Source organism: Phyllostomus hastatus, unplaced genomic scaffold (genome assembly GCF_019186645.2).
Source record: "Phyllostomus hastatus isolate PE091 unplaced genomic scaffold, TTU_PhHast_1.1 phas_contig_195, whole genome shotgun sequence".
In the NCBI taxonomy this organism is placed as follows: domain Eukaryota; kingdom Metazoa; phylum Chordata; class Mammalia; order Chiroptera; family Phyllostomidae; genus Phyllostomus; species Phyllostomus hastatus.
Window position 1 is genome coordinate 2,425,761 of NW_025333706.1, and position 288,358 is coordinate 2,714,118.

General features: G+C 41.4%; 2 protein-coding genes and 2 pseudogenes across 8 annotated transcripts; 2 read left to right on the top strand and 2 right to left on the bottom strand.

Moving 5' to 3' along the window:
• Window positions 1-17,996: 17,996 nt before the first annotated feature.
• Window positions 17,997-57,637, bottom strand: DIRAS2 (DIRAS family GTPase 2). 3 transcript variants are annotated; one of them, XM_045833891.1, is made up of 4 exons: window positions 57,476-57,591; window positions 57,174-57,307; window positions 36,558-36,702; window positions 17,997-21,865 (listed from the first exon to the last, which is right to left on the bottom strand). In XM_045833891.1, exon 4 carries the CDS (start codon window positions 21,827-21,829, stop codon window positions 21,230-21,232), a length of 600 nt encoding a protein of 199 aa, XP_045689847.1. In that variant the 5' UTR covers window positions 21,830-21,865; window positions 36,558-36,702; window positions 57,174-57,307; window positions 57,476-57,591; the 3' UTR covers window positions 17,997-21,229. The 3 variants fall into 3 exon arrangements, with proteins under 3 accessions (XP_045689847.1, XP_045689846.1, XP_045689848.1); XM_045833890.1 differs by having other exon boundaries at window positions 57,507-57,580; XM_045833892.1 differs by lacking the exon at window positions 57,174-57,307 and having other exon boundaries at window positions 57,507-57,637.
• On the bottom strand, window positions 27,697-29,184 carry LOC123815571 (annotated as a pseudogene).
• Window positions 57,638-66,459: 8,822 nt separating the features above from the next.
• Window positions 66,460-117,011, top strand: LOC123815550 (annotated as a pseudogene).
• Window positions 117,012-142,221: 25,210 nt separating this feature from the next.
• On the top strand, window positions 142,222-232,908 carry SYK (spleen associated tyrosine kinase). Of its 5 annotated transcripts, none has more exons than XM_045833858.1 (15): window positions 142,836-142,996; window positions 177,268-177,463; window positions 178,023-178,466; window positions 180,683-180,843; window positions 191,047-191,185; window positions 194,256-194,334; window positions 194,705-194,754; window positions 196,387-196,455; window positions 204,461-204,539; window positions 205,762-205,939; window positions 216,804-217,013; window positions 217,945-218,134; window positions 223,750-223,890; window positions 224,641-224,753; window positions 230,046-232,908. In XM_045833858.1, exons 3-15 carry the CDS (start codon window positions 178,062-178,064, stop codon window positions 230,116-230,118), a joined length of 1,887 nt encoding a protein of 628 aa, XP_045689814.1. In that variant the 5' UTR covers window positions 142,836-142,996; window positions 177,268-177,463; window positions 178,023-178,061; the 3' UTR covers window positions 230,119-232,908. The 5 variants fall into 5 exon arrangements, with proteins under 5 accessions (XP_045689812.1, XP_045689816.1, XP_045689814.1 ...); XM_045833859.1 differs by having other exon boundaries at window positions 177,268-177,451; XM_045833856.1 differs by lacking the exons at window positions 142,836-142,996; window positions 177,268-177,463 and adding an exon at window positions 142,222-142,809.
• Window positions 232,909-288,358: the final 55,450 nt, after the last annotated feature.

Below are 288,358 nucleotides of genomic sequence, written 5' to 3' on the forward strand. Positions count from 1 at the left end.
TATTGTATTTTGCTTCCTTGTTTGTTTTGTTGATTAGATTCCACTTATAGGTGAGATTATATGGTATTTTTTCCTTACCTCCTGGCTTATTTCATTTAGCATAATGCTCTCCAGTCCCCTCCATGCTGCTGCAAAGGGTAGGAGCTCCTTCTTACTTTCTACTGCGTAGTATTCCATTGTGTAAAGGTACCACAGATTTTTGATCCGCTTGTTTACTGATGGGCATTTTGGCTGACTGTTTCTTAAACATATCAACAGAATTTGAAGATTCAAAGCTCACAAACTACCCACTCCCATTTTATTGAGTTTCCTATTTTGTCTATATGTTGCCTCTCCTTTATTATTATTTTTATTTACTACTAACATTTTAGAAGTAGAAAGCACAGATATTCTTTATGACTGATGTAAAAGAACTGTCACAAACGTATTTTTTATCCATCAGTAAACTTTTTTTTATCCATCAGTATTTTTTATCTATCAGTAAACTGTTTTAACATCCATAGCCTAAGCTCACTTTTCACCTTGGCAGCCACATGGTATGGGTTATATGAATTTATGACTATTTAGTTTTATTGCATATGTCATATTTAGTCAATTCTTATCACATAGAAAGTCGACTATATTCCATAGGAATTATAATGAATACAGAATTTTTAGTCGGAAGTTCATGGTGATATCATCTCATCCTGTTACCTTCCCACATGGGCAGATTACTTTGATGTGTCTCTATGTATTTGTTCTTTCACTGTAGGTGGCTCATACATAAAGAGCATGGGCTCTGTTTCCATGACTTATTGTGCTTTGGGGATTTGTGGAGAAAGAGTATATACAAACACAATGTATCACCAATATAATTCATTTTTAAATCAAAATTTCTGTTTCTATTTAGTTTATATCTGATTGGTTTCCAGCTTCCTTTTTTTTTTCTTTTGTTTTGTTGTAGAGGAAGGAAGAGGCAGAAATGCAATTACTGTCAGATTCTGCTAGGGTTACCATGGCTGCCAATGACATTCCATGTTTTTCTCCTGATAGTGCATAATAAAGCAAATATCATGTAAACAATTTCAAATAGTATCTAAAATTATGTTTCCCTGCAAAATTAGACAACTGGGAGTCTGAGTATATCTATTCAGATGATGCAGAATCCCTCTTAAAATGATACCACCTACCTCCAATAAATTGCCATGGCAACAACTTACAATATGTAGAATTCACTATCAAGTAGTAGTAAGAGTCCTTGGGTGTGGCTCCAGAATTGGCTGTTCCTGTGAACCTCAAGAAAACTACCTGCTTCACCTTTCCCACCTTAGCTGATGCTTTTATGAACAGGGGTTAAAATACCTTTCCTCTGTTACTCCACAGAGGTGTTCCTGCCTCCAAAATCCTGCTCATCAAGACCACCTCCAGCAAGTTTCTCTGATGAGACTATAACCTTATGCCTTTGTCTAGATCCATAGCCAGGTAGATTTCACAAAATTAAAAACAACTTGAACAAAATAAGTGATCAATGTTTACCAAAATAGTAGATGAGTCAGCAGAGAGGTTCTGCATCTTCTTTTTTTAATCCTCACTCGAAGACATGCTTATTGATTTTTTTGGAGGGGGGGAAGGGAGGGAGAGAGAGAGAGAAAGAGAAACATTGATGTGAGAAACATCTATAGGTTACTTCTCATATGTGCCTTGACTAGGGAATGAACCCGCAACCTAGGCATGTGCCCTGACTAGAAATCAAACCCTGAATCTTCTGGTAAACGCTCTGACCAAGCCACACCAGCCAGGGCTTGAATTCTCTTTTTTAAATGCATATTCTCAGAAAAAAACTGTGAATCTACTAACAGAGGGAGCTATTCCACTTTCCCAGTGTCATTTCACTGCTTCTGGGTTGGGAACCTCAACACAACTAAAATGCAGTATTGGTGGGTAGTCACCAGTGCTGTTCACCAGCTCTTTCCTTTGTTACTGGCTTCTTCCATGTAGGGACATGGAAGAACTATATTTCCTCGGTGCAAAATATGACTAATTCTGGCCCATGAGTTGTTTCACTTTTACCCCAGACAACACAACTTTTTCTTACATTCTGGAGCTCCTTTTGCTTCAGTCACAGAATTCACACATTTCAGTTACTGGCTGCATTCATGTCCTAGATCCTATCAAGAGCATACCCAAGCTTGGGGACAAATGACATGCAGTAGAACAAGAAACAATTCTTGCTGTTAGAAGGCACTAAACTTCTGGGTTGTTCTTTGCCACCATATAACATGGGCCTACCCTGACTAGCGTAGCTGGGAAGTACAATTCTTTAGAATTAAATCAAGTTTATTTTCATAATTATTGCCAACATCAGGCAGAGCTGGTTTAGTTTAGTGGGCAGAGAAGGGGACAGAAGAGGAAATTTATTCAAGACATACTCAGTGGTGACAGCAACTCGAAATAGTTGGTAAGTGAGATGGGCTGTCAGGGACTAAAGCAACAAAGCCTTGTGGCCTAGGGGCACTCCTGCATCCAGTGACCTTTAGCTAGCGGCCCATTTCTTCTGGAGGGGAAATGAAAGGAAATGTCCAATCAGTATAAGCATGGAAATAATGAAATTTGGCAAAAACAAAAATAAAAAGGAAACAAACAAACAAGTGATTCTGAAATGCCACCTACAGCATTTTCCCCACTGCTTTTTTATGCAGACCCTTAACCCAGATAGAATGAGAAATGGTGTGTGGTCATTAGTTTTTCAAGGAATCTAGTCAAGAAATTCTGATGTTAAGTTATACAGAAAAATCATAAGCTCTATAGCAGAATCACTTACCACCAAGGGACTGCTAAACTGCTTTACATAGGGCTGGGGTTTCCAAAATACCAAACTTGCCTTACACTTTTTTAGATGAGAGAACATATTTTTTCTCTTCCCTATTCCATCTACTGCAGCACTATGCATGTACTTTATATTCAATATGGTAACACACTAAAGCCCAAGTCCAGAAGCACTTGGACACCTGAGTAACGTACTTTATTCTTTTTAAAGTACATGTAGGACATTACTAGGCCACTGAAAGAACCTACTGTTAACGGGAGAGACCTGGTTCTTCTTGCTGTCACGTGTAAAGAATTACACATCAGCAAATCTATCGGTGTGCAATCAGGGTTTATCGGCAATTCATTCCCATGGAAAAGAACAGGCCTGGCTAAAGTGTGGGGTGAAAGGCTTAGGTTCAGGGCAAAGCAGGGCTGTGAAAGTAAGGGGTATCAAGTCTCTCAGGTCCTTTATTCTGAGGATTTACATAGGGCAGGGTAGGGGTAAAAATGTTAGATATTGATTGATGGGTAAAGGTGGTGCCAGCTTTCTCAGGGGGATGTGACTACCCAAATGAAAGTATGTATGGGGGCTGTTAGCCCAAATCCTTGTCGTGCTCCAGATTCCATTTATTCATCTGGTTGTAAAACAGATATGTGACAGGAGGCAGTTAATTCAAGTTGGAACAGTTACCTAAATTTACTTATGGGCTCTTTCTGTAAGCATTAGGGACTCCCTTATAAAACAGTAAACAGAGGTAGGAAATTAACCAAAGTTGTTTGATGAGCTTCTTTTTGGGGCACCATGGACCCTCTCCCATCCTTCAGACCTTGCGATAAAAGCACAATTTCAAGGCTTTCTTTCCCAGATAGTGGAGACCACACATAGAAGTTCAAGGACTGCCTTCTTCCCGTGTTAGCACAGTGTTTCTTGTGATGTTAGAACACCTGGCAATATTATCAGACCAGGCTCAAGGCTGCTGAGTTAGTGAGTGAGACAGATCTTCCTCCTCCTCCCTGCTGTGGTTTGCTATTCATTCTACCTAAGTGCTAAAAGGCATTCCTGGCAACTAGGATGCTAGACACCGGCTGGCAACAGCAGCACAGTCTCAGAGTTCTTCCTGTGCTACCTCCTGCCTCACTACTATCTTTCTTTACCCACTACACCCCCATTCTTGGTGGATAACAGAACTTGCCTGAGATCATAATCAAACTCTTACCAACAAAATGTTTGCTTTTCCAAATTCTCATACTCTTAGAGAGTTTTTTATTTTAGGTAGTGCCCAAGGGGCACACTTTGATGGGAGGGTAGAAGAAATAGGAGTTAATTATTGCCATAGCTTGCAACCATAACCTAATATGATATCCTGCTTGAAACCTCACTCACATCTTTGATACCCTCAGTACCAGGGAAATTAACTTTATTGATCATTAGTGGGAAAGGAATGGAGGCCAAATGGCTCCTGGTGCACTATGAAACAATGATTTTTGCAATGACTTGAGAAAGAAATGTGGTGAGAGACCTGAGCTAGCACGGAGCACAATCTGCTGTAGGCACTCCACCATCACAGGACCAGCCATCTGCTATAGCACACCGAGAGCAGCCATTGAGGGGAAAAGCTATCTCCCATGAAATTGATTATGCTAATTTGATTTTGACAATTGCATAGTTTTGCTTGAAATTGCTATAAAATGTTGTTATTGTTTTAAAGATGCATAAAAGCCATAAGCTTAAGAAGTTCAACCTAGTTCTGTATTTTTACATATTAAGTAGCATCAAAATACAAATAGTGTAGATGACCACCCAGAGGTTCACAAATCTTTCTTTTCAGTTACCCATTCATTACTCAAATTAGATGACTGCTCCTCTGGAGGGAATAAATGAGATCTCAGGTAACTGCTGAGGGTAAGAACATAATGGGGTGACGTGCAGGGGAAAGCTCCCTTCCAGGGTGGGGAGGGATCCTGAACTGTTCATGGGGACCTTCTGACAAGTGTAACAGAACTGGGCTAGTAATGAGGACAATTTGTATAATGCAGTCCTCTTCCACACCTCAGCTCTTTGGGCTGTCTGACAAACAGATGCAGCTGTGGAGGGTGACCATGTGGACAATAAAGGAAAAAGGCCGGTAAGTCCTTTCTTCTTTCCTTTGGGACAACAATGTCAATGTAGGTGGCAAGTGCCCCGTTCTCCCAGGCGCACTCTGACTTCCCTTGTGGAGGGCTGGTTATATAGGACAGTGCAGGCCATGAGGTGGGGCTTTCAGAAATCTCTTTAAGGGGGGTTGCCTCAGCCTGCTGGCTTTCCCCTCACCTTGCATGGAACATAGTGAGTCATTGGTGCTACGGCAGCTACTTTGGAGCAACCTCGGGAGTGACCACACTGGAGACACCACTGAGAGACATCCAAGGGCCCCTGGGGTACTTCCCTTCAGGATTCCTGATGCCTTAAGAGGAAGATCCCGTTTAAACCATTGTCACTGAGGGCTGCTGCTATGTTCAACTGAGTACAATCCTTTAAGATAAGGGCAGCCTGGCCCCTCACAGCCCTCTGCTGATGCTGTGTGGAGAGGGCAGGAAGGCAGTACGTAGATCCTAATCCACAGCAAGGTGGCCACGTGTTCTCTGCCAGCCTGGCAGCTTTGGGAGGAGACCAGGGCACATTGGGACAGGCCACTGAAGCCCACATCAAGAAAAGAGGGCAGAAGTACCACCACCAGTAAAACCTCCTCTCCAAGAACTCAAAGGGAAAGAGCTCTTTTAATGGAAGGATAAAACTGGCTCTTTTGGATCACCTATATTTAGCATTCCTGAAAGCGGCTATTTTGAGTTGTGTGTGAATGAAAGCAACAGTGGATTTTAAAAGAGGAGAGACTATGAAGGAAGCAGTGAGAATTTAACCTACAGGAAAAGAATGGTAGCAAAGTAATTCTTGTCACTTCATCTTTTGGTTCAATTCTAGTTTGATTAGTAGAAAGTATGACTGTTACAGGGTGCAGCCTAGAGGGGGGACCCCAAATGGGTATTTAAAATGGGGCCCAGAACTCAAGGTGTCCAGGAGATTTTAAGATGTCTCCACCCCCCCACCCACCACGGTGTGGGTTGGGGGAAGGGACAAATGGAGCAGGGCCATTGAGAGCTGTTTTGAATAGCAACAGCCTTGCAGCTACCCTCTGGTGTGGTCATTTAACATATCTATAGCCTTTGGCTGGTCGCTTAGATATGTTAAATAGCTGTGGCCATGCCCTGAGCCAGGGGAATGGAAGTAACTTCCCCACCAAGACGTGACTGGGGGCAGATCCCCCAAGCTACAGCGCCTGCGTGGGAGCTCGGAGAAGACTGGCTCCAGGACATGAGGCCACACCTGCCCAGACTCATGATGGCAGCCCAGTAAACCTGGAAGGATACGAGTTCTGGCAGGTAAAGCCAAGTGTGGGAGGAGTCGGAAATGAGGCTGCAGAGGAATATTGGCCGCGGGGATTTAAAACCCAGATGTAGCGGCCATTGAGAGAGAACCATGTGGCTTTAGCAGAATGGGGAGGACCTCGTCCATTGAGAGGAGGAGAACCATGCTGCTTTAGGAAGGAGAGCCATGCACAGCCCTGAGAAGGAGAGCCATGCACAGCTTTAGAAGGGGGAACCACCACCTGGTTTTAGCAGAGATCCCGGCGACTCAGCGGAGGGTGCCGGGAACCCAGGGAGGTCTCCCAGTCGAGAGGGAGGACTAACTGGGAAGAACCAGAGGACTGTCTGAGCCGTGGACTTCTATTTCCTTTCCTCAGATATGGTACTCTGGACTGGGCAAAGGGGGAAGGAAGGAAGGACTGCGTGTTTGTGGGTGTTTTTAGGGACTTTAGGATTTTTGATAAAGACATTAGGTCACTACTTTAAGTTAGTATAGCATTAAATAAACATTTCCTTTCCTTTTCACGAATCTCTGGCATTGAGAGACGTCTTTCCTCTGGCGGTGGACATAACGGACCCGGGGCCTTCTTTCAATAATAGTATATTGTCTCAGGCCCCCCTTGTCTGTTCTGTAACATGACCTTACCATTAGAAAAAGAAAAAAGAGAAGTGCTACTCAAGATTGAAATCAGAAAAGTCAGATATCATCTCACATACCCTGCATGGGTACAGCTCTCACTGATTGAGACAATCATCACTGTGACATTCTGAGTGTTTTCTGTGCGACAACACTGTGCCATGTCTTTCACCTCTGTGTTTTTGTTAAATTATAAAAGCTATCTTAAAATATATCAGATACTGTTCCCAGGTACTGGTAGGGACATTGGGGATCCATCTGCCCTCTGTCATATTGCAGGACATGACAGGAACTGCCCCTCCGTCTATACCAACTACAGCAAAAACAACCCAACTCTAAAGAATCTACAAAGCTTCTTGTTAAAAATGTGATTGTAAAAATCTCAATTAAGCAGCTGATCCAGGTAACTTAATTTCCTGGCTTAATTGAGCACAAACCAAAAATTCTTTTACTTTAAAGCATATTTTTCCAAAGTATGTAAGACACTTTCCTGATTTAGTGAACCCAATTTAAATTTTCTTTGCTAATTAACTCACTGACAGTGCCTCAGCTGACTATTTTGAAAATCACTTCTGACTGTCTAATGGAGTACACTACAGAGTTTCAGTTTTTCCCAATCTTCTACTAATTAAGACTGAAAAGAACACCTCTGGGCATAGCTTTTTTCTTTTATATTTCAAATTAGTTTCAGAAATGCCTAAAGTGAAATGTTAGGTCAACTGGGTTATAACATGTTTTATAGTTCTTTTAATGTTTCTCAAAGTGTTTATAAAATGTCACATCAATACTCACCACACCACTGACAGTACTCGACATTATAATTTTTTAAAACAGTTTGTAGAGTATAATTGCACATGATGAATTTAACAATAAACTGGTGACTGATGAGCTGAGAGATCAGTGAAGAGGGTTCTCAGTAATGATGGATAACAATTAACCAAAAGAGGAAAAAAGCACTCAGAAAAGAGTCTCAGAAGGGAGAAGAAATAAAACACCTTGTCCATTGAAAGCAGTGGTTTGCTGGAAAATGCTTAAGAGCCACATCTCCAGAAAAGAAAAAGGAAAAGTCCTGATTTGCAGTGTCTGTCAAGGTGTATAATGTTCTTTCTGTGGCTGACTTCAACTCATTTAACTCAGGGTTGCAAAAATGGGCCCACTTGGCTCTTGAGACCCAGTAAAAGCTGGACTCAGCACATCACTGACAGGGAGGGACCAAGGAGACCACTGGAACAGGTAGTAAGAATAAGGCCCTTGGGTGTGGTTGTGCCACCACCATCCTCCACATTGTGCTATATAAGACTTACCATCTAACATTTCTGGACATTTACAGGGACCCCCAAACAGAAGAGAGGGTACTTGAATGGTCTGTGTGGTCAAAAGACACACATGCCCTTCAACCATGACTCCAGTGAATAGACCCCATAGTGTTACAGAACAGACAAGGGGGGGGGGGGGCTGGGACAATATACTATTATTTAAAAGGCCCCCAGGTCCGTCATGTCTGCCGCCAGAGGAAAGACGTCTCTCAATGCCAGAGATTCGTGAAAAGGAAAGGAAATGTTTATTTAATGCTATACTAACTTAAAGTAGTGACCTAATGTCTTTATCAAAAATCCCAAAGTCCCCCAAAACACCCACAAACAGACACAGTCCTTCCTTCCTTCCCCCTTTGCCCAGTCCAGAGTACCGTATCTCAGGGAAGGAAAACGAAGTCCATGGCTCAGACAGTCCTCTGGTTCTTCCCAGTTAGTCCTCCCTCTCGACTGGGAGACCTCCGTGGGTTCCCGGCACCCTCAGCTGAGTCACCAGGATCTCTGCTAAAACCAGGTGGTGGTTCCCCCTTCTAAAGCTGCGGGGGTCCCCGCTCTGTCCAAAGCCGCGTGGTTCCCCTCCTCAGCGCTGCACATGGTTCTCCACTCTGTTAAAGATGCATAGTTCTCTCCCTCAGGGCTGCGCATGGTTCCCCCTCCAATGGCCGCCAAGTCTCGGTTTTTAAATCCCCGCGGCCAATCTTCCTCTGCAGCCTCATTTCCGACTCCTCCCACACTCGGCTTCACTTGCCAGAATTCATATCCTTCCAGTTTTACTGGGCTGCCATCATGAGTCTGGGCAGGTGTGGCCCCATGTCCTGGAGCCAATCTTCTCCGAGCTCCCACGCAGGCGCTGTAACTTGGGGGAATCTGCCCCTCAGTCACGTCTTGGTGGGGAAGTTACTTCCATTCCCCTGGCTCAGGGCATGGCCACAGCTATTTAACATATCCATGCAACCAGCCAAAGGCTATAGATATGTTAAATGACCACGCCAGAGGGTAGCTGCAAGGCTGTTGCTATTCAAAACAGCTTTCAATGGCCCTGCTCCATTTGTCCCTTCCCCCAACCCACACCCTGGGTGGGGGGGATGGAGACATCTTAAAATCTCCTGGACACCTTAAGTTCCGGACCCCATTTCAAATGCCCATTTGGGGTCCCCCCTCTTGGCTGCACCCTGTAACAATAGGAATATCCCCTAAGCATTGGGAAAACAGTGTCCTGTATGAACAACCACATCCCCTAATCTTTTCATGAGGTCTTATTCAATCTGAACAGACAACAAATGCCTTGAACCGTGCATCATATTTCATTGCATAGTCAGTGTCTCTTACTGGTCATTTATATCTACAAAATAGGAAAATCCTAATTTAAAATAATAATAACTCACTGTGAGTAACAGAAAGTAGTTGATTATTCTGGCATAGAGTGCTAAGTACTAAGGTTGAAACGAACCCAGAAGTGAGAAGATACTCCTCAGCGGATGCTGTTTTCAGTGCTTTGTCTGATTTTGGCTAAGGAGCAAGGTAATACTCAAAAGCCAAAAGTTAAAAGCTTCAATGGAGAGATCACAGCAAATAGATTCTTAATATAGGTGCTTGCTTGGGCTTTACAAAGCATTTCTTCATGTTCTTCTTTAGCATTTGGATATAGTTTTATTTTTATTTTTTATTTTAAGTTTATTTTTGTAATTTCATAATTAATACATGCTCAATGCTGAAAATTTGGAAAGAAACAAAAGCCATTTGAAAACAAAACAAATACTATCACTCAGCTACCACCAATGTTTAACATTTTGGGATTTATACCCCTTAAGTTTTTCTGTTCATGGCATAGTTTTGCTTTTATTTTTTTTATTTTTTATTGAATTTATTGGGGTGATATTGGTTAATAAAATTATATAGGTTTCAGGTGTACAGTTCTGTCATATATCACCTGTATATTGTATCATGTGTTCACCACCCCAAGTGAAGTCTCCTTCCATCACCATTTATCCTCTTCTACCCCCCCACCTCCCTTGCCCTCAAGTAATCACCATACTGTTGGGTGCATCTGTGAGGGTTTTGTTGTTGTTGTTGTTGTTTATTTTTGCTTAACCCCTTGACCTTTTTCACCCAGCCTCCAGTCCCCCAAACTCTTTCCCTCTGACAGCTGTCATCTGTTCTCCATCTATGAGTCTGCTTCCATTTTGTTAGTTAGTTTATTTTATTCATTACATCCAACATAGTGAAATCATATTGTTCTTGTCTTTCATGAAGCAAACATACTCTTAAATTATTTATACTATGACATTGCTTTATTTCTCCACCAAATTTAGAAAACATGAAATATTAGGAAGTGTTGATAATTGAGCCATGTTACCTTCTGAAATATTGATATCCTATGCATGATGGATAATGTATTAACCATGTCATCTATTTTCCATATTTCTGATTATTTGACATGTGGGATATCCTCCTCTTATAAATCCAGGAATTAGAATCCACAAGTATAACAAGCTATCTTCTCAATGGCAGTCATCTGTGGGTCTCACCACACCTGAATAATAAAACACTACATTTTAAAACAGTGAGGTGCCTCTCATTACACACCTCTCCCTATTAATAAGAGAAGCCCAACTTCTAGATAAGCACAATGCGTCCTAGATAAAAAGAGAGTCTTTTCTGTGCCTCCCTGGCCACTAGCAGCAGCTATGTAAATAAGTTTGGCTTGGTGAGTGCAGAAGTGCTTTAGAGTATAAATGCTTTTCTTTGTGTCCATCTTCTTGCTCCCTTTCTGCAGAGGATTTGATGGGGTGATTCTCCAGCAGCCATGGTGGGTCTTTAGGATATGTCCCACACCCTAGGGAAGGTGGAGCTAAATCATTTAATGAATATGGATCCCTCATGATTGCATGAAAGCAATGAACCTGTTTCACATGACAAAGAATAAAGACACTGTTTTTTAAATCACTTTTACTTGAGATTTTGCTGTTAGATTCAGTGAAATAAGCTCACATAAAGCACTACCCTTCAAGTAAAAAAATAATTATAATATCTTGGTACTCAATGTGTCCCAAAAATATGTCATTTGATCATGCTACTGACATCAATTTCAAAAATAAAAAAGTTCAACTTATCTTTAATGGCAAAAACTTGATTAAAGCATTTCTCTTCAATGGTCAACTACTCAGTGTTAAAACCAGCACTCTCAATACCCTCCACTTTTTCTAAGCATAGAAGACTGACAAAATGCTGCTGGCCATGATGTGATTACATTTACAGTTTTTGTTATTTCCTTGAATAATAAACCAAGATCAAGAGGCATTAACCAGCTACCATTCTGGAGAATAAAGCAGTGTTTGATTTCCCATTCAAATATAACCTTTCCCTTTCTGTGACAGTTATAGCTAGTTCCCACTACGCTCCAGTAGTGTACCCTGTGCAGAGCACATCACCTCTTACAAAATTGGAACAAAGTAAAAAAATGATGACAAAAACATCTCCTATGATATGGATTCTCTGTTGACTCCTGATATATCCCATCTGCATGTGTTGAACTGATTCAGATGTGAAACAGAATCAGCAAACACACTAATGCACTGATGACTGCTTCTCCACATGGTAGGTCATTAATATTATGTGATATCCAACAATAAATAAAGGAATTTTAACTACAACCAATTGTGCTTCCTCTCGGAGAACATCTATAACAAGCTTTGAGTTTAGTCTTATTGGATGCTCTGTGATAGTATGACTTTTAGCTCTTTCTGCTACAAAAAAAAAGAATTTGTGTTTTTTCATTTTTTAACAATGTTGCATTACTTTCACACTTAAATTATTATTTGCATTTGTTTTTCTAAAAAAGATCTCAATTGGTGAAAATTGGCTGAATTGATAACTTTCTGAAAGAACAATTAATGGCAAAATACTGAATCATAAGATATTTTCATCTGATTTCCCAAACACCTTTTTTTTTTTTGGTTAGGGAGAGATTCTTGTGTTCTAAAATAATCATACTCACAGATTGACAGATTCACCACATGCAAAGAGAGTCACAGTGCTTTAGAACATTATAAATTTAGTATTTTGCTACTTATTTATCTCTACTTTTAGGCTTCTTTAAATCATGAGTTAGGCATACAAAGAAAAAAATATACAATTTAACAAACGCCAGAAAGTATATACAACAAGCAGGAAAAAGTGCTAGTCAAGACAACAGGCACCATGTTGATGGATACCAGCCTGGGTGACACAACAGCAGTGCCAGTGTTACAGGGTGCAGCCAAGAGGGGGGCCCCAAATAGGGATTTGGAATGGGGTCTAGAACTCAAGGTGTCCAGGAAATATTAGGATGTCCTCACCCCGTACCACAGGTGTGAGTTGGGGGAAGGGACACATGGAGCAGGAACTTGCAAGGCTGTTTTGTACAGCAATGGCTTTGCAGCTAATCTCTGGCATGGTCATTTAGCATATCTATAACCTTTAACTGGTTGCATAATATATTAAATAGCTGTGGCCATGCTTTGAGCCAGGTGGATGGAAGTCATTTCCACCCAAGATGTAACTGGAGGGCAGGTCCCTGGAGTTACAGCATCTGAGTGAGAGCTTGGACAAGATTGGCTCCATGACATGGGGCCACCCCTGCCCAGACTCATGATGGCAGCCCAGTAAACTTGGAATAACACAGGAATGCTGGCAAGTGTAGCCGATTGTGGGAGGGTTAGGAAATGGGCTACAGAGGAGGATTGGCATGAGGATTTAAACCCAGACACGACAGCCATTGGGGAGAATGCAGACCCCCGCAGCTTAGATGAAAAGGTAACCACACAGCTTTGCCAGAGTGGGGAATCACCATGCAGCTTTAGCAGAGAACTGCCACTCGGCTTTGGCAGAGTGGTGACCCCTGCTCCCTGCCATGTGGATTTGGCCAGAGTGGGGACCCCCACAGCTTTGGTAGAAGAGGATCACACGGCTTTGAGGTGCTCCCTTTGGCCATGTGGTCTGGGAAGTGGGAGAGACTTTGCCTGGAAAATGGGTACAAAGTACTCTTTCCAGTAGGCCATGAGAAGGTACCACATGGCTTTGGATTAATTAGAGATCCTGCCTGGACAGCAACAGAGCTGATGGTGCCCACAGCCAGAATCATGGATGTCTATTTCTTTTCCTGAGATACTGTACACCAAATTAGGGCAGAGGGAGAAGGAAGCATTGTAGGCACTTGTGAGTATCCTGAAGGATTTTGATATTTTAATGAAAACATTAGGTCACTACTTTAAGTCTGTATAGCTTTAAATAAACATTTTCTTTCCTTTTCACAAATCTCTGACATTGAGAGACATCTTTCCTAAGGCAGTGACAATCAAACCTAGTGGGGGTTCCTTTTGATAATATTATATAGTAATCCCCCTTGGCCCTGTGTGTGGATGTGTTCTGTAATGGTTTTTGGCGTCCCTGGGTCAGCCAATAATTGCTCCCCGCCCTGCCCCCAGCTTGTTCTGTAACACCAGTGACTCTTCAGTGGCTGCTAAGAAGTTGAAGACACAACAACACAACTTAGGAGGTTCTCAATGGGACTTCTGTGAGAGACAATTAGCTTTGCAAGTCACATTTGTAAACGTTAAATGATTTAAAAACAACTACTTCACTGTCTTTTTCTTCAAAATTGAAACTGCCTACAGGTTTCTAAATCAGCCACATCTTGAGCCATACTGACTTTCTGGGCAAAGGCAAGATGTTTCAGAATGCTGGAAGTGTTGTCATCCTATTAGCCAAATTTATTGTATATTTTCTGTAATATAATTCATTTCTAGTTGATAGTACCCAGCCTAAATTTAAGGATGCTTAAAAAACATAACCTGTCAAAGAAGATGAAAAAAACTTTGCAAGTCTGACTCTGGCATGTTCTTAAAAATTTTATCCATTATAATAGCACTGTACTTATTTCTAGTGTATATATTTTGTTCATTTGTTATTTTAAGAGGAAAAGGTTGACAAGAATGAAATGCTGATCTTTAACATTATAAGCCAAAGACAATGTATTCATCAAGATAAGGTGGGTTATGTTACCATAACAAATAACCCCCCAATTTCAATGGCTTTAAACAACAAAGGTTTATTTCTCCCTGGGGCTATATGTCTATTGGAGAGGAAGCTCTGCTCCCATCTCACCCTTTTCCTCACTCTGGGATGCAAGTTGATGGAGAAACCACTGCCTGGGGCATTGCTGCTCCTGCAGGACAAGGAAAGGAAGACACTGAAAGGCCTCTTATTGAAAATGAAATGTTTTATCCCACTCACAACTCCTCAGCCAAAAAGGTCAGAGCCTCCTCAACAACAAGGGTGCCAGGAAGTACAATCCCACGCTGTGCCCAGTATGGGCAGAATAGGCCTGTTTGGAGAACTGCACAGTGTGGATGATACCGGCCAGCAGTATCCATCTTGGCTGCAGATGCTTGTCAAAACATACTAAAAACATACACAGGGACAACCAGGTCCTATGGGGGAATAGGAAGAGCAGGGCCACTCCTCATGTGGGGTGCCGCTTGGCCACCCTCTCTCCTGGAGGGTGCCATGGCCACTCTGTCTCTGGTGGGGAGAGTGTGCAGTTCCCCCTCCAGAGAGGCTTTTTATTGGTTTCATTTGCATAAGAATTCAGGTAAAGCTCATTACTCATTGCTAGGAAGTAAGGATCAAACAATAAATAGCAAGGAAGTCTGAGGGCCTATTTTGAGTCAGAGTCAAAGGGCTGTAAAAAACTTTAAGGAACAAACTTACTTCTTCCTTGGACCCTTATCATTCAACTGAGAGCATTCTAAACAAAGCAGGTTTCACAGGAGTTTACATATTCTTTCTTAGGCTGATCACCCAGGGAACCCGCCTTTTTTAGCACAGAGCTTCACCAGCCTGTCATTGTTTCAGGCTTAGGTGGAGCAAGGGAACTAAGGCAGTCAAGAGATAAGGAGATTTTCTCCCAGATGATGAGGACTCAGGCTCTGTCAAAGCCAAGGAGCGAGGGTCCATCACCCCCTTTGCTGTAGCCCCCAAAGTCCTTTCTTGGGGGCCTCCCATGTGATCATGCCTTAGGTCATTTGCCCCTTGGGGAATCTTACCCATCATTGGCTAACTGACCAAGCATTGAGGTTCAGTTATGAATGAAGCAGCAGAAGCAGCATTCTTGCCAAGGAGATAAGCTTTTGTCTCCTTGCTGGCTTACAGTCCAAGGCCACTCCCTCAGCCTTAGCCTTGGCGGAGGGGTTACAGCTTCTGATACCAGGCAGGGCAGTTCCCAACAGCACAGAATCCCACCATTATCATTTAGATGGGGTTTGCTCCACATTCTAACAAGTCTGGTTTACGTTACCAATGACTTTAGGTTAAATAGTATGGAATAAATCAGGACATAAGCAAAAACCATATCAGCAAAACAAAATATGTTGGAAGAGCCATAAAAAACAGAACAACAAGAATCAAGAGGAATTCTAAAAAGGGCGAAAATTCTTTTGATTCAAATGACTGGGGAAGGTTTTATAGACAAGTTTATTGGATGAGAGCCTTAATATAGGAAAACAGTTTAATAAGTGGGACGGGACAGGGAGACAAAGAGAAGGGATTTCTGAGCAGAGTAAACAGCATGGCCAAACTTGTGGATTTTGAAATATGGACTTGATAACTGCATGGTGCAAGTTTCACAGTGACAATGATGTCTTAAACCAGCTCATTTCCTAATCTTCCTGAGCTCCTGGTACATACCTACACTTGTCACATGGGGTGTTAGGGATACTTTATAATATCTCATTCTGATGGTTCAGTGCAAGTATGCAAACATGCATACTGAGTGCTAACAAGTTGGTACTTTCAAGAGGTACTTCTTGAAAGTTAATGTGTTCTTATTATCAGACAGACAGCAAAGAATATAATCCTAACCTTGACCAGAGGGCAATAAACCTTTCACATCTACTTTGCATCCCTATGTTGCCCCTTGTAAAAAACTAGCAGAACTTTTACCTGACATTTTTCATGACTGGACCTATCTCCATAGCTTTTTACAGCCCCCTAGGCTGTCCTCCTTATACAAGTTCGTGGGAGGCAGGGGATTTACTTGTGTTTCTAACCCTAGGCTAACCCCCTCCATTTGCTTAAGGCAAAGGTGTGAGGAATTCTAAGAACAAAACAATTTTAAAAAATGATCAGCTATTATCCTTATGACTATGAAGTTATATGAAAATATCTGAGGCAGATGCCTGCTTCTCTGGGTCACCAATGACTTGTATACATGGGGTGGGCAAAGGCCTAGAATTAAAGTAATGGAATAGGAAAGTGACTGAAAGAAATGGAGAACTGTGAAACAAGGAAGGCAGATGAGACCCTGCCCCAGTGTGGAGCAGGACACTGGCAGAACAGAGCAGCTGCCTCAGGTCACAGCCAGCATGCAGGTGAGAAGCTCTGACTCCTGACCTGCATTCATGTATGGTGTCAAAGGCAAGAGCAAGTCTGCAGAGCCCTTAACAGCACATGTGTTGTGCTGAGATTGGGCCAGATCAGAACAGAGCACTCCAGACAATTTAAGGCCCAGGCTAAAGACCAGTGAAGTCACCCCTTTAGGTGCGGTGGTGGAAGGAGCTATATTACACTTTTATCTGCACGCCAATGTTGGAAGATGCTGTACATAGAGGGGCCCAGGACCCTCACATCAATTTCACCAATTTGCTGCTTGGAAAACATTCATTGAAGGAGAACTCCATTTAGGGAGTTGGCAGGCATCCCCAATGAAATTTGGTTAGCAGCAATTGTTCTCAAATTTTATTCCACAATTTCAGTTGCCTGTGAAGTTTTAAACACCCTGAAGCCAAGGCCACACTGTAGACCTGCTTAAGTCATGATTTCTGGACTGGGGCCTGGATATCAGGTTTCAAAATTCCATGAGGTGGCTCCAATGGGCCACAAAAGTGGAATGCAAGTAGATCACAGCCTTGCTACTCAAAGTGTGGTCCTTGGACCATAGTATCAGCATCACTTGGGAGCCCACTAGAAATGCAGATTTCCAGGCATCACCAGCCCTGTGGATTGTGCTGAATCACATCCTCAAGTGCTTTATTTGCACATGAAAGCTTGGTAAGTACTGGACAGGATGCCCTTTAATGGAGCCTAATGGAGAACCCTGAATAATGTAACAACCTGGGGTGGGGATATGCTAAGAACAGATCTGGAAAGCTGTTCAAGAAACTGAAAGAACCCATGTACCTAAGTTTCTGCTTTACTGTTGTGCCTGCACAGATTAACTTTCACACTGTCTGACTATCCAGAGTCCCACTTAGTCAAAGGTTTCTTGTTTTCTTTGAAAGCTTAATATGCAACAAGCAACTGCAAGTGCTTTCTGTTTATCATTGATTAATCCTCAGGGCTGACCAAGCTGCATATGTACAGTTCTTGTTTTGCAGAAGCACAGCGAGGTTAGGAACCCGCCCACTGTCACCTAGCTCTTCAGTGGCCCAGGAAGGATTTTGCTTTGCTTCTAGTTTTCTATCTATTTTCCAGTGTTACCAAAAGTCAGTTTTATGTTATGTTAGCATTGAGGAGAAGGGATGAGGATGTCAAGCAGATATTGCCCAAAACAGTGCCAGGGCCTCTGCAGCCATTCCTCTGAATAGCCTGGCCCTTGTGAAGAGTTGGGGAGAGGGAGAGACAGGGACCGGCTGGGAAAACTTCTTGGGAACACTGAAGGGCAGCTGCTGAGGGCAATCCCAGGCTTGCACAGAGCCTGAAAGTCTCCTCTCTGGTCCAAAATCATAGAAGAGCAGCTGCAGAACAAGGTCATGACCATCACAGCCAGGCTGCACCCTGAAGAATAAGAAACATCACCATCTTCCAGCCAGAGTGTCAGAACTAAAGCTTTATTTTAATATTTCATTATTCTCAGAACATCACTGGCCACTAGAAACTTGAATGCAAGGGCAATTTTTATCACTGTAGAATAAGGAAAACATAACAGATAATGGAAGTGTAACAATAAATACACCTTAAATATAAATATACACATTGACATCCCATACATATAAAAGTCATGCTCTATAAATACTCTGTCCACAGTTGTCTTTGTGGGATTCTGAATTCCAGGATGGAGCTTTGAGGGCTGACATGTCTCCCATGAATTATGGATACTTCCAGAAAGCTGATGTAGGAGCAACACATTACACATTTTGAAAAAAAACTTTCACAGAGCAACTTTTTAAATATGTAATATATTTTTATTCCACAAAGAATGAGCATTTCTGAAATATTACAAACAGTAAAATAAACATACTAACATGGATACATACAATGTACTACTTTATACTTCAAAAATGCAGGAAGATAAACTATATATATGTTGTTATAGATAAAATTTTGATCTGATGAACAATTTGATATTGCTCTTATATTAATCTTGCTGTATTGCAGGCATGCCCAGGGCATGCCCATGGCTTGTCACTGGACGAAGGAAGGAGTGGCAGGGACAGAAGGGAATGCCTTGGAGCCCCATGCTTATTTCCAGAGCATCATCTTCAAAGCAATATTTTGAGTTTTTTACTTACTCTGCTAGGTCAAAACTTCTGTGCCCATATGCAATGTAGGGTGCATCCTCAAGAACTACAACTACATATTTGGGATGGGGCCACATAAATGCTAACAACATCTAATTCAATGGCACTAACTCCTGAACCAGTTGGGGAACTCCTGAAAGACTATTTGCCATAATCACAATACTATCAGTTCCATTCATAGAAAATGATCTCAGAGCAAAGACTTGTGATTGGAGCATCAATAGCCTTCCTGTAAACTCATAAGCAAAATGCAGAGGAACAAAATGTGTCCTGAATGAGATCAAATTTTCACTAATGACAAGTTTCTTGTATTGATGAAGCTCTAAGCACTTAAAAATGTAGACACCAGCTTGAGAGGGCGAAAAGCAATTCTGACCTGTATCGGTGGGAACCGGATGGTTGGCAGGGAGATCACACACTGGAAGCCTCATGGACATGGCAGCCTGTGGGAGGCCGCCCATTTTACTGTTAGTAAAGTGCCCCTGCAAGATTTCTAAATTCCACTCTGGCCATTAAGCCTTGTTTCTTTTTCCACTTAACCCATAACCAAAATAAAAATTGATGACATTTTCTCTGATTATAGAAATAGAAAAAATGTAGAGACAAGTTCAAACACAAATGTCCTAGAAAACCCACCAACTCAATCTCACTGTGAGGGCTGTGAGTCAGCCACTTGGAAAAGGACAAACCCGTGGGAAGCATACCCATTAGGACTTGGATGGGGCCTGGAGAGGGGTTCTGGGTATCCCTGCTGATGCCCAGGCTCCTTCCACATCCTCCCTGCTCAGGATTTGTTCTCAGAGGCCACAGTGATGGCAAGACCACAGAGCAAATGGTTCTCAAAGCAAATCCCACACACTAAACCTATCCCAAGGGGGAGTTATTAGAGGAGTAGGGAGGATGAGACAGAGGAAAGGACAATTTAACCAGAGGGGGTAAATTTAGGATTTGTTGAGAACAGGAGCTGCCAAGTTGTGCTGCCTCAGCCCTGCTCAGGAAGGTCAGGTGCCATGTGAGGAAACCCACAGGATGTGCATGCAATCATTCCACATTTGAGAACTCTCCCCAGGCTGGTGCTGCTATCCACAGCCAGAGAACTCCCTGCAGGCCACAGGAATGACTGCTGCAAGAAAGGTTCTGTAGTTGTGGACAGCATGGGTTATGCTCACTGGAACAGACAGGAGAACTCAACAGGCTCTGCCAGTGGGAGTTTTCAGGAAGCAGAGCCAAACCAGACTCAAGGATAGCAGGACAATTGAAAGCGGTGGGCTCTGTCCTCCCTGTCTCCAACCATCCTGTCTGCACACCAGCAGGCAGGAACCAGCAGTGGCTGTAATTCAGTTTGAAGGATTAGAATGCACACAAGATCATTAGGAGAAAAAGATAATTGTTTCCCAAGTGAACACTGCATTGAACAGCTCTTAGGAGACATTTATATGGAAAATGCAAGATAACCTCCTACTACTTGAAGACATTTTCCAGAAATATGCTGTTATAGTTAAGTCACTGAAACACAGTGAAGAACTTGTTTGAAACTATTTCATTAAGGTGCAAAGTATGGCATACTCATGTCTGTGTCACTTAGAAGACAAATGTGCTTCTGGCCTTCAGATGGTCTTTTAGTGTCAGCTGTTGCCCAGCTAGATACACACTGAGTTATTTAAAAGAAGAAATCCATCTTTCAGAAAAAGAGAAATATCTACCTTAATTGCTTTTATTTAAAATCTGAAGGCTGGAAGAAGTTATATCCTTCACGGATTAAAGGAAGGAAACTTCACACGTAAAACCCTTAAGTCTAACATAGGAGTAATGCAGGGTGTTCATAAAGTCACAATATCCTTACTCACACACCGAAGAATCCTTGACAGAGCAGCACACTTGTAGTGAACTCATCATTCATTGTGTATGAAAAGAAACTCTCTAAAAGGTTAAACCAATAGCTGCTAACTAGGTCTAGTGAGGTGAGTATACTCCCTCTGGGAAGCAAGGCGCACAGGTCAGCTGGGAATTGCAGTGAGCATCCTCTGTGGGAGGCTGTTATTCTATTTTAATCCAGCTAAAAAAAAAAACAGGAAATACAGCCACTTTGGCCTGGTCTTTTCACTTCCTCCAGCCTCTCCCCTCCCTCAAGGAGGCACTGGCTTTTGAGCAGTGGGAAAGGCCTGGTCTGTGGTAGCACCTGAGGCTCCAGGTGAACATGCTCAGGCACACATGCAGGTGACAGTGGCTCCCTTCAGCTCATGGTACCTCCTAATGGCACATGATGCCTTCAGAGAATGCTGGTACCTCTCAGCTCCCTGCGAGGCAGAGCATGTTCATTTCCATTTTGACTATCTGGCAGATTCCCTGGTTCTGAACAGGGGTGGGGAGTGGGGCTTATTGTTGGTGGTGTGAAATGCCTTCTTAAGGACAATAGGGCATGTCTCAGTCAAAATGCAATATATAACATATGGGCATCTTACATGCTACCCTGACGATGGTGGGTTTCATGGGGAAGGGGGAAGGCAAGGTGACAGGGGACATGAGAAGGACATTCACATGAGCACACATTTGCCTTTAAGCTTTTCTTTCCTTTTCTGCTGCTTGCTCTTTTTCCCATCAATCTGTAGGCTCACGGTCCTGCGCTTCTCCAGGTTGAGCAGCTCCTGAAAGAGCTCCTTCACATTGTGGTTGAGCTTGGCTGAGGTCTCCATGAAAGCACACTTCCACTTGCGGGCCAGGGCCTCTGCCTCACTGCACTCCACCTCGCGGTTTGGGCTCTCATCACACTTGTTCCCCACTAGCATAATGGGGATACTCTCCACATCCCCTTTGATCTCACAGATTTGTTCATAAATGGGTTTGAGCTCTTCCAAGGACTGCCGGCTGGTGATGGAGTACACCAGGATGAAGGCATGCCCTTTGGAAATGGACAGCCTTTGCATGGCGGGAAACTGGTGGCTGCCTGTAGTGTCTGTGATCTGCAGTGTGCAGATGCTCTTGTCACAGCTGATGACCTGCCGGTAGGTGTCTTCCACAGTGGGGATGTAGCTCTCCCGGAATGTGCCTTTCACAAACCTCAAGACTAGGGAGCTCTTGCCAACACCACCTGCTCCGAACACAGCCACCCGGTAATCATTGCTCTGCTCTGGCATATTGCTTGAGGGCTCCAACTATCAACCAAAAAGCACCTAGCAAAGGAATAAGATGTTTGAGAGAATTAATAAAAAAATATATTGAAAGAGATCACTTTACCCTCTAATGATATCTTAAAAAAAAAATCAAAGTTACATAGTTTGCTTTCACTCTCCCAACATTCAAATGTCACTTAAAAATTTCTTAAATTTGGCCCTGGCTGGTGTGACTCAGTGGATTGAGTGCAGGCCTGCAAACCAAAACATCGCTGGTTTGATTCCCAGTCCAGGCACATGCCTGGGTTGCAGGCCATGTCCCCAGTATGGGGTGTGCTAGAGTCAGCCATACATTGATGTTGATGTTTCTCTCCCTCTCTTTCTCCCTCCCTTCCACTCTCTAAAAATAAATATAAATAAAACCTTTTAAAAAATTCTTAAGTTCTAAATCCAGTCATCAATTTCTAAAGGGGCAATCTACTCATCTTTGCTCACATATGTACCACCTACCTAGAGGAAAAATGCCAAGTATTCCCAAGGGAGGCAGAATCAAGGAATGCTGAGGGAGACATGGCAATTAACTCCCCCCACACACACACTCAGGCACACATACACAATCACAGCATGTCTCCATTGTTTTTCCTGAAGTTTTTTAAACACCCAATGCACTACTCATAATATGTAATTTACTTTTTTATGAGCAGGGGGCAGGGAAGCAATTGGGTGGAGAAGACTATTAATATTTATTCACAGTCTAAGTTAACTCATGAAATCCTCACCACCTTGCAGAATTGGTGTCATTGTCCCTTTTGCACAATGAAGAAACTGGAAACACACAAGGAATCAGGGAGTGCAATGTCCCCATCTCGGCAGAGACAGTGAGAGGTGAGGCTGTGATGCAAACTGAAGTATCACAGCCACCTCGCTCACCCTGCAGACTGCCTAGGCAGAGAGCAAGTAGCAGTGTTGAGGGGCACCACTCAGGTCACAGGGTGAGCTATCTCAACTCAAACAAGAATTGACAGCCAACAAAAAAGCTTGGAGAGTCCTTTTATTCATCCAGTTTAAAACAGTTACAAGTGTTTCATATTTATGAAACATAAGGAGTCACGCAGTATAAAGAAAATAGAATTACTATCAGCAGTAATTAAAATGGAGTACAATGGGGTTTGTATTTAACACAAACATCGCCCCAAATCCATAAATAAATGTACTTTCCTCACATACAGATTATCTTTCATCCTGCCCCTTCTTTGGTAAGAGAGGTAATATAACACACAACAGAGCAAAATTAAGCAACATCCAAATTTTGTTTTAGCTGAAGTGTATGGATTATATGATAACAGAAAGTATGAAACCCATTTTCTCCAGACAACCACTGTGCTGGCTTTCACTTTTCAAATGTTAGAGTAACTGAGGACTAATAATGAAAGTCATTTTCTGAGGCCAGAAAAATATTAAACGTAATTATCCATGGAGGGGAATGACTGTGGACAGTGAGGGATCACAGACCAGGGACTGTGCATCCATCTCCTGATTTCACCACATACACATGGCTACAAATCCACTCAAACACTTAGCTGTTCTCATATGCACTTTGGAATCCCAAACCAACCAAGAAACTGAAGAAACATCAATGCTAAAAGAGAAAATAGACAGATGTCAGGAAGTTCATTAACAGTGAAAGACTGTGAGAAAGCCTGCTGGGGAGTTTAATTAGTCCATTAAATGCTCATGAGATCCTTATGATAAATTCAAGAGCATAGAATTGTGATAAATTGTTCTATGTTTTAACAAATGCAATGGTCTATAAAATCTGGCATAAAACTTCTCTTTGCATCATCAGAATGAGGTTTTCTTTATGCTTTGAAGGCAGGGTCCTCACTCAGCCTTGCTTGTATTATGGTGCTTTAGCTCCAGACTGGAGGTAAAGCATTTAGCTGGAAGGGAGCATGTTTTAGCAAGCTCTGTATCTGAAAATCTCTTGGTCTGAAGCTCACGTTCATTCTGCATCTTGATGAGTATTTCTCAGTCAACCTAACGTGTCTCCATTATTAGACTGGTAACCAGATATAGAAAACAAAGATAAAACATAAAAAAGAACCTAATTTGTGGCTGCTATAATTCATTTCTCCAAGAAATCTCTATTGAACTTCCTCTAAAAATGGGGCTCTAGGCTCTGGGCCAGCAAAGAGCTGTGCAGAGGACAGATCTAAGGCAGGGCCTCTGTTCTTGTAGAATTTAGGATCAAGTGGAGCTGACAGACATCAAAAAGATAACTTCACAAAGATTTAATAAATTACATCACAGGAATGTGGCAAAAGAGAGGTTTAAAGGAGTCTATCCAACCTGGGGTATCAGGAACAACTTCCCTCAGGAATTGGCATGGGAACAGGAGACAGGCAGGTGAAAGGTTTGTAAAAGTTCACTGAATTTATGAGTGAGGTCTAGGGTAATAGCTCCATACTGATCTTCATATTCTTCCACCTCAGATTCATTCATTCATTTTATAAGCATTTGTCAAAACAAAACATGACAAAAACCTCCACATAATATGCAAACTTGGTGCTTACCCAACAGAAGCTACAGAATGGTGATAATAACACTAATTTCCTCACAGAGCTGCTGTGAGGAAGGACCAGTAAGGACCAGGCAGAAAAGGGGATCACAAAGAAGCATTCAGGAGAGTGGGGAGAAACTGAAGAAAAGATGACAAAAATGCCAAGAGAGCATAACAATGCCAAAAAGACATTGAGGGTGTGCAACCAAAGCAGTACTTAAAGGAAAAATATAGCTATAAACAACTACATTAAATGAGAAGAAAGGTCTCAAATCAGTAATGTAATTTCCCCACCTTAATAGAGAAAAAGAGCAAACTAAATCCAAAGAAAGAACAATTATGGAAAAATTAATAAAATTATGAATATAAATGTAATAAGGATGAATCAATAAACCCAAAAAGTGTTTCTTTGAAAATATTAACAAAAAGAAACTTTTTGTTCAACTAACCAAAAAGAAAAAAAAAGGTTAAAAGACTCAAATTACTAAAATCAGGAATGAAAGCAAAGACATTACTACTGACCTTACAGAAATATAAAAGATTATAAGAGACTCCTAAAATAAACTGTATGCCAACAAGTTACATAATTAAGATGAAACAGATATAAACTACCAAAGCTGACTCAAGAAGAAATTAAAAATATGACTAGACCTATAACAGGTAAAGATATCAAATTAGTAATCAAAAAACTATCCACAAAGAAAATCCCAGGGCCAGATGGCTTCACTGGTAAATTCCAGCAAACATTTAAAGAGGAATTAATACCATTTTTTCATCCCTGGCCAGTGTGGCTCAGCTGGTTGAAACAGCATCCCGTAACCAAAAGGTTGTAGGTTCAATTCCTAGTCAGGGCACATACCTAGGTTGCAGGTTCAATGCCCAATCAGTGTGCAGGTGCATGTGACCCCTGGTCCAGACACATATGGGACACAACCAATTGATGCTTCTCTCACTCATTGATATTTCTCTTTCCCTTCCTCTTCCCCTTCCTCTCTCTTTAAAAGGAATGAAAAAAATGTGCTGAAATGAAGATTAAAAAAAATTCTTCACAAAGTCTTCCAAAAAAAATGAATAGGAGAGAACATTTCTCACTCTTTCTGAATGTAGTATTATCCTGATACCAACACCAGGAAAAGATATCACAAGAAAACTACAGGCCAGTATTTGTTATAAATACAGATATGAAAATTCTCAGCAAAATAATAGCTAATTGAATTCATCAAAGTATAAAAACAATTTTACATCATAAGCAAGTGGGCTATATACCAGGAATGCAAAATGGGTTTAACAAAATTATATTTTTGGATTGTATTCATTTTTGGATAACATCCAAATGTGAGTACAACATAACTTATCAATAAACTAAAAGACAAAAACTATGATAATTTTGATGTAAAAAATAACAAAACTTAGCACCCGATCATGAAAAAAATAAGCCTTAAACCAGGAATAAAAGGGAACTTCCTCAACTAAATAAAGGGCATATAATTTAAAACCCAGAGCTAAAATAATACTTAATGATAAAAGACTGAATATTCTTTCCCTAAGATTAGAAAAAAAGGTGTCAACACTTACAGTTTCTTTTTTTCTTTTTGAGTTGAAATTATGATTTAATACTTGTGTAAACATGAATGGTCATTCTCCCAGAGCCAAATGAAGTACCACTAAGAATTATATAAAAGGAATTATAAGCAATAATTTGTTTTCATATTCTTTAGAGATAAAAGGGTTTAAAAAACAAAAATTTGACTATCATGTCATTGTACAGATATAATAGTGACATAATAAGTAAATTTGGCCCATTTAAAAGTATATGTTCTTAATTCTGTCATCCATTTTTAGTTAATATTTTATTTTTTTTTACTGAGGCATAATTTAAATATAACAATCTATGAATTTTGAAAAGATAAAAAATAAAATAAAATAAAAACAAAGAGTTGCAAAAATGAAAAATATAATTTTGCTATAGCCTATTTCCTTAGGCGTGTTCTGTAAATTCCAAATGAGTAAAATAATAGAGTAATATATTTTTAAATCTTTATAGAATGAAAAGGAAACCACATTAATCATTAAACATTCTTGCATTTTCTTTATTCTCCCACAGATTAATTCACAAGTGTAAAAACTGATATATATTTATATTCTGAAGTACAAATTTCAAACAGCCAAGTAGTCATACATAAATGTGTGAAATAGATGTTGCATATTTGCTTGCTATGGAAAGCAGAGTATAGGCTCAATGGAGAATAACCATTAAACACTGATGTTTTTTAAGAAAAATGTTGTAAAAATATACAATAGTACATATTTCTGGTAATTATGTACTTATCAAGGTAGATAACAGTTTTTAAATATAAATCTTTTAAAGGCTGTCTTTGAAGAACTGTGAACTGACTTGTTTCAAATTTGTTGTCATCTGTAACTTTTATCACTCAATTTATTCTCCTATATTCTATCAATAACACTTTAATCATTCTTTTTGGAGCCACTTGTTTTTATTCTAGTTCATAAGTTCACTAGTGCCTACCCCAGGTCATAGTAATTAGGTCGAGAAGGAAAATGGTAATCCAAATTGGGCTAATATCTCCATCAGCAATATTCGTTGGAACATGGAGAGGTTGTGAGAAGTTGAAGCAGTTTTTTTCCACACTAAGATTGTTTAACTAGTAAGGGTGACAGCCTGCAGCTGCAGGTGGTCATCTTGCCACCAAGAACAGAGAACCTCCCTGGGAATTGGACCGATATGATGGCAGAACAAAACACAGAAAAAAAAAACCCCATACATTCTTCATACATCATCTGAGCACCAGGATCCATCTGTGCATAAAGCCTTAGACTCTTCCTTTATTTCATCAGTAAATGTCCCTTTTTAAAGCCAAAAAAATCTAAAGAACATTTTTAATTGTATTTTATTGTTTATGTTATTACAGCTACCCCCCACTTTTTCTCCCATTGCCCACCTCCATCCAGTCCCCCACCCCTCAGGCAATCCCTACACCACTATCTGTGTCCATGGGTCATGCATATGTGTGTTTTGGTTACTCCCTTCTGCTTCTTTCATGCAGTCCCCACCTCAACTCCCCTCCAACAGTTGTCAGTCTGTTCCATGTATCTGTGCTGTTTCTATTATGTTCAATTAGTTTATTTTGTTGAAGAACAATATTTTGTTAGTAACCTTCTCAAAAACCAAGCCAGGAGAGGATTTTTTTCTTTTCCCTTTTTTTCTCCATGTGTCAGTTTCATTCTTAGAGAAGGCCTGATTTCACAAGGAAGATATAGGCCTGATGTAGCAAGACACAGTTCACAAACCTTTAACACAATTTTTGATCTGTCAACTAAAGACACCACCTCCAATGTGGATGGCTTCATTCAACCATATTCTACCAACTTTTATATCTTCTAGATCATCTTTTATGATGCTAATCAAGTGGCTAAGGCCTTCCTGTTCTTGTTTCAAAAGCTGTCCAACTTTTTGTAGCAGATCTTTCTTTAGGTTTGACTACTTCAAAACAATTCTGCATCCTGATTTCAAACATCAGTTCATTTAGCCAGCCCTAAAACTGAGTAGGTGCTTTAGTTCACAATGAATTGTGTCTAGCTGAACTTGAAATTGCTCTTCATCAGCTTGGCTGGCATACCCACTCTTCCTCTGAATCTCCTGTTTAATTAGGACCTGTAAGGTTCTGTGGAAAAGGCCCATGAGTTTCCTCTTGTACTGTGCAATTTTGGCCATTGCTGTAGTTTGATTCTTCTGTAATATCTTCAGATATATCTAGTCTGGTCTTATGCTGCCTAGTCATCTGATCTTGAACCGTCAGTCTTCTAGGAAGGTCTTTGAAACCCACCAAAGGTACAGGAGTAACTTTTCAGAACAAGGGTGATCCAATTTAGTTTGTTCCCAGATAACAAGATCAATACCAGCAGGAGGATTCTGTAAAAGCTGTTTAATCTATGCAGGAGAAAATTCTGTTCTAGTCATAGAAAGTGTTACACCAAGTTGCTGTAATTGTGTTTTTATACTGGTTTGTTCAAAGAAGAATTTAGTGTTGTAGCTGGAGCTCTTCTTGAAGTAGCACTTGGAGAACACTCAACAACATAACTGACAACTTCTGTCTGACCATCTGGCAATGTTTCCTACCCTCTACATTACTGTAAGGGTCTGCTTTCCTCTCAACACTTTAGGCAATGAATCTACCAATTACCATTGGTGGCTTCAAATATCTGTTTCTTTTCTGTTGAAAACTAAAACCATTAGCACATCTTCATCTTTATTAATAGGCATACAACTATAACCTACTGCTTTAAATCAGCAAAAGGGACTTTCTTATGTGAATTCCACCAGTGAAATGTTATTATTGAAATAGCCTTTTTCAGTTCCCCAAATGGCCTGCACTTGATTCCACTGTGCCAAAAAACCATCTCTCTCATTTCCTAATAGCATTGGAGCAGAAAGAGCACTTCAGTATGTATCAGTGAGTTAGACTGGGCAGAAGCAGTGTAGGCTGACCAAAGAGACCACCTAATACAGTTTGTTCCTCCTGCTATGTATTAAATCCTCCAAATCCCCATACAGTTCCCAAACCAGTACCTAAACCAGTACTAGTTCCAGCTGTTGTGCCAAAACCAGTACCGAATCCAAAACTTTTGTTCTGAGTAGTTCAGTAGTGCCTACGTTAGCTGCAGCAAAAAAGATGAATGCAGAATCTGCTGTTATAGATGTTGTCTCAAATCCTCTGAACCCACCACAGAGAGTTGTAGTGGCTGCAGCAGTGCCCAAGGTGCCTGAGGTGCCCAAGGGAGCACCAAAGTTGAAGGCCATGTTGTGAGAGCAAGGGACCAAGAAGCTACTTTCACAACATTCAGTGCATTCCCTTACAGTTTCTATTCAACATTTTACTGGTGATTTAGCCTGGGGCAAAGCAAGGTGATGAAATAAAAAAGTATCTATTTTTATAAAGGGCAAGGAAGAAATAAAACTATCTCTTTTTTTTTTTTTTGCATATGATATGACCTTGTATATAGAAAATCCTAAGGAATGCAAAAAAAAAAATTAAAACTAATAACCTAGTTCAGGAAGGTTTTAGAATATAATAGCCATATAAAAATCAAGTGTATCTCTATACAAGTCTATTAAGCAATTTGAAAATGAAAGTAGAAACCAAATCCATTTATAATATAAAATAATTAGTAACAAATTTAACAAAGAAATAAAATTTACACTCTGAAAATTATGAAATACTGTTGAAAAAATAAGACCTAAGAAAATGTAAACATACTCATGTTTATGTGTCAGAGGAGCTAATAGTGTTAAAATAGCAATACAGGCAGTCCTCAAATAATGTCATTTCATTAATTGTCCTTTCATTATAACATTAAGAAAATACAGGAACTTAACTCTTTTTACGTCAATTAACTTATGGTCAGATTGTTTTGTTATATGTCATTTTGTTGCAGTTCCAAGAACCTATTGACAACATTAAATGAAGGCTTCTTGTATTCCTCAAATCACCTACAGATTCAATTCAATCCTTAAAAAAATCCCAACAGATTACTTTACAAAATTTGACAAGATGAAATTAAAATATATAAAAATTCAAGAAGCCCAGAATAGTTAAAACAATGTTAAATAACAATAACGAGAAAGTTAGAGGACACATACTTCTTGATTTCAAAATTACTACAAAGCTGAAATAATCAAGACAATGTTGTACTGGCACAAGATAGAATATAAATGAATGGAAAGATTCAGAATCAGAAAATGAACCATCACATTTATAGCCAACTAATTTTTGACAAAGCTGCCCAAAAAACCCAATGGAAAAAGAATAGCATTTTCAAAAAATGATGCTGGGGCAACTGGATATCCACATGAAAACAATAAAGTTGGACCCCTCCCTCACACCATATAGAGAAACTAATTCAAAATGGATTAAAGATCTGAAGGTAAAACCAAAAACTACAAAACTCTTAGAAGAAACCATAGGCATGCATTTTTAAAAGATTATATTTATTTATTTATTTATTGTTTTAGACAGAGGGGAAGAGAGGGAGAAAGAGAAAGAGAAACATCAATGTTTGGTTGCCTCTTGCATGCCCCCTACTGGGGACCTAGTCTGCAACCCAGGCATGTGCCCTGACCAGGAATCAAACCAGTGACTGTTGGGAACCGCCCTGACTGGTATCAGAAGCTGTAACCCCTACCAAGGCTAAGGCTGAGGACTGTAAGCCAGCAAGGAGACAAAAGCTTACCTCCCTGGAAGGAGCGCTGCTTCTGCTGCTTCATTCATAACTGAACCTCAATGCTTGGTCGGTTAGCCAATGATGGGTAAGAGTCCCCAAGGGGCAAATGACCTAAGGCACGATCACATGGGAGGCCCCCAAGAAAGGACTTTGGGGGCTACAGCAAAAGGGGGTGATGGACCCTCGCCCCTTGGCTTTGATAAATCTGGGAGAAAATCTCCTTATCTCTTGGTTGCCTTAGTTCCCTTGCTCCACCTAAGCCTGAAACAATGATAGGCTGGTCAAGCTCTGTGCTGGAAAGAGCGGGTTCCCTGGGTGATCAGGCCTAAGAAAGAATATGTAAACTCCTGTGAAACTTGCTTTGTTTAGAATGCTCTCAGTTGAATGATGAGGGTCCAAGGAAGAAGTAAGTTTGTTCCTTAAAGTTTTTTACAGCCCTTTGACCCTGACTCAAAATAGGCCCTCAGACTTCCTTGCTATTTATTGTTTGATCCTTACTTCCTAGCAATGAGTAATGAGCTTTACCTGAATTCTTATGCAAATGAAACCAATAAAAAGCCTCTCTGGTGGGGGAACTGGGTGCACTCTCCCCACTAGAGAGTGTGGCCATTCCGTTCCTACTTCCCCACAGGACCTGGTTGTCTCTGTGTATATTTTTTTCATGTGTTGACAAGCCATCCGCAGCGTTCCGCAGTCACTGCTGGACGGTGGTCGCTTCAAGTGACCCCTTGGTTCACAGGCTGGTGCTCAATCCACTAAGCCACACCAGCCAGGGCTATAGGCATACATTTTTATCATCTTCGATCTGGCAGTTGTTCCTTAAATGTGATACCAAAAACATAAGCAACAAGATCAAGGATAGGTAAATTTGACTTTTTCAAAATTAAAAATGTCTGTGTATCAAAGGGAACTATTAAGAAAATGAAAAGACAACTCATAGAATGGGAGAACATTTTTGCTAATCATATATCTGATAAGGGATTAATTCTAGAATATATAAAGAATTCCTATATTCAACAACAACAAAAAACAACTTCAAAAATGGACAAAGAATTTGAATACATATTTCTCCAAAGAAGCTACACAAATGACCAATAAGCACATAAAAAGATGCTCAACATTACTAGTTATTAGGGAAATATAAATCAAAACCACAAAAAAATACCTTACACCCATTAGATGACTATAAAAAACAGAAAATAAAAAATGTTGGTAAGGATGTAGAAAAACTGAAACCCTTGTGCTTTGCTGGTCTGACTGTAGAATGGCACAGCTGCTTCACAAAACATCCTATAACTTCTTCAAAAAGTTAAACAGAATTACTACATTATCCAGCAATTTCCCTTCTAAGCAAATTCCCATGAGAAATAAAAACACAGCCACATAAAAATATTGTACAGAAATACTCATAGCAACATTATTCATAATAGCCAAAAGTGGAAAAGTGTCTACCAACTAACAAGGATAAGTAAAATGTGGTATATCCATACAATGAAATATTATTCAACAATAAAAAAGATAGGAAGTACTGATGTATGCTATAGCATGGGTGAACCTTGAAAACATTATGTTAAGTAAAAGACACCAGTAACAAAAGATCATACATATTGTCTGTTATATTTATGTGAAACATGCAGAATTATAATGTAGGGATGAGACTGTGTGCACATTTGGTGGGAAATGAGAAGTGACTGACAATGGGTACAAGGTTTCCTTTGGAGTAATGAAAATATTCTAAAACTGATTGGGGTTATGACTGGACAACCCTGTGAGGATATAAGAAACTACTTTAATTGGGTATTATATTTCCATAAAGATGTTATTTTTTTTTAAAACAGAAGACATTGGAAAGGGCAGTAATCTGTACACAAAGCCATTATCTGCTGGTTCTGAAATTGGTTGTAGCTATAAAGGAATAGGTTCACAGACCCCAGTGTGAGAAACGTGTTAAAGGTAACAGCCTCAGCATAGTTCCTAATAACCAGATAATGAAAAAAAAAACACATATTCACAGCTAGAAATAATGAACACACAATGGAATAATCATTCCATAAAATCAACATACTGAATGAATGAATACATATTCATACAAGAAGAAAATGCAATGCAGAGCATGAACATATGAGTTATCCAGATTATTTTGAATAATTTTATTCTTTTAAAATTATTGATATGAAACACCGAATTTTAAAGAAATCATCAAAAATAAAGAAATCTGGTAGAAAGCAAAGATGGCTGCATAGGTAAACACAGGTTGCCTCCTCACACAACCATATCAAAATTGCAGCTAAACTACAAAACAACCATTATTTGGAACCACTAGAAATTGAGCTGAATGGAAGTCCTACAACTATGGAATTAAAGAAGAAACCACATCTAGACTGGTAGGAGGGGCAAAGACATGGATGGGCTGGTCCCACATCCACATGTAGTAGATAAAAATTGGGAGGGATATCTTGGGAGTGAGGGATCCCAGCCCCACAACAGGCACCCCCAGCCCAGGGTTCTAGTGTCAGGAAGGTAAATTAATTAATAAATTATTAATAAATTATTAATAAATAATAAATTATTGTTACAGGGTGCAGCCAAGAGGGGGGACCCCAAATGGGAATTTGAAATGGGGTCCAGAACTCAAGGTGTCCAGGGGATTTTTGAATGTCCTCACTCCCACTCCCCAGGTGTGGGTTGGGGGAAGGGACAAATAGAGCAGGGCCATTGAGAGCTGTTTTGCATAGCAACAGCCTTGCAGCTAACCTCTGGTGTGGTCACTTAACATATCTATAGCCTTTGGCTGGTCGCTTAGATATGTTAAATAGCTGTGGCCAAGCTCTGAGCCAGGGGAATGGAAGTAACTTCCCCACCAAGATATGACTGGGGGCAGGTGCCCCCCCGCCCCTCCCCCCCCCGCCCCCCCAGCTACAGCGCCTACGTGGGAGCTTGGAGAAGATTGGCTCCAGGACATGGGGCCACACCTGCCCAGACTCATGATGGCAGTCTAGTAAAGCTGGAAGGGTATGAGTTCTGGCATGTGAAGCCGAGTGTGGGAGGAATTGGAAATGGGGCTTCAGAGGAACACTGGCGCAGGGATTTAAACCCAGAGGCAGCAGCCACTGAGGAGGAGAACCATGTAGCTGTGGAAGTGCAGAGAAGATCACAGCTATTGAAGAGGGAGAGAACCACACAGCTTTAGCAGAATGAAGACTCCCATGGCCCTGAGGGTGAGAACCATGTGGCTCTGGCAGAGTGGGGACTCCCGTGGCCTGGGGAGAGAGGACCACGTGCCTTTGCCAGAGTGGGGACCCCTGCAGTTTTAGGAGATACGGTACTCTGGACTGGGCAAAGGGGGAAGGAAGGAAGGACTGTGTCAGTTTGTGGGTGTTTTAAGGGACTTTGGGATTTTTGATAAAGACATTAGGTCACTGCTTTAAGTTTGTATAGCATTAAGTAAACATTTCCTTTCCTTTTCACGAATCTCTGGCATTGAGAGACGTCTTTCCTCTGGCGGTGGACATAACGGACCTGGGGGCTTTTTTTTTTTCAATAATAGTATATCGTTCCAGGCCCCCCTTTTTTGTTCTGTAACATTATGTCTATAAAAACAAGAGGGAATTGAGGCTACAGAACACAGAAACTGCTGGATTCCCAGGCAGTTCCTCCTAAAGTGCCCATACACAGACTTACTAAGGCTCACTCCCACTGAGCACCAGCACCAGGGAAGCAGCATGAAAGGCACCAGAGGTATATGGGAAGGAACTGAATTGTCTCCTCAGGCCACATCAGAGCACCACTACTCAACTACCTCCATAAGTGACTCACTCAAGGGGTGGACTCGGTGGGCACCAGAGCCCTGCCGAAGTAAGTCCTGCTCGGTAGAGTGGGTCCCTGCACAGCTGATCTAATAGAGTGGTTGGAGGTTGGTGATCAGAGGTCACAGCCAGTCCTAGCAGCTGACTGGCCTGGGTAAATCCCTCCCAATGTTGTCCCAACAGCAATCAAGGCTCAATTACAAGAGGAGGGCATACTCAGCCCACATGAAGGTTATACCTTGAGTATCCATCTTGGGTGATAGGGGAGGCTGTGCCACTGGACCCTACAGGGCACCTACTACATTAGGCCACACTACCAAGCCAGGGAATCATAGCAGCTCTATTTCAGACATAGAAACAAACACAGAGAGGCTGCCAAAATGAGGAGACAAAGAAACGCCCAAATGAAAGAACAGAAGTCCAGAAAAAATATCTAAACAAATGGAGACAGGCAATCTATTGGGTGCAGAGCTCAAAACACTGGTTATAAGGATATTCAATGAATGGAGGGGAAGAGCAAGAGAGCTTCAACAGCATAAAAAGGACACAGAAACCATAAAAAAAGAACCAGTCAGAAATGAAGGATACATTAATTGAAATGAAGGGAATTTCACAGTTTACAGGGAATCAATAGTAGAGGGGAATTTCAGGGGAAAGGGGGAAGGGTTTACAGGAACAAGTATAAAGGACACATGGATAAAAACTAGGGGCGGGTGGAAATGGGAGGGAGGAGGGGAGAGCTGGGTGGGTGGGTTGGGATGGGAGTAAAAGATAGAAAATTGCACTGCGACAACAATTAAAATAAAAAAAATAGTAGAGTGGATGAAGCACAGAATCAAATCATAAATTTGGAATATAAAAAAGCAAAAAACACCCAATCAGAAAAATTAGAAGAAAAAAGAATCCAAAAAATGAGGACAGTGTAAGAAGCCTCTGGGACAACTTCAAGTATACCAACATTCACATTGTGGGGGTGCCAGACAGAAGAGAGAGAGAACAAGAAATTGAAAACCTATTTGAAAAAATAACAACAGAAAACTTCTCTAACTTGATGAAGGAAATAGACACCCAAGTCCAGAAAGCAAAGAGAGTCCCAAACAAAGTGAACACAAAGAGGCCCACACCAAGATAATATCATAATTAAAATGGCAAAGGTTAAAGACAAAGAGAATCTTAAAAGCAGAAAGAGAAAAGCAGTTACCTACAAGGAAGTTCTGATAAGACTATCAGGTGATTTCTCAAAAGAAACTTTGCAGGCTAGAAGGGATTGACAAGAAATACTCAAAGCGATGAAAAACAAGCACCTACAACCAAGATTACTATATCCAGCCAAGCTATCATTTATAATCAAAGGGCAGATAAAGAGCTACTCACATAAGAAAAGACTAAAGGAGTTCATCATCAAACCAATATTATATGAAATGTTAAAGGGGCTTATTGAAGAAGATCAAAATTTGAACAATAAAATGGCAATAAATACATATCTATTAACAATTGAATCTAAAAAACAAAATAAGCAAACAAGAACAGAAACAGAATTATAGATGGAGAACTTTGTAATGATTGCCAGATGGGAGATGGGCAAAAAACATGAAGGGATTAAGAAGCAGAAATTGATAGCTACAGAATAGTCATGTGGATGTAAATTACAGCATAGGAAATAGAGTAGTCAAATAACATATATGCATGACCCATGGATGTGAACAATGGTGTGGGGATTGCCTGAGGGAGTGGCGGATGCTGAGTGGAGGGGAGCAAAGGGGGAAAATTGGGACCACTGTAATAGCATAATCAATAAAATATAATTTTAAAAACAGAAAATTGGGAAATCCAACAGGATTTATTCTTAGATTCAGGCATAAATCCTATGATTAGATATCATATGATAGAAATGGAATGTAAGGCTTTGATTTTGGAGAATAGGTAAATGAAGCCTGGCAAAGCTGCAGTTAAGTGATATGTTTGTTGGGGGATGTGAAGAGAACTGAAGTCACTTTGCTTTGGGCTTGAGGGTGATGGGAATTGATGGGATGACTAGAAAGACAAGAAGTGTGAGTTTCTCTGTAAAGATAGTCGAGGATTAAGGAAAAAGGAAAGGACAATAGGTACATTGTAATGTAGGGGTTAAAGAAATCAAAAAGATTACCTGTGGAGGTATGGTGATGGATATGCAATGAAGCAAATCTGGAAGAAAGCAGGAGCCACGGAGAGCCAGGATGCACAGGGCAGGGTGGTACTTGAGAAGGGCAGGTGATGGCCCCCAAACCACACCCACTGTCTCAGCTTAAAAACTGTAAAACAAATGAAAAATTTCATAATGCATGTATTTGTTTAAAAAGTAAAGGAAGATTATAATAAAATCTTCTTTTATTCACAACCAGGCCACTTCCTTACACAGTTCCAGTCTCTCTTTCCAAAAATAACCAGTTAGAAAGAATGGAAACTCAGTTGTCATTTCCTAGTGTTCACCAGTGTAATTTCAATTAACACATTCATTGCTTAAATAATAGATCTTAATGTCTTTTTATTTTTTAATACAATTGACAAAAATGTTATATTTAACATTAGTTTTAGGTGTACAGCACAGTGATTAGACATTTATATAACTTTTGAAGTTATTGCCCTGATACTTAATGTCTTGACTTACTGACTTTGGGTCATACTATTTACAAAATTAGCACAATTATCTTCCTCTGCTGCCTAATTTCTGTTACTTGTACTATCTACTTCTGGGTATAGACTTCTGGGTATAGTAGGACTGGACCTACTGAGAAGAAAAGACCATCTTTCATCAGAGTTCACTGTGTAAACAAAACAAACAAAACATAATTTTCTGTGTCAGCAACATTTGGTCTTACATTTCTTTGTTAGCTTTGTTTTTTGCCTAGGTAATTCTCAGTTGCCAATCTTTATATTTCAATATATTACCTTTCCAAAACTGTCATTGCTTGCAGATGAGAAGGCAGTGTACATAGAAAATCCTATAGATTGCACCAAAAAATTACTCGAATTAATAACTGAATTTGGCAAAATAGTGGGATACAAATATTCAGAAATCAAAGGCATTTTTCTACACCAACAATGAAATATCAGAAACGGAAATCAGGAAAAAAATCCCATGTGATATAGCAACAAGAAAAATAAAGTACCTTGGAATAAACCTAACCAAGGAGGTAAAAGACCTATACTCAGAAAACTACACAACACTGAAGAAAGAAATTAAGGAAGACACAAACAAATGGAAGTATGTACCATGCTCATGAACTGGAAAAATTAACATCATCAAAATGGCCTAACTACCCAAAGCGATTTACAGATTCAATGCAATCCCTATTAAAGTGCCTATGGCATATTTCACAGATATAGAACAAATAGTTCAAAAATTTATATGGAACCATAAATGACCCCCAATAGCTTCAGCAATTTTGAGAAAGAAGAACAAAGTAGGAGGGATCACAATACCTGACATCAAATTGTATTACAAGGCCACTATAATCAAAACAGTCTAGTACTGGCATAAAAACAAGCACATAGATCAATGGAACAGAATAGAGAGCCCAGAAATAAACCCAAGTCTCTATGGTCAATTAATATTTGACAAAAGGGACTGGAGCATAAGATGGAGTAAAAATAGCCTCTTCGACAAATAGTGTTGGGAGATCTGGACAGCTACATACATAAAAATGAAACTTGATGACCAACTTACACCATACACAAAAATAAATTCAAGGTGGATAAAAGACTTAAATATAAGTCGTGACACCATAAAAGTCCTAGAGGAGAACATAGGCAGGAAAATCTCAGACATTCCATGCAGTGACATCTTCATTGATATGTACCCTAGAGGAAGGTACATAAAGGAAAGAATAAACAAATGAGACCTCATCAAATTAAAAAGCTTCTGCATTGCCAAAGACAACAGCATTAAAATGAAAAAAGAACCAACTGTATGGGAAAATATATTTGCCAATGATACCTCAGAAAGGGCTTGATTTCTAAAATATATAAACAACTCACATGACTCCACTATAAAAAGACAAGCAACCCAATTAAAAAATGGGCAAAAGACTTGAACAGACAGTTCTCCAAGGAAGACATATAGAGGGCCCAGATACATATGAAAAGATGCTCAGCATCACTAGCCATCAGAGAGATGCAAATTAAAACCACAATGAGACACCACTTCACACCAGTCAGATAGACATAAACAGATCAACAAACAAGTGTTGGAGAGGATGTGGAGAAAAAGAAACCCTATTGCACTGTTGGTGGGAATGCAGACTGGTACAGCCACTGTGAAAAACAGTATGGAATTTCCTCAGAAAACTAAAAATAGAACTGTCTTTTGACCCAGCAATTCCATTGCTGGGATTATATCCCAAGAACCAATTCAAAAGAACCTATGTACCCCAATGTTCATAGCAGCACAATTTACAATAGCCAAGTGCTGGAAGCAACTGAAGTGCCCATCGGCACATAAGTGGGTCACAAAACTATGGTACATTTACACAATGGGATAGTATGCAACAGAAAGAAAGAAGGAACTCCTACCCTTTGTGACAGCATGGATGGAATTGGAGAGCATTATGCTAAGTGAAATAAGCCAGGAGGGAGGAACAAATACCATATGATCTCATCTTTAACTGGAACATAATCAACAACAACAAAAAAAGCAAGCAAAATATAACCAGAGACATAGAAATTAAGAACATTTTGACAGTAACCAGAGGGGATGTGGGAAGTGATAATGAGGGGAAGGGTTTTCAAGAACTACTATGAGGGACACAAGGACAAAACCAGGGAGAAAGATGGAAGAAAGTGTGGGAGGTGGGTTTGGCTGGGGTGTGGGGGGAGTAGTTGGGGGAAAATGCAGACAACTGTAATTGAACAACAATCAAATAATTATTAAAAAAGAATTTCATAGTGACTATTGTTTTAAAAAAAGAAAAATATAAAATATAACAGCTTCCTTGGATCCATTTTATAATTTTATGTAAACATTACTGATTTTAGATGGCAATAAAATCTGAGTTCACACCCTCTCACTTGATTGAAAGAATGCTGGATCACATTAAATTTGAATTTTTCCCTTCCTATTTTAAGTATTTTTTTTTTAATTTTAACTTTACCATCCAGGGTTGTTAATGTGAAATCCAAAGACAGTGTGATTCTCCTTCCTTTGTAGGACAGTTAGGTTTTTCCTTTCTCTTTGGCAGAGATAGAATATTCTCTTTATTCTGGAAATGATGACATTTCAGCAGGATATATTTAGAACTGCTATTTAACTGTGGGGTTTTTTTTAGGGGCAGGGGTTTAGGGAGAAAGGGTTAAAAACCTCATCCTTTCTGCAGCTTAGAGAAATTTTCTCCTACCTTTAAAAAGTATATCATCCCAACCCCTGTATCTTTTCTCTCTTCCTGGAACTTGCATTAGATAATGAACCCACTATACCTGTTTTTGACTTCTCTAGAATTTTTTTTCCTTATATTCTCAATAGTCTTTTTTGGACTCTGATTTTTCCATTTTGTCCAAAAACTTTTTTTGTCTTACGAAAGGTGATATAACACTGAATTGCAACAAGAATGCTAATTGAGATTTGTTGTTTCTGTTCTTATTTGTCTTAGAAATTTCTGGTTCTGTTTGTTTATTGTGGTTTTTCTCTTCCATGTTAATTGGTTTCACCAAATAAATGTCTACTTGTCTCTGTTTTTCCACTAATTTATAAAAGAACCATTACATTGTCTAGGAGGGGTAGCTGGACTGGTTTCTCTGAAAATGCACAGATCTGTTCCCCTAAATAGGAAGGCTGTCTAGAATGACTTCAGGAATCCTTTTCCTGAATTTGTTTGGGTTAAACTGTCTCTGTAGTTGCTTGTACTTCTAAACAGCATATACACAGAAAGATGCATGAGGGAGAGGACTGAGGAAAGGGCGTGGGCATACCAAAATGTTCTGAAATATAAAAATGTGTGTTGCCCTGGCTGGCATTGCTCAGTGGATTGAGCGCGGGCTGTGAACCAGGCATTGCAGGTTCGATTCCCAGTGAGGGCACATGCCTAGGTTGCAGGCCATGACCCCCAGCAACCGCACATTGATGTTCTCTCTCTCTCTCTTTCTCCCCCCATTCCCTCTCTAAAAATAAATACATTCTTTTTTAAAAATGTGTGTCTTATATAATAAAGAGTTCAAAATGAGACTTTTCAAATACTAAAAATCAGCTTAGAGGCTATCCTAGATCTATATGGCCTGAGTTCTAGGGAAAATGAGTTTCATTTCCTGAGTCATAGAACTTGTCATTTGGAAGAAATATTAGATTCTGATGAAGGAGATGAAAGAAGCTTCTCAGTTAACAGAAGCGTTCTCTGTATTATACCTGAATTAAGCTTGCTTCCAAAAACAAATATTTAAAACCAGAGATATAGTATAGATTGGAAGACTTCAACTCATTGAAAGATTTGGGAAAGCTTAACAGTTTGGTGTACTGCCCTGCCCAACGTGCCCCCAGCCAGTCTGAGTCACAGGCACGTGGCTGCCTGAAGTTCGCATGGCTGGTCTCTGCTCAGTGTTTGTCTTGGTTTCCCATGATGCCTTTACTACAACATTTAAACTTTACTAACTTGAAACAAATTCCATATTTAAGGTTGGTACGTGAGACCCTATATTTAAAATTACTACTAATAAAAGGTTAATGGGTTATTTAAGTAGAAATAAGGACTATTACTGATATTACAACATAAATAAGAATATCCTACAAGGAAATTAAGAAACAGTTTTCAACATAGTTTAAATTCCCTAGGTAGGAAACTCTACTTTTATATAATTTTAGAATCTTAAATTAATTAAAAATTCATTTTATGCGTCTTCTCAGCTCAACCTAAAAAATGAGATACGTTCCTCAGTGGGAAACATCTGCCTGATCATAAGGAAGAAGTAAACCTTCATGACTTGTGTTTCTCTAAAGAAGTAGAATCCTTTTTTAGGAATCCTGCTTCACAGCATTATGGAGACACCCACATAGGCACTGTTGGTGCAAGTGCTGAAGCAAGTGCCACATCTACACCCAGGTAAAGGAATCACCATTCCACATTGGGGCAGGAGAAGGTCTCAGGGACTCACTGCAAGACTCAATATCTGCACAAATGAAATACATGGAGACGGACAAGGCATTTCTTGAGGTAAAAGGGGTAGAATAAATTATTCTTTAATAGTTTCATTACAAAAAAAAACAACAAATAAATCCACAGCTTAGAAATAAGATTCACTAATATTTGTCTGAAACCACTCCATTTGGAGAAAGCATGACAGACAGGTTTTCAAAGAGCCAAATAAAATGCACTTAGTGACACTTTTCAGACTTCTGAGAATGTGACTGCATTTGGCCATTTCTGCTTATGCTTGTTATTTCCACATGGGTAAGGGAAATGAAAAGGAAAATCATGTGAGTGATAAACAATGCCACAGTCTCAGTCAAAGAGCAATTACCACGTTTGACCCTACATGCCCAATGCAGCATGCTAACCCTGCAGGGAAGTAAACACGCAAGGATGAAGGCAACTGTCACAGAAGCTCGATGCACAAGAGAAAAAAAGTGTGCAGTGCCAGGTGTGACAGCTTCATGTGCTGCCTTGTGCAGACAGGGTCCTTCCTTCATTGCCCATGTATTGGAACATGGCAATATTCTAATCGCCAGAACAGATCAATTGGAGGCTAACAAGAAGAGTTGCACAAACAATGAGAAGACAAAGAAACAATCTCCAAATGAAAGGAAAGGAGAAAAACCTCAGAAAGAAGGTTAAATGAAACAGAGGCAACTCAACTATCAGATACTGAGTTCAAAGAAATGGTTATTAGGAAGCTCAATGAGCTCACAATGAATTACCAGAAACTACAGGGAAACTACAGTGAACTCACTGCAAATTATATCAACATAAAAAAGGAAATAGAAACTACCAACAAGAGGCAAAAGGAAATGAAGAATACAAATTCTGAACTGAAGAACACAGAGGAAGGATCAAAAGCAGGATCAATGAAACAGATGGGAGCAATGACCTGGAGGACAAAGTAGAAAAAAAAACAACAAAAAAACAGAAAGAGCAAGAAAAGGAAAAGAGGCTCAGAAACAATGAACAGAGATTAAAATAAATGCAGGACAATATGAAACATAGTAATATCCATTTAATAGGGATACCAAAAGGAGAACAAGAAGAGCAAGGGATAGAAAACCTGTTTGAAAAAGTAATGATGGAAAACTTCCCTAATTTGATGAGAGAAAGTCACAAAAATACAGGAAACACAGAGAGTCCCAATCACGAGGAACCCAAACAGGCCCACTTCAAGACACATTATAATTAAAATGGCAAAATTCCAAGACAAAGAGAGAATCTTAAAAGCAGCAAGTGAGAAACAGGAAGTAACATACAAAGGAGCCCCGATAAGGTTAACAGCTGACTACTCAATGGAAACAATCCAAGTCAGAAGAGAATGGCAAGAAATATTCCAAGTAATGAGAACCAGAGGTCTGCAACCAAGGCTACTTTACCCAGAAAGGCTCTCAATCAAGATAGAAGGCCAAATGAGGAGCTTCCCAGACAAAAGAAGCCTAAAAGAATACACCTCCATGAAATGAGCTCTGCAAGAGATGCTAAAGGAACTGTTTTAAGGAAAGAAAGGAAAAGAGAAAGAGAGAGGAACACAGGTACAAAAATGGCAATGAATAACTACCTATCAATAATAACCTTAAATGTAAGTAGATTAAATGCTCCAATCAAAAGACACAGAATAGCTGAATGGATAAGAAAGTACGAACGACACATATGCTGCCTACAAGAGACCCACCTCAGAACAAAAGACCTACACAGACTGAAAATGAAGGGCTGGAAACGAATATTCCAAGCAAAAGGACAGGAAAAAAAGCTGGGGTAGTAATACTCTTAACAAACAAAAACAGACTTCCAAAAAAGGGCCATAAAGAGAGACCCAGAAAGTCACTACATAATACTCAAGGGAAGAATCCACCAAGAAGACATAAATATTGTAAATATATATACAGCCAACATAGGAGCACCCAAATACATAAAGAAAATCTTAGAGGGCTTCAACAAAGATATTGACAGCAACACAACTATAGTAGGGGATTTTAACATCTCACTGTCAAAAATGGACAGATGTTCCAAACAAAAAAATATCAACAAAGATATTGTGGCATTGAACAATGCCCTAAATAAAATGGATTTAACTGATATGTAGAGATACACATTCTTTTCAAATGCACATGGAACATTTTCAAAGACAGAACACATGACAGGACACAAATCAAGCCTCAACAAATTCAAGAAAACTGAAATCATAACAAGCATTTTCTCAGATCACAAGGGACTGAAAGTAGAAACCAACACCAAGGAAAAAAACCCAAAACACTCAAAATCATGGAGATTAAATAGCATGCTATTAAACAATGAATTGGGTCAAGAATGATATTAGGGAAGAAATCAAAAACTTTCTGGAAACAAATGAAAATGAACTCACAGCAACCCAAAACTTATGGGACACAGTGAAGGCAGTTCAGAGAGAAAAGTTCATAGTGATACAGGCCTACCTAGAAAAGATAGAAACATTTCAAACAAACAACCTAACCCTATGTCTACAAGAACTCGAGGAACAACAACAAAGACAGCCCAGAGCAAGTAGAAGGGTGGAAATAACCAAGATCAGAGCAGAATTAAATGACATAGAGACTAAAAGCACAATTCTAAGGATCAGTGAATCCAGGAGCTAGTTCTTTGAAAAGATAAACAAAATTGACAAGCCTTTAAGCAGGCTCATCAAGAAAAAAAGAGAGAAGACCCAAATACACACAATCAGAAATGAGAGATTACAACTGATACCACAGAAATATAAAGGATTGTGAGAAATTACTACAAAAGACTGTATGCCAAGAAATTTGAAAACCTAAGTGAAATGGACAAATTTCTAGAAAAATATAATCCCCCAAAACTCAAAGAAGAAGAAGCAGAAAGCCTGAGCAGACCAATAATATCAAAAGAAATTGAAGCAGCAATCAAAAAACTCCCAACACACAAAAGCCCTGGACCAGGTGGTTTCATAGGAGAATTCTACAAAGCATTTAAGGAAGAGCTAACCCCTATCCTTCACAGACTATTCCAAAAAATCCAAAATGATGGAAGACTCCCAAACTCTTTTTATGAAGCCAGCATCATCCTAATCCCAAAACCAGATAAAGACACAACAAAGAGCCCTGGCTGGCGTAGCTCAGTGGATTGAGCTCGGGCTGTGAACCAAAGTGTTGCAGGTTTGATTCCCAGTTAGGGTACATGCCTGGGTTGCAGGCCATGACCCCCAGCAACCGCACATTGATGTTTCTCTCTCTTTCTCCCTCCCTTCCCTCACTCTAAAAAATAAATAAATAAAACCTTTAAAAAAAAGAAAAAAAAAGACAACAAAGAAAGAGAACTTAAGGCCAATATCGCTGATGAACATAGATGCTAAAATCTTCAACAAAATATTGGCAAAACGCATCCAACAATACATTAAAAAGATCATACACCATGACTAATTGGGATTCATCCCAGGGATGCAAGAATGGTACAATATTCTCAAATCAGTAAATGTAATACATCACATAAACAAAAGTAAAGACAAAAACCACATGATCATATCAATAGATGCAGAAAAATCATTTGATAAGGTACAGTACCCATTTATAATAAAAACACTCTACAAAGTGGGAATAGAGGGAGCATTCCTCAACATAATAAAGGCCATATATGAGAAACCTACAGCCAACATCATACTCAATGGGCAAAAACTAAAATCTTTTCCACTAAGATCAGGAACAAGATGAGGTTGCCCAATTTCACCACTTCTATTCAACACAGTACTAGAAGTTTTAGCCACAGGGATCAGACAAAAAAACAAAATAGAAGGCATCCAAATCGGAAAGGAGAAAACAAATCTGTCATTGTTTGCAGAAGACATGAAACTGTACATAGAAAATCCTATAGACTCCACAAACAACTGCTCAATCTAATAACTGAATTTGACAAAACAATGGGATACAAGGTCAATATTCAGAAATCAAAGGCAATTTTGTACACCAACAATGAAACAGCAGAAGCAGAAGTCAAGAAAAAAAATCCCATTTGATATAGCAAAAGGAAAAATAAAATACCTAGGAGTGAACCTAACCAAGGAGGTAAAAGACCTGTACTCAGAAAACTACACAACACTGAGGAAAGCAATCAAGACACAAACAAATGGAAACATATACCATGTTCATGGATTGGAAGAATTAATATCATCAAAATGTCCATACCACCCAAACCAATTTACAGATTCAGTGCAACACCTATTAAAGTACCAGTGGTATATTTCAGACATATGCCATAGTTTGTTCATAGAACAAACAATTCAAAAATTTATATGGAACGAGAAACAACCCCAAAAGCTGTTATAATTTTGAGAAAGAACAACAAAGTAGGAGGGATCACAATACCTGATATCAAACTGTATTACGAGGCCACTGTAATCAAAACAGCCGGATACTGGCATAAAAACAGGCACATGGACCAATGGAACAGAACAGAGAGCCCAGAAATAAAACCAAGTTTCTACAGTCAATTAATATTTGATCAAGGGGGCAGCAACATTTTTACTCCATAAAATGGAGTAAAAATAACCTGTTCAAGAAATGGTGTTGGGAGAACTGGACATCTACGTGCAAACAAATGAAACGAGCACCAACTTACACCATACACAAAAATAAATTCAAGGTGGATAAAAGATTTAAATATAAGCTGTGACACCATTAAAGTCCTAGAAGAGAACATAGGCAGGAAAATCTCAGATATTTCATGCAGCAACATTTTTACTGACATGTCCCCTAGAGCCTGGGACATAAGGGAAAGAATAAACAAATGGGATCTTATCAAAATAAAAAGTTTCTGCACAGCTAAAGAAAACAGTATTAAAATAAAAAGAGAACCAACTGTATGAGAAAACATATTTGCCAATGATACCTCAGACAAGGGTTTAATCTCCAAAATATATAAAGAACTTACACGACTCCACTCTAAGAAGACAAGCAACCCAATTAAAAAATTGGCAAAGGACTTGAACAGACACTTCTCCAAGGAAGACATACAGAGGATCCAGAGACACATGAAAAGATGCTCAGTATTGCTAGCTATCAAAGAGATGGAAATTCAAACCACAATGAGATACCACTTCGCACCAGTCAGAAGGACATCATAAACAAAGCAACAAACAACAAGTGTTGGAGAGGTTGTGGAGAAAAAGGGACCCTAGTGCATTCTTGGTGGGATTGCAGACTGGTACAACCACTATGGAAAACAGTGTAGAATTTTCTCAGGAAACTCAAAATGGATCTGCCTTTTGACCCAGCAATCCCACTGCTAGGATTATATCCTAAGATCCCTGAAACGCCAATCCAAAAGAACCTATGCACCCCAATGTTCATAGCAGCACAATTTACAATAGCCAAGTGCTGGAAGCAACCTAGCTGCCCATCAGTAAATGAATGGATCAAAAAACTATGGTACACTTACATGATGGAATTCTATGCAGCAGAAAGAAAGAAGGAGCTCCTACCCTTTTGGACAACCTAGATGGAGCTGGAAAGCATCATGCTAAGCGAAATAAGCCAGGGGGTGAAAGACAAATACCATATGATCTCACCTTTAACAGGAATCTAATCAACAAAACAAGCAAAGAAGCAAAATATAACCAAAGACACTGAAACAGAGAACAGGCTTACAGTGACCAGAGAGGAGAGGGGAGGGAACTTCAGGTGAAAATGGGAAGGGTTTCCAGGAACAAGTATAAAGGACACATGGACAAAAACAAGGGAAGTGGTGGAAATGGGAGGGAGGTGGGGAGGGTTAGGGGGGTGGCCTGGGATGACAGTAAAAGGCAAAAAACTGTACTTGAATAACAATAACAATAACAATAAAAAAATAATAGAGGCAGAAAGCAAAGGTTGACAGGGGCTGGGGGAAGGGGAATGTGGAGACAGTGTTTTCGGAAAGGGAAGAGAGTTTCAGTTTTGCAAGATGAAGAGTCCTGGAGATGGATTGTGCAACCACCATGAAGGTTGCACAATGTGCTTAAAAACCACATACCTGTACACTTAAAAATGATTAAGATGGCACTCTTTAAGCTATATATATTTCACCCCAATAAAAATATAATTGTGAGTGAAAACATTTTCAGCAGTAACAAAGCCATGAATCAGAGACCACACTCATGATGTGCACAGAATTAGCCTCCACATTACACAGTAAAAGCAGTAAGGGTGTGATGTGGTCTCACAAGGCCAAAAGTTATCTAATTTTCTGAGAAGATCAATTATAATTGCACCTACTTTCTGGACCTAATTGTATGTGGTACTCATGGCAACATGAAGCTTAACTATTAGCCACAGCATTTAAACTAAACCAGTAGCCTGTGCTGTGTAGACACTCGACACCAGAAAATGCAGCCAGACTGCACGGAGGTCTCCTGCACCAAATGCTGAATGCTCAGTATGAAAAAGAATGTTAAATATCTCACTTACAATGTTGATACTGATTATAAGTTGAAATAATAATATACATACACACTGGGTAAAAGAAAATATTTAAATTAACTTCATCTGTTTTTTTAAATGCAGTTACTGGAAAATGGAAAATCACACATATGGCTAACACTGTGTATTTATTGGTCTTCACTGCTCTAAAACATAAAAACAAACCTCCATTTTTTAACAAAGTTTAACAACACAGCACACTTAATCTATAACAAAATTTAACTAAACTTCATTTTCAGTGCTTAGAATCCTCTTTTTATAAATGGTGGAAGGCAAAAAAAACCAACCCCAGAAGAGTTTTGAAAACCTGTGGTAAAATATATAAAACAATACACTAAATGTATGGTGACAAGCTAAAATGCATACCTTTCTTACAATCCCATACAAAAATAAATAGAAAACAATGCTGAAGTCCTGGCTGGCTTAGCTCAGTGGATTGAGCGCGGGCTGCGAACCAAAGTGTCGCAGGTTCGATTCCCAATCAGGGAACATGCCTGGGTTGCAGGCCACAGCCCCCAACAACCGCACATTGATGTTTTTCTCTCTCTCTCTTTCTCCCTCCCTTCCCTCTCTAAAAATAAATAAATAAATAAAATCTTTTTAAAAAAGATCATTTCAGACATTTGGCAAATATTTAAAAAAAAAAGAGAAAGAAAAAGAAAACAATGCTGAAGGTTTGAATAAACCAGTATTAGAAGTTTCACAGGGGAGAGATCGGCTGAACAGTCAAGCACAACCACAAATGTGTCAAACACACTTCAGGACCTCTGTTCTGTTATTTGCTGGAAAAATTCTCTTTGAATAATAAGATGTTTTGGCACATTGACTCTCAGTATTTATTTACTTGTGTTTTCTCCCTCCACTCCACTCAAATATCAGCTCTCAAAAAGAAGAAATTCATTCACCAGCCCATCAAAGCCTCCAACCCAACACCGGACACATCAGAAACACCAAACACACACTGACCAATTATCTTTGCTGCTGAAACACATTTTTGTACCAAGGAAGATAAATGAACTCTTTAAAAAAACAAAATAAAATTTTGAAAAATCTACATATGAGTAACCCCTCATAGGAAATAAAAATTACAAAAGGATATGTAGTAACATTACAGAGACAGAACCAGAGGAGAACCAGTTTATTGTGTCATTTTATCAGTCTGTTGTTACAGCAAAGAAGTTGTAGCCAGAAGTAGGTAGGAACTACTAGAATCATGCTTTGGGGTATTTTATTTATTTTAATATACATACAAGACCTTTATAATATAGTAGATTTTTAATAATATTTTATATGGAGATAAGGAGCAACCACAAAAGTATTTTCTACTGAACGCTGGTTCACTAGTTACCTTTCAACAATAAAACTGTAAGTGTTGCAGAAGTAAAGGGCTCAAGTTGTATGTTTTTCCTGTAATAATAAAAGCAACCAGTCTAAATTCATTGCCATTTTCTGTGTGACAGGTGGCTTTTAGTAGTGTGCCACATAACAGGTATTTTTTCCAAAAATAAGCACCTTCCTCCATTTCTATAATATAAAGGTGACATTTAAATATGTTTTTGGGGGCCCAGGACCTGCTTTGGGAAAACAACTGTCCTATGGAGAGAGCATTTTGAGAAAAGATGTACAAAAAGGCTCCCACCAATACATAATTTTGCCAAAAATCAATGCAAATGAGTCCCCAAATAGTTTTCATATCTGCACAATTAAAAACTTGAAAATCAATTTTTAAAATCATTTAAAAGGTCTGCCAAATGAAGGATTTCCACGGGTGTTAGTGCATTGGATAAAAACACATCAATGCATTATCTTTCAGTTACATTTGTAAAATGTATAGTAGGTATCACAGGTAATAAGAGGCCAGAGAAGTACTTCCTGGAAAGTTGCCATTTGAACAAAGATTTGAGAGAGGTGATGGTGACACCTGGGTAGGGAAAACCCAGCCAGGAGAATGGCAGGTGCAAACACAGACTGCTAATGTGACATGTCCTAGGAATATGGAAGATGCTGAATGCAGGGGGGAAGAAAAGTAGATGAAGCCAGAAAAGTAATGGGTAGGTGTAGATGCAGCTTTTATTGTGAGAAGGATGAGAGACCACTGAGGGTTTTGAAAAGAGAAGTGACAGATTTGGCTCCTGCTGTACTGGGACCTCCTAAGGACTCTGGTGAAAAGAATGGAAGCAAGAGACCACTCTGGAGGGCCCAGCTTGGGCAAGGGTGGTGGTGGGTGAGGGTGGTGGCAGGAGAGGTAGGTGGATGGCATTGTTCCTATTAGCTCACCAGTAACACAGCCTCCTACCTCCATCCTTGTTATGCTTCCCCTCTCTGCTAAACTCACACTCCCAGTGATGTCATCTGGTTCCATGACTTTGGATATCAACTGTATGTCAATATCTCCCAATGCATGACCACAGCCAAGCCTTTCTCTTAAACTACAGACTCTCATAAACTGCCCTCTCCTGGACACTGCCACTTGCATGTTCTGGAGGCAACATGTGCAAAACTGAATTCCCCATATGAACCAAAACTGCTCCCCCTTTAATCTCAGTCCATGTCAAACTTTTCTTTCCAGTAATCCAGGCCTAAACTGTTGGAGTCCTCCTGAATCCCCCTTGTTTTCTTGTACCTCACATCCAACCCATCAGCCAAGTGTGATATCTTCAAAATGCATCCAAACCTAACCAGGAATCACCTTCCCCACTGTCCCCATACTCTCCAAATGACTGTTACCTTTTACCTGGGTCACTGCAGTAGACTCCTAAGTGGTCAGTTGGCTTCAGGACTTGAGCCACTCCAATGAACTCCCCACCCAGGCACTGGATCATATCATTCCTATGCCCAAAACCCTCAATCTGCCACCCCATCTCCCTAAGAATAACAGCACAAGGGCTCTTCCCCCAACCACACCTGCACTTTCACTTCCTATTATTTCTTCCCCTTTCCTACTACATTCCAATCATATTTGTCTCCTCATTACCACTTGTACACACCTAGCATGCTCTCCTTGCCTCAAAGCCTCTGCACTGGATGTTTCCTCTGACTGTGCCATTCTTCCTCCCACCTTTCAAAGGCCTATGTTCCAACATGGCCTCAGTGAGAACTTCCCTGACCACCTCATCTCAGTTTACAGTCCCATCCTCAACCCTGGCAGTTTGTCACCTCTTCTTGTTTTATTTTTTTTCCATAGTACAAATTCCTTTCTGACATACTATGCATTTTACATTTTAAAAATTTGTGTTCAATTCCACTATATTATAAACTCTATGAACAGCTTTTTATCTGTTTTGTTCACCAGGGTCTCCCTAATGCCTGAACACTGCCTAGCCCCTAGGAAGTGTGCAGTAAGAATCTGCTCAGTGTTCGACTGAGTCTGCATGTTACTTCTGATGAATAGACTGGCAAGTCCAGGCTAAGGGACTTGCATGAACAGATGATCCAGAGGCACTGGACATCATCTCCACCTGGCCATGCAGCAGTGGTCCTTACCTATACATCAGTGGGTTGAGTGGGATCTCAGATGGGAATTCTATGCTGCAGAAACAGGACCAGTGTGGACCATGCCACTATTTCAATAATGGGGCAGCGCTGCTGCTGGTGAAGCCTCATCCACATCCTCTGCTCTGTTAGAGTAGTGACAAAGCCAGACCAAGACCACATGCAGGCCCTGTGGAGGGAGAGCCTCCAAGTATCAGAAGGAGGAGGCATGGCCACCACAGTCAGTGAGAGAGAAAGCAGTGAGGTGAGGCTGGAAAGGGAGTCATGGCCAAGACCACACAAGCCTCCAGGGAGCAACACACAATCACTGAAAGGGTCTGGCTTCAACACAGAAAGTGTCCTGATAGCTCAAGACAAGAAGCCTATTACATCAAATCAAGCCCAAAATGGGAAGTTTGGACTAGAATAATAACAGAGACAGTGGAACATCAATTGAGGATGGTCAGTGAGAATAGGTGTTAAGATGTGCAGTGAGAGAGAGTAAAGTGTTAAGAAAAACTTAAGGTTTCCAATTGGTAGAACTGAAGAGTTGGGATGAGATCATTACTGACAGAGTACTGGACAAAAGCCAGGTTTTTGGGGAAGAGCACGGGTTTAAAATTTTCAGCAGTTTGGAGTTCCAAGTGTCTTGGATAGTAGAGGGCTCATATCATGTGGGCAGGGGGATAACACATCCTGGGCCACCTGTAGTGTCTGAGATCAGGATGCACAGGTGGGAGTCATCAGTGTTGTGGTAGGCCTTGAAGCGCAGGCTCAGAAGCCCAGGCTTCTGAAAACGAAAGAGAGAGGACTTGGACATAGCCTCAAGAGACTCCAACTGTCATGTTTGGATAGGAAGTTGAGTACAAAGAATTAAAATGGTACAAGTAACTGTACTAAAGGGCCATGTTATCAAAGCCAATGAGAGTGATTACTTCTCAAAGAAGAGAGGGCTCGCCAGGGTGAACGGATGCCAAGAAGTGAAGTATAGAGAGAACTGGAAAGCACCCTCAGTAAGAAGGCAGTGAAAGTCACTAACAAGAACCTAGCAAGAGACATTTTGATGGCAGCACAAGGAGAAGCTACATTGCAATATGTTGAGGAGTGAGCATGAGATGCATAATTTGATACAGGCGGTGAAGACATAGTTTCCGAGACTTTGTGAATTGGAGGAAGGTTATGAATTAGTGGCTGAGTGGTACCCAGTTTTGAATTTTTAAAGGGTGCTTTTTAATTAATGTTAAAATATAGGGACATGAACATGTATAAATGTTAATGGGAAGATAACAAATGAATATATTAGCAAGACAAAATGCAAGTTCTGGGAGAGATCCAAAGAGATGTTGAGTAAGCATGTTGCAAAGACCAGGTGCTATGGTCAGACAGGGCATGTTCTATGGCTCCTCTGGAAGTGGGCCAGTTTCCAGCACTGAAAAGATGCCCTGTGACTGGGGGTGTGGAGCTTAAGAGGAGTAGAGAAAAATATTCAAAAGAATGACATTTGAAATTAGCATGAGAAGAAAGATTGAAGCAGGGCCCAAGGCCCTTGATGAGAGAAAAAAAGAATATTTAGGAGGTCAGAAGCTGATGGAGTGAGAAACGGCGGGGCATACTATCAGAAGCTGTGAACAATTAGTCAATGAATATTTATTTGTGTCTGCTCTACAGTCACTAGGCAGATCAGCAAAACAAGCTATAGAAGGCTGTATCTACTGGTGTGTCTGGAATCGAGTCACACATAACATCAGACAGTCCTAGCACCACCTGTCCTCAGCAGGCTTCCAATCAAGGCCAGGACCCACAGCACCATCACAAGATGAATAGCTCAAGACTAGAATGACATAAACATGAAGCAGGGGACAGTCTTACATCCTCAGAACAGCATGAACTCAATTATAGAGTTAGGACTGCCTGTGGGGAGATGAGCTCAGTGAAGGAATGGAGGAAAGAATGTTGATGAAAGAAGGAAGAGGGATTTAACCAGATAAAAAAAATAGGGAGTCCTGCAAGTAAGCCTGGCTCAGAGATGTGAGAGAAAGAATTAGTATTTTAAAATTAATTGGAGAGTTGTATACCAGGTAAATTAGGAAAGGCTGATGCTATCCTTCCATCCAGAAGCAAAGTGCAACTATGAGACAGTGGGCTGTGTGCTAGGTTGTAAAGAGGAAGGATAAATCTGAGACAGTGAGATAGAGGAACTGTTGATGCTGATCAGATAGCAATTGCAAAAACAGCCCAGGAATCCTACCATCTAGCAAGTGTTGACCTTCACAAGCTTGACCTTCAAAACACCTTCGATTTCGCTATTAGTAGCCCCATTTAACAGATAAGGGTACTGAGATGTCAGGGTGCCAAACTCATTTTTACCAGGGGCCACATCAGCCTTGGGGTTGCCTTCAAAGGGTCAAATGTAAATTTAGGACTGTATAAATATAACTACTCCTTAACTAGGAGTAAGGAACTCGGCACTGCTGCCAGGGAGAAACAAGGTGCCAGGCCAGATTAAACAACGTGAAGGGCCAGATTCGGCCCATGGGCCTTGTGTGTGCCACCTATGTGCATGTTAAAGTAACACATGGCACAGCTAATAAGAGGCAGAACCTGCATTTCAACTCAGGTTTAGCAAATCCAGTAAGGAATTCAAGCCAATCCAAATTAACAACAATTCAACAAAGAGCTCTAGACTCCAAAATTTGAGGGATTTTTTCACTAATATGTAATATTGCCAAGAAACTTTTAGAGCAGTCTCGTATCTATTTTAAAATATAATGATATTAGGCAGCTAAAAATACATGACTGTGTATATTTCCTGACCCATCAAAAAGTGATAGATGCCTTAAAAAAGGTCCACATCAAAAGCTGAACTCTAAATAATCACAAGTGGTTAATATAATACATGCTTGTGAGAAAATATGGGTTATACTTATGCTATGGGATAGTTAAATCAGCATTTTAACTTAGCCCTAAAGCCAGAGGTAAAAGTGACCTGATAAGCCTGAACAATAGAGGCTTAGGCCAGAGATCAGAGTCAGTGTAGGAACTCGGATTTTGATGGTCTTTGCCAAGTGTTAGAAGGCAATGAGAGGATATGAAAATGTTTAGGATTCACATATCTTTCAATACTCAGGTAAAATAAAGACTCACAGTTCCTAATGAGTACAAATTTCTAATTAGTACAATTCCCTAATTAGTACAAATCCTACAACTAAAGTGTAGGAGGCATTGGCTGTCTCAAGGTTGTAGGGCAAGATCCCAGGCCCCAAACATGGCTTGTGTTTCCATAATGGAAGTGGAAAGACTTCAGTGGAATCTGGAATTGACTAAAGGATAGAGATGGATAATCTTTTAAGAGAAAAATCTCAGAATGTCCATGTAAGAATGAAAATAATACAAAACAGTTACCAATGCAAAAATCAATAATATTCCCTATACTTTTCCAATGCATTAACTTGATTGAGCTCATTTTTTCACATTAATTCACGGCAGCAACAAAGGTGATTTCTGTTTCATTTGCCAGAAATAGTCAAGAACACAGATCAGATGGGAAAGGAAAGTGGGAAACGAAACATTTAGCATGTGAGTTACAGGTGAGTGGAATCAGTTGTTAATGCTTAGTCAATGAGGGAGAGCTCTCAATAGATAGCTAATCTGTGGAGAGAAAGACACAAGGGAGTATAGTCTCCCAGTGTTTCATGCAAATCTGCCCCCTTACTATATACAGAGCCATCTTGTTCTTTGTAACAGCTGCACAGGACTCCCTAAGAGATGGTCTATCACTTATCAACGAGTTTTTCACTGCTTTTTTTTTTTTTTGTCAGTGAACAGCCTTAAACATAAGTATCTCACCATGTGTTTTGAGACTATATTAATATTAGTATGTTAGAAGAATAAACAGTATGTTTTTATCATAGATGCATCTCTTTTTAATAAAAGAATCCCCATTATTTTTCAATTTAATTTTTTAGTAATATGTAGGTATCAGAGTAGAGGTAGTATCCACCCTGCGAAAGCCATTTCTAGTAGGCTGAAGTCATGTGTAACTTATAGGGTATGTATAGCATGAAGTTAATCACTCTCTTGTCATGGTGAAGGCATTACTGATTGCTAAGAAAGGTAGGCTGCTGGACACAAGCTGGAAAGGAATGCCACCAATTAGCACTCAATTTAGGTGCTTTATGCATCTTTTCTTAGGAATAATTCTATACCAAAGCTCTAAGAAGAAAAGATTCTGGAAGCTTGGAAGCTTCCACAATAACCATGTACATACAATTTCCATCTGGAGAGAAAACCTAGGAATGAGCAGCGATGTCCTGCCCCGTACAAACCGCAAGTCCCTCCTTTCTCCCCCTCCTTCTCTGTCCACCCAGGTCCACCATCCTTACTACCAAATTAAATGGTGTGCATTAGATGAGATGAAAATGCCTCCTTGCTTTCTATCTTCTATTTCTATAAAATGAACTGTGGATCTTCCTGTGCCATAGCCCATAGGACCTCCTGCATTTCCAGAGAGAGAACTGTTGACAGTTTGCAATTTCAAGCAGAAAAAAAGAATAGTATTATTTTCCCACAAATTTGTTGAATTTGTTCTAATTTTATTCTCCCCTTTTCTCTTCCTCCCACTCTACCTCTTTGAATCCAAATGCCACAGGAAAAGAAGTGCATTTGGACTGATCTGGAATGTAAAATGTTCCAGTCCTTTATTGTTATCTAGAAAATCTTCCTGAAAAGAATATTTTTAAAGTTTTTAGTTCAAAGTGGAAAGGACTTCATGTGCTAATGCCTGCTTCTCACATGGAAGACAGTTGTTGAAAAGATAACAGGGACAAACATAAAACATGAATTCCTAAGGAAGGCAAGCTGTGTGACTGCATAGTCGGGAGAAACGGAATCCCAACACTATGCTTTATTTCACCATTCAAAGGAAGGAACCCATGAATCATGGAGCTTCCCATTTAAAAGTCTCCCAAATCCACAGAACGTGAGTTGGAGTTTTAAAGGGGAAAACTAGCATTTCTCTACAGAGGATTCCGGCCAGTTCCCACACGGTGAGAAGCCAGCAATGCTTTGCAAGCCAGCCTGGGAGCTGTGAACAGTCATTGTCATCTTATGGGAACCACAGTCTAACTGATAACTACAGATGGGATGCAGCACCTTTCCTGCATTCTGCTCTTACAACACAGGGCATGAAGGAATACATGTAGATATCAAATGCATTCTTCAAAAGAACATTAAAATATTTAGCCAAGTCCATGAAGGGCTGTGTCTAGTAGGAAAAGATGCTGAACAAAACAGCAGCCTCTAAGGTGCTTTGCATTTTTCTCACTTTGGACTACATCTTTTTAAAACTTTCATAAATCCATTAAATCATCCTCTACATTAGTAGAAACCCCTGAACCATAGAATTTTCTAAAACACTAACTTCTATTTTGGAAGAAATTCCAAATAATGAGTGTGTGTGAGTATTTTTAATAACTTGTTTTAGACAAGGATAGCAAAATGCTCACCCCTCCCAGCCAAGGGTACAGAAATGCAACATTTCCCCCCTCGTGGATTCCAGTATTCGTATTGCTGGCTCGCTCTCCCAGAAAGGGTGATCCCTTTTAAGAGACTCACAAATAAGAATGCCAAAGTGCTCAAAGCCCTAATGCGGACGCAGCGGAGCCCTAGCAAAGGAGGGGAAATCGTTACCTGAGAAGGAACACAACTGCTCGTCGCCTCTTCCCAGCTGTCCTCGCAAAGGACCAGGCAGCACAGAGGGTGCGGATGCAGGCTCCTCCCGGAGACAGGCGGGGCGCACACTCCCTCCCGCCGCCGTGGTGATGCTGTCAGCCAGTCGACCACCGAGCCAGCTAGCTAGCCGGTGCCCCAAACGCCCCCACCCCATCCGCACACCTGCGCCCATGCGCCCCGCGCCCCTGGAGCCCCCATGCTCCCCGCGCCGCCCGCGCACCTGCGCCCTCTTGCGCCTCACATCCCCCAACCCAGCGCACCTGAGGCCCCCCGTGCACCTGAGCACCCTACCAGTGCGGCCTGGCGCTGTCAAAGCCGCCCCGCTGTCCTCGGCCTTTCTCTTCCCTCTTCTATCCCTGACTTCCACGCTTGCCAAATGCCTGCTGCAGCAGCGGCTGCTCCCGCTTAAATGGCGACTGCTCTCCACCAAAGAGCTTTGAGGTGCCACCTACTGCGTGCTTCTGGAATAGATGGCCAGGACTGTAATTTTCTGAGATTTCAATGAATTAAAGTAATTTCATTGAAAATGTACCAGATTCTTTCGCTTTAGATCGTTCACATTACCAACTATAATTACTACTAACCACACAAGCCTTTCTTTCAGTGTCCAGACACTAAATCAAAAACCTACCAATTTAGAAGACAGACAAAATGGGGCCGTGCCAGTAGCCAACCACACAGTGCAGGTTAATACATTTTAATTTGAGGAACTCCTAATGACAAAAACATCATTGGCAACCTGAGGCTAGAACTACCTTTTCACTGACTAGTTTCACAGTACTGTCTCAAGGAAATAACCACGTTTATTTTCTGACATTGATAAACAATTTTGTCAAAGAAGTATTGGTCAAAAACTAGTGAATCGGCAAGAAATATCTTATTATGACTAACAATTCTGTGCTGACATTTTAAAAATGCTTGCCTGTAACACTGATCTATAAATTTAAACTATGGGTTTGAGGATAATTTGTTCTCCCTATTTTAACTCTTTATAAACAGTACTAAATTTTCTAAGATTTGAGCAATATTAATATTTTTCTGATTTTCAATTTGATTTAGCTGACAGAAGCTCGTTAACCTGTCTTAAAACTGTTTCTGAATTTCTGCATAATTTCAAACAGCATTATCCTTTGATGTTCATTTCCAAACTAAATTTCTACCCTGTTATTCACAGGAAATGTGTCTTTAAAATCTTACTCAAGAAATATATAATGATGATGAAGAAAATTTATTTTGCTCATTAGTTCATGCTAATTCTGACCTTAAAGATATGGCCATTGGAATATGAAAAGAATACACCATTTTTGTCCGTTAGTTAAGGCTTACCATTGGCAAATCCATCTCTATTTCACCAATGCCAGAAAACAGGGTAGTCACTGCATTCCCAGTTTCCTCTCCATTTCCAGGGAATGGGTGGCCATGGGGAAAGATGTCCTAGGAGAGTCTGGATACATTGTGTAAGGTTCTGGGCACCACCTGCCGCCATTGCTGGAATCTGAAAGGACCATCCAGACTAACAAGTCAGATAGTTGTTTTCTGCGGCAATTCAAAATGTAGGCTATTGGGTTAAGTTAAATGATAAGACAGAGGTTGCAGACTAAACAGAGAAAGGTAAAAAGATTCATAAAACTAAAAAATATTGAAGACAAAAAGTCAGTTTTAGCCCAGAGCTACTAGGAAGCAAGATTCTACAGCTGGAAGAGCACCAGTTCTATTCTACAAATTATGCATTGTGGAAGAATCCTGCATTTTGCCACATATAATTACTATTTGTTCTAAAAAAGTAAGCATGGGTCCCAGAGGCCCCATTTAAATAGGAGCAACACACTTAAAATGATCTCCCTGTCACTTCCCCACAAGCCCTGACTTTTCATGGGCCAGAAGAAACAGATTGCTCCCAGAAACTGAGTGTCAGGATCAGATTTAATAATATCCCCAAGAGGCATCTAGGCCTGTTGGAGGTGAGAAGGTCTAGGTCAGTGTCTTTCAAATTTCATCGTGCACCAGAATCACCCCAGGGGCTTGCTATACACAGCCAGGTGGGAAACAGCCCACATTTTCTGATTTAGCAGGGCTGGGGCTAGGTCCCAAAATGTGTAATACTACCAAGTTTCCTGGTCATGTTGAGGCTGCTTAGAGCAAGCATGTCCTGAGCATAGCCAACTACTTGGAGCACAGACTGGTAGCTAGTAGTAATATGCTCAGAGGGAAAAACAACGTAACATTCTTCTACTTTCTAAAGCAAGTTGAAACTGGCTCAGCTGATCCAGTGTTCCCCATTTTGAGGAAGTCGTGTTTTTCTCACTGACTCACACATGTACCCCATGGTCTTTTTGAGAGGCCATAAAGTATCCTCTTCAGCTGCATTCAACTTTTCTCTAGGGACCTAGGATTCTGCAAGCTTACACTTTGCCTCTGTGCAAATTGCGGGGGAGACCCTCTCAGGTGGACACAATCACTCTCTTCTTGCCTCCTCAAGGCAGTGCATGACCTGAGGGTCAGAGGACCCTTTGTGCAAAGAACTTTCTTGGGAAAAGTGCAGCTCACTTCAGGCTCCCAACTGGGTGAGTGGGCACCTGCTGAACTCCAGCCCTATTCTTGCCCTCTGCTGGTCACTTTTGCATATTATCAAACTGTACAACCCATCATTTCAACCCTCTTCTCTCACAGTCCCACATGGTCCATTTGAGAGCTAGAAGTTCCATTCGGGACCTGGGTACACAGGTCCAGAGAGTAACAGACACCATCAAGGGAGAGGCAGAGCCAACTTCCAACCTCAAGGGTATGAGCTGAGAGATGAGGCAGAGATTCCCTAGTTGGCTGCTGAGCAAGCAGACATGTAATAAAAGACACATCTCTGGACACTGTTCCTTAAGTTTCACTGTCTCCCTTTTATCCTGTCACCTACAAAGTTGTTAGAAATGGTGATTTCAGCTCCACCCTGGACTTAGTGACCTAGAAACTCAAGGTGGGACCCATCAATTTGTGTTTCAGCAAACAATCTAGGCAATGCTGATGATGCACAGTACAGCTTAAAACTCGCTGCAGTCAAGTTTGTTTTTTTAAATATATATTTTAACAAATGTCATGTTAACATATCTCCTTAGAAATTAGTGCAAGGCTGTACCATCTTGATAGAATGTGTTTGAGGGAGTGGTAAACCCCAACCCCAGATGCTTCTGGTCCCGCACCACAGTACTTGCCTATTCAGTCATCCCTTCTAATATTTTATCACATGGGGGGGGGTACAGGACTCCAGTGCCTACAGGACACCCCCTTTCCCAGCAATCTTATCAGCAGTCAGGATGTCCACCTCTGGAAATAGCCATGACTCTCTTCTTCCTGCCTCTATCTTCTCCCCTGTGGAGTCACCCTAATCTAATCCCTGGGTGGGCCACAACTTCCAAACTAAGATGTCGACTCTGAAATGGAAGAAGCTTTTTACATCTACTTGGAGAAAAGAAAGCCCAGACCCAAGAATATAATGGCTTCCCACAAATGGGAAGAAGAAAATTCAATTTTTCTTTGTTTTTTGTCCATGAGTTCACTGGCCCCAAAAGTAAGAGCTCTGAAGTTTGGTGAGCTCTTCAGAGATGCCCCACATGGGGAGCCAGCACTGGGTCAGCCAATGCATGTATGCTGCTCTGAGGAAAATTCCCAGGACACAAGTTCTCTGAAAGCCTTTAGCAGTCACACTCCAGCCACTGAAAACAGCATGTAGTATCTCATAATACTGGGGCTCTGAGGCTTTAGACCTGTGTGAGTACTTTGTGTGGTGCTGTGCTAGGGCCACTTCAATAGCCAAAACAATTTGGAAAGTATGGCATCCATTTGATATGAATAAGAATCTCAGAGGCAAGTCTTTTTGCAGAGAATAAAGGTATGTGTCATTCCATTAGTGTTGATCCTGATTCTGCATCTTTAATCATCCCTTCAGGTCTACGCAAATGTACTACGTGCCTTTAAGTCTAAGGAGGTTTTGCCTTTCTTCCTCTTCTCCCTTGATGCCATATGCACCACAATAAGGACAGGACATCACGCTTTCTATTTGTTTTTAGTCTTTTCAGCTTACCAGGGCTACACAGATGTTAAAACTGACATCTGCTTTCTGTAATCTGAGAGTTTTTTAATCCCTATTTTTATCTAAGGTTGACCTAGTTCTCTTGTTCTAATAAAATATTAACAAACACAGATAGATGTTTATATCCATAAAATGCAACTTTGTAAGCTCTAACTGCTCTGTACATTCCTGGATCCAGCCCTGCCTTTCCTCCTTCCCAAAACTTCCACTGAATGCTATGGAACACTGTGCCTTATTCATCAAGTTCCTCTAAATCCTACTCTGCTTTGGGAAGACTCTGCCACTTTTATGCCCTAATGAAGAGCTGACTTTTCTGCTGTCCTCACTTCTCCTATAGCACATCATGCAGAGACTTGCTTTTCAAGCCCTATCAACTCCTTGATCTCCATGCATTGTCCCTTCGGAGACATAACTTCTGCTCTGGTGGCAAAATCCTTGCCTCCTTCTGGATTGTACCCCCCTCTTCCTTTCATCTTGCCATCTTTTGAGTCATCTGACATTTCCATCCTTCGGTGGCCTTCCTTTCCACCCCCATAGAGTGCCACCTGAAATACTCACCCTACTTTCTGCTCTTTCATTCCCATGGTCTCCCTTCCTTGCCCCAGTGACTCTTTCCCTCTACCATATCCCATCCATCCCCACTGAAGACCACATCCTTCCCCCTTCCATCATGACAAATCACAGAGCAGCAGGACATCTCTAGCCATTGGCACAGCCACATCTCCCCACTAGCAAGCCATTTTCTCCCGTGTAGTCAGAATTACCTTCCTTCTAAGCATCTGTATCTTCCACAACATCACTTCTCCCTTTTCTATCTGCATAATAGGTAGCAAACACAAGTTTTTGTCCCTCTCTCTCTTGTCCTTTCTGAAGAATAAAAAAAAATGAAGGTATCATTGGTTGATACTGAGCTTCTAAACAGCAGTCTCCCCTCATCTGTACTGGTGACCTCCAGTCTGTGCCCAATGCAGCCAGGAGGAGCAGAGCTGGGATGCCCTGGAGGGGCATCCCTGATCTTTAGAATCCAGCCCAACCCTTATGTTGGCTCACAAGGCTCACATGATGTGGCAGCCTGCTACCTCTCCAATTTCATCTCTTGCCTGCTTCACTAGGCTTATAGGTGCCAACCAAACTAGCCTTTTTCAGTTGCCTAAATGCACCCAGGTCTTCCTACCAACATAGCTGCTGCACATGCTTGTCTTCAGCTCTGTGAGCTCATCCAGCCACGGTCATCCTATTACATTCTCTACTTCAAATCTACTCCCAAATGCACTGTCCACAGAGAGGCCTTCCTGATCAGTCTGCTTAAAGTTTTATCACACCCTACTAAATTTGTTGAATTGTGCTTCTACAAAAAGATATATGAAAACTATCTCCCAGTAACTCAGACATGTGATCTTATTTGAACATAGGATTATTGCAAAAATAATTGGAGAAATTCAGGTCATATTGAAGTAGAGTGGACCCTTGTTTCAAAATGACTGGTATTGTTTTAAGAAGAGGAGAAGAGATGTATGGAAGAAGACCACTAGCTATATGACCACAGGGGCAGTGAATGGAGTGACAGACACAAGGAATGCCAAGTATTACCAGCAAACACCAAAAGTTAGAAGGAAAAAAGGATTCTCCCCAAGCTTTCAGAGATAGCCTAGCCCTGACAACAGATTGAAGCCTCCAGAACTCTAAATTCTAGCTTCCACAAGTCCAGATCCAGACAGTGAGACAACAAATTTCTCTTACTTTAAGCTCCCTAGTTCGTAGGACTTCATCACAGCAGTCCCAGGAAACTAATGTACCTTCTATCACCCAGCCCCTGATTCTGCTCTCTTCATAGTCTGTACCACAATTAGTTTCCAGTTTGTATTTGTTAAGTAGTCATACAGTTTGTATGGGTTTTATTGTAAAATTTTCTCCTTTTATTGATTTCTGATTATTTGTGGGACCTCAATCTCTTATAGGACCATGGATCCAAATTTAGAAATTCCTGCTGTGTGTCATAAGAAACACTCACAGAAAGAGGATCCCACTTTTCAGGTACAGACTCCAAGGAATCAACAGAACCTATGGGACCTTGATGTGTGTTTTGGTCCCTGCATTTAAGGGACACATCCATTTGCCTTGAATTATAATTTTCTAAGCTTAGACAATTTCACTTTCAAGCCTCCTCTTATAAACTTATGCAAATCATTTGAAAGAACACTTGGCAGTCCACAGAGATCTCCATGATTGCAGGCCCAACAAAAGCCTTCCAGAAAATATTAGAGATTAGCTGTTAAATTTTCTATATATTTATATTTGCATACCTTGGCAATTGCCACCTATTTTACTCAAGTGAGCCTGTCAGAAAATTCCTTTCTTCTTTTTTTCAAAATAGACCTCTGAGTAAACTTATTTTACTTTCTTTTTTCCCAGAAGCATTTTTTTTTGCTTTTTAAGGTTAATTCTGTAGTTTTTCTACCTCATCATCTATACTTTAAGAGAGATATGCTTCCAATTCCAATACTCCACATAACTTTAAGAATAGGTATTGATGATAATTAACATTGTATGATATTTAATGCCCTATAATATAAGACTTACAATAAGCAGCTGTATTAAAAATTATGAGCATTGAGAAAACATCAGGAGAGACACAAGCAGAATAAATGCTCTGTCTTTGTTCATTATAGCTTTACTCTTTCACCTAACCATAAAAAATTCTAACTTAACTTGTTACAGCAAAAAAAATAGGAAAAGAAATCTCAGTTCTCCAATCATTCTTGCTGCAATAACTAAGTTCGGGCTGCTACTAACACAGGAATAAGTGAAATAAGCCAGGCAATGAGGGACAAATACCATATGATCTCACCTTTAAGTGGAAACTAATCAACAAAACAAACAAGCAAGCAAAATATAACCAGAGACATTGAAATAAAGAGCAATCTGACAGTAACCAGAGGGGAGCTGGGAGGGGATAATGAGGGGAAGGGTTTTCAGGAACAACTATCAAGGACACATGGACAAAACCAAGGCGGGGTGGAAGCAAGGGAGGGAGGTGGAGATGGTTGCGGTGGGGGGTAAATGAAGACAACTGTACTTGAACAACAATAAAATAATTTTTTCCTTCTTTTTATTTTTTTGTTGCTCAAGTACAGTTTTCTGCCTATTCCCTCCACCACTCCCCACCACCCCAGTTTACCCCACCTCCCTCCCCATCCCCCCTTTTTTATTGTCCATGTGTCCTTTATAATTGTTCCTGTGAACCCTTCACCCTTTTCGCCTATAATCCCCTCCTTTTGAAAGAGCACAATTCCGTGGTAACAGTTGTTTTTCAAAGGAATGAAAAACAACTGTTACTGATGAGTTGTGCTCCTTCAAAAGGATAGTTTCCACCAGTCTCTCAATCTTGCATGCAGGAGAGGTTCCTAAAGAGCAAAGAATCGACCTAGGATGCCAGAAGCCATTTATCTAAATGTCACTTGTACACTGTGTAATGAAAATTGAAGGAGTTCCATTTGAGATAATAAACCAATTTTTGCAAGAGAAGATGAAGTAATTAATTATTCAAGGACAATGACTTCTTCAGCTTCATTTTCACAAGCCACATTTATCCTTAGCTGTTTAAATAGGAAACAGGCTGCATACTACATTCACAAGTACCTTCTTAAATAAGAAACAAACTGTAGTTTAAATCAGGAACTCTGAATTTGAGTGTCAGTGCTTGTCAACAGATTCCTCTAAGCACAGGGACTATATGTGGGCAAAGTAGGGCTCCTGCTCTCCCACCATTAGGATGGTGGGAGATACACAGCCAGCGGTCCCAGCAAGGTCTGGCTGGGTGAAAAACAGCAAAAGAGGTGGACCCCTTAGATTCAGCAAAGAGAAGCTTCCCACCAGCAGGATCACAGGCTTGCTTTCAAATATTCCCCTTAGGAAAATATTGCTGGAGAGAGAATTCTTGGGATTAAAATTGGCAATAATTTTCCTTCAGATTTGCAGCATCGTCCCAGATTTGTTGGAAGCCAGGGGAAGGAGTCACAGGTATTTGGAGAAACCCTGTGGTACAGAGGATATGCCAACTTTCAAAAGCAAATGACATCAGACATATTTTCCTTTGCCAGTTGGACCTGTCATTGGTGTTCTCTAGAGCTTAGTTTCCTGAATGGTTATACTACATGATTTCTATGTTCTCTTTTAGTTACAAATTTAAGGGGTTTTTTCCCAGAACAATGGATTTCTTTAAGTGAAAGGAGAACAAATTATGTGAGCATAAAATATCAAGGTAGATTGTGTAGTGTTGGTAAAATAGCCTTTCCTTGAGCATTTACTTCTTTCTCTGGCTTAGCCTCATCTATAAGATGTGACATTCTACCCTGAGGTCACCATGAACTCATCCGAATTCTTTCTAAAAAAGAATTTTAACTAAATTTATTGGGATGACAATAGAACTATACACTTGAAACCTACACAAATATAGAGTTTTTGAAAGATAAAAAATATAAGGCTCCTTTCAATTCAACATGACAGAATAGGCTGCATGTGCCTATACATTTTTTTAAAAAATCTTACTGTATCAGTCATGTTTCTTTAGAGATAGAACCAATGAGGTGTGTGTGTGTGTGTGTGTGTGTGTGTGTTTATTACAGTCAGGTGCTGTATCAGAACATTTCCATTTCTATTAATGACATAATGCATACAATGGTGGTCCCATAACATTACCATGGAGCTAAAACATTCCTATCACCTAGTTATATTACAGCCATCATAACACAATACATTACTCATGTGTTTGTGGTCATGCTGGCATAAACAAACCTACTGTGCTGCCAGCTGTATAAAATAGCACATACAATTATATACAGTACAGAACACTTAATAATGATAATAAATGACTGTGGTAACAGCTTATGTATTTGCTATATTATCCCTTTTATTCTTTTTTAAAGTGTATTTTTCTATTTATATAAGAAAATAAGTTTGCTATACATAAAATAGTATGCCTTGTTATGCCTCATACATCTCATGTTTACTAAGTCTCTTGGTCGAATCACTTTCTCTCATGCTTGATTTAATCTTGTGTTGTTTTGTTCATCATGGCCACTAAGCACACACAATCCACTGTTAGTGTTGCCAGTAAGAGGCCACATTCAGTGATTGACCTGAAAACAAAATCAGAAGTGGAACATGGAACATGGCAAGGAACATGGCAAGTCAGCAATGGTTACTGTTCACCAGTCAGGCATGTCCCATTCCACCACAGCCATAATCTTTACCAATAAGAAAAAAGTGACAGAAGCTGTTACAGGATCTGCTTCACTGAAGGAAATGAGACTAACAGAAGTTCAAGAAGAGCCCATGTCAGATGTGGAGAAACTTCTAATGACCTTGATTGAAGACCAGACACAGAAGCCTGTCCCTGTCCATACCCATGATGACCACAGCCAAAGGTAATAGTTGTGATGTTGAAAGATAAGGCTGGACCAGCTATGATTTTGAATTTACTGTTAGCTCTGGGTGGTTTAAATAATTCAAGAAGAGTTATTCATTACATAATGTGAAAATGAGTGGTATCTGTGGGTGCTGATGTGAAGGCAGCTAAAGAATTTTTGGAAACTCTAGAAGCTAATTGTGGAGGAAAATTACTTACCAGAGAAAATATTCAATATGGATGAAACTCTGTACTTTGGAAATGAATGCCTGGAAGAACTTGAATCTATAAGGAGGCCAAGTCAATACCACAATTTAAGGCTTTTAAGGACAGAATAACTGTCTTGCCTGGGGGCAGTGTCACAGGCTACAAACTGAAGCCCCTTGTGATCTGGCTCTGAGAACTCCAGAGCCTTCAAGCACTTCAATAAGCACACACCACCAGTGTGTTACTACAGGAGCAATAAGAAGTCATGATGACCCAGCTTGTCTTCTAAGATGTCCTCCTGAATTGCTATCCCAGTGAAATGGAGAAGTACTGTTTGGAGACTAACAGTTTGCAAGATTTTGCTTGTTATTGACAGTGTTCCTGGACATCCTCCTTTTGTGGGTGATCTTCAGACCAATATCGAAGTGTCAGGTACAGGATAGAGAGATGGGCCTGGATGGCCAAGGGCAGATGGAACTTTGAAAGAGAAACTGGGAGCAGAAGGAAAAGTTTCTGTCTGTGGGGACTCCTAGGGTCAAGGGGTATGAAGAATGAGTGTGGAGTGAAGAAGACTACACTAAAACAATTCATGAAAAAAAAAAACTCTTCTGAAGGGTTGAAAGGATCAGCTTTCTCTGCATCATGGTGGACCAGTGAGCCAAACTCTGGGATAAAAGCAAAAAAAAGTAATTACTAGAGAAATGGAATGATCTTCCTAGAAGAAGATTGAAATTAAAGAGTCGGTGCCTAGAGTGACACAGACACTGGCCCGCAGTGTCCACAGCATTATGGATGAGATATGAGATAAATTCACATGGACTACTGAGTCCTGTGGAGGAAAAGGGATGGCACGGCTACTCTCTCAAGGGGAGAGAGCCTCAGAGTGGCCTGGCCACTCTCTCCAGAGGAGAGTGTGTGCACCCTTGCCTAAACAGGTTTAATTTGCACAGGAATACAGGTACAGCTTATTAATCATTTTCAGGCAGAAAGGATCAAACGATAGATAGCATACAAAGAACCATTAGGGCTCATTCTGAGTCAGGGTCTGTTAGCTAAAGAGCTACAAAACTTTGGGAAACAAACTCATTTCCTGCTTGGGCCTTTATCATTTAATTAAGAGCATTCTTAGCAAAGCAGGTTTCATAGACATTTATGTATTCTTTCTCAGGCCTAATTACCCAGGGAACCTGCCCTTTCCAGCACAGGGCTGCACCGCCCTCTGTCATTGTTTCAGGCTTAAGTCAGGCAGAGGAAGCAATAGCCAAGAAATTGGGAGACTTCTCGCAGGCGGAAGAGGACTCAGGCTTTGTCAAAGCCGAGGAGTGAGGGTCCATCACCCCCTTTCTCCATAGTCCCCCAAGTCCTTCCCTGGGGCCTCCATGTGATCATGTCTGTCTTAGGTCATTCCCCCCTTGGGGACTTTTAACCATCACTGACTAACTGATCAAGCATTGGGGGCCAGTTATGGATGAAGTAAAAGGAGCAGAGGCAGTGTTCCTGCCAGGGAGATAAGCTTTGTCTCCTTAGTGGTTTATGGTCCTAAGGTTGCTCACTCAGCTGTAGCCATGGGCGGGTTACAGCTCCTGAAACCAGGCAAGGCAGCTCCCAATATAAAGTAGCCTCCTCCTGGATTGGACTCGGCACATTGGGAAGAGCCCATGTGCTTCTGTGGTACGCACTGATGCCCCATAAAATGAAACCTGGAGGTTAACTCAAGCTTCTCACAGCCACAGAGCCACAGCCAGCTACTTTGTCATGAAGAAGCTGAGAAAGGCAGAGGGGATACCATATTGATCAGCTAAGGTTTCCATTAATAATAAAAATAGTGTAATCATAAAAAAAAGCCTAGTGGTCAACCTCAGAGAACTAGACACCAGAGGATATGCTATAGTGTTGTTCATTCTCCAAAACGTAAAACATAATCATCTGCCAACCTGTATCCAAGGTGACATTAACTCTGGGCAATTCTGTTACCTGAAAAGATAAGATCTCTAATAGCATGTTAGATTTGGGGGTTTCAGGCATTTATATAAAAGAAGGAGGAAAACTCAATGTTTTATCACATTTTAATAAGATTCTGCTTATTTTTCTGTGTACTGTAGCATGAGAGCAGACAATACTGGCACAAGTATAGCCATTTCCTTTTGCGTTTACTTCAGTTCAATCTCCTTTCCATTCTCCCCTTTGTCACAGAGCTCATTTCCATTTCTGCTCCTCAGGCTTTTGGCTCCATTTTATCCATTCCTTCAAAACACACGATTCTTATTCTTTAGAGCACCCATGACAGTCTGTGTATGCTCACCAATCCTTGCCATCTCTGCCACCATTCATAGCATTTAACTAAGATGTCATTCCTTAGGACACTAAAGCCTCCCTTTGTCTCCTAGACAACCCAATTCTGAATGCAAGGGAAAGGACTCAGATTATCTTGTGTCCTCTATACCCTATCTACCTCATCAGTCAAGACTGCATTGCAGCCCAGGGTACAGGGGCACTTCATGTTAGCAGAACTGAACTGCTCCATGTCATGGCCAGTTCGTGGGAAGCCCTGACCCTATATTTGAAGTGGAAATGACCCATGTGTGCTTCAGTTCCCGCACAACTCCTGGCTCAGATATAACGACTCTCCTGAAAATTTCATGTCTAGAATTCTCACATCTGTATTTTTCTTGAACTAGGATAGGATTGATTCACCATTTTCAACATTATAGAAAAGATATCATGCTGTGTATATTCTTCTGCAACTGTCTTTGCTCACCATTGTATTCATGAGCTTCATCTGCAATGATCTGTTGATAATTCATTTTTACTTCTCAATAATATTCCTCTCTTAATATTTAGATTGTTTCTATTTATTATGAACTTTTGTTATTTCAAACAATGACTATGCAAACATTTTTACACATGTGACCTTGTAACTGAGCATGGGTATCTGGGTACCTTGCTGGAGTGAAACTGCTAGCAGCATATCTTCAGCATCACTTGAGAGGGCCAGGTTGTTTCAAAATGACAACACCAATTCCCGGGTGCTCCAGGCAAGTGGCACACAGGCTGCCCACACCCCTGCTGACACCTGGATTCTCCAATTTTTTATTTGTTTTGGTCTGAAGAGTTAGAAATGATATATAGTTATTTAAATGCTCACTTCATTGATTACCAATGAGTTTGGGCATTTAAAAATAAATTTATTGTTTATCTGCTTTTCTTGTGAATTGACTCTATATTATTGGTACATGCTGCTTCTCTTTCTTGATTTTAAAGATTCCACATTTATTTATATATTTTTGTAGGACCTAGCAACTACATAAGCTTTTATTTTTATTTTATTATTCAATTAATTACATTCAATATTATTTTATATTAGTTCCAGGCATACAGCATAGTCATTATACAAACATAACATTTACAAAGTGATCCCCCTGATATTTCAAGTACCCACTTGGCACTAGATATAGTTGTTATAATATTATTTCATTAAGATTTTATTTGTTTTTAGAGAGAAGGAAGGGAGAGAGAGAAAGTAATGTGCAAGAGAATCATTGACTGGTTGCCTCTCACATGCCCCCAAACCAGGGACCAGGCCCACAACCCAGGCATGTTCCATAACAGAGAATTGAACTGGCAACCTTTCACTCTATGGGATAATGCTCAACTGACTGAGGCACACTGATTAAGGCTATTACAGTATTATTGACTATATTCCCTATGCTGTACTTTACACCCCCATAACTACTTTATAACTACCAATTTGTGCTTTTTAATACCTTTACCTGGTAAAAATACCCAGCTTGCAAAACCCCATCTTCTCTGGCAACCATCAGTCTGTCTATGTGTCAATGAGTTTGCTTATTTCTATTCTTTAGATTCCTTATATAAGTGAAATCATATGGCATTTCTTTTTCTGACTGGCTCATTTCACTTAGCATAATACCTTCCAGGTACATTCATGCTGTTGCAAATGGTAAGAGTTCATTCTTTTTTATGGTCTAGTAATATTTCATTGTATAAATGTATAATTTTTTATCTACTCTTTGATTGATGGTCACTTGGGGTGCTTCCATATTTTGAATATCATCAGTAATGTTGCAGTAAAAATAAGGGTGCATACATCCTTTCGAATTAGTGTTTTGGGTTTCTCTGTCTATATAACCAGAAGTGGGTTTGCTGGGCCATAAGGAATTTTTAAGTTTTTGAGGAATCCTTCATACTGTTTTCCATGGTGGCTATACCAATCTTCATTCCCACCAACAATGCAAAAGGGTTTCCTTTCCTCCACATCCTTGTCAACACTTGTTTGTTGATTTAACAATGATACTCATTCTGACAGGTGTGAGTTGATAATTCACTATGGCTTTAATTTGCATTTCTCTGATGATTATTAACATTGAGCACATTTTCATATGATTATTATTCATGTGTATATTGTCTTTGGAGCAATGTCTATTTAAGTCTGCGGTCCATTTTTTTAAATTGTATTGTTTAGGGGGTTTTTTGGTATTGACTTGTATGAGTTTTTATAAATTTTGGATTTATGATAAGGGGTTACCCTTATCATATGTACCACTGGGGAATATCTCCCCCATTCAGTAGCTTGTATTTTTGTTTTGTTGATGCTTTCCTTTGCTGTGCAAAATCTTTTTAGTTTAATTAAGCCTTATTTGTTTATTTTTTTTCATTTATTGCCCTTGCCTGAAAAAATATAACCAAAAAAAATACTGCTAGGAAAAATGTCACTGCATTTACTGCTTATGTTTTCTTCTAGGACCTTTACAGTTTTGAGTTTTACATTTAAGTCTTTAATCCATTTTGAGTTTATTTTTGTGTATGGGGTAAGAAAGTGGTCTAGTTAATTTTTTGCATATATCTGTCCCATTTTCCCAACACAATTCATTGAATACACTGTCTTTACCTTATTGTATACTCTTGCCTTTTTAATATATTAATTGACTATATAGGCATGGTCTCTATATACTGTTTCATATGACCTATGTATCTGTTTCCATGCCATTAACATGCTGGTTTGGTTACTGTAGCTTTGTAGTATACTTTGATATCTGGTACCATGATTCCTCCAACTTTGTTCTTTCTCTAGATTACAGTGGCTAAATTTGGATCTATTTTGGTTCCATATAAATTTTGTATTATTTGTTCTAATCCTGTGAAAAATGGCATTAATATTTTGACAGAGATTGTGTTGAATCTATAGGTTGCTTTGGGTAGTATGGACATTATACCAATGCTAATTCTTCCTATCCATAAACACAATATATACTTCCATTTATTTGTATTTTCTTCAGTTTTTTTCTTCAATGTCTTATAGTTTTCTGAGTACAGGTCTTTTATCTCCTCGGTTAAATTTACTTCTAAGTATTTTTTAAATGGGATTGTTTTGTTAATTTTACTTTCTAATAGTTCATTACTGGACTATAAAAATTCAATTGATTATGAATATTAATTTTGTACCCTTCTACTGTTCTGAATTTAATGATCAGTTCTGGCAGTTTTGGGTAGAATCTGTAGGCTTTTCTATATTTAGTATCATGACATTTGAAAATAATGACAGATTTACTGTTTTCTTTCCAATTTAGATGCTTTTTATTTCTTCTTGTCTGATTGTTCTGATTAGGACTTGAGTACTATGTTGAACAGGAGTGGTGAAAGTGTACATCCCTGTCTTTTTCCTTATCTTAAAAAGAAATAGTTTTAGTTTTTCTCCACTGAGTATGATTTCAGCTGTGAGTTTCTCAGAGATAGCCTTTAATATGTCATATTCCCTCTATTCCTACTTTGCTGAGAGTTTTCATTGTACATAGGTGCTGGGTTTCATGGAATGCTTTTTAACAACTATTGATATGATCATATGATTTTTATCCTTCATTTTGTTTATGTGGTACGTCGTGTTAATTTGTGGATATTGAACCAACTTTTGTTTAAGATTTTATTTATTTATTTTTAGAGAGAGAAGGGAGGGAGGAAGAGAAAGAGAGAGAAACATCAATGTTGCTGGGGGGCGTGGCCTGCAACCCCGGTATGTGGCCTGACTGGGAATCGAACCTCCGACACTTTGGTTCACAGCCCGTGCTCAATCCACTGAGCTACGCCAGCCAGGGTTTTGAACCAACTTTTTATACCAGACATAAATCCCACTTGGTCATGGTGTATCTTTTTAATGTATTACTGAAACCAGTTGCTAACATTGTGTTGGGGATTTTTGCATCTATGTTCATCAGGGATATTGGCATATAATTTTTTTCTTTGTAACGTGTTTATCTGGTTTTGGAGTCAGGGTAATCCTGGACTTGTAAGATGAGCTTAGGAGTTTTCAATTCTCTTAAATTCCTTGGAATAGTTTTAGAAAAATAGGTACTAGTTTTTCTTTGAATGTTTTGTAAAATTTACCTGAGTGAAGTAACCCAGTCCAGGACTTTTGTTTGTTGGGTATTTTTTTAAATTAGTGCTTCAATTTTATTTTTTGTTATTAATCTGTTCAGATTTTCTGCTTCTTCTTCATTTAGTCTTGGAAGATTGTATGTTTCTAGGAATTTATCCATTTCTTTCAGACTGACCAATCTGTCAGCATATAATTTTCTATACTATTTTCTTATAACCCTGTGTATTTCTGTGCTGTTATCACTTCTCTTTTAGTTTTTGATGTATTTAATTGACTTCTCACTATTATTTTTTCTTGAAGAGTTTGGTTAAAGGCCTATCAATTGTGTTATCTTTTCAGAGAACCAGCTCTTAGTTTCATTGATCTTTTGTATTGTTATTTCACTTATTTCCACTCTGATCTTTATTTTTTCCTTCCTTCCACTCACTTTGGGTTTTATTTGTTCTTATTTTATTTCCTTCAGATATAAGGTTATACTGTTTGGTAGAGATTTATTTTGTTTGTTTCTTGTGGTAGGCCTGTATTACTATGAGTTTTCCTCTTAGGACTTCTTTTGCTATGTTCTGTATTTGAAAATGTGTTCTCACTTTCACTCATTTCGTGGTGTCTTTTGATTGCTCCTTGATCTATTTGTTAACCCATTCATTGTTTAGTAGCTTGTTATTTAGCTCCCATGTGTTTCTGTGTTTTCCAGTTTTTTTCTTGAAATTGATTTCTATGTTCATACCATTGTAGTCAGAGAAGATTCCTGATATGATTTCAATCTTCTTAAATTTATTGAGACTTGTTTTATGGTCTAACATGTGGTCTATCCAGAAAACATTTCATGTGCACTTAAAAAGAACATATATCTTGCTGCTTTGGGGTGAAATGCTCTAAAAATATTAATTAAATCCATCTGATGTGTCATTAAACGTCACTGATCCCTTGTTCATTTTCTGTCTGAAAGATCAATCCATTGATGGCAATGGTGTATTAAAATCCCCTACTATAACTGTATTACTGTTGATATCTCCCTTTATGTCCATCAATATTTGTTCTATGTATTTAAGTGCTCCTATCTTGGGTGTATAAATGTTTAAAAGGGTTATATCCTGTTGTTGGGTTGATCCTTTTTGCATTATGTAGTATCTTCCTTTGTCTCTTGCCTTTGTTTTAAAGTCTCCTTTGTTATATATAAATATTGCTACCCCAGCTTTTTTTTTCATTTCCATTTACATAAAATATCTTTTCCTATTCCTTTACTTTCAGTTTGTATGTATCTTTTGTTCTGAGGTGGGTATTTTGTAAATAGCGTGTAAATGTGTTTTGTTTTCTTATCCATTCAGCTACCCTAGTCTTCTGAATGAAGCATTTAAACAATTTACATTTAAAAGAATTCTTTTTTCTTTTGCCCAATTCCTCCATTCCCTAGCCCTGCACCCACCCCTGAGCTGTCAGCCTGCTCTCCTGCTCTCTATCAGTCTGTCCCTGTTTTCCTTGTTAGTTCAGTTTGTTCATTAGATTCTACATATGAGTGAAATCATATGGTATTTGTCTTTAGCTGACTGCCTTATTTCACTTAGCATAACATTCTCCAGGTCCATCTATGCTGTTGCAACGGGTAAAATTTTCATTTTTATGGCAGAGTACTATTCCATTGTGTAAATATCCCATAGCTGTTTTATCCACTTAATCCACTCATCCACTGATGGACACATTGGCATTGACTAATGACCCTCTGCCCTGGTGACTAGCAATCAGTAGAGATCACAACCCTTAAAGGACACATCTGAAAAACTGATTAATATCCTATTGAGATCCTCCCCTGGGACCTCCCCTAAAAATCCCACCCTTAAAAGCCCTTAGAACAGATGACCCAGCAGCTCTCCCTTCAGGGAGCATGCCTATGCCTTTCCCCTCCCCCTCTTCATTGTCCTAGGCAAGCTGCCTTTACCTTTCTCCTAAGCTCCAAGGGCCCTACTTTTGTCTCTGTAATGTTTTCTGAGCCCATTTCTTCTACAGCTCACTTCATCTACCTTTGTGATTTTCTAAGTAAACTTTCTCCTATAAATAATAATAAAATTAAGTGATTATTTTAGATACATAGTTATTGCCATTTTATTCTTTATATGTTTTCTTTTCATTCTTTTTCTTAAAGAAGTCTTGTTAGCATTTTTGTAATACTGATTTGGTGGTGAAGAACTGCTATTGGGTTTGTTTGTTTGTTTGTTTGTTTTGTTTTGTCTGGAAAGCTATTTGACCTTTAATTTTAAATAACCTTGTTGGATAAAGTAGTCTAGGTTGTAGGTTTTTGCTCTTTATCACTTTGAATATTTTATGAGAGTCTTATGGAAGCTGCTTTGTAGATACCTATGTTTTTCTTGGTGCATTTAAGATTCTCTGATCATTAACTTTTGCCATTTTAATTACAATGTGGCTTGGTATGAGCCTCCTTATGTTTATCTTGTTTTGGACTCTGTCCCTTTCTGGACTTGTATTTATTTTGTTTCACCAGGTTAGAGAAGTTTTCAGTCACTATTTCTTCAAAAAGGTTCTCAATTCCTTGCTCCCTCTCTTCTTCTTCTGGTACTTCTATGATGTAACTGTTGTTACACTAGATATTGACCTAGAGGTCCCTTGAGCTCTCCTCAATTTTTCATTCTTTTTTTTCTTTTTGCTGCTTTGAATGGATGTTCTCTGCTACCTTGTCTTCCAAATCACTAATTCAATCCTCTTCTTCATCTGATTTTATATTGTATTTTTTCTTAGTGTATTCTTCATTTATCGCATTTTCATTTCTGGGTTTTTGGCATATATATATATATATATAATACACACACACACACTGTATATATGCTTACTATCTCCTCATTGAAATTCTCACTAAGCATATCTATTTTTCCTTTAAGTTCTTTTACCTTATAACTATTCTTTTGAACTCTTTATCTGGTAGATTTCTTGCCTCCATTTTTTAAAAATATTTATTTATTTATTTATTTATTTATTTATTTATTTTAGAGAGGGGAAGGAATGGAGAAAGAGAGGGAGAGAAGCATCAATGTGTGGTTGCCTCTCATGTGTCCTTTGTTGGGGACCTGGCCTGCAACCCAAGCATGTGCCCTGACTGAGAATCAAACCAGTGACTCTTTCGTTCACAGGCCAGCACTCAATCCACTGAGCCACACCAGCCAGGGCTTGCCTCCATTTTATTTAATTATTTTTTCTGGAGTTTTCTCCTGTTATTTTATTTGGGGCATATTTCTTAACCCCACCCCCATGTTGGCAGCCTCTCTGTATTTATTTCAATGTATTAGGTAGATGTTCTATGTCTCTCAATCTTGGTAGGGTGGCTTATATACCTTATGCAGTAGGTGTCCTGAGGGGTCCAGTGGCATAGTTTCTTTGATCACCTGAGCTAGGTGCTCCAGAGAGCCCCCTGTGTGAGTTATGTATGCCCTGCTGTTTCAATTGAAACTTGATTGCTATTGGTACATCTGTGGGGCAGGGGGGGGCTGACACTCAGGCTGGCTGGCAGAGGGGAGTTTGGCTATAACCACAGTATTTGAGCTGCTGTGTGGGGATTGCTCCTATGTAGCAGAACTTGCCCCACTGGGTTCTGGGGCCTCCTGAGGCTTCTCCTTGTGTGTTCCCCTTGTGTAACCAATTGGATCATATTCTCTTGTGGTCAGAAGCCATTCACTCGGTGTTTGGATCTGGGGCCTCTTTGGAGGGACTTCAGTACAAGTCAATGGCAGATGCTGCTTGTGACCAGCCCTGGGCTACCTGTGAGGAGCTACAAAACAATCCACAGTTGGTAGCTGCCTGTTCTTCCTGAGCTAGGTGAATGTGTGAGAGGCCAAGCTGCATACCCAGGTTGGCTGCCACAGTATTGGGCCTGAAATAGGTTAGCAAAAGACCCAAGGCATACTACTGAGACATGCTGCCACCAACTGGCTGTTCATTAGGCTCAGCCACTGAAAGAACTTTGAGAAATATGTGAGTTGAGACAGGGAGGTTCACAGGGGGTTATCAAGTAAGGGCAAAGTGGTTAAACCAGCTTAATACAGATTCAAATACAGCTACCACCTGACTGGAGCCCACAGACCTTTGTGGTTGGGTGAAGTCTCAGGGAATCATTAGGATGAAGCCAGTAGAGATCATAAGGTTAAAGCAGGTTAAGAATTGGCCTTGTGGAGAGAGGGCTAAGCATAGGACTTGTGGCACCCATTGGACATGTGAAAAGATGGCCCCTGTTCTAAAGCTGAAACAAGAGAGGTCAGTGTTTGTGCTATTTGTAACTAACAGAACCAATAAGTAGAGACAATGGTAGAATCTTTATGGGCACTTTATTCAGATGCCAGTGATCTGAGAAGATGGTGGGTTATGTACTGCAAAAACTATCTTAACATTCTATCTCAAGTAAATTTTTTATAGGAAGAAGGAAAGTGTAGACAAGGGGTTTGGAAAAAGGTAATCACTTAAGAGTTGCAGTCAAGAGACAAAGAAATATGACCCAAATAAAAGAACAGATCAAAACTCCAAAAAGAACTAAGCGATGAGAACATAGACAACCTATCTGATACAGAGTTAAAACACTAATAATCAGGATGCTCACAAAATCCTGATTGAGTGAGGTCACAAAATAAAGGAAAAAGTGAAAGTTATACACAGTGAAAAAGACATATACAGGGAACAACCAGTGAAGAGAAGGAACTTGGGACTCAAATCAACAATTAGGAATGAAAGGAAGAAATAAACATCCAACTGGAACAGAATGAAGAAACAAGAACTCAAAAAAAAAAAATAGGACAGACTTAGGAACCTCTGGGACAACTTTAAATATTCCAACATCCAAATCATAGGGATGCCAGAAGGAGAAGAGAAAGAGTAAGAAATTGAAAACTTATTTGAAAAAAATAATGAAGGAAAATTTCCCAATCTGGCAAAGGAAATAGACATGCAAGTCCAGGAAGCTCAGAGAGTCCCAAAGAAGTTGGATCCAAGGACAAACACACCAAGACACATCATAATTCAATTACCCAAGATTAAAGAAAAGAAGAGAATCTTAAAAGGAGTAAGAGAAAAGGTGACAGTTACCTACAAAGAGTTCCCATAAGACTATCAGCTGATTTCTCAAAAAAAAAAAACCCTTACAGTCAAGAAGGCGCTGAAAAGCAAGGACCTACATCCAAGATTACTCTGTCCAGCAAAGGTGTCATTTAAAATTGAAGGGCAGATAAAGTGCTTCCCAGATAAGGTCAAGTTAATGGAGTTCATCATCATCAAGCCCTTATTATATGAAATGTTAAAGGGACTTATCTAAGAAAAAGATCAAAACTGTGAACAGTAAAATGACAAGTAACTCACAACTATGAACAACTGAACCTAAAAACAAAATACAAAAACAAATTAAGCAAACGACTAGAGCAGGAATAGAATCACAGAAATGGAGATTATATGGAGGGTTATCAGCAGGGAGGAGGGGGCCAAGAATGGGGAAAAAAGGTACAGGGAATAAGAGGCATAAATGGTAGGTACAAAATAGACAGGGGAAGGTTAAGAATAGTATAGGAAAAGGAGAAGCCAAAGAACTTACATTTATGACCCATAGACATGAACTAAGCTGGGGGAGATGCTTGTGGGAGGGGGAATTGGTATTGTGGCCAAGTCCAATTGGAAATGGAAGCCAGAGAGATGCACCATGGGAGGCCAACAGCCATACTAAGGGGGACTTGACTGCAGACCCAGCACACTGATTGGTTAGCCACTGAGGCATAAGTATGTACCCAATCAATTAGGGTGTTAGTTTTTACCCTAGGGGCAAAAAGACAAAGCAGTTACTGAAACTAACAATGGTAAATCATGACCTTCAGGCAAAATACAAGCAAGTTTCTGGTCAATCAATAAGACATTGGCTGGCAGAGGGGGCCTTCCTAAGAGCGAATACCATACCTTTCGTGCTTTGACTGAGGGTTCAGCATCTACTTGCAAAAAGAGTGGGGAACTCATAGTGGGCCATAGGTATATCACAAAGGAGCCACAGAGCAGTGTTTCATGGTCTGCTGGCCCTGGGTATGTCACCTTCAAAATTAGGGGCCATGTCCCAATCACCCAGGGCTCTATTTGTACTCCTTGTCCCCCAGGGCAACAAAAGCCACCTAGTGTATATGGGAGGCCTTATCTCCCAAGGCCATGTCCAAATGGCTGTTTGTCTGCACTCCAGGCCCTCAGGTGTAGGCAACAGAATGTTTCCTTGTTTCCTCATGCCCAGTTTTAGTAAAGCCTCCTTAGTGTCTACCTGTAGCTGAATTGGAGCTGCAGTCTGGTGGAGTAATGCTTCCACTGGAGCTGGGCCCCTACTCTGACTCCTCTCGTTTGGAGTTCGGAGGATAATCAGTAAGTGTTTCATCCAGTCCCCCAATGTAGGGATAGCAGCTGTGGCTTGCAGGCCCTGCTTTAAGAGACCACCGTATTGTTTGATCATTCCAGGAGCTTGGGGGTGATAGGCCACATGGAACTTCCAGTCAATCTGCATGTCTTGGACCCATTGTTGCACCAAGACTCCAGGAAAATGCACCCCCTGATCACTTTCAATGATCAAAGATTTCCCATAGGTGGTGCATAAGAGCACTCCAGTGCAGTGATCACTGCTTTTTGATCCTGGTGCTATACAAGGTATGCATCCAAGGATCCAGTGGCGATGTCCACAAATGTGATTGCATACTTATACCCCTCTGACCTAGGCAGGGGTCTGATCACATCAACCTGCCACTGGGTCACTGGTACTCGTCCTGTACCACCTGCCCGGTAGTTCCCACTGGCCTCTGGGCATGCTCTCCCAAGCAGACAACACAGATCTCACAAGCTTCCTGTAGCTCTGCTAAGGTGAAGGGTAACCCCCAAATATAGTGGACCACATGGCCTTCTGTCCAGCACATGAGGTGACCATGTTGCCACTGGGTTGCTTATTTTTCTTACCAGCCAGCAGGCACTGTTTTCAGCCATCACACCTAGGCTGGAGTATCAGCCTCATCATTCCCAGGGGAGGCTATGGTCACATGATACGCAGTAATTTGTTTCTGGCAGCCTAATACCCATAGGTCTTGCCACAAGGCCTGCCCTCATAATGGTCTATGCCTAACCATCCATTTATTTGCATGCCATGTAGAGATCCATAATGTTAGTCCCTGGTACTACCCAACTATCCATGCAAATAGTCAGGGGTGGTGCTTCATTTGCAACCACGAACCCACTGGCTACTCTGACCAACTCTAGTGTCAAACCAGATTGTATTTGTTTATGGATGAACTGCTACAGCAGTCTACACAGCAGGCTGGCCCCTGCTGGACCCATGCTCCCTGAGCAGACGGTACTGTTTAACCATTGTCACCCATCGTGGGGATGGCAACTGAACGAGAGGACACTCAGCATGTCCCTACAGAATGGTTTTTACCACTCATGCTCTCAGGTGGAACTCTCCCACAGTGGTTTGCAGCCATAATCCTTGGAGCACATCAATGCCCAGGATATAATCAGGAGTGGGGGATACATAAACAGTACATTCATGATGGGGGAGCAATTGCCTAATACTCAGGGGAAGCAGCATGGTCTTTACCTTTACACTGTGCCCCCATAACCATCAATACAGGCCTCAGTCCCTGAAAACTTGCAGGGTTTCCATGCAGGAGTGTACATTCTGCTTCTGTGTCTACTACAGCCAGGACATGCTGGACATTTGTAGGGGACCAGTGGGTAGCCAATTCCACGTGCAGCCTCCAGTCCCTGTCTGTCCCCTGTAGACAGGTTCCTCACCCCTCCCCTCATTCAAATTTCCAAAGGATATCTCCTCTCTCTTCTCAGGAGGTTGGCACAGCCAGGTGGTCTCCCAGCTGGACAGGACAGGCCTCTCGGGTCAGGCCCCTGGGTTTTCCATTCACCTCCTTCTTCTTCTGAGGCCACAAGAAACACTGGCCAGCTTGCCACCATTTCCACAGTTTTAATAATTAAGCATTTGGCTTCCCATCAATTTTATTTCAATCCACTCCAGCCCCCAAAAGATCCACCCACATCTGGGTCCTGGTCACCCGCACAGGGTTGCTTGACTGAGGAGCAGTGGGGGCTCGAGACACCATCCAAATTCCTTTCTGCTGCCGCTGACGCTCCGCCTCCCCCATTGGACGTCATTAATATGACGTCCAATCCATAAAGGGCCAGAAGAGCCATAAGGGATCCAAAAGAAGCAGAAGGGGTGTGCTGCAACACTAGCTATCATCCCTGCCATAAAGCGTTCATCATTAGGGCCATGAGTATTAAGATTAAACATGACCTGGCAAATGCCCAACTCCTGTAGAATCTGCACTAAGTCCACATAGGACTGCCATTTACTCACAGTGTCTAGCACGTCTCCTGCATCTGCCCAGACTACCAATCACAGCCATGACCCATTCTAACAAAGAATGAGATCCCTGTCCCCTCCCATTGTGTGGGCTATTTTACAGCCACTGGTGCAGGGAGGAGTAAGTCTCATTATCAGTGCACATGGTACTATCCACCACTAAATCTCAAAAACAGAGGAGCCACACCACCAGGCTCCCTGGGCCGCTGCCGAAACTGCTTCTCCAGATCAACTAGTTCAGCCCGTATATATGGATGGTATACAGTGTGCTCAACCATCTGGGAAGGGCCAGCCAGATACCCCCCAGGCACCATAGGCTGTTGGGATTTCATCTTCTGTACCACTACTAGGCAGCCTTCAGGGAACTCAGTTCCTCTTCCCCCTCCTCCAAATTGTTCACTGCAACTGGCAAGGGGGACTGTTGCAGCTCCACTGTTCAGAGGTCTTACTGCAGGGCATGGACCCGAGCTTCCAAGGCTTCTGCTCCCTCTCAGAGCTCTCATAACTTCACCACATCACAAAGCACAGTCTCCGTCACAGCTCGCAAAGCTGTAAGAAACACCTAGCCCACAGTCCCCATGGCCACACGGGCACTCAGCTTCTCCAGGGTCTCCCCTACCATCCACAGGACCTACTCTATTGTGTCCAGTGCACCACTAACATTGGGCCAGTCCTTGGGGGGAACCCAAGCTGCAAGGAGCCTTGCCATCAAATACCACATACCAGTGGTAGGCCACCCATCTGATCCCCACTCCGGGGGTCCCAATGGCTCTATACTATACTGGGATGAGTCCTACTGCCTACACCAAAAGTCCTCCAGCTATTCAAGGCCAGGCAGGTCCACATGGGATTTGGGCAGATGGAAGAAAATTTGCAGAGCTGTCGGTGTATCTGACATGCCTTTATTCCAGGGTGGGGCAATTCACATATACTGCAAGCCACAATTGCGCCTTTGGAAGTCCCAACTCCCTTATATACTAAGTGCACACAAAGCAGGCAAGGTGCCAATACTGACCTTCTAACTAGAAGCTTCATATAACAGAGCTCCATTCCAAATGTGCAGGCCCTTACTCAAGGCCACATGAACACTGCCAAGCCACAGTTACCCCAATATCCAGATGAGAGAGCCTGTCTGACTCCATTTTCCCTACACAGTATATTTGGAGAGGCCCCACCCTCCTTAATTCCTGCAAAGTTTCCCCTGTATTGAGCACCTAATGTTTGAATAAGAAATAGTCCCTATAAGCTGGGAGAGAGTGGGCAGTTATTCTTTAATGGGTGTAGAGTTTCAGTTTGGGAAGTTGAAGAAAGTTCTAGAGATGGATATTGGTGCTAGATGAACAGCAATGCAAATTTACCTAATGCTACTGAGCTGTACACTTAAAAATGGTTCAAATGGTAAAATTTTACCACAATAGAAAAAAAATACATCCCTTCTTACCCCCACAAAAATAGTCCCTATTCTCAAGGAGTTAACACTTTAGAGAGGTAGGCAGACATGGTACTTACTTGTGAGGCAGGACAAAACATGCAACGATCTTTAACCAAGGTGTGGATGAAGTGGCCTTAAAAACAACCTTCCTAGCCGGGCATCTGGAAAAGCCATCCATGGTGGGGAAACAGGCAGAGGAAAAAGGACAAGCCATCTCACTCATGGGCCTAATTCTGCCAGTACATGACTCAGAAAGGCTGAGTTAGGACCTTCTCCCTTTACTTTCAGGTAACAGGTCAGAGACATACACTCCTTAAGGTTGATTTCAAATGGCAGTTCTTATGTTCAGATACCAGTGGAGGTTGCCTGCTCTATATGGTTTTATTGCTGGCTTTTTTTCATACTCCTATGAAAAAAAGCCAGCAATAAAATTTGTAGGTAACTCCAAGGCTAGATGATTGTATTTATACAAGAGGAAACTGTGCACTCAAAAGTATTGATCTGGTTATATGCTTTTACTTAAAGTGCGCATTTCACATACTAAAACATGTAGAACAGGAATAGTTCATGTTGATCATTTGATTTTTTTCAATAATTTTATAACATTTGTATAGGCATTCAACATCTTTGAAGTTATTTGTAATGGACACAATTAACTTTAGACTTGGAGGTTCTCCACTTCTGTTTGACCATCTATTGGTTTAATTCTTATCCATCTCTTATTCTTCACCTTGGCATGCTCTGCCCCAGATACGTACAGCTAAGCCTTTATCTTCTTTAAGTCTTGATTCAAATGTTACTTCATTAAGACCCACCTGGATCCGGTTTATAATCACAGCCTCTCACCCCATGCGTTGTCCTACAGACTCCTATTGAACTTTTCCCCATGGCAATAATCACTCTCCAGTGTGCTACATGATGTACTTATTCATCAATTCATTGCTTATGTCTTCTCCCACAAGAACATAAGCTCTATTCTGTATTATTTTTAAGGTAAGCCAAGGGTCTAATCTATGCCTAATGCATAGCAGGTGCTAATTAAAATCACAAATTAAACTTTCAGGCTTTATTTTTGGTGGGGGGTTTTGTGCGCATGGCTTATTTTATGTTAAGGATTTAGTCATGGCCTTAATAGACAGCTGGCTATGTTGGTTGATTTTGCACTGAAAGTAAATGTATTGCAAACATTCTGAAATGAAAATGACCACTTTGTGTAAACATCTCATCAACATACAAATATGCTATATTATCTCTCAACTTAAAAAAATGTCCTTCATCAACCCTCTCCTTCCAGCTACTATCTTACTTCTCTAAGATCTTTTATAAACCAGAATTAATTTTTAAAATCCTTGTCTATTCCCACTATCTCCACTCCCTCTCCTCTATTCATCAGTCAGAAGTCTCCACTGAGTCCCCTTCCCTACCCCAGAGAAAGTGTGCTCTTTGCACCGTGTCCCTGGAAGGTCCTGTCCTCTGGGTTTCCATGCCACTGCACTCTGCTGGTTTCCTCCACTAGCTGTCTCCTTTTTCTGAGTTGTCCATCTCCCTCCACCTGACCTCCTCTCCACATTGAAGCTCCTCAGAACTTGATTCTGGGTCTTCTAGTCTCTTCTCTGCACTTTATTCCTTGGTGATCTCTAAGGTTTAAGTCCCATCTTTATGTTCATGACTCTAAAATAGTTATCAGAAAGTTTGAGCCCTCTGGGGCTCCATACTGGCATTTCCATCAATGTCCACTGACTCCCCATGTGGGTCCTTACAGATTCCTCAGTTCTAAATATCTAACGCAAACCCTTGAGTACTATTCCCCCATGAGATATCTCCTTCCTTCTCATGTCAGTAAAGAGTGCCACCATCTTCTCAGGTGTCAAGCCAAACCCTTGGCTGCATTTTCAATAGACCTTTGAACTTGCTCAGTTTCCTCGAGCTCTCCCTAATCCTTCTCATTAGTGCCCCTTCCACTCTTGCCTTTCTCTAATCCATGCTCCACCCAGCAGCAAGAGGGCTCCTTAAAAACAGAGTTCAGATGACTTCATTCTTGTGTTTAAAACACTTGAGAGTACTTCCCAGGAAACTTGGAGTAAAATTCACCTTCACCATGATCTCCAAGGTCTCTCTCTCCAGAGCCTTTGTGCTCCTTTCCCCTTGCTTTTTTGCTCTCCAGATACAGTGATTTCCTCTTCATTTCCTGACCATGCCAGCTCTGGCAGCTTGGGAACCTTGCACTTGTACTTCTGTCGAGACTTCCCCCTGTTCTCCATGCAGGTCTGGCTCCTAGTTTGAATGCTTCTCTTCAGAGAAGCCTTCCAGACCAGCACACTGCCCATGCAGGGGTTTTCTACAGAAGCCCATGTTTCCCTCTTTCATCGTTCACATTATAATTGTTTTGTCTGTGTACTGGTTTTGTATTGCCAGTCTTCACCTCTGGAACATCAGAACCAAATAGCTAGGACAGAGTCTCTGTCCTCTGTCTATAGACCCCAGAAATGTCTGACATAGACAAGACATTTGCTCACTATTAGTCAAATAAATGACAATTCCCAAGTACTTCATTGTTGGAAACTGTAATCAAAGCTCTGTACTGAGTTTTGCGTTTTAGAAATGGTCAGAAATACTTTAATATTTTAAGATACAGCTGCTGCAATTATAATAGTTCTTTCTACCATGAAGGGGCACCAAACTTCTAGACTGTGAAGAATAATAAGCATAAATTAAGGTTGGAAAGGAAAAGGGAAAAAAATCCAGCCAAGCAATCAACGAATTGAGTTCCGTTATATGTGAGGGCTTTGGGATAATTCCATTTGGAACTATCACCTGCTACACTAACCATGATTTATAACTTTTCACAAGTATATAATATGTTTCATCATTATTAAAATTATATTAATGTAAAAACATTAAAACAGTCTCTGGCTAGTATATTTATACAATGGAATATAACTCAGCCTTATGAAAGAAGGAAATTCTGACACATGCCACAACATGGATGACCCTTGAGGATATTATGCTAATGAAAGGAGCCAGTCACAAAAGGACAAACACTGCATGATTTCACTTTTGCAAGGTACATGTTCTAGGCAAAATCACAGAGACACAAAGCACAATGTAGACTGACAGGGGCTGGGGAAGGGACAATGGGGAGTTAGTGTCTGATGCAGACAGAGTTTCAGTTTTGCAAGATGGAATGAGTTCTGGTGATGGTTGTACAACAATGTGAATGTATTTAAGGCAACTGAAAAATAGTTAAGATGGTAAATTTTATGTTATGTAAGTTTTATTGCATTTTAAAAGAGTCTCTAGCTTTATTATTTTACTGTACCCTTATTTTTACTTTACTCATTTTCCTCATTCCCTTAATTTTATTGTGTTTTATTAGATTGTGTGTATTTATGTGACCCAGCATAAATATTCCCTTGAACTAAACATGGAGTACATTTTTTTAATTGCACTGATCTGATCCCAGAATTGGTGGATTTGAAAGCATAAATGCCACCTTTAGGGATGAAAATGAGCCACTGATTCCACAGCTGGAGTGAGGACTGATGGCAGGTAGTAGAGCACCACAAGACAAGAATGTGGCCCAGGACACAGACTCTAGGCTTTGGATGAGAAGCAGATGACACCCATCAAGACCATGTGAGGCCTGCACCTGTCTGTCCACCTACCTTTCTCTGACTCAGTAAACTCTCCAAGGGCAGGCAGTGCCTACCAGCACCTTCCCACACTGCACAACCCCCTTCTATGTGCCCAGGGATTGACATGGAGCTCTAGTGGATTAATCTACTAAACCTCACAGTGAGTACCAGTATTATTGCCACCTTACAGTGGGGAAATTGAGGCATCGAGAGTCAAATAACTTTCCCAAGGTCATATGCTGCTCACCACCAAGGAGTTGGTTCTGCTCTTGCACATGCCTGGTCTTGTGCTTCCCCTCTTGGACATGGGCTGGGCTCTGGCAGGAGCAGGGCACTGCCTTCAGAGACACCCCCGGTCTCCCCATGCAGGAAGTTCCCAGAGTACAGAAGTTCTCCCCCTGGCCTGCTGTAAAGCTGTGATTCATGTGCACTTTTGCTTCTCAGGAGAGGTGGCAAAGAATGAAATGCAACCACAGCTATGATTTGGTGTTTCAGGTTCTGGTCTCAGGACTGCCAACTGGGAGAACATTCATGGAATCCAGACTCTCTTGGCCTCAAGGCTCTTCTCTTTTTGTGGGAGAACTTTTACAAAGAGACATATCAGCTCTTAGCCAGGCACCCTGGAAATCTTCTGGATTAGCTTAGTTGGTGGGGTTCCAACTACCCAGGACCCAGTGTCTCACTGCCCCCTTCCATAGGCTGTCCCCTCACCCCTGCAAGAAGAGTCCTCTGGCAGAATCAAAGGGCCAGGCTCTGCTGCTGGAGGTTATCAGTACACACAGAGCAGGTGTGCTCCTTACAGCCTTCTATCTGCAGGGAGCTTCCACAGGCACCTCCCCAGTGGGAACCCCTGGTGTCAGATAGGGTCTGCACCCACAGCAGTATGAACCTCACCTGGGAACTTGGTAGTAATGCAACTTGTAACGCCTACCCACAATGACCAAACCAGAAACTTAGGGGTGGGGTCCGACCCTCAGGGTTTCAGCCAGTCCCCCAAAGGATTCTCATGTGTACTCAAGGTTGAGGGCCACTATGGGGACATGACAGGAAGAGGAGGGGACCCCAAGGAAAGTAGAGTGAGAAAAAGGTCAAGAGACCAGGTAATGGTCAACCCTAAATGCCCTGATGAGTCTCAGTCTTATGTACTGAAACACCCAAAGGGGAATACCAAAGTGTGTTTTTCTGTTATCCTTGGGCTACTTGGCTGATATGCAGTTTGTCATAATTGTCTGTACAGCAGGCATTCCCAATGTTGCCAAGGAAAGTCCAGGGGCTCAGATTTGATTAGAAAGCCGGACTAAAAATGATTTCCCTTAGTCACTAACCATCATCTTCCTGTTTTATGCAGTCCTGGTCTTCAAGAGGCAGCATTGTGTGGGGGGCACAGAGGCCAGTCTATATCTGCCTGTTCACTTTCTCTCCTAGAACTGAGGCAGAACAGTAAGGAGCTAGGAAAATTCCTTGCAAGTGGAATGGGGAAGCTGAGAGTGAGCTGAACAAACTGGTGGAGCAATTTACAGCCAGATACAGGTCACCTCCCTAGAGATAATATCTAGGCCTCAGTTGTATTCCAGGTCCAGGCCCAGAAAAGCAGCAAAACCTGGTGGGGGATTCCAGGACCGACTGCAATGACTAAGGACCCCCTGCCTGGCACTGACCAATCAGTGGAGACCATGACACTGAAAGAGCACACCTGGAAAACTGATGAATATTCTGCTGAAATACTCCCCTGAGACCTCCCCTAAGATTCCAGCCTGCAAGAAAGAAATAAAAGCCTCAGGACAAAGGACCCTCTGGGGAGCAGTCTGCACCATTTACTTCCCCTTCTTATTTCTCCACTTCTTCCCTACACTCTGAGGGTCCCCAGGGGATTTGCAACCAGACGAACAGTGGGCAGCAGCAGCTTGTTTCAGGCTAACCCCTTGAACCTGTCCCCAAAGGTCTCTTTTCTCTAATTTCTAAGTGAACTAGAGGAGCCCAGCCTAGTCTCTCTCCTGTTGCTTCTTCTGTACTAAGTCCTACCTTGCTTCACTGTCTCCAGCTTCAACAAATGTACTCTCAAACACTTGATCTTGTGTTGTGAAATCTGCACATTTCTGCACATTCTGTGAAATTTCCTGCATAAATAAAGTCAAGACCCCACACACTACAGCTGGCCATAGCCAGACCTGTTCCCAGCTGGGTCCTGGGAACCAGGAAACAGAAAAGGTACTTTTATGTGTCAAGCATGGCTCTAAGTATTTTGCAGATATTAACTCACTTTTATACATTCAATTGTATTCCAACCCTGTTTGTTTGGTAATATTATTATTCCCATTTTATAGGTGAAGAAATCAAGGTAATGAGTAGTCATTCATGTGGTTAAGGTCACACAGACTTCCAAACAGATAGATTGCTCCTGACTGAGACTCCAACTATGCTTGTATCCACTGTGGGCTCAGGGGCCACTCAGTCACCCATCCTCACAATGTTTCCATCTGTAAAAATCAGAGAATACAAAGGATACCCCCACAGGCTTTCTGTGAGAGTTAGGTACCTCAGGACAACACCTCCTACTCAGTGCATGTTAACCGTCCTTTGGAAACCCTACAGCTTGCTCCATTGCAGGGATTCTGTTTTCCTGTTTCTTCTCTCTTGAGGGAAAATCTTTACAGAGTGTTTGCCCACCTCCATCTGCATTTGTCTGTGTCTACAGAAGGAACAAATGCAAAGGCACTACACACAGACACACCATTTACATGCAGACATACCATACAGACACACCCTACAGACATAGATACACACAGATACATATACGTATTCTTTGTATACCTAGTTTATGCTTACTTTATTATGTAAGTTAATTTTTATGTTTATACTTACAGATATAATGAACCTCAACTAATTATATTCATAGTTATTATATTAAATAATTATATAAATTAATTGTTTTGATTTAATTTTTACTTTCACCCAATAAGGTTGTTTCAGTATGAGAATGGCTAATTTTACTGGTAGGTTCAAGGCTGGTGAAAATCGCAGCTTAGTTTTGATTTTGTGAAAGAAACCAAATATATTTATTTTTAACTCAGAAAGAAATACCTTTGTTAGCTAAACTTGAACTTGATACATAGCTAAACAGAATTAGCTAATATTTTTTCATTCCAACAAGTTTTACACCTGAGATTGGTCTTCCTACCTTCTTAGTCCAAAGTTTTTATGATATCTTTTAAAAAACATTGCACTTTGCATTTTCATAGTTATTAGGAGAATAGGGAAACCAGGAGATGCTCTGGACTCTGAAGGACCATCTCTGTTCCAGGTTCCAGTGCAGCTCTGAAAAGGAGCTGCTGCCTCCATCTTGCATTTAAAGCACTCTGTGGCTTTTAACATTAAGTAACATTTTTATTCTCAAAAATAAAAAGTGCCCTGTTTCCTAGCAGGTTGATTTACTCTGCCAAGCTAAGAAAATAGAAATAGGAAATTGTGGCATGGGCTTTTCAACACCGAGACATTTAACTTTATTTATGGTTTGTCTGAAAGCCTGTTTCTCCAAAAGAGTAAAGAGTGAAACCAATCAATTAAAATAGCTTAAGCTTCACACAGGTGAATGTTCTATAATATGATGAGTTTATTTCCCTCTAAACCCTGCTGGGGAAAGTGGTTCTTATAAGTCATGAAAATGGACATATATGCTCTATGTCTGCATATTTCTAGAGTCTCCTAGATGCTTCTACATTTTCTTATTAATCTCCTCAAGCCTCTATAAGATTCTTTTTTATCGTTGTTCAAATACAGTTGTCTCCAGTTTCCCACCACACGTTCCCCCGCCCCAACCACCACCACCTCTCACCCTTAATCCTACCCCAGTTTGGCTTTTTCCATGGGTCCTTTTTACATGTGCTTTGATGACACCTCCCCTTCTTTCCCCCGTGGCCCCCTCACCTCTGGTTACTGTCAGCTTGTTCTTTATTTCAATGTCTCTGGTTCTGTTTTGCTTGCTTGTTTGTTTTGTTGATTAGGTTCCACTTATAGGTGAGATCATACGGTATTTGTCCATAAGATTCTTGCTTCTGCCACTGGATCCTTCCAGCTACACACATTTCCCAGCTTTGCTCAACTGCCTTGATGCTCATGGGTGATAGAGGAGATTAGAAAAATTGATGTTTTTGAAAGCCAGTTGTGCCAAAGTAAGATCAAATGTGTTTCAAGGGCTTTTGAGTGCAGTGGTTATGCTCTACATCTTGCAAGCCGGGTGGCTTTGGGCAAGTTACTTAACTTCTTTGTACCTGGTTTCCTCGAAAGTAAAAGGATAATAGCCTAGTTTCCTCTCAGTGCCCTGGTGTCATTTAATGGGGTAACACAAATACTTAGAACAATAAATGCCTGAGCAGAGGAGGAGCTGGTAAGCATAGCAATTTCTCTTTTCAGTCCACCCAGCTGCTGCCAAGGACTGTTGTGAAGCAGGAACAACTGGTGTGAGCCCTCGCTCTACATTTCTCATTTGCCGACCAGGGAACAATATCAGTAAACTGCTCAAAAGATGAGGTAGCCAGATGCCACCAAGGTGCAGGGAAGTGGGTAGCTGTGGGGGTACCAACGTCTGCCTCCTGATTTCTTGTCTTCTCTCACACTGAAGTCTCACTCTATGAAGGCATCAATAATACCAGGTCATGACTTTTACACTTACTCATGTCAACAAAGGCACTTAAAGCTGCCTATAAAAAGGAGACATGTGGGGGTATAAAAAGCTTCAGAACATAAAATGTTAACTGCAGAGAAATGCTAAATGCTCATGTAAAATGTAAATATGAAAGAAACCCAGTTTTGGCCATTTTTCCAGCTCTTAGGACTGCACACTTGTATTATTAACCAACCACATTCTTTCTGCTAAAGCAACTGACCAACATGTCGGTTGTGTCACTGAAGGCATGCAGACAGCTGTTGGGTTCTGATTCAAGTCATTTCTATTAATGTGGATTTTGAATGTTAATCAGTTTTAAAATATCCTGTTTTTCAAAGCAGAGCTGAAAAAGGTGTTAAATCTGGGCTATTATTAGGATGGTGATGAAGCACTCCCTTTTGCAAAACCATTGACAAAATTTCAAAAGAAAACTAAGACAGAGTGAAGGGCTTGCAGAGCAGGGGATGAAGGGTGGTGATGTTGATGGTGGGGGCAGATTGCTGTGGCTGGGACTGGAGGCAGGCAAAGGGACCTGGCTCAAGTACAAACTCTGGGAGCCACAGAGCCCTGCCACCTGGGCCAGGGGCTGTATCTCAGCTTGTTCGACCAGGTGAGATTCCTTGGTTTCAGATCTTTGATCTTCAGCAGTGGCAAAGATTACCACAGGCCTGTTCATCCATGGGCAGGGGTGGAGGGGTATTCTTCTGACAAGGAGAGATACTACATTTATTTTAGCTATTCAGTAGATGTTGCCATGTGACTCTAAGGTGGCATTACATGTGTGCTGTGTTTGTTCTCAGTAAAGAAAATCATGAAGGTAATGGGTATGTGTTACTTTTCATTAATAGAGATGAGGCACAGGCAATTGACTGTACACAACCATTTATATGACCTTCAGTCACTTGTGTGCATGTGTGTGTGACCTTTTGTAATTGCTTCTCTACCACAGCTTTCTGATGGATCCTTACATGCATGTGGATCGTTACAAACCCAGATTTGCACCTGCTGTAGCATAATGGTGCAAGACCTCAGACACAACATTTCTCTTCCTCTGTGCTCAGTTTTCTCATTTGTAAAGTGAAAACCAGAGGGATCTTATGGCCTGTCTGAGCCCCAGACCCCTGCCTTGCTGGCTGTCCTGCTAGCTCATGCAGCCACATGGAAGCTGAGAATCACTGCCCACAGTGGCTGCGGCATAGCAGCCCAGTTGTAAGCTTGTCTGCAGTCTAAGGGTTTCTCTATCAAAATTGTGGCTTTTACACATTTTCTTTCAGCCAGAGCATCCCAACCCAAATAAAAATCAGTATAAATACAATTTAACAAATGATTCCATCCCTGAGGTCTCAGTAAGAAGAGAATGTGAGAAGAAAAGGAGACAAAGGCTAGAGCCTAGGTAACAGGGCATCCAATGATTCAGATCCATAAATAGCAGTCTTTAAGGCAGCACTGCACAGCCTGTGCCAGGCCTTAGTTTTCTCCCCTAGAAAAGGTAAATGTAGATGCAGTCTCCTGACATCACTTAGACACCTCTTCTCTGAACCAGGATGCAGCTTGAGAACCACACATGCTTAGTGCCAAGCAAGCTATCTGTAAACATCTTGAGTCCTTGACAAAAGACCACCTACCTGATAAATAGCTCCTCCCCCACCAGGAGAACCTAGTGGAGTGTGGGCAGGAGCTCTCCAAGATACAAAGCAAGTTTCCTCAGCTCTCCACACTGCCACAAGGTCTGTGCTGCCACATTCTTGCTTTCCTCCATCCTCACATGGCAGCTCAAGCCCAGCCTCCCACCCCCACCTCCATGGCCCACACATGGGAGTTACCTTGCCCTATGTGCTATCTCAAGTTTGATACTTTGTATTTGTGTACAAAACTTGGCTGAATGATGCACCTTCCTGTTCTTCTTCTTTAAGGTCTTGCCTCGCTGACCATTTTAGGTATAAATATGCTAAAATATGTACAAAATCTATATGAGCAAAACCATAGAACTTTGAAGAATTAATCCAAGTAGTACTAAATAAATGGAGAGAGAGTTCATGTTCATGGATAAGAAGACTCAATATTGTGAATATGTCTGTTTTTCCCAACTTGATGTATAGAATAAATGCAATCCTAAACAAAATTTCAATGAAATTATTTTGTGGAGATTAACAACTGATTCTAAAGTTTATATGAAGAAATAAGGATCCAGCAGAGCCAACACAATATTAAAGGAGAACAAAGTTGGAGGATGAACACTATCTGACATCAAGTCTTACTAGAAAGCTAGCAAAACAGTGTATTGTTGACCAAAGAATAGACAAATAGAAAAATGGAACAATAGAGAGACCAAAAACTAAACCCACATAAATACAGGCAACTTATCTTTGACAAAGCAACAAAAGAACTATGTTGAAGCAAAGATAGTCCTTCAACAAATGGTGAGGGAACAATCAGATACCCATATAGAAAAAATAAATAAATCTAGGCACAGACCTTTACAAAAATTAATTCAAGATGTATTATAAATCTAAATGTAAAATACAAAACTATAAAACTCCTAGAAGACAACATAGGAGAAAATCTAGATGACTTTAGGTATGATTTGAGATAAAACACCAATGGTATGCTGGAATCATTTAAATTAACATGTTATTCTCTTCAATAGATACTGTGAGGAGAATGAGAAAACATATCACAGATTGGGAGAAAGTATTTGCAAAAGACATAGCTGACAAAGAATGTTACCCAAAATAGACAAAGAACACTTAAAATGTAATAAGAAAACAAACAACAAAATGAAAAAAAATGGCAAATGACCTTAACAGACACCTCACTGAATAGAAATATATTGAAAACAAACATATAAAAATGCTCTATATCATATATCATCAGGGAAATGCAAATTAAAATGACAATGAGACACCACTAAATACCTATTAGAATGGAAAAAATCTAAAAAACTGATAATAACAAATGCTGATGAGAATGTGGAGCAGGAAGAACTGTCATTCATTGTTGGTTGGAAAGCAAAACAGTTCAGCTACTTTGAAAATAGTTTGAGAGACTTTTACAAAACTTTTGCAATACAGTCTTACCAAATGATCCAGCAATCAGGTGCTCCCAAAGAAGCTGAACACTTATGCTCAAGACAAACCTGCACAAGTTGGCTTATAGCAGCTGTATTCATAATTGCTAAAACTTGGAAGCAACCAAGATGTCCTTCAGTAGGTGAATGGATAAATTTAGGCAATGGAATATTATTCAGTGCTAAAAAAAATGAAATACCAAGCCATGAAATACATGAAGGAATCTTCAATGTGTATTGCTAAGTGAAAGAAGCCAGTCTGAAAAAGTTATACACTGTATGACCTTTTGGAAAAGGTAAAACTCTGGAGACAGTAAAAAGTTCAGTGGCTGCCACTGGTTTGGGGGAAAAGGTGTAGTGAATAGGCAGAGCACAAAAGAGTATTAGGACAGTAAAAATAGTCTGTATGGTACTATGATAATGAATACATGTCATTATACATTAGTCCAAACTCATAGACTGTACAACACCAACACTGAACACTAATGTAAACTATACTTTGGGTGATTATGATGTGTCAATGCATGTTCATCACTTGTCACAAACCACTCTAGAGGGAGATGTTTACAATGGGGGAGGTCATACATGTGTTGGGGTATGGAATGCTTGAAAAAAAATCTTTGTACCTTCTTCTCAACTTTGCTGAGAACCTAAAACAACTCTAAAAAATAGCCAGCCCCAAAAGTTATAAAGGTTACATATTATTCCATTAAATTTCCTTCTTGAAATGACAAAATTAAAGGAATAGAACACAGATTAGCAGTGGTCAGGTGGTGAATGGGGACTGGGAATAGAAGGGAGTGGATTGGCTATAAAAGGACAACATAAAGGATCTTTGTGGTGGTGCAAATATTCCATATTGGACTATAACTATCTTAAAATAAAGAGTTTAATTTAAAAATTCTCTCCTGAATTTGTACACTATTATTTGTATCTAGAATATTGGCTTTTCTCCTCTCTTTAACATAAATTTTTTTTCATGCAATTACATCTTTTCTCTTGATTATGTTGAGAAATGGTTTTGCCCCTCCCCCATAGGATCAAGTCTTAGAATTAGCTACCTCTCCATTTTTCTAGTTTCTATTTTATTAACTTTTTATTTGTAATTTAAAAAATATTTCCTTTTTTCCTTTCCTAGCTTCTAATATTAAGAGTTTAATTTATTTATTATTTTCTTTAGTTTAACTCAGAACATTTAATCTGTAGGTTTTTAAATCATAGTTGTTTTCTAAATATTCTATATGTGTATACTCATATATAAATGTATGTTTTGTTTCTTTTGACTCAAAAATTATTGACAGTTTTTTAATATCAATGTAGTTACTCTGATTATGTTATTTATTAATTTTACTTACTGGATTATGTTCAGAGATTATGGTCTCTGGTTTTTACACATATATTTATAACTGACTAAGGTATTTCCTGTCTGATCATAGGATAACTTTCATAAAATGAACACTTGAAAATAAAATGTATTCTTTTTTATCAAGAATGGAAATCAATATACATTTATTGTTAGATCCTCCTTGTTAATTATATTATTTGTATTGCTGTTGCTTTTACTTACTTGAGTAAATCAACTATCAACTAACAATAAAGATTTGATTCTACTAGGTTTACACAGGTTTCCCCCTATATTCCCTGCTATTTTTTGGTTTATTGATTTTTGATGCAATATTATTTGGTGCATAATAATTTATATCACCAAGCATATAAAAATTAGTTATTCTTAAATCTTATTTTCTACCTTTGTAAACAATTTCTGACCTTATTCAAACTTGTCAAATAGGATATTCAAGAATTCAGGCCACTGTCTTATCACCTTCTCCTGCTTGTCCTACTTCTTTCTCCTCATCATGATTATGATCATGATCATCATTGTTTTTCATTTTTCTGTCTTTTTCTTCATTTATTATTTATTTATTCTGTCATAAAATTGAACCATGTGGAAATTTTAGAAAAACAGAGTAATCTAAATTAAAAAAAAACCTCAGTAGATGGCCTGAATAACAGATTAGAGAAGACAAAAGAAAGAACAGGTGAACTGAAAGACAGAACAATGAAATTAAACAGTCTGAACAATATAAGAAAATAAACTGACAAAATGAAAGGGACAGAACCCTAGAGATGTGCGAAACTTTAACAAAGATTTAACATTAATCACATTGAAGTACTAGAAGGAGTGGAGAAAGAGGGTGGGGCTGAAAAAATACTCAAATAATGGCTCAAAATTTTCCAAATTTGACAAAAAATATAAACTTGCAGATTGAAGAAGCTTATTATCCCAAGCATGATAAATCCCAAAAAATCCACACCATGCCACATCACATCACAATTAAACATCTAAATACTGAAGAAAAAAAAATCATCTTACCTGTATGGTAAAACAATTCCAACAAAGGTATTTTTAATTAAAAAATAAGTTTAAAAGTGTCACAACATTTCTCAAGTGTTGAAAGAAAACACATTCACCCACAATTTTATATCCAGCAGAACTATCTTGCAAAACAAGATAAATCAAGACATTCTCAAATGATGAAACAAAATAAGAAAATTTTGCCTCCAGCAGACCTACATTTTAAAAATGGATAAAGAAGTTTTCTAACTAGAAAGGAAATTAGAGAATTAAAAACTTAAAATATCAGGAAGAAAGGAAAACAAAAGAAATAGTACAAATTGGTTACATGACTTCCTTCTTTTCTTGAATTTTATAAAATATGTTTAATAGTTGATGCAAAGATTAAAATACTGATGAGATTCTCAATATATGTAGAGAAAATATTTGACATAATTATATTACAAATGGAGGAAGTTAAAGAGATCTCATGCAAAAAGAGAGATCAATGCAGAAATTAGGGAAAGGCCACCTGTATTTATAAGGTAGACCCTGATGGTGTTTAAGTTTTATTCAGTTGGTTGGGTCTGAGACCATGTGGTCATGAATGATGTCAAGATTTCAGTTTAACATCATCCTTCTAGTTAAGAGTCCTATTAACAGTAGCCTTGACTAAATGCTGTATGAGAAAAAAAATAGTAAATTGGGTTCCAGTTTCTACCAGTTGAATAAATCAGATTGGCTAAAGAAGTAGAGTACTAATGGGAAAATTTTCCAGAAGCCAATATTTTTGAGGGACAGTTCTCCATGTGTCTCCTGGCTTTATGCAGATCCTGCAAGTGAGATAATAATTGTACTTTGTTCCAGACTATCTATGCAAGGATATTTGCAGAGCAAACACTCTTGGAAGATAAAGATCATGTCTCATTCCAGAACAATGAGTATGCATACATATTGACTATTATAAAAGATATGAGCTCCCTAAGGTCAGAATCCCTCACCTATAACACAACCCACACTATGTGCAAGTGTCATCTGACAGTCTTCAAGTCATTCTGTGGGATTTAGAGCTCAGTAAATGAGTACAAATTCTGATCTTCCAGCTACTGCTATTGATGAAGTAATAAATTGTCTTTTGTCTTTGATCCAGGAGTCTCGTATCTTCTGCTAGCATCCATAAAATTATGGCAATCTAATTTCTTAGCTTGCAATAGAGTAAAATCTCAGAGCTTTCAGAGTTTTTAACAATGCCTCTGCCTTTATAATCAACTTATCTTTTTGTGCTTAAAGTAATTACAGTTGGTCTCTATTATTTATAAGCAAAAGGTCTTAAGAAACCAAATCTAATTCCAAACTCATTGTCTAAACATTATAAATTATCTGTCAAGAAAATCAATATACCACTTTGTATGGCTTATTCTTAAGTAGTAGAATGTACCTCCTCTCTGGCTAAAGAAACACTGAAATCACTGAAATGGATGCAAAATAATGTAATAACTCAAGAGTGATATTTTACAGCTGCATGTGAAAGGAAAATCATTACTCTTTTATTGAAAACATGCAAGTAAACTTAAGCTAGATATCTTTGTCATAGAGCAAGGAGAGTGTGACCAATAGAAATGGGGTCCTTGCAGTGTCACAAGAAAAGCATCTGGGGGACCTGCATGGGAGGATGAGGTATGGTGGTAAGGTTTATTGAAGCTGGAGCAAACGCAAAGGACTGTCCCAGTTTAAGCTCCATCCCACTGTGGAAGAAGCCCAACCTTGTCTTCATCAAGCCCAGAAAAAAGGCCAAGGTCCAGAAATTCTGCGCCACTGAACTAGTTTATATCAAAGCTTAGTCCAGTTCAGCCTTTGCCCCTGTCTGGCTAGCACAGTTTCCATTCCCAGCTGTGCTTCTGCTGGTGCTGCATTATTGTAACGAGGCTGGAGCACTTGAAGACTGTGCTTGGAGCTTGAGTGGCAACTGCTAGGCCAGCATGGCTGCTACAGATAGAGAATGTATGAGCATGTGGGGTGAGCTCATGTTACTCAGCAAAAGAGGGAACTTGCCTTTGTTGGGTTCCGATTATATTATCTTGAGCTTAGGAAGGACTAGGTACTCTTTCAAACTAACAAATCAACTTCCATATTCCTTCACAGGCTGGTGTTGGGCCCTCCCCCTAACCAATCTATTTCCTAGATCTCCCAAGGTTCTGTGTCCCTCATCCAAACCAACCCTTTTCCTAGGATAGACAGATAGGCCTTTATGGTCACCATCTTGGCTCCTACTGAGCATGCCTCATAGTGGAAAAACTTCCTTCTGTGCCATTCTGTGCCTTCTGGCCACTGGGTATGTGTCCAGCAGAGGAATTTCCCCTTTATTGTTTTATCACTCCCTTGGTAATCCTGGATAATAACCAGTAACTATCCTTCCTGCCTGCTTTGGAAATTAGGTCCCAAGGGTGGAGGATGCAGCAGTCCCCTGGGGAGGCTATGAATGCTACCACAACTTCCTAGTGAAGCAGGATTATTGTCTGATTTAGCTCTCTTTTGCTCCCTTTGCTCTCTTTCTTTATTAATATCTAGCTACCTACACTAATAATAGTTGTCAAGGGAATGAGAACTCGATGAAAGCCAAGATGTAAAAGAGTAGAGAAAACCAGTGGGGTTGATCCAGTTGTAATTACAAATAAAACATAAGCATTCAGTACAAAAGAAATAGGTTCAAGAGTTCAACAAAGGCTGAAGTGTAGAAACATTTTAATACCTGGTGAAAAAATTTGAACTATATTTAGCAGATATAGGTAGGGAAAATCACTGATGAGTTTTTGCCAAATGTAGTAACATCACGAATATGAGGATTAGGAGAATAAACATGATTCAATTATACAGAATTATTAAGAAAGAGTGAGGGAAGACCAAAGAATCACAAGTAGTCATTTTACAGTTCTTACATGATATGTCTTAAGCTACAAGTTAAAACAAAACAGGTACATTTGAATACACAGGAGTATTTCAAAACTCAACATGTTAAGATACTTGCATATTAGTGTCACTTGAAGATCTAATACTTGTGCTTTTATTCCAAGAAGGAACATTTCAAATGCAAATGCAGTTTTAAGAATCAGGTTTTGCAAAACAAATTGCATTTTGCATTGCTGAGACAGATGCATTTCAAGATAGGTGTAACACAAGAAATATGGATGTAAAGTGTCCATTTTTACCAATGAGCATACATGCTTATGTTGCAGTGGCTGCAGCCTCCTTCTTCACTAAGCTTTGTATAAAAGAAAAGAAAAACTTGAAAGTTGAAGTCTATAGTTCACAGTTCTCATTTTCCTGCCAAAAACCAAAATTAAACTTTGCTTCAAGGGAGCCCATAATTTTTTAGACCTATTTCCACTCTCATACCTGTTAAATCTCCTGTGGTGGGGTTATCATTTTATTCTAGAAACATCTTTGTAAGAAGTCTTCAGCTGAATTAACTAAGGCAGCTTGTCCTTACCAGTCTGCATCTTTTGCTATTCAAATCATTCTAGTAGGCAAGAGAGTATTCACTCAGCTAAAATAGAAAAAAAATTACACAGTAAAAAGATGGTAGCCTTGTTATCTATATTGTTTCTATATTTGCAACAATATAGAATTGTTTTGCAAATATAAGTGAAGTTGTGAATATAGAAGTATTCTCAGTCTGAAAACATCATTTCATACACCCAATTAATATAGGAACTCATTAACATTCTGGGGGGAAAATGAGAAGCTCCTTCTTACAGGAAATGTAGTCTACCAGAAAAATTAAGGGACTTTTTTCTTCAAAAGTTTTGAATACAAAAACCTAATTGACAGTGATAAGCCCTTACCTGTGTTGCACTGAAAAATATAAGAAATGTTAGGAAAAAACTGGTGGCTATGGGCATCACTAGAAATTCTCAGTTTTGTCTTGTTTTTCACTTACTAGAATAATGATGAGCTCCTGGTAAATGAACATTAGCCAAGTAAAGCGATCAGTTATAAGGGCTGGAGATTCTCAGTGCTTCTTTGTAAGTGCAGGTTCTATCCAGTCATTTCAGAGGATGACCTCGAGGGAGGGAAAATTAGAGAATTAGAGAGAGTCAGAGGGGTATTTCACAGAGAAATCTCCAGAGAGATTTAATTTCAGAGAGAGGTGGTAAGGAGATGAAAAGGCAAATGTTGAGTCAGAGCAAAAAGAAAGAAAGAAATGGAAAAAGGAAAGAAGATGAGTTTAAAAAACCAGGAAGATACCAAGAACTATTTCAGCTCCAACTTGCCCTCCTCACTCAGGGTGTGAGCCCCTCTCTCAGCCCAGTCTCCTGCCTAGCAAGGCTATAGAGGACCAACTATCACAGCTTGTGGTCATACTGTCTTGTTGCCCTAATTATGGGGGTCTGAAAGATGCCAGAGAAGCTCTGATGTGGTGGGTAGGATGTAAGGCCCTTTTTTAGAAAGATGTCCAGGGCTGCTCATCTCCCCAAACTAGTCCACTTTCCAGAGAGAGGAGACTGTGCAGCCACACTTCTCTGGCTTCTGAGAGTGTCCTGCATACCCCATTCCTGGTTTGCTTCTGTATGTGTGGAGGAGCTGAGGTGCACCAGGCTACTCTTTATTTTAGCAGATGTAGGTGCTTTCAAAGGAAAGGACAAAGAAGTTCAGGATCTGGAGTCAATAAAAAACAGTCAAATCACAGAGGTCTGACCCACTGACAGACCAACTGCACTCTTCTCTCAGAGAGGCTGGTAATTTTTTCTTTCTCTTCTTTTCTGCAACACCCAAATCTCACTTTCTGTGAATTGTGAGCCCTTAAGGTAGTTTTTGCCTATTCTATTGGGGAACCAGAGGATGTAAAGCATCAAAACTTGGCCTCCAAAAGGTATGGGTAAGCCCCAGACCAACTATTTGCTTGTGTGACATTTACTGAGGTAGTAAAACCTTGAATTCCAGGTTCTTCCTCTATAAAATAGGAGTCCTGGTGGTTTAGAGGACTAAATGGGAGAACATATGTCAAATGTCCCAGGCATAATAGCACACACCATATAGACAAAACACCAGAAGGCTTGGCGATGGTGCTGTATGAGTTTCCTTTTGCTGCCATAACAATCTACCACAAACTTAGTGGCTTAAAACAATACAGAATTTATCATCTTATAGTTCCGGAGATCAAAAGTCTGATGCATGTCTCACTGGGCTAAAATTAAGGTGTTGGCAGGGCTGAGCTCCTCCTAGAGTCTCTAGGGGAGAATCTGTTTCCTTGCCTCCTGGCCCCAATCAGACTCACTCCAACCTCTGCTTCCATTATCACCTGTTCTCTGACTCCTACCCTCTGCCTTCCACCTTCCTGTATAAAGACCTCTGGGCTGACATCAAGCTCACTGAGATAATGCAGAATAGTCTCCCCAACTCAAAATCCCATTAATTCCATCCACAAAGTCCTTTTGCCACATAAGGTGATATAGTCACAGGTTCCGGGAACTGCTGTGGACATCACTGGGGACCAATATTTAGTCTACCATATGATAAAGGACTGGAAATGTGAAAGCAAAGGCATAGTTGAATAGAATTGAGAGGAAGTTATAGGAGTACAGGCCCCTCACCCTAAATGGGAGGATGGCAAAGGGTGTCTGGAGATATGACTACATGGGACCAGACAGGAGAATCTGAGTGCTATTTCAAGTTTTTAGATAACCACCAGAAAAACTGAAAAAGTTCATGTCAAAATTTGGAAGTACATGAAGACAAGTTAAATAGAAGATAAAAAATAAAAGTGAGCCCATATGGCATCATTAAGAATGTGTAGTCAATATGTGAACCTAAAGGAACAAAATGAAGAACTCAAAAAATAGCGCAAAAACATATTTACAGCTATGGAAATAACTGCTAACAGAATTAAAATTAAAAACAATCTCTCTCTCTCCTCTCTCTCTCCCCCACTCCCCAACTTTCTGTTTGCTTGTTTGCACTTTTGTTTTGCTGGAGTAAAACATCCAGAGAAGTAAGGATATTTTCAAGACCCGCCTTATGCAAAATTCCCTTGCTTATCTCTCACAAACCAAGAGCATACCTTCTGGAAATAAAGACACTCTCATCTGCTGCCCATGCTTGTCCAGTGGGCTCTGGTTTGAAGCTTTGTTCCCTCTCTTCAAATTCTGGTTAGAGCATGGGCATAGGTAAGCACATGTGCACACTCAATTAACTGCATGGAACAAAAAATTCTGGAGACACATCAGTGCAGGCCTAGAATGCTTTCCCAAACCCACAAACCCAAACCTTGTAGACAGCAGGGGTGTGAGTCGCTGCTTCAGATTCTGTCATGAAATGTACACTGAGGTACACTACAGTACCAACTAAAGGAAGCAGTCCCTGAGGCTGTACTTTTTAGATTTTTTTTTACTATCTGCATGCACTTGATTTGATTTCTAAAAACTATGATACACAGATGTTTTTACTGGAGAAAAAAATATGTAAAACACATTGCCACTGTGTTACTGTTAATGGTGAATTGAACCTCACTTCTTGAGTTTGGCTAAGAAAGAATTCAGAGCCAAGAACTCTATGCAAGATAAAGTTTATTTAGAAATTCACAGAGGTGCCCTGACTGGTGTGGCTCAGTGGATTCCAAAAGGTTGTTGGTTTGATTTCCAGTCAGGGCATGTACCTGGGCTGTGGGCCAGGTCCCCAGCTCAGGGTGTACAAGAGGCAACCTATCAATGTTTTTCTCCCTCTCCTTCTCCCTCCCTTCCCCTAGCTCTAAAAAGAAAGCAATAAAATCTTTAAAAAATAAAGTCACAGAGGTAGAACAAGTGAGCCAGCTGGGCTGCATGGACTCAGGAAATAAGTTACAGAGGCAAAAGAAGGGCCTTTGGAACTCAGCAGAAAGAAAGCAAAGATAACATGTCTGAGAGAAGAAGGAGGGGAGAAGCAAGGCACGGACATGCTTGAGAGAGAGAGAGAGAATGCACTGGGTCCCTTGTCTTAAGGGTTTTTTTCTGTTTTCTAAAGTCTGGGATTTAGGGGAGGTCTGGGGGTGGATATCAACATTCATCAGCTTTTCAGGTGTGTCCTTTAAGGATCATGGTCTCTACCGATTGGTCAGTGACATTGCTTTGCCTGGTTTTACTGCTTTTCTGGTGTTGGAGCTAACACACAACTGAGGCCTAGATGTTATTTTTAGTTTGACCGAAGTTCTGTCTCTATGCTCAATAGACTTGAGGCCCTGTTCCTAAAATTATCTGATGCTGGCCAGAGTTCATGGTCATGAGAGTTTAATGTTTAAGGGAATAGTTATGCAAGGGCTTGTATGGGAATCATATGAGACTCTTTTCTGGCCCCATTGTTCCTCCTCTAGGAGGTTCTAAATGGCATGACTAATGACATGCTAATGGAGGAAAGGTCACCCTGGGGGTGAGGTCCTAGCCTGTAACAGTTGTTTTCTCTAGTTTTGATCATTGCTGGGCACTAGGACTTCCCACCCTGGTGACATTCTGTAACTGGCCTACCATTCCTGCTCTGCTCATGCCTAACTGCACACTCTTTCATTACTGGAATGGGATCAAGTGTGAATAACAAAAAGAGGAACTCTGGAACCTCTTCTGCCTTTTGTTATGTTCTTGTCATTTGAAGATGACACAGAAAGTAGTAGAGAAATAGTTACAAATCCAAGATCTGCCTCAGGCAGCCTGGGTTTGAAGCCCAGCAGGCACCCATAATAATGCCTAGCACATAGTAAACAATCAGCCAATGTTATTAGATGAACTATGGTTCAGAGGCTCCATGAATTAACTAGTACTATTTATGATATGCCCTCCCCAGGCAGAAAACTGGTCACCCAGAGAAAATACTGGTCAGTTCTGAATCCAAGCAGAAGAGATTCTTCCCTCCAGAGCTGTTTGTCTGTCTGTAAACTATATCCCAGTCCAGGAAGATGAAGAACCTGCTCTTTGCAGAGATAATCTGAAGACCCTGTTTCTTCTTTGGGTTGTTAGAATGGGAAGTAAGCCATTCCCCCAAAATATTTTGGTATCTTCAGCAAATCTTCTTACTGTTAGATATGGACACTACAGCTGTCTTCCTTTCCCCAGAAGCTGACCCAGAAATGAGACATCAGCAGAAGGGGTTTATCTAATAGTACAGAGTACCTCAGTGGGAAGCAGGAATGTGAGACAGGGAAGGGAAGGAAAGAGAAGGCAGCAGTCAAGGAGGCATGATCGGGCCAGCAGCATTAAAGATCACTGGAGCTCCACTGTACCAAGAAACAGTGGAACCCACACCTCAGAGTTATGCCGGAGGGAATAGGGAGCTGGGTCTTCATACACCAACCTGTCAGTCATGGTGGAAGCACAGCCAGGCCTGTTCACTCCACAGCACTCAGGAAGAAGATTCTGGAACCTACCACAGATAGATCCAGGTGAAGACCGTTCTTTCACAAAGGCATTTCAAGGCACCCTGAATATACTAACCTCACCAGGCTTGCTGTGCTGACATTGAGGGAAGGAAGTATAGGGAGGAAAGACAAAGGCTCTGCAGGCAGACTGGGACCGAATCCCTGCTCTGCCACCTACTAGCTCTGTGATCTTATACAGTTGGCTTAGTGTCTCTGTGTTTCACTTTTCCCTTTCATAAAATGGGGATGACAATAACAGCTCCCCAGTAAGGTTCTTGTGAGGATTGAACATGTTCATATAAATAAAGCACTTAAAAAGGACCCAGCCATGACAAGTGCCAAAATGTTTTTTATTCCAAATCTTTCGTCAATTGCTTTTGCTCATAAATGCTCTCATATAGTGAGCGCTCAAAGAGTTGAACAATAGCTCATTCACTATAATGAGCCAAGAATTGATGGAGGCATTGCTGTGAAAATGAGCTGGTCTCTAGAGAACTAGGGAAGGCGTGTGGCCAGTGAGCTGGTGGTAGAGGTTGCTTGCAGGGTAGCTTTGTCACACAAACAGCCACTACCAGTTTACTGTGATAACCTGGCATTCATTTCTAAATCTTAGTAGCTTGTATATATAAAAGAAAATAATCTAGAAAAAATACATAAGGTCTTAAAAGCAAGTGTGACATGCACAACTTCTTGAAATTGGTCATTTTCAAGGCATTTGATCATAGCCAATGCTGGGTAACAGGGCTCCCCTCTGCTTCTTTAGCCTCACCATCAATCCCAGCCAGGGTGAAATGGCTTCTGTTATAGGCCTGCTAATAACTCCTATAAATAGAGGTGAGAGAAAGCACAAAATCTTTTATCATTTTTTATGCATAAAATAAGAACTCTCTAATAGAAAAATGTCTTTCTGACACCTTCTAAGGAAAAATATTCTGTTTATGCATTTTAATGAGATAGTATCTCATAGGAATCTATTGCTATATACTCTTCAGTGTCCTCTCCAGGTAGATTTAACCCTTTCAGGCTGAGACTGGTTTTTGCTAGAAGCTGATTGCCAGTTCCCCACCCAGAGGATGGAAGGACACTGGCCTGAGACTACACTGCCCTCTGCTGGGGATCCAAAGCCAATAAGGCAGGGAAATTCTCAGGGAAGTTTTCCTTCATTTTTAATAAACTTTATAAAATGTATAGAGAGGTTCTGCATGGGAAGTGAAGTTAGACTGTAACAGTTGCAAAGCCTCTCACTCTACAGAGGCAAAACTAGGATGTTAATTTGAGGCTGGGAAAATGGTAGGATTTGTACAGACAGCTGGGGTTTGGAGTCCCAGCTCTGTCTGTCCCAGAGATATCATCTTTGGCAAGTTGGTCAATACTTCTCAGTTTCAGTTTCCTCATCAATGAAATGGGATAATTGAAAGGATGCCTAAAGATTAAAGAAGAAAATGTATGCAAAGTCACCAGCAGAGTGTGTAACAGTATTTCAGTTATGATTATTACTTCAATCTTTCTTCAGAAACGCAGATGACTTGGTCAACAGTCCCAAAGTCATGTGTCTGTACAGGGACAAAGGAGGGGTAATCCCAGGTCAGAGCGTTCCATCCTCCTGCAACTGTCCTGGGCTCCAATGAGCTTTATTCACTCCCTAGCTGCTGCCTCAGCAGACACCTGGCCTTGACCCTTTGCCTAAGCAACTCCACCACTCCACACACACATACAAAAAAATATGTTGCCTTCTCCCCCAGCAGAGCACTTCCCCAGAGGTACTACAGGTGCTATTGTACAGAGGGCAATGTGAAATTCTCAAAGTAGGAGAAAAATTCTCTGTGCCATGAACAATTGGAATGGGGCAGTGAGGTCTGAGGGAAAGGGCTGTCAACTGACTAAATTTCCTGAACTAAAGGAGAGTTCATTCACTTACTTTTATATTCATTCACTCACAAGTATTTTTTTAATATCACCACTTGCCAAGCAAGTCTTCTCAGCATTCATGTTGAAAGATTGTGCTGGTGAGGCTGCAGATGGGCTATGCCACACCCTTGGGCACCTGCTGGGTGGACTGGTTCCCCTTTTGTGTGGTTTGTCACACCCCCAGTGAGACCAAAACCCATACTAGGGCATCCCATAACATCTTGTGGAGTGAGCAGTCTCTCTTGTAAACAAGTTTGAGCAGGTGAGAGTTCATATTGACGTAAAACCTTACACCACAAAAATGACATAGGTGCTAGCAGGGGCTGTCCATGCAGTGTCTCAGTACCCACAGTAGTCCTTTTGGAGTCCTCCCAGTAGATCCCATAGTCAGAGCCACTGCTGAGCAACGGGCCCTCATAGCACTCCAGAGTCAACACACAAGGACAGGTCTAAGTCATCACCTCTAATGAGTTTGGGTTGGAGTTACAGAAATAATCCCAGTGTAGCATTCACAATCCATGTTCCTTCAGCAGTGTCTAATCTTTCCTGTCTCCAACTTCTCATCAGACCCTGAGAATGATACTCATTTTGCACAATTGTTGTGAGAATTAGAAAGTAAATGTCAAGCCCCCAGCTATCTACAGAGTGTGTGCACTAAGTCAATGGTAGCCATTGTTATTACTTCACATCTATAGAATATGCATATGTGTTGTGTACATGGAACTTTACACACACACATTGATGAATGTGAAAACATACATACCAACTTCTATTTCTGTGTATAAAATATTTAGTCTAATAAGAAGAAGAAAAATGAATACTCTTGAGATTACAAGGGATAAATATATCTATTGGCAAAGTTCAAAAACAGGGAAAACTAATCTAAGGTGATAGAAATCAGAATTATAATCGACCCTGGGATGATGGAATCTTGTTCTAAAGGGGCAGTTTCTTGGTGATGGAAATCCTATCTATGTTCGCTGTGGTGGTGGTTGCCAAAGTATGTATATTTATACATATTTGTCAAAGCTAATCAAACCATGAAGCTTTTGTACTTGTGGTATGCAAATGAGGCCTTAATTTTTTAAATAGATCAAGGTCAACCCAGTGAAATTGAGATTTTACACTGCCATACTTTCCTCTGTTTAATATTTTTTTTAAAAAGCCAAATGAAATCCCTCCCCTTATTAAAATCTTCCTATGGCTTCTTCTTGGCCATACTACAAAATCAAAGTATTTACTGTAACTTATGAAGCTGCCCTGATCTAGCCTATCTCCTCTACACATTCACTTCCCATCACTCACCCAAACACCCTGGCTTGAACACACCAGGTCCTTTGCACTTCTTACCCCCTCTCTTTAGATTACTCTTGCCCACATCTTCCTGCAGACCGTTAATGCAGGAATCTCCTCATCCACTCACACCCCAGATGTCTACTTCAGAGACACCACCCTGCCACACTATCTCTTTCTTCCCACTGCCTATACTTCCTCATAGTACTAATTCTACCTGAAATTAAATTGTATATTTATAAGCTTATGTGTTGATTGTCTACCTGCCCACTGTAGTGTCAGTTTCTGAAGAGATCTTGCTAGTCCTGTATCCCCAGGGGTTAGAACTGCCTGATGCACAGTAGACATGGCCCACATATGTGTCCACACATGTCCACACATGTAAACACATGTTTATACACACATGCTTGTGCAATCACGTGAATAAATGTGTGCACACACATACATGTATACACATATACAGAGGCACACGTGCTGACCAAGGAGAGTGGGCAGAGAATGGTAATGATGACTTTTCATTGGTTTGATTACATAGCATATTTAACTTTTCTACTAAAAAACTGAGATCTTGTAAAGTTGTTTGTTTAAACCTCTGCAGGAGCGCTATTTCTCCACATGAGGTTCCCACTTCTCATGTCCACAAGATGTGCTATAGAGAAGAATACAGAGTGTTTTGAAGATAAAGAAGTATGCCAACTTCATATTCAAGTTCAGCTGCTCTTGACCTCAACTGTAAATAAAAATATTGGCTAAGAAGTATCTGACTTGGGTCACTTTCCTTTAAAAATAAAAAGATTGTTTCAATTACACCTCAATTATAAATAAATAGAAAAAAATCACTTACCCCTCAGTTAAGAAAGACAGATAAATAAACAAATACATACATACATATATACATACATACGGATGGGAGAGAGAGAGAGAGACAGAGAAAGGGAGGGAGGGAGAGAGGGAGGGAAGAAGGGAGAGAAGAAGAAAAGGAAAAAAAGAAAGAAGATCTTGAATTTATCAAAACCAACCTAAGAAAGCTTGATGGTAAGTTGTGTAGATGCCAGATGTCATATTAATTAACCTTGCTGGCTAGATTACCATAGTTCAATCAGTCAACTACCTACTAATAATGACATCCCTTGTGAGCAACACCCAGAACCTTTTCCAAGGCTGAAGTTACTCATTTCACAAAGAAATAACATGCTTTCAAATAACACTCCCAAACTTGACAAATATACAAGAAAATCGAGTTCCCAGGCACATTTTTGAACAGCTAAGTGAAAAGAGCTGTGGAATGTGAAATATAAATGTGAGCATCATTCTCACTTTGATGTTTCTTCTTTGATCCCATAAGAAGAATGATAATAACCTCTCCTCCACCCATCTCCTCTGATACTACCCCAACATGCACCCTGGACTTCAAGGACAATTTCTGGTTACTTTGTCCAGATGAAGGAAGTCACCAAGCCCTGGTGCCTGGTATGCTCTGGACCCTGTGTCTTTCCCAAGATGAGAGTGGCAGCCTGTGTGAGTGCTTAGCTCACAGAGGACTCAAGCTGTCACCACTGGTGACACCTCCCTGTTCTCATTTTGCCTATAGTACAATAACATTGTTATTTGTTGAACTAATACCAAGTGGTTAGTTTGTGTTTTAAACTTCAAAAAGACATTATTGGTGTCATGAAGTAATTGAACACATAATCCCCAAAACTGTTCACTGGTTGTTATACACACATGCTCAGGTGTCATGAACATTAAAGAACAAAACTGGGAGTGAGGGTTTTAAGAGCAGAGATCTGAGTTCAATCCTGATTCTACAACTTCCAGCCTATGTTACTTCACCTCCTTTTCTTCAGGGTCTTCATCTGCAAAATGGAGATAATAATAGGTCCCACTTCACAGGCTATCTTGATAAAAAAAAAATTAGATACTGGCCGACAGTGTTCAGAGGGGAAAGGGGAGGGAATTTCAGGGGAATTTCAGGGGAAGGGTTTATAGGAACAAGTATAAATGACACATGAACAAAAACTAGGGGTGGGTGGAAATGGGAGGAAGTTGGGGAGAGCTGGGTGGGTGGGCTGGTATGGGAGTAAAAGATATAAAATTGTACTTGAAGAATAATTAAAATAAAATTATTTTAAGAATTAGATACTGTGTGTAAAGGATATATCAAAGTGCTTTCATATATATATATTTAGTATCTTTATAAACAAAGGGCTGTGGTGGTAGATGGTCTAAGTGAAATGAAAAGAGGGGAAAGTTCCCTGTCTTGAGTAAAACAAAATGTAGAAGTTGTTATGTATGCTTGAAAAAAAGGAACTAGAATCTAGAGAGGTATAAATAAAATAAACATATTCATTGATCTCAGGGATCTTACACAAGCTATCTCTTTTAGTTTTCAAAATAACAAAATACCATTGCACATTGTTCAGTATACTTTTAATTACTAGAGATCTAAGCCTAACTCAAAATGGCTAAAGACAAAAAGAAGTGAGCAAGGGAGGGAGAGGGGAGGAAGGGAGGAAGGAAGGGATGGAAGGATGGAGAGGGGGAGAGAGAGAGAGAGAGAGAATCCAGAGGTTAAATGATGTATGAATGGTTTTCTCTTTCTTGCTCCATTCCCCCAGCTACAGGTACATGCTTCTCTCTTTCTTCTTATTTGTTGGCCTCATTCCCTCCTACTTCAGACAGGCTTTCTCTGTGAGCCAAGAAACATGGCTCTGGAAGCGCTAGGGCTATATTCTTGGAGAACACAATCCAACCGGAAGAGAGGCCCTCCCTTTTTCATGATTCCTATGTCAGATCTCAAGGGAGCATCTAGTTGAGCCCTGAGTTACATGCTCACCATTTGCCCAGTCACCAGGCTTAAGCACATAGGGTGCTCTGATTGGCACTAAAAAAAAGAACAAACTAAGCCCAAAGTTAGAATAAGAAAGGAAATAATAAGAACAGAAACAAATGAAATAGAATAAATGAACAACTTAACAAAACTAAGGCTGTTTTTGTTGGGAAAAAATCAACAAAACTAACAGACCTTTAGCTAGACTGAGAAAAAAGAGATGAGACTAAAATAAATGAAATGAGAAATAAAAGAGGATACATTACAACTCATGTGGCAGAAATGAAAGAAATTATAAGAAACTACTCTAGACAATTATAGGCCAACACATTGGATAATCCAGAAGAAATGAATAAATTCCTAGAACTATATATATGATTCTATAGAGATTGAATTATGAAGAAATGGAAAATCTGAACAGACCAATAATGAGTAAAGGCACTGAACAGGTAGTTAAAAACGTCCCCCCAAAGAAGCCTAAGACCAGATGGCTTCACTGGTGAATTCTACCAAGTATTTAAAGAAGAATTAATACCTATTCTTCTCAAATTTTTCCAAAAATCCAAAAAATTGAAGAGAAGGGAATATTTTCTAACTCATTTTATAAGACCAGCATTACCTTTAAACCAAAACCAGGAAATAACACAATGAGAAAAGAAAACTACAGACCAATATACCTAATGATTATTGATACTAAAATTCTCAACAAAATACTAGAAAACTGAATTCAAGAGTACATTAAAAAGATTAGACACCACGATTGCCTGGGATTTATCCATAAATGCAAGGATGGTTCAATATATGCAAATCAAGAAAAGTGATATACCATATTAACAAAATGAAGAAAAAAATCAAATGATCATCTTTTAAAAATGCAGAAAAATAATTTGACAAAATTTAACATCCTTTCATGATAAACACACACATACATACAAGCTAGAAATAAATAGAAGGAAGTGACCTCAACTTAACACAGGCCATATATGAAAAGCCCACAGCTTCGCCCTGGCTGGTGTAGCTCAGTGGACTGAGTGTGGGCCTATGAACCAACCCATCACTGGTTCAATTCCTAGTTAAGGCACATGCCTGGGTTGGGGGCAAGGGCCCCAGTAGGGTATGTGCAAGAGGCAACCACACATTGATGTTTATCTCTTTCTCCTTCCCTTCCCCTCTCTCTAAAAATGAATAAAGGGATGTCATCTTTTTTAAAAATGAAAAGCTGATGGCTAACATCATAATCAACAGTGAAAAACTAAAAGCTTCTTCCTAACATCAGGAACGAGACAAGGATGCCCACTCTATTCAATACAGTGCTGGAAGTCTAGCCAGAGCAATTCAGAGCCTATGCTCTTGACTTAGCTCTACGCTGGTGACTGTGGTCTCCAAACTAGACTGCTATGACAAAGGAGGGTTAAATCCTACCTCCAGAAAGCAGCCTTCACACCAAAGGAGAGAAGTCTTAGGAAGTGCAAGTGTTGATCAACATAGGAAAGAACTTTGTAAGAACTGGAGATTTTCAAAAATGGAACAGAAGTTCTAGGATTGCTCTGATCTCAGATGGAGCTCCCTAGGAAAAGAATGGGTAGATGTCCCTCTGCCTTTGTGGATAAAGCAAACAGGTCCCCTCACCCCAGCAGAGCTGTTTCCCAGCTGTTTCCCATGGGGCCCCATATGCTCCCTGTGGGCACAGGCTCACACACCAGGATGCAGAGTGCCCAACACTGTATCGAGCTCAGAGGTGCTCCTGCCATACTCTCGCAAGTGCAAGCACAAATCCCTCAACACAAGCCAGCTCGTGGTGGGTTGGGCTGTCCCCATCCCCACAGGAAAGGGATATCCATTAAGCCAGGGCTGGGCTCCTGAGAGCAAGAGTGGCTGGAGGCAGAGGTGGGCTGTGTATCTGGAAGCAGCTTTGACTTCCTGATGGAGGATGAGTGAATTCAACTCTCTTCCAAAGGTCATTGACAGGAGGATATTGTCTGGAAACATTAGAACAGTTTCTTTAAATCCAGTTTCCCCCACTGTTTTAAAAAGGGAAATGATTTGAAATACAAAATCTCATGCTCATGAGAAAGCTCAGTTGGCAGGAGGAAACTAATGCATTCCTGTGGTATAACTGACACTTTTTCTGAGAGGTTTTTTTGAGGGGATAGAGAGGGGTTGGTAAGTTTTAGATTTCTGTGCTCCCAACTTTGACTTCCAGGCATCTGCAACAAAAAAAGCCAATGCTTTCTTCCCCTGCAAAGCTGTTCTCAGTGGAATTGCTGTCCCATGAACCCCCAGCCTCCAGGTCTCCCCATAATCACAGGTGAGGAGAAGCGGCACCCTGGTAAAGCCTGCTCTGAGGTGACCACCTTTCTCCTCTGCCACATCCCCAAAGTGCCTGCCTGCTGTTCTCGACTTCGTCTGTCCTCTCTGATGGCCACCAAGCTGCCAGGGCCCTGGTTCTCAGGGCAAGTTAAATCAAACAACCAGTGACCATATTTTCAATAATTACAATAATAAATTCTTTGTCATTACTGCTGAAGTAGACTTTCACAGAAGGGATTTATTTGTAACTTAAGAAGAATTTTCTAATTATGAGAGTTTTGAGTCTCTAAAAAAAATTAGTAAGGGTTTCCTTCTGTCAGTATGGGCATCTATCCAAAGATCCTTAAAAGCACTTGAACATAAGCTGAAGAATTTTTTATCTCTTTCTGTTATGTGGTTTTCATGTTACAGAATAAAAAATAGATCTCAAAGGAATCTTTGAAAGCAGAAGGTCCAGTCTTCTTTCTCTAAAAGCCTGTGTGAATGTGATGTGGTCGGTAGTGAATTTTAAACATGGAAGGACCCTGAGCTGAGCACAGCATGGGATTCTGGACTGGATGCTGACACAGAAACCAGACGTTGGTGAAAAAGCTGGTGAAGTCTGAATAAAGACCGCAGTTTAGTTCACAGCATTGTACTAGCAAAAGTTGTTCAGTTTGTGACTGCTCCACACTCACAGACACTCACATCAGGGGAAGCTGTGGGAAGCATACATAGCCCCTATCTGTGCCATCTATGCAACTGTCTGTAAATCTAAAACCACCCGCAAATAAAATTATTAAAAATAAAGAACAGATTTCCACTCATTAATATATTTATCTGAGTCAAATTTGTTATCTATGAGCAATGAGACATTTTTAATCCTTTAATGCATATTTAAATCAGCATCTTCATTCAAGATTTCCAAAAGATTAAACTAACCAACAAGTTTCTTTCTCATATTTAAAATAAGATTTAATATAACCCAAGATATAATGCCTGGCTTCTGAGGACTGCCAGGCAGGGTGGGTGGACCCTGTCCCAGAAAGGGCCACAGAGAAGTAGGCAAGGGATGGCAGGCTGTGGACAGAGGAGTCACATTAGGCTCAAAGGCAGATGAGACTGTGACTTGAATATGCTTTTCAAAGTAGAACCTTATTTCCATCTATTAAATTAATGCATCACCTCCAATGCTGCACTGACTCAGAGTGTAAGGAATCCACGTACTCATTAAGGGACCATAACACTCATACTTGAGAAGCTTCTTGAATAATTCAAACCAGCTATATCAGAGGTCAGCACACTTGTTCTATAGAGTTAGATAGCAAAAATTCAGATTCTGTGGGCCACATAGACTATCTGCAGCAAAGTGTTTCAGTTTTGTGTGTTTTTAAGAACCCTTTAAAAATGTGAAAACTACTCTGGACAAAGAACATGGAAGGGCACATACAAGACAGACATGGCCCACGGCTGCTAATCCCTGATCTCTGTGGACAATGTCTCCAATTATTATGTTTTATTAAAATGTGTCAAATGAAAAAACATATTAAAAGTCCTGTTAAAAACCTTGTCCTGAGAAGACAAAACACTCTCAGATTTACAGGGTCATTTCATGAGTCAGTTTTGTTCAGACCATGGCCTCTGTGGGTTCCAGGTGGTTGGTGGGGTTTGTGCAGAGAGCAAGAGGCTTACACAGCCTGGGGCTCAAGGATGTTCTTTGTGGCTCAGAGGATCCCCATAACTCAGTGAGCATGGAGGCTCCAGTCCCTGGAGAATGGAGGGCTGGCTGGCCTCTTTCCCAGGTACATCTGTGAATCTGAAGGTGCATACCTGTCATGCACCTGAGCTCAATGGCTGGCTGCCTCCCTTCTCCCCTCCCCTTCCTGACCTTCTCAGACAGCACACCCAGTCAGGGTCTCCTGAGTCTCCTGTGAGACCCACTGTGACTATGAGGATGCTGAGATCAGGTGGACAGAAGAGGACTGTCCAGTCTTAATGGGACCATCATTGGCTTACTGATGATGAGTTATTCAATGCCCCAGTTGCTTAGGGTGTTTGCAGCCTCTGACAAAGAGGAAGGACACAGAATGAAGGATGGGCTTGAGATGCCCTAAGCCACATCTCCCAGGTAGTGAGGTTGGATGCTGATGCTTTCCCTTGCTGAGAGCTCCCAGCAGGAGCTGCCTTCCCACCATGTGGCAAGAACTGGACACTGATGCTCCTGTTTCCTGCTACTTCAAGCTGCCTATCCTCTGGCTGTGACCACAGTCACTGTCTCTTCCAGATCTTGAAGGGTCCCAGCCACATTCTAAAATTTACGTTTTCTAATATGGAAATGTTTAATATGTTGCCTTGTGAGCTGTATTCCTCTTAACTGCAGGAGAAATAAAGAGTAGAAGCCTGTAAGTACTGAGGTCCTATATAGTCTGAGCATCTGTTTTATTTAAGTGAAAGGTTGCTCATGCCAAACAAATACTGAAAGGGGGAAACATTAGTTAAATCAGTCACTCAAAAAAAAATCAACAACAACCATCGCCTCTGAATTATAAAGGAAATTCATGTGAATATATTCTATATTATTAATTATAATCTAATCAATTTATTTAAAAATTATGTGTTCAACTACATTTGTAAAAAAACAATAAAGTGACCTGTGAGCAGTAAGATCGAGGGACAGAGTCTCAGCCTTGCCACCCAGAGACTACTGAGCCTTGATTGTTCTGCTGCCACCCACTTGGGACACAGAGCATCCAGTCACAGATAGAGAGGAGCTGGTACAGAAGGTCAACCTGGCCAAGCAAGCTGAGCAATATGATGACATGGCAGCCTGCATGAAGTCTGCAACTGAGCAAGGAGCCAAATTATCCAATAATGAGGGGGATCTTCTCTCAGTTGCTTATAAAAATGTTGTAGGAGCCCATAGGTCTCCTTGGAGGCCATCTCTGCTGTCTTTCATCTCAAGTATTGAGCAAAAGACAGAAGGTGCTGAGAAAAAACAGCAGATGGCTCCAGAATATAGAGAGAAGATTGAGACCGAGCTGAGAGGTGATCTGCAATGATGTCCTGTCTCTCTTGGAGAAGTGCTTGATCCCCAGCACTTCACAACCAGAGAGCACGGTCTTCCATTTGAAAATGAAAGGGGACCAACTACTGTTACTTGGCCGAGGTTGCTGCTGGGGATGACAGGAAAGGGGTTGTGGATCATTCACAACAAGCACACCAAGAAGCTTTTGAAATTAGCAAAAAGGAAATACAGCCAACACATCCTATCAGATTGGGTTTGGCCCTTAACTTCTCTGTGTTCTATTATGAGATTCTGAACTCCCCAGAGAAAGCCTGCTCTCTTGCAAAGACAGCTTTTGATGAAGCCATTGCTGAACTTAATACATTAAGTAAAGAGTCATACAAAGCACACTAATAATGCAATTACTGAGAGACAAGTTGACATTGTGGATATCGGATACCCAAGGAGATGAAGCTGAAGCAGGAGGAGGAGAAAATTAATTGGCCTTCAAACTTTTGTCTGCCTCATTTTAAAATTTACACAGTAGACCATTTGTCACCCATGCTGTCCCACAAATAGTTTTTTGTTTACGATTTATGACAGGTTTATGTTATTTCTATTTGAATTTCTATATTTCCCATGTGATTTTTATGTTTAATATTAGGGGAGTAGAGCCAGTCTATATTTAGGGAGTTATGTTTTCATCTTGGGGTGGCCAATATGGGGATGTGGAATTTTTATACAAGTTATGTTTGGTGTAGTACTTTTGATACATTGTGGCTTCACAAGAGCCAGTGCTAAAATTGCTTCCACGTCTAAGCAAAGGAAACTGCCTACATTGGTTTGTCTTAGTGGGGAATAAAAGGGATCACTGGTTCCAGTCACAGGTGTAGTTGTTGTGAGTACTTAAAGTTTTGGAGCACTTAGAGGGCCCTTGTAGAAATGGCTGCCCCATGGATGGATAATACATGTTGAACCATGTGTGTATCTGTGGAATATTCAGTCTCAGTGTGCACACCTTTAACTACAGTTGCAGAAGTGTTCCTTTAGTTGTGACCCAACTTGCTCTGGACAAGGGCAGAAATGGTTCACATTCCATTATTTGTAAAGTTATCTGCTGTTTGCTTTCATTATTTTTGCTACACTCATTTTATTTGTATTTAAATGTTTTGGGCAACTGAAGAACAAATGTACAAGATGCATTAAAATTAATTGCTTGATATTCATTACTGTATGTATATCAAGTATAGCAGTAAAACAAACAAAACCCCGTGAATTTAACTTTCTTAGGGTTTTTTTTTTTTTTGCTTTTTGGGTTTTTTTGTTTGTTTGTTTGTTTGTTTGGGGGTTTGTTTTTTTATACTTGCCTAATATGCATGTGCTGTAAAAACAGTTAACAGGGAAATAACTTGAGATGATGGCTAGCTTTGTTAATGTCTTACGAAATTTTCATGAACAATCTAAGCATAATTGTTAAGAACACGTGTATTAAGGTCATGTAAGTGGAATAAAAGTTTTATGAATGGACTCTTGAACTACTTCTCTACAGCTTTGCATGTAAACTAGTCTTTTTGTTCTAAAACTTCTCTCAAGGAAATTGTACATTTTTGGAAATTTATTCCTTATTCTCTCTTGGCAGCTACTGGGCTTTTACCAAGTGCAAATACAAAGTTTATCCTAACAACAAAATACTACTACCAGAACTACTGTTCCCAACCACATCCCATGCTCCTCCCCCACCCAGCCCCCTGGAATAAAAGATAGTTTTGGGGTTTGTTTTTAAGATGTAGGGTTGATTTTTTTTAAAGGGTAATGTGTTTATTCCATTTAAAATTTTAGTACATGGCTTTTTCTAAATTCAGAAGTCACAATGTTCTTGGCCCACCGTGACATTGGGTTGTGTTAACTGTAAATTCTGTGCTTCCAAATCACTTTTGTTTCTAAGAATTTCTTGATACTCTTATAACCTGCCTTTCTATTTGTCAGGTGCACAGGATTATCTTTTTTAGCCTTTTGTCTTGGCTGAAACCATTCCTTCTTGGTGGCCATATACTTGGGGGAAAAAAACGCATGATCTTTCTGGCTCCACTCAATGTCTAAGGATACTCTACTTCCTTTGCTTGCATCCCAAAAGCTATTTCCTTCCCTCAAATCTCCTTAGTTGATGAGGTTTTGTTACCTCTTGTTACCTCCCTGTAAAACTGTACCGTCCCGAAAGGTCTGTCATTGGCTGCTTTGAAATCCTCCTTCTTCTTTTCTTCTTTAAATAATGGGGCTAAGTTATACCCAAAGCTCACCCTACAGACTATTTCCTCAGTACCTTGCAAAAACACCAAACAAAAATACCATTTAAAAAGAGGTGTATTTGTTTTCTTTTAGAATGTAAGCTCCTCAGGAGCAGGGACAATGTTTTCTTGTATGTTCTATTGTGCCTAATACACTGTAAATGCTCAATAAATACTGATGATGGGAGGCAGTGAGTCTTGATAATAAGGGTGAGAAACCAAAATTCCAAATACTATTTTGTTGCTTGTTTCATTATGGCCTCAGATTAATTGGGAAATGTCAGCCCTTTAGGACAACTGCCTCAAGTAAAAGTGCAATGGGGGCCTTGGGGTCTTCCTTTCCAAGGAGAAAATAACTCCTGCATTTGGGACAACATCATAATGCATCTTCACTCACAGCTCTTTTTTCTTTATTGATTTCTTCTGACCCCCAGGCCAAGGACATAAAATAATCCATAGTTTAGGAGAACTAAGCTAAACTGAAGAGATTGATCTAATTCAAGTAAATTATAAGTAAAATCTGAACCTTGTCACATTTGCCTATTTTATGTGTGTCAGTCAGTCAGTCATCTACTAAACTAGTTTGATTCTGAAATAAATTGTGATAATACTTCATTAATAATAGGTGTTCATATGTTTCTACATAGTAGTTCCCAATAGATGATTCCAACCTGGGATTTTTTTTTTGCCTTCGACTTGAAAAATAAAATTTTTGTAATTTATTTCTTTAAAAGAAAACAATAAAGTGTAGGGTAATCTACACTTGTATTTTAGCTACTCACCCTACCGCAGATCACCAGAAACATCAAAAATTTAACTCAACATACATCACTATTGGAGAATTGTGGGCTATCATTGTACCTACTTTTCTGCTTAATAGCGATTAAGTGGAGGATAATTTCCCTCTGTTTTCCTTCTTTATCTCCTCAAAACTGAGTCAAAGCATCTATGATCTAAGAATCCACATACATATGCATTTTCTCAGTCTATGGAAAATAAAAGTAAAAATCCTAGTATGTTGGGGGAGGGGTTCAAAAACATCCAAGAAATGTTTTTCAAATCCTGAAAAAAGATTACGATGATGCAAAATTACAAACTCACAGCAATTAAAGCAGTAATATACTAACATAATAAGCACATGAGTAAAATAGAATGGAAAGGCCAGAAATGGACCCAAGTATTTATGCAATTCAGTATCTAATAAAGTTTAATGACCAAAGTGAGAAGATGAACTGTTAAGATGGAGGTGTAGGTACATATACTTTGCCTCTTTGCACAACCAAAAGAAGGATAACAACAAAAAAAAACTTTTAAACAAAAAATAACCAGAACTGCGAGAAATCGAACTGTATGGAAGTCTGACACCCAAGGAGTTAAAGAAGAAACACTCGTCCAGGCCAACAGGGGGGGTTCAGATCGGCAGCTGAGGTGGAGTAGACTCATAGCAAGGCAGTGTTGGTGCACCCAGGTGGGCAAGGTGGCAGCTGGTGGAGCAGGCAGTCCCACCTTTGCGTGCAAATAAACTGGGAGGAACTGGGGAGCAAGACAGACAGCACAACCCACAGTTTCAGCACGGGGAAATAAAGCCTCAAAACCACTGACTGAAAAAAATCTGTGGGAGTTGAGGTGGTGGGAGAAACTCCCAGCCTCACAGCAGAGCTCATTGGAGAGACCCACAGAGTCCTAGAACATACACAAACCCACCCACCTCAGAATCAACACCAGAGGGGCTCAATTTACTTGTGGGTAATGGAGGAAGTAAATGAAAGTTGGGAGAGAGCTGAGCAAGAGGCATCATTCTCTCTCAGACCCCTCCCCCACATGCAGCATCACAGTGCTGCAGCCAAGTGGGTTGCCCCACCCTGGCAAATACCTAAGGCTGCACACCTTACTACATAACAAGTGTGCCAAGACAAAAAAAAAAGAGGCACAAATGGAAGAACAGATCAAAACTCCAGAAAAAATACAACTAAGTGATGAAGAGATAGCTGATCAATCAGATGCAGAGTTCAAAACACTGGCAATAAGGATGCTCACAGAAATGGTTGAGTATGGTCACAAAATAGAGGAAAGAGTGAAGGCTATGAAAAGTGAAAAAAAGGAAAATGAACAGGGTACTAACAGTGAAGGGAAGGAAACTAGGACTCAAATCAATGATTCAGACCAGAAGAAAGAAATAAACATTCAACCAGAACAGAATGAAAAAACAAGAATTAAAAAAAATGAGGAGAGGCTTAGGAAACTCTGGGACAACTTTAAATGTTCCAACATTTGAAACACAGGAGTGCCAGAAGGAGAAGAAGAAGAGCAAAACATTGAAAACTTATTTGAAAACATAATAAAGGAGAACTTCCCTAATCTGGCAAAGGAAATAGACTTCCAGGAAGTCCAGGAAACTCAGAGAGTCCCAAAGAGGTTGGACCCAAGAAGAAACACACCAAGGCACATCATAATTACACTGGTCAAGGTAAAAATGAAAGAGAGAATCCTAGAAGCAGCAAGAGGTAAGGAGACAGTAACCTACAAAGGAGTTCCCATCAGACTGTCAGCTGATTTCTCAAAAGAGACCTTACAGGCAAAAAGGGGCTGGAAAAAAGTATTCCAAGTCATGAAAGGCAAGGACCTACATCCAAGATCACTCTATCCAGCAAAGCTTTCATTTAGAATGGAAGGGAAGATGAAGTGCTTCCCAGATAAGGTCAAGTTAAAGGATTATATCATCACCAAGCCCATATTATATGAAATGTTAAAGGGACTTATCTAAGAAAAAGATGATGATCAAAAATACGAATAACAAACTTACAACTATCAACAATCAAACTTAAAAAATTGAAAACAAAAACTAAGCAAACAACTAGAACAGGAACAGATTCACAGAAATAGAGATCGCATCAGGGGTTATCAGTGGGGAAGGGGAAGGGGAGAAGGGGAGAAAGGGTACAGGAACTATAAGCATAAATGGTAGGTATAAAATAGACAGGGAGAGGTTAAGAATAGTATAGGAAAAGGAGAAGCCAAATAACTTATACGTATGACCCATGGACATGAACTAAGGTCGGGGAGATGCTGGTGGGAGGGGGAATACAGGGCAGAGGAGGAATAAAGGGAAGAAAAAAATGGGACAACTGTAATAGCATAATCAATAAAATATATATTTTTTTAAAAAAGAAGATGGACTGTTGAATAAACCAATGAACAATTTGGGGAAACTGAATTCCTATCTCATTGCTTATGACTAAATAAATTCCAAATATATTATAAAGATTTAAATGTAAAAAGTTGTGAGCATTTTTATATGTTTAAGGATAACAAAGGCATTAAAGGTAGAAACCATAGGTGATTTTTCTACATAAAAAATTGAAATCTTATTTTTGGCATAAATAAATAAACAAATAAAATGTGGATAGTTAAAAACAAAGGGCAAATTAGAGAAAATGTTTACAACATAATTAATGAATATGGATAGGAATAAGGTTTATAGACCAATAAAATTTTTTAAATGAATAGAGAAAATCAGTATCTGGTGAAAATATTGGACAAGGTGATAAATAGGCATTTCACAATGAGATTCAGGCTCTCCAGTTAAAAAGATACAAGTTAGAAACACAAATGAGGTTTCTTTCACCACCTCACACTGCCTGGGACAGAAGCATGGATAGAGCTTAGAATTCATTACCACAGGCAGCAGGAGGGGCCACCTCATAAGCTGAGGTCAGCACCAGGGCCTGGCCAGCCAGGTCGCACATGCACACAGGAAGCTTCAGGCACCCATTCTCTGGCTATACAGCTCACTGTTGGTCAAGTAGAGTGTGGTCCTGACTTGAGCCCCTCTGACCTTGTACAGAGTACTAGGTCCCAAGTGCAGTTTAGCTACAAGCATCTCCTCTGACTCTCTGAGTTCACTTTCGGGAATTCATTCCAAAAGATCCATCAAGGATCATAGATGTAGAGGCAGAGGTATTTGTGGCTAGGTTGTTCACAACAGTGAAACCCTGGAGGCAATTAACTGTATCATCAGGGTTGTAACTCATGGTTCATATATTCAAGACAATACTGTGTATGCAGACAAAAAGGAGGTGGAATAAGAATATTCCCACAACATGCTTTCTAATATAGTAATCAGGTGACAAAACATATAACCACACTTATATTTACATGTCTCCATATGGAGACAGATAACTAAAACCACACCAAGACATGTTTAAGAACAGCTGCCTCTAAGGGTGTGATTTGTGGTGATTTTTATATTTTACTCTCTTTAGTAAGGTTTTTATTAGATACATATCATCTTTGGAAAACCAGAGTTCTTTATGGACTCAGTTCTATTTGCAAATTTTGTTCCCATTTATCTCTACCTATCTAATGGCCCCCAGACTTTCCTATAATCAGTTTTGTCTTTCACTCAAATCAAAGAGCCCCGACTTGAAGAGGAGGGACCAGGGCCTTCAGGGCCCATAGGCTCAAAGGTCAAAGAGTGTAGATAACTTTGGTTAATTACTCCTTTCTTCTACCTCTATTTGCCAGTCAAATTTTACAGAAAATTGTTAATAATTACAAAAGACATTATTTTGAAAACTTTTTTTAATTTTAAAAATAAATACGACTTGTTCAAACTAAAAAAAAAACAGTTTACCCATTCAACCTATTTCCCAGCCCCTTGTCTCTGGCAAACACCAATCTGTTCTCTGTACCTATGAACTTGGTGTGTGTGTGTGTGTGTGTGTGTGTGTGTGTGTGTTTTTACATTCCACATAAGTGATATCATATGGTATTTATCTTTTTCAATCTGACTTATTTCATTTAGCATCATGCCCTCAAGGTCCATCCATATTGTCACAAATGGCAAGATTTCATTCTTTTCTATGAATGAATAATATTCTGTGTATATATATCAAATCTTATTTATCCATTCGTCTGTGAATGGACATTAAGATTACTTCCACATTTTGCCTATTGTAAATAATACTGCAATGAACATAGGGATGCATATATCTTTTTCAGTTAGTGTTTTTGTTTTCTTCAGATAAATACCCAGAAGTGGAATTGCTAGATTATGGTAGTTCTATTTTTAATTTTTTGAGGAACTTACATACTGTTTTCCATAGTGTTTGCACCAGTTTACAATCTTATCAGCAGTGCACAAAGGGTTCCCTTTTCTTTATGTCCTCTCCAACACATTTCTAGTTTTTTTAATAATAGCCATTGTAACAGATGTTAAGTGATAACATATTGTGGTTTTGATTTGGATTTCCCTGATGATTAGTTAATGTTGAGCACCTTTTCATGTACCTGCCAGCCAACTATGTTTTCATATACCTGCTGGCCATCTGTATGAATGAAAAGAAAAACACTTTTCATTCTTATCTGAGTTTCAGAGTGGTAACCTTAGCCCAGTCAGTCCTGAAAATTTAAGTTGGTCAAGTTTTTCAAACATTATCAAGGGAACACATGTGCAGTAAAGCAGGAAATGCCCATTCATGGAACTGAAACATATTTGAGTTAGAAAACATAATTTCTATTCTTTGTTTCTAGGCATAGTTTTTTTGGGTACACTCAAAATAGATTATGATTCTGTTACCTGAGAGAGACCTGAGTCAGGCCCCCTACCACAAGCTTGTTCTTTGGTTCTTCCCTTGCTTGAAAGAGGACTCAAGCAAGAGGCAACAGGTATAGTGGAAATGAGATAACAAGCTTATTTATGAAACACATATGAACACAAAGTTGCAAGCCAGCACCCAGCTAGTCTTAAATGCCCCACGTATAGAGGAAATAAAGCTGTTAGTAAGTTTGTTAGTAAGTTTATTCTATACACTTGAGCTGAGGCTACAAGTGGGCACTCGGCTAATCTGAGTGTGCTGATTCTTAGGGTTCAGGGGTTACATTCCTAAATCAGCTTTTAGGTTCCCCCTCACTCTTCCCTTCTAAACCTTGGGAATAATGTACAGCTATAAAGGTTTTAGTTTCTCAGCTAGTAAAGGCTCTTTTTCTTGTTAGTGAAGCTGCTATAGAGGCTCCCTTTCCCAGCACAGAGTCTCAAGGACTCCCCTCCTCCTTGGTTGTGATGTTTAAAACACCAGGCAATCTTACTAGACCAAGCTCAAGACTGCTGAGTGAATGGGTGAGACATGTCTCCCTCCTTCTCCCAACCTCAGTTTACTACCTATCCTACCTATAATTCATAGGGTAGTGATATTTAATGGGATTTCATTCCAACACACTTAATGCTTTACATTAGAAGGCTTAATTTTTTCCAAGAATCATTCTAAGATTATATATAGTCTTAAAGGAGCAAAGTCCATTTGAGTACTACTGAAATGAAAGTAAAGTAACTACTTTGTCACACAGTGTCAGTTTTGTACATTTAATTTTCTACTGCCTGGAATAGGCATTGATGATCTCTAGCACGCCAGCCAAAGAGGACACAAAGATTCCCAATGACATCACAAACAGGCAGTCTGTGTCCTTTGCCTCTTCCCCCTGTTGGATCCTTTTTCCCTCTAGTCAAGACCCTCCTCCTCAGCAACCACCTGCCCTATCTTCCCTTCTGCTAAGAGGTACATGTTGCTCTCCCTGGCCCCAGACACTTCATAAAAACCCTCAAATTTCAGTGCCTCAAGAAAAAAGAAAAGGAGAATCAGAATTCTGAAATAAGTATGAGGAGTTTGGTGGAAAATCTACTCAGTGAAACAATTATTTAGCTGGAAGTAAATATATATATATTCTTATCCAATTTCAAATCTTTGAAAATTGTCCTAAATTCACACAGCAAATAGAAAAATATGTATTCAAGAAAAATTACAAAATTTCAGTAAGAACGAGAGCAAGTGTGTCATTTGAGCCATGACCCGAAGCTCCTCAAGACAGAAGCCTCACTCTGGGTGGATACAGCAAGGAAGGCAGGCTCCCTCTCCCAGCTCCCAGTCTATAGTTGTGGTTTTGGTAGAAGGTGCAGGCCACCAGGATCTCTCATCATCCCCATGGCCAGCTCTATGTTGCAGAAATTCTATGCCAGGCAACTTCTTCCAAAAGAACATAGGGTCGCCCACATATACAACAGAAATTCCACAGGGAAAAGACTAAGGCTACCATCCCCACCAAATGCCCTGCTAAGAGAAGGTATCACTCCAGCAGAAGCAGGCCACAGTCCTCAACCCCAGCCCCAGTACAGGAACACAGAGGTTTCTCCCAGGGGAAAAGTAGATTGTAAGAACAACAGGCTCCCAGCTCTCCCTACAGGCACTAATGTTAGTTCATTATAAAAGAACATTCAGAAGTTTACACTTAATGTTCTTGTTGAAAACAATGGGCATCCTGAAGGTGAGCAATTAAAAGGAGGCTGCTAACCAGGATATCAGTAGCAACAAGCAAAACACAGACCCCTCTGGAAGATTAACAGAGAGAAGCAGGACAAGAGGAACTAAAAAGAGCCCTCCTGAGTAGGGGCAAACCTCAGAGATTGGTGATATCTGTCCCTGCAAAGAGAATAAATTTTAACTGGATGAGAGGGTAAAGTACGTTATATCCCAGTGTGTCATAGAAAACAACAAAGAAATCAGCAGGCAATTGACAGAGGCTAAAACCTGGATATGACACCAAGAGCAAACCAGCTAGAGGCTCAAAAGGAGATCAGAGAGTCAAAGAGAGCAGCCTCAGACCACAGTCATTCCTGGTGGTCAGAGATACTGTTCCATATCCCAGACTGCATCCTCTGGGGAGCAACATCACAGGCTGCCCACAGCCAGGAACTAGTCCATCCAGGAGACTATAGAAATGCACAAGCCAACAGGCAGACATCAACAAGCATGTGGGGGGAGGGGCCGGTGTCCAGACTTGCCATATGTTATCCTATTTTTCGGACTATAAGACGGCACCTTTTGACTGCATTTTTTGCTCCAAAAATTTTCCCCCTATTTTCCTCCTCTAAAGCCTAGGCACATCTGGGGTCTGCACCATAAGACGCACCTAGGTTTTAGAGGAGAAAAATAGGGGAAAAATTTTTGAAGAATAAATGTGGTCAAAAATTATGTCTTATAGTCTGAAAAATGAGGTACATAAAGTGTCCAGTCTTCAACCAAAAAAGAAATGAGACATGCATTAAATCAGGGAAGCATCACCTGTACACAGGAACAGAGAGCAGGCAACAGAAAGGGCCTTTTTAGGACCAGACGTATGAACCTAGCAGACAAAGATTTCATAGGCGTTATATAAATATGTTCAAAGAAGTAAAGGAACTGTGTTTAAAAATTCAGAAATTCAAGACAATCCAAAAACAAATGGATCATGTTCATGGATGAGAATATTTAAAATTGCTAATATGGCAATATTCCCAAATTGATCTATAGAATCAACACAGTCGCTGTCAAAATCCCAGTCTCTGTTTTTGCAGAAACTGTCAAGCTTATCCTAAAATTCTTATCACAGTGCAAAACAAGCATAATAGCTAAACAATCTTGAAAAAGAACAAGATTGAAAGACTCAAACTTTCCAATTTCCCAGGTGACTACATAATAGTAGTTACGACTCTGTAATTGTGCTATAAGGATAGATAAATAGATGAATGAGACAGAATTTAGAGTCCAGAAGTAAACCTTTGCAGTCATCTTCAACAAGGGTGTAGAGACAATTAATTGTGGGCAGAATACAGCTGACTCTTGAACAACACAGGTTTGAGCTGCATGGGACCACTTACAGGTTGATTTTTTTTTTTAGTAAACACATACAGTACTGTAAATGTATTTTATTTTCCTTATGATTTTCTTAATAACATTTTCTTTTCTATAGATTATTGTTAGAATGCAGTATATAAAATATATAACAGAGACTGAAGATGGCAGCAAGGTAGGAGGGAGCAGTTTCCACTTCCCCTACACATGGGAGAAAAACCTAGCCAGTCTACGGAGGAACAGAGCAAACAGCCAACAGAACCCCAGCATATATGAGGATAGGAGATCAAAAATTGTAGAGGACATTGAAAAATCAGACAGTAAAGAGAGTACTTCAGGACAATAAGGTCCCTGGGACCAGTTCAGGGACCAGGGCGGCTACAGCCCCAGGCCTGGCGCCTGCTGGGTCTGCCACAGGGTTTTTGGGAGAGAGCTGGGTCAACTGTTCCCTCCCCTGTCAAACAAGGATTGAGCAGCATGGGGAGAGACCTGTTTGCTTAAAGTCACAGAGAGGGGAATAAGGACTAAGTGGCAAACACACAGGGGCTGTGAGTACCCACAGAGGCTGTGGACACTAGCTGGGGAGAGTTGAGAGTTGGGCTGTGACACACCCTGATGCAGATAGTCCCCAGTGTGGTTAGAGAATGGGGCTGTGCTAGAGGCCAGGCCTCTGTATGGAAAGGCAGGCTTGAGCAGGAGGAATTTCTCAAAAACAAAAAGTGAAAAAAGAGACACTTGGCAGCTGTTTGGGGAATTCTCTTGCAACAGCCACCCGACCCCACCCTCCTCCCCACCCAGTAGAGCTGACTCCCGAGGTGGTGCAGAAGGCCCTGCACAAAGTACCATAGCCCTGGGAAGAGTGTATGCCCAAACTTGAGGAACTGGAGGTGGCCCTGTGGAGCGTGCATGCCCACAAGCCAGGGAGAGTGCACTCTGCAGAACGCCCCACGCCCAAACCCAAAGCCCCAGGGAGAGGCACCACTCATAGCCCCAGGGAAAGTGCTCACCCAAACCTGTGGAACCTGAGGGACCAGAGATTGCTGGGGGAGCTGGGCTGGAGGCTGACTGAGTGCAGATCAGGAAGAGAGAAAAGTAAAAGCAATCTCCCCTCAGCCTGCTGAAGCCAGGAGGACCAGCAAAACTGGTTTGGCCAGTTTGAAACAAGCAAGAGGCTTTTTTTTAAGGGTTTTTTTTTTCATTTTTATTTACTTTTTTATCTTTCAACTCCTTTTCCTCTCTTTCCTTCTTTCTTGTTTTATTCCTTCTTCCATTCTTTCCCATTTGATCTCTTCTTCCTTCATTCATTCTTTTTTTATCTAATTCCCACAAGTGAGGAAAAAAAAACCCTAAAACTGTGAAAAGACCAGAGTTGGACCCAAAGAGGGGGCATCCCAACAGCTGAGACAGTGAGACAAATTTCACTTTGCTATTACAGAGAACCTGCAAGTTATTGCATATTTGTATTATTATTTTTTCATTATTCTTACATCTTCTATTTTATTACTATTTTTGTATTCCTTTTCTTTCTGTTTAGTCTTCTTTGTTTGGCTGGTTAAATTGTATCATTTAACAGGTTTCCCCTGTTCTCTCATTCATAGTGTATTCCTAATTTAATGTCTTTCACTTCACTTGTGTTCCATTACCACACTACTCAAGGTCCTATACACCCTATTCTTGTTATCCAGATCATATAGATTCTGTCATATTATTGTTGTAAATAATAGCTGTTCCATACAATTGTAAATACTACACAGCACCCCTCCAAGATTTTAGCTCACTTCACAGTTTCCTAAACTCTCTTTCTGCTGTGGCTAACTCTATTTACTCACACACTACAAATATTTTCTATCCTTTACTCTCACCTTATCTCAGAATCTAACTTTCACAAGCTCACTGCTTTCTAGATCCAACTCACAATCCTTCCCTCCCCAACAAGAGTCTTATTTTCTTTCCACCCTTTCTAAAAAGTGGCTAGTTGGGTGGAATATCACAGTGAACACTATACATAGCCAAGGGATTGTTTATTTCTAATCTATGGGCTACTACTGTAAATATAATAGAATACTCTCTTGCTGTCTTAAATCATTTTGCCTTCTCCCTCTAACTGATCATAAAGAAGAGTAGCTGGAAGCTATGAACACCAGGATACCCACTGGAAGAGGAAACCGAACAACAAATGAACCACCAACAGATAACACAAGAAGGTGAAGGAGGGAGTGGAAGCCACACTAACCTCAATCCAGGACCTATCTGGAAATACAACTAAATAGTTCAGAAAATACCCAGAACAAACAATGGAACAAGAGCAAGAAAGAATCCTCAAAACCTTGTACACAAGGAAGGGCCAGTGTCAACACAACCTGCTCACACCAGAACAACAAAATACAAAAGGTGGTGGACAGAGGGACCCTCAGTCAACCAGCGGGAGGGAAGTAACACACCAAAGAAAGACCCAATAACAATCAAAACACAAACACAAACACAGAGCCAACATAAATGACAGCCCAAGACCAGTGAGCTTGGGAGATCAAGGAGAGGGCACCACTGAATCTCACAGGTATTCTACCATAGAAGTTCACACCATAAACCCAGAGAATCAGAACAGATCATTTTAAGAAGCTGAGGCTAATGAGAAAAATCTCACAAATGATGGGAATACAAAGAAACAATCCCCAAATGAAAAGAAAGGAGGAAGCCTCAGAAATAAGGCTAAATGAAATAGAGGCAACTCAACTATCAGATATTGAGTTCAAAGTAATGGTTATTAGGAAGCTCAATGAGCTCACAATGAATTACCAGAAACTATAAGGAAACTACAGTGAACTCACTGCAACCTGTATCAGTATGAAAAAGGAAATAGAAACTAACAACAAGGGCCAAGAGGAAATGAAGAATACAATTTCTGAACTGAAGAACACAGTAAAAGGAATCAAAAGCAGGATAGATGAAACAGATGGGAAGAGCGAACTGGAAGACAAAGTAGAAAAAAAAAAAACAACCAGAAAGAGCAAGAAAAGGAAAAGAGGTTCAGAAAGAATGAAGAGGGATTAAGAGAAATGCAAGACAATATGAAACGTAATAATATCCGTATAATAGGGATACCAGAAGGAGAAGAACAACAAGGGATAGAAAACCTGTTTGAAAAAGTAAACATGGAAAACTTCCCTAATTTGAGGAGAGAAAAAGTCACACAAATCCAGGAAACACAGAGAGTCCCAATCAAGAGGAACCCAAACAGGCCCACTCCAAGACACATTATAATTAAAATGGCAAAATTCCAAGACAAAGAGAGAATCCTAAAAGCAGCAAAGGAGAAACAGGAAGTAACATACAAGAAAGCCCCAATAAGGTTAGCAGCTGACTTCTTGATGGAAACAATCCAAGTCAGAAGAGAATGGCAAGAAATATTCCAAGTAATGAGAACCAGAGGCCTGCAACCAAGGCTACTTTACCCAGCAAGGCTCTCAATCAAGATAGAAGGCCAGATAAGGAGCTTCCCAGACAAAAGAAGTCTAAAAGAATACACACCCACCAAACCAGCTCTGCAAGAGATGCTAAAGAAACTGTTTTAAGGAAAGGAAGGAAAAGAGAGAGAGAGGAACACAGGAATGAAAATGGCAGTGAATAACTACTTATCAATAATAACTTTAAACATAAAGAGATTAAATGCTCCAATCAAAAAACATAGAATAGCTGAATGGATAAGAAAGTATGACCCACACATATCATGCCTACAAGCAACCCACGTCAGGATGAAAGACCTACACAGATTGAAAGAAAAGGACAGGAAACAAATTTTCTAAGCAAAAGGACAGGGAAAAAAAAGCCAGGGTAGTAATACTCTTATCAGACAAAATAGACTTCAAAAAAAGGGCTATAAAGAGAAACCTAGAAGGTCACTTCATAATACTCAAGGAAAGAATCCACCAAGAAGACATAAATATTGTAAATATATATATATGAACCCAACATAGGAGCACCCAAATACATAAAGAAAATCTTGGCAGACTTCAAGAAAGATACTGACAGCAACACAATTATAGTAGGGGATTTTAACATCCCACTGTCAAAAATGGACAGATCTTCCAAACAAAATATCAATGAAGATATTGTGGCATTCAACAATGCCCTTGATGAAATGGACATAACTGATATATAGAGAGCCTTTCATCCCAAAGAAGCTAAAACCACATTCTTTTCAAATGCACATGGAACATTTTCAAAGAGAGACCACATGATAGGACACAAAACAAGCCTCAACAAATTCAAGAAAATTGAAATCATATCAAGCATTTTCTCCCACCACAAGGGATTGAACCTAGAAACCAACCCCAAGGGAAAAAACCCAAAACACTCAAAATCATGGAGATTAAATAGCATGCTATTAAAACAATGAATGGATCAAGAATGAGATCAAGGAAGAAATAAAAAAGTTTCTGGAAACAAATGAAAATGAACTCACAACAACCCAAAACTTATAGGTCACAGCTAAGGCAGTCCTGAGAGGGAAGTTCAGAGTGATACAGCTCTAAGTAAAAAAGACAGAAACATTTCAAATAAAAAGCCTACCCCTACACATACAAGAACTCAAGAAACAACAACAAAGAGAGCCCAGAGCAAGTAGAAGGAAGGAAATAACCAAGATCAGAGCAGAATTAAATGACATAGAGACTAAGAGCACAATTCTAAAGATCAATGAATCCAGGAGCTGGTTCTTTGAAGAGATAAACAAAATCAACAAGCCTTTAAGTAGGCTCACCAAGAAAAAAAGAAAGAGGACCCAAATAAACATAATCAGAAATGAAAGAGGAAAAATTACAACTGACACTACAGAAATACAAACAGTTGTAAGAAATTACTACAAAGAACTGTATGCAAGAAATTTGAAAACCTAGGTGAAATGGACAAATTTCTAGAAAAATATAATCCTCCAAAACTCAAAGAAGAAGAAGCAGAAAGCCTGAACAGATCAATAACACCTGATGAAATTGAAGCAGTAATCAAAAATATCCAAACACACAAAAGCCCTGGACCAGATGGTTTCACAGGAGAATTCTACAAAGCATTTAAGGAAGATCTAACCCCTATCCTTCACAGACTTTGCCAAAAAATCCAAAATGATGTAAGACTCCCAAACACTTTTTATGAAGTGAGCATCATCCTAATCCCAACACCAGAAAAAGACACAACAAAGAAAGAAAACTTCAGGCCAATATCGCTGATGAACATAGATGCTAAAATCCTCAACCAAATATTGCAAACATCATACAGCAATATGTAAAAAAGATAATACACCATAGTCAAGTGGAATTCATCCCAGGGATGCAAGAATGGTACAATATTCACAAAACAATAAATGTAATATATCACATAAACAAAAGCAAAGACAAAAATAACATGATCATATTAATAGATGCAGAAAAAGCATTTGATAAGGTACAGTACCCATTTATGATAAAAAACATTCAGCAAAGTGGGAATAGATAGAGCATTCCTTAATATAATAAAGGCCATACATGAGAGACCTACAGCCAACATCATACTCAATGGGCAAAAACTAAAATCTTTTCCACTAAGATCATGAACAAGATAAGGTCATCCACTTTCACCATTTCTATTCAACATAGTATTGGAAGTTTTATCCATAGCAATCAGACAAAAAAGGAAATAAAAGGCATCCAATTGGAAAGGAGGAAACAAAATGGTCATTGTTTGCAGAGGACATGATACTGTACATAGAAAATCCTATAGACTCCACAAAAAACTGCTTGACCTAATAAATTAATTTTTCAAAATAGCTGGATACAAAGTCAATATTCAGAAATCAAAGGCATTTTTGTATACCAACAATGAAACAGCAAAAGCAAAAATGAGGAAAAATATCTTGTTTGATATAGCAACAAAAAAAAAATACCTAGGAATAAATCTAACCAAAGAGGTAAAAGACTACACAACACTGAGGAAAGAAATCAAGACACAAACAAATGGAAATCTATCCCATGTTCATGGATCAGAAGAATTAACATCATCAAAATGTCCATACTACCCAAGGCAATGTACAGATTCAGTGCAATACATATTAAAGTACCAATTGCATATTTCACAGACATAGAACAAACACTTCAAAAATTTATATGGAACCATAAACGACCCCAAAGAGCTGCTCCAATTTTGAGAAAGAAAAGCAAAGTAGGAGGGATCATAATACCTGATACCAAACTGTACTAGAAAGCCACTGTAATCAAAAGAGCCTGGTACTGGCATAAAAACAGGTATATGGACCAATGGAACAGAACAGAGAGCCTAGAAATAAACTCAAGTCTCTACAGTCAATATTTGACAAAGGGGACAGCAGCATAAAATGGAGTAAAAATAGCCTCTTCAAGAAATGGTGTTGGGAGAACTGGACAGCTACGTGCAAAAAAAATGAAACTTGAGCACCAACTTACACCATACACAAAAATAAATTCAAGGTGATAAAAGATTTAAGTATAAGCCATGACACCATTAAAGTCCTCCAGGAGAACATAGGGAGGAAAATCCCCAGATATGTCATGCAGCGGTATTTTCACTGATATGTCCCCTAGAGCAAGGGACATAAAGAATAAACAAATGGAATCTCATCAAAATAAAAAGCTTCTGTGTGGCTGAAGAAAACAGTAATAAAATGAAAAGAGAACCAACCATATGGGAAAACATATTTGCCAATGATACCTCAGACAAGGGTTTAACCTTCAAAATATATAAAGAACTCACACAACTCCATTCTAAGAAGACAAGCAACCCAATTAAGAAATGGACAAAGGACTTGAACAGACACTTCTCCAAGAAGGACATACAAAGGATCCAGAGACACATGAAAAGATGCTCAGTACTGCTAGCTATCAGAGAGATGCTAATTAAAACTACAATGAGATACCACTTCACACCAGTCAGAATGCCCATCATAAACAAAGCAACAAACAACAAGTGGTGGAGAGTTTGTGGAGAAAAGGGAACTCTAGTGCACTGCTGGTGGGATTGCAAACTGGTACAAGCACTATGGATGTGGATAAATGACTGCAGGAGGAAGAATACCTCGCTGGATACCAACACCACCCAGATGAAGGCCAAGAGACTTTATGATAGTTTTGTGGAAAGCATGGACGTTCACGACAGTGACGAGGATGAAGACGATGACGCAGAAGCAGGACCATCAAGTGCTTCTCCCCCCAGACCAACCCCATTTGTGCCCACAAGGGCTAGTTTAACAAATTTCAGAGACACTTTGGACTCAAGAGCATTTCTCTGCATGGAGAAGCTGCCTCTGTGGATAAAAAGCAGCGCCAGCAACTCCCCATACCTATGTCCATCACTCAGATGAAGAGATCAGTTATACCTACACTGTTAGCAGAAATAGAAGTTACAGCCCAGTGCGAAGATACTTCACCACCTCATGAAGTGTCTAATGAAGTGGTGCCTTCAAAAGAGCTGTAACGCTCTTCTTGGCTGTGCAGTACATTCATCTCATTGTCATCACCTTCGTCACCATCAGTACTGCACAGCTACATAATTCATGATCTTCATCATTCAAGTTGTAGTATACTTTACTGGTGAGTACCCATATAGAATCTTATATGTTATTACAATTATGTAGGTTTAAGAGTATAGAAAATATTTCTACACTCTTCTACAGCTATTTTAAGAGAATATGAAGTAGTTATAGGAGTGTGGAAAAGGTTAACAAATGAGTGGGAAAGGTTTATAGGAGTGTGGGAAGTGTTTATAAAACCTTAAAATATATATAAATAATAAAATAAATATAACGCCACTACTTTGTGGATTTTCACTTATCGTGGAGGCCTCTGGAACCTAACTCCCATGATAGATGAGAGATCACTGTATTTATTTTTCACCACCTGGCTTCTTTTGCTTAGCGTAATGCTCTCCAGATCCATCCATGCTGTCAACAAAGGGTAGGAGCTCTTTCTTTTTTTATGCTGCAGAGAATTCCATTGTGTAAATGTACCATATGTTTTTGATCCATTCATTTACTGATGAGCAGCTAGGTTGCTCCCAACACTTGGCTATTATAAATTGTGCTGCTATGAACATTGGAGTGCATAGGTTCTTTTGGATTGGTGTTTCAGGGATCTTAGGATATAATCCTAGCAGTAGAATTGCTGGGTCAAAAGGCAGATCCATTTTTAGTTTCCTGAGAAAATTCCATACTGTTTTCCACAGCCAAAAAGAGCATTACAGCTCTTTTGAAGGCACCACTTCATCAGGCACTTCATGAGGTGGTGCAGTATCTTCGCACTGGGCTGTAACTTCTATTTCTGCTAACAGTGTAGGTATAACTGATCTCTTTATCTAAGTGACGGACATAGTTATGGGGAGTTGCTGGCGCTGCTTTTTATCCACAGAGGCAGCTTCTCCATGCAGAGAAATGCTCTTGAGTCCAAAGTGTCTCTGAAATTTGTTAAACCAGCCCTTGTGGGCACAAATGGGGTTGGTCTGGGGGGAGAAGCACTTGATGGTCCTGCTTCTGCGTCATCGTCTTCATCCTCGTCACTGTCGTGAATGTCCATGCTTTCCACAAAACTATCATAAAGTCTCTTGGCCTTCATCTGGGTGGTGTTGGTATCCAGCGAGGTATTCTTCCTCCTGCAGTCATTTATCCACAGGGCCAATGCAGAGTCCATCCTCACAATGGCCTTATTGCAGGAAGTGACCACCCTCTTTGAAGTCTTGTTAAAAGTCATTGTCACCGTAGACCTAATATTCTTCTCATCTTTCTTTATGTAGCAAACAGTAGATTCACTGATACCATAATGATGGCCTGCAGCTATGTAGCTTTTGCCTTCCTTTAACAAGTCGAGAAGTTCCACCTTTTCTTTAGTGGTAAGCATACCCCTCTGGCGCTTGGGTTCACTGCCAGAAGCCTTAGAAGGCGCAGAATATTTGGGTGGCATCGTAGGGCTTGAAATAAATTCAAACTTCTATGAAAATTTCACAAAAACACAGCACCGCAGAGCAACACTATGTGCAGCGATCAGACGTCAAAGTGAAGTGAACAAGGAGAGATGCTGAATGTATGGGCACAGTGCAAACAGACCGATGCTACAGTCACTGAGCCAATCAGCGTCCAAGATACAAAACACAGTGCTATGGTTGGTCACCTTCCATTCCATCAGCCAATAGTGTGCCATGTACAATCTCACATTAGCAAACTTGCGCAAGCGGTAGTGGCGTACTGCATTTCCATTGTGTACAGTACAGTATTCATCCACTGATGAAATACATACTGTATTTTATTTCAATTTAATATCCTTTTAATATGTTTGAATTAACTTTTATATTTTTATATTATTTTAAATTTTTTAGGCAAAAATCATTTAAATCATAAATATTATGTAAATACCCATATACCACAAAATCCCGTGATATAGCAAAAACTCCGTGGTATAGAATTAGATATATATTTTTTAAAAAATCCAAGATACAGTGAAGCCACAGTAAGTGAATTGCGATATAGCGAGGGATGATCACATGTACCATATGATCTCACCTTTAATAGGAACCTAATCAACAAAACAAACAAGCAAGCAAAATATAACCAACGATACTGAAATTGAGAACAGGTGATCAGAGGGGAGAGAGGAGGGAATTTCAGGGGAAAAGGAGAAGTGTTTGCAGGAACAAATATACAGGATACATGGACAATAACAGCGGGGTGGGGTGGAAATGGGAGGGAGGTGGGGGGTGCTGGGGGGTGGGCTGGGATGGGGTAAATGGCAGAAAACTGTACTTGAACAACAATTAAAATTTAAAAAATATGTAACATACCAAATATGTATTAATTGATTATTTATGTTATTGATAAGGCTTTCAGTCAACAGTAGGCTATTAGTAGTTAAATTTTTAAAAAGTCAAAAGTTATATGCAAATTTTTTACTGTAAGAGGGTTGGCGCCCTTAACCCTAGCACTGTTCAAGGGTCAATGTAGTGGCCTCAATAACTGCTGTTGTGCTGAGACGGGATATGTGCATGCCAAAAACTGAAGTTGGGCCTCTGTCCTAAACTATACACAGAAGTGAATTCAAAATGAATCTGAGACATAAATGTAAAAACCAAAATTATAAAACACCTAGAAAAAAACAGGAACAAATCTTCATGACCTTGGACTAGGCAGTGATTTCTTAGATATCAAAACATAGGCAGTGATTTCTTAGATACAAAACCATAAGCAACAAAACAAAAACTAAGTGAATTTTAATTAAAAATGTTTAATCAAAATTAAAAATGTTTGTCCTGCAAATGAAACTGTCAGGAAAGTAAAAAGACAACCTTCAAAGTAGGAGGAAATATTTGCAAACCATATATCTAATAATGTATTTGTATCTAAAATATGCAAAAATTCTTACAACTCTATAATAAAAACAATAAGCGAGTCAATTGCATGTAATCTATATTTGTATTATAGGAAAATAAGGTATATGCCACATATATCTACACACCACTTTATTTCTGTGGATTCAGTGTAGTGCTCAGATGTAGCAAATTCAAGTTTTGCTTTTTAGAACTTTCTGGGATTTTTCCCCAAAATATATATTTTTAAGATTTTATTTATTTATTTTTAGAGAGAGGGAAAGGGAAAAAGAAAAATAGGGAGAGAAACATCAATGTGTGGTTGCCTCTTATGCACCTCCTACTGGGGCCCCTGGCTGGCAACCCAGGTATGGGCCCTAAACTGGGAATTAAACCGGAGACCTTTGAGTTCACAGGCCAGTGCTGAATCCACTGAGCCACACCAACGTTTTTTTCCCCCAACATTTTTGATACATGTTTGGTTCAACCACCAGGTACTGAGGGCCAACTTAATTATAGTTCTAAAAAGTAACCTAGGCAAATGCACGGCTACCTGTTGAGGTATGTGAAAGGGCCACAGGCCCAGGAAAAGAGCAGCATTGTAGCGATAGCCCAGACTTGTAACCCCTGGCCACTGAGCTTAGATGCACATGGCTGAAGTTCAGATGCTATCGTAGGGCCTTAAAAAACTTTTTTTGTTGTTCAAAACCTCACTGAGAACAGAAAAAGAAGGAAGTACACCATTTATAGGTGAAAAGTCACATTTAAATCAGGGTTGAACTAGCAAGGGAACCAGATGGCAGAAGAAGCTGTTCCTCCTTGTCACATTCTGTGGCATTTGGGCAGATAGATGTAACCAAGTGATAAGCATCACTGAGACTCAGCAATGCTGGCCTATCAAAATTAACTTGCTTGCATAACACAAGATAGAATTAAATTAGTACATTTTAAAACAATTCTAATGATGATTTTTGCTTTGTATTGCTTTTATCTCAACTTAAAATGATTTATATAAAAATACATCTGATGCTATCCTAACTGGAGATTTCTCCTTTTTGTGCCAATAAAATTTTATCATGTCAATAGTTGGAGTTAAGTATTCTTATACTTGTAATCTAGGGCATCCTAACATATATCATGTGTAACTTGCATATTTTTAATTTGAAAGAAAATGAGGACCTAGAATTCTAAATCTTACAATGTACAATGTGTATTCTATGGTAAGAATGTGTGACATTAAATTTTGGATAAAAGTGGTGAAATATTCAGGGAGTATCAAGGCCTTGCTATCTGGGCGGGGGGTGGGGAGGAGAGTCCTCCCTCCATGCTACCTAAAATAAAAGAAAAGGAGGAGAAAACAAAAATGTACAAGTTACCAACAGTAACCAAACAAGAAAAGGAGAAGGGTTTAATGAGATGAAGTCGGGAAAGTGCTGGCTCATGTAAAAAACAGAAGTTTGAGAGGATCAGGGTGAGGTCATGCTCCTACCTCCCAGAGACCACAACTGGTGAGTCTACAAAAGCCTGACAATTCTCACTCAAATATCGATAAAAGAAAAAGGAGCAATAACTTATTCTTAGCTTTTCCCATTTTGACTAAGGAGTAGTAAAAATGGCTGCAGTGGAGTTAAAAGAAAAAAAATATGTTAGCAGCCCTGGCTGGCGTAGCTCAGTGGATTGAGCGCGGGCTGGGAACCAAAGTGTCCCAGGTTCGATTCCCAGCCAGGGTACATTCCTGGGTTGCAGGCCATAACCCCCAGCAACCGCACATTGATCGATCTCTCTCTCTCTCTCTCTCTCTCTCTTTCTCTCTCCCACTCCCTCCCTTCCCTCCCTAAAAATAAATAAATAAAATATTTAAAAAAAAATATGTTAGCCATCTGCATGACTATCAGAAGTCTGAAGCCTCCACACATCAATTGAGGGACTGAGCTGATACTTACAGCTGCCTCCAAAACAGGGGGAAAGCTATCCCCTTTCTGTCTCCCAAGGAGTAGTGAACCCTTCTATATTCAACCCAATCTTCATGCAGGAGGGAGAAGCCCAGCCATTGCAACACAACTCCATCCCTCCATGCTCAAAGGCTAAGGAAAATCAGATATAAAGGGACTAATAAGCCCTCACACTGTCATCTAGAAAGGGGAAAGTAAAAGGATCTGATGTAAGGATCAAGGAGGTGTCACCAGAGAAGAGAAAAGCAAATAGAAGGTCTGGAGAAAGCTGGCAAGCCTGGACAAGGTAAAATAACAAACTAGTAATAATGCTCAAAAGACAAGAATCAGAATGAAAAGACAAAAATAAAGACTCAGGATGGTTTGGATTTCTCAACAGTAACACTGAAAGCACAAAAAAACAGAACAATGACTTTAAATTTTGAAGAAAAATAATTTCTGAACTAGAATTCGATAGAATCCAAATCACCGATCAAACTTGAGGGTAGAACTTTTAGGATATGTAAGTTCTTTAAAATATAGACTTCCATTTCTCAGGAAACTCTTGGGCCTTGTGATCCACCAAAATGATGCAGTAAACTAAAGAGGAAGGCATGAATACAGGAAACAAGGACTCTGCAATAAAAGCACAGAACAGAAACAGAAGATGTTCATGCTTGAGAAATTGTAGCCATAAGTTGACCAAAATTGTGCCCAAATTCATATCACTTAGCTGGTCCAAAAAACATAAGCTAAGAAATTTTCTTAAATTGTTCAAACACTAGTTGGATCCTAAGCTTCTCACAGAAGCAAAGATAAATTCTCTTTGAAATAAAATACCTTCTTCCTGGGCCTCAACTAATTTCCACATATAATGTTTCAGGGACAATGAATGGCTCCCAATCAAATGTGACCAAGTACACAAGAAAGACAGGCACCCTGAACAAGAACCACGGAAACACTCAGACCATGCAGCAGACATGTGAGACTTCATGTGGTGAAATTCACACAGCAAAACCAGAAAAATATATTGACTTTTTTGAAAGAAATAAAATATAAATAAATAAAGAATCCACAGGAAACAGGACACATTAAAAACTGATTTATGGGGTGTCCCTGAGATCATCCTAGTTCAAGTTTTGCTAAAGAGGGCTTCCAGGACTCAGCGTACAATCACAGCTAAGGATTATTGCAGTAAAAGATTAAAAACAAGGTTAAAATATTGGAAAAAGAAAGGAAGTGTGGGAGAAATGTGTTAACTTTTAGGAATTTTTTTTCAGGTATTTGTGGGATGATTTTAACATTTTTAAAAAATCATTATAAGCATACTGATTAACTTTTTAAAGTTTACTCAAAAAGGACTATAGCAGTGATAAAGGGTGGCATGAATATGCACCTAGAACATCACCTCATCTCTACAAGCAGTCCCTAAAGAAATATGTAATCTTAGTAAACTCAAAACAGGTCCTGTAGGGCCCATTTCCAACATTTTCACTAATTCTGAAAACCTGTCTGGATGTTCTAAGCCTTTGTTTAGAGAATGATGTCTATTTTGCTGGTTTGGTGAAGTGTAATTAAGTGCAATGATTAACACATACAACCATAATAAAAATCCTTCACTTGCATTAAACATTTAAAGAAGTAAATTGTACCCTTTGCAACAGCATGGATGAGCCAGTCAGATAAAGACAGGTACCATATGATTTCGTTCATGTGTGGAATCTAATGAACCAACAACTAACAAGCAGAATAGAGGCAGACTTGTAGATAGAGAGCAGGCTAATAGCTCTGGGGAGGTGTAGGGCAGGGGACAAGGGATTGAGCAAAAAAGGAAAAAAAAAACCAGAAAGATCTCATGGACCCAGTGATTGCAGAAGAGAGGGGGGTAAAGGTGGAAGAGGGTATTGGGGGGATAAATGGTAATGGAAAAAATACAATAAATAAAAACATTTAATGGCAAAATGAATGTAAGAACGTCCACGTGAAAAGGCTGAGAGGCTACAATGGAATGTAAACATTACCTATCACCTATTTTTCTCCATGACAATTATAATCTAACACACTACATATTTTATTTTGGTTATTGTATTTGGGTTCAGGGTACAGACTTTAAAATCAGACACTCCCGGCCAATGTTACCAAGAATGTGAGAGGCTGAAAACTTTCATAGGAAGATTTTAAAGTGCTGCCCAACACAGAAAAAGGGAAAGAGGATGGGGAGGGGAAACCAGGTAGGTGTTTTTAAAGCATTTGAAGAACTACAGAAAAGGATTAAATGTAATTTAGCTCCAGACAGCAGGCCGCTGTGGGTAAAGGAAACAAGTTAAATGCACTATCAAGAACTTTGTAATAATTAAAGCCCTCAAAAACAGGCTGCGTTGGACAGGCTGGGACCTCCCCAAGGCCTGTGGGGAAGTCTGGGTACACCTAGGGCCACCTGGCCTGACTCCATGGCTTCCTGGTTATGAGTTAGCAGGGGTGTCTTGGCTTGGTGGCTGGGAAGACAGACACACAGCACAGAGAACAAGATTCTCTTCCTGAGCAGTAGCAGCGGGAACAGGCCTGCCTGGAGGACCTACGGTCCTCAGTAGGAATGGGCTGCAGGCGAAAAAGGGAAGAAGTTTCTGTTTTTGGCAATGGCCCTCTTTGTATATGAAGACCCCTGGCCCTGGCCTTCTGAGCCATGAAGGCGGACAGAGCACCCAATTGTCTTCTCTCCTTCTTCCCTCTGGCCTCCCGCCTCTCAGGCCAACCTCGAGGTGGGTCCCCAGTGGTCCAACTGCCCCTGCCCTGCTTGGGACTTCGGCACTGGGGGCGTACGGACTCCGGGGCGGCGGCCGGGAGGAAATGCGGGGCCTGTCCCGGGGCGTTGAGGAAGTTGCCCAAAATGAGGAAGCCCCACGAGCTCGGCGGCTGAGGAGACTCCGGCAGCAGGAGAAGTGAGCAGGAGCCCCAGGCCTCGCGCTGCTCCCAGAGAGCCCCAGGAACGCGCCCGCCCGGCGCTCAACTCCCTTTGCTCATCTTTGAACTAGGACCCCGCGCCGCCCCGCCCTTGGCTCACCTGCGCTGGTAGGTGTGGCGGGCGCGCTCTCCGCTGGGGCGTGGGGACGCGGAGCCCTGGGCTCCAGGGGGCTGGGGAAGGCGGCGAGGGTGGGATGCAGCTGTGCGTCCACTCGGCGGGTTTCTGGGTGTCCGGGCGCATTGGCGGGACACTCGGAGCCCCTGCCCTCTGAAAAAGGAGGGAAAATTGATGTAGGTAAGTGGTGCCCGCTTTTCTCCTAAACCTAGATCCTCTCAGGGCCCGCTCCTGTACTGGGAGGCAGGCCTGGGACAGGGGACGGTCCGGGGATCCGGGGCTCTTGGTGCCGCCGCGGCGCAGACCGTGCGGAAGCAGGCGGTCCTGGGAAACGCGAGCGGGAATCCGTAGGCACGGAGAAACTGGGTCTCCGAAAGAACACATTCTTGTGGCCAGAATGGTCTGGAAAATTCCACAGTGTTTATCGTGACTCGGTGTACCTGCAGAAGTTTTGTATAAACTGTATTTCTTATACGACAGAAAGGGAGAGCAGTTGTATAAAACACATGAAACTTTCGTAACTACTGCTCAAATTTAAAATGATTACTCCTTCGGAATATTGTCATGAAACAGTAGCTTATTTGGCCAGTGAGTGATTTGGAGAGCAGTAAAGTTTTATACAGTAAAATGGAAATTTGAGGAACATTTTTGGTGTGTTTGAATGTTCAAGAAAAGAAAGACAGTTATTGGAGAATTTAGAGTTTAAATGTTTGTACGTTGAAAACAGCCTTACAGATTATTTTAATGAGTTGGCTTGACTCGCCAAAGATTTCACTGAACCCCAGGAAAACTGTTGGCTGGAGCATTTCAGTATGTAGTCGAGAGTTGAAGATGTCAGACATTTCAATTTTATAATAAAAAAATCACGTGATGACGGAAATTTTGTGGAAGAAATGCAATTAACTCTACTGTCTGCTTTCTTTGTTTTGGTGAGAACATATTTATAGTATTACACAGGTAGCATTTGTATAAAATGCAATTAAATTCATTAATGCCCCACTCACTCCCTGCCCCTCGTGCATGGATATATTTGTATTTGAACTAAAAGAATTAAATACTTGTAAAGCATTAGGTGTTTTAAGTGAGGAATCTGTTCAAATTATTATGTCAAATCATTTCGTTCAATCATCATCATTCTTTTGATGTGCTTAGAAAAATTTTGTAGTAAAATAGAAATTGATTTGTATTCTGTAAGTTTGTAGTGCCTGGATATGTAGACTTATATAAATAGTCTTAACTAGAATGTTTTTTAATGTTTTAAGCTAGTATAAAAATTAGGTGTGTACCTAATTAATTTTAGGTGTTGCCTTTTCTGAGGGATGAAATTGGCAGGGAGATCATTTTGTTGCTAGGTTTGTATTTAAGAAATAATGCCTTAGCCTTCCTTAGGCTCATATTTAATATTCTAAGTACAGGTCTGATTTCTCTGTTTTAAAACCAAAGACTTCTTAGTAGGACATCACTTAGGCAGCACATTGCATGTTCATAATCATTATTCAAGACCTTTGTGCTCAGATATGTTTTGGAATTCAGGGTTTTTCAGAATTTAAAATTCGAAGTTAGAGTCTGAATTTCACCATTGAAAAAGACATTTCTCAGAATTTAGAAAGGTACTAGGTGCATACTGACACCTAGCACTCCAATACAGTGTCCTGTAACCCCACACAATTGTTTCTGCACCTATACTGTGAATGATCTCACTAGGTAGAGTAATAAAAACTATGTGTCAGTTTAGGGCAGGTGTGGTCACTAAAAGAAGTTTCCTAAAATTACTGAAAAACTTGTTTTTCAGAGCTCTTTGGAGTTGGGGTGAAGGACTGAATCTGTATTAGACTCCCTCAAGCTACTGTTTGATTTTGAAAGCAAATTGTTTTTCTACTGCTCAATAACTCACTTTCCAGTAATTAGATGGGCAGTTTCCCCTTTTCAAAGAGTCTGAAATAGCAGGGCTTCACTGAATTTTTTATGATAACCGTTACAAAACATGAATCCTGCAAGTTAAATAGGATGTTTTATCCTTACCGATGTACTTTTGAACAGCAAAACTTCTGATAGTCCAGGACTGTACAGCAAAATACAGTAGTTTTTCAGAGAAAGGGTATTATTATGTCCAGCTGTAGTGTGCCCTGGGAAGAAATATTGTCTCCTATTCACTGTGCAGGTGACTCTGTCTGTCATCTGTATCTAAGGAATGAATGGCAGAGCACTTTTTAAAGTCCGAGCTAAGTTTTGCTTTTTCAACTTTAACTGTAATGGATTTTTTTCTAACTACACCCTAATTTACTTCTTGTCTCCTGGTTTGCAAATTTTAACATTTTCTTCCACTTTTGGAATGGTTTAGCTGTAAATGAATGGAGAAAAAAATTAGGAATTTAGGCCATTGGGGAGAATTTTTCTTAAATGTCCACATACTTTATTTTTTTTAAGAGCAATTAAATTCAAAAGGTAGAGTTTTAAAAGGAGATTGGCATTAAACTCCCTGACATGTCGTATCATCTTATTTTCTACTTTGATTTGAACCGGTCAGCTTCTTTTCACTTGGAAAGGAGATTTTTTTAACTGAGGAATTGTAGGAAGATTTTAAAAATAAAACTAGCTGATTACATTTTAAATAAAAAGTTTATTCATTTTAAGATTATATTATTAGGAAAAAATTGTATTAGCTCACAACTTTGTCTGACAAAATTATCTTGTATCAATTTGAATTTTTTGCCCCTAATGATTAATTATGTAAGTTTTGCCCTATGAGTCTTGAAAGGTGGTTGAATTGAAATCTTAAGTGTAACCACATTCAGCCAAGGTAATAGATACTGGTAGAAAGAACATTTAGTTTATGTTGCAGCAGACTTAACAAATCAAAAATTACCCTTTCTTGATTCTTTTATTTCTCGGAGAAGCCATATATTTATTTTTGGAGGCTACCAAAAGCCGATGATGAGAGGAGGAAGGTAGGAGATCTAGAATATTGGTGATGTCTTGATGGCAAGGAGGGTGCACTGAAAGCTTTGTGGTAGGCAGTGTCTGGTGAACAGCATCCTCTGTCTTGTGGGTACCTAGCTCTGAAACTGGAGTCCTTGCTCCTTAAGCTGGTAACAATAGAGGGGAACTGCTGTGCTGGAACACTGAAGGGGAGCATGGGTGCCAGAGAGTGCTGGGCTTTCAGACTGGTGTGCTATGTGGGAGAGGCCCTAGTCTGAGCAGGCAGCAGGCAGCAGGGTCTGCCGGGAGTGCAGCATGGTGTCAGGGTCAGTGGGACCAGTCCGGAGGCAGTCACTGGTGGAGTGTAGAGGATGGAATAGGGCCTGAAGGCCGCAGAGGTTCAGGAAAGGCCTGAGCCTTGGTTTGTTTATTTAGACTCTGAGTGGCTACAAAGAGCATTGGAATGTCCAACACCTGACATTCAGCTTTCTCACTCCATCCGTTTGTCTTAATTGATAAGTTCTCATTCTGTCCTGGCCAGTTTGATTGATTTAATTTATTAAGTCCATCCATTTATGTTGAGTTGTCATGGAAATGCTTTGGTATGACCAGAATTAATTTTTCTTTTTATTTAATCTTAATTGAGTATAATACTTTCCTATCCTGTAGTATTGCTCACCCAAAGCAATCTTTTTCATTTTTATTGCTATTTCACCTTATTTTTTATAATATGCTTATTTGCTTTTGTTTGGCTCTGTCTGTTATACACCACGTCTGCTGACTTCCTACTCTAAGAAATGAGCCCCTGGCTTTCCTAAATTGCCTGCCACCCAGGATAATCATTCTAGAATGTGGATTAGGGTCAATTTAGTGCTTTTTTTATTGTGATGATGTTTACTTCTAAAGTGAGGTATATAATGTAGGTACCTTTTTTGTCCCCCTTGTTACTTTTCCCAGGGTAAATTCTTGTTCTGGTTTGTGTGTGTGTGTGTGTGTGTGTGTGTGTGTGTGTGTGTTTTCGGTGGGCCCTGTGCCTATTACAATTGTCTTCCCAACTCTGAGACTGAGCTAAAACTCCTCTTGACTCAATAACCCACTGAATCAGATATATCAAGCAACCTCTCAGTTGCACTTTTCTTTGTTTTTTCTTTTTCTGGAACCCTCCATTTTCTTGTTCCAGTTTGACAGTTTTTCTTCAGCCTCACTGCATAAACACTAATAACTGAAGCATGTTTTGGAGAGTTGAAAATACATTCCTGCAAATTGCTTATCAGACCCTTTGCTTTATCTTTTGGGGTCTTAACACCCCTTTTACTAACATTCATGTACATTGTGCCTGTTGTAAATCCATTGTCTCAATTATTGAAAACGTTTTCCCAAACTCACTATCTACATGGTTATTTATTTATTTGTAGTGGAGAATTTTTATAATTTCTTCTATCAGAACTTTTTAAATGGCATCTCCATTTAAAACCAGTCTGAATATTACCTCTGTATTTGATCTGACACTGATGTTTTATGATCTGATTGTACATTCCTTGGGAATGGTGAGTCCAGGGCTTTCATCAGATGGCTGGCCCAGACGTCCTTGATGCCTGAACAGGTGCTGTGCATTTTCAGTGGTGTTGCTCAGGGAACTCAAGTAACTGAAATGCTGGACAGTATAAAGTTGCATACAAAGGGTAACCACGGATAATGCAATGGGATTATTCAGAGCTGTTGTGCAGGTGATATGCATGGAGGGGCATATGTCTGTGTTCTTGCACACCTTCATGGCTATGGGGTGCATTGGTTCTTGGATAATCTTGGGACCAGAGGTCCATAAGTCCACTTTTAGAAATACCAGGTGACTCTCTGCTGCCCTTTTACAAAGATTCTCAGGCTTTGCTTGGGTAGAGGCAGAATACTGTGGTTAATTTTATCTTAAATGCTAAGAATATTTTAATCATTTGATTGCTTAACGCCTCAAAGTCACAGTTACTTTGTATTTGTATTGACAGTGGTTGAGAGGAGGGGTCTGAGTCCTCACTGGGTTTAAATCCCATTCTGTGTTTTAAAGCCACTTTTAGTCTCCATTGATGGAGACAGTCACAGAAGGCTTCACTGTGATGCATAATGGAGATTGTGTGTGTAGCGCCCATACCTGGCCTGTAGTTAGAACTGACATAACTGCCACAGCCTCTCTTAGGTGGGTGGCTCTCGGAATCTGCCTCTGCAGTCTTGGATGGAAGCTAATAGTAGAACTCCCAAGCAGATCATAGATGAGTATGCATCATTTCTAAAAAAGTTAGTTTCTCTGACCTGCAAGGTAAGAGAACTTTCCATCATTTTCTTTTTGAAAAAATGTTAAACTGCATAACTGATGCATGAGTCTGGGTCCACTGGTGAAAACTTTAGATATGACAGGCAGCAGTAACAGCCTCTTGGACCATCCCTCTTAGCCCCAGCCCACCCCACCATAGGGGGCACTTATTCATCCTATGTATATGCGTGTGTAACTTCAGAAGGGGCAACCTTCCAAGTGTGTGTGTATGTCTTCTTAATACAAATATCATTCTGCAACTTTATTTTATTTTATTAAATTTATTTTTCTTTTATTGATTCTAGAGAAGGGAAGGGAGGGAGAAAGAGAGGGAGAGAAATATCTATTGGTTGCCTCTTGCATGCACCCTGACTGGGGGCCAAACCCACAACCCAGGCATGTGTTCTGATCTAGAATCAAACCCTCTGCCTTTCGATTTTCAGAATGATGCCCAACCAGCTGAGCTACATAGGCCAGGACACAACTTGCTTTTGTTAATCGACAAAAAAAAAATCATGCCAAGGTTGGGGGAACCCTTCTTATCAGTGATCATTGTGTTTTATTTCATAGAATGGAAACTGTCATTTACTGATAGACATTTAGGGGGTTTTCCCTAACTTTGATATTATAAGCAGAACTTTAGTGATTGTACTTCTTTAATTCTTTCCCTCTCTTCTGCCCTTCACATGGGTTTCATGAAACCATCAGGTTAATTTTTCTTTCAAGAAAGATCTTCAGCCCTATCTTCTTATTCAGTGCATCTGTTCTTTTACATTATGGCAATCAGGTGGTTAATTTCCAAGGAATGTGATTCATTTTTAATTTTAATGATACATTAGTCTTCTGGGTTTTTTTTTGCTGTCTCCAGTGCAGACATTATCCTGCTGCTCCCTGACCTCTGTCCCTTTGACACCTCCTCATCCTCTTGTTCGGTATTGTGCCTTCTCATGGGCTTAGCTTTCCTGGGCTGCTTGGGATTTCACTCCCAGGCCAGGGCTGCTCTTTTTTTTTGGGGGGGGCGGGGGAGGGCAGGGAGCTAGGAGTTGGTCTTTTAAGGCTGTATCTGTTGTGTGGCCCATTAAAGAGGAGGCAGGTGAGATGTGCACAGGGCAGCATGAGCCAGTAACCAGTATGTGGGAACAGGGCCTCTGCTTTCTGTTCTTTGCAGAACTAGCCATGCCCTGCCTTTGTACAAGAAGGTCTTCCCGAAGAGGGACTTCTGTTGCTCTTAGGGGTGCCCACAGTTAAGGGTTTGGAGAGGGCTTGGCTATTCCTCCCTCACCCTGCCCACCCCACCCAGGCCTCTGTCCTCTCCAGGGTTTCTCCTGCCTCACAGCTGTCCCCCTGCCCGTATGTGGGCTGTGCTTTCCCTCTTCAGTTTGAGACCATCTTGCTTTGTGTCTTTCAAGAACTGTGATAGTTTCCAATGTACTAGTGATGTGCTTCCTTTGCTCCCCTAAGTGGTATGGATTTATATTCTGTGCTGTTGTTTTTATTGCTATTTCTTTTCATTCTCTGCATTTATAGCTGCTGCATATGCTTAAAGCGGAAGTCCACCACTTCCTTTTTTTTTTTAGCAACACCAATCAGCTGATGGTTGTAGCTGTGTGAAGGAAGTGACAATGACGGGGGAGAAGAGCTTTGCTGGAACAGGGGTGGATCCCAGGATTGGGGCTTCTCTGGTCTTCTCTGTTGCCCTGGGAGCTGGGCAGAAAGTATGTCTAAGGAGAGGACAGCATTGTCAAGTCCATTCAGATTTTTAGAAATCACCAGTGCAAAGTCATTAATTTCATAGGATCATGTTTAAGGATGCATGGAATGTTAGAGGTTAGAAGTGATCTAGGAACCATTTCATCCAACCTGAATATTGCTGTTAGTTGAGGCCTCACACTGAGTTGTTTCTAATTCAGAACCAGAATGCAAACCCACTATAATAAAGAGTGAAAAAAGGTCTGCTGCCATGCTTAGTGCTGAGGAGATTTAAAGTCACTCCTATGACTTTAAATCACTCCCATGGGGGAGCCGAGGGCAGCACGAGGCCACGAGCATAGTGGGTTGTGTCAGTCTCACTCTTCAACCAGTAGTCCTAGGAAACATAATGTATCTTTATAGCTTTGTGTTGAAAAATTAAGCCAATTCAATAGGAATTGGACAAAAAAAAATCCAAATCCATAAGAGGTTACTATGACAACATCACTTCAACACAAATTGAGCTGACTTCCAGAATGCACAGAGTACTGTGGGAAGCTAGTGCCAAGCACGCACTGAGCCACCCACAGAGAGCACAGCTGTCCTCTATCCTCCGCACAGCAGACTGTCATGTCTGTGCTTTCCTTGCATCGGGAAGAAGTGCTGCTCTCTGAGGTATGGGGGTTAGGGCTCAAACATACGGATTTGGGGAATATGATGACCCAGCCCACCACTGGTGGTTACATGGGGTCTGGCCTCTCCCTGTGGTGGCCTCATTGTGCACAACGGAGACCTGTCTAGGCCAGCTGAAGTGAGTGTCAGATGGTTTGTTGTAAACAACAAACAAAACTAAGCAAATTAAAATGCCTATGATACAGTATTTTCTACTTTAGATTGAAAAAATTGTAAAGAAACTTATGAGAACACCCAGAGAAAAAATTGGAAATAGGAGTGATAAGGAAAGACAAATTCTACAAGATGCTGTGACAAAGCAATAATGTATATATATACCTGGAAAATATTGTAAGGCAAGGATGCCATTTCCCAGCAGTCAAGGAAGACAGAATGAGTTATTATTAATTAATGGTCTTGGGAAAACTGGCTAATGATTTGGAAAAAATAAAACGTTGCTCTTTATACCAAAATAAATTCCAAGTTGAACAACAAAGAAAAGTAAAACTGAAGTCATAAAGGTTTTAAAAGAAAACTTAGGTGAGTTTTTAAATACTTGTGGGGTGAAGAAGGACTTTCTGAATATGATAGAAAATATGAAACCCTAATAGAAAAAAATTGATGAGTGTGACTTACTAAGATTTTAAGCAAATACCCATACAAATGAAAAATATATATAAATAAGTGGGGAAAAACTGTAAGACATATTTAGTTTTAATGTCTGTTGTAAAGTATAAGTAGATTTAATATGCAGTGAGTTCCTTCAAATCAGTGAGAAAAATAAACACAGTACAATAGAAAAATCAATCAAGGACACTGACAAGCAGTTGAAAATGGCAGGTGAACCTCAAGTGCGTGGACATGCCCTACTTCCCTGCAGGTGAAGGTTTGCTATGTGACAAGATGTGGGGAAAGGCACACTTGGACCTGTGGACAGTGACTGACCCAGCTGATGGGCCAAATCTTCTGAAATTTATGATGCTCCCAGTGCTTTGACTCAATAATTTGTCTTTTAGGAACTTATTACACATATAAGCAACATGTGGACACAGTAATTCATCGCAACATTTTATTTTGTAATAGCAATAAAAAGAAGAAAGGAAAAAGAAATACATATCAGCAGGGGGACATACCATAAACTATGGTATGTCCATACATTGGAATCCTACATGGTATTTTTAAAAGTGTGCAATGTTGCCCCTGGCTGGTGTGGCTCAGTGGTTTGAGTGCCATCCTGTGACACAAAGGGTCACTGGTTTGAATCCCAGTCAGGGCACATACCTGGGTTGCAGGCCAGGTCCCCATTATGGGATGTGTGAAAGGCAACCACGCATTGATGTTTCTCTCTGTCTCTTTCTCCCTCCCTCCCTGTCTAAAAATAAAAATAAATAAAATCTTTTAAAAAATTAAAGTATACAGTCTTTATGAACCAAAATATAAAGATATCCAAGTTATAGTCAGTTAAAAAGCAAATGTAGTATATTTTTAAAAACACATACATGCTCTTAATGATGTAGGCTACAGTGAATGTTATCTATTACATACAGATGCAGGTCTGCCTATACAGCTGTGTGTGTGTGTGTGTGTGTGTGTGTGTGTGTGTATGCAGAGAGATCTGGAAGCAAAGGCACAAAACTGCGAGTAGCAATTGAGAGAACAATGGAGTTGATTTAGAGAAAAAGGTGAAATATACATTTTTATTCAGCACATAGAAGTTTGTAGTGATTGTAATAAAATAAGAATCTTTGCTTGAGGTGGGGAGAGTACATAGGATGAGATGAGGAAGAGAACTAATTTAGAACAAGGCATCCATCATGGCTGTTGGGACCATTTTGTCTCTGAGCAAGGACTTCAGCTTAGAGAAGGTAGGTGACTTGTCTAGAGTTGTACAGCCAGGTTCTTCAGCTTGACTGCACATGGCCATCCCCCATGCTGCTCTCACCCAGTAGTGCACAGGCTGCCTCCCCAGATTCTGATGTGGTCTGGCCTGTAGCCTGCCTTTGAACTTTAATTAAGACTTCTCACCACCTCCCCCACTAAGTGGAGCCACCAATGTTAAGAACCGGTGGTTTAGAACTATTTAGTAGAGTTTTATGGCACACAAGCTCATCTTTAAAGCCTAACAGAATTTCCACCAAATTTGAATTTATTGGTATGCTGGTTTTAGTGGTAGCTGCACGTGCCCTTGATTGCAAAGACTCTGGGTGTGTTAGAAGTTAGAATGGGGTGTGTGTGAGAGAGAGAGGGAGAGAGAGAAGACAGAGATTGAGAGAGGGAGAGAAGGATCTCAGATGTTTTTATGTTGTGGACTCTCTGTCCCTTGGGCAGTTGTATTCATGAGGTCAGGAGCCTGTGGAAGTTTCAGAGGAAGACTGCTGAGTGAGAATGACCATGGGTTCTCATACATGCTATGAGACCTACAGGAGATGAATGAATGTAAAATGATCCCAGAACAAGAACATGTGTACTGGTCTGATAGAGAAACCCACCTGTAACATTTTCTATACAAGGTCATTGAATGGTTTCCATCTTTAAGAATAGTGTTTAGCATTTTTCCACTGTACATATTTTCTGCCAGACAGTTTGTGGTCTGTTTCATGTGGGCTCTTTCCCATAAGGACAAACACAGCTTCAGGCTGAGAGCAGGGCAGTGGTTTCTCGGTGTATGTGGCTTGGCTTTTGGCCTGTAGGGACTGCAGCAAATGGTGACCTCAGGGCCATTTTGAGATGCTCTGTAGCTGTGTACTCCCTGGTTCTGACTCTGTCTACACACACACACACACACACACACACACACACACACACACAAGCACCATGTAGCCCTCACATGAGGAGCCCCAGGGCTCACCCATGCACCTGCATTTATCCTTTGTAATAAAAACTTTTAGGAGCAGGGCCTTAACTTACAAATGTCTAGTTCCAAAAAGTGGCTCTAAAGCCTCTCTCTGGGTGTGGCATAGGTGGCAGGAGAAAACCTGGCACATAGCTCTGGATTCCATCATTTGTTGAAAGGGCTTAGGCTCTGGCAGCCTCACCAGCACAAAGAGGCTCCAAATACCTGCCTCTGGGGGGTCATGGAGCTCAGAGACATACTGAGCAAAGCACTGAGCCAATTGGCAGGCAAAGAACAAGCCCCTGCAAGATGGCCATGATTAGCTGCAGTAGGTCAAAGAATGAAAGAACCTCTGCTTACCTTGGGGTTGAAAAAACAAGTGATTTAGGGACAAGATGATTTTAGAAGACTTAGTAGGAGGGTCACAGAAGCAGTGGCGCTTACCCAATAGTGTCACTTGACTCTGAAGCAAATCTATTCCTAATGATGCATTTGAGAACTCTGCTAAGTTTTAACAAGCAACACTTAAGGCGTGCTTTCCTCAGCCATCTCCTCTCTGTTTTTGAACATGGACCCCCTCCCCAGGGGTCATGGCATCACTGTTACCCTGAAGCACTGAAAAGATTTGTGACATTATTTTGGCCCTGGTCATGCACTTTTAAATGTGCAGATGGAAACTATGGTGTAGAAACTGTGTGCTCCCTGCCTCCATCGTGGTGCCTGCTTCACACATGTTGGCACTCTTAAAGTTCCTTCCTTGTATTTCAATAATTCAAATGTAATTTGGATACAATAAATGGGGTGGTTGTAGTAGAATGTGTCTTTTAATAAAAAGAAAACCTAAGACCTCCACATTTGGCCCAAATAGGAGACATGTCCAGAAAGGAGAGGTGTCTGGACCACACAGCCTGTTCCTTGGGCGACTTTGTCCACCTATAGCTCCATCACATTGGTCCTGCTCCACCTCTTACACCTGGCCCAGGTGAAGCCAGGGACCTTTTCCCAGTTTCCCTGCCAAGAATCTAGTACTGTGATGTATTGCCACCAACCACATGTGGTAATCTATGTTCAAGTGCTTAAAATGAAATAAAATTTAAAATTCAGTTCTCAGTCACACTAACCACATTTTGAGGGCAGCAGAGAACAAGCATTTCGGTCATTGCAGCACCGTGTGTGGGACAGACCCAGATGGCATGTTGTACTGGAGCCACACTTGGTACATCTTGGGGAGTCAGGGAGGGAAGCCAGCTTCTACCCCTTCCCCCTTTTCTAACTTAATGCCACTGTGATCACATCATGACGCTTGCCACTTGTCTACCATGTGGACCCTAAGTGCTTCCATTTCCTTAAGGGGATCTGACCGTAGGAAGTGATGGCAGTTCTCTGAGTTTTGTCTACAGGATCTGGCCTGGCCCTTTCACCCTCACCATAGTGCCAGTCTCCTACTCAGCATGACAGTGTCACACACACTTGCACACATCACACAAGCACACACATGCACTGTTACAGTCTGACTCCCTGACAGAAACTGAAATGGTTCCAGATTTTTGCCCTGGAGCAGTCTAATGGGAGCCCAAGCTTGGAGGTCACTAGTTTATGTATCCCCGGGTTATGTATCCCACTTGGTTCAGTATGGCTTCAGAAAAAATAAATTAGTTTTTGTTCAAGAGGATTTAGAGGTAACAGAGAAACCTCAGTACTTACTCATTTCTCTTCATTAAAAACAAGTCCAGAGTAATTTTTGCCAAATATTTGGGATCCGAGATGCTATCCATTTAAAAGAAAGATCTGAAGAGGGAGCATGTCCCTCATTAAGGTAAAATGAAGAAGGTGTAATGCTTATTGCTTGACCACGTCTATTATTTCAAATACAAGAGAACAAGACTTTCATTTCTGGGAATGTGTGCCATGTGCTCATTGGAGAACCCTGGGAGCAACAGAACATGAGGGGATGAGAGGCAGGTGCATCTGTGAGAGGCAGGAACACCTGAGGAGCCTATGGCTGGAAGATGATACAGTGATCCTGTCCCCTTGGCTGGAACCCTTGCTTCTCATTCTGGGCAGTGTGTGAGAAATGCAGTTTGCTGTCTCTGGAATTCTGGCACTGCTAAATTTGAGGAAAGATAAAGTACCACAGAGAGCAGCTGGAAGGTTTGAGAGTTACAGAACTTCCTTTCATGACTCATCCTGACATCAGGAAGTGGAGTAATACATGTGTTCTTCCTTCAGGAGACCTCAGGCATGTGCTGTCAGCCTAAGGACATGAGCAGGGCCCTCCACCTGAGTTACTGTGTTAGAAAACTCAGAATAGCTAAAAATTAGTGTGTTGGGGGATTGGTGTTTAACTACAAGTGTTTTCTTGAATTATGGCTTTAATATTACTTCCTTCAATTTCTATGTGAAATTTCAAACTCTTCACTCTGTCATTTCCTTCCATCACTACTGCCTATGTTGCTGCCCATAGTGGTCAGCTCTGTTGGATGCATTTGAGTCCCTAGACCTTCACTGCAGAGACAGCTGTGCTAGAGCAGTTATTTTGCATCTGGGCTGCAGGCAGGTATCAGTGGAAAGCTTTAAAAATACTGAGGTCTGATCCTACCTCACTGTTTTTAAAGGCAGGAACAAGGGGAGGTGGGGAATGGAGACAATTGTACTTGAATAACAAAAAAAAATGTGAAAAAGAAAAAATGAAAAAAATGAAATGACTGAGGTCTGGACCTCGCCCTATAGGTTTTGAGTAAGTTTGGCACAGGACCCTGTCACCAGTACTTTAAAAAAATCAAAGCACTGCGTGATTCTAACCTCTAGCAAGGGTGGAGAATCACTGCTCTGGTCTAGTTTTCCTTTTTTTTTTTTGTCATGAATTCAGTTGATGATGAAAGCAGTCACTGTTAACAATTTTATGTGTAGAGAAAACACTTGGGAGCAGGCCAGGCCTGGTGTCTAATGTTTTAGAAGCACCTGGAGTGATTTTGAAGCAGGTGTCCAGGTGTGATAAAACCCTGCTTTGGCCTGATTCTCTTGTAGATCAAAACTACTGGCCACAGTTGTTTTGGTCAGAACGCTAAATTTTGTGCTCACCAGCTATCAGCACACACCCCTGTGGGGATGTCACTGCCTGCTGGCTTGGCTCCTAGAGAAGAGAATCCAGGAGAAAATTCCTCTTTTACTTCTGGACATTTGATTGTAACTCTGAATATATGTTCCACTCCTTTACTTAAATTCCCTACTTCATGGATATCCATCTTGTGTATTTTGGATCTCTTTTGTCCTAATATTTTTCTGTTGAATTCTTCACTCTTTGTTAATTCCATTTCATTTTCTCAAGCTACTCCATCTTGTCCACCAGGTTCTTTACAGTCTGATGTCTGTGATCTTTTGCTGTTGAATTAACACTGTCATTTCTTTCTTATTTTGTTTCCTGATCTCCACCAGCTTATGTCTGATGGCTTTTCTTGCCTCTCCCTGTTATCCCCTAACTTCTATATCTGTAGTTGGAGCTATTGTTTAACAAAGCGACTACTGTCTTAAAAGTTCTTGATTCCATGCTGTGTGGGTGGTCTTGATGTCATCTGCCTCTTGAAATGGTTTTCTGGAGAATATGTTTTATGTGCTGTATGTTTCTCCTATTGCCTCTCTCCTTTTATCTAGTGTAATTGTAGACTTGCTGTAGGTTCCTCATATTGGAAATGACTCATGTTAGGGAGCAGCCCAAAATATTCTAGTCTAACAGTGTTTTCCTCATTTTTACTAATGCTGAGTGTGTGTGTGACACAGAGAGAACTTGTTGGATATTTATTTCTTCCCAGGGAGGCTCCTAGCCATTTAAAATCTCCTCTCCACCTTCAAAAAAATGTTGGCTTCGCCCTGGCTGGCGTAGCTCAGTGGATTGAGCACGGGCTGCGAACCAAAGCATCACAGGTTCAATTCCCAGTCAGGTCACATGCCTGGGTTGCAGGCCACAGCCCCCAGCAACCGCACATTGATGTTTCTCTCTCTCTCTCTCTCTCTCTCTCTCTCTCTCTCTCTTCCTCACTCCCTTCCCTCTCTAAAAATAAATAAAATCTTTAAAAAAAATAAAAAGAAAATGTTGGCCTCCCCACTGCTGTGTGGAGCCCTCAGCTCTGTAGACTTTGAGGTCTGCAGCTGCTCCCCTCTTTGACCATCTTCTCTAAGGATCTTCACACTCCCAGGTCCAGCCTTTGCTGCATTTGGCTCTGTTCACTGTAGGTTTCGGGTTAGAGGTATCTATTAGTCCCATGGCAATTCTCTTTCTTATTCTCATAGTGGATGATTTCATAGAAAATGGGATTGTGAAAACTTTACTCTGTCAACACCCAAGCTATCTGATATTTTTATATTTATTTTACAGAGTAACTTAGAATCTCTGGTATTTTTCTTGAACAGCTAAGTGTCTGCAGGAATAATTAAGAACAAACAAGGACAAAACAACTCCAAAATAGCCAAAAAAAATTCATACATCTCTCAGCCTCTTTGATCACCCTGGCCAAGCTGGGCCATGTTGTTAGCTGTTTCTCCATTCTGTTCAGCTCATTGGTTTATCGTTGCCTCCCGCCAGCCAGGACGGGGTTGAGTGCTGGGGTCATACCAGTAGTCAACACCCTTCCCTGCACTCGAGTTATTCATGGTCTGGTTGAAAGAAAGAGTAGGAGCCCAGCACCACATCTTGATCAAATGTAACTTCATTTATTCTTCACAACCAACTTCTTTGGAACAAAATTTTTCAAGTGCAGAAAGCAGTACCACACGTAATTAACAGATATTGCATTTTTCCTTATTTGCCCATAGTTCTTCTAAAAGAAGAACAATCCAAATAAAGCAGAAGCTGTACCCTTTCTGTGAAGAGTAACTTGTCAAGTCCAGAGACCTGGTGAGAGCAGGTCTGAGCTTCATACTTAGGCCCCTTTGGGTGCAAAGGTTATGTATTCTCTTATTTCGTAAATAAAACCTGTATTTCTGAGAGTACCAAGAAGCATTTTGTTAGAGACTAAGCAAGCATGATGAGACATGGTTATCAAGAGCCAAGGTCAACTGAGATTTGAATTTTCCAACATTAGTACCTATTCACCATTATTGTATTGATTTTTATAATAACCTGTACTTTCCCATCATGATTGTTTGTGACCAACAAGACCCCATGTGAATATTCTTAATGTCACTGAAAATAGCTAGATTATGAATCTAAGATCTATATTTAGCACTTTCATGTAAGATAATGTCCAGTCTGCCCTTAGTATTTATGCATCTGTATTGTGAATTTGCTTACTCACTAGAGTTGATGTGAGATTGCATCAGTCCTCATGGTCCTCAATTGGACCTCAGTGGATGTGCACAGAGCAGTAAAACACCTGAGTCACCAGGTGTGCATATGCCCAGCTGAGGGAGGACACTAGGATGCTCTGCCCTGTGTCCTTTTCATGTCAACTGAGTGCCACATTTGTCAAATTTGTGTGCTTTTTGTTGGTGATTTTGCTGTTTAAAATTGCCGAAAGGTATAGGATTCTACAAAGTGCTGCTCAGGGTTCTTAAGTGAAGAAGGCTGTGATGTGCCTTATGGAGAAACTGTATTAGATAAGCTTCATCATCCACGAGTTACAGTGCTATTTGCCATAAATTCAATGTTAATTAAAGAACAGTACATATTAAGTAAGTGTATTTAAACAGAAGCACACATAAAAAGATGTTATGAATTGATTGGTTGATGAAATGTTGTAACCAGAGGCTCTTAGGAACCTAACCCTTTATTTTCCTAAGAAGCAATGTTTCAGTATTTACTAATTCAGTGTTCAGGACAGCATTATAGAATCTAATTATCACAAATAATGAGAATTGACTGTATTTTTTTTATTTCTCATACAAAGCAAAGAAATAATTTTAAAATAAAGTTAAATTTGAGTCTTTTATGAGACATGTCCTCAAAACAAATTAACTATTTTATAACACAGTGCAAATCTCTTAGCCTTGCATTTCACATTAGTTAATTAAATTGGCAGATTTTTCTCGAGTTCTTACTTTGTACTTGACACTGTTCTGGTACCAAGAGGACATCAGTGAACAGGTGCAGAGGTCAAATCACAGGCATCAGATTAAGAGCAGTATCCTCACTTGATATTTCTGTTTAATTGTGGTACCAAGCCCAGTGAGTTCTGTAAGAACCTTCTAATTCTCACACAAGTGTTTTTCTTATGAAAGAATAATTTTTAATAGCCCATATTCCTAAATATTTTTCTACTAAACAGAGAGTGATTTGATGGCAGGTATACTTCCAACTTCACAAGTGGAGACTGATCATGTAATATAATATGCCCCTACCAGGAGGTCCCCAGAGCTCACAGTATTCAGACCTCCAGGTCATCACAACTCATATTTGGCCCAGTCAGAAGGCTGTCGGGCAGGAGCCCCTTCTGTACAGCAGGATGACAGCAAGCATTTCCTTCAGTGGTTCTTTACTGCATGAGACAGCACAGGTGCAAAGGGACAAGTGCACACTGGGAGTGCTCCCAGGTTGCCAGTTTTTTAACACAGTTGAGGCAGGGCTTCCATGTCTCACCGGAAATAGTCCCAAACCCTTGATTTTTATCAGATATTTATGGTTCCTTCAGTCCAGATGCAATTTGTAAATGAGGGGCCATTTCTGTCATAACCAACGTTGCCTGACAGAAAGCAGTGCCACACAGCTAGGATGAAGGGCAGGGCATCCTCTGGTTGGGCCAGCACCTGCTCCTTCCTGGAAATGTGGAACCCAAGCCATGCTTGTAAAGAGGCATGGATGTCCCCTGCAAGGTAAAATACTGGTCATTTTAGCAGTTGGAGATTTTAGTGAACATAATACTTTAGATAACGTCATTAACAACAGAGAATGTTTTCCCTAAGGCTCTGTGTTTTCAAAGTTTCTTACACACTATTCTTTGATCATCTCTGTCGCTCATTGTGCTTCGGGGGTTGGAACTAGGGTTGGTGTTCACCCCCACTTCTTCAATAGAGTCCATAAAGCACAGTGTCTTTGTTGCTCATTGGGCCCTGCTTCCTGCAGTTAATGTGCCTGTGAACTCGCTCGGGGCTCTCATGCAATCAGAGCAGTGACCAGTGGAGACCTTTAAAGCTCATATTATGTAGGGTGAGTTTTATGCTTTGTTTTTATATTTTTACATAAAAAGAACTTACATTTCTCATAGTGAATATTTTCTAATATTCAGGTAGATAGAATCATATAATGACTAAGCATATAGTTATGACTTAGATGGTTTTTAAGTGAATCACAGATATCATAAAATTTCACCCCTTAAACACTTCAATATACTTCTCTTTAAAAAATACATTGTAAGAATACAGTTTTCCCACCTGACAGAATTCTCATCAAGAGACTTGTAATTATGGGCCAATCTCTGAGCCTGCTTGAAGCAGCTAAATCAAAGAGGCTGGTGAGTGTGTGGACCTGCTCTCCCATGGTGAGCTTCTGAGAAAATCTATGTGACGAGTCTCTCAGCCAAAGAGTGAGAGTGTGCACTGGGTGATCACCATGCCTGTCACTGCCAACCCAGGGCATTAACCAGGTGCCAGGCCACTTGCTGCAAGTACTTCAGGAGGCTTGGTCAGGCAATACCACACCACTGTTTGAGGTGGGCCTTACCATAACCTTCATTTTGCAGATGAAGAAACTGAAGTTCAGCTATACGGCTAGGCGCAGAAGAATCTGTGTTTGTACCAAGGGAGTCTGTCTTGAGCTGTGACTCATGACCATAGCAGAGACCACCTCTCAGACTTCACACACACAGCTTTCTGTAACTACAAGAAGGTTCTGCCTAAAATGAGGCATGGAAAATGTACCTTCCCCTTGAGATGAAGAGAAAAGTGAACAATTGCCTTCACAGCACCAGGCCCAGAATTTGTAGAGTCATTGTAGCTTTCTAGGTTTAGACCTCAAATTTTGTTAAAGGCTGTGCATAGGGAAAGAAGACAGTAAGACCTATAGTCTCTTCATAATTTGAGATAGGATTATGCTTTATGAATGAGCCTACTAGAAAATAATACTAGATTATATCTAAATAGGATATGTCAAGGTTTGCAAACTGTATTGCCTTGGGGGGATGGGGGAGTATGAAAAATATATACAGAAAGGGCATGTGCTGCATATCAGAGAATGAGCTCTGGGGCCTTGGGGAATGTGGGGCTCTCTTGTGACCTGAAGTGAAACAGGGCAGACTGGACCCAAGTACCTGTGGCTGCCTTAGATTGGAGATGAACAAGTGGGGCTCCTGTCAGGAAAAGACTGCAGTTATATTTCAGTCACTGGCTCTTTCATTTGTTGCTCATTGGACAAAAATGTTTGTGGACCAGATATTCTCATATGAAGCAATCATTCATTCATTCATTCATTCATACATCTGACATGATTATACACCATCTTTTATGGAATAATCACATCTGGATTGTGTATTCATTCTTCACCTGACAAATGCTTATAGATCATCTATTATAATCATCTAACTAAATGACCTTTACATACAGAAAAACAAGGTTAAGAATTACAGTAGACTTCTCATCACAAACTGCAAACCTGAATTGAGTAGTGAAAGATTTAAAATGCTGAGGAAAGAAAAATAAGTACCAACCTAGAATCTTACATCCAGCTAAATTTTCCTTCAAAAATAAGGAAAAAGTAAGACTTGCTTAGACAAACACAGAAAAGTTATCATTAGTTGACTGGCCCTACAAAATTATTAATATTTAAAATATTAAAATATTTTATTTTAATTGATCTTAAAAGATAACTATTTGTTTAAAGCAACAGTGTATTGGGTGATTATATCATATCAATATGTGAAATGAATGGCAGCATTGTCATAAGGGGTGGGAGGAAGGAATTGGAAATGCTCTTTTATGAAGTAACTGCTCTATACATGAAGCAGGTAGAGTATTATTTGAAAATGGAATTTAGATTTTAAAATGTATGTTGTAAACTCCAGGGAGGCCATTACAAATTTTAAAAAGATATACTAGGAATATATAAAATGGAATCATATGAAATGCTTGGTTAAAACCAGAGAAAGAAGAAAAAAAGAGGAGAAAAAGGAACAAAGAACAAATGCAATGAATAAAAACAATTAAAAACATGGTAGATATTAATCTAACTAAATCAATAATCACTTTAAATGTAAATAGTCTAAGTACACTAATTAAAACACAGTGTTTGTCAAAGTGAATTAAAAAAAAACAACTATATGTTGTCTACAAGAAACCCACTTTAAATGTAAAGACACATACAGATTAAAAGTAAGATATTCCACGACACTAATCAGTAGGAAGATGGAGTAGCTATATTAATTTTACACAAAGCAGACTTCAGAAAATGGAAGATTATCAGGGATAAAAAGGGGTGTTACACAACTATGAAGGGATCAATTATCCAGGGAGACATAAATGTGTATGCACATAATAAAAGTGCATAAAAATACACTATGGAAAGACTGACAGACCAACAGGAGAACAGGCAAATGCACTATTATAACTGGAGATTTTCATCACCCTCTACCAGGAACTGATAGTGTAAGTAGATGGAATATCAGAAGGATAGACGTGACCTGAGCAATACCAGTGACCACGTGACACTTTGACAGTATTCAACCCAACCAAGAGAAAGTACACATTTTTCTCAGGCTCACATGGAACACTCACTGAGATGGACCACATTCTTGGGAAACATGCATAAATAAACATAAATGTATAAAAAGTCACTCAAGTTATGTTCTCATAACACATGTAATTAAACTAGAAATAAGTAACAGAAAGATATCTGTAACTTCCCCAAACATTTGGAAATTAAACAGTTTCAAATTATAACACAACCCCTGTGGAGCAAAGAAGAAGTCTGAAGAGAAATTTAAAAATATTTTGAACTGAACATAAATGAAAATGTAGCTTATTAAAATGTGTGTGATATAGCATAAACAGTGCTTAGAAGGAAATTTATAGCATTAAGCACATATATTAGATGAAAGGAAATTATAAAATCAATAACCTGTGTTTCCACCTTAGAAAATGACAGAAGAAAACCAAATTGAACCTAAAGCAACAAGAAGAAATTAAATAATTAAAATTTTAGCAGAAATCATTGACATTGAAAACAGAAAGACAATAGAAAAAAATAAAAATCCCAAAGATGAGGGTTTGGAAAGATCAATAAAATTAATAAGCTTTTAGCCAAAGTAAACAAGAACAAAAATTACCCGTATCAGAAATAAACGAGAGATCATCATTACTAATCCTATGAATGTTAAAAGGACAATAGCAGAATACTGTAGATAATTCTATACCCACAAATGTGATAACTAACTTGAAAAAGACTAATGCCTGAAAGATACAAGCTACCATGAAGAAATAGCCTAAATAGCCCTGTCTTTTCTATTTAAATCAATAATTAATACCCTCCCCCAAAGTACCATGCCCATGTGATTTCATTGGTGAATTATTGTGTACTATACATTTTAGGAGGCAATTATACCAATTTTCAACAATGTTTCCTTCCAGAAAATAGAAAGAGAGGCACAGAGATATCAGTATGAAATCACATTTAGATGATGTAGATACAGATGGATAGAAAAATACATTAGATACGTGTATGTATATAGGTCGAGTATACACACATATATTTCCTTGCTCTGTCATCTGAGATGATCTAGAATTGATGACATCCTTGTATCAATGAGCACATCTAGCACCTAGATCTTGGTTTCTAATACCATTCTTAATTAAAAGAATTGAGAAATAAGGACTCTAGGACTGGAGCACTAAAAATACAAGATGCACCTGGAGTATCCTGTAGTAAGGAAGTGCTCAAAAAGCAAAACCAAAAGATTCACCTTGCTGTAGCTATGTCATAGGAACATAGGAGCTGGCTGTACATGCTCCCAGTGGCCAAGCTGGGACAGTTTCAGCAATAACATAAATGCTATTGGACTGTAACCTACTGTATAAAATAAATACCCTTGAATTCATATTTACATAAGTAAATGATTATTTGGATAAATAAATGAGGGAGAATAGGCAAACCTACTCTGCAGAAGAATTCCAAATAACTTAGGACAATATTCACATTCAACATACCTCTTCTCTCCTTCAGTGTGGGCTGCACAGTTTCTTCCTTTGACAGATGATAGATGGAAAGAGACTGGGGTGGGGGAGTAACTGTCCAGTGGGGAAACCTGACAGGCATCCCCTCTGCCAGGTGTCAAAGATTAGCATCCACAGTGATAAGCCACGTTTGACAGCATGCAGCCTTAATATGATTCAAGGAGAATGACCCTTTTCCTCTGTCATCTTCCCCCCTGAACGCAAAAGCTCAGTCTAACCAGGAGAAAAACATCAGACAGAGACCAGTTGAGAGACTGACAAACTCCCAGACCAGTACTCATCAAAAACAAGGAGAGTCTAAAAACCTGTCCCAGCCAATAGGTGCCTCAGCATATAATATAACATCTTGGGTGGGGTCCTGGAACAGAAAAAAAAAGGCATTAGGTGAAAATGAAGGCAATCAAAGTAATAAAGAATGGGTTTTAGTTAATGATAATGTTTCACTATTAGCTCACTAATTGTGAGAGTATACCATAATAGTCAATGTAAGATGTTAATAATAGGGAAACTGATGGAATATGGAAACTTTGTGCTATCTTTGCAATTTTTCTGTAAATCTAAGTACATTCTGGAATTAAAAGTTTACTTAAAGAGTAGAGATGGATATGTATCATCTCTGCCTTTGTTGGGGAGATGAGGAATTAATCAAATAATCACACAGATCTAAGTAAAAGTACATTAAAATTAAGTCAGAACTGTAGTCAGTATTGAAAAAGAAAGGCACAGGGAATGTTGAGGGGGATTGGATAGTCTGGGAGCATCCGAGGTTGCTGTGCAGAGAAAGACAGTGGGAGTGAGATCAGAGGGTGAACTGATATGCTGGAGGATGGGCATGTTTATCCTGAGTTCAAGCATGAACTGTGGCAGATCTTTAATAGAGAAATGGTGTGATCAGGCATTGTTTGAAGAGAGAACATGGTTGAAAGGTTGGAAGGTAAGATGGATGGGACTGGTTATATGTTACTTGTAGGGACATGGAAGATGGGAGCTACCTAAGAGAACCTAGATTTTTGTCTCTAGCAGTTACATGGATGGCATTCTTCTGTCAAAAGTCTCAAATATGGGCTTGTGCAAACAGATTGCTGGTCTCCAATTTCAGAGCTCCTGATTCTGCAAGTCAGGGTAAAGCCCTGAGCATTCCCATTTCTTGCAATTTCTTGGTGATACTGATGTAACTCGTCCCAAGGCTGTGTACAACTACAGCAACTACTCTAAGGTGACAAGGCAGGGGGTCCAGTTTGGCAATAAAGCCTGGGCTTGCATGTGCTAATCAAGGTGCCTGTTCACATGAACTTGAGGGTGTCTATAGGTTGTGACCAAGAAAAGTGCTTACTTATGGCTTCCAGTAAAGATGGTGGCATAGGTAAATATGGTTCTCCTTGCACAAACAGATCAAAATTACAACTAAACTACAGAAAAACCATCATTCTGAAATGCTAGAAATTGAGCTGAATGGAAGTCCTTCATCTAGGGAATTGGAAAAGAAACCACATGGAGACTGGTAGGAGAGGTGGAGACGAAGAATGGGCCATTCCACACCCATGTGTGGTGGATAAAAATTGGGAGGGATATCTCAGGAGTGAGGGGTCCCAGCCTCACACCAAGCCCCCTATTCAAGAGTATTCAGTGCCAGGAAGAAAATTCCCCATAATTTCTGTCTGTAAAAACCAGTGGGGATTGAGGCTGAGGGAAACTTCTGGAGTCCCAGGCAGTGCCTCTTAAAGGACCTGTGTATGGACCTTATTCTGACTCACTCCTTCTGAGCTCCAGCACTGGGGCAGCAGTTTGAAAGGCACCAGAGACATATGGGAAGGAACTGAATTTTGCGACATTAGTGCAAGAGTTAGAGGACAGCTTTCTCCCAGACAAAAGTTCTGGGAGAGGTCATTGTTCCTTTGATGAGCCCTCTCCTCATAGAGCTGGAAGGCAGATGCCATATGTGAGACTCCATCATCCTGGCTGACACTGTTTGCCCACCCTGGTGATTCCCCAAGACCCTGTCCCACTCCATTTCAGGCCCACCCAAGCTGTTTCCAATGGCTTTTCTGTACAAATGCCCTGTCTTGGCTCATGCTTCAGATTTTTCTAAAATCTCTCAAACAAGTAGCATCTGGCCTCAGCATGCCCTGTACCTCTCACTAAGTGGCCCTAGGCCCAGCATGAGCAGCAGCTGGCCTTGGTTCACAGCTTGACTTCACCTGGGTACCTCCAAGCCCAACACAAGTAGTAGCTATCTGCAGATAGTTTTGTAGCTCATGCTGGGTGGCCCCAGGCAGAACACAGGCAGTGGCTGACCTTGGCCTGTACTTCTTCCTGAGAGTACGTCATGCACCCAGTGGACAGCTTCACACCACATCAGAGCACCATTACCCAACCACCTACACAAGTGATACACTCAAGGGGCGGACTCAGTGGGCACCAGAGCCCTGCTGAAGTGAGTCTGGCTCTGTGGAGTAGGTCTGTGCATACCTGATCCCCTATAGTGGTCGCAGGTTGGTGGTCAGTGGTCACAGCCAGTCCTTAACAGCTGATCAGCCTGGGTAAATCCCTCCCATTGTTGTCCCAACAGCAATCAAGGCTCACCTATAAGAGGAGAATGTACACAGCCCACACAGTGGGCACACCTTGAGTACCCAGCTTGAGTGATAGAGGAGGCTGTGCCACTCGGCTCTACAGGACACCTACTACATTATACCACACTACCAAGCCTGGAAGACATAGCAGCTCTACCTAATACATAGAAACAGACAGTGAGAGGCTGTAAAAATGAGACAAAAAAACATAGCCAATATGAACAGAACACAACTCCAGAAAAAGGACCAAATAAAATGGACACAAATAATATAGTTGCAAAATTCAAAACCTTGGTTACAAGATGCTCAGTAAACTTAATGAGAACTCAACAACATGAAAAAGAACCAGTCATAAGTGAAGATACATTATTGAAATAAAGAATAACCTACAGGGAGTCAACAGTATAGTGGATGAAGCCAAGAATCAAATCAGTGGTTTAGAATATAAGGAAGCAAAAAATACCCAATCAGAACAGCAAGGAGAGAAAAGAATCCAAAAAAAACAGGATAGTGTAAGGAGCCTCTGGGACAACTTCAAGCATGCCAATATTTGCATCATGAGGGTGCTGGAAGGTGAAGAGAGGGAGCGAGAAATTGAAAACCTATTTGAAAAAATAGTGACAGGAAACTTCCCTATATTGGTGAAGGAAATAGACATACAAATCCATGAAGCAAAGAGTCCCCAAAAAGATGAACCCAGAGAGGCCCACACCAAGACACATCATAATTAAAATGCAAAAGGTTAAATACAAAGAGAGAATCTTAAAAGAAGCAAGAAAAAGACAGTTACCTTCAAGGGAGCTCCCATAAGACTGTTAGCTGATTTCTCAACAGAACCTTTGCAGGCCAGAAGGGATTGGCAAGAAATAGTCAAAGTGATGAATAGCGAGGACCTACAACCAAGGTTACTCTGCCCAGCAAAGCTATCATTTAGAATCAAAGGATTGAAAGAGTTCCCCAGACAAGAAAAATCTAGAGTTCATCCCCACCAAACCAGTATTATATGAATTTTTAAGGGTCTTCTTTAAGAAGAAGAAAAAAATTATGAACAATAAAATGACAATAAATACATATCTATCAACAACTGAATCTAAAAAAAGCAAAATAAATGAACAAGCAGAACAGAAATAGTATCATAGATACAGAGAATGTTTTTGATAGTTGCCATATGGGAGGTGCATCAGGGGAATGGGTGAAAAAGGTGAAGGGATTAATAAGCATAAATTGGTTGTTACAGAATAGTCATGGGGATGTAATTTACAGCACAGGGAATATAGTCAATAATATTCTAAACAATGGTTTCAGATGGGTGTGAGATTTATTGGGATGATCACTTCGTAAGTTATGGAATGTCTAATGACTGGGGTGTACACCTGAAACTAATATAATACTGTGTGTCAACTGTAATTGGGAATAAAAATGATTAAAACAAAACAAAAAAGCAATAAGCCAAAAAGAAACCAAACTAACAAGAAAGAAAAAAATTGCTGACTGTCAGCACTGCCTCTGCCACTTGCTTCTGTGTGTTCTTCAGGAGGTAACTGACACTCCTGAGATGAATATCTTGTTCATCTGTTTGTCAATTGGGAGTAATAGTAGCCATTACTTTCAGGGTATTGTGCAGATCAGCTGATACCCTACAAGTGATTATTTATGGAATAGCTGCTTCTTGTTGCCATCCTTGTCATCTTCGTCACCATCATTCTCCTGGCTGTCCTAGTGTTTTTGGCTCAAGTTTATTATATACAAAATGGTGATGCTTTTATCATAGAGCTATCACTTTTTCAGACTTGGGGTGCAGGTTGGCTACTGTTACTTTTTGGAACACGTCCCCTTGCTCCATCCTAGTAAACCTATCTACAGGAGTACTTCCAGTTTCCTGTGTCTGTAGAGGGTTTCTCTCCAGTTTGTGTCTCCAGGGATGTTTCCTTACCCGTTGTGGAGTGAAGCCTGGCTGGGCTTCACCTGGATGCTTTTCCAAGTGTGGGAGATGACGCATCCTGGAGTGAGAAATTCAAAAGCCTGCTTACTGTGAAGTATGCATATGTTTAGTAGCTGCTTGAAAAGCACCTCAGGTATCAACCTGAGGGATTTCACCAGCCAGAAGCCCTCTGTAAAGTTGTGCCTCTTGCTGGTACCGTGAGCAGCTGTGTGCCAGGAGATTTGGGATCTGAGTCAGAGAGAACTAGCATATCAGCTCTGACCCACACATCGCCATCCTGACATAAAGGTCATGCCTGCTCAACCTTACCAGGCCCCACTTGAGTTAGCATCCTGAGATCTCAGATAAGGACTTTATAGGATTTTCTCATACTTGGAATTTGATATTGCAGAGTCCTAGGTCTTTTTAAAAATATGAAATAACCAAAGAGTTATTTCTCTTTGGTATGCTCCACCTAGCAATTTGAGATAAAGTTAATTTGGTAAGAACTCTTGTGAGAGTGTATTTCAAGTTCATTGACATGCTCTTAGACTTGAGTCTGTTTTGTGGGATCCACATCCTTGTCCTTATCCTTGGGGTGTCCTTTTCTCATTTCAGTGTGAAATTAGAAGAGGTCTTTTGTGTGGAGGGAGATCTGCACTTCTGCTTTCTGGCTCGCTTTGCATGCCCTCACTGGGGAGAAGCCTCCTCCCCAGTCACAGGCTATGTGGCAACAGGGAGTGTTCCACTCTGTAGGGGCTCATCTGCTGCTCTCTCTGTTTCCACTGGTCTTCTTTTAAATACTTCTCTCTACTCTGTGGGCTTTTTTCTTCCCATACCCCATGCTGTCCTGGGCTTCTGATTTTGGGCCTGCATTTGGGTCCAGGAAATAAAGGCAGGTCAAATGTATAGGAATCAAGTAAGTACAGAACCATGACCCCAGAACTTTGTATCTCATGGGAAGGATACTAAAGTCTCAACAGGTTCGTAACTGTGCCCCTGGGTTTTTTCCCCCTGTGCAGCACTCCCCTAGTGAGCACATGCCCCTGAGAGCTAGGGTTAACCCTTTGCAAGCCTAGTTCTTTCTTTCTGTCATATAACCTTTACCGCTTATTTATGTCACAGGTATATGAAATCTAAGGACACTATCATATGATTTTGTAATATTTTGCAGTGAGCCATCCACAACTACCCTTTAACTGATTAGAGAAAAATTATGGTGATTTTTCAAATATATATTCAGTAAAACTTTTCTGTAAATGTCTTCATCCACAGTCATGTGTCCTTTTTGTTTAAGTCAGGAGATTTGCTTTCTGCAGTGGCTGCAGGGTCCCTGCAGAGGTTTTGTGAATGAGGGGAGGGCTGAAGCTGAAGACTGTAGCACAGTGCATACGGATCTGACAGGGGAAGCCATATTACTGGGAGGGGACCCAGGCCTTCCAGGAGCCTCTGTTCTCTGAGTGGGAAGGGGTCTTGGAAAGTCATTGAGAGCAAGATTCTGGAAGCTCAGTCACTTTTCTGTCTGTCCACCTTTCCTGTGTGGTTTGCCCAGATGAAGAGAAAGCCAGTAAGAGCTGTCAGCTCTTATTGTGTGTTCTCTAGCCTATTACAAATATTTTGTCTGTTGTTTTTATCTTTTCTCAAAGGAGAGTGAATGATGAGGTGGCATTTGGGACACAGTGTCTGGGTGAAATTCATTGGGGAGATGTCCTCACACTCACCCAGGATCAATGCCACCTCAGCCCACTAGATGAAATCCCACCGTTCTTCTTCCACTCAAGAGGGACGTTACCAAGTGACACATTGGATAGACTCCATGTTCACTGGTTATTCACTAAGCCCAGTGCTCTTTTTAATAACCAGTTGCTTCACAATGGACATGCTGTATGATAAGACTGGTAGAGAAGTAGTGCAGAGGAAACAAACCATCTCTTCCCAGTGCAGACAGAGCTGAGTTTGCCAGTCACATCTCTAAAACTGACCAGCCATCCTTGACAAGCCCAGCAGACTCACTCTCTCTCTGGGATAGGCTCTTTCCTCTTTTTTATGCAAATTAACTGAACCCACAGATAATAATTTTCCTTTTACCCAAGTCCTGACACTTAAATTTCTCAGCTTCAAGCTTCAGAGGAAATTCCCAGGCAGATTTTATCGAGGCTGCTTTGCATTGAGGTGGCTCTGTGGCTTTGGGCATGAGAAGGTCAGATTGCTTTTTGCATCTTCCTTATTTTGTTTCCCAACCTGGTAGGATATAGCAGAAATTATCCACAGATATTGTTTCCCCAGAGCACCATCCACTTCTTCTTCTACTGTCAGCTTAGTCCATGTCATCTGGGAAGGCTGAATGGCCGGTGATGTGAAAACAGCCACCTGAATGTGCTGAGCACCATTGGAAATGTCCTCTACAGCAGCAGTCCCCAGCCTTTGAGGTACCAGGGACTGGTTTCATGGAAGACAATTTTTCCACAGACTGGATGGAGGCGGGGCATGGTTTGGGGATGATTTAAGCACATTACATTCAAGCTTACCTCCTACTGGGCAGCCCGACTCCTAGCAGGCCTGGACTGGTACCTGTCTGCAGTCCAGAGGCTGGGGATCCCTTCTCTACAGGGAGGAGAGGGGGCTGCAACCTTGGTTTGGTGCCATGGTTCAGTGGGTCTTAAGAAAAAAGCAGAAGCACTGCTTTTGTGATAATATAGTGATATTAACACTATCAGGACAGATAGTGTTAATAAAAAGGCTACTTCTTCTGGTTCCATGCGAAGTTTAAAAGCACTAAATGAACACAGATTTAGGGAACAAGAAAGCTGCATTTGAAAACAGTCTTATACCAAAGCAAAGTGGTGAATCCTTATAGACGAGGTTGGGTCTTTTCAGGAGGTGGGAAGAGCAGAAGAAAATTATTTATAGTTGACCCTCATTAAATATGAAATCCACATTTACAAATTTACCTTCTCCCTACTATGTAGGGAGCTCCAAATCAATACTCACTGCACTTGTGTGCTCATTTGTCAACATGCACAGAGAAGGGAAAAATCTGAATCACCCAACATGGACATTCCCAACTGAGGTGAAAAGAGGTGACTCATACCTTCTTGTCTCAGCTCATAGTGCAAATAAGTGTCCTTTTCATGGTCTACTTAGAGCCACTCTTTTTTTGCATTTGCTGTACTCTTTATTGGTGACATGCTATTTGAATGGCCCCAAGCACAGCACTGAGTGCTGCCTGGAGATCCTCAGTGCAGGGAGGCTGAGATGTGCCTCATGCAGAAAACATATGTGTTAGGTAAGCCTCACTTGATCCTGAGTCACAGCCCTTTTGGTCCTGAGCTCAAAGGTAACAAGTCAACAACACACATGAAATAAGTTTATTTAAATAGGAACACACATAAAACAAGGTTATATGTTGACTGGTTGACTAAAACGTCATGACCACAGGCTTGCAGGAGGATAACTCTGTTTTTCTCAGGAGCAGTGAATGGTTCGGTATTTGAGAATTCCATGTTCACAGTGACTTTATAGAATTTAAGTACCATGAATAATGAGAATTGACTATAGATGCAGAAGATGACAAGAATAGAGCCAAGAGTAGTGATATTGATAAAATGAAGAGAGAAAAAAAGGGAAAGAAATGACACTGTAGTCATTGGTGATTTATAATGTTGTTAGTGACAGTAAATTAATCTTAACTTTGGATTGCCTCTAATCCTGCTCCAGGCTCATACACTGTGGCCCTTGCAGGGTTTAGGGACCAGTGCCTCTGACCACCTTCCAGATAGAAGTGGACATGAAGGAGACAGGCGATGCCAGCAAAAGGAGTGTGGGGGTGATGCAGCTGTCTTAGTGTGTAAACTGAGCCTTATTTGGAAAGGCAGCTTTTCATTAGCTGAGGCCAGGCCAGGCCTGGCTGCTGGGGAGCTGAGGCCACCTAGCCACATTTGCAGACCACTGAGTGTGGACACAGGAGGCGTGTGTGTCCATGTGTGTTTAGATCTCAGTAGCAGCAGCAGCATCAAAGCTGCTGCCTTTCTAAGAGGCTCTAGGGCAAAACAGAATCGTGTGGGGTAAAGTAACCAGGATAGTGAATGCACTGGAATAACACTGAGTGAGGGAGGGTGTGTGAGCTTGGAACGGAGCTGGGAGCAGGCCTCTGAAGATTGTTTGCAGGAACATAACTGGAAGTTCCATGCATCCTGTGGGCAGATGGAGGAGCAGGGCTGGAGGAGGGGCAGGGCTTCGGCTGAGAAAGGCTTTTCTGCCAGGTATGTCCATCCTAGGCTGGAACAGGTCCACTTAAGAGATGATGAGCCCTGTGTAGGTGCGTTGCTTCAACAGCTGTGGAACCTCAGAGGATCTGATGAGTGTCCAGGGTACTCCGACTCCAGCACCATGCTCACCACATGAGCAAAGCAGCCCCTGCATATTGAGAATTTGTATTGCAAAAGCAGTGTGCATTCACTGTAGAAACACTGAAAAGGAAAGATCTGTATGTTCCCACTTTGCAGGTATTTTGTAAGCACCTAGGCAGTCCCTAGGTGTTGAAGGTACAGGTCAGTAATTCCAGACATTAGGGCCAGAGGGCAGGCTTGTGTTTAACAATGAAGGAAATAGACACTTTGGTGAGATAAAGATAAATAGGGGCATGAAGCTACCTCAGACACGGTTCTCAGAAGACACAGCTCTGAGGTGACAGGTCTGAGACCACACGGCTGAGAAGGAGAAACCAACCAGATTCAAGTGAGGCAGCTGGGGTCAGGAAAGGTCCCATCACGTTAGGACAGGAAGGAAGGCTGCATGGCTGGACATGGTGAGCACGGGTGTGAGCGGACAAGATGAGGAAGAGGCTCAGGCCAAACCATGGGGGGAAGTAGGGTCCATAGAGAGTTTGGGGTGTGATGAGGTGGGAGATAGCTTGGCAGCCTCATACTGCCTGCTTTGTAGGGAGTGGACCACAAGCGGGGCTGGTGGAAGGGAGAGCTGGAACAAACTTCCATCTATGGGAGTAAGAGGGTAGAATCAAGGAAGACAGAAGCCGGGGCTTTGGGATATATGTTAAAGAAAAGGTGATGAGAGCTCCCTGGGGACCAGCTGGTTTGACCTCCTCAATACCCAGCCTCTGATGCAGCAGGTCCCTGCATGGAGCTCACACTACCTAAGGGAACCCACTTTGCTATAGAATGGTTGCATCTGGTGGAAAAAATGTATTTTCTGACTCCGTGGATTAGACATGCACAACGAGTGAGAGAGAACTCCTGAGAGACTCTAGGGTCTCATCCAAAGCTACTAGTTAGGGTTGGTGTCATTTCCTGTTAGGGGGTGCTAAGGGAAGGATGTTCATGAGCCACCGAAAGCTCCATTCTGAGGGTGTGAGGGCTGAGTTGTCTGTCAGACATTCTGGTAGAAACATCAGGTAAGCAGTGTCTGGGTCAGGACCACGGTGGAGAGAGGAGCATGTGAGCTCCTGGGCATGTTATGGGTAGTGGGCTGCGTAGAAGAGAGACTCGCCCACTGAAGTGGGGCACTGCAAGAGGTCAGGCAAGCCAGGGCCAGAGAGGTGATGTTGAGTTTGGTCACTTGGAGGTTGGTGACCTTGGGAAGAACAGAGGACAATGGGTAGAAAGAGAAAAGGAGCAGTGCAGAGGTTTCAGCAGTAAGCATAAAGAAGTCAGTCAGACTACTGACCATCCTTTCAGATTTTCTCTGTCCTTTCTCACAGTGTGTATTTTATCATATATGTGTGTACATATAACCTTTTAAAAACAAAACTGGATTCTCTATACCCCTTATTTTGAAATTAGCTTTCACTTAATCCTAAATCTTTTGACCACCTGCCATGTACTGGAACTGTTCCAGGGCCTGAGACAGGGCAGCGAGCAAAGGCACCCTCTCCTCGCCTCCCAGAGCTGGCTTTCTGCTGAGCGACCTAGACAGCAAACAAGTCAGCAGTAGGTCACAGTGTATTAAAGGATTGTCTAATCCAAGAGAGATGAATCAGGGGAGCATGCTTTGCTGCAGCAGGCATCACTAAACATTATTTCATGTCACAAAGCATTTTCCATCATGAAATGCACATTTAACCTGTGTCATAGGAAAGCCTCAGAAGAGCAGCTGATGATGCAGTGTGTTGAGGAGCTCACCTGACAACCAGCTGAAGCCTCACCTTACTGACAAGCTACCTGTACAGATAGGCACCTCTTTTGTTTCTCAGTATCGAGCTTTTGAATAAACTGGTTTCATGTATGTAGAAAAATAACTGGAAATGTCGAAATAGACAAAAATAAGTAGGACGTTCTAGGCACTGTTGAGGAGAAAATTATCCTCGTGAGTGTTAGAGTTTGGGCTACAGACTTTCCCTGGGTCCATGGAAAAGGCATATTTAAGCAGTGCCTCTAAGTGAGTACCAGGGGGTGGTCCAGGTGATGGGCATGTGAGGAAAGCCCACAGCAGGAAGCTGCTGTCTGTACCTGTCCTAACAGTGGCAGAAGCAGTCAAAATGACAGTTGCAGCCCAACTAAGGCTGAGCGCAAAGGCAAAACGGGATTTACCATAGTGAGTGACAGCTAATGTCTAAAAAACAAGACTGAGAACCACAGTATGATGACAGGCCCCTATGGACAGTGGCTGGAATGAAGGTGACAGTCCCATCACCATGGTCTGTGTTGTAGAAAAGTGGTTGGAGACCAGGCGAAGGCAGTGCATGGCACCAGTGGGAGCTAGTCTTAAGAAGCATAAAAAAAGGCATCACAGATGTTGTTTATCCCTAAAATTAAATAGCCCAAGAATGTGCCCTGAGCTGTCCTTGCAATACCCCATCTTTACTGTCAAAATCACCTTCAGCACAGGAAGTCATACCAGCAGCCATGTGGCTGCTACCACCCAGTGCAGCCAGACCGCCACACTCCCAGGGAGGCCCCTGCTCAGGGATGAATCTGAAATGTTCCCTCAGAGCCATACAGATGTGCCCCAGTGTGCCTGGAGGATAGGCCCTTGGCAGGCTGCCTCATCACAGCCTGTCTTTGTCACATGTCGATTGGTTTTGGTGTGGGACTCACAGCAGAGGCCAGTGCCAATGTGAGTGTTAGTGACAAAGAGATGAACTTAACAAATGATAGTGGTGTTAAGATTTATATAAATTAAAAAGTATTTTTTAACACTTAAAATATTGTTCTTGAAGACTTACAATTTTAGTTGAGGCTCATGGTAGGTGGCAGCTATGTCAAGGGCCCCGAAAATAGGGACAGCTAAGAGCCAGGGTGCATCTGAGGCAGGTCTCAAAGATGATCTGCCCCCTGCCCTGCCCTGCCAGAGAGAGTAAGCACAAGGACTTGGGGAAAGCAGCTGTGGTCTGGGGGGTTGGGCCTGCTAGGTATAAAGCTAGCAGGCATGGAAGGACAGTGATGGGAAGGATGGGCACATGCTGCAGGACACTGGGGGACCACAGGCAAGTGGGGGAGGATCAGGAGGGGAATGATGGAGGCCAGCAGCTAGCAGACTTATGGCCATGAAGCTAGGGTGATGTGGTCAAACCAGAAAGCAGTAATGGATACTGAGAGAATGGAGCTCACACCTAATCCATTTTTAACACACGCCTGAGAGAAAACAAGGACTTCAGAAGGAGGCTGAAGCAGCCTCCTGGCTGGGCAGCACCTGGGTGAGGAAGGCAGTCAGGTGGCAGTGGAGATCTTGGATGCAGGTGCAGTCAGGGACCAGCATGAGCATCACCAAGATTGTTGGCCCTGCATTTTCAGAGTCCAGGTGATGTGCACAGATGGAAGTTAGAGAAGCGCTGGGCTACAGGGTAGAAGAGTTGGAAGTGCAGGTGGGGCTCACAGAGCTAGGGATGGCTGAGGCTCTAAAAGACCCACTGCAGGGACAGAGCAGAGTGTAATAAAGGAATATGTAGGGCCTCACTCTTGAGGGGGCAGGGCTGAACCTGCAATGCAAGCATCCAAGGATTGTCACAAATGCAGAATGAAGCCAGAAGAGAAGTAGTGATTCCAGGAGATGTATTGGCTCACTGTCTCTCCAGAGATGTCTTCTTGTTAACAGTGTTCTTCAACTTGAGTGTAAGTGTAGACTACTTAAAATAACCTTCTGGCAGATGAAGTTTTAGAAACTGGATAGACAAATGAGCCACTGATAGTCAATGTTAGGTGTTATTAGGGGCTTCATCAAGAGCACTGACTTGATGATTGCCTAGAGAAAAGTCTGTTGCCTCTGTTTGGTAGGTATGCTTATGTTTACAGCCACTTGTAGGGTAATTTATGTTAAGAAGAGGCTGTTTCACATTACTCTGTGTCTATGTGTGTCTGTGTGCTCTCTGTGTGTCTGTGTCTTTGTGTACCTATGTGTATGTGTCTGTTTATTAAAGAAGTATCTTTTCTCTAACAGGTGCCTCATCAAATGTGAAACCTCCACTATTTCTTCAATGTGGGCTGTTATAAGCGGGTGCCCAGAAGTGGTCTGAAAGGGGGCAGAGAGGAGAGAATGTACAGCTCATGGCCAGGGGTTTTGAGAGGATGTCACTCTTCTTGCCTCAAGTCAGAGGCTTGTAGGTCCCATCTCTTGGTCAAAGGTGTGTTACATGGTATGTCCACATGCCTAGTATTTCAGCTCCCTGGTGTCTAACTACCACATATAAGACAATAAACATTCAGTGTTTAAGTGAAGAGTATACAGCAACATCATCACTGCATGTAGCTCTGACCAGCAGTGCATGTTCCTTACTGCTGTCTGTACCTTGAGAGAGCAATGGGCATAAGTTCATCCAGGCTCCATCTCATGTGCCTGCTGACTGTCAGGGCCAGCTCCTAAGCCCCACAGTGGGAGTTCTCTTTTCAATGTGTCTCTTAGAATTGTCTCACTCACAAAAAAAAACAAAACAAACAAACAAAAAAACCAGAAGTTTCTGTGGCCACGTTTTTCCAATGTTCTGTTTTCAGGTTTCACACTGAGAGCGTGGGTTTGAAATCAAATGATTATGCATGCAGAAGGGCAGACAGCAGGTTAGTTAGCGCTGTATGGCCAAGTCCCAGGAGGAAAGGGCCTCCCCTGATGGAGGGCCTGGCTCCAGTGTCAAAGGTTGTCAGTTTTACAACTGTTTCTATGATATGGGTGCTGACTGATGTCCCTCTTTGTTTTGACAGGTAGACTCTGTGTGCCCTTGGCCGTGAGGGGAGACAGGCATGGCCTCAGGTGTGGCTGACCACCTGCCCTTCTTCTTTGGCAACATCACCCGGGAGGAGGCTGAGGACTACCTGGTCCAGGGTGGCATGAGTGACGGGCTCTACCTGCTGCGCCAGAGCCGCAATTACCTGGGTGGCTTCGCCCTGTCAGTGGCACACGGGCGCAAAGCACACCACTACACCATTGAGCGGGAGCTGAATGGGACCTATGCCATCGCGGGTGGCAGGGCACATGCCAGCCCTGCTGAGCTCTGCCACTACCACTCCCAAGAGTCAGATGGCCTCATCTGCCTCCTCAAGAAGCCTTTCAACCGGCCGCCTGGGGTGCAGCCCAAGACTGGACCCTTCGAGGACCTGAAGGAGAACCTTATCCGGGAGTACGTGAAGCAGACCTGGAACCTGCAGGTGGGCTGCACCAGTCCCACCACTGAATATAGTCTTGTGTGAGCCCTGCAGTTCCATATCCTAGCCTGTGCGGCAGAGCTAAGCATTGCTGCCTCTGATAAGCAGCCTTAGTCATCAACTTGAACCAAAAAATGCTTTGCTCCAAGAAGGCAGCCTTTCCTTTTTTGTGGTCACAGTTCAGAGGGCGTCCCCTGCATGCCAGCGATGTGGGTTTCTCTACCGCAGGAAACCACTGTCACCCAGTTCATGCTGAGCCGCCCTTTCAGAGAGACTTCACAGGCATCTCTTGGTCCTTGTTTACCTAAGGGGGTCATACCAGACAAAATGGGCACTGGATTTTATAGCTTTATAACCTCTCTCACAGAACTTTCTGTGTCGGCACACACATTTATTAACCTCTTTTGGCTGCCTGATATTCTCTCCTATGCACTGTAATTTACTGAACTTTAATTGTTTACAAATAATGCTGTTAGTAAGATCTCTCTATACCTATCCCTCTGAGCTGTCAGGCAATATCTTCAGGATACACTTGAACAGGGTGGGTTTACCACAGAGAAGAGGATGTGTGTTTAATATGTGTGTATTGATACCTTGCCATCCAGAAAGGTCCCATAGGCTGTGACACCTTATATTCCTGTAGTCTCCTGCTCAGACTTCTGTGCTCAACCATTCCTCCTGAGCTTCCTGGATGTGTGTGCCCCACAATTTGCTGTTAGCTGAAATGTACAGAGTTATGACCACATACTTTTGAGGATTATATTCTGTGACTCTCTTTTTACTCCTTTAATATATTCTATACTAAATTAAATCTTGCAGACATATAGTAATACTGTGTGCCCGGTATTTTTCATTAGCATTTTTGGATGTTAGACCACCCTTTTACTCTTTATAAAGTTACATAAATCAGATTCATTGAGTTGTAATTTATGGGTATAAGATTCATCCTTTTTAGGTGTACAGTGCTATGAATGTTGATAAACACATAGCATAAGGTAGCCCCTGTCACAACCAAGGTATGCAACAGCTCTGTTATCCATCAAGCACCCTTGTACCACCCCAACCCTAGCCCTGGAAGCCCCTCATCCAATTTCTATTCTATAGTTCTGCCTTTCCAGAATGCCATATAAATGAACTCATACAGTATGTAGCCCTTTCAGATGGGCTTCTTTCACTCAATACAGTGCCTTTTCTAGTCAGTTGTGTGGCTCCCCTGTCAGGAGATCTCTTTTTCATGGGTGAGGATTATCCCACGTTCTTTTCACTTTGACCTCTGCTTGCTATGTTTTCAGGTCTCTCTGGTATGCAGCCTATCACTGCTTTGGTTTTTGTGTTTCATTTGTGAGGCATGAGAAAATTCCCATATTCCCTCTTCCTTTCCATCTCCTCATTTGTGTTGGTTATATTTTTTTTATTTCTTGTGGTTCTTTTAAACAAATTTAACTGTATTGAATTGAGAGAGAGAGAAAAAAAACTGTCAGTTTGATTTTCCACTCATTTACTCATGCATTGGTTGATTCTTGTATGTGCTCTGACTGGGAACCTAACCTGCAACCTTGGCTTATTGAGATGACACTCTAACCAACTAAGCTACCCAGCCAAAGCTTTTGTGGTTCTTTTTATAATTTCAAATAATCAAACTTTGGTTGATTATTTGTTACTGTACAGAATATGTATTTCTCTCCCATCAGAACAATGATAATGCAAATTCACTCAGCTGTCAGCCTTTCTGCCACTTTTGTTTTCATACCAGTCGTCCCTGTACTTTCTGTGATCATGGCACCTGCAGTTCCAGGCGCCAGTGTGTGTGGGTGCAGAGTGCAGCCTTAAGAGGCAGGCAGAAAAGCACACTTAATGTTTCTTAATTGTTAGTAGATGATCAAGCTCAATACAGAACAATAAATAAGTTCTACTAGACAACTAATCCAAGGAAGGCAGGAGACATGTTCTCTAGACCTCGTGGATTGTACCAGGTGGTTTCTAAAACTAGTGCAGCTTTTAGAAGGCCAATAAATCTCCATATTGTAAAGTCTATTTTGCTGTTTACACACTGAAGGTATTTAAGTATTCTATAAGATCTTATTGGCTTTATTTATTGAGTGAATGAACAAACACATTTGATTGTATTTTGTCATGTCAGAACTTAAAACAGATTGGAAATGGTTTCACTGCCATTTTTCACTTAACACAGTGTTGCTCTGCTCTCCCGCATGTGACAGGGCCAAGCTCTGGAGCAGGCCATTATCAGCCAGAAGCCTCAGCTGGAGAAGCTGATCGCCACCACGGCCCATGAGAAAATGCCCTGGTTCCATGGAAAAATCTCTCGGGATGAATCTGAGCAAATTGTCCTGATAGGATCAAAGACAAATGGAAAATTTTTGTAAGTATTATGTCTTTTCCTCCCACTCATACCTCCAGGCCTGCTCGGACTATCGGGTAACTCAGGCCTTTCATTACTAGACCCATGCAACTCAGGAAGGAGCCACACATACTAGCCTGCCAGGAGATGTTTCCGGTCAGAGCTATCCCTTGTAATTCAGTGTTTGTTTTGCCCCATCAGACCCCAAAATGAACAGTTTTCTTGGGCACTGAGGGATATAATTTAAAGATACAATGTTATTCAGCCTCAGAGTCTGCTTTTAATGGCAAATACAGGATGCATAGCAATATTCATTTAAGCCAAACATACCACAGTGTGTTCACTCACATTTCCCTGAAGATCTTGGACTTTACTTCTGTTTTACTTGGAACTAAGTGCCAGGAGAGCAGATATTAAAGAAAGTTCACTGAGAGTAGCTCATGGGAAAGAGAGTGCAGGCATTTTGATCACAAGCTGGTTTATGGACTTCAGCCTTATCATCTCAGGGATGAGATGAGTATCCCAAGTCCTGCTTATTGTTATCTTTAGTGGTCAAGGTAGACCTCAGTACTGAGGTCTTAGAATTACCAGCTACCTCCAGACAGGGTCTGTGGTCAAGAGAAAGGAATGACCTGTCTTGGATAGGTGTCCATTTCATTCCCCAAGGTGCCCTGGCTAAAGTGACACAGCTGCACTGCAGGCAAGGCAGTCAGCTGTTTGTCACTGTTCAGTGACCCTCCAGAGATGCTCACTGGGTGTTCCAGTGGGCAAGGGTCCCATTCTCACTTTGGACACTTAACAAAAGGCCAAATAGACCCATGAACAGGCAGTCATACCCAGCTAACTTTGTAACCATTTCCTAGAAATATGTTGTCTTGAAGTATCTGTTTAAACAATTTTCCTTAGACTTTGCCATAATACTTACTATTTAAGAAATGATCTTAAACACATACTTTTTTTAAACAAAGTAGTCCTAAAAATAAGTGCAGAGAGCCAAGTTGGTACTAGCAGTAAATGGATTGATGCCATAGTGGATGCAGTAAGGGCTGCCAGCAGAAACTCCGTGCTCTGGGAGATACTTTTTTCTTGGTGTAGCACCTCAGGTTTGGACTTTTACCATCTTCTTAGGAATAATTTCCAACACAAATGTCACGGGACTATGTACATAGCATCTTGGTGTTTTATCAACCCCAAATTGCATAATCTAAACAACAAGCGTCTGCTGGTTCAGATGCCCACTCTCAGGTTGCTGGGAATCAGCTGCAATCAAAGAGGGCTGCCCGCTCCCCATTTAGACAAGGCGTGCTGCAAGTAGTACCTGCCCTGGAACAGCCCAGGGGCTCTACTAGCTGTTGGTTCCTGCCCCACTAATTCTTCTCAGGCCTCATTCACATTTTCCTAAAAAATGTGTTACCTGCCTACTTTCCAACCGTTTAAATGGTCCCTCTTTGAACCAATATTTACTGGTGTCCATAGTTATGTGAGGCACCAAATGCCAACATCATTCTGGACATTGGGGGTAGAGACGTGAGCCACACCAGCATCTGCCTCATGGAGCCTGCATCTCAGTGGCAGAAACAGACACTGAGCCATTGAATGGGAACTTCACAGGATGTCGGTGCCTATGGTGAAGGGAACAGAGCATGCTGGCCAGGGCACCTGGTTCTGTCTCATGCTGGGTGGTGAGGAAGGCCCTTGCTGTGAAGCAGAAATTTGACCAAAGATCTGAAGGCAGTGGGAGCCACCCAGTGAGGGAGTAGCACTTGTGGGTGATCTGAGGCAGGAGTATGCTTGGGAAGCTCACTGTAAGTGGGAGGACTTGCTTTGGGCAAGTTGGTCTGTCCATTTTGGGGCATGTGTTAGGGAAGATCCAAATAAAGTTCAATGGGACTTGTCTGGCTGGATGTAGGAAGAGACAGTGGGGAGTTTGGGAGTAAGCACACTCACTCTGTACATTCATGTGAACACCGGGCAGGGATTCCCAGCCCAGGGCCTCTGGGTGGAGGTCAGAGCTCTGCTGCATTAGTGATGCCAGGGACAGATGCTGTTAGGGGTGTGTACCCTTGGCTCTCTGAGGCCTTGTGTGATGGTACAATTGGCCATTCTGAGAAATTGGTCATAGCTCAGGCATGACTAAAATGCAAATTTGTTAGAAAAGGGAAACAAAGCTTGTTTTCCAAAAATTATGAATTCCATCCCTCAGAGGAAGGATCCAAGATTGGTAGGGTTCAAAGCATATACAATTTGAAGACCCTCTTTTTAAAAAGTACAAATTAGGTGCAAAATATACTTGTAGAATAAGAAAAAAATCACAAATTTTTAAGGCTGATAAATACTACAAACACAAAATTTAGAGAAAAAAATATATAATTTTTCACTTCCTTACACCTCTCAGTAGCACCTTTTATTTTCTTTTTTTGACTACATAGTGAATAAACACCTCTTCCTTTAATAGTAATTTGTTAATATTTTTCCACTTACAAGAGAAAGAAAGCTAAGCCCTTCTTCTAGGTTCACAACTCATTATAAAAAATACATGCACATTCTTAGGACAAAACCCCAAAGCCATGTGGCCACACTGCTGGGCCCTGCTGGGGCTGGCTGAGGCCCCTGACCCTCCCTGGCAAAAATACCTCCCTATGTGGCTCACACAGGGCAGCTCAAAGCCCTTGTGCACAAATGCTTTTCCAATTGCATATCTCATCCCCTCAATGTAATGTGCTCTGCTCTTTGTTTCATTATGTAAAGTATTTTACCATGAAAATGCTCTAAAAATTGTATGTCCTGTAAAAGAAAAAACAATGGAATTGTGACTTTCTTTGTGTTTAGTACCCAGATAAATATTTTATTGTTTTTGGCTAAAGTTCTTATAAATCTTATAGAGCCAAGTGTGAGTTCAAGATGCTGATTGCATATATTACTTTGGAAATGCTTGCTAAGTGCCAAGCCAGTGTTGCCATGGAGACAGGAGGTGAACGGGATTTAAAAAGGAGGTTATAGGAGAGTGGGGTTTCCTGGGTGGTAGCAGGATGGAGAGTGCATGCTGCCATGCAGAGCCTCCTGTGCAACGCCAGTGGGCCAGTCACCTCTGGGAGATTTGTCAGGTTCTGAGAGAGACCCTGACCTCTTAGATAGCCTTCAGAGTATGGAGAGCAGGCAGGGGGCAGGGGTTGCGGGTGGGCATGGCATCGATCCTGCGGGTCCTGCTGGGGAAGGTGGCTGAGAGGCAAGTCTTAGACCATGCACAGAAGTTTGCAGGAGTTAAGAGAAAGCATTGCCCATGTGATAGCTGGTCATGTGGGCAGGGCAGGGATGGTGAGAAACTGAGGCAGAGAGGAAGTCTAGGACAGTTTGAAGTCAGTGACGCACTTTGAGAGGCGCACAAGTTGGGGAGTGTGCAAGGTACTAGGAGCTATGACCTGTGCGTTTCACTGGTTCACTCACAGTGCTGGCCTGTGGTTGTTGCACACAGTGTGTAGGACCTCTAGCCATGCTCCTTCCCCCACTGGACACTCTCCTTTCCCATGGCAGCTCTTTATGTCAGTTAAGACCATCCCCAAAAGCCTCTGGTCCTTGTGTGCAGAAGCCTCTGGAGCAGGGACCAAGTACAAGTGTGGCTTACCCCTCAGAGGCACTCAGTAGTCCAGCCCCACAATTGATTTGTCTGCGTGGCCTGTACTTACATGCTCTGCATCTGAAATTCAGGTGCCCCCTGACCTTTCTTCCCCTGTCACTTTCAGGGAGAAATCAACATTTTGATCTTTGAGTCATACCCTCTGTATTAGCTCTCATGATTTTCTTCCTTCCTCCCTTCCCTTCCTTACCATATCCTTTTCCATTCTCTCTGTCCTTACACACACACACACACACACACACACACACTTCACTCATCCATTTATGCCTCTTATTTTTGGCCCTGCCATTGAAGCACTGAGCAAGATGTGTAGATGGTCTAGCAAGAGTGTACACTGCTCGGTACATAACTAGGAACTAGAAGATTCAGTGACAAGTCTCTCTAAGGAAAAAGGTTGTGTCCACCCAGAATCAGAAGAGTGCAAATCAGAGTCATGTAGTCCTTGTCCAGGATGGACCTGGCCCAGGGACACCAGAGGGCATACCTGTCACCCTTGACTATTAGAACAATACCTTCCACCAATGTCCTACCCTCTGTCTGCCTCTGCCCCAGAAGGTGAACTGGATTGCAGGTGGATGTGTTGAGTTGGAAATAGGTATGAGGAATGTTTTCCAGTGCACATGCAACTTGGTGTAAAGTAGCCATAAAAAAAGTAATCACAACATGGTGCATTTTACAGAGACAGTGAGATAGCTTATAAGAATATACATTTGTATTCCCTATGAGCAAGGAACAAATGTAAATTAGGATGAAAGATGAAGAATGAGAAAGCTATATCTTCCATTGTGTTTCACAAGATGGATACGAAATCCAGAGGAGATGATATAAGCAGTAGTCTTCAACCTTCTGTGTGGGTGGGAACACCCTGGAGGCTGGTTAAATGCACAGATTGCTGGGTCACCCCCTCCTTGACCTTTTAACTCACTAGGTTTGGGTAATGGCTAAAGAACTTGCATTTCTAACAAGTTCCCAAGTGATGTTTATGTTGCTGGTCTGAGGACCACATTGGACCCTGTTGGAGAAGCCTGTTACCTACCTAAACTAGATTAAGAACAGTAATCATCTGAGGTTTTCAGAGTTCATTGGACAGTCTCTAACCATATGTGTGCTAGAAAACTGTCATTTCTGAGGGTCCTGCAACACAACCCAAATACTGTATTATTTGACTGGTTGATATACATACCTTAATACTACTTCTATTTGTAGAAACTTAAGTGCAATAGTAGAGAAACTCAGGTCATGAAGTCCAACAGGCCCAGCCACTTAACAGCTCTGTGAAGACAACTTAATTCATCTCTGACCTCAGTTTACTCAGTGATAAAATGGGGAAACTAGTGTTTTATCTGAGATGTCGTGGGGATGAACAAAGTAATGTATATAACTCAAAGCTAGTGGTGACCAGGTATCTGTGCTTCCTACAACCACAGGTGCTTTTCTTTCTTCAGTTCTGGAAAATAGCTATTTTTCTTTAAATATTACTGTTGTTTCTTTTTTTACCATGTATTCCTTCAGAAACTTCTATTAAACATATGTTAGACTTTCTCAATTTATTCTCCACATTTTTCTAATTTTGTATTGTCTTTTCTCTGTATGCTACATTTGGTAATATCTTTAAATTCGCCTCCCATTTTATTAATTTTTGCTTCATTTATGTCTAAGTTGGTGTTAAACTCATTTACTGAATTTTTTCCCACCAATTACATGTTTGTTTCATTTCTAGCAGTTCTGTTTGTTGTTGTTGCTGTTGTTTCAAATATCCCTGAGCATTTTTGAGGATATCTTATTGCTTGCTATTTTTTGTGATTCCATCTTTTGTTTCTTTGAAGATTTCATACGTAGTTAATCCATATTCCATGCCTGATTACTACAGTGCTGAAAGTCCTTGGGAATACATATAAATCTCTATCTCCCACTCTCTTTCTCTCCCTACTCCTCTCATAACTCACATTTCCTTATATTTTTCGTGACCTTTTTGAGCTTGTTCTTGATTAATATTTATCATTGGGTATCTGGAGCATCCTACATTGAGAATGCTATTCTCCAGAGCTGAAGAGGTTATCTTCTTCACAGGCATGTGCTTAAATGTGGGAATCTGAGGTTCAGGTGTGCACCATGCTGCTGTTTCAGTACATTGTCTCTCTGTCCAGTGCTGGTACTGGTATTGGGCCATAGGCCAAACTCTCTCTCTCTCTTTTTTTTTTTTGTTCTTATTTGCCACTCACTTATCCCTGCTCAAATTTCAACTCACTTTTTGCTATATATTTAAATTTAAAAAGCAAATGCGGGTTTAGAAAATATTTTACCCTTGTTTATTCATGAATGAGACAGCATATGGCTGTCTTGAGCCTCAAATGTGACAATAAAAGCTAAATTCTTCCAGCACCTTCATGTGCTACAATCAAAGTACACCATTTTATTTGACATGTGTGGCTCTATAGCTGCAGATCAACATAAATGGTCCCAACCCATCTGAAGTAAAAAGTTCAAAGGAGTTTGTGGACTAATGTCAGTGTCAGTTCATTGGTCTGAAGCTGACAGAGAATAGTGACCTAGTTCCACCTCATGAACTAGTGCCCAGGAAGATGGAGAGAGGAATTTGTGATACAATCTTTAAAAAGGCAGGTGTGGGAATGAAGCTTATTATGACCCCAGATTTGAATCTGTATTCTGTACTGATCTGCTTTCACTATGTGTATGGAGTGCACATGTGCCTAAATTTTACTATGGTGAAAACAGTAGCACCCAGAAGTGGCATTTTCTTTTGTCTTTAGTGAATTCATTAGGGCTGGTACCTTTCCTGAGTTAGGGGACTGTCATCCTTGTATCAGCATGCACACTGTCCAGCATGCCACTCCCACAAACTGTCCCCTCCTCCCCAGCTATTCTTTTCTGTCTGCAGCAGACAGAGTTCAATGTCCTTTGACCTTGGTGGGTGGAAGCTGCCTGGAGGGTCCTACCACCTCCCAGGTCCTCACTTCCCTGCCAGTGTCTGGGCATCACCACCACACATTCTGTCCCATTCAGGAGGGTATGTGGTTCAGCCTCTCAGAATGACCACTCTCCCCACCTCACCGCTCATCACAGAGCCTAATGCTGTCCACCTTGGAGGAAGGTGACTTCCCTTTTTTCTCATCAGGAGGAGTATGCATGCCACATGACATCCAGATGTCTCAAGGCTAGTTAAGGAAAACTCACAGCCTAGCTCTAATTCAAAGCACTGAAATCCCATGCTCTGTAGTAGCAAAACACAAATCTGTATGAGCTGGACTCTTCCAAGAGAATCACTGGGAAAAAGTATTCTAGGGCTTATGTAGACATGCCTGAGGCCATTGACACTGAGGTTGGAAGGCAGCAGCCCTGAGAGACATCGAAAAGACTAGACTTCACTCATCCCTTCTCTGGGCGCCTGTGTGACAAACCTGGTGGGTATATGGGGCAGAGGGGCACTTTCCTGAGAAATGGTGAGCTAAAACAGAAAGCTGCTTTAGCTTCCAAACCATTATTTCCCATATTTTAGATTAAAAGTAGCCTAGCCCAGCCCAGGATCTGACTATAGCCAGCAAACACCTCACAGTTGCTGGCCGTTAATGTCACCAAGCCTCTGGTCTTTGCCACCTACAGCTGTTGAGCCTGTGGGTTTCCCTTCTGTGCCCTCATTTCCTGCCAGCTGCCTGGGGGGCTGTTCAGGCTGCACGTCTGCAGCCAGTCCCTGTGTCTGCCATCCTTAGAGTATGCTCACAGGGTAGTTGTCACCCCTGTTGTCCTGGGAACTAGCCAGGCTGGCTGGTGCTGCAGGATGGAGACTCCTCCAGGAGGGAGACTCTCCTCTGGGAACTGTGTATGTCTTTGCAGCAGTCACTTGTCCAAAAGCAAAGAGCACTCCATTTCCACCTGTACCACCTCTCTTTTTATACCATTTTTATTATGAAGTATAAAACACACAAAGAGTGTGTCACTTTATCTGTGCATCTTAATGAATAATTATAGAGCCAACACCACTGGAGTCAAGAAAGAAAACACCAACATCTCAGAAGGTCCCTATTCACACCCCGCCCCTGGAGGACACCACTTCCTGGGCTGTGTGTCCAACATGCCCTCACTTTCTTCTTCTTCCTGTTTTAGGGTTTTTTTTATGTTATCACCTTAAGACCTGTACACATCTGAACAAAACCACTTGCTTTTGCCTGTTTGGGAATTTTTGTATGGGGGATCCTGAGTAGATTTTATGTTCACAAAAGTCATTTTTTCTTTGTATCACTGCTATTTGTTCATTTTTTGTTCTGTAACATTCCTTTGTATGAATGTCTCACAATTTATTTACTCACTCTGAAGTCAGTAAACATTCAGGTTCAACGTTTTTGGTGATCACAGATAAAACTGCTATAAACATCCCACCTTACTTTCAGGGTTCAGAGTACACAAATTTTGTATAGCTGAGAGAGGATTGCTGACTCACAAAGGGTGAACAGATTAGAATTCAGTAGAAAATTCCAAATTGTTTTCCAAAATAGTTAGATTGATACTCCCACTGGCTATATACAGAGAATCCTGTGGCCCCCATCCTGTGGCAACACTTAATATGATAAGTCTTTTAATGTTTGCCATGTGGAACAGTATGCCATGGTTCCATTTCCCAGATTTCTAATGAAGTTACTGCAACCATGTTCCTGGGAAATCTGTGATTCTCTGCCTCAGTTTTATAATGAGAAAAAGTCAGTGAAGGCACAAGACAAGAAAGAGTGGTGGAGATAGGACACAAACCTAAAAAACAGAGTTCAGGTCCTATTTACTGTTCCACGCCTCTGAAGTCAAAGGTGTGAAGGACTGTAAATCAAGGACAGTGACATTTGGAATGGCCTGTGAACTTTATGCTTCCATTATCCTTTCATGTGTATATGCATAAATTCTTAATGGTTAGTATTAAGAATTTATACAGTTCCCTATACTTGCAAACCATCATATTTGTTTTTCACTAATGCTTATGTGTTGTAATAAATAAAATTTAAGTAGTCCCATGTTCCACATTACAAAATGGACTCAGTTCTTCCCCATATAAAAATGTTTTGCCTTTTCTGTATGGTCAGTTCTTAGTTTGATAGCGACCAACTGGCCTTCACAGGCCATGTAACCAGGAAGTGTAGCTTATGTATCAGGGTGCTGGTTACCCCTCACAGTCAAGAGGAAGGAGCTCTTGTCACGTTGTCACAGTGCAGAGGTTTCAGAGCTGGCCCCTGCTGAGGCCCAGGAGGGCCTGGGCACATCCCTCCACCCACACCAGCTGCTCTGAGCCATGAGGCATGGAGGGAACCTGTCCGTTGTGCACAGATGAGCACAACTTGAAAAGAACTTTATTTTTAAAACAAAATTCCCATCCCACACAACACAGCTCAGCTCTCCAGTCTTCAGTTAGCTTTTTGAGATGAATCTACAAGACTGAGGACAGGAAGGTATGACCATATCTATTTCCAAAGCCTGTCTCATGTGACCCTGTACTGGTGAACTCTTGCAGCTGGGAGGAGTCATCACAAATGTCCCCAAATACAGAAGTTCCTGGCAGCTTGGCATATTTGAACTCTTCCCTAAATACAGTGCATTTGGGCATTTACTGTTTGGGGCCTCAGGTCCCTCATTTTAGAAAATGCCAGGGTTGACAGCTTTTTAGGACCTCCGGGACCCACCCTTTCTCAGATCTTATGATCCAAAGGGCTCAAGTTGCTAGAAAGGGACAATGGGCTGAGGATGACTGTGACTAAGCAGCTAAATTGGAGGGGTCACACCTATTCTGTGCCTTTGCAGCACCCCCACCTGGCTTTTCCCTGTAGGTAGAAGTCCCCCTTCTTGTGCACTGTAGTGTGTGTTCCCTTTTGGTTCTTGGACTCACAGTTATCATTCCCTGGGATAAGGTGAGGGGATGTCTCCCATTGACCCCACCAGGCTATGGAATCAAACCTAGGGCAGTCAGCTCAGTCCAGCACAGCTCTGGTTTTGCCTGCCTTTCTCCAACTCTCAGTGGATGACATTTTCTTTTTTAATGACTTCATCTCACTATGTCATATGCAACAGTAGTTTAAATCCCAGCCCTGCCCCACCCCCTACAGAAGGGAGAGCAGGCCCTGGAAGTAGGAACCCTCAAACCTCTCCATCTGTGGTCCAGAAGTTCCTAGTTAAAATGCCCTTGAAACTCCCCCACCCTGCACTTCCTGGGCTGGGAAGAGGACTGGCTGGGACTCTGACTTCAGGGAAGAAAGGAGGTAAGTCAAAGAGCTCCACAGACCCCCACTCAGCCAGCTCCAGGGCCCTGTGAGTCTCAGGTGCTGGTACCCCAAGAGGTACTGCTGCCCCAGGAGAGCCTTGGCTTCTCCTGGTGCCCAGCCAGGGCTCCTTGCCCCCTGAGTTTTGGCAGCAGTCCAGCCCAGGCCATAGAATTTTCTTGTCCTGGGCTCTTGGTGTCATTGAGCTGTGACTGGGGCCTCTGGTCATGGTGGACAAAGCCCTTGACCCTGAGATGGGGACACCATGTCTAGCAGCCTGCTCAGGGTGCTTCTGGTGGGAGATGGGATCAGGAGTGATGGACTCTCCCTATCTTCCAGGATCAGGGCCAGGGACAACAATGGGTCCTATGCCTTGTGCCTGCTACATGAGGGCAAAGTGCTGCACTACCGCATCGACAAGGACAAGACAGGGAAGCTCTCCATCCCAGACGGCAAGAAGTTTGACACGCTCTGGCAGGTATGCAGCACCCTGGGAAATAAGGGCCACAGGACCCTTAGAGCCTTTTAGAGAAACCCTTCTAGGTCCCTACCTGAGACCTGCCCAACCAGAACCTGCTCTTCTATGTCTAGGTGTCACATACCAATGTCCACATTTAAGAAGTGCTGGTCTAGTCATCATGTTAGGTTAATGAGGCTCCAGAAGGTTCTGTATCTTCTCCAGGGCCAGTCAGGACTTGGAACCTCACGGTGGTGCCACTCAAGGCTGTGTTCAGAGTTCAACAGGAACCCTATACTGGGGACTAGAATACAGCCTTTAAGACAAATACACACAAAATAAAGGTGTGTTTGGCTGGGAAGAAGGGGTGGAGATGGCCAGTCATACTGTCTTTAAGCAGTGAGAGGCTGAGTTGAATATAAAATGTTGAGGGGCATTCTTGCTGCAAAATGAGTCTCCATTGAAAGTAAGACAATTTAGGAAGTAAGGCAGCACGTCCTGTGCTCCCACCATGCCTTGCATGGGACTGTTCCACTCTGCTTTGAAGTGCTTATTCTTGACCCAGCTATCAGTAACCCTGAAACAACTCACAATTTGAGAGTTGCTTTAGCAGAGTGAGCACTAAACCCATGCTCACCACTGGTTTCCATGGGGCTGTCACAGACATAAGTAGCTTATCTTCTTTTAAATCACAGGCTCTGTACAGAAATGAAACCACTGTCCATGACATTTTAGCAAAGCATCCTATATACTATAGTGGGGCAGAGACAAAGAAAACCAAGGGACTCTGCCACCCAGAAAGCAACAACTACATTGAGCTTTTGTGAGTGAGGGATGTGTGCAAACATCCACACCCGGGTCTGGCCAGGAACCTCATTTGTGGTAACAGGAGGAAAGGTCCCAACTCAAAGTCCCGTCTTTTTAAATACTGAGACCAGGGATCCTCTTTACCTTTAATGCACTTAGAGTTACTACCACATGATTTATTTTGGTTCCTAATGCTATAGTGAATAAAAGAAATGCTTCTTCTCCAAATGCTGGGTATTACAATATTATTCATATCAGTTATAACACTGACTTTGTCTTTTGGTTTGTAGCTCATTAGCATATGGCTAATTATTGACCACAGACTTTGCTTTATTTTAATGATATTGATTTGAAAGAGCATTCAGCCTATCAAATAGTCCACTGAAAATTAGAAAGATGAGTAGAGAATGCTGCCTTGAAGCACTAACTTCTCACCAAAGTCTCTTGACTCTTGTATGACGTGTTGATGGTATGCATTAAAGGCTCCAAGGCTCTTGGTTCCATCACCTGTGCAGCCATCCAGCTTCTGTCCATTGGTGGTTTTTCTCCTGGGAGTCCACTCTCAGTTTCAGAGTCTGTGTGCACCTATGGTGCCAAACATCAGTAGTTGTTGGGAAGTTCCTTCCCAAGACTTTGCCCTATGTTTACTGATTTCTCTGGCATATTGTAATATTCAGCCCTAATTAAATTCTTTGCACTGTATATTTTCTAGCCACTGTGTTTAAGAAAGAGCATCAAAAATGCTAGAAGTAACTTTCATTTTTACAGATGTGATTTCATGTGTTTTTCTCAACAGCAGTGTAAGGCACCTGTGTGCCCTAGCCCCACCTACTCTGGTGCTATTTTTTTCTGGGAGTTGGTAATTATTACAATAGCATTCCTTCCTTTGGTGCACAGGGGCTGAATCTGGCCCCTGGCCTTTTTTGTGTGTTGTCCTTGAGGAAAGTGGCTTTTATACATTAAAAGATTGTTTTAAATAAAGGACTATGTAACAGAGATGGTGTGTGGCCTGAAAAAGCCTAAAATAGCACTCTCTGGCCCTTTACAAGAGAGTTTGCAGACCTCTGTTTAAGTGGGAAATTCCTACATGTACACCCACCTCCCAGCCACCCTTGTGGGATAGATTGTCTAAAAACACAAGAATTGAAGGAGATTTTTGAATGACTCTGAAGAAGTGGATGAGAAGTCTCACCTGTTTTAGGGACTTCAATATCATTGGCCTGAGAACATACTATTGCATTTACAGAACAGGGAAAGCTTCAGGGTCCATTCTAAGTAGCAAGTTAGGGCTGATTGTGACCAAAACATTTGTTAAGAGGGTAGATCTCATGTTATATTCTAACCACAATAATTAAAAATTTGAGAAAAGAATGTTACCTGGAAGGGTAAAATATATTCATTCAACAAACATTCACACAAGTAGGTAAGTTTCGAGACTGGAAAAAGTACCAATAAGCAGACAAGGGAGGATATCAGATATGAATATTTTAGATTGTCTGAAGAGAAAATGTCTGTTATGAGAAAAATATTACATAACTTTGATAAGATATAAACAAATGTATTTGCCACTAATTTATTTTTAACATAGAAATTAGACATAATCATAGTTTTCTGGGAACCATTAGCCAAAGATGTCCATGCCTGGTGGATACAAGTTTACTTTCCAAAAAGTGACCTTTCCCCATGTCCCAAGCTCCTATGTCACCTGTGCTGCGATGTCTTTTCTCTGAAACTTTTGGGCTGAATGACTTGGTCCCTCCAAAGCCTTTGCCCATGGCACTGTAATAAGCATTTATCTGTCCCTCCAACAAGCAAGTAAGCACTTCCAGGGCAGGAAATGTGTGTTATTCACATGACTTTACCTTGTCCTCACCCAGGGCCTAGAGAAGCAGAATGTTTGTTTGATGACTAAATGCTGAGTTCACCTTTGTAATCTCACACAGATGTAGGAGAATACAAATACTGTAAATGCAACTTGCTACCTAAAAAAAAAGTGAGACAGAAACAGAGAGAGAGAGAGAGAGAGAGGCAGAGAGAGAGAGGGAGAGAGAAAAGGGGTGAGTGGAGAGTAGAGTGAGATCGTGAAGGAAAGGTGGCATGTGGACTTCTGTCCTGAGTCTGAGGGTGGGAAGAGAGACACGGGAGGGATCAGACAGACCAACAAGGAAATTATGGGTTGTCCTTCAATCACTTCTAAAGTTCAAAAGGGGAGTCAGCTGCTTCAGATAGGATTCCCTTTCCTGCCTTGTTATTTATTGCACTTTCTTACTTTCTTCTCTTTCAGCTAGTCGAACATTATTCTTATAAACCAGATGGTTTGTTAAGAGTTCTTACAGTTCCATGTCAAAAAATCGGGCCACCAGGTAAGTGACTAAGACATTGGAATCTCAGTCTTTTAGAGAACAATAATAACCTGATAATAATCAGTCCTGTTTTAGATTTGGCCTGTTGCAGTTCAGGTGAGATGAGGCCTTGTTTGTACTGATTGATTATAAGTGTCAGATTGCTCCAATTTTATATAATATCATTGATCAAAAAATTGCTGCTTACTTTAAAAAACTAGGGCTGATTGCATAGTGAGAAAGTTGAGTAAAACAATAAAAAAAGTATGCAGAAACTATACCTGCTTTTCAAGAAGCAAGATTTTATCATCACATTGATTGATCTGCTGTGGGAAGGGGGTACGTGACGGTTTTCACTGATAGAGCAGTAATCATCCCCCTTTCTCACCAGGAAATACTAATCCTGGATGTCGTCCACAACTTCCAAGTTCCCATCCAGCGGTAAGTGTTACTAGAAGTACCACTGGAGGTAAAGCAGTTGTATGTTAGTGCAATGGAAAGCATGTTTTGGCTAACAGGAGTAGTGATGATTGTTGTTTTATCAGACTTGATAAACTGGGATTGCTGATGTCAGCTAGAATCAGCCTGATTCCAGTTCCAAGCTAGCCAAGTTAACTTTTTTGGTAGGTTAAATTCTCTCCATTTGCTAAAAGTATACAAAATGACCATGAAACCCAATGTTAACTCAGGAATATGCTTCCTGGCAGATTTCGAGCTCAGTCTTGAAAACCTTGTGCGGGCACATGAGCATGATCCACATGACCTTGGTTGGTGTAATAACCAAGGTCTGGCATTATGATGTTTCAGTGATGTTTTCTGCCTGATTTGTTAGGTTACATCAACCAAGACATTAGAGGCCTTGCCCTTTCAAGGAGAGCTGGCTTGAGAGTAGCATAGCCGAGGAAGGCTAAGGAAAGGGTGGCATCAGAGAGGAGCCCTAGAAAAGTGTAGATTCAGGCACTAGGTCAGAACCCACCTCCCCTGCACTGTCAATAGGAGGTAAGAATGTGGCCCATCCATACTTCTCCATGTAGGTTTGCCCAAAGTGTGCCTGGTGCCCCTACAGAGAGAGGATCCCAGCCCTCCTCCCTCCAACAGTGATGCACTGCCGCACAGTTTTAGACTCAAAGCATGATGTGGTTTCCTGCTCCTCCTGGAGGACCTCACTGTGGACCTTCAGTTCCCATTCATGCCATCCATGAAGTGTAGCAATTACCTCTCTGTGGGCTGTGTACTCTACACTGCACCTTTTGTCTGCTAGCCCTTAAGAAAGTCTGCAGAGAGCAGAATGCACTTTCTGGCCCCATGGAGACCACAGACTGCTCAGAAGCTGTGCCCCGTGTTGAAACTGGGGTCTCTCCAGGAGCAGCACCTGTCACCAGATTGGGGGACCTGGAATTTGCTAAACTGTCAGTGAACTTTAGGATCAGTGTCTAAAATATGACACTTTTAAGGGGTCATTTTATTTTACTCTTTTCATGGCTCTTGGGCCTGTCAGCTCTACCATGTGTGTGCTTGGAGACTGATTCTTTGTTCTTGAGGATAAATCAGTGCTGAGAACTAAAAGAATATCAAGCCCTATATTTAGCCATATATCACCTAGTGGCTCCAAGAAATTAGGTTTTTTTGGAACAATTTTTTATGGACTGATGAGATATATACAGAAAAAGTAAATGCATGTGCTCTAAGTGTTTAACTCAGTGAATTCCCACAAGCACATGGGACTGTCACCTTGAACAAGTGAAAAATTGAGCAAATTATCTTTTAGTTTCTTCACAATGATTGACTTGAGTTTGTGACTTAATAATTCTCTATGGAACATGGGCCATTTAATGTAATGACTCTAGTTTTATAGCCTGTTGTGGAAAATAGTACCCAAATGCTCTTCCAGGTCCTCCTGCTCAGGTGCTCAGCTTTCCTTGAAATATTCCTAATGATCAACTGAGTCACATCAACAAAAGCTGGAGGGTCGGGCATTATGGTTATAAAGCAAGTTAAAATAGCATGTTATGTACCTAGCTTTATTTGTTTTCTGAAACATTTACTGTTCCTCTTTGCCATTATGGTTTCTAGACTTGGTCACCGGGTGGAATAATCTCAAGAATCAAATCATACTCCTTCCCAAAGCCTGGCCACAGAAAGGTGCTAAAACATCCCCTGCTTGCTGTCCCTAAGTGGTAGGACTGACCCGCACTCAGCACTTGTGCTCCGCCCACTGGCTGCCCTCCATGTGCACTGCCCTGCCCCTCCTGCTGCTCTGGCCCCATGTCTCTGCCGCATGTAGCCCTCATGGGCAGCCCACCTGGGCACGCACTGTGCTTTCCATGTGGGTCCTGGACACTTTGCTGCAAAGTCCATCACTATGCACATGCTATCTCCGCTGACATGTGTGCTTGAAAGTCATCTCAGTCAGCATGATAAGTGGGAACTGATTCTCATGTTGGAAAATCTTTTCCAAATGAGCCAAGTTACTTTAGAGTTGCCAGAATTGTGTGTTGCAGTGTTATGGTAACTGATGGCATAAATCACGTGTTGGTGGATGAAACACCAAGGTTTTATGAGTACTGTGCAGTGAAGGCCTAAGTGTGTATATTGTCTAAAGTGCTTCAATAACATCATTATGGCTGTAAATTTCCAACACAGAACTTTAAATATAACATATATAAAGATGGGATGGGATTGTAGGATTAGAAATACCAGTTTTGTTTATGAGGCAGTAAAATTTTGCTGACATGGAGGAGGTGAAACAAAAAATGGCAGAAGCACTAAAAGGCATCAAAACTGATGAATTCAAAACCTGTTTTGAGCAGTGGAAAAAAATGTCTTCATATGTGTATTGCATCAAATGGAGAGTACTTTGAAGGTGACTAAAGTTTAAACATGTAAAAATACATACACAATTTTTAATAAATAAATTCTGGGTATTTTGGGATTCTTGCTCATAAAAGCATAAAAGCCCTGAGATCTTGTTTAGTAAAAATGTTCCAAGAGGGCATTCATACTCAAGACATTCTCAGTATTTTTGGCCATAGGACATAGGTCATACAGAAGTTAATTTAAGGTGGTGTTTGAGGGGAAAGTTATGTGGTGAACCTGAATAATAATTTTATTTTAATGTTGCAGTCCCAGTCAGTGTGGATCAGCCCACAGAAGGGTCACTTCTGGGGCTGACAGTGAGGGCTACCCATAAGGGGGCCGCATGTTAGGAGTAGGGGACCAGGTTGTCAAGGGGATACATTCTCTATGTCAATGTTCCTTTTGCTCCACAATTTGATATTTGTTTCAAGATCAGGGCCAGGAGGCGACTGAGACTTTAAACTTAGAAAAGTCCACATTCCCCATGATCCCAGGCAAACTCAACTGCTGCCACCTCTGGCCCACCTGGCCATGGCCTCGTGTCAGCATTCGCCCCTTGACTGGGAGAGGGTTCCACTCGGTGCCAGGATGGCACCTGATAGGACTATAATCCAGTAGGAAATAGGCCAGATGGTGCCCCATCAACTAAGGTGATTAAAAGTGTATTCTGATTTAGGGTACTATTCTGTTATAAATCATCCTTTCAAGGTTATATTTACAAATTCAGTTCACATTAGTGACTTTCCACCATGGTGTGGCAGTCAAACCCAAGATACTAGAGTTCTTAATCAAATGCTGTTTTGATAAAGCTTCACAGAATGACACAGGGAAGAACACACAGTGTGACTGGTGGCCCATCAGCAGCCCCAAAACCCCTTGCTCCCCCAGCTTCCTTGACCACTCCATTCACAGGGTCTGCTTGGCAGCCAGAGAGAAGCCCACTGTGGACGAGGGTCACACCTCCAGTTAGTACCCTTGTTTATTCATCATGCTCTTTATAATGACCCAAAGCCTGTATACCAATGCTCCCTAGCTCAGGTGCAGTCCAGAGGTGAGCAGTTTCACTGTGAACAAAGTAAGCACAACATTCCACATTTATCTTAATTCTGTGATTTGCAGGTGTATCTTCATTCAGAGTTCAACTAGGGGAGTGTGACTAGTCGAAGATTTATGCATAAAACAGACATGCCCTCCCACATACATACAGGTACATATATAATACACATGTACATGCATAACAATTTTTCTCACATGTATATGTGTAATATATGCATATACACCAGCACACACATATATAGATTTAACACAAGGACTTACCTACACAGTTGCAGGGGCTAGATAAGCAGGCCATGAGGAAGAGACAATCAGTACAGGATGGGACCCCTCAAGAACAACTGAAGTGTCACCCACATCCCAGGGTCGGCTGTGCACCTCCCTGCCTTTTTCTCTCTCAGAAAGGTGCAGGTCTCTTCTAAGGACTCTTGACTGGGTAAGCCAGGCCCACCCAAAATAATCAACTAATTTAAATCAACTACTTAGGAATTTTAATTACATCTAAAAAATCTCTTGCCAGCAATGCCAAGATCATGGTTTGATGCAAAAATGGAGGACTTCAGCTCAGGCTAGCCAGGTTGACATATGAAGAAGCTGGGATTGTGAGGAGACAAGCCCTTCTCCCACCCCAATCACTGCCCCAGGCAGGCCGAGGCTAGCTCATGTTACTCGCATTGGCCAAAGTAAAATCTAGCAAGTGAGTTGTAATAGGTCTTTAGAGTAAAGGACAACATGTCTAAAGAAAGTTGAAGAAAATATTAGTAAGGCTACATAAAAATAAGGATCATGGATAAGAATCATAACATCAGCAAAACAAATAATAAACTGGGAGTATTTGTAATAATGATACATGTAAGATTACTATATTTAATATATAAAAGAGTCTAAAATCAAAAGTTTTAACTATTTAACAGGGCATTGGACAGAGAATGTCACTAGGTCGATTATAGTAAAACAAATATAAATAGCCCTTAAACATAGGTAAAGATGTTCCATTTTCTAATAAGATATGCAAGTTAAAACTGTGGTGCTCTGTTAAGCCCACCTGTGAAACTGAACCCAAATAAAACAGTGCGGTAACACAAAGGGCAGCAGAGTTGTGGTGATAAGCACGTCCACACTTTGTTGAAATGTGGAAATGATGCTGTCTCTCAGAAGGGTATTTTCACAACACCCATGTAAATTAAAAACACATATAACTTAAAAGCAATTTTATTTCTAAGTATTTGTATACATATTCTTGCATTTATGTGTAATCATGTATATATATATGAAGTTTTTTATTCCAGCTTTGTATAATTAACAATGTCTGGAAATAATTTAAAAGTGTATCAATGAAAAATAAATGAAGTTATTTACAATAAAATGAATACTGTGGGAGGCAGCCGAGATCTAAAATTGTTTTCAAAATCCAGTGTTAATTGCAGATAGCAGTGTCATACACATATATTTGTGCTGATATAGTATAGAATATTCTGAGAGAATGCAGAAAATACTGGTAACAGTAGTTGCCTAGGGAGTAGCCAACAGGGGTGTCAAGGAGACCCACTTTTCATTGCAAAACCTATTGTGCCTTTTTAAATTTGCACCTATTAAAATTATGTAATCAATTTTTAAAAGAATTAAAAATTAGTAATTACTCTGATTAATACTGTGAAAATACTTTTCTGGCAAAATGAGGGGTTATTTATAACAACTTTGAAGTATGAATTGAATTTTCATAGATGCCAAAAATATCAATAGTTAATAAATAAAAGAATTGTGTGATTTCAGCTATAGATTGAAAGTATTTTAATTGCTCATCAGAAATATGTTAGAACTAATATTTACGTTTCCACAAGTAGAAGGGGATTTTCCATTTTTTAACCAGTTGTGAGAAAAGACTACTGGGAATTATGTCAAATATTCTACCTATTTAGCTAAGTTATAAATAATACACATGTACTTCTATAAGTACGTATGTACTTATTCCACATGTATACACATTATTTCTATAAATGGCTTTCTTGAATTTGTTAGTTTGATCAATATAAATAGTTTTTAATAATTTAGAAACAAAAAAGTACATGTTAAGGCTTGAATTGAATCTAGCACGTGGGTAGTTAATGAAAAGTACATTTTATTTCAAAATGATTATTAATCAAATAATTTTAAAGCTTATAATACCAACTTAAAGGAGGGTGTATTTTAAACTTTTCTTTAGATATTAGTAACATTTCAATACTTAAAAATATAACTGAATTTAACTAAAGAACACAAGCATGATTTACCATCTCCCTGCCCCACCACACACTTACTTTAAGGACTGATAGCACTTAACTTAATAAAATCCCTCTTATTAATACTGGAATATTTTTGTTTGCTACTACAAATACATACACCTATTCTTCTGTTAAGGTAGATTGGCAGAGTTTGAACAGAATCCTTAAAGAATTAAGGACAGTGTTTGAGTTCCACATTTCAAATGCATATTCTCTGAGACACAGCATTTACATTTTAACCTAGTTGTGGAAATGTGTTCCAGAATTACACAGTAAAATCCATTTTTCATGTTTTATTCCAACATATACATTGATGATTGGAGTATTTTAAGACATTTAAATGTACAATTCACTAGGGTTCAGCTGGGAGAGAGGAAGACAGAAAAAGTTGTTCGTAAGTCATACAAGTTTGGTAATGCCAAAGCAGTGAGCCAGACCCTTGAGGAAATGTGTTTTTATATCATTACAAAAGTCAAGATTGTATATCTTTGCTTCTTAGGTGAGGGAAAATTAACTCTGAAGGTCAAGTGTTTATCTTCGTGGCTCTGAAGGAATCCCCATATTACTCCATGCCTTGGCCAAGGCAAGGCTGCCCTCAACTGCAGGGCCTCATTCCCCTTTGGGGCCACAGGCGTTCCACCAGAAACCAGAGCTGTGTCAGTTTATGGCAGCCAGCATTTCTGAAACCTACTGGTTCTTTTTTCCACTGCAATTTTAGCAAGTATGCCTTTACCTCTATTAGTGCTATTGCCTGATTAAAAAATGTCTTTTGAAAAGTCTAAAAATTAAGGTCTAGAAATGGACATTCCTAGGACATGCGCAATATTCTCATATCAGGAAACTCTGAGTCAGCCTGTCAGCTCCATAAAAGCAGTATGTTTTTTCTCTTGTGTTCACTTTTGAATCCCCACTTCTTAAAGTAGGCACTTAAATATTTGTCAAATACATTTTCTACTTGAAGTTGACCCTGGAAAAGAAGAGATTGGGAATTATAACTTATAACCTAACCTAATTTTTATTTTGTTGTTGTGGAGTGATCTGTTTTTACCAGAATTTATAAAACTTAAAAGTCACAACTTGTTCTTTCCAAGGTAGAAAGCTAAGGTAGCTAGTGCCATCTAGTGGTATCCTGCCAATTTAACTTCTGTTTTGAGTATTAGCAAAAATAGGGGAAAAAAGCAATTGTCAACATTCATTCATGCCTTGTGCTCAAAGCAGAAAAGGTGATACTATTGATTAGGGAAAAATAAATCATCAAATAAAAAACAGACTGAATGACTAGTGGTGTAGTAAAACAACCATATGCTTTTTATTAAATTAAAATTTCATTAAAAATACTAATCAGTACTGTTATAATTTACCATTATGCCTCAGATCTCATTCTTCATAAAGTCCTCAATTCTTCTTCCCCCTGAACATTTTGATTTGAGAATGTTTTTGTTGTTGCTTCTGTTCTCCTAAGTGACATATTCATCCAGTACTTCCAGAAAGATGAAACGTGCTTTCTGCATTTTCATCTTCACCATGAAGTCACCAGTGCCCTTTTAACTGACACAACAGGAAACCTCCTGTGTATTCCATGGAACGTCCTCCCAAGCATAACACCATCCTCTGTCCTGGTGCAGGCAGGAGCAAGGGGTCCAGGTGGCAAGCTGAAGTGGTCATTGAGGGCATTGTGGGGCTCAGCCAGGCTCTGAAGGCTGTAACCATGTGGTGGTCTGTGCGGGCAGCGCTAAAATGAAGCCCTGAACCACCTCGGGTGAAAACATGTCCCCAGCTTCCACAGGGAACCCCCAACCCATTTCTTGTCCATAGTCCACACAGACTGGGATGCACACTCCCCCTCCCACCCAAGTATGCATTACTCTGTCCAGGACAAATTTGCTGTGTTTATCACTACACATTCTTAGTCCTGTGGCCCTCGTATAGTTTCCAGTACCTTTTTTACACCCCACCTCTGTTTTAAAGTTCTTCACAGGAGTCATATGTCAGATAATTGCATTCTGGCTTAATTGTAACAGCTTTTATGAAGTCCTCCTGCCCTGGAGAACATTCTCTCTCAGGATGGAGAGGCAACAGCCCCAGGATATGATCTTAAGTAGGTAGAGGGCAGGAGGGGTTAAAGTGAGGGGAAGGGGTACTGGGTTTGTGTCCTGGTATCCTGAAGTTTTGTCTATGCATCTCATAACTTACCTACCTGCAGGGAAAATTAGAGAAGTTGAAATGATAGAATGTGAACCAAAAAGAGGCTTTTTTTAAATTTGCAAACTATTTCTATCTTGGAGTTTGATTGAAGGAGGGAACCAAGCAAAGGTGGGAATGGAGAGCCTTGGGAACTGCTAGTTTCTCATAGGACATTTCTGCCGACAGAGGGTGATTATATAACAAGCGAGACATGAACTCGCAGCACATCCAATAGTCCCATGATCATATGAAAGTTTCTGAAAGAGGTAGATTGTCATTTGGAATTATGCATGCCTGTTTCCCTCTGTTAGCATAAAGACTTGAAAGAGAATTAAATCACATGAGTTTACACTTCACATCTCCCAGCTTCATTAATCCTTCATATGTCTGTTTGGCACATTTTTATTAAGCATGAGCAGTGGGCCTCACAAAGCTATAATGCCGTGAATGAATTACTGTGCCCCTGGAACTTAGGTTTCATTTTCACACTTGATCTATCATAGCTACGTCTATAAACAGTTCATTTAGAAGGCTGAGATAGTCGTGAGAAAAATGGATCCAGTGGCATCCTATTGACACATGAAAGTAAGTGTCCTTTAGCCACATCAGACAGGCCTTTGTCACTGTTAGCAGTGGCTCTGTAGTGCACAGTAGACAGCATGAAGAAAGAAGCCAGGTTTAGGAGACAAAGGCCAGGTGGTGGCTGTGGCACACTGTGACATCATTATTGTACCTTTGGTTCCTGGTACTGTGCTATCAGGAAGGCAGTCAGGGATACCAGTGTGTGCCGGGAGATAAGTGACTGTGTATAATTCAGCTTAGTGTCTGTTTCTTTAAACAACTCCAAAATCTGGCAGTATCTCATTTCTTTGTGGCCACTGCTTGGGCAGTAATAAGGTCAATGGATACATAAAATTTATACTCAACTCACACCAAAAACAAATGTTTCGAATTGTGGTTCTCCTATGAGACAAATTTAATAGCAATGCCCTTGTGGGGTGGGTAAGGCTAACTTGAGATACAGACTTTCAAAGGGGAAAGGCTATAGGAATATCAAGATTAGATTTACCCCCCATGATTTCATGATGCAAATTGATGCCAGTAGTAACAGCCAGCAAAGCTTTGCTTTGATACATTTCAGTTACCTGCTCTGGGTACAGGAAGAATTACTTTTCTCAGGTTAGCAAGAGGCTTTCACCTCACAGAGTCCTTGATGATGATGATGACGATGATGATGATTACTGAGTATCCAGTGCTATCCTCTGGCATCACCCAAATGTCGCTAGATCTTCACAGAAGCTAAAGGCAGAGGCCAAAGTTCCAGCTGCATAGACACTTTGGAATTAGGGAGTGGGTAGAGCAACTGGTGGGTATTTCATGTTTGTTTTGAAATAACCTCCATATAGTATAGTTGAAAGAGTTAATGGGGGAAAATGAATCCAAGGGGATAAAGAATACCTGTGGTGTGTTTTGGGAGGTACAGATAGGATTTGAAAGAGCTGTAACAGGGAAGGAATTCTGCCTGAACAATTGGGTGACTCCTCCCAGCAGCATCTGAGACCCTGACAGGCCCTGCAAGTTACAGGGATTGTGAGCAGCATGGGGCCCTCACAGGATCTAAGCAGTTGCCTGAAGAATGAGATAAGCCACATTGTTTTTTTCCTGTTTTCTTTCTGATTCCTCCTTTTGTCTTCCCTGCATATGTTAAATGTGATTACTTGAAAATAAAAATAATTATATCAACTCAACAGAGTATCAATGAAGAAAGGTGACATATTATTTGTGTGCTTCAGGGCACCTCATCTCAGGGGACCCGGCCAGAGAGCTCCGTGACGTTCAACCCCTATGAGCCAGACCGAGGCTCAGAAAGAGGTGAGAGATGCCCTTTCAGTCACCATTTACTGCTGGATGAAGCAGTCTGCACAACATCCCTCACAATGAATTGTCCACATTGAAAGTGTTCTTCAGTGCTGCTTCTTCAGAACTCATGTCTTGCAGTACAGTACTGCTCAAAATTCACATTTTTGATACTATGTTCTTGCAAAGATGTTTGTGTGCACTAATACATTTCAGCTGAGTGCAGTAATGGGTGGCTGGGAGAATCAGAACAGACATCTGAGCTGTTGGAACTGTAGACATGTTTAGGGAATTGTGGTTGTACCAGGCCACAGAGGCTGCAGCTCAGGGTGACTTCCCAAAGTAAACTCGGTAGCCCTCCACTGGACTTGTTATCAGAAGCGAAACTTCTAGATGACCTTCCTGGGTTCTCTAGGTGACCCCAGATCATTTTTTATTGGTGACTTGGTCTGTCCATTGCTATAAAACCCACCCCAATACTTAGTAGCTTAAAACATCAGCAGTCATTTAATTGATCTCTCCTTATCTGGTGCAGGTCAGGGATTTGGGCAAGGCTCAGTTGGGTGGTTGTGGTTCAAGACCTCTTGCATTCAGATTGGGCCAGCAGGGGTGGAGGCCATGGTGAGGCCAGGGGCCTGGGATTGGCTTGCATCTGTCCCTCTCCATTTAGTGTTGGGGCCTCTCAGCCTGGTCTTTCCATATGACTTGGGCTGTCTCACAGCACAGAAGGTGCCAAGGCAGTTGGATACCTTGTATGACATCTGAAGCTTCAAGAGTCAGTTTCTAGAAAATAAACCTTTTATCACCTCTCCTGAACATGTCATCAACATCACTTCTGATAGGCTCTATTAGTTGACAGAGTTACAAAACCCACTAAGGCAAGGTGACGTAGACTACACCTCTCAATGGAAGGAAAGTCAAAATTTTCAGACACAGTAAAAGTCACCACAGCCTGTGAGGAGGGCCCATCTGTCTTTGCCTCTGGCATGAAAGACCCTTTCTTAATAAATGTTAATGCAAGAATGAGAGTCACGTACAGTGGGCATGAGGGGCTTTTTACTGCCCCCCTGCAAACTGGGTGAGACCATACCTAGAGTACTCACTGGCACTCTAACTACACAAAGTGGCCAAGATCTTGAAAGGGAAGCTGTGACCACACAGAGGTAGGAGTGGTAGATGCTGGGGTTTGAACTAGAGATCCAGTGCCAGGATTGTGTGTTTCTTGAATTCATTGCAGAAGCCCACAGAGAAGCCTTGCCCATGGACACAGCAGTATATGAAAGCCCCTATGCAGACCCTGAGGAGATCAGGCCGAAGGAGGTCTACCTAGACCGGAACCTGCTGACCCTGGAGGACAAAGAACTAGGCTCTGGTAACTTTGGCACTGTGAAGAAGGGCTATTACCAAATGAAAAAGTAAGTTAAAGTTTTGCACCATCACACCACACTTATTCTCATGTGAGCTGACATGCTGGAAATATGCATATATTAACTTCACTTAATCCCAAACACAAAATGTAACCCACCATAGCTAAATCTGTTTTTTTTTATTTTAATCATTGTTCAAATACAGTTTTCTCCCTTTTACTCCCATTCTACCCCTCCCACCCATCCCTCCCCACTTCCCTCCCATTACCACCCTCCCCTTAGTTTTTGTCCATTTGTCCTTTGAATTTGTTCCTGTAAACCCTTCCCATTTTCCCCTGAAATTTCCTCTTCTCTCCCCTCTGGTCACTGTCAGTCTGTCCCCTATTTCAGTGTCTTTGGTTATATTTTACTTGTTTCTTTGTTTTGTTGATTAGGTTCCTGTTAAAGGTGAGATCATATGGTATCTGTCTTTCACTGCCTGGCTTATTTCACTTAGCATAAAGCTTTCCAGCTCCCTCTATGCTGTTGCAAAGGGAAGGAGCTCCTTCTTTCTTTCTGCTGCATAGAATTCCATTGTATAAATGTACCGTAGTTTTTTGATCCATTCATTTACTGATGGGCATCTAGGTTGCTTCCAGCATCTAGCTATTGTAAATTGTGCTGCTATGAACATCAGGGTGCAAAGGTTCTTTTGTATTGGTGTTTTAGTGTTCTTAGGATATAGTCCCAGCAGTGGACTTGCTGGGTCAAAGGGCAGATCCATTTTTAGTTTTCTGAGGAAGTTCCATACTGTTTTCCATAGTGGTTGTACCAGTCTGCAGTCCCATCAACAGTGCACTGGGGTCCCCTTTTCTCCACATCCTCTCCAACACTTGTTGTTTGTTGCTTTGTTTATGGTGGTCATTCTGACTGGTGTAAAGTGGTATCTCATTGTAGTTTGAATTTGCATCTCTCTGATAGCTAGCAATATTGAACACTGTTTCATGTGTCTCTGGATCCTCTGTATGTCCTCCTTGGAGAAGTGTCTGTTCAAGTCCTTTGCCCATTTTTTAATTGGGTTGCTGGTCTTCTTAAAGTGAAGTCATATAAGTTCTTTATATATTTTGGAGATTAAACCTTTGTCTGAGGTATCATTGGCAAATATGTTTTCCCATACAGTTGGTTCTCTTTTTATTTTGATACTGTTTTCTTTAGCCATGCAGAAGGTTTTAATTTTGATGAGGTCCCATTTGTTTATTCTTTCCTTTATGTCCTTTGCTCTAGGGGACATGTCAATAAAAAAGTTTCTGCATGAAATATCTGAGATTTTCCTACCTACATTCTTCTCTAGGACTTTAATGGTGTCACAGTTTATATTTAAGTCTATTATCCATCTTAAATTTATTTTTGTATAAGGTTTAAGTTGGTGCTCTAATTTCATTTTTTTGCATATAGCTGTCCAGTTCTCCCAACAAATGTGTTGAAGAGGTTATTTTTTACTCCATTTTATGTTGCTGCCCCTTTGTCAAATATTAATTGACCGTAGAGACTTGGGTTTATTTCTGGGTTCTCTGTTCTGTTCCATTGGTCCATGCGCCTGTTTTTATGCCAGTACAAGGCTGTTTTGATTACAGTGGCCTTGTAGTATAGCTTAATGTCAGGTATTGTGATCCCTCCCACTTTACTGTTCTTTCTCAAAATTGCAGCAGCTCTTTGGGGTCATTTATGGTTCCCTATGAATTTTTGAAGTGTTTGTTCTATGTTTGTGAAATAAGCGTTTGGTACTTTAATAGGCATTGCGTTGAAAGTGTAAAATGCCTTGGGTAGTATGGACATTTGGATGATACTAATTCTTCCAATCCATGAACACAGTATATGTTTCCATTTGTTTGTGTCTTCATTGATTTCTTTCCTCAGTGTTATGTAGTTTTCTGAATATAGGTCTTTTACCTCTTTGGTTAGGTTTATTCCTAGGTATTCTATTTTTCTTTTTGCTATTTCAAATGGGATTTTTTTTTTATTTCTGTTTCCGCTGTTTCATTGTTGGTGTACAGAAATGCCTTTGATTTCTGGATATTGACTTTGTATCCTGCTGTTTTGCCAAATTTATTTATTAGGTCAAGCAGTTTTTTGGTACAATCTATGGGATTTTCTATGTACACTATCATGTTATCTGCAAACAGTGACAGTTTTGTTTCTTCCTTTCCGAGTTGGATGCCTTTTATTTCTTTTTCTTGTCTGATCGCTGTGGCTAAAATTTCCAGTACTATATTGAATAGAAGTGGTGAAAGTGAACAGCCTTGTCTTATTCCTGATCTTAGTGGAAAAGATTTTAATTTTTGCCTATTGAGTATGATGTTGGCTGTAGGTCTCTCATATATGGCCTTTATTATGCTGAGGAATGCTCCCTCTATTCCCACTTTGCAGAGTGTTTTTATCATAAATGGGTGCTGTGCCTTATCAAATGCTTTTTCTGCATCTATTGATATGATCATGTGATTTTTGTCTTTGCTTTTGTTTATGGGATGTATTACATTTACTGATTTGCGAATATTGTACCATCCTTGCATCCCTGGAATGAATCCCACTTGGTGATGGTGTATGCTCTTTTTAATGTATAGTTGGATGTGGTTTGCCAGTATTTTGTTGAGGATTTTAGCGCCAATGTTCATCAGCGATATTGGCCTGAAGTTTTCTTTCTTTGTTGTGTCTTTATCTGGTTTTGGAATTAGGATGATGTTGGCCTCATAAAAAGAGTTTGGGAGGGAGTCTTCCATCTTTTTGGGTTTTTTGGAATACACTGTGAAGGATAGGGGTTAGCTCTTCCTTAAATGCTTTGTAAAATTCTGTGAAAACATCTGGTCCAGGGCTTTTGTGTGTTGGGAGTTTTTTGATTACTGCTTCAATTTCTTTTGCTGTTATTGGTCTGTTCAGGCTTTCTACTTCTTCTTCATTGAGTTTTGAAGATTATATTTTTCTAGAAATTTGTCCATTTTACCTAGGTTTTCAAATTTCTTGGCATACAGTTCTTTGTAGTAATTTCTTGCAATCCTTTGTATTTCTGTGGTATCTGTTGTAATCTCTCCTCTTTCATTCCTGATTGTGTTTATTTGGGTCTTCTCTCTTTTTTTCTTGATGAGTCTGCTTAAAGGCTTGTCAATTTTGTTTATCTTTTGAAAGAACTAGCTCCTGGATTCACTGATCCTTAAAATTGTGCTTTTAGTCTCTATGTCATTTAATTCTGCTCTGATCTTGGTTATTTCCACCCTTCTACTTGCTCTGGGCTACCTTTGTTGTTGTTCCTTGAGTTCTTTTTGGCATAGGGTTAGGTTGTTTATTTTAAATATTTCTGTGTTTTTTAGGTATGCCTGTATCGCTATGAAATTCCCTCTCAGGAATGCCTTCGCTGTGTCCCATAAGTTTTGGGTTGTTGTGAGTTCATTTTCATTTGTTTCCAGAAAACTTTTGATTCTTCCCTAATTTCATTCTTGACCCATTCATTGTTTAATAGCATACTATTTAATCTCATGATTTTGAGTGTTTTGTGTTTTTTTCCTTGGTGTTGGTTTCTACTTTCAGTCCCTTGTGATCCAAGAAAATGCTTGGTATGATTTCAGTTTTCTTGAAATTGTTGAGGCTTGTTTTGTGTCCTATCATGTGGTCTATCTTTTAAAATGTTCCATGTACATTTTAAAAGAATGTGTATTTAGCTTCTTTGGGATGGAGGCCTCTGTATATATCAGTTAAGTCCATTTCATCTAGGGTATTGTTCAATGCCACAATATGCTTGCTGATATTTTGTTTGGAAAATCTGTCCATTTTTGACAGTGGGGTGTTAAAATCCCCCACTATAATTGTGTTGTTGTCAACACCTTTCTTGAAGTCCTCTAAGATTTTCTTTATGTATTTGGGTGCTCCTATGTTGGGTTCATATATATATATATATATATATATTTACAATATTTATGTCTTCTTGATGGATCCTTCCCTAGAGTGTTATGAAGTCACCTTCTTGGTCTCTCTTTATGGTCCTTTTTTAGAAGTCTGTTTTGTCTGATAGGAGTATTGCCACCCGGCTTTTTTTCCTGTCCATTTGCTTGGAAAATTTGTTTCCAGCCCTTCACTTTCAGCCTGTGCAGGTCTTTTGTCCTGAGGTGGTTCTCTTGTAGGCAGCATATGTGTGGGTCATGTTTTCTTATACATTCAGCTATTCCATGTCTTTTGATTGGAACATTTAATCCATTTACATTAAAGGTTATTATTGATAGGTACTTATTCATTGCCATTTATGTATGTGTGTTCTCCTCTCTCTCTCTCTTTTCCTTCCTTTCCTTAAAAGTAGTCCCTTTAGCAACTCTTGAAGAACTGGTTTGGTGGAGGTGTATTATTTTAGACTTCTTTTGTCTGGGAAGCTTCTTATTTGGCCTTCTATCTTGATTGAGAGCCTTGCTGGGTAAAGTAGCCTTGGTTGCAGACCTCTAGTTCTCATTACTTGGAATATTTCTTGCCATTCTCTTCTGGCTTGGAGTGTTTCCATTGAGAAGTCAGCTGTTAGCCTTATTGGGGCTCCCTTGTATATTACTTCCTGTTTTTCCCTTGCTGCCTTTAATAGTCTCTCTTTGTCTTGAAATGTTGCCATTTTAATTATGATGTGTCTTGAGGTGGGCCTCTTTGGGTTCCTCTTGATTGGGACTCTCTGTGTTTCCTGGATTTGTGTGACTTTTTCTCTCCTCAAATTAGGGAAGTTTTCCATCTTTACTTTTTCAAACAGGTTTTCTATCCCTTGTTCTTCTTCTTCTCCTTCTGGTATCCCTATTATACGGATATTATTACGTTTCATATTGTCTTGCATTTCTCTCAGTCCCTCTTCATTCTTTCTGAACCTCTTTTCCTTTTCTTGCTCTTTCTGGTTGTTTTTTTCTACTTTTTCCTCCAATTCGCTAATCCGGTCTTCTGCTTCATCGATCCTGCTTTTCATTCCTTCTACTGTGTTCTTCAGTTCAGAAATTGTATTCCTCATTTCCCCTTTGCCCTTGTTGTTAGTTTCTATTTCCTTTTTAATGTTGATATACTTTGCAGTGAGATCGTTGTAGCTTCTCTGTAGATTCTGGTAGCTCATTGTGAGCTCATTGAGCTTCCTGATAACCATTACTTTGAATTCAATATCTGATAGTTGAGTTGCCTCTATTTCATTTAGCCTTATTTCTGAAGCTTCCTCCTTTCCTTTCATTTGGGACTTGTTTCTTTGTCTTCTCATTGTTCGTGAGACTCTTCTTGTTAGCCTCTGTTTCTTAAATTGATCTGTTCTGGTTCCCTGTGATTATGGTGTGAACTTCTGTGGTAGAATACCTGTGAGATTCAGTGGTGCAGTCTCCTTCATGTATCCTGGTTTACACAGCTTCTCCCTACTCTTTTTTGTGATCAGTTGGAGGAGTAAGGCAAAATGGTATAAGACAGCAAGACAGTATTCTATGATATTCACAGTAGCAGCCTGTAGAGAAGAGATGGGAGATCCTTTGGCTACGTATAGTGTTAACCGTGATCTTCCACCCCACTAGCCACATTTTAGAAAGGATGGAAAGAAGATAAGACTCTTATTGGGGACCAAAGGATTGTTAGTTGGATCTAGAAAGCTATGAGGCTGTGGGAGGTAGATTCTGAGGTAGGGTGGGAATAAAGATTAGTAAATAGGATTAGTGTGTAAAAGAATAGAGACAATCCCCACAATAGTATAGTTCAGGAAATTGTGAAGTGGGCTGAGATCAGGGAGGGGTGTTGTGTACTATTTACAATTGTATGAACTAGGTCTTATTTACAGTAATATTAAAGCAACAATCATGTGGCAGAATCTATGAGATCTAGATAAGAAGAATAAGGAGTATAGAACCTTGAGAGTGTGTACTAATAGAACACAAATGAAGGACAGTAAATTATCAACACACTGTGACTGAGATAACAGGGAGAACCTATCAAACGATAGAATAACCAGCAAAGGAAAGAAGATTATACAGAAAGAAAAAGAATACCAAAATACTATTAAAATTAAAAATGTCAGAAAAGTGAGAAAAAGATAATACAAATTTGCAGTAACTTGCAGGCTCAAAAAAAGGAGGGGGGCAGAAGATGGAATGCAGGAGAGATAAATTTGGAGTGGAAGGAATAATACTAGGATGGAAGGAAGAGAAACATAAGGAATTGAGAGACACAAAAATAATAAGAATTAGAAAATAAAAAGTCACTTAAAAACAGGATAAAATCAAACGATCAAACAACAACAACAGCCAAAAAAAATCCAAACTTCTTGTTGGTTTCTAACTGGCCAAACCAGTTTTTCTGGTCTTGCTGTCTTCAGCAGGCTGAGGGGAGATTGGAATGCTTTTCACTCTTCCCCATCAGAACTCAGTCAGTCTCTTGCATAGTGTCCCCAGGGCTAGCAGCGCATTCTCCCGAGAGCCTATCCCATGCCTTCCCACAGGATCCTGGGTGTGGGTATGGGCGCTTCTGAGCAAGCTCTCCGGAGCTCACTGCCGCAGTCTCCTGGGCTCCGGGGCCCTGCAGAGCTCCTGCATTTTTTCCAGGTTCACGGTACAAGCTCCCGGGATTGCAAAGGGTCGCGCCCTTCCCCCAAATTTCACCTCTACAGGTGAAAGCAGGCTCTGTGTTCTCGGGAAGCACCCGAGTCTTATCTGGATTCACTTTGCAAGCTCCAGAGATGGAGAAGGGGCAAGTACTTCCACCAGTTTCCCTGCTGCAGGCTCCAGGAATCTGAGAAGCTCTGCATCCTTTCCAGGTTCACAGCGCAAGAGTTGGGAATCCCGAAGGGGCATGTGCTACCCCGAGTTTACCACGGCAGGCTCCAGAAACCCGCGAACACCCGTGCCCTTTCCTTGTTCAGGGTTGTAGGGTCTGGGTCTTCCACAGAATCACACTCGGTATTACCGGGCTTGGGGCACGGGCGCACAGCCAGGCCGCCCTTGGTCTCACAGGCTGGTGGCACTCACCCATCCTAGGGCTGTGTGTGGGTGCTTGCAGCCCTTGTGTGATTGTCTCCCAGTCCAACTCCCCTCTCTGTGCCGTCAAGCCACAAGGCCTCCCCTGGTGCTGCTCAATCCTTGTTGTCTGGGGAGGGAGCAGTGACTCTGCTCTCCCAGGTGCCCTGAGGCAGACCCAGGAGCACCGGGCCTGGGGGCTGCAACCTGGTCCCAGCGCTGATCCCTGGGTCCCTGTTGTCCTGAAGCAGTCTCCTTACCATCTGATTTTTCAATGTCCGCTGTAATTTTTGATGTCCTGTTTTCATAAATGTTTCGGTAACCTAGGCCCCTTGCTCTGTTCCCCTGCAGATCCACAAGTTTCTTTCCCCTGCATAGAGGAAAGGGATTACGCTCCCTCCAACAAAGCCATCTTCCTTCTCCTAAATCTGTTATTAACATAATTTTTGTTCATTTCTGATAGAGTTACCATGAAAATATCCCTTATGTGGATATGCATATAAGTATGCATATAATAATTATGTTAGTTTGGACATAGTACATGTGTCATGTAGAGAATTAGAAAATAGAGACAATCAAAACATAAGAATATAAAGTGTCCTATTTGTACCACCCAAATACTACTATTGTTAACTAGCTGTAGTGTATGTGTGTATAGGATCTCTGTATGCACACACATACATCCATCTATTATGTAACTAAAATGCAGTCATTCAGTAACAGTGTTGTCTACTTATTTTCTTTGATTTTTAAAATTGTGTCTCAGTTCTCTTACCCAGAAATTTCCTAATTCCAAATATTATTAGTATAATTATTTACTTGCTTTATCCTGTAATCTCAAATAACAGTACATATTATAACAATTAGAATTGCTAAACTACTAAAATCTCTTCATGCTTCTTTTGGTCTTTAGAAAACTACCCACATGGAGTGTGCAGTAAAAACATTGGTTTCTAAATGTTTGAATTAGTACATTACTAATAAAGCTGGTTTTGTTGTTAGATGATACTTTAAATTTAAGAAATTTTTGTAAATTATTTTTAAGAAGGTAATTTATATAATTCAGGAGTCAAAAATTTTGATAAAAGCACAGAAAGTCTTGCTTTCAATCCTGCTCCTTTCCTGTGTGGATGTGTGTATGTTTTAAATATGTGTGTGTATATTTTTGAATAATATACTTATTTAAAATATATGTATATATACCACAGTCATTTTGTAAGATGAGCTTAAATTATCCTGTATTAAGGTATACATTTGCACAACTACTTTGTGATAGTTAAATTTCTGTCTTAACTATATATGTAAATTAACAAACATGATTATAGACACCAACAGTGGGGGACACCCCCCAAAAACAGAATTATCTTCAGGAGGGTGGCCCCTTGCAGTACGGGCTTCCCCAGCTAGGTGAGTGTTCTAGGAACCCATCCGTATCAGTGTATCAACTGACATTGTTGTAAGAGACTGCGTTCAGCTTCAGTGCATTTTTTTTTGAAGATTCTTTCCATGTGTTTGCCAATTTCATGATGAGGAATTTACGAGTGCACCTGCCCACACTGCCCTGAGTGTTCAGCAGTTTTTGACCAAAAATGGCATGACCCTCATGCCTATCCTCCCTATTCACCCAGTCTCACCCTGAGAACAACTTTATTTTGTTTCCCTGGATGAAAAAAGTCCTCAATGGGAAACATCTTGCCAGTGTGGAAGAGGTGAAACAAAAAATGGCAGAAGCACTAAAAGGATTCAAAATCAACAGGTTCAAAAACTGTCTTGAGCAGTGGAAAAAACATCTCATAGGTGTATTGTATCAAATGGAGAGTATTTTGAAGGTGACTGAAGTTTAAACATTTAAGAATAAATGCACAATTTTTATAAATAAATTCTGTTTTGGGGGGGTCCCCCTTGTACATAAATTTAACTAGAGGGTTTGGGAAGAAGAAAGGCCTTACAGGTCAGTTTGGGGCACAATGAGGTCTTTACGATACCAACTCTTCTAGTCAATAAACATGACCCAGCTCTCCATTTCCTTGAGTCATTTGTAATTTCTCTCAGGTTTCTCTTAGCAGAGTTATTTAGTTTTCTGTGTTGTGGTCTTGAAAAACTTTTTTTGTTGGGTTCATTTGTAGGTATTTAATACTTTTGATGTTATTATACATGGTACAATTTTTAGCTCTGGTGTTGGTTTGATATAGAAATATAAATGGTTTTGGCTGTTGACCGGATACCCAACAACCTTGCTGAATTTACCTATTATTTCTAACTTGTTATTTCTAGTGCTTATCTGTGTAGTCTTTGACCCAGAGTAGATCATCTTTGAATGACATTTCATTCTGTTTAATCCTTATACTTGTCATGTTTCTTTCTTGCCTTGTGGTATATCATCCAGGGACTGTGGTTCAGCACAGGACAGAAGTGACTGTAGCCTTCCTCCTCATTCCTGATTTCAGGGGAGAATTTTCAGTGTTTCACTGTTAGGTTTATAGCTGCTGCTATCAGATGAAGAGAGTTCACCTTCATTCTTTCTTTTCTGAGAGATTTATTTTTAATCATGAATGTGTATTACATTTTATTGAATACTTCTTTTCCTCTGCTGAAATAAACATAAGTTTAACTCCTTTATTGTATAAGGTGGTAAATTATACACTGATTGATTTTCAAATATAAAACCTACCTTGAATTCCTGGAATAAATTCATCTTATTCATAAATTATATATTCATAATATATTTTTCAGAATTCACTGAACCTTCTATTATTTCTCATGGAATTTTTGCATCTATGTCCCTGAGGGCTATCAGTCAATTATCTTCTTGTGATTTCTTTTTCTGGTTTTGGCATCAGGGTAATGCTGGCCTTATAAAAATGAGTTGTAAAGTTTCCTTCCTCTTCTCTGTCCTGGAAGAGACAGTAGATGTTATTTTTTCCTTAAACATTGGGAAGAATCAAAAGATTTTTTGCTTGTTAATTTTGACCCCTACTTTGTACTATATACAAAACAAGTCCAGATGGAGAGTTGAATGAAATGTGAAGGCAAAACAATAAACTGTCTAGAGAGAGCAGTGGACAATAGTTCCATGACCTTTGGAGGGAACCAAGGGGCTCCCGTGGCACCCATGGTCTGCGCCTCCCTCTGTAAGGGAGTTACAGCGTGCACCCAGTGTGTAAGCCCATGTCCAGTTCTACACTGAGGCTGTCTGTGCTTGTCTGAATGTGTGTCATACTTAATCTGCTATTCTATTATTCTACCTGTTTTATTGGATAGTTCTTGTTTTATTCTCTCATTTGGAGTTCAACAAAACAGCTATACATCCTGCACTTGTGGGAATTGTATGACAGAAAGATGCAGTTTTTCAAGTCATTCATAGTTAAGTTCCATTCATTTATGTAAGCTCCACTACATTAGAATGTTTTTAAGAGTTCAAGCATGACCTGTGTGATATTTTTATTAGAAAATAAAAAATATTTTTTGTGAACTCATTGAGGCTTTCTTAAATTAACAAAGCTCAGTTTAAAAGTGCTTTGTAAACTATGAGCATTATCAACATATGCTTTTTATTTCTACATCTGTATATTAAAAGGATGTTGTATTTACATACATTACATATGTGTGATGGTCAATCTCAAAATGTTATAGGATTCCATTTATGTCATAGTTTGTGAGGTCTATTTGAAAATTATTTAAATATTCTGTTGTATTTAGGCTTTCTACTTGGTTGGGATATTCCTCAGCTCCACCTCCTACCTCTTTATTTTTAACTAATGAAGTGTCACTCTCTTTGTCTATAAAATGACAGAACATTGTTGGAAAACTAGTCATTGTAGCAGAGTTTCTTAATATACATTTCCATTCTGTTGCTTTTATTTGTATAACCCTATTTTTAGAAGATGTTTATCTGGAAGTGAGACACTTTGAAAAGTGTCTTAGGCATTATGTTTCTTTTGCAGAGGTGCAAAAACAGTAGCGGTGAAAATCCTGAAAAATGAGGCCAATGACCCAGCTCTAAAGGATGAACTGTTAGCAGAAGCCAATGTCATGCAGCAGCTAGACAACCCTTACATTGTGCGTATGATCGGGATCTGTGAAGCTGAGTCCTGGATGCTGGTCATGGAGATGGCAGAACTTGGTCCACTCAATAAATATTTACAGCAGAACAGGTATCTTTAGGGACCCCTGAAGTTTATACTACGAGGTGCAGGGCCCACCGGCTGGTGCACATAATAGTCTGTTTCTTTGGGAAGCCTCTATCCTCCCATGCTGTCCAAGAACCTTGCATGAGGAGGGGAGATAGTTTTAGTCTTTGGATCAAGTGTGTGGGGTTTTGTTTGTTTGTTTGTGTTTGTGTTTGTGTTTGTTTTGCTTTTCTTGGAAAAAAACTAATATCAAAATTTGGTTTTCATTCTCCTTTATTCACTCTGTATTGGCCCACTGACAGAATCAGCACTATCTTGGTGGTCAGTATCACCTCACTAGGAAAAACCTGCTTTTCCCAAGAAATATTTAATAAACATTTTATAGGGCATAGCAGTGATGACTTACTTGTCTGGCTGACCTCTACATTCCCACAAGTAATTCTGAAAACATCTGTGGCTGTGCTCTCCTCTAAAGCCATTGCCGAAATGGAAGAACTGGTGTGAAATACTCATGGGAATCGCCACTGGTTACTTAATCCCATTTGCTACATTATGTTTATACTTTACTTAGATTGTGTCTCCATAACAGGAAAGTGTTACCCCAACTTCAGAGGTAAAAAACTGAGGCTCAGGGTTGGATTTGTTTCCTGTCCAATTTTGGAGCAAGGATTCTGACTGAAGCCTGGCTTGCCTTGAGCCAGGTCTTACCACCCTATTACATTGCTTTTCATTGCAATGAAAGTAAGCCTTGAAAACTGGACCAGTTGAACACTGGGAGATTGGTGTCTACTTTTGAACAGCTGTAAGTTAACAAGGTTATTTGTCACTGCTTCTGAATCTTGCTTAAGAAGAATAGGAAGTGAGTGGACTTGCCTTCTGTCTCTGTGAGGAGCACAGTTGGTTGTTCTGAAATGGACTACTATCCAGCATCACTAATGACATACTTGACTTGCAGGCATGTCAAGGATAAGAACATCATAGAGCTGGTTCATCAGGTTTCTATGGGAATGAAGTATTTGGAGGAGTGCAATTTTGTGCATAGAGATCTGGCCGCAAGAAATGTATTGCTGGTTACTCAACATTATGCCAAGATCAGTGATTTTGGACTTTCCAAAGCACTTCGTGCTGATGAAAACTACTACAAGGTAGGAACAACTTAGCCAGTACTCGAAGCAGCAGGTGGTAAAAATCTGAAATGATAATATATCTCTTTTATATTTCATTACAGTGAAGTTTCAAGAAGCAATTTTCCTTGATGCCTTCTAGGTGTCCAAAGTGTTGTGGTTGCGACAAACAAATTCACATGGACTACAGAAGTCCTGTGGAGAAAAGGGATGTTATAAGTGAGAGCATGTGCTGACTCTTGCCTTGACAGGCTTTTTTTGCTTTCTAGTAGCATTACATCAAGGGAGGTCCTCATTCATTATGCATAGGTTTGCTTTAGGTGATTACCTTTTACAGATAACAAAGAAAAGGATGTTGCAAATGCAAGGGAAAAAGTGGTTGAATGGGTTACACTCTGACCTTAGGAGGTTTAGCACAGACTTTAGGAAGTTACTTCAAAGATATGCATTAAACATTTTCTGTCTTAACTTAGGGAAAGGGAGTTTTAGCAAAAGCAAGCCTTAAAGCAGCTTAGCTATAATGCAGGCCTGCTCCCCCATAGGAAAGATGATGTGTGGGCCTGGCTCCTGTGTGCCACCTCGTACCTGTTGGTTTTCTGAACCAGGGCTGAGCTACATTCACCATTGCCATGTGGACCAGTTTCCTATATTCCCTATTTTAAAATAACTATGTCAAAAATGTTCTTGTTAAGTTTTGATTTATTGTTAAAAATGGAAATACTCTAATATATCACAATTTTAGATTTATTCAGAATAATACTCTCCAAACTTTGTTCATTGGAACAATAGGGAATCAACAGTTTAGTATTAGAAAGAGAAATCAAGGAAACAACCTCATTTATAGTTACATCAAAAGAAATAAAATATGTAGGAATAAATTTAACCAAGGAGGTGAAAGACCTGTACTCAATGAAATAATACTTCATACCTGTCAGAATGGCTGTGGTCAGATGATAAGAAATAGTAAGTGTTGGAGAGGATGTGGAGAAGAGGGAACATTTGTGCACTATTGGGTGGAATCTATATTGGTGCAGCCCCTATGGAAAGTACTATGGTAGCTCCTCAAAAAACTAGGAATAGAGTTGCCATACAACCTAGCAATCCCACTTCTGCATATTTTTCTGAAGGAAATAAAATCACTATCTCTAAGAGGCCTATACATCTCATGTTCACTGCAGCATTATTTACAATGGCCAAAATTTGCAAACAACCTGAATATCTACCAGTGGATAAATATATAAAACACATACACACACTTCTCAGCTTTTAAAAAGAAGGAAATGCTGCCATTTGCAACAACATAGATGAAACTTGAAAGCGTTATGCTGAGTGAAATAAGTCAGACACAAAAAGACTAATATGCTATCATCTCACTTATATGGGGAATCCAAAAAATAAAATGCACACATTGAAACAAAGTAGATTGTGGGGGAGGGAAATGGTGGAGGGGGTCAAAGGGTACAAGAGTAAGTTCTGGGATCCAATGCATGGTGATTATAATTAACAGTACTGTGTTATATACTTGGAAGTTAACAAGAGAGTAGATATTAAATTTTTTTTACCGTAACAACAACAAGAATGGTAATCATGTCTGGTGAAGGATGTGTTAGCTAATGTTATTGCTGTAAACAGTTCACAATATATCTGTGCATCAAATTATCACAATGTATAAAAAGCTAAAAGCTATGTAAGAACCTGCAAGAGACTGAACACTCAGAGAAAATGGTGACATGGAGGATTTTTCTTAAGAAATCAGAAACAATGAGATGGAAAAGAATAAAAAGTTGAAGAGGATTAAAGAGAAACGATAGCAAAGGAAGCAGCTGAGCGTGGACCCCAGAGATCTGTACATGCCACACCTGAACTTTGCAGCACCAGCCTGTGAGCCACACATCCTTTGATACAGCAGCTCCTCACAAATGCCTGACATCCCAGGCAGATACAGGCACACTATGTTTTATTGCACTTTGGAGACAGTGTGTCTTCTGCAGATTAAAGGTTTGTGGCAACCATGTGTTGCGCAAGTCTTTGAGCACAATTTTTCCAACAGCTTTTGCTCACTATGTGTCTCTGGGTCACATTTTGGTGATTCTTGGCAATATGTCAAACTCTCTCATTATTTTGTTATGTTGATCTATAATCAGTAATATTTGATATTACTATTATAATTGCTTTGGGGTGAGATGAACTGTACTCATATAAGATAGAAACCTTAATAAATGTGTGTTCTGATTGTCCCAGTGACCAGCCTTCCCCTCTCTCATTCCTTCTCCCTGGCCCTTCCTACACCCTGAGACACAACAATATTGAAATTAGGCCTATTATTAACCCTACAATGGCCTCTATAGCTGTCATTAATAATGATTCCTCTGAGGGATCTGGGCAAAGTATTGGGTTGGCCAAAAAGTTCATTTAGTTTTTTTCCATAGGATGGTTCTAGTAGTGCTTAGCTGTCTTTAACTTCATTCAAAACAATTTTGTTGGATTATATTGTGACAGCTGTCATATGCATTTAAAAGAAAACATCAAAATTGGTGAATTTTTGTAGTCATTTTAATATTGAAGATGGAAGAAAACATGCAACATTTTCAGTGTATTATGCTTTATTATTTTAAGAAAAGTAAAAATGCAGCTAAAACACAAAAAAATTGTGCAGTGTATGGAGAAGGTGCTGTGACTGAATGAATATGTCAAAAGTGGCTTGCGGAGTTTCTTGGTACTGTTGACATTTTGGCCAAATAATTCTTTGCTGTGGGGCTGTCTTATGCATTGGAAGATATTTAGCAGCACTCCTGCCCTCTACCCACTAGAAGCCAGTAGCAGAAGGTAGTCAGCATACTCAAAATATACAAATCAGTAAAGTTATTAGTGAAAGTGAAAAATGCATCTTTTATTTTATGGAAAAAAAAACTAAATGGACTTTTTGGCCAACACAATAAATTGAAAACCTTCTGAAAAGGATTCCCCATTCTAGATGCCTCTAAGAACATTTATGACTCATAAGAAGTCAATGTGTCAACCTTCATAGGAGTCTGGAAGAAGTTGATTGGAGGACTTTGAGGTTCAAGGCCTCAGTGAAGGCAGTAACTGCAGGTGATCTAGAAATTGCAAGAGAACTAGAATTACAAGTGGAGCCTGAAGATGTGCCTGAACTGCTTCCATGTTATGATAAAACTTTTAAGGGATGAGGAGTTGTGTCTCATAAATGAGCAAAGAAAGTGGTTTCTTGAGATGGAATTGACTGCTGGTGAAGAGACAACAAAGGATTTATAATATTACATAAACTTAAGTTGGTAAAGCAGTGGCCAGGTCTGAGAGAATTGATGCCAATATTGAAAGAAGTTCTACTGTGGGTAAAATACTATCTCACAGCATCCCGTGCTACAGAGCAATCATTCATGAAAGGGAGAGTCAATCAATGCATTGAACTTCACTGTTATCTTATTTTAAGAAATTGACACAGCCCACCTCCAACCTTTAGCAACTCTGATCAGTCAGCAGCCACTAGCATTAAGGCAAGACTTTCCACCAGCAACAATTATGACTTGCTGAAGCATTTTTTAGCAATAGAGTATTTTTTAATTAAAGTATGTGCATGTTTTTTTAGACTTAATACTGTTGCACACCTAATAGACTAGTATAGTGTAAATATAACTTTTATATTCACTGGGAAACCAAAAAAATTGTGTGACTCACTTTATTGTGGCAATCTGTAACTGAACTCACAGTGTCTTCAAGGTCTGCCTCTGTGCACTGTCAGTAATGTCTAGCATGATGTGTAATAACAAAACTCAGGAAACCACTTGATGGCCTCTCAGTAGGAGACTGGTTAAATTAGTTATAGAAGATTTACCTGAAGCATACAATTAGCTCTTCTGAAATCAACTTTATTTACATATACTGACATAGAAATATATCTAAGATTCATGGCTAAGTAGAAAAATTAAAAAGAACAAAAAGAGTATGCCTCTAATTTTATTATTCTCCTAAAAGTATATATTTTCTATTTATACTTGTATATGCATTTTTCTGGAAGGATCCAAGAAAAGCTATCAAATGCAGTTATCTCTATAGACAAGAATTTGGAGTTGGTGGTGGGCAGAGACTGATCTTTCATCACATTTAAGATTTGTCAAAGGTTTATTTTTTTATCAGTTCAAAGTTCAGAATAAACTTGAAATAACACCCATGACTATATTGTTCACAATTTTAGAAATCAAAATCTATAAATAACACATAATGTGAATGAGACACAGGTACAATCAGTTTGTCACAAGGAGAACTACCATGACACTTAGGTCTCTGCTTGATGTCCCAAGTTGCCCTCTCCTAACACACCTCAGGGCAATTCATGTCCCTCCCCCTGCTTTGGGAGACTTCGCCCAGATCACAGTGACATTCGCAGGGGGCAGGCAAGACTTTCCTTTGGAACCCCAAGCTCCAAAGGAAAGGGTTTTGGTAGGCATGATTTTGATCTTTTTACTAACACTTTTGAAATTAGTTTAAACCAGTTTAAAATGATACCAGTAAACAGTCTATGCCCAAGTAATTTGTGTTGGCTTAAAACTGTAGACAAGTACACTTAAAAACAGTCCAATGCTTCTTGGAGCATAATCATGACATAATATTCAGGCTTCAACAACACAACAAGCTCCATGAAATGTGAGTGGCAAAAGGAAGAGGTGAGAGAAAATAACTGAAAGATAGAAGAAATTTGATCTGAATCTTTTAAAGGATGGATTTAAAATTTAAGATTTTAGGATTTAATCATATGTTTAAGATTCAGACCCAATACTTACACATGTGCACATACACTGGCATTTTGTGAGTCATGATTTTATTCTTTTTTCTAATTGTGATAAAATATACTTAACATAAATTTTACCATCTTAACTACTTTCAAGATCACAGTTCAGTCCTGACTGGTGTGGCTCAGTGAGTTGGTCATCGTCCTGCAAACCCAAAAGGTCTCCGGTTCTATTCCTGGTCAGGGCACATACCTGGGTTGCTGACCAGGTCCCTCCTTGGGGGCGTGTGAGAAGCAACAGACCCATGTTTCTCTCTTACATCAATGTTTCTCTCCCTCTCTTCCTGCCTCCCTCCCCCTCTCTTCCTGCCTCCCTCCCTCTCTCTCTAAAAATAAAGTATTTTTAAAGAAAGAATAGTTTAGCAGTATTAAAAACATTCACATTGTTTATAGCCAATCTCCAGAATTATTTTCATCTTACCAACTGAAACTATAATCATTAAGCACTAATTCCTTATTCCTCCCTCTTTACCCAGCCCCTAGGGACCCTTATTCTACTTTCTGTCTCTATGAATTGAACTACTGTAGGGCCCACAGATGAGTATCACACAGTATTTGTCCTTCTGTGACTAAATTGGCTTATTTCACTCGGCATTATGAAAGACAACCTCACAGTTCCTCCATGTTGGTCAATGTGTCAGAACCCTCTTCCTTTGTAGGGCTGAATGACATCCCATTGTACGAGTTGACCCCATTTTGTTTATTTATTTATGTGTCAGTGGACACTTGTGTTTCTTCCACCTCTTGGCTCTTGTGAATAATGCTGCTATGAACATAGGTGCACACAATTTTGTTCTTAATGGAAGTTCTCTGTTTGCATTGCTTTCAGGCCCAGACCCATGGGAAGTGGCCCGTGAAGTGGTATGCTCCGGAATGTATCAACTACTACAAGTTCTCCAGCAAAAGCGACGTCTGGAGCTTCGGGGTGCTAATGTGGGAAGCATTTTCCTATGGGCAGAAGCCATACCGGGTTAGTCACTACTGTGTCACATCCTAATTAATTATGTGGCCCTCAGAATGGAGAAGCACCGATTATCATGGCAGCACTCTGAAAATCATAATCAGGGCATTCTTCTTGAGTCTTTGGCTGTCTTTTGACAGTGGGCAGCTAATATGGCCTCAGTTTATTCACAACTGCAAAAGAAATATTTTTTTTCCAGAAGAGGGATTGCTGGGTCATACGGTAACTCTATTCTTAAGTTTCTGAGGAAGCCCCATACTGTTTTCCACAGTGGGTGTACCAGAGAAATATTTCATGATAACTGAAGAGTGTGTCTTTTTTTCACTGTATATGACACATGTAGATATATATAAGATATAACCAAATCAGCATTAAAGTTGAAGTAGAAATAATGGCTATTTCCAGTATCAAATTGGGAGCTCATTACATTTTTTAGATTTTTTTTCATCAAAATACACATACCAAAAAATGCACAAATGCTTGTTGAACCTTCCCAGATGGGACACACCCATGAAACCAGCCCCCAGAGCAAGAAAACAGAACCCCAAATCCTCTGCCTCCTGCACGCATGCCTCCCTGCAGGGGCAACCTTATCTAACTTCTAGGTCATAGTTTAGGTGCTGCTGTTTTTGTACTTTTTATAATTGACATCACACTTCATGTACTCTTTTGTTTCTTTCGAGAGAGTGGGATGTATTTATTGCTTTGTTTTGCTGAATACTATGTTTAAAAAGCTAAGGTATATTTTGCATGTTTTAGGGGATGAAAGGAAGTGAAGTTTCTGCTATGCTGGAGAAAGGAGAGAGGATGGGGTGCCCCCCAGGGTGTCCGAGAGAGATGTATGATCTGATGAACCTGTGTTGGACGTATGAGTGAGTACTGCCCCTTCCTGTGATTTATCCAGACACTCTGTTTTCAGTCTAAAAAATAAGTTTAGACAACTACTCTAATTTCAGGATGTCGAAATTTAAATGTATATAATATTGGCCAGGGTGGTAGGGTGGTCAAAGTAGAAAGATGTTCCTAAGAGTCTGGTCCAGTGCTGTGTACAATTTTTGGTGACAGAGGATGGCAGAAGCACTTAGAGGGAAATGTCTGCTTTCCTAATTCTGACCACCTTTCCGAGTGAGGCACAACCACAGATGTTGGCTGGCTCACAGATGAATTGGCCTAGGTAGCACTTCCGAGAAGTGACTCGGACCTGGGAACAGTAGCCCTCAGAGTCTACCCTAAGCACTCTAATGCATCCTGCCTGGAGCATACCTGAGCTTATGAAAAAAAAAGTTCAGCAGGCAAGGAAAACCCATCACACCTGGGAATCAGGGACTTTGCCCTGGTGGGGCAGCCTGTGAGTGCATTGTGGGGGCCCCAAGCCGTGGTCTCTGTACCTCTGGTGTTGCCTTGTGGAGCTTGGCAACACTATAGGTCTGTCACTGGGAGGAGCTCATATCCTTGCAATAGATTTTAATACTTTGGGGATCAGTTTTGCTCTGAGGTATAACAGCTAGAAATGCAGGAGGATACCAAGAATGAAGGATAGTGCCAACAATCTCAGATGCCACTTGGGATTCTACCACACCATAGGGAGTACTCTTCACCCAGCACAGTTGGGAGTGCAAATAAAAGATCTCATTATTGTCTAGAAGCAACATGGTGAGCCCCAAAAAGAGGACAGATATGTCCAGTTGCTGGTGCTGACCCTTTCAGAGAAAGCCCCTTTCTGTAGCAAAGGTACCCATCTGGAACCTGGGGAGCTTCCTGAACCCAGACTATCAGAGTGGCAGCAGGAGAGAAAGGCTAGAGATAGATTGTAGAAGGCGGGTGTCCAGTCTTTGAAGTCTTGACTAACTCCCACATCACCATCCCCAGTGCCCAAACTGGAATTACAAGAATCAGTGACAGGTAGGTCCCAGCTATTTTCAAAATGGAAATGAAAGGTCTAGCCTAGAAATTGTGGTTGGGGTGGCATCATATAGGAAACAGAAGACAAATGACCCCCTTAGTGATGTTACAGGCCTTGATACAGACCTTGACCTTGTCACCTTGCACCTGTGCTGAATCAAACTCCAGCTGTCTTGCTTTGAGGCACCTCTGAAAGGCAGGAGCGGGAGGACAGAGCACCTCTGAGACTTTCCCAGAACCCTCGAATGAGGGCAGACTGGCAATCTCCTCTTTATAGTGCCTGTTCCTGCAAAACTGCTGAAGACAGCACAGGCCTTCCTGGCTTTAGTAGGTATTATGCACCATGCACCCCGCCAAGTTTGGGGGACCTGGTGGCCAGTGAGGCACCATGGGGAGCAGAACAGACCCTCAGGTCAGGAGATGTGTGAAGCCCTAGGGAGGGTACACCCTTGGGTAGTTCTTCTGCTTGCCTGCAGCTTCATTTGGAAGATTTCACTTCCTCTGAGAAACATGAACTTTAAATCATTCTGAAAAAAGTGAAAATAACTAGAATTAAAATGAACTGTCAGGGAGACAGTTGAAGTTAGGTTTTGCTCTTAATGTGAACACTGACATGTTTATTTCTGTCTGCTGTTCTTTATGGTGGATGCTGGCTGACCAGTGAGGAGGGGAGGAGTGGGCAAAGGAGGGGACTCAGGGCTGCAGGAAAGGTGTTAGGCAGTGTGCCGGGCAGAGTGAACCATGTTAGGAGCTGTGAACCATGGTAGGAAGAATGATGTACCCAAGACACACCCCTACTTGGTTGGGTGGCCGTGGTGAATACTGATAGCACTGGAGCATTCTTCATGGGATAGGATTCCAGACGACGTCTGCCCACCTGCCTTCGTCCTCAGAGACACACACAGCTCTTGGTGCTGTTATTGCCAGGATGGCCCATGAGGGGAGGATGAAGGAAACAGTTCTTGGTATTCACTGGAGGTGGAGCGAGGTAGAATGCTCCTCTTTCAGAAAACACTTTCTCAGTTTCTTTTCCCACCTGGAGGTTTAAGTCACAGCCTGAGTAAGGTGTACAGGCAGTGCTATCTTTCCCATCACCTCCAACCCCAGGAATGCTTTCCAGTGAGTTCTACATGGATGTCTAGGAATTAGCAACAGTGTTTAAGTATCAGTGGAATAGAAAAAGTGGCTGTGGACCATGCCTAAAATTATGAATGACAACTCCTTATCAAACTTTCTTTTTCCAATAAGCTATATTTCTGAGGGTTAAAGGTTTTCTAGTAATGGCCTGGAATGTTGGGGGCCATCCAGGGAGACAGTCAGAGACAGTCTTAATGTAAGTAGTTAAATGATGTAAAGTTGAATAGGAAAAAAGAACAAAACATTTTGGGGGGCATGGCCACAAGGAGTACTCAAAAGCACCAGGAGCTGGTCTGACAACCCAGGGAAATAACCTCAGCAAACCTCACAGAGACCCCAACTAGGTCCCCTGTAGGAATCTGCAGTTGCAGAAGGGGCAGCAGGCAATAAGTGGTAAGCTATAAAATAAGTGCATTCTGTTGTGTGTTCTTGGAAGGAGACAAGCCCAGTGGCAATTCAAAGCCAGAGGACATAGGGCCTGGAGACTGCTGCACATATGTGTGAGGACCTCTCATATGCAGGTAGTCATTTGCAGAAGGAAATGAAATAGTTGCCTGGTACATGGAAACATGTGGAAACATGTGGGAAAATGTGGATTCCAGAACCTGGTGGATTCAGTGAAGCAAACACAAATGATCCTTGTATAGTCTCCAAGTTTTCCTCCATTGTAAATAGTCAGCCACCTTTACCAAGGTGATAGATTTTTAGATAGACAGGTAGATAGGAAGGTAGATGGATATATAGAATATATATACATACACATATACATACATAGTAGAAAGAGGAAAGGAAGGAGGGAGAGAGGCATGGAGAGTAAATGGATGGATGGATAGATCCATTGATTGATCATCATCATGGTTGGATAGAAAATAGGTAGATAGATAATCTACCTATCATCATATCCATCATGGTTGGATAGAAAATAGGTAGATAGTTAAATAGATCTATAGATAATAGGTAGATAAATGATAGATCCATCTATCAATACATGATAGATAGATGAATGGGGGCACTGATGGATAGGTGGGCAGGTAGGATAGATAATAAATGTTTAGACAGAAAGACATATACATATATACATTTAGATTTATCAGTGAAATACCTATTGACTGACCTCCAGTTAGTGAGGGCAATCAGTAGGTATGAATAAGCAGCAGTTGACACTTCCCTCATGGAGGTCACAATTTTAGACTGGATGTTATTAAACATGAAACAAATTAACCCCCATATGCTCATATGATGGCATATTGCAGCGCGGGCAACAGAGCAAACCATGGGGAATTCTGGATGGGAATAGAGGACCATGGGGGTCATATTACTGTTAGGGTCCATATTGGCCTCCTTTGGAAGGACTTTTCCACCTGAAAACTGCTGGTTGGGGAGCATGGGTGCAGGAAATGAGGAGAAGGGGTACACTGGGCACAAGAGGAAGTGTGGAAAAGCATTCTGGGCCGGGTGGGCAGAAGCAACCTACCACAAGGCACTTAGGCACCTCCTCTGCTCAAGCTCAAGGTCATCCTAAGTTCCTCATGGTAGCCTCACCTATGGAGTAAAGGAGAGGTTCCATAAGACACCTGTCCAGGTGTCTTCCCTGAGGCCCTGTCTGTATTCCTGTTTCTCTGCATTAGTTTTCTTGGTGCTCAGCTGCTGGATGAATAAAACAGGCACAGCAAGATTCAGACAGGCTCTTTGTGCATTCAGGTCCCTGTGGTTGGAGTTTGTGCTCTCTTTGTAGCAGGACTAAGGCTGTTTCTCAGCGTGTACACAGCTTTCTATGTATATTTCTGTACCCCAGGGCTCGGCCATTACATTCCCTCCTAGAATACAACTTGGCATCCAGATACACACGCCCCCCACAGTGAGATCTAAGTCACCAGCCATGACCACAGATGGCTGATTTTTGTCAAGCAGTTTTTGCATGTTCTTGAAAGCTGTAGATTCTCAAATAGGATCGTTTTGTTGTGACACTGATAAGATGCCATGGGAACCTAACTCTTACATATATCAATTAGCCAGTGTTCAAATTGGTTTCATTATGTGTTGTTTTGCCTAAAGTCATGGAACCTTTTGAGGACTTACTATATTTTGATGCCATCTGACAAAAAAAAAGAAAACATTTTGCTTCTGAAGAAACCACTCTGCCCTTACATTGGTGAGTGATTCCGAGGCCTCTTGCATACTCCCAGGCTGTTCTCTCGAGCCTTATAATATTGTAGTTTTAGATCAAAGAGGTTGAATGTGGACAGTTCAAAGTTTGACCTCCAGTTCTGTTTCACTTGTTGGGCAATTATATCCACTTGCAATAGCCAAAAATTGGAGGAAAATAAGAAAACTTATTTCCAAACAATGATAGATTCTTAGAGTTTTAAGAAATACTTGCTTATGACAGATCCAATTCAAAGATGTCTGTAAAAGTTTGTTTAGAGATTGCAAATTGTGAAAAACTTTTTCCCATAGTTTACTTACATTGTTCCCTCCCCTGAGAAGTGACAAGAAAAGTGAGGTCTTGCTGTGTTAAGATGTATAATAGACATGCCTGTATCCTTGCTTCTGCCATGACAGGTTTTAAGTTTTAATAAGAACCCATACGGGGGCAACTATAATAGAATAGCAATAAAATATTTTTAAAAATAAAAAAACTCACAACAGCACATTTTCAGAAGTCCAGAGCCATCCAGTTGGGGTACAGAGAGGGAAAGTTTAAACTGTGTCTATTTTTTTTTCTTAACAAGGTTATAAATCGTACATTAAGGGTATGTCTGCAGCATATTGACCAGTTAAGTATTTCAGACACATCTGTTTTGCTAGATCACAAGGAGACAATCTCTGGGTTAAAAGGTCCAGACTTTGAATGCAAAATTTCTTTAAGGGGGACAGGAGTCACCTGGGGTCTTGCTGAATGCACATGGGGTTCTGTAGGTCTGGCATGGTCCTGACGCTGAATTCTGCACAGGCTTCTGGTAACCCCGGGGCTGGGGTGCAGACACATGCTATGAACTGCAGGCTTTAGAGGAGGCCACCAGAGGGCGCAGCCATTCGCACTCGCCCTGGAAAGGCTCCAGGGGTGAGTATGTTTTTTTTCTCCAGTGTGATGACGAATATTAATGCATGTCTTCCCTTTCTAGCGTGGAGAACAGACCCGGATTTGCAGCGGTGGAACTGCGGCTGCGCAATTTCTACTATGACGTGGTGAACTAAGACTCGTGGGCCTGTTTGTGCAGCCTCTGAGCAAATGAGTCATCACAGGCAAACTTACTACAATGCATGGATTTTGAGTCTCCACCTCCCACAGCCCACTGGAAGAGCCACTCTCACAGGCACTTACCTGTGACTCTGGTTCCCCAAAGCCTGTGGGACAACATACCCTCCATAGAACAAACCTGCTGGGAGGAGCTGTGGGAGAAAGACAGACAAGAGGGTCAACAGAAACTGTGAATTCCTTTGTGCTTCTTGTCTGAGTGGTTTTCATGGCAGGTTCTTTTCAGGATCTGTTTTCAGCTTTCCTTACTATCTTTTCAGTTCTCTGGCTCCTGGGCTGCTCTGACCCCCACCCCCACAGCCTGGAGATATCGCCATGTGGTATCCAGCCACTGGTCTTGCATTGTCAGCGCCCAGCGGGCACAATGACACCTATGATCCCTGCAATGGAGGACTAGAAGGGAGAGGACAAGGGGATTTGGCTTAAATGGGCCTTGTGACTGGCCTTGCCCCTGAAAAGCTTTCCTAATGGTAAAAGTGCCTCGAGGCTTAAAAATTAAGTTCTACCAGTGCGGCTTCTAAGGTGTAGCCAGTTAAAGGGAATGAAGTCTGGATACTGCTTTTGCTCTGTGTGTTCTGAGCCAGAGTCTTGTGTCTGCATGAAAAGTGTGGCCTGCTGGAAGGACTGGCTTACTGGCCCCCTGAAAGCCTCTCTCCTGCAGACTCTCTGAAGACTGTGCCTGACTGGAGATCCTGCAGGAGAAAGGATGTCCATCATCTTGAGCACGTGGCAGACAGACAGTAGGGCGCTGTGGGCTGTTGCTGTCGTGTAGTTAGTGTGGCTCTGCTTCCTCTTCCTTGAAGAAAGGGTACAGACAGACTTCCTATCTTTTTCTGTATTCACAAAGAGACACCCTGGTGGCCAAGGGCATGTAAAGATGAGTTTGTGAAGAAAGTGTTAATTCATAATAAAGTCACAGACCCTGATGCTCCCACAAGTAGGCTTTATCGAGTGTGATGTGGGGGTGAAAATACAAAACTCAAGACTTATTTTCTAGTCTCCTAGTCTTAGTTAATCTTCAACTAATGTCTGATCTTACACAAGTCATCCGACCACTGATAATCAGTTTTGCTGTGGCCCCTCAAAATTAGAGCTATTTAGACATCATTCTTAGGTCAGTCAAGTAATAAACTTGGACCATCTGGAATTCAGCTATGCCTAAGACAGTTTAAAGTGTACTTCCAGCCCATGAACACGAGAGGAGGCCCTGCTCCTAACAGAGGGAAGCTAGACATGGAGAAAGCAGCAGTCAGCATGCTTGCTTGGCCAGAATAAGACACCACTTGCTCACAGAACTTCTGTTAAGAAACTTTTAGAAACCATCCATGCCTTTTAGAATTGTGCTACCTGGTGGGTTAATAGTTTTGTTAAGTGGAGATTCTGTGTGTGTTGAGCAGATACTCAAAACAGTAGCACTACACATTTAGACTCCCCCAAATTAAAAAGATTAATGACAGCCCTGGCTGCTGTGGCTCAGTGAGTTGAGTGCCAGCCAGCAAACCAAAGGGTCACTGGTTCAATTCCCAGTCAGGGCACATGCCTGGGTTGCAGACCAAGTCCCAGGTTGCACAAGAGGCAATCACACATTAATGTTTCCCTCCTTTTTCTACCTTCCCCTCTAAAAATAAGTAAAATTAATCTTTTAAAAAAAGATTAATGACAGTCTCTGGTCAGATGACATGTAGATTTAGAACCCTAAAGGGAAGGATTGCACACATTGGTGATGGCATCTAAGAAAATGGGTGTACTGTTGACTCCTGGTGTCTTCCCTCTTCTGTCCCCAGAGTGGTGTCTGTGGGAAAGGCCACACTGGCAGGAATCTGGGGGCATACATTGAGCTCCCTCCTGGGAGTATTTCCCTCACTCTCCAGCAGCTTTCTGCCACTCCCAAAACTCTGGTGATGAAGACCATCTAGAATGTGAGTTGGCAATAGGGAAGAGGGGCCTGGCTCCCCCAGAAACCTAGCCTACAAGCTGTGGGTGCCCCTGTCCTCCCCTGTGACTTCCTGGTGGCATGGGGTGTTCCTGTGTGTAGAATTACCACTGTGGCAGTGTGTGGAAGTCTTTCCAGTGAAAATATGTGCTTTCTCCAGAGGAGGGCACAGAGGGAAAGGCAACTTCACTGAAGAAGGACTTAAAATGTGAATGAGCCAACTTTGGAAGGTAAAGACTTCGTAGGGGCATTTAGCTTATACTTGATTGTCACATGGGTGCTGCCCTTCTTGTGGCTCTAGCCATGTCTTTACATGAGTCTGGGCTTTACATGGGTCATGTGCCTTCACCTTCTGATCCTCGTTTAGTGGGAACACCAGAGCATTGTGGACAGATATGCTGCCCTGGCCAGGCCAGCACCAATTGACTGCTGAGGCTATGACCTTGACCCCTAGTGGGATCAAAATTTTTCATAACAGAAACATAGTCTATCCTGTGGTTAAAATAATCATGTGTGTTTCATTGGAGCATGTCCTTCCCCATACTTGGTGTCACCAGCCTTGCTTTTATTTTTTGGATGTTGACTTCACATTTACAACAACCAGCCCAAGGACTGTGTTCCACCCAGATTTTCACACACAGGGGTGACCACTGGATTTTCAGCCCCTCACCCCTAACCTCCCAAAGAGCACACTTGACCAGTTAAGCAGTATCCTCCTTCTATTCCAGAAGACCTACTTTTTGTCACTGGACTTCTTTAAAACTATAATTATTAATAAAAGTTTAAATTGTGATCATTTTCATGGACATTATTAATGTGATAGCTCACTCTGTCACATAAACAGTGTTAAGTAGCATTGTCAAAGCAGTGTTTGTTTTTAAATACATCCCAGCCATTTCCTGACATGATGGATGTATGTAGTCCCCTCAGAGCTGGTCTGCAAGCTTCTGCCACCAGCCTGGGCTTTACATGGGTCATGTGCCTTCACCTTCTGATCCTCGTTTAGTGGGAACACCAGAGCATTGTGGACAGATATGCTGCCCTGGCCAGGCCAGCACCAATTGACTGCTGAGGCTATGACCTTGACCCCTAGTGGGAAAGGGAAAGGGAAAGGCTGGTCGAGGAGGGCCCTGGTCACTAGAGCCCTCCACTCATGAGCATGGGATCTGCCCAGGAGAGCCTGACAGCTCAAGTTGTACTCTAATGGAAGGTGACTGATGGGACCCAGTAATGCCAGAGGGCCCAAAACAGGACTGTAGGTTATGAGCTTTCCTTTGCTTTGTGAAGATGGCATACAGAGTGCTGGGACAGTCTGGGAAAGAATTCCAGAGCTTCCATCACCTCCTTTAAAAGAGATTACACACACATGCCCACATACTCACATGTGTACAAATACCATGTGTACACACACACACCACACTGAACCTTATTTCAGAGAACAACTTAAATGCCAATGTGGGGCATTTGTCCTGCCTGGGAGCATGTGCTAGTGGCTGTACTCATTTCTCTTCCGTCCACTCTGTGCCTGGTCACCAGTTCCTCCCAATCCCAGGCCCATTGGGGGCCCCCTGGCCCCGAGGGGCAGAAGTTTGGAGGAGACCTGGGTTGGCTGGCCTCACACTCCCATTGGGAGCCCTGAAACTGGGACAGCACTGAAGTAGGAATGACACAGGCTGCCAGACAGCCACCTGGCACACAGCTCCTAGAGCAGTGAGAGCACGTGTTCGACGTGGAGTACAATACAGACAGCTGGGCTTCCAGCACTGATCTGGATGAGTCACAGGAATTCAGCCTCAATCTGCACAATTGCAGGTGGAGGGTATCTATCAACCCGTACTGATAAATGCAAGGCCGGGAACAGAAAGCTGGGGCCATATTCTCACAATGTCAGTAGGAGCCTCGGTCTGGACCCCAAGGCCACTGGTGGTCTAGCCAGTAGGATTCTGCAGGCCAGCAGATGGCACCATGAGATGGCTCAGGAGAGGAGCTGACCTTGGACTTTGGAACGTTCAACCCCTGAGAGGGGCAGAAACCACCACTGTTCTATACATGGTGATCACGGGAATCAGTAAAATGAGGTGGGTTTAGCATACAGTGAGCTCGGGCACAGGGAGATATTAAGACCAATGCTTGTCTTTCCAAGGTTAAGAAGATGTCAGTACTCATAAACATGTTCTTCCCAGCAAGGAAGGAAACATTTTGAAAGAGCCAGAATGAGATTTTGCTCTTCCTAATTCTCTTTCAGTTTGGGATCTTCTGCTTTAGGTGGCGCTTGCTTCTTTCTTGCCATGGGCTTGTTGTCTTAGGATAGAAATTCGTGCCTGCTTCAGGGACAGCCAGTCCCTTAAATCAGGGCATTTTCTTAGGTATGAGCCCAGCAGAGGCCCTTAGGCCCCTGCCCTAGTCCTCTTCCTTTCTGCTCAAAGAGAAGCCCAAACACTACCTCACAGGTGTCTTCCAGTGAACGTGAGTGAAGAGGACAGAACCAAGCTGTGCAAGCAACAGGCTCCCTAATCAAATAACTCCAAGGGCCTTCCAACTAGGGTCTCAGTGCCCATTACCCACAGAATTCCAGGAGTCTTGCAACAAAGACTTTTGTTCACATTTTGCTACCTTAACATTTGCCTGACTTCTTCAACCACAGAATCACCATTTTGCTCAATGTCTATTAGCAAGACGGACTGATTTCCTTACACACTATGACACACCTCACTTAACTGCCCATGAAAGAGGGATCTCTACATTGGGAAGGACACTGGGAGCTTCTGGGAAAGTAATACTGTCCTGTCCTTGAACTCAGCCAAGGAAACAAATGGAAACTGCTTATCCATTAGCTGAAAACCCAGCACATCAGGTTCTCAGCCATTGATTGTTTTGCATATTATGTACCCCCCTTCTCTCATGTCCCCACACAAACACACACATACAATAAATTTTTTCTTTAAAAGAAGAAAATACGATAGCACTGTGATATAGCAGGGCCACCCAGGGCATTTGTTTCATTAAAAAGAGCTCTTTTTAAGGCCAGTTACTTACTATTTTGTAGTTTTACAATATTAACCCGGAGGAAGAAAGAGCACTTCTCCAGAGCCACCATCCCTCAGTTCAGTGGACATCCACTTGGACACCAGCATGGCAAGTGCTGCTGTTCAGCACACTCCACACTTGTCTTCACTCACTCCTGATGCTGCTGCCTGTGGAAACTTCTTCCACATGATCATGAGGAAAGCATTCCACAGACCCACGCACGGGAGACTGTGGTGTGGCAAGATTTACTCAAATGGTAATAGAAACCTTCCCCTGATTTCCAATGTCCCATCTCCGTCCATCCCACCATGGAAAAAGTCCAATTTTGTCCTTATCAAGGCCACAATAAAGCCTAGGGTCCAGAGTTTCTGTTTCATATTGCAGCTTAGTCCTTTGGAGCCCACATGGTCTGACAGGCCCCAGGCAGTGCTGCTGCACCCCTGTGGTTGCTGTGGAGAGAACAAGTAAATGAATGGGGCCAGAATGTGTTACTGGTGAGAGAGAAGGCCTTTGTTCCCTGAAATTATGTTAGGCTTGGGAAGGACCAGGTGCTTTTTCAAAATACCCAATCAATTTCTCAAGCTTTTACAGGCTTTTAATGGGTCCACCCACTACAACAAATCTATTTCCTTCTATGGTCAAATTTTGGCTCCTAATGTGCATGTACTCCCCCCCACCTGCTCCCCCCAACAATCCAGTACTAGATGGTGGGCTGCTCCCCACCTAGGGGGAGGAATGGGTGTTAATCCCCTTGGAGAGACAATGCTGCAGTCCCCTGAAGAGTATGAGGCTATAGCTTCCTGGTGAAGCAAGCTGTCTCCTTAATAGCTGATTCCCTTTGCTCCCTTCTTTTATTAATAACTAGCTACCTCCACTAACAGTGGGGCATCTGCTAACCAGGTAATGCTGTCAGCTCATGCGTTACTCAGCTGGGGACATTTCCAGGAGCTATTTTTCTCAGTAGGTGTAATTGAGCCAAAGTCATGAGTCATAAGACTTCATGCCTTTGCAATCTTTCAGGGCTTTGAATGACTGTTTTCCATGACTGTCATTAAACCGTAGAACAATGAGTGAAAAATGCATGTTGTTTGTAACAACTCTTCCTCGTTTATACAAAGACCCAGTGTCTGGGACTGTTTTTTTCTCCACAGCTTTTATTGAATGACATTGTGATTTTCTATAAGTCACAGAGGTGTAAACACTCCTTCCCTGCTCTGGGCCACAGGAGAGGCCTGGGCCTCACAAGGAGTGAACAGCTAAGGAAACATATCAAGAAAATCATTTTGCTAAGTTCATGTCCTTATCAAGTGGATTGTGCCAGAAGACATGATTTCATTGGACGATGCAAGTCACCTGCATGCAATGCTCAGGAAGTTAGTTTTCAATTTCACAATGCAGGCTCCCAGAGATCAAGGGAAGCATCTCCCATGCTGAAAGCTCCTGGAAGGGCATGGCCTCTAGTGCTGAACAGGCCCTATAGCAGCACGCTGCTGCCCTAGAATCCATCAGCTGCTCAGTCGGCCCCCATCCCACCACTTCCCCACTTCTGTCCTGTCAACATTTAACCATGAACAAAAAAGAAAACAAGATGCTTGATGAAGCCAATCCAATTACCTCATATTTGTACTTCGTATGATTATGTGCAGAAAGGAGGTGAGCTAACAACACAGCAGAGCCCAGCAGACCAGGATCTCAGTGAGCTCAGCTCAACCAGAGATGAGGCCGACCTCCTGAAGTGGATGGAGAGCTGAGGGGGTTCCTCTGAGTTAAAGCTCAGCAGTGAACAAATAAGCATTTTAATCAACTTTTTTCTGCAATCAAAATATTTAGACATTTGTTCATTCTGGGACACTCTTAAAGTCAGTAAGATATATGTTCCTTAATGTTCTGCACTTTATACTTGTGCACTAAGTAATGGTCTCCCACAGACTGTTTTCTCATTTATGGTGAGAGAGTACCTTAACGTGCCATTAAGTTCTTTGTATTCAGAGCCCCCACTTCTGTGGATTATAATTTGGAAACACAGGGCCCAATAACTGGTAATGGGGTCTGTACTTTTTTGTAATAATTCCCGTGTGTGTGTGTGTGTGTGTGTGTGTGTGTGTGTGTGACTGTTAAACAGGCATCTTTGTCTTTTTTTCTCAGATCTTCTTGTACTTCTGATACTCCTTCAACATAAACATAACTTTCTACTATTAACCCACTTGGTTCATAGTGTCCCCACTTGCTAGCAGTCATAGCACTTAACCATCCCCAACCTCATCTGGTGGGTCTAGACCTGGGGCATGATGTACTTTTACTTAAATCTTCCTAAGAACCAAGTACTCCCACTCACTTCAATGAAAAATCTGCTTTTCCTGTGCTCATGGAGGACCCCTGCTCTGGGCCCTCAGGGAATGAAGAGGGCAGGGTAGGTGCTGGGCACAGCAGCCTCTTCCACAGCTAGACAAAAGGTGGCACACAGAGAGCAGGAGAGCATGGTTGGCAGGGAGGGCCTTCTTCAGACCCGCAGGTCCTTTCTCAGTGGAACTTGAGCTTTTGCTGTGACTGTCTACTCTTCCCCCAGAAGAAGCCTAACATGCAGAGCAGGCTTTACAGCAAACATTTCATCCCTCACTGGTTCCCTGAGGGGTGAGTGGCCTAAAGGAGGGGCACAGGCTCCACAGTTCCTCATACCCCAGCCAGCCCTGGCCCAAGTGGTCTCAGGCCTTAGGCCACTGGTGACTCTTGGAGACTTCACCAGGAGAGAAAACAGACCATGCCACCTGAGAGTGACATTAGAATCTGTGGGTGTGAGTCTTTTTCTCCCCATTCGCAGCCTTCAGAAAGCAGCCAGGGAAGAGGTGGATCAAAGAAACAAATGCCTATATGATGCCACCATTCACTGTACCTCTGACCACTGGGCTGACTGGCATGCAAAGTGCTGACTAATAAAAACACAGAACAGCATGTGAATGCCCAGAGCATTGCTCACACATGCAAATGATTTAGCTTGTTTTGGGGGATTAGATCTGTGCAGTGTTATTCTTGAACATTCTGTAATAGAAAGTGCATTTGCAAAGCATTTTCAGGTATATTTGCTATTTTAAGTCTAAAAACAATCTGCTTTTGAGATCACTGTTACTATTGATTCCTTACTGTACAAATGAAAAAGCCATGGCATGGAAAAGAGCACCCAAAAAAAGGACAACCCACCGCTGGTTCTTGGATCTGATTACCAGTCTGTCCCTGGGCATGGTTTCGGTGATCTGGAGTGGGCACAGGGAAGTCAGGCAGTGAGAATTTTTAGGACTGCACCAGGAGGTAAGGCTTGCCGTTGTGTGGCCTGTCACTTGGGCTCCTTCTTATCAGCACTCTGACATGGTTTACTTGGAACAATTTGTGGACCTGAGACAGGAAGTTGAGGGTAAGAGCAAGATCTGAGTTCCACCAGGTTGGGTTTCTTCCATCAAGGTCAAGTAGTGTTGGCTTGACATCAGTGGGTCACTGAATGCCCCAGTAATTCCACGCTGGCCCCTTGATGAGGGCCTTGAATTCTCTGGGCTGATAAGAAAGCCATCTCTTTTATCTTCACTGTGAAACGTCAACTTTTCATGATCGGGGTTTCAACATTCCATGAAAAAAAAAAACAGGGAAATATATAGCACAGAGGAGTCAGTGCCATGAGTAGCCCATCCACATTGGCTCAGCAGGTTGGGAGCAGACCTGGGAACAGGCTTCATCCTTTCTCTCTCTCTCTCTCTCTCTCTCTCTCTCTTTCTCTAAGTCTGAAAAATTGGGGACAGGTCAGCAGGGACCTGAAGAAGACCCTTGATCAGCCCAGGAGGACTCAGAGAAACTTGTAGGGTCCAGACCTTGCCCAGGAGAAGAACCAGAAGATCCCAGCTCAAATGCCACAACTAACACCTCTGTCCCCAATGGCTGGGAGGTGCCCAGCAGTGAGCAAAACCTGAGGTATTTTTGGCCAGAAGCAAATCCCTTATAGATACCCAGCAGGGCTCCACATGGGTCAGTTCAGACATCCTGGGAGTCTAGGATGAGCTACTCCCTCAAACAAGGAACTAAGCATCTCTCATGCTGTCCCATATTTATAAGATTTGGCCTGGATGTTGGGAGCAGACCCCATATTCTTAGTGTTAGCTCAAGAGGATGCAAACCTGTCATCTACCACCTCCCATCTCAAACTAGGTGCTCAGTAAAGTGGGTGGTGGTCTTCTTGGCACACTAGACAGCTGGGGTAACTACATGTGTGTAGGAGGGACTGGAAACCATGGCAATGCATCCCACAGACCAGCAATTAGATCTCTAGCTGGTCTTTTCTCTTCTAGAATCTTAACAGTTCCCTCAGCTTAGGTCGATCCTGGCCTGCAGGATCCGTGTATGTCGTGGCTGCTAGTAAACAAATACACATGGACAACAGAAGTCCTGTGGAGAAAAAGGAACAGCATGGCCAGTCTCTGAGAGAGAGAGAGTGCAGCAGGGCCAGAGGCCCCTACCTAAACAAGCTTTTATTGTTTTTCTAGGTACATTACATGGAGGGTAGTCCTCATTTACTATGCACAGATTCACTGCAGGGTACTATCTTTTACAGAGAGCAAAGGAAAGAATGCTGCTAATTACTTCAAAGAGAAGGATGTTGCAGACCAAGGGGAAAAGTGGTTGAACTGGTCACACTCCATACTTGGGAGGTTTAGCTCAGATTTTAGGAAGTTGCAGTAAGCACTTGCTGCCTCAATTCAAGGTGAGGCAGTTTTAGCAAAGCAAGTCTCCTATCAGTCTAGGTACAATGCAGGCCTGACTCCCCACAGGAAAACTCTCTGTGGGTGTTGTCCTTTGTGCCACTCGCTCCCCACTGGTTTTCCATGTGGAGGCTCAGCTACATGTCCATGCCACATGAAATGGTTCCCTACACTCAGCTATTCCAGTGCTGCCCAGGTAACGGAAAGAGACAGCTGTCCTAAGAGATTGCAGATAAAACTTCTTACTCTGGGAAATTTTATTTTAAAAATGTGACTGTACTGCTAGGCCTTCTCACCAGGATCTCAAAAGAAGCCCATGCAAACTTGGGCCCCAAGGATGACCCTGCATTAGCTTCCTAGAGCATCTGCCTCTGCCAACAGCCAGTATGATGGAGAGAAGCTGGAAGAGAGCAAAACGAAGGAAAAGGAAGACAAGAGAGAAAATAGGGAAGGAAAAGGGGAGAGAGGAAGAGAAGGGTAGCAGAAGAGAAGGTTGTGGGTGGAGTGGGAGGGGGAAGACAGGCAGTTCCCAAAAGAGAGGTAACCTGCTAGGAACACAGTGAAGTGTGAGTTCTGCCTGAATTCTCACTACTCCCTCTCCAGCCCTAGGCTGGTCCCCCATCCGGAGCTCAGCTCCCATCAGCACATCACCAGGCTACACAATGGCCCTCTCTGCCCAACACATTTTCCACCTTCCTTTTCCACAGGCCTTGCCACTTGTGGGTGGAACCAAGGCTAGATTCATAGAGAGAATGGAAACATCCCTGTCTCGCTGCTGCCTATAAATGCTCCACCCCACTGCTGAGTGCCCACCCAGGTCTCACATGTGGCCTGGAGGCCAGAGATGCTGAGAAGGCAGCCTGCCCTGGAGTCCACACACAGACCAAGGTGAAGCCCACATCTCACAGGGGTCTTCAGATCACATATGCTGTACCTGTCTGCACACCTGTGTATGTCTGGAGCTGGGCGTGACCATCAGGTTCGACCCAAGGCCACGTTTCACATGCTCTTCCCTGAGGCCAGTGGCACCCAACCTTCACCCAGTCAGCATCTCCGCGTGGCCATGTTCCAGGGCTGCCTGACAAAGCCCACAGCTTTGTATCCCTTATGAGGGACATAAACAGAATTTTATCATCTCATGGGTTTTTGGGTCTGGCAGTCTGAGATCAAAGTGCTTACAGGGCCTCTTCTTCCTGAGGCCTCTCTCCTTGGCATGTAGACAGCCATCTTCTCCCTGTGTCTTCACATGGGCTTCTGTGTGTGTGTGTTTGGCTCTGGGTCCAGATCTCCCCTTTTTATAAGGGGCTCCTCTATTCTCCTATAACTTCATCTTAGCTAATTACACATGCAATGTCCTTATTTCCAAACATGGTTGCATTCTGTGGCACTAGGGGTTAGGACTTCAGCACATGAATCTGAGGGACATGGCTCAGCCCCTTGACACTGTGCAAAGGATGCTTTGTCCTTCATTCACTGGCTCATCTCAAGTGCTTGGAAGTGGCTGGGTCCCCACAGGGCTCAGATGACAGCCTTGCTCCCTGTTCACAGAGGTTTTAGCTGACAGCCTGACAGTTCTTCCCAAGTGGGACCTGAGGCCCTGTTGTGAGCTGATGAGGAGAACTTCTGAAGCCCTCAGGACACATTGAAGCTACAGCCTACTGGGAGACTTGCTCCATTCACCTAGCTATGGTGGCTCCAGCACATCTTGGGGCTGCAGTGCTAGCCTCACCCTGAGCACTCTGAGAAAAGTGTTATTGTGTCCCCAGCAGGAAGTTGGAGCCCTAGCCAAGTACCTGTGTGTGTGACCATATTGAAGATCAGGTCTCTGCAGAGGATCTAGGAAATGCGGCCATGAAGGTGGTCTCTAGCTTCCTGAACTTATCGACTGAGGATGCACTGAAGCACCCCATGACCTGTGGCTCTCTAGCTGTCATTAGGACCTGTCTTCCCAGGGCCACATGGGTTTATCCAGCCAGATCTGTGAGGTAACCATGCCCAGTCCAGCCAGCATATTCTGGCTTTACCCTCTGACCCCGCAAGGCCCTGGAAACCCCAATGTGTTGGTCTCTAACCCCACCAGGCAGGACATGGGACAGAGCCCCTGGGCTCCCCAGCCCCCTCTCATGTGAAACAGCCTGAGCCTGAGGGCTTTGGAGGTCAAAGGAAATGTTGTCAAAATTCTGGTACTCATCCAAGTGTCAGTGAAACAAAGAGTGATAAAGAACTCATAAAGACAGGAAACATAATAATAAGAGTCCTAGTGCCGAGGGAAAGACTGAACCTGTTATCTGAAGCAGTGCCCCAGGTGATGTTTCCTCCAGTGAAGATGAATCCCAACTCTGCAAGGAAGGCCTGAGGTGGAGGCTGGAACCCAGAGCTGGGGTGACTCCCCCCATTCTTTCCGTGGCTAGTAGAATTGGACCCAGCCCTAGTTCCCACTGTCCCTTCCATGAGCCCCGCTTCAGGTGTTAGATCAGTAATAGTCATGCACCTGAGGATAATGGGGGGGTGCTGAAGAGATGCTGTCTGTGAGGACTGGTTAGAACCTGAAGAGCAGGGAGCCGGGCGTGGTCCCTCAGCTCTGACCACAAGGGGGCAGCTCTGTATGATACCATGGCTCAGTGCAGGGGGCACTGCTTGGCACAGTTCAGGGAGGCACTGCCTGGCACTTACTGTAGGCCCCTCTGAGGCCACCACATGGCAGCTTAACATGAGGCCCAGTTCCGGGCCCTGAGGCACTCCCTTATAATAATCTCCTGATCCAGTAGGTGATGAGGCCAAATTCAACTTCAGCTGGAGCTCTGGGGGCCAGGTTCAGAACTACTGGGCCGAGGGGGAGGGGCTGCCCTGTAGAATTGTGGAGGGCAGGGCCTGAGTCTACCTGTGTGAAGGCCAACCTTGGGTAACCTCTCCACAGGGGGTTCATACATTTGGGTTCAGCCTTTTTAGGCAGTGAGAGGGGAGGAAAAAGAAGAGAAATAAGGGAGAGATGACCATTATACCGTGTCTCCAAAAGAAGGTTGTGTTGGGCTGGCCTGGCCTTGGCAGGAGGCAGAGGTCACAGCGGATATTTAGGTGCCCCAGAGCACTGGGATGGACACAAAGAGTGTCCACTCTTTGGACACTCGGTGGCAGACCACTAGGTGCTCCCTAAATGTCCACTAGGTGGCAGACCACACCTTAGCAAGAACTCCTCTGCCCTGTGGGCTGCTGTTCAGGTTCCACCTATTTTTACAAAAGCATGAAAGCCACACCAAGATGCACTATTAGAAATCACATGTTGACAGCTGTAAGAAGATGTAGTAAGTGATTTATTTCCAAAGTGAGTGGTTGGCAACTGCTTTCTTTACTCAGGTAAGCAATTTCCAATCTTTACCATTAGGCATTGACCAGTGAAGGGATTGGAAAATTTCTTTATGTCCTCTTGTTATGGATCTGCCTGGCACGTGTTCATTCCTGTCAGCCAGACCTTGTCATGTGCCCATTTTGAGGTGAATGCTGACAATCTGAGCTGGTCAGGCCCCTCATCCAGGCCTGGAGTTCCTGGGAACCAAAGGATACGTCACATGTGCCTCGATGTCACCCCCATAGCAGAGATATATGGGCTCCTTAAATGGAGCTTGAAGAGCCCAGGTCTTTGGTTATAGGAAGGTGTGAAAACAATGGATCTACTGCATAGTCCATGGTTTGGGGAATTAGACTTGTCAAGATATAGGTTCCCAGGATGTGACACAGGCCCCAAGGTCTAATGCACCCTCTGTCGGAGACCCAAGGTACCAAGATGGGTGTGGACCACAGCTGGGACCTCACCACCACCTGCTCAGAGCATGGTTGCTCCCGGGCCTCCCCTGGGGAGGAAAGCACACCCAGGGCCAGCTGCTGTCTCCTAGATTTCCAAACAGGAAGCAAAGTCAAACACACGTCCCCTCCTGACGCATCCAAGAAAATATTTGAGAAATGTCAAGATGAGTAATGAGTGACACTTCTAGGCTGGTGAAAAGATATGTATTTTCTACATGTTTGTTCTTTCACCTCCTTCTACTAACTGACAACAGGCCTAAGAACAGCATCACACAGATGACAGGCACTTAGGCCCAAAACCAGTGGATTTCATCCTCAATTTCCCCATGCTTGGGCTGCACAGTCCACCAAGAGCTGTTTGCAAAAGGGCTCAGGGACCTCTCCTGCCCTGCATTTGGCCCTATTAAGTCACCTGTGGCTTTCCAGCTCCATTCGCCATTGACCTGACAGGTGAACCAGCTGTGCTGTGTTAGAATCAAGATGCTCCTGTTCTGTCACCTGCCTTGTGACCCCAACAGCCTGTTTCCAAGCAGTGTTTTTCAGACTGCGTTCTGCTTGTCAGAAAAGGAGGTGTCCTGTGACTGAATACACATGGAAATCTCTGTAGATTATATTCCCCTACTAGAGAACGAGGAAATATATTCAAAATGCACACAATTCCCACAGCACAGATACTAGTTTCCATTCTTTTCCCCTGCGTGTCCTCAGGCTCTGTGGCTGGGAGCCCATCCTTCCCACCCACCCTGGCCTTATTCCTGCTCTTCCAGCCCAAGCAGACAGCTTCCCTCAACAAACTTCCCCTTCCTCCACAGCCACCATCCACTGCCTCACATCCCCTTAGCTTTCACAGTCACTGGAACACAATGTTACAGTTAGTTGGAGGTGCATGTTCATAGATATTAATTAGGCTGTTGGCCCTTGGAAGGTAGGAGTAGGCTTCTGTCCCTTCCCTGTGCGCCACCCTCCCCCGCACACTGCATCCTGGACTAGTGCAGGAAGCTCGGCTCAGTGAGCCCAGCACTGGCCAAGGCACCAGCCTGTTGGACTTTGTCCCAATGTGTCATTGCTATGCATCCCTCCTCCTCAAGGACTTGGCCAGGCTTGCTCATTAGTGCCTCCCCCAGGGGAACTAAGGGATGGGATGAAAAGCAGAAGCCCAGCTCCCTGGTCCTTTATCAGCTCCTAACATTGGCAGGAGTTTGCTTGGCCCGAGTGTTTGCATAGCATTTGAAGGGCCAAAGGAGAAATTTCCATTGCTCTGTATGTGCCTGTATGTATGTTTGTGAGTGTGTGTGTGTGTGTGTGTGTGTGTGTTGTTCTGTGTGTTTGTATACATACATGGATGATGTGTGTGTATATCTATATATGTGTATTTGTGTCTGTAGATGTCTGTGTGTTTGTGTGTGCCTGTGTGTTTCTCTGTATCTATGTGCATGTACATGTGTATGTCTGTAGATGTGTTTGTATGTTTATATATTTGTGTTGTACATGTCTAGGTATCATTGTGTGTCTGTAGGCGTGTGTGTTTACCCCCGAGTGAACCCAGGGCACAGAGAATTGATCCTGACCATCTACTGACACAGGCAGCCTGAGTCTTCCAGGCAGCATGAATCTTGGTTAGTCCTGGCCATGTCTGTCACAGCCTGTCTTGGCCTTCTGGCCTCCGAAGCCTTCTGCTGGGCCAGGGTGTCCAGAGGTGGGAGCAGGGGACGCCGTGTTCCCATACATCCTTAAGCAGGGCCCACCATCCACAGCCCTTGAGGGATAGCCCAGCTTCTTCACACATCCCAGGAGCCCTGCCTGGCTCCAGGGTAGCCCTGCCAGTTCTGTGAAGAGAAGCCCACGGGCTTTCCCAACCTGCCCACCCTCTGCCCAGGCTGCTGTCTTCTCCACCTCCTTTGCTTTCTAGGTCAGACAAAGACAAGCCTTGGCCTGGGCCACTCCTGTGAACCATTTAGGTGTTCAGAGGCTCTGCACTCCATCCAAACCACCTCCCTGAGTGGGAAGGCCTGGAGAGGTTACCCTCAGCTGCCCCTCTCCCTCCACTGCCAGGTGGCCTGGTGCTCCAAACCCCTAGGCAGCAACAGAGCTCTTATCCACTCACTTGTCCCTCATGGGCACTCTCATTTCTTGTAAATGAACTCTTCTTGTTCTCTCTGGAAACCTCAAAAAGTCGTCTTTACCTTTAAAGTTAAAAATAAATGTTTTGAAAATGTATTCTGCTCTGAATTTGCCAGGCCTTTTAAATTTCATTCACAGGAACCATGCAAAATTAAAATGTGGGACCCTTGTTCAGAAAGCAGGGCAACTCAAAGTTACCAAAGAAAGCTTTTCCTTTCCTCCACAGTCTCTTCTTGACTTGCCAGGTATTTTTGTTATTTCATGCCATTCCGAGTAAAGTTAAAATTTTCAATTACTGGCATGAATTTTAGCTTTCACCTTTTTGTGCAATGCCAGTTTTAAATTCAGACACAAGAGCATTTAACTCACATGAGGAGCCATCGAAATTACAGTTTTTATTTTGTACCTTGACATGCTTGGGTATTCCATTCTTACCGGAGCAGTGGAAATAACTAACGCCACCTTTTCCAATTCATTTCGTGACACTTTAGCTTTGTAAGTGGGAAGAAGAGACTTCAGCAGGAGACACAATAGGCCTTCCTGTTGTTCCCTTTCCTTCTGTACATTACTGTCAGAGCAAGTTCGCGGAAAACATGGGCTAGAGAGGATAGGACAGGGTGCCTCGATTGCTTGCGTTTCTGAGAAGCCAATGCCTTCTCTCTGCATTGAAAGCACATTTCTGTTCGAGTGGAAAGTGTGGCTTTCCAGAGATTCCATGGCCCCGCTCACTCAGCTTCAGAGGTAATACGCTCAGTGGAACTTGCTCTGAATCTTATTGAACTCCACACTCCCTGGGTCTGAGGGGGTTCTGTGCTTGTGCATCTTGTGACTGTGGACAGGGCAGCAAGAACCTGGCAGGCACCAGCATGCCTGTCATCTCCACCTACACACACACTCCATTGTCGCAGAGACTTCATCTAAAAAATACCGTTCAAAGACCAAATCAACAATTTTAGGGTAGTGACTTCAGAATGTTAGACCAAGCAGAGACCCTTCAGTGCTTAGGGCCTCACGTGATGCTAAGGCCACACAGCTGTGAGGCCAGCCCTGCTTAGAGCTGAAACATTTCTAATAAATGTCTTTCTATTCATTAATTGATGGCATTCCTCCCTGGATGCTCTGTTCTCCTGGAACTGCTGGTTCTGCTCTCTGTGTGTCCATTTTTCTCTGTTTTTCATTCTTCTGTCCTTATAAACAGTCCAGAAGAATCCTTCTAATCTTTTAGTTCATTCTTCAATTAGGTCTGTTTTGCTATTTAGTCTACTTATTGACGTTTCATTAACAATCACTTTTTAAATTTCAAAGTCATGTAGTTCTTTTTTGTAACAAACTCTTCATTTTACAGATAATTTATATTTTCTAATCTCCTTGAATATGTTAATTATGATTACCTTTAACACTTTGCTGGATGAGCTCTTTTCATTTGTTGAATTTGATTATCAATTGTTCATAGTGTTCATTTTGCTCAGATATTTGACAGCTCTTGGCTAACTGCTTGTCTTTTTGTTTGGAAATCCCTGATCAGCATGTTTCTCTGTGCCCAGTTTTCTTATTTGTAAAATGAGGACCTCAAGTAGCTCAGTAGTTTTCAACTTTTTAGCTTTGGCAAATGTCAAATCGGACCTTATTTGTGGAAGTACAGTGTGTAAATGGAGGGAGTGTGGCAATAATTGCAGCAGGTGCCAACCCTGCAGATTCCCTCTTGGATCCTTCAAGCTCTGTCTGGCAGCCCCACTTCACAACAGGCCTGGGGCCTCCTAAGCCAGGTGACCCAGGCTTCGAACAGCCTGGCCAACAACTAATGGACCAGGGTGTCCAGATGCTCATTTCAAGATCCAGGATTATGATTCCTTATGGGAAGCACCCAGATTTGAATGTCTGTGAAATCCCTTCCTGCATGTTCCTTCTGGTGGAGTTCTGGAAATGAAAGGGTTCCTATGGCAGATAGTCATGCAGAGAACTTGCTCACCACCATACTCTGGATGAGAACAGAACTCTTGTCAGTGGCTTCCAGATAAATTCTCACCCAATAAATTCACAAATGGCAGTGGTGATGCAAGTTGCTGGGGAACACACGGTTACATTTCAATCTCTAAGTCAATCTCCTGATTTCAGAGGAATCATTTCCAGAAAAGACTGGGCGAAGCTCCAATCCTGGCTCTGTGTATAATGCCAAAATAGATGCTACAACTTAGTAAATTCCTGGCATTCTATCAGAGCAAAGACAGAACTGCCTTTCCTGTCAGTCCCGAGCCGACTCTTCCTCAGCCACTGTGCAGAACCAACGCCAGGGAGATGGGCTTTGTGGAACTGCCGTCCAGTTTCTGATCTAGAAATAGGCCAAAGCACCAATGTGGAAATACCTGTAGCTCTTAAAATAGGTCTGTGTGCCTCAGTGTGTTTGTCTTAAGTACACTTGAGATTCAGCACAGAAACACGGAAGTGAAAGTTTTGAATTGGTTTGTTCTCTTTTATCTGAGGAGAATAGTTCTTTTTGTAGGGTTTCAGACAGAAAAAAAAATGTTTTCTTCCTCTTAAGAGGTTCAGTTTTTCATGAGCCAAACCAACTATAGTAATAGTAGTAAATCCTGTGTTACCACCTCAAAAAAGCAAGCAGCTGAAAGCCTATCTGTTTCCTTGGCTCTGGCTGGTGCTCAGCTGTCCTCCCCCAGGTCTCTGCCCATAGAAGCAGGATCTGAGGCTTCCCCTCACACCTCCACTTCTTACACTCCGATCTCTTTGTTGTTTTGCAGACATGCTAGAAGAATCCTGAGTCTTCCACTTCAAGCACAAATGTTCTTAAGGGTTGTCATTTTTCTGGATAATCTGGAGTCTTAATGTTTAAAACAACATCAGCAAAAGTACTTTTTTATTTTCCTTTTGTTAGTGACTTCAAGCCATGGTCCCACAGTTGGAACCACTCTGGGATTCCATTGCAATCTGCCTTGGCCACCCCCTCCTGTCCCCAAGCTTATCATAGCCAAAGAGAGAAAAATATAGACCAGAGCCCCAAGCAGGAAAGAAATATCATTGGACAGAGGACAGTGGTATCTGAGAAGGGCCTTCCTTTTGCTGCTCATTATTGTTAAATCTCAGATGTGTGTACCCAAGTACACATGCAGCACCCAGCACACACATGCAGCACCTTTACTGAATGTACAGTGTTTTGAAGTCTCATAAGATACTCTCCCATGTCTCCAGCCCCAGAACAAGAGTGGAGATCAGCAGCACCACAGGAGGTCACCACCTGGTGACAGCAGGGCCATGGTCATCCTCACCCTGATTTCTAATAGCATGGCTTAGTTTCCCTTGATTTTGTAACTTGTATAAATGCAATCACATAGTTTATAGTTTTCTGTCCACCTCTTTTGGCTCAGATTGCATTTGTAAGATGCTCATCTGTGTTATTCCAGGCACATTAGATCACCATGTCCTCATTGAATCCAGTGTCACTTCCACAGTGGAGATGCACTGTGACGTGTCCATGCAGGCCTCTGCTGATGGGCACATGGGTTCCAGACCCCACTTACTGTACAAAAAGCCAGTACTTTCAGGAGTATTTTCATATTGTACCAGTGGCTATTGTCTAAAGATTTTAGAAGCAAATCAAACCCAGCGCACCAAATGCACAATTCTATCAGCACGCAACGTGGGAACAGAAGCCACTTCTAGCTGCTCCTAATCACAGTCCATTTTCCTCTTTCTCTGGTTAGACTGTGCTGGCTGAGCTCTTAAAGACTTTAAAATATAGATTGTTTGTGGTGCCGCAGAAGCTGCTCAAAGTCTCCACACTCAAGTTGCTGAAAGAACTTATCAGAAATGGAGGGAATGAGAGGATAAGACAAGAAAGAAGGGAGGCACAGATGGCCTCACTCACAGGGAATGTTTTTCAGAAAAACCTGCACACTTGACTCCACAGATGTTCCTCCAAACCAGAAGGTGTGGAAAACACATTGGACCACTCTCACTTGCCCTGCTGCCAAGAAAATGGGAGGAGCCTGCTCACTGTCTCCTCAGAAATGTCCCCTTGGATTCCAGGAGGTCGGAGTCAGTGAGGAATCAATGCCAGGAACCTCAGCAAGATGCCATGCCATTCAAGGAAGCCCAGGGACCCACTGCCTAGGAATTTCTGGCCAGAAATCAAACTTTCTACCCAGATGAAACCCTACAAGGCAGTAAATCAGAGAGTCCTCTGATGTTGGAGAATGCAAATTCTAGGTGATCATATTCTTTGGTTGACACCAATGTAACCCCAGTATTGCTGCTTCTGTTGAGTGCATAGTAACTACATGGTTTTACCCAATATTTGCAGGCTGCAGGACATTTCCCCTGCCTAGAAAGTGTCATTTGTAAATTCAGTCAATGAACACAAAAGTAAATGAAGCTGTTTACTGGGGAAGGAGTTGATATTCTCAGATTGACCTGGCCTCCAGCTGGAAATTTGATTGAGTTTCCAGCTGCAATTAACTCCTATCCCAAATTCAGCTGCCTTGCAGTCAGGCCCACTGCCAGGTCTCACGTGCTCCAGGAGACTGTGGCCCAGAAGTGTGCCCATTCCCAAACAGGAGGCCACTCTCCCCAGGGAGGGTGTCAGGTGGGAATTTGCCAGCAGCAAATTCTCATGTCTACCCATGGCCTGGCTCTCTCCTGAGTCCAGACCTTGCTGGGCAGCTCACCATGAAGCCCACCTTTGTCCAGGCTGCTGGGGGTCCTCTGGCCAGGGCCTGTCTATCGCAGCTTCTTCCTACAGACATATAACACTGCCTTTTGCTCTCCATTGACCCCAAGGCAGAATATCAAATGATCAACACAGAGTACATTGTTTTCAAACTTTTAAAAATTGAGTTAATTGTGCTTTCTGATTTCCTAGCCAACTCAGACACGTGAGAAAAGGTGGGAGTGCTACAGAGAATTGAAAAACCTTTCCTTCTAAGCCTAATGAACTGAAGGCCTCCAAGTCAAAGCAGAATGAGACGAACCAGTCAAATAAGAACGAAAGAAGGGTCAACACCACTCGTCAATAAGAGGAATCTCAGTAAACACTCTAGGCCCACCCATAAATGCTTGATATGGAGGAAGTAACAGAAATCCCCCCTCTGATGTGATAGCAATACAGAAAACCTGCCCCAAATACACAAGACTGATTCTCCCAACTATGGAGGGGAGTTAATCACCTAGACATGTTTCTTCTGACTGTGCACAGAATGGAATTTAATAAAAAGAAAATCAGGGGAAAAGGGCGAGGGGCTGGCCACACATTTGAAAGCCCCCCACAGCCTGCATAGCCAAAGCATGCCCTTGGCCAGCCTCCTGCTGGAAGAGCGCACCCGCAGTACTTATTGTGGGTTCTTCTCATGTCCACAGGTTCCTTCCTCTGTCTGTCAGACATGCTGTGTTCTCTCCTAGGGACATGGTTGTTACAGAAGAAATATACCAAACAAAAAAGAGTTAATGTGCAAACACTGGCCATTAAACAGGAAGCCTACTTTGAGACAGTAGTATGAAAAGGCAAAGCTTTTAATCTGTAAGAGAAGAGCATTTTGGCATAAAAAAATAAGCATTTAAAAGGATTTGAAAACCCAAAAGTGAATGTGCATGTCATAAATGACCCATAAACAATGGATTAAACAGGTAGCAGATGAAAGACTTGCCTATCCAAGGCTGGATGAGGTAAGTGAAAGGAGGACCACCAGGGGTTATGGTCACACCATCAGCTCCTCCCTCTGATGAGTCTGGTGGCCCTGTGAGACAGAAGAGGACAGGGCTGGAGCCAAGTTTGTGCCTGCCAACCTCTATCACACTCCAGTGGTCTCAGAGCACATGTTCCATGAAGAGGAGTGATATCAGCCTTCTGGCTGCTGACCAGAAGACCCCTCAACTGCCCTCACATTGGCTGCCCGACAGGAATGGTTCTTGGATGTGAATGAAAGCCATTCTCAGCTTTATTTAATAATCTCGCATGGCCCAGAGTGCTCCTGAGTGCCCCAGAACAGCAGGTGAGGCCCCAGGCACCCAGAGATTGCAGGTATGAACAGAAAGAAAAGTCTTGATGATGAATAATTTTGTGTATCAACTTGGTTGGGCCATGAGGTGCCCAGATATCTGGTGAAACAATCCTGGATGAGTATGAGGGTGTTTCAGGAAGATAATCAGCAAAGCAGATTGCCCTCCCAGTGTGGGTAGGCAGCATATAATTAGTAGAATTAAAAAAAAAAACAAGCCAAAGAAAGAATTTGTTCTCTGTGCCAGACTGTTTTGAAACTAGGATAATGGCCTTCTTCTGCCCTCAGACTAGAACTAAGGCCATTGATCCTGCTGGTTCCCAGGTCTTCAGATGTGGACTGGAGCCACACTCTCAGCTCCCCTGGCCTCCAGCTAGTGGACACAGACACTGGGATCTCTCGGTCTCCGTAATAATATGAGCTAGAGTCTCATAAGAAATCTTTCTCTGTCTGCATCTCTCTCCCTTTTGTCCTCACTCCCACTCACTCTCTCATGCTCTCTGTAAATATGTGTCTCCTATTATTGGTTCTGTTTCTTTGAAGAACCCTGACCAATGCAGTCTCCATCACTTGTCTGCTGGTGGAAAAGAAGATCAGAGTTAGCTACTCCTCGGAATGACACAATGACCAGTCCCTCCTTTATCCTTTTTCTCCCATGGAGACAAGGAGCAGGAAGAGTTAAAGCAGGAAAACAATACCAAGCTCATCCCATGTGCATCAGTGCAGTGATGTTTGAGCTGTCTCTCTGGGTCCCCACCAAACAACTGCCAATGAGGACCTAAGATCCCTGCAGAAAAGAGGCATAGGGCAAGTGAGGAAGAAGACACATGCAGAGCTGCCAAAATGAAAGTATCATTACTTGTATTTCAATGGGAAGCTTATTGGGGCTGATCCCAATGTTACTCACTGGCATTTTTCTAGCTCCAATCAGCCATCTTTGGGACCCCAGGATGTTTGGTGTTTGCTCAGTACATGAAGCGACTGCGAACAAACATCTGATATCAATATTAAGCTTCCTGTGATGCAGACAAAATGTGTCACAGAGTATTTTAGGTATGCTTACATCCCATCACCCTGAAGGCCTCTCTGAAATGAGTGTGGGGCACTCACTGGCGGGTGGAGCTCAGTGCCCTTCCACAGGCCAGGGAAAGGAACACTGCATGGTGTTTGGCACCAGTGCCAGGGCGTCAGCAATGCCCCTGTTAGCATCGTCTCATGTGCTACACATCTATTCATCACCACTTCTAGCATGTCACTCAGGTTGTCATTTCATAAGCTTTGTCTTTACTATGACCAAGGTCTTATGAGGGATTGATGACTAGGATATGCTTCCTGTCCTGGAGGTGCTATCAATCCAGTGAGGAAGACAGACTTCGAAAGAAAAACAAAATGAGCCCTGGTCCAGTAGCTCAGTTGGGTAGAGCACCACCTTGATACACCAACATTTTGGGCCAGGGCACATACAGGAATCAACCAATGAATGAATAAATAACTCTCTCTCTATAAAATCAATACATAATTTTTTAAAAAGAAAAAAAAAGCACAGGATCCCTGCTGAATTTAGACAACATTTATAGATGTTATAGACAACATAAATAGATGAGTATGTTTTGTCCAAGACTTAGGAGGTCAGAAAAAAAGGTCAGAAGGTGCTAGGAGACCCTAACCCATGGGGGTTGTATCAGTCAGAATGTTCACCCAAATCTCAGGGTGTCTGCCACTGGAGGTATATTTCCCACTCTTGTGTCACTCCCATAGAGAAGTGGCCGGTGCTGCACCTAATATACTCATTCCAGGACCCCAGTCAGGGCCAGAAGAGACAGTTCTGAAAGGACTGAGCAGGTAATTAAACTACCCCCTGACCCACATCAGCTTTGCCAGTAACTTATCAGCCAGTCCTTCACACAGCTCCACTCAGCCACAAGGCCAGAAAGGTAAGGCTCCAATGAGCTGGAAGACTGAATGGGGGGATGGGGGGATAACATTTACTACACTGCACTGATTGCCACCGGCGGGGGGCACACATGCATTTGGGGAAGAGGGCACAGGCCAGAGGGCCAGGTTGAAGCACCTAAGGGTCTAGGGAGGTGGGAGTTGTTGTAATAGGGTCCCCAAAGCAGACCTTGCTTTGTGCAGAGGCAGTAGGCCAGGGAGCACTCTCAGGATTCAGGATGGACCCTGGGACAAGGCGAGAGTAGAAACCAGCAGAGGGAGAATTTGAAATGTGGAGGCAGCTGTAGGGAAGGTGCTGCTGGTGGTCTTGCAGGGTTGCCCAATGGAGCCAATGGGGCTGGGACTCATTACTCCCTGGGGCCGATTGGATAGGGCAGCTCTAGGACACAGGTGACTCAGGGAGAGGCAGTGCCTTCTGGCTGGGCTGGTTCCTGAGAAGGGCTCAGCCAGAGGCCTGTAGTATCATGGAGCACCCATTTGTAACCCCACAGTGTCCAGCACAGGAGGAAACAGCCAGGGTCCTTAACAGGCAAGGCTGGAGGTCCTCAAGCAGTGATTCCCATATAGCTCTAGAACCCCCTGGGCAGAAAATTCCAGAAGTGCCAAAGGGCAGCAGGTTTGTTCTGGGCTTTTGAATAAAAACATATGATGCAAAGGATTAATAACACACAGTGACAGTTACAATTTAGCAACAGAAAAGTGGCCGTATGTGTAATGTATCTTACATATTTCGGGATGCACATGGAAAAACCTGTACCAATGAAGCAGACCTGGCAGGTAATACTCGTCTCCTCCACAAGTCACAACTATAGCTCTTAATAATCATGAAACAAAATAAATATGTTCAAGTATGAAACAAAATCTGAACTTAACAAACAAAAATATTGCACCTCACAATTCTAACTTAAGTCACTGTTTGGAACTTTAAACAGAAAATGCAAATGGCCCCACTGAGGCCCTCAGGATGTTTCTTCACCTTTTCCTCACTGGGGTGTCCTATGCATTTTAGATCTGCAGTTTTGGCCCCCAGACACATAGCACCTCAGGCCTGGGGACACCAGCTGTGCCAGAGCAAACTAGAATGATCAGACCCTTTAAGAATGTGCTCTCACTGCAGGGAGTGTGTAACTGAGTCTGAGTGTTGGGGAAACCAAGCCACATGGGGGTCTCAGAATCAGCATGGAGCCCACTAGGGGTCAGTAATGACCACAGTAATTGGCAGCAGCTGACATACTAATCACACGCTCTGGTTTATAGTTGTGGTTTAGGATTTGCACTGACAAAGATGTTTTGGGGAAGAGTATGTCATTCCTGGCATTGTTTAGGATTCCTAGGGCCTAGTGACCATAAAAAAAACACTGATTTAAATCCTTTTCATAACTGTTTTGAAATTCTCGGCAGTCAGTGATCTCCATGCAGTCTGCACCAGGGCAGCCCACTTCCAGGCTTGTCCTTGGTGTGCCACTAGCACAACACTACTCCCCATGACCACCAGCACAGGCTGCTCTCAGCAAAAGTGTAAGATTTTCTTGCCCCAAACATTCGTTCAACTCAGGCCTAACGCTTCCGGACTAGAGCAGCATGACTCAGGAGTGAAAGCTGAAGTGATTCAGAATTCATGACCATTGTTAACCAGAAAACTTCCTTCCGTGTGTGTGTGTGTGTGTGTGTGTGTGTGTGTGTGTGTGTGTGTGTTTCAGGGACAGTGTAAGCAAGAGAGTGTGAGTATATATCAGTGTGGATGTGTGAAAGACTGGGTGTGAGTTTATGAGTGTGAGTGTAGGCATGGGTATGAGTGTGAGAGTGTTATGGTGTGAATGTGTACATGAGTGAGTGTGGTGTAAGTGTGTGTGGGTGTATGTGTGCACATGGCATCAATGGGAGCAAAGGCAGAGAAGACAGGGCCAGGAGGAGTAGGTGTTAAAAACTTGCATTCGCTGAGCAGTCATTCTGCTTCTCTAGGTCCTGTGTCCACTTCTACCAAGCAGGGACCATGACTGTACTGAAAGCAGGGGTATAAGAGTGAAATGAGCTGGTCCTCAGGAAGGCTGGCAGCACATGGTCCATTGAGCACACAGTGAGAGCTGGCTCTACAACACCAAGACTACAAGCATCTCTGTTGTTTTTGGAACAAAACCACAGAAGCCCAGAGGCCACTTCTGGGTAACTCTCCTGCTTTGCCCCCCCTCCAAGGCCTTTCCTGAGCATGCCCACAATGTGCCCTTGAGATGAGGCCCCACCCAGGTGTGGTGAGGTGATTTGTGATGATGGGTGATTCACACAAGAACAGGCTTCTCTGACCTGAGAGGGATAAGGATTAGACAGGTGCACAGTTTAACTGTCACATTAGTCTAAGAGTCAGGTCATGTATTTCTATGGAATATCTATATCTGGATTAGGAAACTAGCCCTGTTATTGTGGAAGACATTTCTAGAAGGCAAAAATAGTAATAAATGCTGACATTGTTGAGTGTTTTCTATGTGCTGGGTTGGGGAGGTAAGGCAGAGGAGGGCAGCAGACCATGTGATTTAAGTCATCCACTAGCTTTCTACATGTGGTCATGACCAGCAGCACCTACATGGCCCTAGGAGCTGGCTAGAAATACGGTCTCAGATCCCCTCTAGAGCTACCTTCTTAGCACTCTGGGGCAGGGCATTCACAAGCCCCCAGTTACTCCAGTCCTCACCAAAGTTTGTGCAGCCTTATGTCACAGACAAAGGAGAAGGCAGCTCTGCAGACAGCTGGGTGTCTGAGTGGAGTTCCCTCACAGATGGGCCACAAGAGGATCCCAGCTCATGAGGTTGGAGCACAGCATCTGTCCTCTGAGTAAATAATGGCCCCCTCATGCTGGCCTCCACACACACCCTGGGAAATGGGGCTGGATGGACAAAAATATCTAACTCAGGTGTCCTTCCTCCTGGATTCAGGTCATCCTTGGGGTGGGGTAGAGTTCAGTGCAACTGGCTGGGGACACTTCTGTAAGCAAGGTCTCTGATGAGAGGAGAAGCTGTTGAGTCAGGGTGGGAAGGGGCCCTGAGTCACTGAATCATCTCCTTGCCCTATGATATACTCCCAAAAGAAGAGGGGGTATAGGCTCTGCCAAAGGCAGACACGACCTCAGCAACCCTCCTGACCACATTGGAGGCACACACTACACAGGACCCTCCACTGTACGGAGAAGCGGAAGGTCTGTGATATGTGAGGCCTTGGCTCCAGCTCTGCCTCCTGGCTCTACATGAGGGGTTTCCCTGTGTGTCTAACATTCCCTGACACCCCAGTAAGCCAGCCCACAAGGAAGGAGAGTATAAAGGGATTGGGATCCACTTGGCTTGCCCCAAAGTCTCAAGGACTTCATGCCCAGCTCTGTGCATTAGCACAGACCCAGTAAAGACGGGTGCATCCCCCATCACTGATGTCACAGGATGACATTTACACACATGTCACTAGCTTCATCACTGGCAGGAACAGTGCACCTTGTTTTACAGCTTAATAAAACTCTAGTAAAATTAAATAGAAAGGGTATTACCACTTCTCTCCCTGACTAATCCCCTCAATGGCTAGAAGATGGAGAATTCTGAACAATTCTGTCAGTAACATTAGTTGCACCTGGAGATAAATCCCAGGTACCTGAGTTAAATGTGGGTAAGATTTTTACAAAATTGTACCTTCAAAAAATGTGGGGCTAGGCAGACATCTGAGGGAGAGCACTGAGTGGGGTTTCTCCTTTTGTGGGATATGAAACCCACAAATCTTCCCACTCAGGTCAAGAACCCTGGAGAAGTGAAGGTGAAGTGTACTCTCAACATCTGAGATTAAATTACATTGCATTTTATAAGTGATTTATAGTCCAGGCCAATTTACAGTGGCCATTTTAGGTGCCAAAGACATAATGCCTAACACCTGCTCAATGACAAGTGTCTCTTCAACCCCATCTCATCTTGTCTTCTGTGTCTAACAATGGTTGCAACACTTTCAACCATAAAATCAGTACCCAAAGGAGAAGAATTCCATTTGCTTTCCCCTGATTGAAATCCTGTTCACCATGACTGCTCTCCTAAGTGAAGTCTTTCAGTGCTGCTCAACCTGATGCACTAACACCAGCAGCACCAGCAGAAACACCATCAGCAGAAGCAGTACCATCACCAGCACCACTGGCACCACCAGCACCGTCAGCAGCACCAGCACCAGCACCACCAGCACCTGTACCTCCAGCACTACCAGCACCAGTAGCAGCAGCACCAGCAGCAGCACCAGCAGCACTATTAACACCACCAGCACCTTCAGCACAACTAGCAGCACCAGCAGCATCACTAGCACAAACATGCATACCACCAGCAGCAACACCAGCACCACCAGCAGCAACACCAGCACCTCCAGCAGGCAGTACCAGCACCACAAGCAGCACTGGTACCACCAGCAGCACCACAAGTACCACTAGCACCAGCACCATCACCACCAGCAGCACCACCAGCACCAGCACCATCACCACCAGCAGCACCAACAGCACCAGAACCAGCACCATTACCACCAGCAGCACCTGCAGACTTGCCAGAAAAGAAAATTCTAGATCCCTTCCAGACCTACTGAAGGAGAAATTCTTGGGGTGGACAGGAATCTATGTGTTAACAACTTTTCTGGTGGTGGTTAAGGTTAAACAAGCACTGCCCTCCTTTTGCTCAGATCATTCTTATTTCCAAGACCTTACAGAGTCCATCTCTCCATAACACTAGGACAAACCAATTTATAGGACCCATCAGAACCCAAATCACATGGGCAATTGACTTACTTTTTTAAAATAATATATCTTTAAATCTATTCTGTATGTTTATCCAAACAGTACTGGGCTGCACAGAGCAAAGAGTCATGAACTGAATTGTGTCTCCCCACAGAATTCATAAGTTGAAGTCTTAACCCCCAGTACTTCAAAAAAGTAACTGTATTTGGATGCAGAGTATTTAAAGAGGCAATTAAGGTAAAATTAGGAAAGACTCTAGTCTAATATGACTGGAGTCCTATAAGAAGAGAAGATTTGAATAAAGAGATATGCATGTGAAGACAGAAGGAGAAGACAACGATCTACATGCCAAGAGTAGCCTGGAACAGACCCTCTTATTATCCTTAGGAAGAACCAACCCTGACAACATTGTGATCTTGAACTTCTAGCCTCCAGGACTGGGGGGATTTATATCTGTTGTTGAAGCCACACAGTCCATGGTGCTTTGTCACAGTGGCCCTAGCACATGACCACAGAGAGCAAGCATCTGATTGCCACAAACCTTGAACTCCCAGCTACCGAGAAGGAGCTTCTGAGTTAAATAATATTTAAAGAGAAGAGGGAACATGTTACTAACCACTTCATAAGATGAGGATACCCACCATTGTGACTATCCTGCAGACCCTAAACCTGCAGCACAACCCATGTGCACAATGAGTCACTCCAGGACAACTTTCACATAATTGCACCCAGTTCTGACCATGAGTTCAACTGTATTATTAAGTAAATTAAGAAGGCAAGGCCACAGGATCACATAGATTATCCTTAGATTCATACCTGTATTAGGCACAAACATTAAGGAGTGATAAGGTTGGTTCCAGGGTGTTTAATCTGATTTTTTTTTTGGTCATAATCCATGTCTACCACAACCAATTCACTGTGAAACCCAAAACTTCCAGTTAGACCTTATCTGTTTCTTGTTGTAGTTTCCTGAGGCCATGAGAATAAGACCTGCTGGGAAGAGGGAGCAGGGGTTGGCAGAGTGCAGCTGATTTCTGTTTAAGCTTAGATGTCCACCCAGTGGGTCCATTTCATTGAAACTGGATCATTCTGGTATTGCTGACTGGGAAGAGAATGCATTTTTCCCATCTCACCCACATGGTGACTAACATTCCTATAAAGACATTTATTCGATGACCACGTGATACAAGGAGGTATCAACTCATTACGTTGCCTGAGCTGTCTACCAATTTATAGAACATGTATGACCAGGAACATCAGTGGCTACCAGGTTCTGAAGCATGAAGCTAATTTTTAGAAGAATTTTTAAAAATTTAAGTCAAGTTGCATAACTGACATCTAATCTGTAAGCATATTTAACTGTTGGCTAAGACCAGAGCTAGTTGGCATTGAATCTGCAGTCCCAGTCATCTCTGTATAGATTGGAGTCCTAAGTGCATTTTCAGATGGCTACTCACAGGCCATGAGGGCCATATATGCACCTTTCTGTATGGCTCATCAGTGTGCAGTTCGGGAACTGATAGTGTTGACAAATGAAGGTCAGAAAGGGACATTCACTCTGGGATAGGCATTAACTTTGAAATGATGGACTCCATGAATGAAGAGGTGGCCAGATGCCAGTTCAACAGGCCTGCTTGCCTCTGCTGTATCTTCTGCTTGGTCTCAATACTGATTGAAACTTAACAAGTTGATGAAACAGCTTATAAGTGCTTACCATATATGATTCACAAAGCATTCTAATAACATGACTTTATTTGCCCTTTACAAAGCCTGTGAGCTACAGCAAGAATAACATTTAGCTGCTTTTGCACAGCAAACCATCCCAAACCTTATTTGCTGCAAACAGCAACTGCTTATTTAGCTCATGAGTCAGCTGGTTGGCCACTCAGGCTGGGAACAGCAGAGGGCGGCTGAATAGGGTAGTTTGGGTAGTGCACCGTTGCACTACACCTCTCTCTAGGCAGTGTGCTGGTGGCCCAGTGAGCTGTCAGCTGGGACTCTTCATTCTCTCCAACAAGCATCTCTTCTCCTAGCAGGCCAGCCAAGGCTTGTTCTCCAGGAAAAAGCAAGAGCCAAATTGAGCCATAAGGCAAACCTGTTCACAGCATAGAGACTGAGGCTCTACCTCCCGGTGGCAGGGCTGAACTGTCCAACTGCAAATGGTCTAGGCTCAGGATAGGGAGGGGAACTGGGGCTTTCTAATCCATCTGTAAAATTCACATTTTATAGAAAAGAGAGGTTCAGAGAAAATTCAGTGACTTGCCCACTGTCGTAGGGCTTAAACAGAGATGTGATTGTAGGTTTTCTGCCCCTAAACTCACTGCTCACTTCTCAGTTCTCAGCATATAGGAAGTTCTTAGAAAAGAAGTTTGTTCCCTTCCTTTCATCACCAAGCTGAAGTATCTTTCCCTGGACTTTGTCATCTGGGCTTATAGCAATGACACCAGCTTTCATGTAAATACTGATGCTTCATGAGCAATCTGGTGCTTCTGGTGGAAACAGAATTCTCCATCACAGAGGGTACAGTCAGGCTTTCCGTTCTACTTTGCAGATGCTCTATGGGTATTCTTTGGACACGTAAGAACTGTGTAGGCACTGACTCTAGGTGACAGTAAAAATGCAAGGCCAGGTGGCTGTGGAGATAGTGGACAATAAACAGGAAAGTCCATACTCTCTTCAGAGATCACACAAATAGGAACAGAAAGACCATTAGCAACTGACTCATCCACTGTGTAAATCCATTAGAAATTTCCAGTGGTGTTACTTAGGCAGAAAACAGACTCAAAATACCAGATACCTTACAGGGTACAAAAGAAATTACAAAGCTGCCTTTCCTCTTTGTTGGTCAATTTTAAAAAGATTAAAATGTCGTGTGTCATGTTTACTAAAGAATGGTAATTAAAAATTTCATTAACAAGTGTTTAAGTCAAATAATGAATTAAAATAAAAGAACAATTAAACACAATTTTACACAATTTTTTCTCCCATAGAAAACAGCATTACTGATCGACTTAGAGCAGGAGTCAGTAAATTATAGCCTGTGGGCCAAATCCAGGCACTGTCTGTGATTGTTTACATTTTACAGCAACATGGCCACACTCACTCATTGACCATTTATCTGTGGCCATTTTTATGCCATAGCAACAGGGCTGAGTAGCTAGAATGCATGACATAGGGCCTTTGAAGCCTAAATCACTTACTATCCAGTCCTTCCCAGAAAAGTTCTGCTGGGTCCTGATCTGCATCCTCAAATGCAAGGTCAGCAGGAAGTCCCATGCTGGCTTGATGACGGGCAAACAGTCATGTAGTCTTTGAGGCAAGTGTGACTTGTTAACTACCAGGTCACATTGCTAGGCATGACGTTTGTTCAGCTGAATTGCACAGAATCAAGACCAGGCTTGTTCCACCTGGGAGAATGTATATGTGGTAACTTGCTAGTACAGTTATTTAGAGTCTCAGAGAACCTGCTTAGGCCAGGCCCCTAAGATCTGCCCCCACTACCAAGTAAGCAAAGCCATAGGTCTGCCACTATGTGTGTTGGAGCAGCTATGAGCCAGAGTCAGGCTGATCATCATGCTGCCCAGATGAACAGTCCATCAGCTCCAGGCAGGCCAGAACTAGCTAGGGGAGCAAAGAACAAGCTAGTCAACTTGTCAGGAAGCTCAGCTTACCATGAGAGCTGCACCCTAAAATGACCAATACCTCAGCTCAGGTATGAAGGGTTTCCTGAGTCTAAACATATGAGTTCTGTTGGGATTGCTGTCATCTCTGAGGGGTGGCTGCATTTGAAAAGGCCAGGATTGACAAGGAGTTCTCTCAAGTGTGGTTTATCCCAGGATTCATGTCAATCTAGATTGCTCCAGGCCTGTACTATTGCCAGCCCACCTCCTGAAACCCTTGTATGGACCTGAGGCCTTCTCTCTCCTAAGTGTGGCCTCTCTGCTCCACAGAGTCCCTTGTGTGATATTTATACCACCCCCAAAGCTGAGGTGCTCTATAAACTCATGGTGTATTTTGAAGGCTCCACACCCTCATCTTTCCACTCTTTCCTGACATGTCCAACGGTATTGCAAATCTTACTTAAAACTCAGTTGCCAAACTTCTTCTAGTAATGATGAATTAGGTCATTTAAAATTAAATTGCCACTGGGGACAAGCTAAAAGCTGAATACAATATAGAAACCTTAGTTTAAAAGCATCAGAGAACTCAAAGTAAAGAATTACTGAGCCAGACTGAAGTGAAGACAGACCAAAGAGGTAAGCTCACTTCATGCCTGCTCTTGCCCAGGGTATTTTCCACTTTCAGAAAGGGAAGCTGAGAGGCAGGGCAGTACATTTAACAGATTCAAAGGGTAGTAATGAATGTCAAGGTATGGACAAAATAGCCTTGGCCAGTGTGACTCAGTTGGTGGGAGTATGATCCCATAGACCGAAAGTTTCCAGGTTTGGTTTCCCATCAGGGCAGATGCCCAGGTTGTAGGTTTGATTCCTGGTCAGGGAGTCTGTAAGAAGGCAACCATTTGATGTTTCTCTCTCTCTCTCTCTCTCCCTTCCTTTCTCTCTAAAAGCTATGAAAAAAATGTCTTTAAGTGAGGTTTTTTAAAAAAGATATGGACAAAATATAAAACCAAGAAAAAGCTAGCCTCTGTGAAAAACAAGTCTTTTCAATAAATGGCACTTGGTCAGCTGGAGATCCACATGAAAATAAAAGAAAACTGGGTGAACTCACACTATATGAACACATTTGTAGGTCTAAATATGAAAGACAAAACAGTAAGTCTTTTCAACAAAAATACAATGAATTTTGTTCTTGAATGTGGGATAGAGAAAGATTAATTAAACAAGGTGCAGAAAAGTATTATGCCAGAAGGGAAAGACTGGATAAAGTGTTCTACAATAATTTTAAGACCCTCTAGTATCAAGAGACACCAGTAAGAAGGGAAAAAATTAGCCACAAAGAGGAAGCAAACACCTGCAGTATATTTACCTTACAAAGGGCTCTTTCCCATGTTTATAAGGGATTTCTACAAACTAAATAAGAAAATGACAATCAAATAGAAAATTGAGCAAGAGATTTCAAATGGTCATTAAATCTGAATAGGTACTTGAGTTTATTAATAATCCGAGAAAATTAAAGTCACAGTTGATTGCCCTTTACTCACAGGAACACCAATGCTTTCCTGTGATATGAAGTGGCAGAGCTCTCACACATTGAGAGCTTCCATCAGTGCAACTGCTTCAGAAGACAGCTTGGCATCATTTGTAAAAGCTGAGGACACAAATAACATGGGACCCAGCAATTTTACCCCAGGTATGTTTCCAACAGAATTGCATGATAATGTGTTCCAAGACACATATATAATAATATTCATTGCAGCAATATTTGTCACAGCCCTAAACTGAAAATAACCCAAATGTACATCAATAATAGCAATATTTCATAAGGTGTTGTGCTAGACAGGAATGACAAAGAATGATCTACAGCTAAGTATAGCAAGCCGTATACAAAAGAATACTTACTACGTACTTTCATTCTGATAAAATCAAACCCAGCAAAATCAAACCATAGTATTCAGTTGCTAAAGGAAATCAAAGAAATGATTTCCATCAAAGTCAGGATAATTGTTTCCTTTAGGGGCAAGCGCAATGGGGGTGGAGTCCTCTGGGAGTGGTATTGTTTTCCTTCTTGACCTGGGTACTGGTTAGGCAGGTCTTCACTTTGTGATCAATTATCTTGACTCTGTGTAATTTTCTTATTGTGTTTTGTATTTCACAATAGAGGAAGATAGAAGGAGAATTTGTATTCAACCACCACTGAATGAAGCCTGCAGGTCAGGCACTGAATCTCAGAGTTTACTCATAGATACGCAACCCAGTGGATTCCCGTGGCTTCTATTTACTGTGGATCTCATAACTAGTCCCATCTCATTTGTTTTCAGGGCAGGAAGCTTAGCACGACCTGCAAACATTCAGGATGTAATTTCAAGCTTTCCTGTGAGCTAATCTTACTTAACGCTTTATTATTTTTTCTACTCTTAATTTTTCTATGTAACATCCTCAATGATTCATTGGATCTTCTCTTATTTTATGCATTTTGATAAGTAAATTTATTTTTTATCTTATTGTAGTTTTTATAACTAGTACTATCTCAATTATCTATTGCTGTGCAATCAACAATGCTAAAATTCAATGACTTAAAACAATGATGGTTATTCCTCATGACTCAGCTATCTTGGCTGAGTAATAGAGGCTGCTAGGACTGGAACATCCAAGATGGTTTCTGCACTTGGCTGGGCATGCTTTCTGAATTCCATATGGTTTTCCCAGTGGGGCAGCTGGATCTTATTATATGACTCAGGACTCCAAGGGAGAGACTTCCAGGAAGTCAAGCCCAGTATGCAAGCTCTTACCAGTCTCTCCACCATGGTGCTAATGTCTATTTGGCCAAAGCAAAGCTCGTGGTCAAGATCATCGGGAAAGAACAATGCAAGAGCAGGAATACCAGTGTCATCATGAACCACTGAAATAAATACATGCACATCATCATAATAAACATATAATAGTAAATAATAATAAATAAATAATAAATACAAACAGAAATAATCAAACATATATATTCAGCAGTACATACAATAATATTATTTATATATCTCTGTGCACTATTTCTTCTTCAATGACTGGACCAACAACTTACCAGAGACCAGAGTCCCACCTGTTACAGTGTGTGATCTCCACTCAGAGAATCACTGGTAAGAATGTACTCTTACTCTTACTCTTTCTAAGAGTGCATATTTTTATGAATACTGCAACACTCATAAACTTCAAAAGTGGGAGGTTTAAGGGGGAGGTCTCGGGTGCCATAATCACTAAAGGACATGAGTGCTAGTGCCTTTCCAAGGGTCTGGGGGGTCCAGCTGCGTGCCCAGAAGTCTGGCTCTGACCTTTTATGAACTTCTCAGAGCAACCCCCCAAACAACCAGTCCCACTATTGGAAACTACTGCCTTGAAGTTTCCAATAGTGGCAACCATGAAGGTGTAGGAATTGTGGCACATTCACCTGAGCAAATAAAACTGTGAGAAATCCCTGTAATAAGGTGGCATCCTCAGCCTATGGACAGTGTAGCCTGGGCAGAAAGTACCCCCACTGTTCAAACCTTGAATTGCTGATCAGTAATGTCCAGGTGCCACTTCCTGAAAAACACACTGATGGTCCCTTCTCCCCACCTCCCTGCACAAGCATTTCTGAACCTGCTGCCTGTGCTGGTGGTAGCTGCAGAAAGCTCCGGGCTGGGTGCTACTGCCACTTCTCAACAGCTCGGGGCTCCAGCTGGGGTTTGGCAGAGGTGACACTGCATGCTCACCCCAACCCCCTGCCTGACTGACTGAGGTGTGTAGCATCATTCCCTAAGATGGAATAGTCCCCAACCAAGCCACCACTACAGCATCTCGTAAAGGATGCTGGCAGGACTGTTTAACAACAAATAGATGTTTTAACAGTCCTTTTGGTTTGCCAAAAAGAAGGAACTAACGGTTTGTGAAGGCTTACTATATGCTAGATGCTTCAGTTATTACCCAGCTAAACCTTGACTATTTTTGTGAGAGATATTATTATGCCCATTTTCACACTCCTACAAACTGAGGTGCAGAAATGCTGTCCTTGGCCAAGCTCACATAGCCAGTTAGCATAGGAAGTACGACTGAGTCTGCCTCTCTTTGTCCAGCAGCCTAGTTCCTTCTTCCCATTTTCCCATCCTTCTTGTCCTCTGCACCTAGCCCAGAATTCAGAAATGAGCCTGGGCTAGTGTCTAGATTTGTACTATCCAGCAGAAATATAACACAAGTCAGAAATCTGAGCCATATATATAATTTTAAATTTTCTAGTAGCCACATTGAAATAGTAAAACAAAATAAAATTAATTTATTTCAATGTGCAGCCAATGTAAAAAATTATTAGTGAGATACTTTATTTTCTTTGTTTACCACTTGCAACCCTCTCAATTTGGACTTGACACATTCCAAACATCACCAGCTATGTGGGCTATAGGCTATCTTATTGGACAGTGCAGATCTCAGTATTGTGAAATATCACAGTTTTTCACAAAGTGCTCAAACCATGTTAATTATGAAGATGCATTTGTTCTTCAAAGCACATAGCTGTGTGGGGGCATCGGAAAAAATATGATGATCAAACTCAGTCAAAATTAATGTATCACACCTCCTACAAGTTCACAAATCAAAGCTGAAAACCTCCATCCCAGCCTGGGCTGGAGTAGGTTGACTCCAGCCACTGGGGCTCCTTTAATGCAAAAGTCCTAAAATCCTAACAGCATTAGGAAAAACATGTTTGAAAATGTTGTTCCATCAGATGTCCTCATCTGCCTAAAATATTTAAGTTATTTCAAAAGAAATAGAACCCTGCTGACTGGAATCTAAGGAAGGAAAATGTTTTTTAAAGGTTGCAAGCTTGCTTTAGGAAAATAATTGTCTGATATTTGATAAGGATTCCTAGGCCTCAGATGGAGACACAATTGGTATCAATAATAAGATGAATAAGGCTAATGAAGGTCAACTTTGATTCTGATTGGGGAAAAAACAGTCTCACTGACAATGATTAAGATAAATATTCCTGCTGTATTCTCTTGGGTTTTCTTCTATTATCTGTGATGCAAGAAGGCAAAAAAGAGTGAATGGAAACACCCAGGCCCTGTTACCCAAGACTTTTGGTAGTTTCCCAACAATGAGAAAAAAAAGAACAATGCCAGGGGAGTGCTCTTCCATATCTAATTAGAGAAGTCAGGGGTGAACATCAGACCTGACTAACAGACAGGCAGCAAAGACAAAAGTGGCTGCCATGCTTTTAGAGCCGTCTTGGAGGTCACATCAGACAGCTCTACATTATTAGACGGAAAAAAACAGGGGTCGCAAATCAAGCACATGTCACAGTGATGGATAGAAATCAAGTTACAGTTATCTATTGAAAACCTACTATGTCCCAGGTATTGTGTGATATGGATGCAATGATGCTGTCCTTAAAAAATTTTTAAATAAACCTGAGTGCCACATTCTAAATATTTAAAATATTGACAAATATTGACTGTCTGGTTAACTATATATCAAAATTTAACCAAAATCATTTGTACTCTGTTATGTTAATTATCAGTTAGGGTTTTCTACAAGACAATTATTTTTTGTCTTATTTACCCAAGTTTATCATTTCTTGATTAAATTGTCCCATGGGGTATATGTAATCCTAGCTAGTATGGTAGTTCTCCCAGGAGGGGCTACTTCAATGAAGGAGTGGTGTCCAGGAGGAAGAGTCAGTGTCTATAAGGCATTTGCATATCACTCCTCCTGAGAAATAGTGGCTCTGATATAAACATATCAAAAAACAAAGCTAATCTCTGTCTTCGAGTTGTTTTTGAAATACTGGTATAGATATAGCAATCTAATAAAGGAAAGTGGATACATCAAAGCACGTTGTTTTAAATTTAGTCTGAACTTCACAGCATTTGGTTTTAACATGATGGCACAAAATCTTTGTTCCCTATCTCCTTCTGAGAGATCATCCAATAGCAACAATATTAAAAACAGAAACTACTTCCCTGATAAACCTAGAGATACTGAAATACCAAACTATGATGTAAGAGGGAAGGCTGCCCAGATCAGTGGTCAAAGAGTGTGTGAAAACATGGAAGGGAAGATATCAGAAAGCCTGGTGAAGAAAGCTTCTTTCTTGAAGGGAGTGATGCACTTGGAATGCCACGCACCAACCCCTAGTCTTCAGTAGTGGGAATAGAACGGCAGATGTGCTTTGTTATAACATACTTTGTGCAAGTATTTAAAAGCTGAAAAGGCAGAGAAACAGCCAGGTTTTCTGGAAGCAGTTTGCTGGTGAGGAGGAGTGGAGGGTAGAAAGTCTAAGCTGTGAGCTGGAACCTCTGCTGGTAGGGAAACAGCAGTTAAAATACTCTGTGGCACACACAGCCCTGCCTCATAAAAGAAAGCCCTACTAACTTGGACCAGTCCATGCCCCTTTCTCTAGGAACTACTTTCCAATGACTTGTCGAGGACGAACTCATCTCTTTTAAAGATAAAAAGTCAAATGAGTTGGTACAGAATATAATCAAATAAACCACATAAAATAAAAGGAAAAATGTGACAGGAAAATCAAATTCCAGACAGAGAACATTCTCCTGAAAAATATTGCTATAAATCAGATGAATTGTGAATAAACATACTGCTATGAAATCAACAAAGCAGTGAAGAAAATTACCCTTGTAGAGCAAATGTGAGAGCAAAGATATAGGATGTCTAGATATGACGTGAAAGATGACAGAAGGAGGTGAACTATAAGCCAGCAGAGGTCAGGAAAGGAGTGTTCTTCCAGAAACAAAGCCTGCTTTGGAAGCAGTACAAAGAAATACAAATGCTGCAGGAAAATGGCAGGAAGTACAAGACTGAAAAAAACTGAGAACACTAAAATGGAAACACTAAAGCAGAGTTAAGGGATTTGAGAGTAAGACAGGTGATAGAGATCCAACACATACATAACTGTCTCTGGGGCAGAGAACTACCTTATTTTTGGACCATAAGATGCACCTAGGTTTTAGAAGAGGAAAATAGGGGAAAAATTGAAGCAAAAAATGTGGTAAAATATTTAATGACATAACATAATATTTCACCAATGTGAATGTAAACAGAACTCAACAGCAGCATTAACAACCATTATTCCTCCCAAATTTGGGGTGGGGAGTGCATCTTATAGTCTGAAAAATACAGCAAATAGATACTATAAATATCTATAGATACTATAGATATCTATGGATATTTATAGATACTATAGATATCTATAGATACTATAGATACCATAGTTACTATACTTTGTATAGTAACACAGAACAAAGAATTGTAAATGTAATGCTACAGAATTTCCCTGAAGTCAAAGAAAACATACACTTTCTTATTAAAAAGGACACATTATTTCTTAGGAAAAAAATGACAAAGAACAATCAACCCTGAGACATAACCTGAAAAATGATCACACTTTTGGGTTAGAGAGGCTTAGGCTGCCCTCCAGTGTGCCCTTAACACCAACCAACACCAAGAGACAGAAATAGCCTGAAACGTCCCCAAAACAGAAAAAGTGACTAAAAACATTTGAACCTAGCCAGACTGTTGTTTAACCTAAGAGGCAAGGGGGAAAACATTTTTCAAATATACAATAATTTAAGAAACTGTTGCAGTCTCACTTGAGAAATCATGGCGGAGGACAGGCTGTGAGCACTGCCTGTTTAACTGTTGCATCAAGATGGAAACAAAGCAGGAATGCAGGAGAAAGGTCACTACGTAGTGAAAATTTATGTGAGAGTAATGGAGAGAGCACGTAGATATAATTTGATAGCTATTGTAAGCATGGTGGTTTCTTAATCTTTGAGACCCAGAGAAAGATCATGGGAGACCAATAAAATTGATGGATAAGTTAAGGAGAAATACACTCTTTAAAATACAAAGGGAAACATTAAGAAAAATAATTAAACCAGATTAAATGGCTTGTTGGCAGGGAGAGAATAGGAAGCAAATACACTACATTTGTCATTGTATATGATATGGAGTCGATGGATATTATTCAAAGAAATAGAAGATTCAGTGTATTCCATTTAATTACAATTAAAAGGTAAGCACTTTAACAAATTATCAGAGAAAACACATACATCAAACTAAACAAAGATTTAAAAGCTACTAAAAACAGAATGTATAACAAAACAGAAGTAAGGCTAATAAATGCATATAAGTGCACTAAATTAACATATAAAGAGAAAAGAACTCAAATATTAAATCATGGAGCAAAATCCAACAATATACTGTATATTAGAAACATACCTAAAGTGAGTCAAAGTGTTTAAAGGTAAAAGGGTGAGTGGAGGCAGAGCAGCAAATGCAAAGGAGAAAGAAAGCAGGACCACATCTAAGGATGTGTGGGTTCAAGGAAATGGCATCAAGAGAGGCAGGGAGGGTGCTCCACAGTGACAAAGGCAAAGTCCATAAAGGAGATACCAGTAGTTCCCATTCTTAACAGTCTGAATATCCATCCACCAAATGAGAGGGCATTAACATTCATAAAGGATAAAATACAGCATATAAGAAAAGCTACACAGAAGATATATTCATAGAGAAAAATCTTAACAGATTTCAGTTTATAGCAGAGTAAGTGGACAAAAATGTTACAGAAGACCAAAATAACATAATCACTTTTTTCATGTGCCAATGACACATAAAATTGACAGTTTTTTAAAGATTTTATTTATTTATTTTTAGAGAGGGAAGGGAGGGAGAAAGAGAGAGAGAGAGAAACATTAATGTGCAGTTGCTGGGGGCCGTAGCCTGCAACCCATGCATGTACCCTGACTGGGAATTGAACCTGCGACACTTTGGTTCGCAGCCCGAACTCAATCCACTGAGCTACACCAGCCAGGGAAAATTGACAGTTTAATAGAAGATACAAAAAACCTCAATGTGCTTCAGAAATTAAACATAGAACAAATATCATTTTCTGGTCTTAGCGGATGCCTGACTCTTCAAGCCAACCTCCCCACAAATGACTCTGATTAAAGTTCGTGTTCCTCCTCCAGGGTTTGCCATGGTGGAAGTAAGGGTTCTCATGTTTGGTGTTCCTTTATGTAAAATAAAACAGGGTTTTGGGAGATGGCAGATTAGAATCTTTTGGAGTTTCAAATTCCAACAGGAAAAGTCCAAGGTGTTTTGAGAGACAAAGTAAGATATGCTGGGACCCACAAACTTCAGGCTAAAACTGGGGATTTTATGAAGTTGTAGTTCGCCAGACTCGTCAGTGCTTTTGACAAACATTTTACTGTGTGCCAACCGGGCACTGTCCTACACTCTGTGTGCTTCACTTCATTTAATATTGACAACCTACCCTATGGTAAGCTAGCTATGGTACCTCTCCACTCTACAGATGAGGAAACTGAGGCATGCAATGTTCATGTGATTTGCCCTGATTTACCCAGCTAGTTCAGGTGGCCTGCCTCTGCAGCCTGTGCAGAACCTGCATTGCAACTGTCACTAGCGTAGTGTTTATGCCTCATGAAGGAGCCTCCACCCTAAAAGTGGAGGTGTGACCTGCTCCATCCACCCAGAAATCTCCAAAATGCCTACACTGGCAGTACAGCAAGGCCTGCCAGTGCATACACACACAATTTCAAGGAGATAAACAATGAATTCAACCACAGCAAAAACACAGCAAAATTCTCAACTCAAAAAGACATTGGGTGGCATCCCAAAACCTTGACCTGGTTGGAATTTTGAGAGTGCAGAAACTCCTGGGTGAGATTTGTGTTTGCACAGTTGGCACAGTTGGCACTCAAACTTGGAGAGGTCTTCTCTCCTACTGGCTTTCTGCTAATCCCGTGGGTCATTTCCAGCATCCACCCAGGCAGAGCTGGCAGCAGGCATGGGACATACCCAGCACCTGTTAGCAGCCCCAGGGTGGCCAGAAAGTGGCAGTGGCCCATGAGTGGCTTGCTTGACAAAGAAGCAGGCAGTGTGTGCAGCAGCCTGGGGAGGGAGGGATGTGTGTGAGAGAGGGGGCTGTAGGGAGTCAGGACCTATGAGATTGTTGAGGAGCACAAAGTATGTCCTAGACCTGTCTTCAGGTTCACATTGCCTCTCAAACATATCCCCTGTACAACAGCTCAGTGTGTGGAAATTTCCTTCTCTGGAAATGACACAGGACTTGCAGTGTGAACTTCAATTTTATTGTGCGTTTCATAAGAGTGCACATCTTCAGTTCTGCTGGGGATGGACTTGGCCACCAGCAAGACCCTGTGCTCTTGGGGGATAAGGCTGCCTGGAAAACTTTCAAAACATGTACCCTGTGTGAAAATTAGATGTAACATGGAAAATAAAATCACATATGTAAATGTTTTGGTGATATTTGCTGAAATAGATATATTCTTTATATTAAGGTAGGATTTCTTAAAGTGATTCAAAATGTGACACAGACATACTGTCACCTCAAATCTGTGTGTTGTTTTAGAGCGTATTATGAAAAATGTAGCTAGCACATCAACTGATGATTTCAGAAGTGATGTAAAGTTTTCTTTATGAACTTATATAGAAAGAATCATCTTAAGGTAAAATCTTAGATAATGGCCAAGTCTATACACTGCATGGCAAACGACCGGACTTGGGAAGCACTGTATAGGAGATGCAGTGTAGCACAGGGCCCAAAGAAGGGCCCTGCTCCACAGCTCAAGAGAGCTCTCTTTTTTTAAAGAGGCACTTGATTCTATACATGATTTATTTAATGTGAACAAATTACAGTGAACCAATTTGGTGTTCTTTAAGAATCCCTTCAGAGACAGGAGGGAAAGTCACAGTTAAACACAATCAATGTAGGTTAAATCCTCACACCGTTTTAAACTCATTTGGGTTTTTCCCTCTCTTATGTCACCTTATCAATAACCTGTACAAGTCTTGGGGAAACCAGGAGGTGTCCAGGGCCCAGTAAGGATATGGAAGGTGCTGGTACTCACTAGTGCACATTCTGTCCTGAGGCAGTGGAAAGACAGCAGGGTAATGAGTCCGGCAGGCTGGTAACCCCTCAAGGTCCCTGAAATGTGAGGAAATAAAAGTCCACAAAAAACCAGCTGGGTACAGAAATTTGAATTTTTTAATAAACACAGAATCTCCGATCTTTCAGCATTCCTTAAACTCCAAAACATGAAAGGAGTGTTTTGGTATTTGGGCAGTGGAAACAACTGAATCCAGCTGGACTGGACATGGCAGCCCCTGGCCTAGCTGGGGTGCTGGCAGAAAGCCACTGCAGGACCTACTCTGCAGGCCTCACCCAGTTTCAGTCCTCACTCAGCTTAAAAATAACAACTTTCCAGACACAAAAATTTTTATGCAAAAAAAAGATAACATTTTCTGAGTGCTTAGACCTGGAGCAAGTTTCCTTACGAGGGTTTTACAAGTGTAGTTCATGTAACAAATCTGGGATGGGCAGAAGTATCATTGCCATTGTGCAGATAAGGAAATGGCTGTGCTCCGTTCGGGAAGGTTCCAGGAGAGGGGTGTGGATATCCCACACCACTGCATTTCCAGTAGACAGTAGTTAAGGCACACAGGCCATTTCATGTTCCTCTCAGTGTTCTTGGGTAGAAACATCTAGGCCACTTTCACAGCCACACACGCACTCAGGAAGCATTTTCTTCGGGCTAAGGCTCCCCAGTTTGCTTTTATACTTGTGCTCCCAAAGTGTCAGTGATGTGCTGAGAGGAAAGGACCAGTTTTCAGGCCCTTCACAAACTACCAGAGATGAGCTGTACTGGGAGGACAGTGAGGAGGGGAGGACAGCAGATCTGGGACTTTTCCAGAGCACCACTTCTCTTTCCACCCCCACGTCACTCATCCCTGCTGTGGCACTGGGGACACAGAGCACATGTGTGTGATTCTGCTACCCCATACAAGGCCCTGTGTGGAAATGGCAGTGAGAAGTGATGTCCCCAGTCTCTCATTAGGAAAATATTTACACATACTGAAAACTTGAACGACAGGTGCTATGAACACTGTGTGTATGCCACTTGTGTTCAGTGATTAACATTTTGTAATATATCCTGTCTCTCTCTGTCTCTCCCAGTTGAAAGTTACAGACATGGCAATGCACCCTTAAATTCCTTAACAGGCATCTCCTAGAAATAGATGTAACCATTGCAGTAGTTAGGGTTTTCCAAAGAAACTGAAGCAATAAGATGTGTATATATAGAGAGGTGTACTTTAAGTAATTGGTTCCGGTTATTGTGGGGCTGGCAAGTCCAAAATCTGCAGAGTAGGCCAGTAGGCCAGAAGGCCAGAAATTCAGGGAAGAGTTGTTGTTAAAGTCCTGAATCTGAAAACCTCAGAACAGATCTGCAGACTGGAAACTCTAGCAGGATTTCTAAGGGGCAGACGTTAACAGAATTCCTTCTTTGAGAAACCTTAGTCTTTGTTTTTAAGGTCTTCAGCTGATTGGATGAAGCCTAGCCACATTATATAGAAATTAATCTACTCTACTCAAAGTCTACTGATTTAAATGTTAATTGAATCTTAGAAATACCTTCATAGTGATGAGCTAGACTGGTGTGGGAACAAACAGCTGATCACCATAGCCCACCTAAATTGACACAAAAATCATCCCAATTTCAATACCATTCAAAGTGATCTCACTTGAATAATAGTCCAAAATTTATGGTTAAATACTTACTCCCTTGGAGACAAAGGCAACAAATGTTATTCTTTGTGGGAAAAGGGGAAAATAAAGGAAATATAATTTCACTTGCTTGCACTAATGTACAGAAAATGTGGAAGGTTTTCTGCAGCTTGTGAGGGGATCAGGGAGCAGAATGGGTGAGAGGGAACTGTCACTCAGGCTGTTTGGGCTTATCAGTCTGTGACTCTGGCACTTGTTAAGTGAAAAGGAAAATAACAATTGGAGCCTAATTCCTAGGTTAAACAAACAAACAAGCAACAACAAGAGCAAAAAAAAACTTTTTTGTGTGTGAATCCCTGCTCTAGAGAATTCATACATGGCAACATGTAGTTTCTCCATTGGAAGATTTGCTTCCCAATGATTTGAATTCATCCTGAGGAACACAAAACAAAATTAGAAATAATAAAATGCACAAAATATTGGCACTGGAATTTTCAGTAGCCTTACCAAAGCCAAGGCAGCATCCTGAAACCCCAAGCCATCTAACTACCCTGACTACCCTGTAGGCTCTGGGTGGTCCTAGAGATGCACCAGGACATTGACAGGGGCCAGACCAGCAGCAGCAGTGTTGGTGGGGGTTCTGCACACATGTCACTTTTCCTCTGTCCTGTGATAAGACTGTGACTACCTGGTTGCTTTCCACAGACCCTTCTGTGCCCTCAGGTCTGGCTCTTCTGAACCTCATAGCTTCAGCCTCACTGGGAGACCTAGCATGTCCTGGGGAAATGCCCACAGAGGGCCCTCACACTATGACCCTACTTTGACCCTTTTACTCATGAGGTAGGTATCCCAAACTTTCCAAGGAAGGTGCAAGGTAGTCAAAGACATTTGTGGAATCACTGTGGGTGAGAACAAATGTGTTTCAAGGGAATATGTATAAACTCTTGGTTCCTGAACCCTTCATACTCCATCCCATCACAGCCCCTGGGAGGTTACTGCCCTTGAGGTCTGTCACTCTGGTGCTGCCGTCCACAAACACCCACACTGGGCTCAGCACCCGCAGAGCATGTGGCCCTAGGATCCAGAACACTGTGCTTCTGGCTTCCTTCAGGGTCTTCTCGATATTACTTACTGCTTGGTGAGCTCTCATCCAGCCACTGAATACTATGTGTGGGACGATTTTTTCCACCCTGAAATTGTAACTAGGAAATTTCCAAATGATTAATAACTCAAGGTATGGTTTTCAAGATGTGCTTTTCATTTTACTCTAAACTGAACCCTACAGGAAGCATATTAAATTCTGTTCCAGTTATTACTGCCTAACAAGCCACCTTGACTTCGTGGGGTGAAGTAACAATTCACTCCTACAGGCAGGAACAGGCAGTGATGCAGGTGTTATGAAGGAAGCTGCCTCTTATCCATGATGCCTGCACCTCAACTGGGCAGACTTTGATGGCTAGGCTGGAATCATCCAAAAACCTCTCTCGCATGACTCAGAGGCCTGCCTACCCAGGACTATCCCCCAAGAGCCCATATGTGAATTCTCCCATGGCTGGGGCTTCTCATGGCATGATCCCTATGGGGCCTCTAAATTTCCCAGGGCCCCCAACTAGGAGCTCCATGGCTACAGAAGTCTCATGTCATCATTTCTGCATAGCCTCCCCTATGACTAGGCCAGATCCACAGGGAAGGATTTGGATCCTCCCCACCCACATACTCTTGAGGAGAGAGGCAGCAAGATCTCAATGAAGATAAGATTTTGGGACAGAAGACGTCATTGAAGCCATCTTTTTTTAAAATTTTAATTGTTGTTCAAGTACAGTTTTCTGCCTTTTACTCCAATCCCAGCCCACCCCCCAAGCCCTCCCTGCCTCCCTCCTGTTTCCACCCCCTTCCTTGTTTTTGTCCATTGTCCTTTATACTTGTTCCTGTAAACATTTCCCCTTTCCCCCCAAAATTCCCTCCCCTGTATCCTCTGGTCACTGTCAACCTGTTCTCTATTTCAGTGTCTTTGGTTATATTTTGTTTGTTTCTTTGTTTTGTTGTTTAGGTTCCTGTTAAAGGTGAGATCATATGGTATTTGTCTTTTACTGCCTGGCTTATGTCACTTAGCATGATGCTTTCCAGTTCCATCCATGCTGTCGAAAACGGTAGGAGCTTCTTCTTTCTTTCTGCTGCATAGAATTTCATTGTGTAAATGTACCAGTTTTTTGACCCATTCATTTACTGATGGGCACCTAGATTGCTTCCAGCACTTGGCTATTGTAAATTGTGCTGCTATGAACATTGGGGTACATAGGTTCTTTTGGATTGGTGTTTCAGGGATTTTAGGATATAATCCTAGCAGTGGAATTGCTGGGTCAAAAGACAGATCCATTTTGAGTTTTCTGAGAAAATTTCATACTATTTTCCATAGTGGTTGTACCAGTCTGCAATCCCACCAACAGTGCACTAGGGTTCCCTTTTGTCCACAATCTCTCCAACACTTGATGTTTGTTGCTTTGTTTATGAAGGCCATTCTGACTGGTCTGAAGTGATCTCTCTGACAGCTAGCGATACTGAGCATCTTTTCATGTGTCTCTGGTTCCTCTGTATGTCCTCCTTGGAGAAGAGTCTGTTCAAGTCCTTTGTCCATTTTTTAATTGAATTGCTTGTCTTCTTAGAGTGGAGTTGTGTAAGTTCTTTATATATTTTGGAGATTAAACCCTTGCCTGAGGTACCATTGGCAAATATGTTTTCCCATACAGTTGGTTCTCTTTTTATTTTAATACTGTTTTCTTTAGCCATGCAAAAGCTTCTTATTTTGATGAGATCCCATTTGTTTATTCTTTCCTTTATGTCCTTTGCTCTAGGGGACATATCAGTGAAAATGTTGCTGCGTGAAATATCTGAGATTTTCCTGCCTATGTTCTCCTGGAGGACTTTAATGGTGTCATGGCTTATATTTAAATCTTTTCTCCACCTGGAATTTATTTTTGTGTATGGTGTAAGTTGGTGCTCGAGTTTCATTTTTTTTTTTTTTTTTGCAAGTAGCTGTCCGGTTCTTCCAACACCATTTGTTGAAGAGGCTATATTTACTCCATTTTGAAAAATCCAAGCTGCTCCCAATCTGATCACAGAGAGTTTGGAAGGGACAGAAGAGACTTCCTCCTTTCTTCTGCAAACTCCAAGGCCCTGTGCAGGGCTGTGTCCTAGCCTCCAAACCTCCAGTGCCATTGCTTCTCCCAGGCTACACACACTTCCCACTTACACTTCAAAGAGAGATAATTTTGTGTTTTCTCTTTGAATGTTTGGTTTTGCCTTCCTGTGTTCTATGAATCAAGAGAAGAAAGCCTATTTATTATTTATTCCTGTTATGTCCTACATGCATACAATATCTTCTCAGTGATCACTTAAAATAAAAATGAAGAGTAAAATAAGTTCTTAGCTTTTAAATAAGAAATCAAGCAGCACCCTGAGTTGTCAACAGAGTGGTCAGCATCATGCCCTATCTCGCTTCTGTAACCCCCTTCATCTTTTTCTTCAAGATTGCATTTAGTGAATTAACTAGGGTATAAAAAATAAAGCTCATGCATAGACTTCAACACATGAAAGACAGCCAGTCAGGTTTCAATGTTGAGAGAGACAGAAACAGAGACAGACAGAGGAGGAATTTGAAGCCAACCTTCACCACTGGATTGTGTGGGTTAGAATGTAGGCTGAATGGCTGTAACAGAAACCAAATCTACAGTGGATAAAACCATTTTATTTCTAATGAAGGCTATTGGAAGCACACAGCGTGGGCTCAAAGGTAGATCTGCCACTTTCAGAGCAGGTTCCACAATAGGCTGCAGCAACTACTCCAAATGTCAGGACTTCCCAGCAGGCAGGGGGCAGGATGTGCAGCCATGGATGATCCCATAGTTTCTAAGTACCTTCATTTCCTCTCTCATATCATTGGCCCAGTCTTGGTCACATGGTCATCTCCAGAAGCAAAGGGAGCTAGGAAACATGGTGTCTAATTCATGTGCCCAATTCAAACTCTGAGAGTTTCCTTTACTAAAAGGGAGAAAAGGAGAATGGATGTTGGGGACAATGGATGTCTCCACCCTTCCAAGCCGTCCATAAAGAAGCAGAGTTTGTGGAACTGTCATAGCATTGGACAGAGGAAGTACTTATTATTGGCTACCAATACCAATTACCATAGTAACCACACTGACTGGCTGGTGCTACCAATATTTTCTTTTTTTTTGTTTCTGCACCCTTTGCAAAAATGACTTCTCTAACAAGAAGTTTGTGAGAAAGAAATTCTGTGAACTGAATGCCCACTGTTTCTTTGTTAGTGGTTCTTTCAAAAGAATTATTTTATTTCTTTGTGGATGAAATAATAGAAATATGATTTACTAATACCTTTCTCTCCAGGTTTCTTGAAGGCATATGTAGATCCAATCTTAGCATATTGTGCGTGTGTGTTGGGGACAAGGAGTGAGGTGAAGTTTGTCCTCTGGGCTCCATCTCTTGCTTTGGGGTTTTTTTTTTCTTTTCCCTTCCCAAATCTTTGCCCTGCCCTTATTTACCTATATCTTTCCCCATCCAGTACATGCAAGTACCTTCAGCTGGCATTCTATAAAGCCATATTGTGTGGAAGACTTTTATGTAAGAGGCTACTATAAATTCCAATGCAAAAGTGTTTATTGTCATATAATTTATGCAAACTGCATTCTCTCTCCTAGATGATCACAATGCACTAGAGAAAATTAGAGGCTCTTTGTGAGAAAATAACTTTGTAGAACAAGATCCAAGATGGCAGAGGAGTAAGTGGAAGCTACACTAACCTCCTCCCAGCACCAAACTGGAATTACAACTAAATTGTAAAGAAATCACCCAGAATAACCAATTAGACAATAGCTGGAAAGAAGCCTTATAATCACAGACAAAAGAAAACACTTCACTGCAACATGACTGGAATGGAATGCAGAGGAGACACAAGAGAGCTGGCTGGGCTCCCATGGGTGGCAGCTAAATTGCCTGGGGGTGGAAATTTCAGCAGCTGGGGGTTTTCCCTGGGAAGTGTGGGGTCTAAACCCCAAGCTGGACTCCCCAATCTATAGCACCAGAGCTGGAAAGGAGCCCAAATAATATCCAGCTGTGAAAAACATCAGGATTTCTGTCTGCCAGGGAGAGACAGGTGGAGATGCAGAGATCCTCTTAAAGGGCCAAAAAACACAATTTCATTTGTAGCCATTTACCCTTGGCTCTGGCAAAGGAGGGGCAGAGTGGACTAGAAATGCTTGAGGAGAGTCTGGGGATGGTGGCTTTGTGGACAGAACTGAGGGAGCAGCCACCAGGATTCCTGTGCTGAGCCATTTCCCATACTACAGGAACCATCTTTCTCAGGCAGAGCACTGCCCTTCAAGTGGCATCAGCCTGAGGGGAAGCAATAGCCTTGCCCACAGAAGTTAACCTGCCCTACCCTGTGGTGCTTAAGCCTGACTGCTGATTACAGAGTGAGTCGATTAACAAATGAAGGAGACACAGCCCCAGACTGTGGGTTGCTGGTAGTCTTAAACAGGCTGACTGGGACACCATCTGGTCCAGAAAGAACAGACAATGATAACACTAAATTTTACTGAGATGAATTTCACCATGGTCTTATTCATGATTTGCATTATTTTCTCTCCTGCATAGCTTTTTAACATTCATTTCTTCTTTTTCAAGGTTTTGCCTATTAGGTCACTAGTTTTTATATCATAGTTTTATTCAAATCTCATATTTTACTCCTCCTTTCTCTTATTCCACTTTGCCTTCTTCTTTCCTCTTCTTATTTTCATTTTAATTTTATTTTCTCGCTTTCTACAACTTGTTAACATTCCACACTCTTACTATTTCTCCCATCTCCAGCCTCTCAAAACCATTTTTCTTGTTGTCATCTCACAATTCTTCTCCCTGTTCTTAAAATACCCTCATGTTCTCTCCACCTCTATCAATATTTGTTCATTAGTTGTGGATATGGCGGTTGTTCTTGTATTTCTTCAATTTTATTTCTACATCTTTGTATTTCAAATCTCAAATTTTACTGTCCCCCTCTCCTACGCCACTTTGCCTTTTTCCTAGCCTTTCTTTTTTATTTTAAATTTTAATTTTCCCTGTCTTAGCCTGATTTTCATTCCTCACACTTAGTGTTCCTTCTCCCTCTATCATCTCAAAATCACTTCTCTTTCCTCTAGATATCTCTTAAAATTTTCTTTCTTTTTTTCTTCTTATTCCCATCTCACCTATATTAATCTTTGTTCATTTGTTATCGATAATGCTGTAGTGGATCTTTTTCTCTAATTTGGTTTCTGCTTCTTTGTATCTCTCATTATATATTTTTTTAAATTTCTGTTTAAACCTAATACTACATACTTTCCTTACTCCATTCTGCCTTCTTCCCTCCCTTTTTTATTTATGATATAAATTTTATTTTCTGTCTTTGTTTTGTCTCTATCCCTACTATTATTATTGCTCCTCCCTTTACCATCTCAAAATCATTTTTCTTTCAGTTAGTGATCTCATATTCATTTTTCCTTTCTTATAATAATCTAAATCTCTGTATACCTTTATTAATATTGGCTCATTGGTTGTTAATAGTGTGATTGTGGGTGAGAGTTATTTTTGCTGGTACAGATTTGTTTCCTGAGCTGTTAGGTTTTGTTCTGGCAGCACCTGTACAACAGCATGCAAGAAATGGTGGGTGAAGTGACTCAGTCAGCCAGCTAGAAGGAAGGATCCAGAAAAGAATAACATAAAAACAACCAAAACCCAATTACAATCAGAGAGCCAACATAAATAGCATAAAGAACATCCCAAGAGCATCAAGTTCAGGAGATCAAGGAGACTGCACTGCTGAATTCCACAGGTCTCTTACCACAGAAGGTCACACCATGAAGACAGGGAGTCAAAGCAGATCAATCTAAGAAGCAGAAACAAACAAGAAGATTCACCTAAACAGGAGAGACAAAGAAACAACTTTCAAATGAAAGAAAGGGAGGAATTCCCAGAAAGACTACTAAACAAAATTGATTCAAGCAAACTATCAGACACTGAGTTCAGAATAATGGTTATAAGGATGCTCAATGAGATCAGTGAGAACTACATGGAAACTACAAGGAACTTACCATGAACTACACCAGCATGAAAAAGAACATAGAAACTACCAAAAAGAGCAAGGAGGAAATGAAGAATACAATTTTTGAATTGAATAACACAGTAGAAGGAATCAAAAGCAGTCTAGATGAAGCAGAGGTTCAGATTAGTGAGCCAGAGAAAAAGGTAGAAAAAAATTCCCATACAAAAAAATAAAATGAAAAAAAGACCCAAAAAGAATGAGGAGGGTTTAAGGGAGCTGCAGAACAAGATGAAATGTAATAATATCTGTATACTAGGGATACCAGAAGGAAAAGAAGAGGAGCAAAGACAGAAAATCTGTTTGAAAAAGTAATGTCAGAAAACTTCCCTAACTTGATGAGAGAAGAAGCCACACAAGTCCAAAAAGCACAGAGGTCCCAATCAAGATGAACCCAGATAGTCCCACTCCAAGACACATCATAATTAAAATGGCAAAATTTAAAGACAAAGGGAGAATCTTAAAGGCATTAACATACAAGGGAGCTCCAATATGGCTTCCAGCTGATTTCTCAACAGAAACACTACAAGCAAAAAGGGAATGGAAAGAAATATTGCAAGTAATGAAAATCAAAGGCCTGCAGCCAAGACTACTCTACCCAGCAAAGTTCTCATTTAAAATGCAAGATGAAGTAACCTGTTTCTCAGACTAAAAAAGGAGGGCTAAAAGAATTCATCTCCACCAAATCAGCATTGCAAGACATACTAAAAGGACTACTTTATGAAGATGAAGAAAGAGAGAGACAAGAACACAGGTACAAAGGCAAAAAAAAAAATGTCAATGAATAAATACAAACAGCAAGTGCTGGAGAGGATGTGGAGAAAAGGGACCCCTAGTGCACTCTTGGTGGGAATGCAGACTGGTGTAGCCACTGTGGAAAACAGTATGAAATTTCCTCAAAACACTAAAAATGGAGCTGCCTTTTGATCCAGCAATTCCATTTCTGGGATTATACCCCAAGAATCCTGAAATACCAATTCAAAAGAACCTATGCATCCCAATGTTCATAGCATTGTTATTTATAATAACAAAGTGCTAGAAGAAACCTACATGTCCACCAGTAAATTAGTGGATCAAAAAACTGTGGAACATTTACACAATGGAGTATTATGCAGCAGAAAGAAAGAAGAGATTCTACCTTTTGCAACAGTGTGGATGGACTGGAAAACATTATGCTAAGTGAAATAAGCTAAGTGGTGAAAGATAAATACATATGGTCTCACCTATAAGAGAAATCTAATTAACAAAAGAAACAAATGAGCAAAATAGAACCAGAGGCCTGGAAACAAGGAACAAATTGACAGTGACCAGAGGGGACGCGGGAGGGAAATAAGATTTAAAAGAAGGGGAAGAGTCTAGCCAAGGAACAAGTACAAATGACCCATGGACATGGACAACAAGGTGGGGATTGACTGTGGGAGAGGGGATGGGAGGGGCACAGGAGAGCAATGGGGGAAAATTGGGACAACTGTAGTAGAATAACAATTAAAGAAAGTATTAACACCTCCTAGAAATAATAATAAAATGCAAAAAAAATAAAAATAATATTGTAGAAGCTTACGCTGTTTGTCAAATTTATGTGAACAGAAAACACATGTTGAGAAGCACCTATTGGGAAATGTCCACTTTTGTCTTCCTGCAGGGTAATGTGTAATGCACACATAAAGCCATGAACTTCAGAGCCAAATGTGCCTAGGTCCAAATCCCATCTCTACCATCCACTATGTGTGGCCCTTTTCTTCACCTCAAAAACAGGTATTATATTACTTACTGCCTAGGTTTAGTGTGAGGATTGATAGAAGACTATACATAAATCACAGTGCCTGGCACATAAGAGAAACTCAGTAAAAATGTCTACCATTTTTACCAAACAGCATCATTTAGTAAGAGCCCAGCATTCCAGTCTGCTAAGTGCTTTGCATCAGGCATGGTAAAGTGATTCCTCCAGAATCCTCTCCCATGCTTATTCTACTAGTACTTATTGGGTCTACATTTTACCACTGAAATGGTTTGGGGTGAACCAGGAAAGTCTGATTGAATTCATTCTGCCTAATTCTTACCTTAGATGTTGCACAATGCAAGCCCCAAGGACAGTATCGATCTCCCAACAGTATCTACTCCACTTAGCTTTAAACTGAGCATCCCAGGAGTACAGCTGGTAGCCAGCATCTGGCTTCAGGTGTAGGTAATCATGGAACAGAACCAGGAGTGTTCAGGGCTTCCCTCCCCTCTAGAGTCACATGGATGCAGGCTCAGTTATCCAGGCATTGGTGGGACACGCTGCCTTTACAGGCATTTGGGACTTAAAGATTATCCTCTTTAGGTCCATGTGGCTCTGGTTTAGAGCCTAGGGGTCCCAGTTGGGCTTCTCAAATTTAAGAGATACCTTAACCAGTTTTAGGGACATCTGTCCTGGTGGTCCCCCTGACAACCCAGGAAGCCTGAGTGAGCAGCCCACAGGCTCTGCCAGCAGAGAGGCCCATCCACTAATGGAATGATGGCTATGAAAGAGCCCAATGTACCTGGTACCCAAATCAAAGGTGAACTCAGCACATGGGAAGCACACCAGCCTTTTAGTCCACACAAGTGAATTTATTTCTGGAACAGGAATGGTCTTGCTTGTAATTAACAATCATCCTTAAAGTCTATCTAATGCCCATAATGTCCCCAAGAGGGGTTTTGTCATTCCCAGTTTGTAAATGAGTAACAGATAGAACTTGACCAGAACTCAAGTGTTCTTATTTGGAGAGCTATTTAAACAGGAGCAGACATTTATTTTTTACTGACTGGCAAAATGTCAAATGTCAAAAAAGTGGTAGGGTGGAGGAAGGAAAAAGAAAGGGAAGGAGGGAAAGGGGTAGTCAGATGGTGTTGAACTGCCATAAGTTGCTGGTATGTATTATTCATAGATGTTAAAAAGAATGGTTGCTACTGTTACCTCACCTTGTCACATGTGCAGAATCTGAAACAAGAACAAGCTTTCTCAGAAAGCCCTGAAGGACAGATGGCATCTCTGAATGCCATCCTCCCAGTGGCCTCATTTTTCTAATTTCCACTTAGAAGAATGACAGCTTGAGCATGTCCCTCATGTGAAAACTGCCACAGGACAAGGCCACAGGGCTGGGTGCATCCCCACCACAAGTCCCCTTCCCTACTTCCCCACAGTGGGCCCCTCTTTGCCTCAAATGATGTCCAAGGCTCTTGAAACCAAAGGATGGGTGCATCCTTTGGGCATTTTGAGTTACCAAATACAAAGTATTAACAAGTAACAAACCATAAACATGTATGTATGTAGTGTAGAAAAGATGGTGTATTTTAAAATGAAGGCAAAGAAATGGACTTAGTAAAGTTAAATGTTTTTGTTCAGTACATTCTAAAAATAGAAATATAAAAAATGGTGTCATCCGATAGTTTAGGAGTAAATGGGAAATAAATCATTCTTTTTCCTTTAAAAATTTTATTTATTTATTTTTAGAGGGGAAGGCAGGGAGAAAGTGAGGGAGAGAAACATCAATGGGGGGGTTGCTTCTCACGCCCCCTACTGGGGATCTGGCCCACAACCCAGGAATGTGCCCTGCCTGGGCATCAAACCAACAACACTTTGGTTTGCAGGCCAGCACTCGGTCCACTGAGCCACACCAGCCAAGGCAGAAGCAAATCATTCTTGGGCAAAGCTATATTTAGGAAAACTTTATGGCTGACTCAGCAACTCTTAGAAGATAGAGGTTGCTGACATTTGGGAAAAGATGGAAAGCAAGTCACTGTGCCCTTACATGTTAGCTCTGGTGCATGCCGGGTTTGAGTTCTCGAAGGGACGAGTGAGACTGAACTCTTGTTAAGGAATGACACTGCTCTTTACCAGGACAGGGGCTCACTCCTGCTTTGCCACTACATGGACACCAGGCCTTCAGCTCCCTGACTCACTTGGCGATGTCCAGGGACAGTGACACAATGGCCTCAGAGCCAGGGATGGGCTTGCAGCCTGCTCTGCCCCAGCACACCTCCAAGTTCACAGCTCTGTGCTGTGCCTGCAAGTCTCAACCTGACTTTGTAAGTGCCATCTCTTGCCCTACAAATCTGAAGCCATTTTCCCCCACTGCTTAGTCAGCCCTACCGCTGCATTACAGGGGTTAAATATGAAAATGGCAAACACTAGAAAACCGAATTACACTTTGATGCTTTTTCAAGGATTCTGCTCTTCATTTCATTGTTCCCAGAGTGATGGCCCTATGTTTGCTTGGACACAAAGTAACAATTGCCCCTATTATTGAACATTTGCTATGTAACAAGTGGCTCATACCATTTCTTATTCAATCCTGTTGCTATTCTAATCAGTAAAGAATGGGCAGAATGTTCCTTTCTGCATTTTACAAGTGAGGACACTAAAGCCTAGGGAAATTGAATAGCAAAACTTCACAGCTAGTGAATGAGATGCACATCCCAGCCTTTCTGACCCTCAGCCATCCCTCAGCTGCTCCACTTGCTGACCCACGGCAAGTGCCAGGAGCAGCGCACTGGCCAACCCTCCCTGCAAGGCAGCCCCTGCTCCAATTCTTGCCTCCTGTAAGAAGGATTCAGCCTTACAGCATTTCCCCAAATGCTCTGCTTCATTCTTAAATCAGAAACAAAGCTGAGAGAAATAGAAACTTATTGTATCAAGAATTGTCAAAATGTTCCCTAAATGCAGAAAAAATATTGAAGGAGGTCTTTGATCATTCCCATTTTTAAAATATTTACTGTAAACAAATATCCTGCTAACTCAAATTACTTAAAGACAAATCTAAATTAGAAGAAGTGCTTAAGGAAACTTATTTAATAATTTTTTATTTTTTATTTTTATTTATTTTTGTAAACAGAGGGGAAGGGAGAGAAAAAGAGAGGGAGAGAAGCATCAATGTGTGGTTGCCTCTCTTGTGCCACTCTACTGGGGACCTGACCCATAATCCAGGAATGTGCCTTGATTAGGAATTGAACCAGAGACCCTTTGGTTCTCAGGCCTGTGCTCAATCCAAAGAGCTACACCAGCCAGGGCTTAAGTAAAAGAATGGGCTGTAATTACTACCTTATGTGTATATAGCATCTGAGCTGCACTTTTCTCCTAAACAGTTTCTTATACATGTTTCCTGGCATTGTGTGTGCTAGCCCCATATATTATATGCATTTTTGTGGAATCCTAGTGTCTCCTGAGTAGATGAAGATTCTGCAGTGTAGCTATCAGAAAGCATGGTCTGTGTCACTGTGACCTTCCTTTTTAGCCACCACCCACTGGGAAGGGAAAGATGGAAGAGATAGCACTCAGAAGGAAAAAGATGGCAAAGTGTGCAAGGCTAACTAAGGACTTTCTGAGGCCAACAGCTCCTGTGTCTGAAGAAGTGCTGTAGATGAGAAAAGTTGCCAGGAGCTCTTCAATTCCCATGCCCAGGGTAATCAGCCCAGGGTGGATAGGATGACCACTGGGTACTGGTACTTGTGTGGTCACATGTACTCAGCTTAAACAGAACCAGCTTACTGGTCATGAGTGTCCTCTCCCCTAGGCCTCATACCCAGACACCAATGAGCCCTATTCCTTCACAACAGGAGGTGCTTCTCATGGCACAGGTAAGGCCACCTGCCCAAGGTCCAGCAGAGCAGGTGGGTAGGAAGTCCCTGCCAATTCCATGTCCATCCTGTGACCTGTGACTGTTCTTCAGGGAAGATGGTGTGGAAAAAGCCAAATCACCTGTGGGAAACTCCAGGGACAGAAAAAGGTCAGTGGTCATCAGGGGTTGGGGTAAGGAGAGGAATGAGTAGAGGGAATACAGAGTATTTTTAGGACAGTAAATCTACTCTTTATGACATGTGTCATACATTTGTCCAGACCCATAGAATGTACAAGACCAAGAGTTAATCTAAGGTGAACCATGAACTCTGGGTGGTGATGATGTGTCAGTGAGGCTCACCAGTTACCAGCTCTGCTGGGAAGACATTGGTAGTGGAGGAGGCTGTGAATGGGGCATGGGGTGGTGTAGGGAATCTCTGTGGCTTCCCCTCAATTTTGCAGTGAACTTAAAACTGTTATAAAACAATGTATTTTTAAAAAGTCAATTGGTAGATTCAGCAGAGTCAGGAATAACCAGCTGGTCTTGGATAATGTGGCTTTTAAATGAGAATGCAAGAGGTCACAGAAGGATCTGGCAAATGGACCTTCCCTCTAATTCTTTCTTCATGGCAGACAGTTGGAGGGAAAAAAATGAACAGTCTGAGCCATGGAAAGGCCCTGGGACTGTGGTAAATCTATGTCACTCCTGGGCCTGCCTCAGAGGCCCTGAGCAGAAGACCCCACTCTGGCCCCGCACCACCCACCCAGCACCCTCTGTCAGTTTCCTCATCTGAGGGAACAGCTGGCTGAGAAGACAGGCCAAAAGAGCAATTACACCACCACTGTCCCGCTGTTTGGAAACACATGTGTTCTAACTCAGTCAATCAAACTAAGTTTGAAAATGCAGCTAAAATTTCATAAGAGGTTAAATCTAGTTAAT

Excerpts from the sequence above, each read along its gene's own strand:
- SYK (XM_045833856.1), top strand. The coding sequence starts at position 178,062 with ATGGCCTCAGGTGTGGCTGACCACCTGCCCTTCTTCTTTGGCAACATC. Across the intron at positions 191,186-194,255 it reads AGTTTGACACGCTCTGGCAG|CTAGTCGAACATTATTCTTA; the intron begins GTATGCAGCACC and ends CTTCTCTTTCAG. Across the intron at positions 196,456-204,460 it reads CAAAGCCTGGCCACAGAAAG|GGCACCTCATCTCAGGGGAC; the intron begins GTGCTAAAACAT and ends TGTGTGCTTCAG.
- DIRAS2 (XM_045833892.1), bottom strand. The coding sequence starts at position 21,829 with ATGCCAGAGCAGAGCAATGATTACCGGGTGGCTGTGTTCGGAGCAGGT.